Here is a 288,358-nt window from a genome sequence, read left to right as displayed (position 1 = left end):
TGACCAGACTATGACATGCAGCTCATAAAGCAAATTTTTCAGTATGCACATTTTGGACAGTGTTCCTAGACAATAAACTAAATGCAAAATTAAATAAGAATAGTGAGCTTTGGGAGATTGCATAGTACTTTTAATGACATGAAGCTTCTGCCTTAACAAACAGTGGTTTTAACTGTAATATTAGTCCAGTTATGCTGTTTGACTTTTGAGTCAAAGAATACCTTAGTCTCTAAAGAATTAAATCTGAGGGTCACTCAAAGAGTAAAGGAGAAGCTTATGGTGGACGTGAGTAGACTACAACAAATTATCACTATTATTTATATCATACTTGAAGGTCAAGGGTATCAATATTTTAATCACCTTTTTAGCACAATTCCAATTTTTTTTCCAGAATGATTGAACCAATTCACAGCACCAACAGCATATTAGTACAAATATCTTTCCTCAGCATTTTCAACATGAGTTACCATTACTAATTACTATTGTTGCTGCTGCTGTTTGTATTTTGTTCTCAAAGAAGACCATGGCATCAGGAAGGTGATGCCATGACATACAAGTGAATTGGATTTAAGTGAAGGAAGGCTGTGCAAAGTCACCAGCCTCACTTTTTCCTCTGGAGTCATTACTAATTAATCTGCGTAGGAAGGGACACCTCAGAGTTCTTTTGATTTACACTTCTATTATTAGTGATGTGGTACAATATTCTTATAGTTGTTAATAGTCTTTAACTCTTACTTACTTCTTAATGTCATTCTACTACTTTTCTATTAAAGAATGGCTTTTGATATAATATATCTGTCCTAGAATCCTACAGATCTTGGATATCAGACTCTTGTCAGAGCTGTTGCAAAGGTTTTTGGTGTTTCATTTTTACCAAATGAAAGCTTCCTTTCTAAAACCAGGTGCATTGATTTTATTTGTACAAAAGTTTACAATTTTATAAAGTCAAAATCGCTATTTTATCTTTTGTTTTCACCTCTATTCGTTATTTGGTTAGGAACTCTACCCCTATCCATTCCTGTGAACCTTACATGATCTGTTGGTCTTCTAATTTTTTTTAATATATGACCTCTCTTATTCAGATCATGTAAAGTTATCATAGCATATAGCATAAGCTGTTGGTATAAACCTAATTTGTACCATATTTCTTTCCAGCAGTTTCCCAGAAGTTCTTGTCAAATAAGACATTCTTCCCCCAAGTGACTTATGTTCTCAAGGTTACAGAACACAGCGGTATTGCATTCAGATGATTCAATAATACATACATGCACATACACATGTAGATATATATGTAGCATATATATCTACGTGTGTGTGACTATCTGATGTTTTTATTTATATCTCCAGCACTTGCCATAGTCCTCTTATAGTAAATATTTAATTTCTTTCACTCATTCATTCATCTAATCTCATCTATTTACTAATTTTTCTATTTTTCAAAAAGTAGCAAGTAGGTTTGTTGATTTCTACTATATAGCATAACTTGAGGTCTGGAAACAGTAATCTCTCTACACTTCTACTTTATTCATAATTTCCCTTGTAATTCCAGATCTGTTGTTCCTCCAAGTTATTTTGGCTACTTCTGACTTTGACAAAGTTGTCCATTAGTAGTTTGATTATTAGAGCACAAATCTGCAAATTAATTTAGGTAGTATCATCACTTTTACTATGGTGGTATGGTCCAGCTATGAACAACAAGTATCCCTCCAATTATTTGTCATTCCTTTTTTTTTTCTTTTCATAGAATGTTTTGGAGTAACAATGAGTTAAAAACAAGAATGCTCTGGTAGACTGACTCAAAGATTTTTTTTTTTTTTTTGCATTTTGTAGCTGTTTTGAAGGAGAGTTACCTTTCTATTATTTCCTCTTGAATTCTGTTATTGCTATATAAAAATGTTAATTTTCAAATTTTATTTTGTTTCCTACTACTTTATTAGAGGCATTGCCTTAACCAGTTGCTTTGCTTATTCTCTGGGTTTTTCTTTTAATTAACCTTCATGTCAGCAAATAGGAACAATTTTGTCTCCTTTTTGTCTCTATCTTTATCTGTAATTTCATTTTCTTATATTTTTACTTTTACTAGCATCTCACTCTCAAATGAGAGAGAAGGCATCATTTTATTATTCTTATATTTATAGCAAAAACTAAAAATGTCATTCTAATATAAATAATGATCTTTTTGGTTTAGTTATATGCTTTTATAATATTTATCACTAGAAGGACAAGAATTTTAAAATTCCTTAAAGGATCAAGCTGCATCAATTAACACTACTTTTTTTAATGAAATAAGGCAAAGAAAATAGAAATAATAATAAGATATGTGGTTATATGTTAAATCATTTTGATCACACCCAATTTTTCATGATCCCATTTGAGGTTCAGGCAAAGACAGCAGAGTGGTTTGTCATTCTCCAGCTCACTTTATATATGAGCTATCTGAGGCAAATAGAGTAAGTGACTTGCTCAGGATCACACAGCTAGTAAGTGTCAAATGAAATGAGGTTTGAACTCAGGTCTTCCTATCTCCAAGCCTATCTACTGCGCCATCTTGCTGGCCCTAAATTCATTTAATAGTGCTTCTACACAAATAGAAGGAATTACAGCAAATTCTAATAAAATTAGTTTTATGTGTTGCATCAAATTGAAGTACTTGGTTCTTCTAGTGATCTTTCGGTGCCTATCCTTTGGAGGGTTTTTGGTATAAACGAATGTTATATTTTGTCAAAGGAGGGATATTATGGAGTAGTAAATAGAATACCTTTGGAGCTGGGAAGATATGAATGCAATCCTTGCCTCTGAAATATGCTGTGTCAGTTACCCTCAGAAAGCTGTAGGCAACTCTTTAAAATTGTACATTCCAGAGAAGATGCTAAATTCCACTGTTAGATGGAAAAATTCTTATTTGGTAATGCCTTTTTCAGTGAAATCACAGGACCATCTCCTATCCCATCCCTATTTTGTCAGAGGCCTTATCTATATCTAATCATGTGCTTTGGGGTTATTTGGGGTTTTAACATGATTAATTGTCCATTATTATCCTAATGTCGAACCATTCTTCTATCCCTAGTAAAAACATAATGTAATAACTGAACTTTTATAACATATTCTGTAGTCTTTTAGCTAGAATTTTATTTAAAGTATTTCCATCAAAATTCATTGGTAATCTTGGTCTATAGTTTAGGACTCTGCCCTATAAAACAAGTTTGATAGAATGTTTGCCAATTTTTGAGAACAACTTATATAGCATAGGTTTAATTGTTCTTTAAATATTTGACAGAATATACCTATAAATTCAAGTGGACTGGGGTTTTTCCACCCTTTGATAACTCTTTTAATGAAGTTCAATGTAATTTCCAAAGAATTGATTAACATCTTTATTTCATGTTATGTTAGTTAAGTATTTTATAGTTTTGTATGTAATCCTCCATTTCTTTGTAGTTGTCAGTATTGTTGTCAAATTATTGTGTAGCAAGTTCTGGTCATTCTTTTTATTCCTTGACTGTGATTTTACCTCAATAATTTTTTTTAATTTTGGTAATTTTATTTTTCTCCCATTCTTTGTTGAGGTTAGTGAAAGTTGCATTGGTTTTGTTAGTCTTTTCAAAGAACCAGGTATTAATTTTGATTATCAATTTTAATTTAATTATTTTTGTTTTCCTCTAATGTTCAAGATTTCCTTTTTAACTTATTTTGGCTTTGTTTACTTTATAATTTTAATTGCATAAATATAAATATTAACATGATAAATTTAGTACAATTCTAAAAGTAAGAAACTTGCAATAAACAGTATATTGCCAAAATCAATAACATTTAGCCAGAAGCAAGAAGCAACAGAATCCAAGTCACACTCAGATTCACCTAGTGTTACCTGAAATTGACACTAAAGTAATGGCATCTTATTGGGAAGTTATGTTTTGGTCATTTGGCAAAAGCACAGGAAAAGATGAGTAAGGTAGAGAAATATAATGTTCTCAAAATGGAATTCAATTTCCTACCCCACTTTATACTTCCTCTGCTCTGAACATCTTAGAAAAGGATTCATAAAAATTATGGTAGAATCAATGAACTCCCTAGGAAAAAATCTCCAGGGCCAGATGGATTTACAAGTGAATTCTATCAAACATTTAAAGAAAAGTTAATTCCAATACTATATAGACTATTTTTGAAAATTGGGGAAGAAGGAGTCCTCCCAAATTCTTTCTATGATACAAATATGGTTTTGATATCTAAACCAGGAAGAGACAAAACAGAGAAAGAAAATTACAGACCAATTTCCCTAATGAATACAGATGCAAAAATTTTAAATAAGATTTTAGTAAAAAGAATACAGCATCTTATCATGAGAATAATACATTATGATCAGGTAGGATTCATACCAGGAATGCAGGGCTGGTTCAATATTAGGAATACCATTAGCATTATTGATCATATCAACAACAAAACTAACAAAAACCACATGATTATCTCAATAGATGCAGAAAAAGCTTTCAACAAAATACAACACCCATTACTATTAAAGAAGGGAACTTTCCATAAAATAATAAGCAATATCTACCTAAAACCTTCAGCAAGCATTATATGCAATGGAGATAAGCTAGATGCATTTCCAATAAGATCAGGGGTGAAACAAGGATGTCCATTATCACCACTATTATTCAATATGGTACTAGAAATGTTAGCTGTAGCAATTAGACAAGATAAAGAAATTGAAGGAATAAGAATAGGCAAAGAAGAAACTAAGTTATCACTCTTTGCAGATGATATGATGATATACTTAGAGAATCCCAGAGATTCAAGTAAAAAACTACTTGAAATAATAAACAACTTTGGAAAAGTTGCAGGTTACAAAATAAACCCACACAAATATTCTGCATTCCTACATATTAGCAACAAAGTCCAACAGCAAGAGATAGAAAGAGAAATCCCCTTTAAAGCTAGGGTAGACACTATAAAATACTTGGGAGTTTACCTGCCAAAACAAACCCAGGGACTATATGAACACAATTACAAGACACTTTTCACACAAATAAAGTCATATTTAAGTAAGTGGAAAAACATCAGTTGCTCATGGGTAGGCTGAGCTAATATAATAAAAATGACAATTCTACCTAAATTAATTTACTTATTTAGTGCCATACCAATTAAACTATCAGATAATTGTTTTCTAGAGCTGGATAAAATAATATCAAAATTCATCCAGAAGAACAAAAGGTCTAGAATATCAAAGGGACTAATGGAAAGAAATGCTAGGAAAGGTGGCCTAGTGCTACCAGATCTCAAATTGTACTATAAAGCAGCAATTATCAAAACCACTTGGTACTGGCTAAGAAACAGAAAGGCAGACAAGTGGAATAGACTTGGCACTCAAGGCACAGTGGGCAAGGAATATAGCAACCTCCTGTTTGATAAACCCAAGGACCCCAGCTTCTGGGATAAGAACTCACCATTCGACAAAAATTGCTGAGAAAACTAGATAACAGTGTGGTGGAAACTAGGCATAGACACATGCCTGACACCGTATACAAGAATAAAGTCCAAATGAGTACACAATCTAGGTATAAAGATCGATACCATAGACAAACTGGAGGAGCAAGGAATAGTATATTTATCAGATTTATGGAGAAGAGAAGAATTTTTTTACTAAAGAAGAGATAGAAAGCATTATGAAATGCAAAATGGATAACTTTGATTACCTTAAACTGAAAAGTTTTTGCACAACCAAACCTAGTGCAACCAAAATTCTGAGGGATGTAGTAAATTGGGAAAAAATATTTAAGCTAATCTCAGTGATAAAGGCCTCATTTCTAGAATATATAGAGAACTCAGTCAAATGTACAACACAAGTCATTCCCCAGTTGATAAATGGTCAAAGGATATGAATAGGCAATTTTCAGAGGAAGAAATTAAAGATATCTATAATCATATGAAAAAATGCTCTAAATCACTTTTGATTAGAGAGATGCAAATCAAAACAACTCTGAGATACCACATCACACCTGTAAGATTGGCAAACATGACAGAACAGGAAAATGATAAACATTGGAGAGGATGTGGGAGAGTTGGAACACTAATTTATTGTTGGTGGAACTGTGAGCTCATCCAACCATTCTGGAGAGCAGTTTGGAACTATGCCCAAAGGGCTACAAAAATGTGCATACCCTTTGATCCAGCAATATCGCTACTAGGACTGTATCCCCAAGAGATCGTAAAAATGGGAAAGGGTCCCACATGTACAAAACTATTTATAGCAGCACTCTTTGTAGTTGCCAAAAACTGGAAACCAAGGGGATGCCCATTAATTGGGGAATGGCTGAATAAGTTGTGGTATATGAATGAAATGGAGTACTATCACGCCATAAGAAATGAGGAACATATAAGTCCTTCCAGAGAGGCCTGGAAAGACTTATATGATCTGATGCTGAGCGAAAGGAGCAGAACCAGGAGAACTTTGTGCACAGCAATGACCACAGTATGCAAGAGTTTTTTCTGGTAGACTTGGAACTTTGTAATAACGCAAGAACTTAAAAAATAATAATAATTCCCAATGGTTATCTAAGACAAAATACCTTCCACACTCACAGAAAGAACTATGGAATTCAACTGCAGAATGTATCAGATCAAGTTTGTATATATGTGTATGTGTGTGTATTATGTTTTGATTTGTTACATGATTTCTTCCATTTATTTTAGTTCATCTACACAGCATGACTATAGTGAAAACATATTTAATAGGAAAGTACATGTAGATCCTATATAGAATTGTATGGCATCTAGGGGAGGGAGGGGTGTGGGGGTAGGTGGGGAGGTAAAAATCTAAGTTTTTTGGTAGTGATTGTAGAACACTAAAAAATAAATAAATAAATAAATAGATTTTAGAGAAAAATTATGGTAGATACCCAGAATAATAATACAGACAATTTGCCAATAATTCTTGACTGAAAAAAAATTTAGGCCTTTAATAGCAAAATAGAGTCACTAAGGGACTTAGTCACAAAGCAAATTGGTGGTAGAACTAGCAAGAGAGCTGAGAATTACTGACTAGATGTTTCTGATCAATCCATCTTGTAAAACTGCTTCTAAATCTCTATGGGCAATGCCCTTGAAATTAATCTGACATCTTATTGATGAAATGGAAAAGTAATCAGTTATAACTCTAGAAAGTCAATTCTAAAGGAATAAAGGGGGAAATGAGAGTGAAGGCCATCTTCTGACCATCTGGCCGTCTTCTTTCTGAAGACTTTCACTATGCTTAGAATTATGAATGGGGAACCTATAGCCGCAAGGCTACTTGTGGCCCTCTAGATTCTCGGCCACACTTAAGGACCTACAGAGCCACATATGGCATCAGGGCTGCATGTTCCCCACCCCAAAGATATTTCAAAATAACTCACTTATTTTCCCAACAACCACAGAAAGATCTCTATATGGAGGAACAGTATGCTAAAGCCCAATGGGAAAAATGTGTTGTTTAGCCCAATCCTTCCACCACAACCCATATAGAGAACCTCTTCCAATATTTGGCCTCCAATTGAGGCAAGGAAGCACTTTTAATGTTTTCAATTGTGGGCTCAGAAAAAATCCATGTGTACATTTTAAAAGTCATGGATAGGAATGAAAGAGACAAAGAGGAGAAAGAGAGGAGGGTAAAATAAAAATAAAAAATTTAATCTGGATGAATTGTTTCTGGGCACATGCACACACAGTTGAGAGCAGAAGCAGAAAGATTTCTTGGAAGGCAATACAATAGTTCAGACTAATGGTAATGATGGTCTATTGATAACTACACTAGGAAGGTAGTAGTGGGAATAGAGAAGAAAAAATATATTAACAGATTTTGGAGAGGTCAAATCCACAATAACTTCTTAGAAATAAGAAGTAAATGAGAGGAAAAAGTTAAAGATAAACCCAAAATCAGAAAAACAGAAAAGTGAAAAAGTGATTGTGCCACTGAGTAATAAATCTTGAAGGAAGTATGAGTCTGATGGAAAATTCAGTTGATTTTGTATTTTTAAAACATTTTTCCTATGCTAAGACATTTAAAAATGGGTTAGCCATTTGTCTTCTCAACAACCACAGGACATTTCCACATGGAGGAACAGTACTCTGTTCCTTCATATAGAGACAAACGAGGGTTATAAATTCCTATGCCTAGAATGTACTAGGTGCTGGGAATACAAAGAAAAAAAATTCCTTTAATTCAAGAGTCTTATATTCAAGGTCAGAGAGAGGAAAAAGTGGGACTACACAAGACCTTTACTGATTCCCCCTGTTGTAAGTGCCCTCCCTCAAATCACTTACGATATAAATATATGTAGATGTATTGTATATTATTATGTGCATATATGTAATTTATACATATATATCCTATGTTTACTTATCTATGAATATATTGTACCACCTCCCCCAGTAATTGAAGGCACAGATTCTCTTTGTTTTTGTATCCCCAATACAAAACACAGTGACTGACACATAATAGTTGTTCAATAAATGCATGTTGATTGACTGATTGATATTGGAGTTCCAAAAGGTAGAAAAAAAGGAGGGAAACATTCCAGGCATGGGGAACATTCTGTGCAAAGGCAAAGACATGGGAGATGGAATGTTCAGGAAGCAGTAAATAAGCCAGTTTGGCTATGATGTATTGTGTCTGAAGGGGAGTAATGTAAAGTCATCCTTTAAAGATAATCTGGAGTCAGATTGTAAAGAATTTTAAATGCCAGAAAACAAAGGATTTTGCATTCTATCCTAGAGACAAAAAGGAATCAGTGTATTTTCTTGACAGGGTCAGATTTATGCTTTGGAATATCAGTTTGGCACCTACATGGAGGATGAATTGGAGAAGGGAGAAAATGGAAAAGGGAAAGCTCTTAGAAGTCTACAGCGATAGTACAGGTGAGAGGCAATGAAAGGCTTGAACTAGGGTGGCTATGTGAATGGATAAAGAAGGAGACAGACTAGAGAGATACTGTAAAGGCAATCAATAAGACTTGGCAACTGTTTGGCTATGAGAAGACCAGGGAGAGTGAAAGTTCAAGTATGATTCCTATGTGGGAAGCCTAGATAACTGAAATATTGCTACTCTCAATAGAAACATGCCAGTTAGGAAGAAGGCTCGCTTTATTGGGAAAGATAATGAGTTCTGCTTTGGATATGTTCAATTTTAGGTGCCCATAGATGCATCCAGGTAGAGATATCCACCAGGGTTTTGGAAATGTGGGACTAAAGTTCAGCAGAGAGGTGATGGGTGGATGCTTCAGATTTAGGATATACAGAACTAGTCATTGAACTCATGGGAGCTAAGGAGATCACCAAGAAAATGTAGAGCAAGAAAATGATCCATGTCCATTTGAAAACTTTATAGGGGAAGCAAGTCCAGGAAGGCTGGGAAGCTCTTAAAAATGAAATGCAGAAGACATAAAGAGAAAAAATTCTAATAAGGTGAAAGAGGGTGTGTCTCATATTGACATAGGTGTACGTGGAACTTTTCAACAGTCTTAGATTTTAAATAGACATATTTTAAGAAGATGATAGTACAGACAAGTAACATAAGAAAAATGTGGCATGGTCCTATGTATGGTTACAGGAGTGCTAAAGTTCAGAATGATCTAAGACTAGAGAAGAAAGTTCAAGACAACAAAAAGTTTTGCTTTTTTCTGCTACGTTGGAGGAAATAGGCGGGTCAAAGAAGGAACACTGACTACAGAGAAAAAATTACTAAATTTTGAATTACTAAATTCATACTTTGCTTCTATTTTCTCTGACAAGGAGAATAATTTTTGGACAGCTTAACAGGGAGGTCATGCCCAAGATAAGCACGGAGCTGGTTAGAGAGTAATCATTCACTTTTGATAAATTCAAGTCACTAGAGCAGGAGGAACTTCATCCTAAAATACTTAAAGAATATGCAGTTGTGATTGCTCTGCCACTGTGAGTGATCCTTGAAATATTTTGGAGAATGCAGGAATTTAATTAGGACTGAAAAAATTAAAATCAATATTGTTTTCAGAAAAGGAGAAATGGAGCCTGCAAACTACAAGCCAATCATGCTTATTAGCACATAGCACCATGCTTGGCACATAGTAGATGCTTAATAAATGTTTATTGATTCATTATCTGATTAATTGAATTATTATTCTTGATTCACTCTTCTAAAATTGTTTCTTTTTTCTTAAGTCCCACACATGTATAGAGTAATGTGCATGTGTAGAAATGATGATTAAACCCAGAGAAGCTATTAAGAACATTAAGGGTAGTATTAATAGAACGAAAACAGACAAAAGGATCTTTATAGGTTAGAGCCTTAGGCTGAGTCTAGTAAAATGAAAGTTAATAATGATCAATGTAAAGTCTTATATATGGGTACAAAAATTAAACTTCACAATATTAGATCTCTTCCAGCTCTCATTTCAGTGACTCATTCTGTCAACTGACAAACAGTAGGATCTCAATGACCAAAATAAAGTTCATTATCTTTTCCCCAAACTCTCCCATTTTCTGAGCTTCCTGTTACTGTTGAGAGTGCCACCATCCTTTCAGTTATCCAGGCTCCTCATTCTCATTCTTATAAACCATGCACAAACAATCCATTGGAAATCTTGTCATTTCACCCCTCACAACATCTCCCACATACTTGCCCTTATTTCCATTCCCACCACTACCACCCTTGCATACATAGGCCTTATCACCTATTGTTTGGACTGTTGCAATAGCCTTCTGACTGGTCTCCTTGCCTAAAAGTCTCTCTCTACTCCAATCCATCCTCCACTCAGATGCCAAGGTGATTCTTCTAAAGCATGGATCTACCCATGCCTACCTCCCCTGCTCAATGAGCTGCAGTAACTCTCTATTAGAATCACATACAAAATTCTCTGATATTCAGAGCCAAGTTATTGATGCAAAGAAGGCAACTAGATGGCTTAGTGGTTAGAATACCAGACTCATCTTTCTGAATTCAAATCGGGCCTCAGACACTTATTAGCTGTGTTACCCTAGGCAAGTCGTTTAACCTTGTGCCTCAGTTTCCTCATCTGTAAAAATGATCTGGAGAAGGAAGTGGCAAACCACTCCAGTATCTTTGCCAAGGAAACCTCCACTGGGGTCATGAAGAGTCAGATATGACTGAAACAACTGAACAACAAAATTGATTTAAAAAAAATTAAAAAAAGGTTAAACAAAACCCTGTTAAACAGAACAGGGTCAAGTGCAGAGTTCGGTCCTTTATGATTCATTAACCATAATGCTATATCTCCTCCACACCATTTCCAATGTTACCAAACTGACAATCTGCAGCCCTGGGTCACCATAGCACTGAGACTGGGTATGGAAGCCAGTAAAAAGGGGGATATAAACTGGGATAAGAAGAAAGTATAAAGGAGAGCTGTTTAAAGTAAAACCAAGTACAAGTGCAACGTCAACAAAGAAGGGGTAGAGAGAGTGCTACCTAAATACAAGTTCATAGAGTAAAAGGCTAAAGACAGTAAAATTTGGATTTTTTAAATAAATAGATCCAGAGTTAGTTTAACCTTTCCTCAGCATACTAAATATGTTTCACGGAACATTTGAATGTTTTACAACTAAAATATCACAGATGCTAGAATCAACTCTGTCAGTTCCTTCAAGACTCACGATAAAAAAATTAAAATTAAAATTAGTGCACTCCAAGTTACTCTGCCTGAATATTGTTTTCCTTTTGAATTAGAGAAGCATTCCTATTTGTCTCTCTTTGAAAGGAAATTTTTTAAAGAACGGAATTATTCCAATTGAATTCTATCTGGAAACAGATTTTTTTTCAATTTTCTCATCATTACAATGATTTTATTATTAACAATAATACTATAAAACAGAATAAAGAAACATATTGCTGTGTTAGGCTATAGACCAACACACTCTAATGGCAAAACTAATGTTGTGTGTTAGTAAAGTAAACTGAAAAAGAAGTTTTGATTACAAAGCAAAGTGTTCCAGTTCATAGAACCAAAAGTTCAAGGAACCAAAGGACAAGAGACCCTCTCTTCAAAATGATTCTTCTATTTGAATATGAACACATGACCTTTGATTTCCTAGGAAGGAATTCATAATTAGTAGAGACATTTTTCAGGTTTCTTCTACCAGTTTTATTAATTCTCACTTGAATCAGAGTGGACTGAACCTGGTAAGTTTGATAAATCTCCACTGGGTCGGGCATTACTAGTACACCTGATATAAGAAAACAGCCTCTAACCTGGTTGGCCTTGTCAGGTATATGATTCCCTCAATCCAAATTCTTCAAAAGGGAATCATTCACCAGTACAATACATCTCTACCTCATTAGTTCAGTAATATGAGTGTTCACTATTATCTTGATTATACACTGACCTCTATCCCTGAATTTCTCATCCAATGTTTATTGTTGAATTTCTTGACCTATCGTTCCATCAAAACTTTCATTTTGCCAACCTTTGACCATGGGTTACCCCCAGTCCCTCTGCTTCCTCTACTCCTACTTCTGTTCTTTTGAACACTACTGGAAAAAGTCACACAACACAACTGTGTCCACTACAAATTCATGTTATCTAATCCCAACTTGGTCCTTGCTGTGGAATAGCAATCCAATTATCCTCTCCTGATTAACTTTATCACACATCATATCATTTCCTGAAATGGCTATTCCAAGTCCTCTCCTATCTCTTCAATCATCCTACACTCAAGCATCCTTCTGTCTCAGAAAAAGACTGACCTCCTACTTTATTGAGAAAACTGAGTCATCCACCAGAATATCTCTCTTCTCTAATACATAATACCTCAATTTTTTTATAAATTATCTCCTATTTTCACCTCCTTTACTCTAAAAAAAGTAGTCTTTTTTCTAAATTGTCCCCCATTAATCTAAAAAAAGAAGTGGCCCTTCACCAAAGATGTACTAGTAAATGTTTAACAAAAGGCTCTCAAAAAAATGTACACATTACATACTTTTGTTAAATCTGCGTTATTAAATTTTTTTCTTTGTTTTCTTAAGTCTAGACAATCCACAAAAACAGTAAATCGACATTGATTTGTAACATTTTCTAATTTCCAAGGTGTAAAACTCACACTGAAAATTTCACATCTCACTAGCAATAGAACACTGACCTTCAACTGTCCAAGGCCAATCCCTCTACTTATGTTCTAGATCCCATCTGCTTTCTCTTCCAAGAGAGTTCCCTTTTAATCATTCCATCTCTCTCTCATCTTTGGTTTCTCCTTATCAATTAGCTATTTCCTTAGCACTTTCAAACATGCCCAGGTATCACTTATCCTTTAAAAAAATCGTACTATATTCTACTATACCCCCATGTTATGATCCTACATTTCTTCTCCCTTTCACAATCAGACTCTTAGTCATTTCCTTCACTTGTTTGCTTTCCACTCACTTCTCAATCCTTTGCAATCTGGCTTCTGACATCTTCACTGATATGGAAGTGTTCTTTCCATGATACAAATGATTCATTTACTGCTCAGTCCAATAGCCCTATCTATCCTCATTTTCCTTGCTCTTTTTGCAACTTCTGAAAATGTTGACGACCCACTCCTCAGTAATATTCTCTCTTCCCTTGGTTTCTGTGACAAAACACTATCCTAATTCTCCTCCAATCTGCCTGCCTGTTCCTTCTCAGTCTCCTTTGGTGGATCATCAGCCATGCCTTGTCTCCAAGGAAAGTATCTACCAATGTTTTATCTAAGACTTTTTTCTCCCTAGTTACTCTTTTGGTAATTTTTGGTCTTCTCATCTGTTTCCAAGACTTAAATTCTCATATCTATGTGACTCTCAAATTTATATATGCAGCCTTGATTTCCCACATCATTGACTGTCTGCTGAACACTTCCATATGAATTCTCCATCAGCATCTCAAATGCAGTAGGCCCATTTGGTTTTCCCCTAAACCTACTCCTCCGCCTAACTTACTTTTTGTTGTTTGTTGAGGGGACCACCATTTTTCCAGTCTCACAGTTTCACATCCTCAAAATAATTCTTGACTTACTTCCACCCTAGCTCACTATCCAATTAGTTGTCTTGGTAAGTCTACCCAACAATGTCTCCCACATCCATCCATGTCTCTCTGCAACGGCAGCCCGTAACCTACCACTTCACTTCTTGACCATGTTGCAATATCCTAGTTAGTCTCTTTCTCTCCAGTCTCTCCCTTTTCTGCCCTTCATCTCCCACTCAGCAACCAAAGTAATTTACTAAGACAAAGGTCTAACCACATCAATCTTAATTCAAAAATCTTCATTAATTCTCTATTGCCATAAAGATAAAACAAAAATTTCTCAGGGTGACATTTAAAACCCTAGCCAATGTGGCTTAACCTACCTTTCCAGACATTTCACATCACACTTCCCCCTTCACACATTCTATGTTCTAGCAAAACTGAACTAGCTGTTCCCCAAACTCAACATTCTATCTCCCTTCTTCATGTCTTGGCATAAGCTGTCCCCTGTTTCTGGAATGCAATTCCTCTTCACCTCTACCCCTCAGAGTCTTGACTCATTTCAAGGCTCAGCACAGGTACCACCTTCTCCACAAGGCATTTCCTGATCCATCCAATTTTATAGATTTCTTCCTCCTCCAATTAACTTGTATTACTTATATATAAATATTATCTCCCTCACATTAGCCCTCCACTGAGGGGATGAAAGCGGGGTTATCAGCAGAATACTAACTTCTTGTTGGCAAACATTATTTTACTTTTGGCTTTGTCTCTTCAGCACTTAGCACAATGGATTGCTCAAAGTAAGCCTTAATAAGTGCTTGTTGGACTGATTTTAATCCACACCTGCTGGCGTATTGATTCTTCCTTTTTGTTCCATGGAATTTGAAATATTGCTTCTTCTCTAAAAAGTATGGATTCTTCAGCTATGGGAAGACTCTCCCCCCCGGCCCCACCCCAGACTTGTTATGTAGTCTCCGTGGTTAAACAGTTTCTAATGGAAGCAAAGAATTTTCTAGCTTTTCACTATGCTATGATACTCCTTCTCCTTTGTTTTTTCTTGACATATCCATCCACTCACCAAGCTACTACTTCCCCCTCTGGCTTCTCAAATTCTTTTTTTGTCTTCCTGATTTCTTCTGGGGATTGTTTTCTCCTTTAGCCCCATTTCACATTCTCCTTTTGAAAAAACTTACATCTGGCAAACCTAAGGTCAGCAGGAAGACAGCCATAGCATAAACCCTTCAGGTCATATACTTCATGGATTTCATATGAAACTACAATGATTTATGGCTCTGTCTGCAAACACACTTTTGTCATGCTTATTATCCAACAAGTACCAGTCATGGAATATAGTCATATACACGATGCATACATTGCTGATTTTAAAAGATTTTTAATAAAATTAAATATACAAAACTGAAATCCTAGTGAATATCATCTCATCCTTCTCTAATAATTTAGCAGGCTCCTTGGAGTCATTAATAGGAGACAGGGCCTACTATCAACTAGGCATCTTGCTAAGAACTTTACAGGTTTCTATTGATAATATTATCAAATAATATTTGCCAGCGTTACTTAACAACACTCATCAAATAACATCCAGCTTGACTAGAATCTTCTAACCTGAAAAATGGGCAAAGTGGTGCCATCTGTAATCTAGGCCATAAGGTCAGTCAGTCAGTGAACATTTTTTAAGCACCTACTAGGTGCAGGCACCATGCTAAACAATGAGGAAATGGAGAAACACAAAAGATAGTCCTTGCCCTTAGGAGCTCACAATATAATGGTGAGAAACAACACATAAAAAAGAAACTGGAAAGGTGGTGTGGTAAGAGTCTGACAAAGTTCTGTTGCTAGGTAAGAAATTATATGATGGCTACTCTGGGTACCCTCCTTAAATGGAAGATATGGAAGGTGCTACCTGATGTTTACCCTTCACCCTCTTCAGTAAGGAAGAGGAAGGGGACCCTAGATGCAGAGGGTACTGATGAGGTGTGGGTTTCAGAGCTGATGTGATCTTGCTGATGAAGTATAATATAGTATTTGTGTAGGAAATGATGAGATGTGCTCTGGGTACCCTGGGTTAAGGATCATAGGAATTAAAAACTTACAGTTGAAAAGGACCTTAGTGGTAAGGAAACAGAAATGACTGGTTCTCCTTCCAGTAAGCTTGCAGTCTGAGGGAGTCACACATCCATGAAGTTATAATATGCTTCCATCTACATTCAGGGTCCATCAGTTCTCTATGTGGATGTGGATAACGTTTTTCTTCCTGAGTCCTTTGTACTTGTCTTGGATCATTTTGTTGCTGAGAAGAGCTGTCATTCATGGCTGATCATCACACAGTGTTGCTGATATTATGTAAAGTGTTTTCCTGGTTATGATCATTTCACTATGCATTAGTTCACTCAACTCTTTGCAGATTTTTCTGAAATCTGCCAGTTCATCATTTCTTATGGAACAATAGTATTCCATTACATTCATATACAGCTTCTTCACCCTTCTACCCCCAACTGATGAGTATTCCCTCAATTTCAAATATTTTGCCATCACAAAAAGGGTGTTATAAATATTTTTGAACATGTAGGTCCTATGATATATTTAGGGTACATACTTAGTAACAGTATTGCTGGGTCAAAGGATATGCACAATTTAGTTGCCCTTTGGGCATAGTTCCAAATTGCTCCCAGAATAATTGGATCAGTTTACAACTCCACCAACAATGCATTAGTGTCCCAATTTTTCCACATCCTCTCCAACATTTATCATTTTTCTTTTTTGTCATATTAGCCAATCTGGTAGGTATACAGCAGTATCTTAGAGTTGTTTTAATTTTCATTTCTCCAAATAAAAGTGATTTAGACCACTTCTTCTTATACCTATTGATAGTTTTAATTTCTTCATCTGAAAGCTGTTTATATCCTTTCATCATTTATCAATTGGGGAATGGCTTGTATTCTTATATATTTGACTCAGTTCTCTGTATATTTGAGAAATGAGGCCTTTATCAGAGACATTTATTGTAAAGATTGTTTCCCAGCTTTCTTCTTTCCTTCTAATCTTGGTTGCATTGGTTTTGTTTGTACAAAAGCTTTTTTTAATTTAATATAACCAAAATTATGTATTTTACATTTCATAACACTCTCTATCTCATGTTCAGTCATGAATTCTTCCATTCCCCATAGATTTGACAGGTAGACTATTCCTTGCTCTTCTGATATGTTTATGGTGTCACCTTTTATGTCTAAACATTTTGACCTTATCTTGGTATATGGTGTTGGTCTATACCTAGTTTGTGCCTTATTGCTTTCCAATTTTCTGAACATTTTTTGTCAAATAGTGTGTTCTTATCCCAAAGGTTAGGGTCTTTAGATTTATCAAATACTAGGTTACTATAATGATTGACATCTGCATCTTATGCAACTAATCTATTCCGTTGATCCATCAGTTTTATTAGCCAATACCAGAGAGTTTTGATGATTATTGCTTTATAATATAATTTGAGATCTGGTATTGGTAGGCCACCTTCCTTTGTGTTTTTTTTTTCACTAATACCCTTGATATTCTTGACCCTTTGTTCTTCCAGATTAATTTTGTTGTTATATTTTCTAACTCTATCAAAATTTTTGGTAGTTTGATTGAATAATAATGTACATTAGTTTAGGCAGGATTGTCATTTTTATTATATTGGCTCGGCCTTCCCATAAGCAACTGATATTTTTCTAATTGTTTAGATCTAAAATAGACATAAACAGTGCTTTGAAATTATGTTCATATAGTCACCCAATTTGTCTTAACAGTTAAAATCCCAAGCTTTTTATATCATCTGTAGCTATTTTCAATGGAATTTCTTTTTCTATCTCTTGCTGCTGGGCTTTGTTGATCATATAAAGAAATGCTAATGTTTTATGTGGAATTTTGTGTTTATCTGCAACTTTGCTAAAGTTGTTAATAATTTCAAGTACTTTTTAGTTGATCCTCTAAGGTTCTCTAAGTATAGCATCATATCATCTGCAAAGAGGGATAGTTTTGTTTCCTCACTGCCTGTTATAATTCCTTCAATTTCTTCTTCTTCTCTTATTGCTATAGCTAACATTGCCAGTATAATATTGAATAACAGAGGGGATAATGGGCATCCTTACTTGATTGTATTGGGAAGGATTCTATATGTTCTCTATATTTTCTTTGGTCCTAAATCCTTACCTTATCTATAAATCTAACAGATAAACTATTCCATGCTCTCCTAATCTGATTTATCATATCATCTTTTATGTCTATGTTATGCACCCATTTTGTCTTTATCTTGGTATACAGTGTGTGATGTTGATCTATACCTAGTTTCTGCCATACTGTTTTCCAGTTTTCCCAGCACTTGGTTTTGAAAAGGAATGGGTATTGTATTCTGTCAAAGGCCTTTTCTACATCTATTGAGATAATCATATTATTTCTGTTGGTTTTGTTATTGGTACGGTCAATTATGCTAATGTTTTCCTAATATTGAACCAGCCCTGCATTCCTGGTATAAATCCCACCTGGCTATGGTGTATGACCTTTGTGATATATTACCGTAATATCTTTGCTACTATTTTATTTAAAATTTCTGCATCATTATTTTATTGGGGAAATTGGTCTATAATTTTCTTTCTAAGGTTTGGCTCTTCCTGGTTTGGGTATCAGCACCATATCTGTGTCATTAAAGGAATTTGGTAGGACTCCTTTTCCACCTATTTTCCCAAAGAGTTTATGTAGTATTGAGATTAATTTTCTTTAAATGTTTGGGAATATTCACTTGTGAATCTATTCAGCCCTAGAAATTTTTTCTTAGGAAGTTCCTTTATAGATTGCTTGATTTCTTTTTTCTAATATTGAGTTATTTAAGTATTTTATTTCTTCATCTGCTAATCTGGATAATTTGTAATTTTGTAGATATTCACTGATTTCATTTAGATTGTCAAATTTATTAGCACATAATTCGGCAAAATAGCTCCTAACAATTGTCTTATTTCCCTCTTCATTGGTGATGCATTCACTTCTTTCATTTTTAATACTCGAAATTTGTTTTTCTTCTTGCATTTTTAAATAAAATTAATCAATGGTTTGTCTATTTTATTGGTTTTTTTCATAAAACCAGCTTCTAGTTTTATTTATTTGTTCAGTGATTTTCTTACTTTCACTTTTATTAATCTTTGATTTTCAGGGTTTCCAATTTGGTGTTTAATTGGGGATTCTTAATTCGTTCTTTTTCTAGTTTTTTGGTTTCATGCCCAATTCATTGATCTGCTTTTTCTCAGTTTTACTGGTGTAAGCAATTAGAGATATACATTTTTCTCTAAGTACCACTTTCGCTCCATCTAATAAGTTTTGGTATATTGTCTCATTGTTACCATTTTCTTAGTTAAATTATCAATTGTTTCTATGATTTGTTCTTTTACCAATTTGGCTTTTTTAGGATTAGATTATTTAATTTATAATTAATTTTTAATCTTTCTCTCCATTGTCCATTATTGAATGTAATTTTATTTCATTATAATCTGTGATTGCTATTTCTGTTTTTTTGCATTTGGTTGTGAGGTTTTTACATCCTAATACATGGTCAATTTTTGTGTAAGTGCCATATGCTGCTGAGAAAAAGATATATTCCTTTATGTTCCCATTCAGATTTCTCCAAACGTCTGTCATAGCTAACTTTTCTAATATGCTCTTTACCTCCTTAGTTTCTTTCTTGTTTAATTGTTTTTGGTTGAATTTATTGAGTTCTGAGAGAGGATAATTGAAGTCCCCCTACTAAGTACAGTTTTGCTATTTCTTCCTATAATTCATTTACATTCTCCTTTACAAATCTGGATGCTATAACACTTGGTGCATATATGTTCAATATTGATACTACTTCACTGTCTATGATAACTTTTAGTAAGATGTAGTTTCCTTCCTTATCTCTTTTAATTAGGTCTATATTTGCTTTTACTTTGTATGAGATCAGGATGGCTACACCTGCTTTTTTTCTTAACTTCAACTGAAGCTCATAATTTCTGTTCCAGCCCCTTACCTCTACTCTGTGTGCATCTCTCTGCTTCAATTGTTTTTCTTGTAAACAACATATTGTAGGATCCTGGTTTTTGACCCACTCTGCTATCTACTTCCATTTTATCAGAGAGTTCACCCCATTCACATTCACAGTTATGATTATTAACTGTATTTCCCTCCATCCTATTTTTCCTCCTGTTTATTCTCTCTCTCCTTTCACCCTTCTTCTCCTCACAAGTGTTTTGCTTCTGTCTATAATCTACCCTGATCTATCTGCCCTTCTGTCAGTCCCCCTTCCTTTATTTAATCTCTTTCCCTCGTACTTCCCTGTAGGGCAAGATAGATTTTTATATTCAACTGATTGTATGCATTTTTCCCTTTTTGAGCAAATATTGATGACAGTACAGTTCAAGAAATGTCCATTTCCCACCATCCCATCTTTCCCTCCATCTATTTTCCAGGTCAGTTGTTTTTCCCAAGATATGCTTTACATTTTCTTCTATTTTTTTCATTCTTTTGAATTTGTTTGATTGATTCTTAATGTCTTATAGAGTCATTAGTTTCCACTTGCCCAATTCTAACTTTTAAGGAGTTGTTTTCCTCAACTAGCTTTTGTACTTCCTTTTCTATTTGGTCAATTGCTACTATTTAAGGAGTTGTTTTCTTCAGTTCATTTTTGTGTCACCTTTTCCATTTGTCCAATTCTTTTTAAGTGATTGTTTTCTTTTTCACTCTCATTTCTTTTCCTATTTTTTCTTTTACCTCTTTCATATGATTTTAAAATTCCTTTTTGAGCTCTTCCAGAGATTCTTTCTGGACTTGAGACCACTTCTTATTTTTCTTTGTGGTTTTGACATTATTGCCCTCTTCTGAGTTTGTGTCTTGATCTTCCTTGTCACCATAATAAACAGAATAAAAAAAGAAGTCTGGAAGAAGAGAAGATTTGGTTCAAAAAAATGAATTCAATTTGGATATTTTGACTTTGAGAGATCTCCAGAACATCTAGTTTTAACAAGTTCAATAGGCAACTGATGACCCAGATCTGAAGCTCAAGAGAGAGAGGCTGGTGCAAAATATATCGATCTAAGAGTCTTTAGCATACAGATGATAGTTAAATCCATGGGAGATGAGGTTACTGAAGGAGAGACTTTAGAGAAGAGAGAGGGAGGAATAGGAAAAAACCTTAGAGAAAGAGCTGAGACTGAGTGCAATGAAGTGACTTGCTTATGACCATGGCATTTCAATGAGGAAGTGTGGTCAGATTTCCATGGTCAGATTCTTTTCTTCTTGTTGTTTTTTGTTCGTCTTTTTTGACCTTTTTCTTTTCTTTTAAATTTGAGCTCTGATCTTGGAGTTGAAGGGGCCCTGTGTCAGACTTCTTGTTCCAGGGGCTGTAAGCCCTAGATGTTTACCTGGTGCTGCACTGATGTTGCCCTGAGGCCAATGAGGGACCCTTGTGTCTGGTCCTATGGGGGTGGCTGGTGCTGTTGGAGGTCATAGGGATCTGGCAGCCTATATGGTGCTGAGCCAGAGTCCTAGTGTTGGTGTTCGTCATGTGTTGAGGCTCATGGGGTATTTCTGCATGTCCTGGGGGGTACACAAAAGCATTCAGCAGTCTGGCCACTGAAGATTGCCTGTGGCTGTGCATGTGGTTCTCAGAGTTGGAGTCTGCCCTTTTCTCTGAGGTGCATTGTGGGCATTGGGCACTAGCGTTGGCATTTGCCTGCTCTGCTGCACTGGGGCTCAAGATCTACCACAAGTTTGCTGAGATGGGACTTGCTGCTGGCTAGCTGGGATGCTTACTCTACTGTACTATTCTCCCTTTTCACCCAAGTGAGACTGAACTTTCCTGCCAATCTCCCAAGTTTCAAAGATTATTTCACCCTGGGGGTTTTTTGCTGGTGCTGCTGCTCTAGCATTTGTTGGGGGCAATATTTTCTTCTGGTTTGTTGGTGAATATGGGAGAGTAATGACAATTTACTGCTTACTCCACCATCTTGAGTTCCTATATATTTTGAAGTTATATCTGTTTGATCAGTTTGATTGTTTAGCTAGGGAACTGGGATTGAAGTCAAGAATCTGAATTAGAATCAAACACTTCCTTGTTGTGTGACTGTGAGCAAGTAATTTAATTTCACTTGGCCTCAGCTTCTTTCTCTAAGGTTTTTCCTATTCCTCCCTCTCCTCCATCTATAATCTTTCCTTTAGTAACCTCATCTCCCATAGGTTAAACTATCGTCTCTATGCTAAAGACTCGTAGATCAATATATCTAGCATCAGCTTCTCTCCCTTCAGTTTCAGATCTGGATCATGAGTTGCCTATTGGATTTTTTTAAACTAGATGTCCTGGAGATCTCTCAAACTCAACATGTCCAAAACTGAACTTATTCCTCTCTTCTTCCAGACTTCTTTTTACCAAAAACACCACCTCAAGTTTATAATCCTGGCCTTATCCTGAACTTCTCACTCCACATATCCAATCAGTTGCCAAATCTTGCCATTTCTATCTTCACAATGTTTCTCGCATCTGATTCCTTTTTACTCATATAAGTACCACCTTAGTTAAGGTTCCCACCACCTCTTATCCAGATTACTTCAACAGCTTCCTAATTCAACTCCTTACCTCAGGTTTCTCACCACTCTAGCCTATCCTATACACTGCTTACAAAGCAATTTTCCTTAAAGCACAGATATACCCATGCAATTCCGATACTCAGTCAACACCTAGGGGCTTCCTATTGTCTCCAGGATAAGATAGAAACTCCCCTGATTAGCCTTTAAAGCCCTATGCCATGTAACCCTAATCTATATTTCTACCCTCATTGGACAGTAATCACCATCCTGCATTTGGCCAAATTGATCTAGTCTCTGTTGCTCATACATGTCACTAGATCTCTCACCTCCATGCCTTTGCATTTACCCCCTATGTCTGAAATACACTCTCTCTTTAAATCTGCCTCAAAGAGTCCCTCTCTTCTTTAAGATGGAGCTTAAGCACCATTTTCTGCATGAAGCCTGATTCTCTCCAATTGCTTGCACCCTCCCTGCCAAACTATCTCGGAGTTAACTGCTGTTTATATATTTGCATGAACTCACTCCATATTAATGTTGTATACATATTTATACATGTAATATGTATTTGTTTTCTTTCTGATTAGAATGTAACCTCAATATGAATAGAGAGTTGTTTCATTCTTTGTAATCTATCTTCAGCACCTAATATAGTGACTGATACAAAGTTGGTGCTTAATAAATATTTGTTGATTGATTTATCCATCAGATATAAATTAAAGATTGTATTTTATTATTATCAAATAAAATCTCATCTGAAGTAACTGGTAAACACTAGATCTGGTACAAGTTTGATTAGCTTACCATTAACTGGAAGACATTTAAATTCCTTCTGATTCTAGAGATTCTATGTGTGGTTCTAATATGTGGCATCATAGATATATCACTGGTCTTGTGGTCAACAAAGACTGCATTTGAATCCAACCTCACACACTTATTAACTGTATCCACAGGCAAGTCACTTAATCTCTCTCAGCCTATTTCCTCATCTTTAAAATGGGAATAATAATAGAACCTACTTCACAGGTTCATCGTGAAAATCAAAACAATTTTCAAACCTTTAAATGTTATATAAATGATAACTGTTGTTATAACTCCTTTCAGTCATCACTGATGGCTAAAAATGCCCATACCATCTCTGTCCTTGGTTTGGCAAAATGGGGAAATAAGAAAAAGACAAGGATTGAATTCAGTTGGACATAAGGAAGAACTACTTGACTATAAGACTACTTGACACTAGGACAGGTCAACAAGAATTATCTTTTGCGATCTTTTTAAAAGAGACAAAGAGATAACCACTTGTGTTTAATAGTTATGGCAGAATCAGTATATGCATTGGAAAAAGCAATGAACTCTTAAGTCAGAGTCATGGAACTTGAGTTCGAATCCCAGTACTACTAGATAGGGTCATAGCACCATAGGTTTAGAACTAGAAGGACCCTCAGAAAGAAAATGAGGCCCAGAGACGTTGTGATTTGCCTAATGTCCCATAGTTAGTGAGTGACAAAGGTGAGATTTGAACTCAAGTCCTCTTTCCCTAAATCATGCTACTTGCGTGACTTTGGGCAAATTATCTAGCCTCTCTGAGCTTCAGTTTCTCCATCTGCAAAATGAGGGGGTTTGGGCTAGATAGCCTCCAATTTCTCCTCTAGTTCTAGATCTGATTCCTAATAATGATCCTATTAACCTGTCTGGGGACAAGAGCCCTTGAAACATCCTTTTTTTTTTTTTTTTTGAGATAATCAGGGTTGAGTGACTTGACCAGGGTCACACAGCTAGTGAGTATTCCTCCTGACTCCAGGCCCAGAGCTTTATTCACTGTGCTATCTAGCTGCCCCTTGGAACATCCTTTCCAACCGCAGCTATGATACTTTCATTTACACCAGGGCCATGTACCGTAGCTTTGCTGACTATAAAGGACAGTGAGTCTGCCTCTCTCCTTAAGGAATCTCGGAATATCTTTCTCACAAAAGGTTACATTTTTACAAAAGGATAGCATTCCAGTCCCATAATCTGTAGTTATCAAAACATGTCAACTAACATGAGCACATAGCAATCTTACCCACAAATACTCCTGATTCAGTAGCATAGGCCACTGTCCAGAAGCAGCTTTCAGAGAACAGCCTGACATAATAATTACAGGCACAAGCAGCTTCACTTTCTGGTTGAAATAATTTAATATTGATGCCATGTATTTTATTACCAAAAAAATAGCTTTGAACAACAAATGAGTCTCTAAATCCAAAGAAGGGAAAATGTAGCCATATGGTCTGTGATTTGGCACACAGATTCTAGTTAAAAGTCTTTGGAAGACTAAGTCTTTATGTCCCATTGTTGAGCAACAAATAACAATTCATTTATTGGATGTCGCAATAGTTTCTCATATTTCCTGAAGTGAGCATCAAGAATCCCATACCCCACTTCCCCTCAAGAGAAAGTCTTATTCAGCAAAACTTCCTTTATTCAAAACACAGGAAGAATACAAAAGGAATTGAATATGAAGTTTTTTCTTTAGGAGTAGTCACCTGCAAAACATTGCATGGGAGTAGGGGAACATCTTACAGCTAATAAAAATGCTAGCAAAGTCCCCTTAAAAATCAGCATTGTAGAACTAGAGCCTAGTATGTAGCCTCTCTTTAAAAGAAAAGTTCATTTCTCTGTGACCATCCTCCTACTGAATGAAGTTATTCTCATCATGAAGTTTACAAGCTTCTATAGAAACTATGAATATAAAATACAGTATTGGAAAAGCAGACAGGTGATTAAGATGGAAAGATATTCCTGATTTAAGATTTAGAGTAACTTGTTTCTCTTGTGTCTTTTCTTTCAATAAAAATTAATATTCTGGTTCTGAGATTTAAAATAAATAAATAACTAAAAACAATTTCCCCCTGTGGTTACAGGGATAGAAACTTGACCTGATAGATCCTCATTCCCTTTTCCCTATACTTAAGTGCTTAAAAAATGTCAGATCGATTTAACAAGCATTTATTACCTACCTACTATGTGCCAAATGCTATGCTTACGGGATGAAGAAACAAAGAGAGGCAAAAATCAGTCCTTTGTTCTCAAGGAACTCACAGTCAAAGGGAAAGACAATATCCAAACAACTATACGCAAAGAAAATATATACAGAACAAACTGTGAATAAAAATACATGGAAAGCACTGGCATCAAGACTGATCAGGAAAAGCTTCCTGTAGAAAGTAAAATTTTTAACTGGGACTTGAAGGAAGCCAGGAAATAGAGATATGGAAAAAGAGAATTCCAGGAAGCATGGGAGACAGCCAGTGATAATGCATAGAGTCAGAAGATATACTGTCCTGTTCAGAGTATAGCACGTATGTTAGCAGGCAATTTAATTCTATTGGCAAAAATTATTCCTTAAATGCAAATCTTAAGGAAGTTAATTATATGCTGGCTAATTTAACACCTCATCTTACTTCACTTATTCATCTCATTCCACTATTTCATTTAAGGAGCTGGACATTAAATTTGAAAGAATTCCTTTGCTTTCTGGGGAGCGTGACAGTTTCTAGATACATCCAACTCGTTACAATAGTTGCTAACAATGGTAAGAATGGCTTAAATTTTTGTAACTCTAAAGAGTCCTTTGCACTCAACAATTCCATGAGTTACTCTGTAGATGTGATTATTGTTCCCATCTATAAGCAATGACTGGTAGTAAATAGAAAAGCTTGCATTCCAAACTAGGTCTCCTTATTCTACGACTGGTGTTCTTTCCCTATAGCATACTACCCCTCCCTCTGAAATTCAATTCTTTAGATATTCCCATTTAATATGGTTAGCTAAAATTCTCTCCCCATATGGCTTTATGCACAGTACCTTGAAAATTTAATCAAATATTCTTTAAGTTAAAAATGATTGAGGAGATAGATGATGAACTTTTTATAACCCTCAAGTTAGATAATATAGAGTAGTAACAAAGAAATAAGAAAAAGAAGAGCAACTGAGACATCTGAAAATGACAAAAGGCAAAACCCATGAAAGGAACAGGCAGTGGTATATTTGATGTGATGGGTATCACTGAAACTTGGTGGAATAAAGCTCCTGACTGGACCGTCGCTCTAGATGGGTATATCTTAATTTAAAAAAAAAAAAAAAAAAGAGAAAAAAGTGTTGGGGTGGAATTGTTTATTAGAAAGGTATACTAATGTGAAGAAAAAATCTATGAATCATGGGAGAGAAACATGATAGATATAATTTGGTTGAAGGTCAAAAGAGGGAAACGGAAGTGATTTTGTAATTAGAATATATTTTGGACAACCAGGACAGAAAAGAGAATGAAGAGTTTGGATAACAGATGACAAAAAGCTGGGAGAAATAGCTAATAAACTGAATGACAAAAGTCACAATCCAAAAAGATCTTGACAGACTGAAGTGTTAGGCTGAATATAAAAATAAGAAATTAATTATGGACAAATGTAAAGTTTTGCACTTGGGAAGGGAACAAACATTTATCAAGTGCCTACTATGTGTCAGGCGCTGTGCTAAGTACTGTACAAATCGTATCTCACTTCATCCTCATAACAACCCTAGCAGGTGCATGCTAGTATTATTCTCATTTTACAGTTGAGGAAACTGAAGCAGATAGAGGTTGTTACTGGCCCAGAGTCACACAGCTAATAAGTGTCAGAGATTGAATTTGAATTCAGGTCATATTGAATCTAGATACAACATTCTAGTCATGGCACCACCTACCTGCCTAATGGGTACAAAAAATCAGCTTCATGAATATAAAATAGCAGAAGCATAAATAGATAATATCTTCCAAGAAATTATCAAAGAAAACTGCCCTGATATTCTAGAACCAGAGAGTAAAATAGAAATGAAAAGAATTCACTGATCACCTCCTGAAAGAGATCCCCAAAGGAAAACTCCTAGGAATATTGTAGCCAAATTCCAGAGTTCCCAGGTCAAAGAGAAAATATTACAAGGAGCTAGAAAGAAACAATTCAAGTCTTGTAAAAATACAATCAGGATAACACAGGATTTAGTAGCTTCTACACTAAGGGACTGAAGGGCTTGGAATATGATATTCCAGAGGTCAAAGGAGATATGATTAAAACCAAGAATCACCTACCCAGAAAAACTGAGTATAATACTTCAGGGGGAAAAATTTAATTTCAATGAAATAGAGGACTTCTAAGCATTCTTGTTGAAAAGACCAGACCTGAATAGAAAATTTGACTTTCAAATACAAGAATCAGGAGAAACATGAAAAGACAAACAGGAAAGAGAAGCCTTAAGGAACTCATTAAAGTTGAACTGTTCACATTCCTGCATGGAAAGATGTTATTTGTAACTCATGAGACCTTTTTCAGTATTAGGGTAGTTAGAGGGAATATATATATATATGTATGTATGTATGTAAGTGTGTATGGATATGTATGGATGTGTATATTGTCTATGTGTAGGTATGTACATGTACGTGTGTGTATATGATTAATGTATATGTATGTGTATATATACAATATATATGTAATATTATATATATATATACACACAGAGGGCACAGGGTGAGCTGAATATGAAAGGAGAATACCTAAAAAAAATAAAATTTACTGTTGAATGTACTGTACTACAAGTAAGAGAAAGGGAGAGGTAGAATGTAATAAATCATTTCACATACAAGAGGGAAGAAAGAGCTTTTACAGTGGAGGGGAAGACGGTGGAGATGAAAGGAAATAAGTCAGCCTTACTCTCATGGGATTTGGCTTAAGGAGGGAATAAAACGCACTCAGTTGAATATGGAAATCTATTTTACTCTGCAGGAAGCCAAGGGAGAAGGGGATAGGAGAGGGAAGATAATAGAAGGGACAGCAAATTGGGGAAAGGGATAATCAGAAGTAAACATTATTGTGGGAGGACAGGTCAAGGGAGAGAATGGAATAAATGAAGGGCAGGATAGGACAGAGGGAAATGTGGTTAGTCTTTCACAACATAACCATTGTGGAAGTGCTTTGCATTGTTACACATGTATGACCTATATGGAATTGCTTGTTTTCTCCATGAGGGTGGGGGGGGGGGGGAGGGAGAAAGCTTTAAGCTTTAAGAATGAATATTAAAAATTGCTTTGGAACGCAGCTGGAAATTAAGCTATATAGGCAATGTAGTATAGAAATCTATTTTGCCCTACAGGAAAATAGAGGGGAAGGGGGATGGAAGAAGGGTGGGCAATAGAAGGAAGGACAGACTGAAGGAAGGAGTGGATGAGGTGCATACTGTCCTGTGGTGGGGGTGGAAAGAGATGGGGAGAAAATTTTGAATTCAAATTCTTGTGGAAGTGAATGTTAAGAACTGAAAAATAAATAAATTTTATATATAGGTATTCTTCTTTCATCAGACCTCATCTGCTCAGTTCTGGGTGCCACAGTTTAAGAAGGATATCACTAAACAGGAGAGCATCCAGAGAAGGACAGATAGGATTGTGAAGTGGCCCTAAGTCCCAGACATATGATACTCATTTAATTGGGAATGTTCAACCCAGAGAAGAGATGAATGAAGGACAGATTAGACTTGTACAGTTTGGCACCAGAAAGCAAAATCAAGAGCAATGAATGGTAGTTACAGAAAAGTAAATTTGGACTTTATGTCAGCAAAAAAATTCTTTTTTTTTCTTCTTTTGAATCACTTTATTTATTTTTTTTAGTTATTGCTTGTATTTTTAATTTATTTATTTATTTTAGTTTTCAACATTCATTTCCCCAAGATTTTGAGTTCCAAATTTTCTCCCCATTTTTCCCCTCCCTCCACCCAAGACACTGTGCATTCTAATTACCCTTCCTCCAATCTGCCGTCCCTTCTATCATACCCCTCCCTTCCCTTATTCCCATCTTCTCTCTTTTCTTGCAGGGCAAGAAAGATTTCTGTACCCCATTACCTGTATTTCTTATTTCCCAGTTGCATCAGCAAAAAATTCTTAAAGATTATTTCTGCCCAAAAGTGGAATGGCCTGCCTTGGAAGGTGAAGGTGCAGGGGGTGAGCTTCCCTTTCCTTGGAGGTCTTCAATCAGACGCTGACCAACCACTTCTCAGGTATCTTATGGTAGAGATTCTTTGGAGTGGGGGTTGTATTAGATGATGACTCTGACCACTTCAAAATCTCAAATTCTGTTATATTCTGTAATGTATTATCTTACTTATCAACCATGAATGAGCACATGAATTAAATATTTTTTAGGAAATGAGAAATAGGTTACACTGAACCACCCTCATCGCTTCACCTTCATTTTAGAATTACTGTGAAAGGCTTCCTGGCTTTGGAATCAAAAGAGGAGCTTGAGCTCCAGTTCTGAGTCATTATCACTGTGACTGAATGAAACTGATTGAGACTTTCAAGGCCTCAGCTTCCTCACTTGTCATAGAATTCCAGGGAAATAATCTCCAACCTTTGCTTGTAATCTTCTAATGAAGGAGAACCCACAATGTGTCTAGACATCCCATAAAGACATATGACTTTAGGATAGCTCTGATTGTTGGAAAGATTTTCCTTCTATCAAACCTAAATCTATCTCCCTAAAACTCTATCCATTTCTCCTAATTCTGTCCTTTGGAGCCAAGCAAAACATCTCCAATACCTTCTGAGGCAGGTAGGTGGCACAGTGGATAAAGCATAGGCCAGAAGAAAAGTCAGGAAGACCTGCTGTGTGACCCTGGGCAAGTCACTTACCCACTGTCTGTTTCCTCAGCTATAAAGTAGGGATAATAATAGCACCTACCTCCCAGGGTTGTCATGAGGATCAAATCAGATAATATTTGTAAAATTCTTAGCACAATGGTTGGCATATAGATCAATGCTTCTTCTCTTCCCTCTCCCCTCTTTTGTGGGTCATATCTTCAAATTCTTAAACATAGATTTGTAGACTCAGTATGTCCTACCACTACCATCAAGACTTCTCTACTCCAAGTTCAATAACTTCATTTCCTCCCACTGGTCCTCATCTGGCATAAACTTGAACACCTTCACCATCCTAGTTTTCCTCATCTGTCTACTCCCTGGCTTATCCATATCCTTACTAAAATGTCACAGAACTGAATGGAATGTTTAGATGTGGTCTGATTAGAGCAGAATACAGTGAGATTTTCATCTCCTTATCCTTCAACACTATGTTTCACTCAATGCAGCCCAAAACTCAAATTGGTTTCTTTGACTATCCTATCACATTCATGTTGAGCTTGCAGCCCACTAAAATCCCCAGACCTTGTTCAGAAAAATAAATAACCTAGCTGTCCAGTCATATTTTCCCTGTCCTGGATTTGTGAGGCCAAGTTTCAACTTACCAGAATTAAAGGAAGATGGTAATATTTGTCCTATATACCTCAGAAGATCATTATGAGGAGCAAATCGTAATATAGGTAATGTGCATGGATGTGATTGTGTTGTTTGATTACTGTTATGGCATTATGCCCAACTTTAAATATTTACATAGAGGCTTGCCTATTTGAAGTCTGCTGCTTAGGTCACAGAACAGAACAAAGGTATAAAGGAATGAAACTGTGACCTTGCTGCATCCAATCAACCACGATAATCTCCATAGAGTCAGTCAGTCAACCAGTGGAAAAAGCATCCCCTCTTCTCAAGGAGCTCAAAGTCTAATGGGGCTCTTGAACAAGCTGTATACAGGATAAAGTGGGGGTCATTTCAGAGGAAAGGCATTATGATAAAGGAGATCAGGAAGGCTTGTTGCAAAAGCTGGGGCTTAAGGTGAGACCCGAAGGATGCCAGGGAAGCCAAGAGGTGGAGGTGAAGGTAGAGAGTTCCAGGCATGGAGGGACAGCCAGTGCCGAGGTCAGGAGATAGAATGTCTTGTGGGAGAAACAGCAAGGAGGCCAGTGTCACTGGATCATAGAGTATGTGGAGGGAAGAGGGTGTAAGGTATAAGAAGTCAAAAAATAGAGAGGGATGAGGTTGTGAAGAGATTTAAAACTTAAGCAGAGGATTTTATATTTGATCCTGGAAGAAATAGGGAGCCACTGACATTTATTGAGTGGGAGAAAGGGAAGAAGGAGGGGGTTAGATTAGGGTAATAGATGGGCATTTTAGGAAGATCAACTTGACAGAAGAGTAGAGGATGTTTTGGAGTCAGGAGAGACTTGAGGCTGAGAGACCAACCAAAAGGCTGTGGCAATAGTCTAGGTGTGAGGTGATAAGGACCTGCACCATGGTGGTGGCAGCATTGGTAGAGAGAAGGGGACATATATGAGAGATGTTATGAAGGTAAAAATGGTAAAACTTGACCACTGATGAGAGAGAAAAGTCATAGATAAAATCTAGGCTGTGAGGCTAGGGGACTGAGAGAATAGTGGTGTCCTTGTCTATAATAGGAAAATTAGGAAGAGGGGAGAGTTTGAGGGAAAAGATAATAAGTTTAGTTTTGGACATAGAGTTCATTATGTCCACAGGACATCTAGTTTGACATACATAAAAGGCAATTGGAGATGCTAGACTGGAGGCTGAGAGAGAAATTAGCACTAGACAAATAAATATGGGAGTTATCTGCATGGAGATGATATGAGAGTAGAATCCATGGAAGCTGATGAGATCATCAAATGAAATAGTGTAAAAGGAGAAAAAAAGGCCCAGGACAGAGCCTTGGGGGACATCCACAGTTAGCAGGCAAAGGAGACAGAGAAGGAGCAGCCAGAAAGGAGGAGGAGAAGCAGGAAAGAGCACTGTCACGAAAACCTAGAGAAAAGAAAGTTTCAAGCAGAAGAGGGTGATTGACAGTTCTAAAAACTACTGAGAGTTCAAGAAGGATGATGGTTGTAAAAAAGGTCATTAGATTCAGCAGTTTAAAAAGCATTTATTAACTTTGAGGAGAAAAGAGAAAAATGAGGTCAGGAGACAGATTGCAAAGAGGTCTTCAATGCTAATAAATAAACTGATTTGAGGGAGGGGGAAAAAAGTGCTCTGAAACTTTTTTAGTTTATAGTTACTTTCTTTAGCATCATCCAGTGGGAGAACTAACAGACACCTGCAAAATGACCAAGTTCTAATTCTTAGCTTTGTTGAAACCTGGATGAATTTAAGAGGACCATGAATCAGCAGAAACAAATTCATTTTGCCAAGTTAAAATGTCACTATTCCTCAGTTTTGGTAGGAAATGGAATAGAGGGTGCCTGGAGTTCAATGAATTCCAAATAATTAAAATAGAGGGCAAAGGACTTTGGTTTTAGCACAACATGTTTATGATGTTTGTCACTGATGCTGGTCAGCTGTTTTCTCAGAAAATAAATAGTTCCCGCATTTCAAAATTTCCAGTTCTTATTTTTTTTAAATTAGATATTTTTGAGATCAAAACAATAAAAACAGAAATCACAGATGATATATGACAGGATGTTAAGCAACTAGGAATGATCTTTTAATCCGGACACTTACTTAGTCATCACTCACAGACATCCTTTCAAGTAGGAATTACAAATAACTCCCTGCATTGCAAAGTTTCAAACAACCCACTTATCAAGAATTGCCAAATAAACCCATCAGTCATCAAGGGTTGCAAGTCATTAGGAAAGGTGGCAGACTTCCTAATCGAGCAAATTCTGGCCTGCATACATAATGGACATTGACATCCACATACCCAAGACCCAAAACACATTATCCCTCATCGCTTGACTGTTTCTTTTAAGAAGATAAAAAGCAAACAAGTGAAATGTTGCCCGAAGAAAATCAGAGAAGTCAAGGAGACACAAAGCAGCCAAAAGGCTGACAAAAGCCAGATGGGCCAGCAGCAAACTAAGCACTTGGCAAAGAGACGCAGAGACAGTTCATTCCACTGACCCACCTGTCAGACAAGCTGGGCAGGTGCTTATAAAATAAAAACTGTAGCTTCCTGGCCCTTCTGTTGTCATGTTTTTAAAGAGAGGAATATGTTTTACAACAGAGTGAAGACAACAACCTGCATCATAATATTTTAGAACAGGAATGAACTTCTTCAATTGACAGATGAGAAAAACGAGTTTCAGACAAGCAAAGTGACTTCAACAGATCACAGCAGATATTTGATAAATATTAATTAATTATTAATTAAATAAATGCTATTAGGTTTGTCATCTAATTTTAGTAAGGATTCTATATACTTGAAGAATGAAGGGGAATAATTTCTTTTGGGGGGTACTGAGTTTGGAGAGAGGAGTAATTCTCAAATTAAATTCAACATTTAATTATATGAGGGAACTGCCAACACAGCTGGCAAATTCCAACGAGTTTAGTTTTTGTGAAAAGTTTTTCACAATTCCCCCCTCATAAGGAAAAGAAGTATGGCCTTCTGACATTATAAAGAAAATGGGCTTAAGGAAAAATTTCCATTTCCTTATCTTGAGAACTAAATGTAGTGGGTTAGATTTATAGTTAACATCCATGAAAGACTCAAAATGAATGGCAAAGGGTTAGGGCAGGTGGTAATGGGAATTTACAGAAGGGTGAACAGAAGAGATTGAACCAGGGATCCTGTATTCCATCTCCTGGTGACTTGATCGGATCCCCTTCTTTGGAGCAGGGGATGGGAGAACTACACCCTTTTGAAGGCAGGAAGGATGGTCTACTGAAACCCTTACAATAAGTCCCAGTGGAACAGATCCAAAGCAGAGCAGACCATAGGATCCAAAGTTGTACCAGAAATTGGTTCCAGATTCATCCCAATTAAGAGAGCTCTACATATACCAGGTCTATAGACTTGAGAAGGTCAAGCCCATTAAATAACAATCTGACCCTCTCTTCTGAGTCACAACTGGCCTCAAGTTGAATCTATCTTTTGCTTAAGGGCTTTAGTCAGGGCATCCTGCAACTCTTTTCTCCTACCTCTGTTTTCTCATCTGAAAACTGTGTTTGTTTATAAATGACCTTAAAGAGGCTTATATGGAAAGATGACAAAAATCCAGAGCATGAATAAGTTAAGGGTGAAGAGGTGCCTATCAGCTTAAAAGGTCACTGCTTTCGTAAGAGAGGGCTAAGTGGGAGTGTTCAAAGTTTGATAAACAGTACAAGTGTCAGTTTAACCAGGATGGGCTTGTACAAGATGGGAAAATTCCAGTGGTTTTTCTAAAAATTCCTGACCCATTCCATCTTGCTTTCAAAACAGCTAAATTTGAGTTTTAAAGTAAAATAAAAATTTCCCTAAGTTGAACAGAGAGAACTTTTATTGAACCTTGGGTCTCTCATTCTGAGCAGGATAAGTTTGTGTCACCCTATTGACCTTTCGATTTCTAATGCAATTTGCCATAGCACCAATGAAGAAAGTATCCATGCATGAGAAGGTCCCTTTTCCACATTCCTTTCCTGGCAGCCAGAACTTGAGGAGCTGTCTTTGGAGAACAACCTGGTCCTTGGAGTAGCTTTCCAGGGCCCACATGCATGGATTATAGAAAGGTCAGGGTAAGAAAAGAGCCTTATGCTATTGGTTCAAATTTGAATGGCTCTGTCTCAAGAGAATGTCTGGCAGGAGAGAATTCCATTCACTGGAATCCCAGGCTGAAAATGTTTTCCCTGTCAATTTCACTTTAAAAAACAGATGAAATGCATATTTTTAATGAATTGAACATAACCAAAAAAGAGAGGTAGAAAGAGCAAGGCAGCCTACGTGAAACTAGGTCCCATCTTAAAAAATATGATGTTACTATTTAAACATGGGAACAAGGCAGAAACTCCTTAAAGGTACTGAATTGTATGAGAAGACCAGACAACCACTGAGTATAAAATGTATTTGCCTAAGAAATCAGGACCATCAAACTATACAAAAATCTTGGTCCTAATTCTGGACATATCCGGCATTCTTGGTGTTTTCCTTCAACACAACCAGTCTGGAATACAAGAATCTGGGTCTTGACTCAAATACTTTTATGTTCAAGAATAGCCTTAAATTACTTCACTGGTTCTCACAGTGGTTCTATGGCAGGTGTTATCCCCATTTGACTAAGAAGGAAAGTGAGCTATGATGAAACGATGTGATTTGTCTGAGGCCACACAACTAGGGGCAGGCAGTGGCAGGGGGGAATGGAGAAATACTCTTCCATACTCCTGATCCCATACTCCCAATGACCTTGGCAACACATTTTCTACACCACTAAGATGACATTTCATTTAAAAGACCAGAGAGAATTAAATGTTTTCATGTTCACTACAAAAGAAAGGCAAAGGAAGCCTATTCATTATTCAGAACTGACTTTAGTTCTGAATAGCTGTGTTGGGAAGTTCTTTCTTATATCATCTTAATTTGTCTCTTTGCAACTTCCCTTTAGGGCCGAACAGAACAATTCTAACGCTTCTTACACAGGATAGTTCCTCAAGTTCTTGAATCCAGCTTCCATGACACTCCTGAAGCTTCTCCTCAAGTTCAGTCTCCCTTGTTCCTTTTCATGCCATTTCAAGGCATTTCTCTGTAATGCTGCTCTAGATGCTATTAATGTACAACATAAAATATGGCACCCAGAATTAAATATAATATTCCAAATGTGGTCTGATCAGTAAAAAAAAAAAAATTACAGTCTGGATAGGATGCCTTTCTTAAGGTAGTTTAAAATGCATTAATATTTTGACCACCATATCTTGCGGATGACATATATTGAGTTTACAGTGCCCTAAAGCCCACCTGACATTTATTTATATGAATTGCTATCTAGCCACACCTTCCCCATCTCACACTTGTCAAGTTCATTCTTTGTAACCAAGTATAAGAACTGACATATGTTCCTATTAAATTTCATCTTGTTCGATTCTGTTCATTATTCTAACTTGTCTAAAAATAAAGTTGAATTCTGACTCTATAATCCAGTATCTAAATTTTCCCTCCCAGTTTTCTAGTATCTTAAAATCAGATAACCTTCCACTCCACCAGAACCCCAGACTCCTTTTCATATGAATCGCATGATAGCTATAAATCTCAATGCGGTTCAGTTGACTTTTAATGACAAAAGGTTCAAAGGACTTTATGTTTAATCCTGTTCAATTTTATAGTGATAGCTCCTGCTCTTCCTTCTTGTCTAAGAAGATCTTTTCGGATGCCAGTTCTGTCAACCAATATACTAACTGTCCTTTGGGGTTTGTATCACTCAAATTTTAATTGATAAATAGCTTATGTCTTTGTGAAATTCTATTCCATTGAATTCAAACCAAACATTTATCAAATGCCTACTGTGTACAAATTGAATTGAAGAAATAAGCATTTAGTTCATTTGATCCTCTCAAATCAAGGGGAGATATGTACTATTATTATCCCCATTTTGCAATTAATGAAACTGAGGCAGATGGAGGTTAAGTGCTCGGGGTCACACAACTAGTAAGTGTATGAGACTGAAATGAACTCAGGCCCTTCAATCTACAAGACTAGTGCTCTATCCACAAGAATACCCAGCTTCCTCAGAAAGAGAAGATAGAGACAAAGGAGGAAAAGATACAAAGTTTAGATAAGACAAAAGATCCCATCCTCATAGAGTTTAGTGACACTGAATAAAAGGGTAAGGATAGAATCTTGTGGTACCCCACAAGAGAGTCACCTCCTGGCTACTCATTACTTTTGGGGTCTGGTCAATTAACTAGTTCTGTGCACACAGCAAATTTTGCTATCACTTAATTTCTGTTTCTCCATTATATCCACAAGAGTGTTCAGCCTTGCTGAACAATTCAAGTATACCATATCCCCAGGATTCTCCTAAGTCATGACTCTAGTAAGCCTACCATAAAAGAAAAGCAGTTAAGCCTGATATGGTTTGTTTTAAATGAACTTATTCTAGCCCTTGGTGATGACTTTATCCCCCTTTTTATAATCCTATATAGAATTCTAGCAGGAATAAAATTTTACCAAATGTGTTCACTTTAATGAATTGCACCTGAATGTCTAGTAGCCAATGAGAAGCTGAAATAATTTTAAACTCTAAGATGAATGTTCTGTGTTCTTTATAACTGATTAACAACAGAGAGACAGTATGGGATCCATAAGAAAGTTTTTCATATCAGGTAGATCATATTTATCACTCAGTTACTGTTAATAGAGGAATGCCAAAGTCATCAAATGTGAGGAGATGTGGACTTAAGGCAATGGGAGCCCCCAGTCAGGTTAAGTATATATCAATCAGTCCCAAATATTTTTCTAGTCTTAGTACTGAGGACTTGATTAGATACCTCTCCTACCATGCCTACAAAGAAATTTAGAGCAAGGATTTTATTTCTACAGTGAAGAGGCCTGGGCAGGACTAGTCATCCCAAAGAACTCCAACCTTCTAGGGCCCAGCATTCCATGGTCCTTTCCAAATAACCCACACTGTTTAACAGCAATATTCTACTGGTGATGCTTCGTCACTGTTCAGCTATTTCGTTCATGTCTAACTCTTCATGACCCTATTTGGGGTTTTCTTGGCAAAGATATTAGAGTGGTTTACCATTTCCTTCTCCAGTTCATTTTTTACAGATGAGGAAACTGAGGTAAACAAATTCAAATGACTTCCCCAGATTCACATGGTTAGTAAACATCTGAGGCCAGGTTTGAATCTTGCTGAATCCACAGCCAGCATTCGATCCACTGTGTCACACTAGCTACCCTACTAGTGATGCTATATACTTTAGATCTCAGAATATTATTTTGACTAAATCAAGGACTCAAGTACTTATCAGAGAATAGCTCAGGCTCTGGGCTACTTCCCAATTACCACTCAAATTAGAGAGCCAGGACTCCTGATGGTGTCTGGCCACCTCTCACTTTGGGGATCTAGGGGTAAGCCTGAGGTGCTGAGGGTGATTTTCTAATACTGTTACTCACAAGTTCCAATTAGTGGCTATCCGTTGATTATCAGTTCATATCAACTAGCCAGTCAGAATTATTTAACTTTTAGTTGAGTATTTCCTAAGATAGTATTATAAGAAAAATTGATTCAAAATACCCTCCATAAAGTTTGGAACACATTCTCCCATGACTGTATTTAGGGTCCAAAGGAAATTGAGCTCAGGTTTAAAGAGTACATGTAGCAAAAGAGTAACTCAAAAGTCCTAGTTAGCTGAATGAAAAGACCTTTTCTCTACCTGTGGAATCCTCATTAAGTTCCTCCCTGAGGTGTCATAACAGCAACCACCTAGGCATACATAGAAGGTTCTTAGATCTGCTTTTCTAAAAGGAAAGCAACTTTTTAGGGGTCAACAATCTTCTTTAATTACATTCACCAAGAAAGAAAATACAAGTAGAGAAATAAAGACCAACAAATAGGGCTTCTAATTGTCTGACCATAAGCAATACATGCATCACAGATCAACAGACAGATCCAACTGTCAGACCGTAGACAACATATATATCTTTAACAGGGAGAGAAGCGCCAACATCTGGGTTTTCAAGGCCAAGGGGCTTCTTAAAGGCTACCCAGAGTCTCATCTGGTACATGAACTTTCTTTGAAAAAGTAATCCCCCAAAGCTTAAACCTCACCTCAGAGCATACATATAGATTTTTCAGAGCCAGAGGGCATCATGACCCTCATGACCCAGTGCCTCATTAGCAGTTATCAAAAGGTATGGGCGTTTCTACAAAACAAACCTCCCCTAGTCGAGATTCCCTTAATGGGCTTCACCTGAGGTCTACTAATGGGTGGGGGAAAGATCTTTAACTTGAATTAGGTATACAAAGTTTCCTACTTGTAGAGTCCTATAGCTGCCCTCTCTCAAATCCTAGCTGTTACTAGTACATCCTCTGTGATGACATGGTCAGTGAAGAAATGAGAGAAGGAAGAAGGGACACTCTGGACTTTCTATCCATCTCATTCTTGCTGCCTTCTTGTGTTGATTACAAGGGGTCTTTCTCCTGAAAAGTGACTCCTGAAATAAAATTGTTTGAATCTCCTTCCCATGTATGACTAGGTCCAGAACTAATTCTTTCAACCAATTCCAACAGTGCAAAGGCCTAAGTACTTCACTCTTTCTCAATGTGATTAAGCAGGTTCTTCATACCTAGTTAATACCTTTGAATAATTCAAGAGAGACATTAGAAATTGTTCACACCTGTTTTAAACCTTCAAATTATTATACAAGGAAAATTAGTCTTATTGTGTGTTTCCAGAAGAGCAGGATTTTTTTTCTGTGATGGGAAGGAAAAGTTGCACAAATCTTTGTCAACCAGGGAACTAGTACCAGGAGGTCAAGTCACTAGGACTAATATCCACTGAGAGCTGGTTCAGTATTAGTTTCATCAGAAACATCTTTGAACATGCATTTCTGAGATACCTTCCCTGCCTGTCAAATCTATTTCCAAGAAAGGCTAACCTTGAAAAGAGAAAGTAACCTTTAAATAGTAAGGAAGGTGCATAGTTCCAATTTTTCTGAAGCCCTTGAAGTTTTTTTTTGCAAGGCTCCTTTCAACATTTCAAAAGTCTCACCGCATGCCTCAGTGTGTAAATCTTCCCAAGGTGTATTACTGAAGGTTCTATTTCCCTTTAAAAGACAATCTAAAGACCATTTTTGATAAAGGCAAAATCAAAGTGACTTCAAAAAAACAAATCCCTTTCTTTTCCTGAACATTTAACCCTTTAATTGCTGGAACAAAAGTTCTACAAGAATCCAAAGGAACAATGTAAAAGAATGTCCCATAGAAACAAATATTCAGTGGCTTAAATTACTGCTGACTGGCTGTAACAAGTCATTTTACATACACAAATTGGACTGGTGTCTTTATACTACTGACCTAGATTTGCAAAACCCCAGGGGGAATTTTGTCCAGCCTATTAAGGAAGTTTATAAAGTGAGCCGCAGTAGCTGTTACACAATAGAGAACACAGCTGTGAAGAACAAAACAGTTTTCAATAGCCCAGAAAAAGAAGGAAAAAATAAAATAAAATGCTGGAGGTTTCATGTACAAACTTCATGCACTTCATCAAACAAAGAAAAGACTTTAATCAAGTTAAGTCTTTCTTGAGAAGAAATTAAATTATAGAAATAATCTACTTTCTCACAAGAGTATAATGAGTTTAAGAAAGACCACATAAAGAGACAAACAAGACTTTCATCAGACAAAAAGTAACTCTTTGGAACTTTTCTAAATGCCTAATCATGCTTTACATTAAAGAGGAATAATCTTTTTATCTTTATATTACACCTTCCTGATTGGCTTTTATTCCTTTAATTTAAGCTCATTTCAAATAGAAAGTAGTTATATTCTTTCCCTTAGCAATGCATTAGATTCATTTTTTATTTACCTCCTCTTTTATGGTTTATTTTACACTAATCCTGCTATTGTAAAAATTTAGTTATTGCAATGATACAATTCTTCAACCACAAAGAAACTCACTTAATTATGTCAATTTCTGTTCATGGAGTATGCAAAATATGACCCAAACAATACTCAAAAGAAATACAAATAAAAATGTTAGTATATAAATGATCTCTTGGAAAATATCTTGTATCATGTAAAGATCAATAAACGTATGAAATTTTAAAAAATTGTTTGTTTATAACATTCATAACAGCTGTACTTTATACCACCTATAAAGTTTTCCCATATGGCTTGCATTTTTAGACTCTGCCATTATTTCCTTAATTTTTCCATTTCTCTCTTAAGAAATTTAACAGCTAAGGAAGTTTTAAAAGCAGGTTCCCATCCCCCCCCAAAAAAACTAAGGAAAACTTAATTTTTTATTGTTGCATTAAATTGAAAATAACTAAGAGAGTAAATTTTTAACTGGAATGTTCAGGAAATGGGAGATTTTCCGGTTAACTGAAATTTTATCCAAAAACACTTGTGTTTCAAATCTAGTTGAAAATATAAAAACTTAAATTCTAGTTTTCTTTCATAATAAACATTGAATTCTGAAGATAATTTAAACTTTCCTCAATGCTTAAAAACTTTGCAATCCTTTTGAGTCATCACTACGAATAATTCCCAACGTCTAGAACTATAGATATAGAATGTGTAAATTATGTTGACCTTTAGAAGTTGTTAGTTTTTTTATTTAGAATTTGAAAATCAAATAAATAGATCCTTGATATCAGATTTCTTCTTTTAATTGTTTCTTTTTTTAAATGAAGATCTACCATCTCTTCCTTCCATACCCTCCTGTCTCAATTAAGAGAGAAGGAAAAATAAAATCTGTTACAAAAATGTATGGTCAGACAAAATTAATTCTCTCATCAATCATGTCCCAAAAAATCTATGTCCTAGTCAGTGCACTCGTTCCAGCACCTCTCTGTTAGAATGTAGGTATCCTGGGTCAAAGAGTATGCACGACTTAATTGCTTTCGGAACAGTTCCAAACTGCTTTACAAAATGGCTGGACCATTTTATAACTCTACCAACAATACATTAAAATATTATTTTTCAGGACAAGGTACCAGTTTTCCCTTTTGCCTTAATTTCTCATGAGACTATACTCCTCTGAACCCCATCATTCCCCCAAAAACCTCATCATACAATCAAATAACATTAACTATGGAACACATTTTTGTTAATACCTTCTACCACCAGGGTTCCTCCTTCTCTCTAATTGGACAGTGTAAAGGGAATAGAGTGAATTCCTCCTAGATCCTCCTTTAAGGAAGGAATCCACATTAGCCATCTCTTTGTTTCCTACCCAGTTGCAATCCTCTGGATTTTATCATGTCCCTGTTATGGATATCCTCTCCCTCCTTTTCCTGTGTGTTGTCTTCCTCCTCTAGATTGTGAGCTCTTTGAGAGCAGGGACTGTTTTTTTCTTTGTATCCCCAACACTTGATAAAGAGACCTTATCAGAGAAACTTACTGGAAAGATTATTTTTCCCACTTACCTGCTTCTATTCTAAGTTTAGCTATATTGCTTTTGTTTATGCAAAAAAAATTTTAATTTTATACCCATTTTACCTTCTGGAATACTCTATCCCTTGGTCAGTCATGAACTTTTCTATCCTTTGATCTGAATGGTAATTTTTTCCTTGATCTTCTACTTTATAACTTCATCTTTTACATGTTAATTTATGTACCTATTTGGGACTTATATTGGTAAGTGTTGTGAATTTTGGTCTATACATAGTTTCTGCCAGACTTTTCCCGTTTAACCAACAGTTTTCACTGAATAGTAAGTTCCTGCCCAAAAACTGTGAATTTTGGTTTTATCAACCAATATGCTCCTATAGTTGCTTGTTTCTATATATTGTGTACCTAATCTGTTCCAGTAATCAGCTTCTCTGTTTTTTATCCAGTTTTGTTTTATTTTATTTTTGATCATTGGTCATTGTTTTGATGATTATGACTTTGTAGTATCATTTAAGATCTAGTACTGCCAAGCCCCCTTCTTTTCCATTTTTTCCCATTAATTTCTTTGAAATTCATGACACTTAATTCTTCCAAATGAATTTTGTTATTTCTCTAACTCTATAAAGTAATCATTTTTTGTTTTTAAATTAACAATTAAATAAATAGATCCCTGATATTAGTTTATTTTTTGTAATTTGTCTGAACTTATGGAAATTTAAAACTGGAAGAAAACTTAGAAGTCATTTATTCCAATCTCATTTTTTACAAATAAGGAAATGACTAGAGAAAGGCAGATTATCCCTTTTTTATTTCTATAATTACAGCAGCAGAGTGACAGGAAAAAAAGGACAAAGTATAATAAGAATTCTCACATTTTTAGCCTGTTTTCAAATATTAATTTGTTTTTATTCAATTTATGATCTTTGTCCAGTGACCAATAAGTTAAAGCACTGCTGGAAAAAAGCAACCAAATCAATATTGGAAGACACATTATAAATGAAAATGCAATCCATAAAGGAATCACAACTCCATAGAGGTGTCACTGGCTTTTCTTCTGGGAGTAAACAAATGAGTTCACAGAGATGGTTTCATTTCAAAGGAAAAAGGAAAAAGATATCATTTTTACATATAGCATGAATGTTCTGGCCCCACTCTCTCAGTGTCAGGCAGCTATATCTTCCCTCAAGGTTCCAAGGTACTTTTTCCTTATTGCCATGAGCTCAAGCCCCCAGTGGGTATGTTTTACCTCCATTTGTTAGTTAATGACTAGAAACCCACAGTACCAGGTAAACATTTAAAATGAGAATTACTTTTATAAAAGGATATTTATTTCAAATGAGATAATATTTGTCAAAAGTACTTTAGCATAGTGCCTGGCACTATAGTAAGCTCTATACAAATGATTATTCCCTTCCCTCTATTTCAAAGAAATAACAAGTCAAAATATGTATAATCCCCTGCTGCAATACCTCTAGTGGAGGAGGGAGGTTAGGTTTGGCTCAAGACTTAGCTTAATTACTACATAGCTTTGGTCCCACTATTTTAATGCTCACATTAATATTATTATATATAATTATGTTATATAATACTATTATAATATAATATTAATAATTAATAATACCTGACTGACAGATGAGCCTCAGTCTCAGGTATCACTGCACAGAGTTTCCAAAGTTCATTCCCAAAAGCCAAACCTTACCCCTCCAGGTTTCAATAAATATAAAACCTAGAGTCTGGAACAAAGGGATGCTAAAGAATGCTTTGGATCTTTCAAACTTACAAGGTCATAGGTTCCATTCCCTTCACTGGTTGCAAAGTCCCCCAAAAGCACAGAAGCCAAGAGGAAGAGGCAGATAAAGTTTTTTGAAAAACTGCAGCCCATCAGAGAGCCTCCTCTTCATCTTGTGATTAGCTGAAGAAAATCAGCACCAAAATGTGTACCCATGCTCCATCATCTCTCCAAGACACTTTCTTTACATTTATCGTGATTATCTTAGAAGCAGCTCTTTAACACCCTGCAAATGGAGAGATGTCATCTTCAATCTAGCATTTTCTATGTAAAGACATTATCTGAGAAATACTGGGCATGCACCATATCCCCATCACACATAAGGTGAAGAGTTGCTTCCCAATAGATAAGTAGTCAAAGGATATGAATGCTATTCAAGAGACTTGCAAATTACCAAAAATGTATTAAGTATGCCACCAAATCACTAGTAAGTGATGCAAATTAAAATAACTAAGGTTTCAATCAAGCTCTTTTCTCAGCAGGAGGAGCTGAAGTTTTTAGCCTCCTCTCTCCCCACCTTAATTGTTCACCCGTTAGAGTTGATTTTCACTGGTCACACCCTTTTTTCAAAAGTATATGAAGGCTTCCAGTTTCTTTGTGTCTTTGGTTACCATGAGAAACCAATTACCATAAATTTATCGATTATTAACTAGCCTAATTAATAAATTAATTATTAATTACCCAGAAAAAATAACTAAGGTTTAACCTCATACTCAGAAATTGGCAAAGATGAAAAAATATAGACATTGTCAGTGTTGAAGGGGCTGTGAGAAGACAGACAAATTGATACACTGTTGGTATAGCAATAAATTGGTCCTAACTATGGAAAACAATTTGGAATTATGAGAGGACAGTTACTAAACTTTACACACCCTTACTAAGCATATTATCCAAGGAAGTTAAATACAGAAAGAATCACAGAATATGATATTTGGAATGGACTTACCTATCATCCAAGACAGCCCATTTCATTTTTGGACAATTCTAATTATTTTTTCCTGATATCAAGCCAAATTTGCCTCTTCGCAATTTTCACTCATTGCTGCCCTCTGGGGCCAAATGGTTAAGTTTAATTCCCTCTTCCAAATGACTTCAAATACTTAAAGACAGCAATCTCCTAAGTCATCCCTTCTCCAGACTAAACATCTCAACTGAACTCCAGATGATATTGAGTTAAGGTCTTTCACCATATTACCCTTCATAAGCTATGGCATCCAGAACTGAATGCTCTGTTCCAGATGGGATCTAATCAATCATAGTACAATGGAACAATCACCAATTTGTTTCTGGAAGTCATACTTCTCTAAATGCAATCCAAATTAAATTAGCTTTTTAACTGCCACACCACACTGTTGATATATGTTCAATTTGCAAGTTGAACTGTAAGTTTTCTCATAAAATGCTAACCATACCATCTTATGTTTATTAAGTTAATTTTTTTGTCATTTATATTCATCTCTATTAAATCTTATTAAATTCAGCCCAATGCTCTATCCTGTGAAAAAATTTTTGGATCCTTATTCTGTCAATTTGTATATTAACCATTTCTCTCAGGTTAGGGTTAGCTGCAGATTGAATGAGCATACTATCTGTGACCTTATCCAAGTCACTGATACAAATGTCAATTCCCCTAAAGCCCCTTATCAAGTGGACACCAAACTATTAACTGGGAGATTTTGATTCCCCAAATTCAACCAGTTCCAAATCTAATTTGCCTATTGTATTTGCCACACCTCTCCATCTCACCCATAAGAATAGATTGAGATGGGGGTGGAGCCAAGATGTCGGAGTAGAAAGACACACATATGCAGGGTCTCCCAATACAGCCCATAAAATACCTGTAGAGAAGAACTCTCAGCAAATTTTGGAGCAGCAGAAGTGGAGAACAACAGAGTGGAGGAGATTTCCAGCCCAGGGTGACCTGAAAGGCCCACGGGAAATGTCAGTTGCACAGGGCGCAGAGCAGAGCACAGAACCCAGCCCAGCCTTGGCTGCACATGCAGCACAACAAGACTGTGGGAGGAGGAAACCTCGAGGGCTGAATCTCCAGTCTCAGAATCCCCAGTAGCAGCAGCAGGTCCACAGATCCCTCAACCCATAGGCACCAAAGGTCAGTGAGGCATTTTTTCAGCTGGCCAGGAAGGGAGAAGGGCCTTCCATAGCTCTGGCCTTAGGCAATGGCCCGCAGAGGCCACATCAGGCAGGCGGCAGCAGTTCTCAGCCCCTACATCAGCCCGAACACATTGTTGGAGCATAAAAACCCCTGGGGGCACTGAGGAGCTGAGTCTTGCCTCTCCCCTGTGTGGAGGCCCTAGTCTTTGTCTCACACTGAATGGTGGCCCTGCCCATCCAGCTTATCTGAAAATCAGCCCCCAGTGCTGACTTGGAAGAACTGGAGGCCAGGTGGCTGTGGAGAGGTAACTGCTAAGATTCTAGGCACAAAAATCCCTCTCTGCATCCAGACTAGTACATGCTTGACTGTGCCACCTTGGAGGAACTGAGATCTTACAGATTCCCAGAGTATACCCTACTCTTGACAAAGGACGCAAAAGTCAAGTAACTGGTTGGGAAAAATGCCCCAAAAAGGGGGAAATAAATAAGACTATGGAAGGTTACTTTCTTGGTGAACAGATATCTTCTCCCATCCTTTCGGATGAGGAAGAACAATGCTTACTATCAGGGAAAGACATAAAATTCAAGTCTTCTGTATCTCAAACATCCAAAATAAATATTCAGTGGGCTCAGGCCATGGAAGAGCTCAAAAAGGATTTTGAAAATCAAGTAAGAGGTGGAGAAAAAACTGGGAAGAGAAATGATAGAGATGCAAGAAAAGCATGAAAAGAGGGTCAACACCTTGCTAAAGGAGACCCAAAAAATGCTGAAGAAAATAACACCTTGAAAAATAGGATAACTCAATTGACAAAAGAGGTTCAAAAAGCCAATGAGGAGAAGAATGCTTTCAAAAGCAGAATTTGCCAAATGGAAAAGGAGGTTCAAAAGCTCACTGAAGAAAATAGTTCTTTCAAAATTAGAATGGAACAGATGGAGGCTAATGACCTTATGAGAAACCAAGAAATCACAAAACAAAATGAAAAGAATGAAAAAATGGAAGATAATGTGAAATATCTCATTGGAAAAACAACTGACCTGGAAAATAGATCCAGGAGAGACAATTTAAAAATTATGGGACTACCTGAAAGCCATGATCAAAAAAAGAGCCTAGATATCATGTTTCATGAAATTATCAAGGAAAACTGCCCTGATATTCTAGAACCAGGGGGCAAAATAAATATTGAAAGAATCCACCGATCACCTCCTGAAAGAGATCCAAAAAGAGAAACTCCTAGGAACATTGTGGCCAAATTCCAGAATTCCCTGGTCAAGGAGAAAATATTTCAAGCAGCTAGAAAGAAACAATTCAAGTATTGTGGAAATATAATCAGGATAACACAAGATCTAGCAGCTTCTACATTAAGGGATCGAAGGGCATGGAATATGATATTCCAGAAGTCAAAGGAACTAGGACTAAAACCAAGAATCACCTACCCAGCAAAACTGAGTATAATACTTCAGGGGAAAAAATGGTCTTTCAATGATATAGAGGACTTTCAAGCATTCTTAATGAAAAGACCAGAGCTGAAAAGAAAATTTGACTTTCAAACACAAGAATGAAGAGAAGCATGAAAAAGTAAATAGCAAACAGAAGTCATAAGGGACTTACTAAAGTTGAACTATTTACATTCCTACAGGGAAAGACAATATTTGTAACTCTTGAAACTTTTTTCAGTATCTGGGTAGTTGGTGGGATTACACACACATGCGCACACACACACACACACAGAGACAGAGAGCACAGGGTGAATTGAATAGGATGGGATGATATCTTAAAATAATGAAATTAAGCAGTGAGAGAGAAATATATTGGGAGGAGAAAGGGAGAAATGGAATGGGGCAAATTATCTCTCATAAAAGAGGCAAGTAAAAGACTTTTCAGTGGAGGGAAAAAGAGAGGAGTTGAGAGAAAAAACATGAAGCTTACTCTCATCACATTTAACTAAAGGAAGGAATAAAATGCACACTCATTTTGGTATGAAAACCTATCTTACAATACAGGAAAGTGAGGGAGAAGGGGATAAGCAGGGTGGGGGGATAATGGAAGGGAGGGCAGTGGGAGGAGGGAGCATTCTTGGGGAGGGATAGGATCAAAAGAGAGAATAGAAGAAATGGGGGGGGCAGGATAGGATGGAGGGAAACTATTATGGAAGTCATTTGCAAAACTAAACAGATATGGCCTGTATTGAATTGCTTGCCTTCCCAAAGGGAATGGGTGGGGAGGGAGGGATGAAGAGAAGCTGGAGCTCAAAGTTTTAGGAACAGCTGTCGAGTACTGTTCTTGCAACTAGGAAATAAGAAATACAGGTAATGGGCTGTAGAAATTTATCTTGCCCTTCAGGACAAAAGAGAAGATGGGGATAAGGGAAGGGAGGGATGTTAGAAGGGAGGACAGATTGGTGATAGGGGTAATTAGAATGCTTGGCGTTTTGGGGTGGGGGAGGGGATAAAAGGGGAGAAAATTTGGAACCCAAAATTTTGTGGAAATGAATGTTGAAAACTTAAATAAATTTAAAAAAATAAAAATAAAAGAATAGATTGAGATAACTTATCAAATGTTTTGTTGAAGTCTAGGTAAAGTATACCAAAAGCATTCCTATAAATTACTAGTTTAGTAATTCTATCAAAAAAAAAAAAAAACAAGGAAGTAAGAGTAGTCTGTCATGACCTGTTCTTAACAAAACCATTCACATTCCTTGCTATCATCATTTCCTTTCCTAGTTGTTTGTTAGTCATCCCTTTAATGATACATTCCAAAATTTTCCCAAGCATTGAAATGGCTCATTGGCCTATAGCTTATAAACTCTGTTCTGAAAAGTCCTGTATGTATGTTGGTATCAGCACTTTCTATGGTAGCAAAAAAAGACAGAAAAGGAATATTCATCAAGTAGGGAATTGCTGAACAAAAAGTTATATATGACTATTGATTTGTTCTAAAAAATATAAAGAATTCAGAGAAAAAGGAGAATACTTGTATGAACTAATACAGAGTGAAATAAACAGATCCCAGAGAAAATACAAATAATGAATATAACAATGTCGATGAAAATAATCCTAAAGTGAAGTCAGTGTTAGATAATTGTAATGACCCATCCCCCAAAAGGAGAGAGTCAAAGACAGAGGCAAAAGGAGGGAGAAAGAGATGGAGGAAGGGAGGAAAGGAAGGAAGGAGAGACAGAAACAGAGATGAGGAAGTACCTTTCCAAGCGAGAATGGCAAAGAGGGGGGCTGCTGTGGGTGCAGAATGTTGCATATACTATCTGTCCTATGCTTCAGTCTTCTTTCTAACAAGGGAAGGCTCTTTTAGTCATTCAATAAAAGAGTATTTAGACCCATAAATTTCTGGCAAAAAAAGCATCAATAAGACTTTTAAATGAAATAAATTAAATTATTTACAAAAAGAAAAGGTACATCTCTAAAGGATATAGAAAATAAAGCATACTGTAAACCAACATCATTTATGTATATTGATGCAGAATCTTTTAATAAAATCCTAAGCAAAAAGACTAAAGCAATCGTATCCACAGAATTGTGACAGGTTGGATTTATAACACAGATTGTTTTTCAACAACAGAAAAATAATTAACATAATTGTCTCCAAAATAAGAACACTCCAAATAACACGAATCTCCCAAAAATGCAGTAAAAGCCTTTGACAGAGTATAATGTCCATTTGTACTAAAACTATATATATAAACTATAAATCAATAATTTTAATATAAAAGGTATACACCAAAACCCAAAAGCTACTAAAATTTGCAGTGGCAAAGGACTATTTTCCTAATAAATATAGGAGTAAAACAAGATGTTCTCTTTGCCCACTGTTATTTGACTTAATTCTCAAAATGCAAGTAATAGCAGCAGGACACAAAAAAGGAATTTAAAGGCATAAACAAAGCAAAAAGGAGACAATTATCTTCATTTTGAAAGGGAATTCTTTTTCCATCTCTTCCTTCTAGATTTTATTGGTAATATGCAAAAAGTCCAGTGGTAATCATAATTTTAGTTCATATCTCATTACATTATTGAAGCTATTGTTTCTATTAACTTTGTTTCATTCTCTAGTGTTCTTTAAATAGGCTGTCATGTAATCTGCAAATCCACTAATTTTATTTCTATCCTGCCTATGCTAAATACCTAAATTTATATTTCTTGTCTTTTTGCTATGGTTAGCATTTTGGTAACTGTATGGAATAACAGTGGAAATGATGGCAATTCTTGCTTTACACCAATCTCATCAGGAAGACCTCTAGCATTTTTCCCTTACAAATAATGCCAGTTCTTGGTTTTAAATAGATAATTATTTGACATGTTGAGGAGTGGTCCTTTTATTCCTATGATTTTTAATATAAGAAGATGCCATATTTTTTCCAAAAATATTTTCTTTATGTTGATATAATCATGTGATTTTTATTATTTTTTGTTGTTCACTTAACAAGGAATTGGCTAATGGGGAATCAATGACTGCAGTATTCACAGTCTGCTCTACCTGCTGGCAATCTAAATGAAGGCTTGGAGAACCTTATTCCAAATATATGTGATAGTAAATACTGAAAAGACCATCTGCCACCAATTTAGAACATGCAGAAGTATTCTCTTTTTCTTGCTGGCTTGCTGTATGTGACAGAAAGCTCTGTAAGTGGCTATTGAATATGAAGGCACAAATAACCACACACTTTCACCTTGGCAGCTTTCAAATAAGAAGGAAGAAATGTTGTAAGTTTCCAGGTGCAGAAACTCCTCACCCAGATTGCCATGTGGTCATGAACTCATGACAACATCTGTTTAGGGAGACCCACACTCCAACTCAGGTCCAGAGCCTCTGTGTGCTATAGAAATATAGTCTATTATGTGTATAGTTTTCCTAATATAGAATCAATCTTGAATTTCTAGTATAAATCCAACCTCATCATAATATATTTAACATCTTAGCACAATGTCTTTAATATTGTCATATTTAATATTTTTGCATCAATACTCATTAACAATACTGGCCTATACTTTTCTTTCTCTTCTTTCCCCTTGGTTCATATATCAGAACCATATTCATCACACAGAAAGAGTTTAATAGGTCCTTTCTTCCTCTATTTTTATAAACAATTTGTATAGTGTTAGAATTAATGATGAAATTATAATAAAAGTATATTAAAATTATATATAATTATACTATAATGAATATAATTATATTATAATGAAATTATAATAATAAAATTTGAATATTTGCTTTAAATTATTTCATGGTTTCTGACCTGACTTCTATGGCTTCTTATTTTTTGTATATGATTATATGTAGTTTTGCTATTTAGAATCTTTCATTGCAAGTGCTATTGTTCCTTACTTTATTAGTATAAATGAATCAATATTATTTGAGCATAGAATATCTATACATAAATCTCACATTTATACATAACTGCATTAATAAGTAAGGCTGTTATTTCTCTATGAAGATCTTCATTTATTCGAATTTAATTCTCCTCCCCTATGGAATCTGAAGTAACATTTCAAATGTAGTCCCAAAAGAAAAAGAGTATAAATACTCTGTAAGGCCTCTAATTGACTACAAACGTTTTCCCACACTGTCTCCAATGCCTGGAACATTCTCCTTCCTCTGATCCAACTATTGACTTCCCTGGCTTCCTTTAAGTCTTAAATAAAATCCCACCTTCTACAAGAAGCTTTTCCCAACTCCTCTTCATTAAGTGCCTTCTCTCTGTTAATTATCCCCTATTTATCCTAAACATACCTTGCTTTGCATATATTTGTTTGCATGTTGTGTCCTCACTTGGATTGTAAGGTCCCTGAGGGTAAGGACTGTCTTTTGCCTCTTTTTCTATCTCCAGACAGCACTTAACACAATGCCTAGCATAAAGTAGACACAATAAATGTTTATTGATGATTGTTTTATTGATGGATTGATGCCTCTCTTGAGAGAATAATCCAAGGACATTCTTCTGGCATTTCAGAAAATTTAAGAGATAGAACTCTTTGGATGATTTTATAGCCAAAATACTTGGTATGTGTCCTGCAAATATTAATTGCCACTTGGCTTTAAGGAGTTTAAGATCTTTTTTTTTCTTCTGCCACTAAAACCAATGGAAGTCTCCCATTATTTACTTAGCAATTACCACAAAATGTCCAACTGGACCCAGATGGCCCCCACAGCACCCAACATAATGGATGAGACCTTTTATAAACCTCTTTTTCACCAGCCCTGATCAAATCAAATTTCATTCTCATATGCTCATCTTTTTCAATCAGTTATCAAGTTCAAAGATCTCGAAGCATAGATATGAAAGCAGAGGTTACAGACAACACCTTACTACCCACCAATCACCATCCTAGAATCCCTGAAAAGAAAGGAACATCTGTAACACATGTTCTATTAAGAAAAAAAAAAAAGGAAAGATGTAATTCCATCCTTAAAGTGGTCATATCATTGCCCCAGTTCAAATGTCCATTTGGAGGACTACAGCATTCCATTCTTACCTCCAGCTCTCCTGAGTCCCTGATTGTCTGTACTGAATATCATTTAACAAATCTTTTGTTGGACACATAAGATTTGTGTGTGGACATTTTCCTTTTACCTGTCTTTTTTGAATACCAAATTAACAAAATTGGTGGTTTAAAAGGGCTTTCACCACTAAATGTAGGAACTCATTCACAGCCCTGAACTATAGTTGAATACTTCCTAATTCACCATTTCTGACTTCATTCATTTTGCATTTGACGTTTCTTCATCAATTTTATGTTTGTTCAACCTTCCTTCATTCCATTCAAATAAGCGTGAAGACATGAAACAGCTGCTTCTCTCACCCCTGAACCAATGTTTGCATACTCTTCCGCTTAGAATTTAAGCTCTAGATGGGAACTCCATTAAGTTAAATCAGAAATTCTTCACCTTTTTCGCCTTTCCCTCTCCCTTTCTTGAGTTTTTGAAAATAAATGAAACAGAAGAAAACCATACCCATGTCTTGCATTTGTCATATTTAACTCACTTTGTAACTCTTGAAGAAAGTGGAATTCTGAAGGGATACATGTCTCTTCTCCATATTTGAATACATGCATTTCATCACTGTGTATGTAGCCCCTTCCAGTTGTTTGAATATATTTACCTTTCTAGACTTCTCTTAAGTCCTGTGTGTGCATTCCAAAATTTCTATCAATATCTGGTCTTTTCATCAGGAATGCTCAGAAGTCCTGTTTCATTAAAGGCCTATTTGTACCCCTATAGTACTATATTTAGCTCTTCTGGGTGAGTTATCTTTGATTGTAAGATTGTACTTTTGCCTTTTGGAATATCATTCTAAAACCTCATTTCCTTTCACTTGTTATGAAGAGTTGTGTGATATTGATTCTAGTTCTTTAGTATTTCAACTCTTTCTTTTTGAATGCTTAAAGTACTTATTTTTTTACTTGGAAGCTCAGGAATTGAACTATGATTCTTGGGTGGTTTCAGATTGGGATTTCTTTCCAGAGGTGATTACAGAATTCTTTTTGTTTTCCCTTTCCTCTAAATGAACATATTTCTTTTAGGATTTCTTGATGTGTGGTTCCCAAACTTTATTGTTTTGTCATGGTTTTCAGGTATTCCAATGATTATTAAATTACTTCTGACCTCTTTTTCAGTAAGCTTTTTTTATATATTTCTAAATATTACATTTTTTATCCTTTTTTTTAAATTTTGAACTAACATTTCTTCTTGACCCGTGGTGTCTTTGATTTCTGTTTTCTCCACTGTACTTTTTTGGGATCCCTTAATTAAGGTTTTCTACTTTCTGTTCTAAGCTATTTATTCTCCCTTAAATTTTTTCTTAAACTTCAGTTTCACTTTTTATATCTTCTTTCATTTTTCATTCCAATCTTACATGCTCAGCCATTGGTCGGTCAATCTTGTGGTCAAGTCATTTTTTTCTCCTTCAAGATCTGCCGGTTTGCTCTTCTGAAAGTTATTCTCTTCTTTCAGATTTATTTATTGGGCTTCTCTTAACCCATAATATTTCTTCATAGTGCTCACTGTTTTCTTCTAATTATTCATATTTTCACTCTCAGTTCTTGGTTTAGAATTTTGTGTCTAGATCATCCTGCACTCAAGAATGACTTGTAGGATTTGTTTGGTCCTCTCCCTTCTGTGATCTGAATTCTGCTGCCACTGCCAATCCAGAAGGGATCGCTGGCATTAGTTTCCTCCCTCAACCTCAATCCTTGGCTTTAGTCTAGTGGTGGTGCCTGGGACAGACTCTGTCTTCTTGTATGATTCTCCAGTCAGGGAGTTGGTTCCATCTCCAGCTTAACCCTGATAAATGCCAATGTAACACTGGAGATCCCAGGCTCTCTACATCCCTGGTGCTAGTACCCAGATGCTGAGTTGTCATGGGAGCCTTTTATGGCTCCTAGTATTACCAAGATTGTTTTAAAAGTTCTGTAAAGATGAAGTGGGCATCTAGGTGGCACAGTGGCTAGAGCTCCAAACCTAGAGTCAGGAACACCCTGTGCAAGTAACCTATGGGGTCTGGGTCTGGGTCTGTTCTAACAGACTAGAATCTGGCCTATGAGCCCCTCATTCATAGTACTGTTGCTGTTCAATCGTGTCCAATTCTTCATGACCCCATTTAGGGTTCTCATGTCAAAGATGCTGGAAAGGTTTGCCATTTCCTTCTCCAGCTCATTTGACAGATGAGGAAACTGAGGCAAACAGGGTCAAGTGACTTGCCCAGAGTCACAGCTAGTAAATGTCTGAGGCCAAATTTGACTCCAGGAAGATAAGATTTCCTTACTCCAAGTACAGCACTCTATCCACTACACTGCCTAGCTGCCTTATTCATACTGCTGACTAGATTCAGTTCCATTTGTGGGACTTCATGCTGGTTTCCTTCACAAAGCTCTTCTCCCTGTATCCACTGGCTTCATGCTGGTTTCCTGGAGTCTGTGCTGACTTCTCTGGCATAAATTCTTATTTCTTCTTCCACTTTCCACATTTATCTGCATTTTTACTGGCTTCTCTGAAGATACCACTCTACCAGCAACAACATGTCATTTTTTTATATAGTTCTGGACTGAATAAAGGAAATTAGTTATTTCTCTTCAGCTTTTTTTTTAAAAATCATTGCTCTTCCAGGGGTTATTTTCAGATATTTTCTGGGCTTTATATAGGAAAACTAGTATTTCCTGTGACTTTTCACATTGCACCTTAACCAGAAGTCTAGTTTAACTTTTTCTTTATCCCAAAGAAGGATTCAATTTGGGCCTGGGGGTGAAATAACTGTAATAGAAAGCAAAATATACCAATAAAACATTTTAATGGGGCAAAAGAAGAGTTAAAAGGTGCTAGGCAGAGTGAGTCCCTAAGGCATCATTTAAAAAAATTAACCTGTTTATATCTTGGCAGATAAGAAATAACTCATTACCAATGAACGTTATAATAATTTCTAGTTCTAGTCATCTGAGTATTTTATATTTTTATAAATATCCAACCATTTCTACATCTTTCTTTTTCATCTTCACAAGATCTCCTTCATCTGTCCTCTTCACTCCATTCATACAGCTATTACCTTAGCTCAGGCCTTCATTAAGTCTCACCTAGATTCTTCTCATCAGTCTCCTAATTGGTCTCCCTCCCTCAAGTCTCTCACCATTCTATTTCATCGTACACACCGCTGACAAATTAATTTTCTTTAAGCATAGATTTGATCATCTTATTTCCTCACTCAAATAATACCAGTGGCTCACAATTTGCCTCCAATATAAAATGTAAATGCATTTTAAATAATTTTGAAACATTTTTATTTGGAGTTTTGAATTCCAGGTTCTATCCTTCTCTCCCTCACTACCCTTCCTCCTCCCTGAGATGGTAAGCAATCAGATGTAGATTGTACAGGTACAGCTATATAAAACATTTTGTACAAGAAGACTTAAATAAAGAAAAAAAAGGAAAGAAAAATCAATAAATATCCAATCATTACTGAATCAATAATCCTTGCATAACCAGATCACCAACTAGTTAGAGTAAAACTCAAAGTGATTTTCAAATTAGAAGAATAAAGATATAAAAATATTGCATGCACTTAGAAAAATCCCAATATAGACCTATTGTACAAGACACAAAAGATCTTGTAGGAATTTTATCAGAAGTGGGAACTATAGATGAAAAATACAGGAAGTCTTTGATTTACAAGTATTCAGGCACATGGATAACCCTTTCTCGACTTAGCAACTCAGGAGTTTAAGTGACTATCAACGTTTTTTTAGTTACTTAATTCAGAACTCCTGGCAAGTGACTGAAGTAGAAAGATACCTTCCCAAGCAAATGCAAACAAGAAATTTCTCTGCTCAGGAGTATCTAACAGCCTCCAGACTATGACCCTACACACACACACACACACACACACACACACACACACACACATACACACACACACACACGCATGCATGCACACACACATGCATACGAAACCTACATACCATGGCCAGGTGCAGGGAGAATAAATGTTATAATTCTCCTCTTATGCTTGAAAGTAGCTAGGTGGCACATAGATAGAGCTCTGGTCATAGAAATGGGGAAAAGATGAAGAGAAGGAGAAAGGAGGAAAAGGAAGAAAAGCAGGAGGAGGAGGAAAAGAGGAGGAGAAGGAGAAAGAGAAAGAGAGAAAAGGAAGAGAAGGGAGAAATAAAATAACACTGGGAAAGTGGTTGGAACCAGTGTGTAAAGGGACTTAAAAGTCTATAAAGTTTATTAAATTCCATAGCAATAATTAAATTAAAAATTTAAATTAAAGGGTTTTGACCAAAGGGATTTCATTGATCGGATCTGTGCATTAGCAAGATTGTTTTAAAAGTACTATAAAGATGAAGTAGGCATCTAGGTGGCACAGTGGACAGAGCTCCAAGCCTAGAGTCAGGCAGACCTAAGTTCAGATCTGGCCTCAGATACTAGCTCTGTGACCCTGGGCAATTCACTTAACCCTGTTTGCCTCAGTTTCCTCATCTGTAAAAGGAGCTAGAGAGGGAAATGGCAAACCACTCCAGTATCTTTGCCAAGAAGACCCCAAATGGAGTCACAAATTGTCAGACATGACTGAAATGACTGAACCATAACAAAGGATGAAGAGGTAGGAGAGATACTAAAACTAGAGTGACCAAATGTAACATATAGGCTGTTACAACTGGGTTGTTTTATTTTGTTTTTCACACCCGGCTGCACTACTTTCGGATTTCTCTGAATAACATCTCCACCATGTTTCCAGTTGCTGCTGGGGACATGCTCACGACTCCCTGCATCTGCCACCTTGTCTGATTTTTTTTCAGCTCTGCTGAACAAGATGCCCCTCCAGGTTAAGCTCTTCAGCTCTACTCTCATCATGCTGCTAACTCAAACTTAGACTGACAGAACCTCCCTCAGCCTCCCCTCCCCTCTGACGGGAAGACTGGAGAGTGGAGCACCAATCTTCCCAATACCTTACTTAATAGAAGGCAGAAACTGAACTTTTGGACTCACTCCACTCTGCAGCTGTTGTTTTGCCTGGTTTTAATTCCACAGCACAAGATGCCCTTTCTATCCCTCCCCCACTTTTCTGCCTCCTTTTTTGAATGCTGTCTCCCCTATTAAACTGTAAGGTCTTTAAGAGCACGACTGTCTTTCTTATTAATGTGTATCCCCAACTTTCAGCACAATGCCTATCACATTTTGTTCTTCGGTCGTTTCAGTTGTGTCTGAATATTCTTGACCCCATTTGGGATTTTTTGGCAAAGGTATTGAAGTGGTTTGCCATTTCCTTTTCCACCTCATTTTAAAGATGAGGAAACTGAGGCAAAGAGAGTCACATAGTTGGTGTCTGAGGTTCGCTTTGAATTAGATCTTCATGACTCCAGGCCCAGTGCTCTATGCATTGCATCATCTAGCTGCCCTGCCTGGCATATAGTAGGCACTTAATAAATGTTCATTGGATTGGGATTGGAATTCAAAATATATTTTCCCACAGAATCAATGTTATGTTAGATTCCACTGAAATGGTAGTTTTAGTAACTATCCCTCAGCTACATTATGAGTTAAATCAGCTTTTTTGAGCTGGCCTGGAAACCTAACCAGCGTACATAAATTGCTTCTATGGAAAAATATGTTCCAAGTTCCAAACAACCAACTTACAAATGAACTTCTGGAACACAGCGTTTTTGTAAATTGGGGACAGCCTATATTGCTGTTCACCATACAGTCACCCCCTTGTTACCTCCAAACACAGGGGACCAGAGCTAAATAGACTTGGGTTATTCAATATTTTTATTAAAAAATAAGGGAGTTAGTTATTTGTAAAATAAGCAAGAGTTGTTTGAATTACACTCTATTTTGAATAAACCACTAGGCCTACTAAATCCTGAGTTCTTCCTTTCCTCTCCTTTGCAACTGCACTTTTTCTTTTAAAGAAATTAGTTCCTGAACTAGAATCTGCTACTGTATTTTCCAAGAATTTCATAATTATAAAGGACTTCAAAGTCCATCTAGTCCAATGAATACGAGAACTAGAATGTCCAATGAGTGGACATTAAGTTTTCCCCAATGAGAGGGAACTCACTACCTTTTTGTCTAAAGAAATGTTACTTGAACAGTTCAGGTAGTAATAATAACAATAATAGCATATATGCAGTTCCTACTATGTGCTAGACACTGTGCCAAGGATCTTAAAAATACCCCCTTATCCTCACAACAATCCTAAAAGACAGGTTGCTATTGTGACCTCCATTTAATAGATGAAAAAACTGACATAAACAGAGGTTAAGTGATTTGCCCAAGGTCACATCTGAGGCCAGGTTTGAACTCAGTACTTCATGACTCCAAGCCCCATGCTCTATCCACTCCATCACTTACATGCTTCTAGGTAAAGAGATATAAATGGATATGGATTAATGAATTCAAAAAGGCATATCAAAAATCTTCAAAAGCAAACAGAAAAAAGGAGGGAGGGCTGATATACTGTAGGCACTGAGCCACTAGTTCTGCAAAGAAGTGTGGGGAATTAAAGGACTGTAAGAAGAAAACTTTTACAGATGAGGAAACTGAGGCAAACAGTAGATTTTCAAACTTTTTCATCTCTATCCCTCAGGTACAGTGCAGGGTGGGAAGAACCCTGGTAAAATGTCTATACTTCTTAGAAGATGAAAGATAATAAGTCTTGTAGAAAGAACATGGAAGGGAAAATGAACCACAAAACCTCAAGGCTGAAAGGGTCCACAAATGTCCTTTAGTCCAACCTGTATATGAGCATACCTTCTACACAGTCCTAGACAAGCTAGCATTCAACCTTTCAGTGGTAAGGAAGTCACTTCCCAAATATTCCACTTTTCAAAAGTGCTGGAAACTTTTCCCTAATATCAAGTCTAAATCTGTCTCTACTCAGGGACCTCATAAAACCAGTGAAATCACTCTTCTATATGGCAACTTTGCAAATGCTTATAGCCAACTATCATGTTTTCTTTAAAAATTCTCTTCTTCAGGCTACAGGTGTTCATTTCTTTCATCTGCTCATTTTTTGGCAAAATAAAATATAAGCTCTTTGAGGTAGGAGCTATTTCATTTTCGTGTTTATATCCCCACCACTGAATAAAGTGTCTGATCAGTGCTTAATAAATCCTTAATAAATATTTGCTGATATTCTTCAGCCTGGGTACAATTATAAACAAATGGCTTTTAATGTATAAATACAATGCATATACAAATATTTAACAAACATTATTATAAACAGTATTTATAAATTTATTATAATTTATAATAATTATAATTATAAATAAATTCTCCATCACCAATTGTTGAAGATTGCAAGAGTTTTAGGAGAATGAGTGATAAAAATGGAAGATGGACCATTGGACTGGAGGACAAGTATCTTGATTTTCCAAAAAGGAAAAAAATAAGTACTGTATTTCATCTTAATTACTGAGAGAATTCTAGAACGAATTATTCATGATTTAGTCAGTGAATATCTAGAAAAGGGAAATAGGGATCACAAAAGAATGAGCATGTTTTCATTAAGAACAAGTCATAACAGAATAAATGTCTCTTTTTTGACAGGGTTTCTGACTTGGTACATCAGGAAAGATAGTTTACCTGGATTTTAGTAAAGTGATAAAGTCTCTCATGCTATTTTTATAAAACTGATATAGATATGTAGATTCAATGATAACACAATTAGACAGGTGTGAAATTAGAGTGAAATTCAAAGAGTAGTCAGTAGTTGTATGTCAACTTGGAAGATAGTCTCTAAAGACACAGTCCAAGGATCTATCTTTGGTCTTATGTTAGTTAGTATTTTTATCAATGACTTTGATGAAGGTATGACTAGCATGCTTATTAAATTTGCAGAAGATACAAAAGTAGAAGAAATAACTAACAAATTACATATGAGAGTCATGAGCCAAAAGCATCTTGACAGGCTAGAAGATGGGGCTGAATATATCTTATTATATTTTATTATCTTACTATATTTATAATATTATATATTATATATTATATATTATAATAATAATTATGTTATTATTATATTATCTTATTATATTTTTTAGCCCAAACGGCTGACTAAACTGAGGAAGAGTACCCATCTCTTACATATTTACTTAAGCAAAAACATGAAATTCACACAAGGCCAAATAATGATCAATATATCTTATAGGAAACTATAGTATATAGTTGCACAAAATTTTGCAAAATGTCAACAAGAAACTCACAGTTATTATTGCTCATCCTTCGTTTTTGAAAAGGACCAATGACATCACAGGGTAATGTCTTGACTGGTTAGGCAGAATTTTACAAAGTCATCTGCCTCCCTCTCTCTTCCAGAGTCATCAAAGTTCAATGGCAAGACAAAAAGTCTGTTCAACTGGCAACGACCTGGGATGCGGTGGATGATGTTGGCATCTTCCGTCTCTAACCAAGCTCTAAGCATTCCACAGCACCTGCTTCAGCTACCTTCACAGCCATTAGAACAAATGGTTCTCATCTGCCCATTCTATAGGGGAAAGTCTTTGCAAGCTTGAGTCAGATATTTCCTTAACTCACCTACAGATTAGAAGCCTCTTAGTTTAGCCTTCAATCTGGTTTAACCCATTTGCTGACACAGTTTTACCATATATGGCCTCTGGGAACACTATAGCTTCTTAAAGCCATAGGTGAGAAGTAGGTGAAAGGTGGACGTCATAGGCAGATGAGCAACCCTGGTGTGGGGGCTTGTTGAACCTTTACAGACAACAGTAAAGGAGGCTACCAGCAAAGCCAGCATTAACACAGACAGACAAGCCTACATCTTCCCAGCATGATTAGAGATGGCCTATACAAAGGTACAATCAGTAGGACTCTGTATTCAAAGGCAGCAAGAATAGACAGCTCCCCTGAGAATGCCCTAGGGTAGTCACCAAGCTCCAGCAGAAACCTTGCAAGCCACCAGGAAAGCAACAACCAGTGTGGCACAACAATGCTTGGTCTGGTACATCCCATGCATCCCCATAGTCCTAAAAGGTCATAGAAAGTCCTAAAAGGTCATAGAAAGTCCTAAAAATTCAGTGCTCTGATGTTTAAAGATATAGGTTATGGTCAGTGCAGTAACCCAAGGGACCCAAAGTGAAAAAAATATGGGTGGACAACCCCCCAAAAAATTCAGCATGTGGTAGAACCTGTCCTGGCACAAAGCTCCAGTTCAGAAACTAAAGAAGAATAAAGAGATGAGTAAACCAAATAAGACACGGATCGAATAAAAAATTATTGTAGAACTAACATCATCCAAAAATTCATCCTAGAGGAAGAGAATAATATAATTGAAAGCTGGGACTACAAGGAAAATGTGTGTATTCCACAAGGACTACATGAATATCTAGTAGAAATGAAGCAAAATGATTTTTAAAAAAAAAACTAAAATCTCTAGATCAAAAAGTTGGAAAAAAAATAAATAGCTTAGGAGATAAAACAGTAAACCAGACCCCAAAAACAGACTCCCTAAAACCCGGAGAGATAAAACAAGAATCAGTGTTTAGAGTTCAGAGTAAATTATAAATTCTCTCTCCCTTTTTAAACTGATGCAGCACCCCCCTTTCCTTAAAAATCAAATGAGGTTCAATCGGCACACCTGTGCATATCCCTAATTCCTGAGAATCTCTGGGCCCCTGGAGAGAATTAATCATGTCCTTTCAAGCACCTCCCCCATGGCTTGCACCAAAGAATCACCACAAAGTCCATGTTGCACAATTCTTGGCCTCTCAAATGCCAAATGCAGTTTCTTCAGTACTTTTTAGAAAAAAACAAAATTCCAGAAATTTGACTTGTTTTCCATTCTCTCACTTTTAGAATCCCTCATATCACCTCTCAACTGACTGGTTATGATAATACACAACTATAGGACTGAGGAATACTTATGCAGATGCACTATAATTACTAAAAAGTCATGCAAAATCAAACCCTTTCACATATGAATCTGATTCCCTTTAAGTTACTTTCGGTAGACCTCCACAGAGGCAATTGGGTGATGGTGGCCATTAGTAATGACAACACATTCAGTCTCAGGAAAGGTGGATCAAATCTCATCCTTCCATATTCTTTTCTAATGAGGAAAAAAATACATTTTCAGTCACAAAAAAATACATCATTGCCTCCTGGTTGCTTCGAAAGCAGACTGAGTTCTGAAGAAATCCCCAAGTAGAACTTTGAAGAGGTTTAAATTACTAGACCAGAAAGTCCAGAAACAACCCAACTGGTAGACCTAAAAGTAAGGTATTTACCTCAGCTATCTGTTAGTACACAGATATCTGTGTACTAACTTAAGGGCTCAGAGTATATTCTCATTCCTCTCTCCTTGCGGAATGGCCACAGGAAATTTACTCTTCAATCTCCCAGGGAGATTTTGTTGTTCCATTGTTTCAAGTCCTGTCTGACATCCTCATTTGGGATTTTCTTGACAAAGATATTGAAGTCGTTTGCCATTTCCTTCTCCAACTCACTTTACAGATGAGGAACCTGAGGCAAACAGGGTTAAGTGATTTGCTCAGGGTCACATAGCTGGCTGCCTGAAGTCACATTTGAACTTAAGTCTCTGACTCCAGACCAGGCATCCTATCGACTGTACCACCTACCTGCCCTAGGTTAGAAAAAGCTAGGGACCATTTTTATCTTAGAGAAGATAGAATGAAGTAGAGCGGGCCAAAGTGTTCTTAAAATAATGTTTCTAGAGTCAGTCAGCAATCAGGAGAATTGAGTGGAGCCCCTAAATAAAAACTCCTCTAGGGTATGGTTGCTGGTGTGGGTGGTAAGTGGTTGTTGATGAGGTCGTGAAGGAGGTAGCCTGGATGTCTTTTGGTAGACTCAAAGGTAAATACAGTATGAGAGCTCATGAATTATAGTTTTAGGGGCTACAAACCCACAGAACAGCCTTTTCTTGGGGGGAGCTGGGAGGGCAGGAAGGGAATGGACCTTCCCCACAAATTTAGGGATGCTCTAGACACCACTGAGGGTACCTAAGTGACCCAGTGGATACAGTGCTGGGCTTGGAGTCAGGAAGAATGACCTTTATGAATTCAAATCTGGCCTCAGACATGGACTAGCTGTGTGATCCTGGACAAGTCACTTAACCCTGTTTGTCTCACTTTCCTCATCTGTAAAATGATCTGGAGAAGGAAATAGCAAACCATACTCCAGTGTCCTTGCCAAGAAAACCCCAAATGGAGTCATGAAGAGTCACACATGAATAAAAATAACTGAACAACAGGTACTACTGATCCTTTCTTGAAAAAAGGTTTTGATAAATGACTGGAGAAATTATGAGGCCACTGTCTCAAATAGTGGCATTCCTTTTTTTTAAGTACTTCCTTCGAGTGTAGAAAAAGCACTGGACTGGAGTCACAAATACCGGATTTATGTACTAGCTTTATGACTTCATATTTGCGTGACTGGATATGTCATTTAAATACACTCCATCTGTCACTCTTGTGTGAAAAATGAGAATAATTAAAGCAGCTCAATTATATAATGCCTTGAAGTTTGTTGTAAGATTGTAATAACCATGCATGGCAAGTGATGTCAGGATTATGATGTCCATTTTACAAAAAAGGCACTGTTCAACGACCTGTTCACTATTACAACAGCTTGTTGTGTCTTTCAGTCACATTCGATCTTTCGTAACCCCAGTTGGGATTTTCTTGGCAAAGATGATGAGGTGGTTTGCCATGTCTTTCTCCTGCTCATTTTCCAGATGAAGAACTGAGCCAGACTGGGTTCAGTGACTTACTCAAGGTCACACAGCTAGTAAGCATCTGAGGCCAGATTTGAACGTAGGAAAATGAGTGTTCCTAACTCCAGACCTGGCCCTCCATGCACTATGGCACCACCTAGCTGCCCCATTACCACATGTAGTTATTGCTTTTTTACTTTCTCTTTTCATTCATTACATGACACTACTTCTCTAATTCTCACAGAACTGTCGTGAGGATCATAGATTTAGAGTAGAAAGAGTCCTTAAAGGCCATTGAGTCCAATCCTCTCATTTTACAGATGAGGAAACTGAGGTCCCGAGAGGTTAAGTGATTTGCATATATAGTCTCTGAGATAGGATTTGAATTCAGGTCTTCCTGACCCCAAATCAACTCTATCCATTATGCAAACAGGTCAAAATGCATGTGACTCCTGAAGATCCCTAAGGGACAACTCTTTTTTTTCATGATGTGGCTTCTTGACAAAGGAAATATTTTTTGAGTAGGATTCTTTCAGTATTCTACACGTCAGTCTCCCTACTAATTGGGAGAAAAAAAGGTCACTCATTTGATTGTGCATTACTTTTTTTTTAGTAAAACTACAATGTCAAGGGGGATTTTTTCTCCTTGCATTCCAATAAACCACTTCAAAGTGAAACATATACATACACATACATACATGTATATGTGTATGTGTATATATACACATATGTATGCATGCATGTATATGTATACATATATATGCTTATATTTAAACAGAAAAGTGACAATGACAAATGAAACCTAATGAAAAACATAAGAGTAAATGAAAGATTCTGAGAAGTTAGAAAGAAAAAACTGTCTACAATGTAGGAATTGATATACTGTGCAAGAAATCTACTGACTCCAAACCACAAAGAAATATGTTTGCTAAACAAGACCACAGTGGCATCTACTGGGAGTAGCGTGCTAAAGCAGCTGAAATGTCCATCCACCAAAACCATTTTACAATACACCATAACCAAAAAAACAAAACAAAACAATTAATACTCCTTGAATTCCACATATCCTGAATCCTAATTTTGGTTTGGTTTGACTGTTTTTACAACAGGGAAGAATTCAATGGATACTAGAAAAATGAAGAGGGAACTAAAGATGAGTTTCATCATCGTAGGTGGTTTTAACTAATGTATAATAAGAAGGACCCCATCTGTAGAGAGTGGGCCCCATGTATGTAGTGAAGCTCATGTATTGTGAGGGTTTTCCCCCGACCTGTATTATGGAAGTGTCTATATGCGACTCAAAGGGAAGCAAAAGAGACATATCTATCATCTTCTCCCCCTATCCTCTTCCTCCAAAGGACACTTTAATTCCTGCCCAGAGGAGAAGCAGGAAGTTGGGGCCAGAGAGAAAGGGTGCCTGGCTGCAGTTATATCTCCCTGCTCTGATCCTTTAAATATTACTAGTCTAAGGGATACTATTGGGTTCAATCTAACTTAAAATCTTTATGTCATCATTGTTGGGGGAAGCTGGACCCCAAGCTCTATATCCAAGGTTTTACCCTTTTCCCAACAATACCAGTTCCACAATGAACACACAGAGCAAATAGCAAACCAATTTATCCAAACCATAGCAAAATGGAAGTCAGAGAAGATATACATAGGAAAATATATACCAAAACCATGCAATGAAGGAGCTCTCCCATTGGAAGCAATGTAATTCACCTCAACCAAGACAGACAGAAAATCTGGATCTCATCTAAGGAGAAACTCCTGGCAGTCTATAGTGTAGGAAGCCTAGGACAAGGACATGGTAGAGACTGCCAGCTCTTCTCATGTCTATAGAGGTGGGGGAATGGGTTCCCTTCAGCAACCTGAAATGGATTCTTCTGTCTCAAAGCTGGAGCAGCTCAGTGAATGAAGAGTCCTAAAGAAGGCTGAAGAAGGCTGGAGCTCTCCTGCTCTTACCAACTCCACCCCATCCCTCACACAGAGCAAGGTATTCATTTCCATCAAAGGGGAGAGAGATCTATACCAATGGGCTTTGGAACAAGGGTTACTGTTGTAATATAAAAAATTTTAGCCATTCTGTGAGTCATAGTCAGTTAACAAATATTTATCACCATGCTAAGCTACCTTTTAGGGGAAGACTCCACTGTCTCAAGGAAGCAAGAAAGGCCTTTCACAGAACATGGTTCTGAACTGGTTCTTTTTTTTTAATTTATTATAAAACAAGTATTTCTATAACAGTACAATTAAAAAGATGATTGCACATGAAACTGCAAATCTACTATGTACAACTTGCTATTCTTTCAAATATACAACAAAATTATCTTGTAACTTTCATTTTTTTCTTCCTTCCTTCTTTTCCCCACCTGAGAGATGGCTACTATTAGACCCAAATAGCTGTATACACACACATACACACAAACACACACATATATGTATAAATATGTAAATTATTCTATACATACTTATATTTATCAGTTTTTTCTTTGGATATAGATAGCATCTTTCTCCATGTGTCCTTTATAGTTAATTTGGGCATTTATGATATTCAGAATAACTTATTCGCACAGCTGTTCTTAAAACAATATTGCTATTACTATATACAATTTTCTCTTGGTTTTTCTCATTTCATTCGTCATTATTTCATGCAAGTCCTTCCATGTTTTCCTAAAATCAAAGAGCTCATCATTTTTTATAGCACAGTAGTATTCTACCACAACTCGTTCAGCTGTTCCCCAACGGATGGGAATCCTTGCAATATTCAGCTCTTTGCCACCACAAAAAGAGCTGCTATAAACATTTTAGAACATATAGGTGTTTTTCCTTAATGATCTTCAGAAACAGTCCAAGTAGTGGTATTGCTGGATCAAAGGTAATTCAATAACTCTTTGGGCATAATTCCAGATTGCTTTTCAAAATGGTTGGGTCACTTCACAATTCAACCAACAATGAATTAGTGTCCCAATTTTTCCCCATCAACACATTTGTCACTTTCCCCTTCTGTCATTTTAGTCAGTCTGGTAGGTGTAAAATGATAAGTCAAGGTTAGTTTAATTTGCATTTCTCTAATCAATAATGATTTAGAGCATTCTCTCATATGACTATAAATTGGTTTGATTTCTTCATTGGAAAACTGCCTGTTCATATCCTTTGACCATTTATCAGTTGGGGAATGACTCGTATTCTTATAGATTTGACAAAGTTCTTTATGTATTTAGGTATGAAACCTATAAAATTGTTCCCCAATGTTCTGCTTTCCTTCTGATCATAGCATAATTTGAACTGACTCTTAAATGAAGCCAGGAATTCTAAAGAGGAGTGGGGTAAGGAAGGACAGAATTCTAAGCATAAAGAACAATCAGTCAACATTTATTAAGCTCCAATTGTGTGCCAGGAACTGTACTAAGCTCTGGGCATACAAATAAGAAAAAGAAACAAAGTCCCTGACCTCAAGGAGCCCACGATGTAATGAGAGAAAACAATACACCAAAGGAAGCTGAAAAGGGGTGGGAGGTAGGAAACACCAGAGGACACCCAGCTCAAAGACGTAAGGTTTGTAGCATTGAAATGAAACTTCTGAGCCTTCTAAAAAAGAAGACTTCCAGAGGTCTTCCAGCCCTCCAGTTAGCTGAGGATACTAACAAGAGGTTGAGTATCAAAGGTGAATCAAACCTTCATGATGATGAGATTTCAGGTGATGAACTTATCCTGAGGTAGGCATGGAGTCACAACTAGGCAGAGAAGATGATGGAGAATGGAAAAAGGCAGCTGGTATAAAGTCACAGTGATGGAGATAGAGAGTTGTATGTGAAGAACAAGAAATAAGACACTGGAGCTAGATCACAGAGTGTGTAAAAGGGAGTAAAATCTAAGAAGGCAGAAAAATTAAGAAACAGGTTGTAAAGAGATTTAAATGCCAAACAAAGGAATCTCTATTTGATCCAGGAGGTAACAGGGGGCCTCTAGGGTTTATTAAATAGGGGAGCTTATAGTGGTCAGACTTTACTTTAAGAAAATCACTTTGGCACGTGACAAATGGATTAAAATGAGAAGAGAATTAATGCACGGAGACGAATTAGAAGGCACAATAGTCCAAGCCATAGATGATGAGAACCTGAATTAGAGCAGTGGCTACATGAGTGGAAAGATACTCACATATGGACATGTGCGTGTGTGTGAGGGCAGGAATTGTGGAAGCAGTTGTGGAAGTAGAAGTGACAAGATTGTCACAAAAGGATGACATCAATGTTGTGAACCTGGGTGACCTGGAAAATGATGTTGCCTTCAATAGTTATAAGGAAATTCAGAAGAGGGGAAGGTTAAAATAGGAAAAGATGATATGTTCTATTTTTCATTTGGGTTGAGGTACCTCTGGCACCTATTTGAAATATCTAAAAGGCAATTGAAAATAAAAGGATTGACAGTCAGAAGAAAAACTAGGGCTGGATTATAGTTCTAGGAATTGTCTTCATAGAGACAAAATCAAACCCATCAGAGCTGATGGCATCGACAAATGAAAGACCACAGTTTGAAGCATGACTTGGACAAATATCCTGCAAGAAAGCCTGGAGAAAGAATGGTAAAGCAGGTGAGAGGATAGCCAAGTAGGAGTAATATGACAACCCAGAGAAGAGAGAGTATCCAGGAGAGAAAGTGATTAACATTGTCACATGTGACAGAGACGATAAAAGGAACTAAGACTGAGAAAAGGCCATTAGATTTGACAATTAGGAGTTCATAGTAACCTTGCACAAAGTAGTTTTAGTTTAATAAAAAGGTCAGAAAGAAGATTAAAGAATAAGTGAGAGACTACAGAAAAGAATGGGAGAATCAGAAGCAGAAGAACCAAGTGTTGAAAGCTTTCTTAGGGAATTTAGCAAAGAAGAGAAGAAATATCAGGTGATTATTAGCAGACATGGAGGAATCAAGTGAGCATCTTTTGAAGATGGGGGTGAAGTGTTTGTAAGAAGCAGGAAAGGAGCCAGTGGATAAGGAGAAACTGAAGATTAGAGAGTTAAGGATAGTGGTAGGTACAATCTGCTGGAGAAAGAATCAAGGGTTCATTCAGAAGTGTTGAGTTTGACATAGAGAAGGGCCAACTCTTCATCAGAGATTGGAGCAGGGGAGATAGTAGAGAAAGGTGTCAGCAATGTGTGATTGAGAGAGGATAGAGCTCTTGGCAAATGGACCAAATTGTTTTTAGTGAAGTGTTAGGTGAGGTCCTCATCTGAAAAAGTAGGGGACAGAGTGCCTGAGCAGAAATGAGAACGTTTGGAACAGTAGCTCCATTTGCTGAGTGTGATAGAGATTTGATTAGAAAACAATAAAGCTGTTGTGAGAGCTTGGTTGAGATTAAATAACACAAATTTGTAATATACCCAATCAGAATGATTTTGTGACTTCCTCTAGTCCCGCTGAGCAGTTTATGAAGACGAGGAAAAAAAGGCAGATGATGAGAGTGTCTAGGGTTTGGATTTGGCAAGGCATGGTCTGTAGATAGGACAAGGAAGCAAGTATTTGAGAATCAAGTACAGTATAGAGTTGAACTGGTTCACCAAAGGAGATTGGATGCCAGGCCTAGAGGCCTGTGGGCTACCCGAGTCTTCTTACCTCAACTCCCGAGGTCTTCAGTTGGCCAAACCAGATGCTCGTATGAGAGAAAGGACGTTCCAGAGTCGAACAAGGGTTGAGCTTTATTTCAGGGTCTAGTTACAAGTGCAGGGGAATTCTTCCTTAGGAGGGAGCGAAGAATCTCCCAAGGAGGCAAAGATCTTACAATAAGAGATTGGAAGTAGAAGTATAAGCGGGGAGAGAGGGGGAGGGGAGAGAGGAGAGAGGAAAAGCGGAGCCTTGTTGTCCTCACACGTGGCCCCTCCGCCCAAGAGAACTTTCAGGCTTTCCTGATCCTACTTAAACTCTCCAGCAGCATAGTTTGCATCTGAATACCGTGCTGTAGATAACAATAGTGTGCCCAGATCCGGGACAATCTCGAGGGCGGGGAGAGCTCTCTCCCATCACGTTTCTCACGGGAAGAGGCAGAAATACATGAGATAGCTCGGTTCACCTCGATTCCCAGTCGTTTCCTGGGGGGTCTCGTGAGAACTCTAAGATTTAGAAGTTCCCACCTTTACCCGCCCGAGACTGTCCACATGGAATTGAGCTTCCAACCCTAGCAATTGGAAAGGGAGGAGAGTGTAGCCAAGGCAGGGTTGATGGCTTAGAAAAGTATTAAGGAATAGGGGATTAAAGGTTCTAGTGAGGAAGAAGAACAAGGTTAAGGGTAATAAAGCAAGGGGAAGGATGGAATAATAAAAGATTATGATCAGATAAAAGAATTTCAGTGTTCATGAACATGGAAGGAGAACATCTGTGGGTGATGGCAAGATCAAGGCTAGGACCACATCTGAGGTGAAATAGCACAGTAGGCCAGGGAAACTGAGTCTTCTGAGGAACTGGGAAGTTAAAGTATTTGTGGGAATATCAGTACGAATATCAAAGTCTTCCAATACAGGAGTAAAAATTGAGGTAACCCTGAGGCTCCTGCCCCTCCCAGCATGATTTATCTATTTATTTTTTTTCTTTTCTATTAAAGGAGTCATTCCCCTGATTACTTTTAAAGAGGCCTATTCACTGAATGGGCATTACCTCACTTTAAGTGAGTACCTGAAAAGGTCTCCCATCGCATCCTGGGTCATCTCCAGCCATCCTGATGAATATCAGGTCACTGGATCCAGATGGCTCTGGAGGAGAAAGTGAGGCTGGTGACCTTGCTCTGCCCTCTCTCAGTCAAAACAAAGTCAAGTGCAAGTCATAGCATCATTTCTCTGATGTAATGTGCTTTTAGCAGTTGTAGAAAAATCTTTAGGTATAGTTGAAGCATCACAGACCTTTGATAATTATCAAAAGATTTCAGCTGATTATACTATCTCTACCTAAATCCCCTGTTGCTATTGGATAATCATGAATTGGAGGTACACTAGAGAGGCTACAACATATAGGCAAAAATGTTCCATTTAATAGAGAGACATACCGGACAGATAGTCTGGGAAACATATAGCCTTTTAGAGCTATTCAAAATTATTATAGTTCTTAACTTCAAGTATACAAATGGGAATTAATCCTTCTGCCTCCTGTAGTGATTAAAAAAATTCCTAGTATTAACTTTTCAAACCATGTGCATCTCATTTTATCCTATCTAGGCTAAGAGGTAGGAAGAATAGATGTTAACATCCCCAGAAAGTTGCAAAAAGCTTAAATGATTTGCCTAAGTAGAGACTAGTTAGTAGCAACCTTGACACTAAAACTGAGGTCTTCTGAGCCCCACCCCCAATATTCTTTCCATCAGACTCTACTGCCAAAGTCCTCTAAGTATGAATGCTACAAAAGTAGTGTCTAATAAGTTCATTCTTTTGTTCACCCTACTTATCTAATCAGAGGTAACTTTTCATTGGCAAGGCTAATAGCCCTCTCTTAAAGGGTATTTTTCAAAATTCAGTTGGTTTTAAATAGCCCTAAAAAGGTTTTCCAAATGGGTCAGGCTAGCTGGCCTGAAAGTATTCATTTCAGCCCTTTTTCTGACTTTTAAGAAAATCAAGATGGCATTAATGGAGAAAAGGGAGCATCTAAAAATGCTGCTATGAAATCATTGAATCTTAGAAATTAGCGAAAGTCATGGAAATGGCAAGTTCAATCCACTGATTTTACAGATGTAGAAATTAACATATAGAACAGCTAGATACCTTACCCAAAGTCACATAACTAGCTGGTACCAGAGCTAGGATTAGAACCCCGGACTCTTTTTCCAGGACTTTTTCTACTATGCCATTACTGTATGAATGAGCATTGTATACATGAATGAAAGCATTCTGCAATGAATTACGTGTTTTAAAAGAAGTAGAGAAAAGAGTGAAGGTAAAGAGAAACCGTTTTCTCAAATGATCTTTCAACTGGGAAGTCTAGTACAAAAATGATTAGCAGGAAGCAGAAACCCAAGACAAGTGAGGAGCCAGTCAGACAGCATCTAGCTGTCCTCAGCCAGTTTCAGTTACCAGACCTGGTTGACCGAATTCCTAGGATAATGAAAGAACTAGTTTATGGGACTGATGCACCATTGTCAGTAATCTTGAAAAGTTCTTCATTAATGAGAGTGGTTCTGTATCAAACTGGAGAAGGTCAAATGTTGACCTGATTTTCAAAAGAAAGAAGAGATTAGAGGCTAGAAAGGACAGACCAGTGAGCTTCACTTCTTTTCCTGCTAGAGATGTGGAGCGCATTATTAAAGTGGTATCTTTTGAGTTTGTTGTTTATTCATCTTCCTTCACGTCCAACTTTTCATAACTCCATTTGGGGATTTCTTGGCAAAGATATTGGAGTGGTTTGCCATTTCCTCCTCCAGTTCATTTTCCAGATAAGGAAACTGAGACAAACAGGGTTAAGTACCTTGCCCAGGATCACACAGTTAGTAAGTATATGAGGCCAGATTTGAACTCGGGAAGATGAGTCTTCCTGACACCAGACCTGGCATTCTATCTACTGTGCCACCTAGTTGCTGTCTTCAGTAATAGGTTATAACAGATCCATAATAATAAACATTTATATGGCATTTACTTTGTGGCAGACACTGTATGAAGCACTTTACAACTGTTATCTCACTTGAGCCTCACAAGAGCCCTGAGAGTTAGGTGCTATTATTATTCTCAGTTTTACAGAGAAAGAACTGAAGCAGAGGTTAAATGACTCACATCATTTTTTTCTTTAATAGGGTCTACCAAACAGGCAGTCAGAAAAATGTTGTAGAAAGAAAACACTTTGAAAATTATTTAATAAGGTCTTGCATTATCCAAGTGGAAAAGATAGATGTGGGCTAGATCAGAGAAGTACAAAATTTCGGAGTCTGAAGGTCCATCAGCAGACATCCTGGATTAAAAAAGAACTGCTCCAACAATATACCTCACTACTGAAGACCCAGCTTTTATTTGAAGACCTTCAAAGTAGGAGAACTCATTGCCTCCCAAGGCATACCTTTCCATTTGTGGATAGCTTCAGTTGCTAAGAAGACTTGTTAGACAGAAAAACAAGATGAATAGATGTTAATCCTTATATCAAGCCTAAATTTGTCCAATTGTTTTTGGTCTTATCCTCTAGAACCAAATAAAACAAAGTTATTCCCTTTCCAATACTTGTAGGAGGTGGTGGATCATCAATTAATCTGAGTAGATCTCTGATAAATTTGATGTGATCATGGAGCCAACTGAAAGATACTCCTGAAATGTAAACATGCCCACCTGCACTATACTGAGTTTCAGAGATTGTAGTTGCCTCTTAAAGATGGCTGTGGGGGAGCACTGGCATACTGGATTCACCAGCACAAATTCAGCCACAGAAGAGCAGAGCAGCCCTGGGTGGACTGAATCACCAGCCGCAGTACTGATTCTGAAATCTCTCAGCACAGACTGGGAGTCTGGAGGAGTTGGGTGAAAGAGAAGCACAGGGCCTGCAGCAGCAGTAGCAGCAGCTGCTCCTGGGGCTATCAGCCCACAGACTAAATTTTTGAAAGTCACTGACTTGAACTTCCAGGAACCAAGATGGCAGAGCAAACTGTAAGTGCTCTCTTCCTCCTTTATTGACGTTGAAAAACTCAGAGAATATTGCCCCAGGAAAAATTCTGGAATAGTGGGACCAGCAGAAGGGATACAGCAGTCTGTCCCTAGCTCAGGAGGCTAGGGACATTGACAGGAAGGTTCCCTCTTGCTGTGACTGAAGGGGACTAGTGCAAGACTGAAGGCATCCCAGCAAGCCCAGCCTCAACAGACCAGCAAGAAATCCTGAGCTCCAGTGTAGGTGGAACTGGCAAGCACTAACACCAGAATCCCAGGTGTGCCTTAGCACAGCCAGAGGAATTGGGCAGACACCAGCGCAGACAGGGGTCCAACAGCAGCTAAACCTTCCTGTACTCTAGTGCATCCCTAGGGGAGAAGGAGACCTCTAGCAGCCAGATCACCCTTCCTCCAAACTTTACACAGTGATTTTGAGTGTAAAACTCAGTGGAAACTTAGAAAGACTTCACCTGGCCTTGGTCTAGGGTCAGATGGACTTACAAGCAAATTCTAACAAACATTTAAAGAACAGTTGATTCCAATACTATGTGAACTATTTGGGAAACTGGTGAAGAAGGAGTTCTGCAAAATTCTTTTTATGATACAAGTATGGTGCTGATACCTAAACCAGGAAGAGTCAACAGAGAAAGAAAATTAATACAGATGCAAAAATTTTAAATAAGATATTAACAAAAAGATTATAGCAATTTATCACAAGAATAATATACTTTGATCAGAATTTATACCAGGAATGCAGGGCTGGTTCAATATTAGGAAAACTATCAGCATAATTGATCATATCAACAACAAAAGTAACAGAAATCATGTGATTATCTCAATAGATGCAGAAAAAGCTTTCAACAAAATACAATACCTATTCCTATTAAAAACACTGGAGAGTTTAGGAATAAATGGAGCCTTCCTATCTAAAACCATCAGCAAACATTATATGCAATGGGGATAAGCTAGATGCATTTCTAATAAATCTAGGGTGAAACAAGGATGTCTATTATCACCACTGTTATTCAATATGGTACTAGAAATGTTAGCTTTAGCAATAAGAGAATAAAAAGAAATAAAAGGAATTATAATAGGCAAAGAAGAAACTAAGTTATCACTCAACAGACAATAGGATGATATACTTAGGGAATCCTAGAGAATCAGGTAAAAAACTACTTGAAATAATGAACAATTTCAGCAAAGTTGTAGGATATAAAATAAACCCACATAAATCATCATATATTACTAACAAAGCCCAACAGCAAGAGATAAAAAGAGAGATTCCATTTAAAGTTACTGTAGACACTACAAGATATTTGGGAGCCTACCTGCCAAAACAAACTCAGGGACTATATGAACACAATTATAAAACACTTATCACACAAATAAAGGCAGGTCTAAATAATGGGAAAAGCATCAGTTACTCGTGGGTAGGCTTAGCTAATATAATAAAAATTTTAATTCTACCTAAATTAATTTACTTAGTGCCATACCAATCAAACTACCAAAAAATTATTTTCTAGAGCTAGAAAAAATAATATCAAAATTCATCAGGAAGGACAAAAAGTCCAGAATATCAAGGGAACTAATGAAAAAAAATAGTAGAGAAGATGGCCTACCCATATCAGATCTTAAATTGTATTATAAAGCACCAATCATCAAAAACACTTGATACTGACGAAGAAAGAGAGGATCAGTGGAATTGGTCAGGTACACAAGACATAGTAGTCAATGATTATAGCAGTCTACTGTTTGATAAACCCAAGGACCCCAGCTTCTCGGGTAAGAACTCACTATCAGACAAAAACTGCTGGGAAAACTGGAAAATAGAGTGGTGAAAACTGGGCATAGACCAACTCCTGACACCACAGACCAGAATAAAGTCCAAATGGATATACGATTGAGGTATAAAGGCTGATACTATAAACAAATTAGGGGAACAAGGAATAATTTAATTGTCATATTTATGAAGAGTGGAGGAATTTGTGACCAAACAAGAAATAGAGAACATTATGAAAAGTAAAATGGATAACTGATTACACAAAATTTAAAAGTTTTTGCATAAACAAATCTAATGCAATCAAGGTTAGGAGAAAAGCAAAAAACTGGGAAAGAATTTTTACAGCTAGTGTCTCTGATAAAGGCCTCATTTCCAAAATATGTAGAGAACTGAGTCAAACTTACAAGAATACAAGTCATTCCCCAATTGATAAATGGTCAAAGGATATGAACAGGCAGTTTTCAGGTAAAGAAATTAAAGCTACCTATAGTCATATGAAAAAATACTCTAAATCACTATTGATTAGAGAGATGCAAATCAAAACAACTCTGAGGTACCATATCACACCTATCGCATTGGCTAATATGACAAAACAAGAAATTGATAAATATTGGAGAAGATGTGGGAGACTTGGAATACTAATTCTTTGTTGGTGGAGCTGTGAGCTGATCCAACCATTCTGGAGAACAATTTGGAACTATGCCCAAAGGGCTATAAAAATGTGCATACACTTTGACCCAACAATATTGCTTCTAGGGTTGTATCCCAAAGAGATCATAAAAATGGGAAAAGGACCCACATGTACAAAAATATTTATAGCAGCTCTTTTTGTGGTGGTCAAGACCTAGAAAATGAGGGGATGCCTATAAATTGGGGAATGACTGAACAAGTTGTGGTATATGAATGTAATGGAATACTGTTGTGCTATAAGAAATGACAAAGACACACTACAGAAAAACCTAGAAAGACTTATATGAACAGATGCTGAGTGAAGCAAGCAGAACCAGGAAAACATTATAAATAGTAACAGCCACAGTGTGTAAGGATTGACTTTGATAGACTTAACCCTTCTCAGCAATGCAAGAACCTAAAACATTTCCAAAGAACTCATGATGCAAATGCCATCCACATCCAGAGAAAGAACTATGGAGTCAGACCACAAAATGAAGCATACTATTTTCTCTTTTGTTGTTTTGTTTTGTTTTTCTCATGGTTGCTTCCATTCACTATAATTCTTCTATGCAACATGATTAATAAGAAAATGTATGTATAGAGTCTATATAAGATTGCATGCCATCTTGGGGAAGGAGGGGAGAATTGTTAAACTTATGGAAGTGAATGTTGAAAACTGAAAACAAATTAATAAATCTGGAGGGAAATGGCTGACTAAGGATCAACTGCTCAGTCATCCCCTGTGATCTGTAAAAATGTGCTAGAACATCCATCTTGTCTACTTTTCGTTCACTTTTGCTCCTCTTTTCTATTTTCCTTTGCACCTTCTTTTGGAATATAGCTAGGAAGGTAAATGTATTTGTTCATTCTCCTCCTACCCAATCCCAGATGAGTCAACAATGTTGATTTACAGGTGAAGCACATGAAAATGACAGATGTGTACTAGAACACAGACTAAGAACGTAGTTCATAGGAAATGTTGGTGAGTCTTGAGTAGTCTGAGGATTTCCTGATCTGCATGGTTCTTGGACAAAGAAGAAAATATCCACATTGTTCCTGTGTAAGGTTCCACGTGAAGAGCAAAGCCAGTGAGTTACTCAGGCGTCATACGAGTCTAGTGAGAAGGGGTTTGTATCACTCTTCAAATATCTTTATATTCCAGGGTGGGTATTATGTGGCTTAGGGAGAGGATGTAGAATTCTGTGGCAAAGACACTCATCAGAACAACAAATGACTGCTCCAAAAGCAATCCAAAGTTCAGTTCCCTTCCAGGGGTAAATGGCAGCTGTCTGAATGTTTTCTGTGTGTAGTGATGGGCTCCTGAGTGTCCTTTGCATATTATGCATTCTCCATAAAGTAAAATAAAGGCTGCAGATACCTAATTTTGATGTTGCACATTGAGTGCCTCTGTGGTTCTTCATAGAGACACAAGTCATCTGCAAATACTCAAATAGAGGGGTTGTGTTTGATTCCATTGATTTGGAGGTGCCTTCCAATGGCACAGATTGCAACCTCCTCTCACCCTTCCACCTCTCCCCATGCCTGCCATTACTATGAGACTCTTATCCAAAAATTCACCACAGAGGTTCCATCCAACATGCTAGAGACATCCTTTGATTTCTACTGATATTGCAACAAAATTCTCTGGCTTATCTTCCTTTCCTAACATATAAATTATTTTGACTTTTTTTGATCCTGTTCTTTGAAATTACTCATTGCTTACATGAAGCAGACTACATATACTAACCATTCCCTTTTCCATTGCCCTCTGGGTGATATCATCTTTAATTTGTCAGAACCTGTTGTATTCCATGCTTTGCTGCAACAGAGTTATACCAGTAGAATGTTGGTAGTTAAAAAGAGAGGTTTTGCTTTCCTGGGAAGTTTGGATTCATTAAAAGAACTTCACAATTTCCTTAAAGCAGTCTGGCATGTTCTCTTGTTCAGCTCTGGGCCCAACTCATCTATCTGTTCATCTGTGTAGAAATGATTAATTTAGATTCCTATTTTATTTAGACCCCTGATTAGTAATTGAGTCTGATTCCACAGGGCAGTGATTATCACTGTTATACTTGTCTCCTGATAAACAGTTAGTTAATCTAGTGAATCCATTTGTTTAACCAATGCCTGATGGGTAAATGACCAAGCCCAGTGTGGTAGAAGTGATTCGATGGGAAAGCCCCCTGGTTATTTTTTATTGTACCTCCACCATTGTTATCCCTTCACTAAGAAAATGGCCCTATGGCACTTAGCCAACAGATCTTGTGAAAACTTAACCATTGGGTGACCCTGACATTGCAAGAGTTACCTGTGACTCCGTTCCCCAATCTATTGCCCAACATATGGCAAGCATGAGCTAAAGGTTATGAGACTACGTATTTCACTTCGCCTCTTCTATATCATCTGGGTGGCAAGCACTATAAAACTAAGACTCTATCTCAGATCATGAGGAAGATCTATGGTCCCCTTCATTAGAGGGGACCATGAACCCTTTAATAAGGTACCACTGACTCAGAGCTCTGCCTCAGTTTCTTTTATTATAGATTGGATAAAACTGGATCCCACATCTGTACTCTATGTCTTAGATATACATACTGATGGACAAACTCTACAGATGATCCATCCAAATGTATGTGATAATCTAGAATTAAGCGACAGTTCCTTTTAGGTATACACAATTTGTTTGTGGAAGGAGGCAAAAACATGGACAATTCTGGAAGAGAAAGCAGCTCTCAGAGAAAAGTACTTACCTGATGGCAAAGATGGGCAAAGTAACCTGTTTCATAGGAATTCTTTATACATAAAGAATATCAGAAATCTTAATCCAGGGATAGAGAACCTGCAGCTTTGAGGCCACATGTGACCTTCTAGGTCCTTGGGTACAGCTTTTTGACTGAGTCCAACTTTTATAGAACAAATCCTTTTATTAAGGGAACTTGTTCTGAGAAGTTTCAATTCAGTCAAAGGGAGGCACTTAAGGACCTAGAGGGCAACATGTGACTTGAGGCTGTAGGTTCCCCAACCTAGAGGGCAACATGTGACTTGAGGCTGTAGGTTCCCCAACTCATTTAGAATTTTTGGTGAATATAGACCAATTACATATTGCCTATTCAAGGCATGGATGCCTAATTGAAACATAAAACTAGGTTTGTCAGTACAAGATAGAAATGACTTCTTGCAAGGAAACCCTGTTTTGAAAGCTTTGGAGTAACAGAAGTTAAGGAGGAAAATGGAAACCAAGAATATTCTCCAAAAAGCAGAGCAAAGATGAAAGAAAACTTAAGGGTAGCCACTAGCAGTAGAGACTGCTCCCTGCTACCTGAAGGGAGCCAAGTTTAGCTGAATGTAGCTGAGCAGACGGCTTAAAACTACAGCTGGGGAAGAACCAAATTCTTTTCTTCTTAAGGGGTGGGAGAGGATTTTCTCTCTTCCCTACCTGCATTAATCACAGTACACACACACACACACACACACACACACACACACACACACACACACATACACACACACACACACACACACTCCAGAGGGAAACAAACAATCTAGCAATTGGAAAAGTCTGAGTTTGAGGTACAGTTTAAGGGATCATAGACAAGCACTCCAAAAAGATATAGATATAGAGAGAGGCTGCCACTTGAAGCTAGAAGCAGATTCTACAAATTTGACCTCCAGTAACAAAGGATGTAGCTAGGGACTTATAAGAAAGACAGCCCAATCTAACTACATTTCATTAGAGATTTCCCAGTAAAGGCCAAATGACCATTTTTAATATATTGTTGAGATATTTGTTTTTTTGATTTAGGTTGGGACAGATAGCTATTGAGATCCTTTCCAATTCTGCAATTCTATAACTAGAAAAGTAAGAAGACCAGAGAACATGGCATTTGAGACTGGCTGAAAGAAAGCAAGGATTTTTAGCCTGGAGAAGAAATAATAGTAAAATTCAAGCATTGGAAGAACTTTTTGGAAGAGGGATTATACTTGTACCATTTAGCCCCAGAATACAGAACTCTGGACAAGAGGGGAAATTTGGGCTTACTGTAAGAGAAAGCATCCTAATAATTAAAGCTATCCAAAAGTGAAATGTGCTGCCTGGGAATGTAATGGTCTTCAAGCAGAGACTAGTTGGCCAGTTGTAGAGGGGATACTTTTCCTTTTTCTTTTTTTTCTCTCTAATTTATTACTTATTTACAACATTTTTTTAAATTTGAGTTCCAAATTCTCTCTCTCCCTATAGTCCCTCCACTAACCACTGAGAAGGCAAACAGTATGATACCCATTATATATGTGAAATCATGTAAAACATATTTCCATATTAGCCATGTCACCAAAAAAAGCAAAAAAAAAAATATTAAAGACTGAGAAAATTATACTATATTTTACATTCAGGATATCCTTTCTCTGGAGAATATAGCAGTTTTCAACATGAGTCTTTCTGAATTGTCTCAGATCATTATTTTGATCAAAGTAACTAAATCGTTCATGGTAGATCATCATTACAATACTGTTGTTTTGTGCAAAATGATCTCCTGGTTCTGCTCACTTCACTTTATATCAGTTCATATAGGCTTTCCTAGTTTTTTTATGAAACCAGCCCCCTCGTCATTTCTTATAGCACAGTAGTACTTCATCAGTATCAAATACCACATGTTCAGCCATTTTCATAATTGATGGGCAAAGTGGATGCTCTTTAGGGTATTAGATGAACTAGTGGCTTCTAAAGGCTTTTTTCTCTGTTGGATTCTGTAATTCTGTAAAATGATCTGAATTCAAATATTTGCAGTGTAGTATTTAAAAAACAAAAACAAGGCCAAGTAACTAAGAATAAGTTATACAAACCATTGTGATGGTACAAATGCAAGACACGTTTATGATTTGTCTGGACATCTAAGGTAAGATTTGCTCCCAGTGTGGTCACTAAGCAGAAACAATTATTGACATTAAGGGGCAGAAGAAAAGCGTGAAGTCATAAATAAACGTCTACAATTAGCAGCACCATTAGCTGCAGTGGCCAAGAGCAGCGAAGTCAGTCGGACATTCTGAAATGTTGAAGAAAATTAGAACATTTCATAAGGATCAGCAGGTGGCAGCATATACTGCGTCATTCTGAATGCAAGTTAGATGCACCTATGGTCCAAGAACCTATAATTTTTAAAGAGCCCAGGGAAACCCAGTGGTTTTAATTTTTCTATGCCTAAATTAAAATGACTACTTTTCCAAATCTAACTATTAGTATGTATTCATTACTTCACTGAACTTGGCAAGGTTAGATAACATGCCTAGATAAAGCAAAGTTCTTTTCTAAACCCTATTTTGTTCATCTTTCTTTATAGTTTTTCTGGTTGTTAAAATTCTTATGATTTTAACAACTATCCACTTTTTTCATGGTTATGCATCAGACAATAAACAGCATTCATTAAGGACTTACTATGAGGTGGTACTAAACTAGGTGCTGGGGATACAAAGGCAAAGTGGGACCTTCAAGGAACTTACCTGATAAGATAGGAGAGAACAAATAAACATAAAAGTATATTCAGAATATGTAAAAATGGATACAAGGCTGTTTGGAGAGAGAACAAACTCCTGGCCTGGGAGGAGGGGTCGGGGAAAGGAGTATGAACTAGAAAAGGCTTCATGAAGAATGTGGTACTTGAGCTGAATCTCAAGGGAAACCAGACATTCCAAGAGGTAGAATTAAGATGGAAATGTATTCTAGGAACAGGGAATGACCAGTTCAGAAAAGCAACGAGACAGGAGATGGAGTATCAAATGTATAGAATATGGAGAAATTAAAGAGTGAAAGGAAGGGAGGTGAAGTATAAAAGTAAAGGTCATGGGACTAGGGGGGAGTTATTGTAAGATTATAGGGTTATTTCAATATAAGAAAAACTATAAACATAATATACCATTCCATTGACAAAAATCAATCAAAATCACATACTTACGTCAATAGATGTTAAAAAGCTTTTGACAAAATATTACACTTATTTCTGTCAAAAATCCTTTAAAGTGAAGCCATTCCCCAGTAGAGAAGTGGTCAAATGACAAATATTAATATCCATTTGAAAGAATGCACAGAATCATTATTAATCATTAATTAATAAAAATATGAATTAAAACATTAAAATCATTATTAATTTTATTCAAGGAACAGTAAAGAGGCCAGTGTCACTAAGTCAGAGAGAACATGGAGAAGAATTGAGTTGTAAAAAAATTGGAAAGGTAAGAAAGGGCCAGGTTATAAGGGGCTTTAAAAGTCAAATTGAGGATTTTTATTTCAAGATCAAATAAGCCAGTAGAATTTATTGAGGAGGAGTTAAGGTTGACATGGTCAGATCAGGACATTAGGAATATTATTTTGATAGAGCTAAGTGAAGATACTTGAGACCAGGAGGCCAACAAGTATAGTAGTCCAGGCCTCAGGTAATGAGGTCCTGCCTGAGTCAGAGTGGTAGCAGTGCCAGAGGAAAAAAGAGGACATATACAAGAGATGTTGTGAAGGTAAAATTGACAGGACTCAGTAACAAATTTGATACAGAACATAGGAGAGATTGAAAAGTTGAGATAGTACTTTGCTTAGAAGGTTGGGTAATTGGGAGGCTAGTATGACAGGTAAGTCAGAAAGGAGAGAGATGTGAGACTGGCAGTCAGGAGAGAAAAGTTAGGGCTGGATAAATAAATGTGAGAATCATCTGCATAGAGATGATAATCAAATACATGGAAGTTGATAAGATTACCAAGAAAAGAGGAACCAGGACAGAGTTTTGGAGGACACCCACAGTCAGTAGGCATTACCTGGATAAAGGTCCAACAAAGGATTCTAAGGAGTAGTCACACAAGTGGAAAGAAAACCAGGTGAGATCAGTGGGATGAAAATCCAGAGAGAAGAGGAAATTGAGGAGTTGATCAACAATATCAAAGATTGTTGACTGATTGAAACTGAGCCGCAGAGAAATGAAATGACTTACCCATGATTACATAAGCAGTAAGTGCAAAGAGGATTTGAACAATGGTCCTCTGACTCCAAATTTAAGACTTTTTCCACTGTGTCAAGCCATTTCCCTATATTTGCAAATGCATTACCTTTTACATTCTGAGATGACTCAGGAGAAGAAAGTAAGACTGGTGACCTTGCACAACCCTCCCTCACTCAAAACAAAGTCAAGGGCAAGTCATGTCATCATTTCTCTGATGTCATGGTCTTCTTTGAAGATGAAGGATGAACACAGCCTGTGAATAGACCAAGCTGCCTGAGTGAGGACCCAGCTAGCTGGGAAACCCAGCCCATCCTCTCCCTTCTGTCTCCCCCTCCCCTTCCTTTGAGGTTTACTGGCTAGATGTCCTTCCTTCCTCCTTCCTTCCTTGTTGTTCCCAAAAATCTTAAACCCAGTGTACTTTGAAGGCCATAGGTTGGACAACAATAGGTCCCTGCCCAATCTCCACTCAATGACTGGCTTAGAGTGATTATCAATAGTAATAGTTTTTCTTTCCCTCTCCAACATGATTTACTTATTTTTTTCTCTTTTGCTCATTAAAAGGGCCATTCCCTGACTACATCTTAAAGAGGTCTATTCATTTAATGGGCATTACCTCCGTCTAAGTGAGTACCTGAAAAGGCCAAGGTCTCCCACTGCATCCTAGGCCATCTCCAGTCATCCAGATGAATATCTGGTTATTCTATCCAGATGGCTCAGGAGGGGAATGTGAGACTGGTGACCTTGTACAGCCCTCCCTCTCTCAAAACAAAGTCAAGTGCAAGTCATGTCATCATTTCTCTGATATCATGGTCTTCTTCGAAAATGAAGGACAAACACAACCTTTTACTTTCCAGATCCCACTACTATTACAAAATGAGCTCCATCTCCATTAACTCATTTTCCTACTACCCTGAATTCCTACTTCATACTCTTTGAGAGCTAAATATTCCTTCTTTCCCAGAACCATAAATACAGCACAGTCACCTCTTCTTATTCCCTTTCCACAAAGTCCTTCCAAATAGTTCTCTTTCCTCCTCATCATTGACCAAATCTCTATAACTTCTATTTTAATTAAGTTTTACTTGACTTAGAACAGTAGGTAATCTCAAGGAGAGAAGCGTTCCAAAGGATATAGACATGGTGGTACCAGGGGAAAGTAATTAAATAAGTAAAGATATCAGTCTGGTGACGTCATTGATCCTCTTTGAGAAAGAAGGATGAAACACAATATAGAAAAGTAGAGCTTTTGAGAGAAGAAATTAACTGAGTGGACCAAATAATACAAGTGTTCTCACACTTAGAAGGCCTTCAAGCAAAGGCTCAATGACCTCTTATCAAGGATCTTATAAAGGTGATTCTTGTTCAGATACAAGTTGAACTAAATAGATAGATGGGTCCTTTCCAATTCTTAAGATCCTATGACTTTGTACCTAAAGAACGCTGACTGAAAAGATTTTTTTTTTTAAAGTACTATGTGGAAGGAACAAAATCTAGGATAAGTAACTAAAGATGAATAACAATCTACAATGAGTAGTAATCTACAAGAACAATGTCAGAAATCCTAAAGCCCAATAGGAGTTCAGGTTAGGATTAAATATTAAGAACAACTAAAAGGTTTTTGTTAAATGCTTTTAGCTACATTTAGGAGCAAAAGGTAGATCAAGAAAGGTATAATAATCCTTATGGGGAAAAGATCATTGATTTGTTGAGAAAAAACAAGACTAATAAATTCCTTTTTTGATTCTGTTTTCTCTACTAAAGGGAAACTCTACCCTAGGAGAAGGAGATTAAATATTGTTGAGAGAACTGAAACTCAAGATAAGTAAAGAGATGGATGTTAAAGAGAATCTAAGGACACTAAAATTACCCAGTCATGTCAGTCAACAAGTATTTGTTGAGCACTGTGGATACAAAAAAAGTGTTTTGTTTTTAATAGTCTCTGCCTTCAAGAAACTCACATTCTAACGGAGGAAATAACATGCAAATAACTATGTCTATCTATATGGCAAATACACAGGGTACATTGGAATTAATCTAAGAGGGAAGACACAAATAATAGTCAGGGGAAATCAGGAAAAGCCTCTTAACTGAATCTTGAAGGAAGGCCAGAAAGCCAGGAGGCAAAGATCAGTAAAGAGAGAAAATGGCAGGCATGGGGGACAGCCGGTGACAGGCACAGATTTGGGAGATGAAGCACTGAATGACAGGAAAAGATTGAAAACCAGCATCACTGGATCACAGAACACATGGAGGGGAATAAAGTTTAAGACTAAGAAGGTAGAAGGGGATCTCATAGTGAAGGAGTTTAAATGATGGAGGATTTTTCATTACATCCTGAAAGTAATAAATTTGGACAGATGAACTACATGTACAGGTTACTGAAAAAATCTGGGAATTGTGACGAATGAACTTCTGTCAATGAACTCTGGAAAATCAAGAAAATCAGCCATGTGTTTAAGAATAAAAAAACTGGATACTTTGAAAATATAGGTAAATATACATACATTTAGGTACATACTTTGAGCATATAGGTAAGTGAACCTAATAACAATTTGGGGAAAAATCTACAAAAACGTTATTAAAGGAGAGATTTCAGCACTTAGAATAGAAAGTAGTTAATAGTAGGAGCTAGTACAGGTTCATTAAAAACAAGTCATGCAAATCTAACCTAATCTCTTTTCACAAGGTTACTAAATTAGTAGATCATGATAATGCTGTAAATACAGCATGTTTTGAATTTCATTGGAGCATTTGAAAAATGTCTCATAATATCCTTGTTAATAGTAGGGAAGGACATGTATTTGATAAAAATACTGTCAGGTGAATCTCAAAATGGTTGACTGATACAGTTATCCCTTCCACATCATAACTTTCTCCATTGTGGAGATATACCACAGGTTGGCATAAGAAATTAAATGGAAATTTTGGGGAAGTTTTGCAGAAACTACAGATGACACATGAAGGTCAGCAGATGACACAGAGCCTATAACCAAATACTTAACCTAAATTTTACAGTAACGTACTATAAATGCCACATAAAAGAAAAAGAAAAAATTCAGACTTCTCTGGTACGAAGTAAGGTGCCATGCCCCTAACCCCCCAGCAATGTGTAAAGGATAACTGTATCATTGATAGGATTATAGATCTGGAGCTAAAATTGACATCATTTATTATATAAGCTAATCTCATTTTACAGAGGAGGAAACTGAGGCCCAAAGAAGTTAGATGATTTGCCCAAGATTATATAGATAGAAAATAGCAAAAACAAGATCAAAACCTTAGGTCCTGTGGCTCAAAATCTAGTATTAGTTATACTACATTACATTTGATAAATGAATCTGTCCTGGTCAATGCTATGAAAGAAGACATATCAATTTGTAGAAGACACAAAGATGGGAGCGATAGTTCATCTATTGGATGGTAGAATTGTGTTCTTTAAATATCACAAGAGGCAAAACAGTGAACTGACAAGAACAAAATGAAATTTAATGGGAAGAGATATGCATATGTGTGTATGTATGTATATATATGTACATGCATGCACACCTATATACACATATGTAATCATTTTATATAAAGCCCTTTATTTATACATTGTTCAGTCATTTCAGTCATTTTCAACTCTTCATGACCCCATTTGGGGTTTTCTTGGCAAAGTCATTGGAGTGATTTTGCCACTTCCTTCTCCAGCTCATTTTACAGATGAGAAAACCGAGGCAAACAGGGTTAAATGTCTTGGCCAGGGTCACACAGCTAGTAAGTGTTTGAGGCCAGAATTGAACTAATGAAGATGAATCTTCTTGACTTCAGGCTCAACACTAACTACTGTGCCACCTAAATGCCCATGCATAACTATGTATACATATATATATGCATATATATGTGCACATACACATATGTATACACATACACATAAGTATACATAAACATTTATATTTAAAGTCCTTTCTTTATACATATGTGTATGTAATGTGTATATCTACATGTAAATACACGTGTGTATGTATACACACGCATGTATGTGTGTTACTTATCTTGAATTTCATTTCTTAATTATCCTTTCCTAACGTGAAAAGTATTCACCTTGGAAGAGAAAACAGAAGCAAAAAAGGAATTCAGTAGTCCTGATTTTTCTCAGTAATCAATTACTTTCTCATCCACAATTAGAGAATTTCTCTAATTTACTTGATCTTCCCTTTCCCCCTACATGTAGCTAAAAGTATTTTTTTCAAAATTTTTGGTTGTCCTTAGCCAGGCTGTAAATTCAATATAAGCCAGCAATACAGTATGGCAGCCATTAAAGCTAGTGTACTCTTAAGTTGACTTAACAAAATCCTGTGATTCTACATTTAGAGACAAAATGAACCATATCACCTAATCATCTAATTTTACAAATGAGGAAACTGAGACTCGGAGATTAAATGACTAGCCCAGGGTTATACAAGTAGTTAAGTCACAGGACCAGGATTCAAGTCCAAGTGAACTAATTAGAATTAAGACCTCTTTAGGACTCAGCAATGAAGACAATAGCCTGTATTGTACTCTGTCTTGGTCAGCACACTCTGTAGCATTATGTTCAGTTCTGGGAAGGTGCCATATTTCAGAAAGGATATTGGCAAGCTGGAACACATCATGAGATAGGTAATCAGGATGGTGAAGGAACTTGAACTGATATCATAAATGGAACAGGCTGAAGGAGCCAGGGATAGCTAGCCCACTAGTCTTAAAGGGCACATGAGAGCAGTTTTCAAATATATTGAGTTGTTATATGGATTAGAGATTATATTTATTAAGAAGGACAAAGTGAAAATCGTAGGCATATAAATTTAAGTCCAGCGTAAGGAAAAACTTCCTAACAAGTGAAATTCTTCTTAAAGGTAGTGATTCCCCAATGGTGTAGGTCACCAAGTAGACCCTAAATAACCACTTATTAAAGATATCAGATGTAGGATTTGAGGATTAATGGGAGCTTACATGACGTCTGAGTCACTTTCATTCAGTTCTAAGTCTTGTAACTTCTGGGGTTCTTTCCAGTTCTAAAATTCTGTTTCATTGCAAGAGATAATAGAGGATAATGGGGTACAACCTAGGGGTGGGTCAGTTCTAAGCTGTCAAGGTTAGCATGAGGTGACCAAAATAGTAGAAGAGTAATATGGAAAGTAAGGAAAAGGACAGAAAGCTCTAATTACCACAATACAAGCAAAGCACTCCCAACTACTCCCAAGCTTTAAAATCTGCCTCAAGCTTGGTCTACTCAAATGAAGGCTCATGAATCATTGCCCTTCTGCATTCTTTCCTAAAAGACTAAACTTTTTACTACTAATAGTGTGACAACACACGGTACTGACAAAAATAGATAATTTGCTTAAAGTAAAAAAGCAGAGTGAAACAACAAAGAAAATAAACTGAGACCAGGTACCGCCTTATTTTCCAAAGAAAAACTCCCTTACACTATGGTTTCCAGGAAAATGATCCCTATTTTCCTTAGTTCCAAGCTGCAATCAAGAGACCAAAAAAGGGAATAAGTATGTGCCTAATAGACAAATAGTAAAGTCTCAACGTCTATGACAAGTGGCACCTCTCACTCTGAACTAGTGAATCCTCAAAGTTATTAGGAAACGTTGGGAAAGCCATGCAGGTGTACACACCCTGCAGATAACCATGGAAATCCGGGCTGCTCCACACAGGTACACACTGTACACTCTGCTCCCAGACATTACTATTTCTACCTCCTTAACACGGTTGTTCCTGATGATCACATATGGATGAGAAATCACAGGCATTACAATATAACTTTTTCTTTAATACCTGCCTCCCCAAACACTCACAGGTGTCCTTTCTATGCTCAACTTCTGCAATGCCTCCTGAGACCTTCTTTCCATCAGCACTGCTCTCTGTCCCAAAATTTTATGAGGACACGTGTCCATTACACAGGTACCCCTCTAGTTACAATTATTCAATTTACAAATGAATGCATAGGCATGGTGGCTTAAGCACTCCTCTCCACCCCCAACTCAACTCACATAGTTAAGAAACCAAGTTACCCCTTAGTTGCCTCTGGGAACAGCCTGATCTATGCCTTCTTTCTCAGTTCCCTCAGAGGAGATTAAATTCATATCCTGGCATAGGCATTTTCCTCTGTCTTTTATCCACATGAATGAAAACCATAGATACAGCTTAACTCTGCAAACTGAGAGCATAACCACGGTCATAAATTTTTAAAAACCAATCTTCAAGGGTGTGCCACAAAAAACGGGAATGAATGATGATCTGGAGGGTAACCAGAGTGGCAAAAGACCTCATTCAAATCTATGCCATGTGAGGAGTGGAAGATTGGGGGTTAGGATAATTATAGCTGTCTTCAAGTATTTGGAGAGTTGGCATAGTAAAAACTTGATCTGCTTGAACCCAGATGGTAGAGCTAAAACCAATGGGTAGAATTTGCAAAAACATAAATTTGGGCTTGATCTAAGGAAAAACTTCCTAACTGGAGCTACCCAAAAATATAATATGGGCTAGCTACTTCAAGAGGTAGTCGATTTCCTCTCAGTGCCGGTCTTCAATCAAAGGCTTAATAAATACTTTCTGGTTATGTCAGAGAAGGATTTCTTTGGTGAATATAGGTTGGACCAAATGGGCACTAAGGTCAATTAATTAAAACTTATTTGTTAGACAGCTGCTATTGCCATTCAATAATACTAAGCACTGGAGATACAAATACAAAAAAAAAAGATATATACAGTTGACCCTCAATTTTCACAAGAGTAATGTTCCTAGAAAATGGAGCAAAAGTCAAAAATTCAAGTGTTAATACCCTGAATCTATGGGAAATAGGGAGTTAGGATCTTGCCACCACCAAAAACTACAATCTTTCACTAGAGATTGATGAAAATATACTTTTCTGCATACAATTATTTATAACAAAACATTAATTTCGATAATATATACTTTTCTAACATAGTAACCATGATATAACCTATTAAATGCACTACACAAAAAAATGGTAATGTAAAACATTTTTCCCTAGTATACTAGTTCCCTAGAATTCTGCAACCTTTTGTACTAAATCAAAAAAATTTATTTTAGACAATATTCACTTTTAATAATACATGAAATCTACAGTACCATAAAAACTATCAAACAAAATTCTTAAAACTAAAACATTTTTTAATCTAAATCTTATATTCCACTGCGTTGGATGGCAGGATGAGAATATGGTACCTTTACAATGCTACTGTTATAAATTTCTCTTCCTTGGTCACCCTTGAAAACCAAGAGAGAGGTTGCTGAGACTTTAGTAGCTGCTGTAGGAAGAGCAAAGATTGGTGAAGTCTCACCATCACCTCCAACATTCTGTCCTTTACGGCTGGTGGATGGCATTAGAAATCATGAAGGACGAGCATCATGTCATTAACATCTGCTTCATCTGCCAGTTTGAGATCCTTAAGGTCTTGGAATATGGGAGCACAGCAAAAGCAAATTGACATTTAACCTTGAAGCTGTGACTGATGATGAGATAGGCAGCTTCAGTGTTTCCAGCCAGTTGATTGATTAGGCCAAAAGCAGCTGTAGACATTCCAGCACAAGGTTTATCGAAGTTTTTCACCAAGCCATATCACTGACCTTGCACACTTGAACTTGGAACCCAAAGGACTTAACACTAAACTTTGGGAGCATAATTCTAACCCAAACCTTGAGTTTTAAAAGCAAACAATGAAAATATGCGACAAACGCAAGGGTAGCTCTTTACAATTTAGGGTGAACAAGATCAGTGACGTGCCTAGCAGGATACCAGCAGCTCCACAAATTTGCACACAAAGTGCTTCTCTTTCTTCTCTACTGTGCAACAGCCCTGAATGTGTGAGGTTGCCTATATAAAAGTGAAAATGAGGTTACTAATAAGATCACTCAAATGCGTGGTCACAAAAGTTAAACATGTGAATGTTGAGCATTGACTGTATATTCAGAATAAATATATAGAGAATACAAATACATACAATTTAGTTGAATACAAGGTAGTTAGGGAGGGAAATTAGCTGTTGGGTAGATCAGGAAAGGTTTCATGTAGAAAATAGTGCTCCAGGTGAATCTTGAAGGAAGACAGATTCAGCAGTATCAGACCATAAACTGTATTATAAGGTGAGAGCATTGTTGAAACATAAAATGGATAATTTTTATTATTTTAAATTAAAATTTTCTTGTATAAGTAAAACCTATGCAGCCAAAACTAGAAGGAATGTGGAAAATTTCCATAGACAATTTCTCCGATAGGAAGTGATTAGGTTGCAATATTACTGTGGTGTAAGAAATGGTGAGCTGATTGATTTAGAAAAACATGCAAAGACATGGACTTATGAAGTAAGATGCTATATCCACCTTCAGAGAAACAGATGACATGTGGAAATAAGCAGAGTAGGGTCTTACATATATGTGTATGAGTGAATATGTATGTATGTTTATAGATATCTATGTATATGTATATGGGTGTATATATGTACATATATATATATATCCATGTTTAATTGTAGCCTTCTTAGGAGGAAGAGAAGGAAAATAAGTAAAAAGCGCACAGCAGAGAACAAAAAAATTACCTAGAAGGAAGCAAAGCTGGGCAGCTTTGAAAACAACGTGTAGTATTTATTATATAGGTTTTTTTGAAATAGAAATGTATTGTTTTCTATTGTTCTACTGTGTACATAACAATGTTTTTATTTTTCTTATTTTGTATTTAAGTTTAAAATAAAATTTAAAAGTTTACAAAAATAAATAAATATGTGTGTGTTTAAGGCTGACTTTGATTGATTCAAGGGTGGTATGCAAGTTCTATTCACATTCAGTTCTTATTGTCTGGCTTAATCATCAGAGTCAAATGGGTAATTTAGATCCACCCTTACAGTGATCTGTCTCCTACCCAAGTCAATACTTCACACTGTATCTAGAACAAGGGTTCTTGATTCTTTTTGTTTGTTTGTTTCATGAACGCTTTAGGAGTCTGGTAAAGTCTGGAACTCTTTTCAGAATAAGTCTCTCAGAATAATGTTTTCAAATGTGTAAAATAAAGAACATAGAATTATAATTATATTGAAATAGTTATTCAGATATATCTATAAACCTATATCTATCTACCTACATACATATAAAGATATTTAAAGTTCACAAAACCCAGGTTAAGAACTCCTGGCCTAAAGGTTCAGAGAAAACATCCCTTTCCCTCCTTGGTTGTCTGTTCATATCCTTCCTTTATTCAAAGTATCCCAGAGCTGCTTCTTGAAACATCTATGGGAAGGAGGGAGAAAAAACCATGCCTTCCACCACTACTATGGAAGGAGAGATTTATAATTCCTACTATATCAACATTAATACTTTAAAGATTGGGAAGTTCCATCCTCACAATTATTCTGAGTCATGGGAAGATATACTCTAACATGCTAAAGTGAGTTTGGATAGGGCTGGGAATTATAGTCCACTCAATGAAAGGGAATGACCTTGTCCTCTTTCTTTCCCCTTCTGCCAACCAAGAGAGACTCTTTCATTATGGGTAAGGGAAGGACTACCCTTCCTCCATCCTAGCAGCATGATGATTTCAAATACAGGATAGTTAATGACAACATATTGACCCACTCAATAAACATTAATTAACCGCCTGCTGTGTGACAGGCCCTGCCAAGCCTTAGATTGGATTTCAAAGTCCCAGCTGCCTCTTCTGCTTTGTATTTCTTTCCTGAATAGCAGATTGATGAGTGAATCTATTATTATTATTTCCACTTGTGGAGGTAACCTGATGAGTTCAAGAGGTTGGAAGCTTCTGAGCCTCAGTCAGTGACAGGTGAACTTCAAGAGGAGCCTTTGTAGCTTCTTGGAGAAGATGACCACAGGAAGGAAGAAGAAATCGACCCCGGTTATCTCCTCAGTAGATGTGGATCTAGAAGAATTTCTAGGAAAGCTTCAGAGTTCAGTTGAAAGTGAAATGATGATTCAGCAGTCCTACAAAAGTGCTTCATGATTCATTTCTTTTAAGTATCCACTTAGCAGGAGAGCATGACAGTAGCCAGAAGTTATTTGTTCTTAAGTCTTTGTTAATGCACACTTGTGGATCTCTTGTGTTAAGCATTGTTGACTCCACCCTTTGGTGAGACCCTAGACTATGCAAAACTTAAACTTTAAGTGATTTTCCCTAAGGTTCTGTGGTCTGAGCACAAAAAGCCAGAGCGCACAAATAAAAGAGCTTGACACCCCCTCCCCCCACTCCCCCGATCCTAGGGCTCAGGCCACCCTAGGACTGAATCTAGTCTTCAAGACTAAGTGAAAAGCAGAGGGGACCTCTTATTGGAGAGAAAGGGGGGCTAATACTCCAGCCCCCTGACTGGAAACAGCCGGAACTAACTATTTGTAATGTTATACACAGGAATGTTATGAGCCTCAATTGTAATAACGGATATAAAATATTTTGTAAACCTTAAAGCACTATATATGTGTGAGCTATTATCATTATTATGACGGCCATTATCCCCATCATCATCATTGTTATTAATAGCCTCCAGTTACCAGGTCTCCATTCAGGTGATGACTTCGTTCCCTGAGCCTTCTAAGGCACTCCGGCTAAACTTAAGCAGTATTTATAGAGCAATACTAGGTGTGCCTGTAAATGTTTAACAACTGGGCTGGGGGGAGGAGAGGAAGTATGTACACAAACACTTCTAAATTTAATCTTCATTATTAACACTTAAGACAATCAACAAAACAATAAATCAGGCTCCAATCTGTAACTGATTGCTGATTTATGAAGTATAAACGCTTACACTGAAAATTTAACAATGGGCTTTCCCAAGTGGTGAGAGGAAGCTCTCTAGTACACTCCTTGACATACACAGAACTGAGGGTGCCAGCATTTTACCTGAATATACCAAAACATGGTAAAAAGAGAACAACATGCAATTAGTATCAAAGGATCACAGACAGACAAGATCTTGGAGATGATCTACTCCCGTGTTTTACAAATGAGAAAAATGAGACCCAAGGAGGTTAAATGACTTGCCATGGTCACACAGGTAGCAAGCAGTAGAGCCAGTATTTACAACCAGGTCTCCTGACTGATAACCAGTGTGCTTTCCACTACACTATTTATAGGTAAGTTACTCCTACTTAATAATTCCTAAGTGCTTTACTTCTGCTATCCTTTCTTTGTTCCATGATATTTTATGATAATAATAGCTAAGGATAACAATAGCTAGGATATATGTATATCTATCTTTATATTTGCATATATACATATCACTTTAAGGTTTGCAAAGCTCTTCACATAGATTGTATCATTTAGGCTAAAAATTTGCTCAACAGATTTTAATTAGCATGCTAAGGATTTGTCTTGACTAAACAAGAGTTCAAACAGAATCTTTCCCCCTTCAAAGCCCTGTTATACTTTCATCTGTGGGATCAATCGCTAGTAAGTTGCTAGCAATTAAAATGAATAAGACTCTCGCAGTCACAATACTAGTTTCTTTCAGACTTGCAAGTTACTTTTATTCATTTTCGTGAAGTTAAAGGAGGGAGATACAAGCCAATGAATTGAGACAATTTTATTCTAATATAGCCATATCCTTACACAACAAGACTTTCCAGAAGGACTTCACCTCTCTGCAAGGACCCATAGGTCAACTTGTAAAGTTATTTATAACTGATTATAGGTACTACTCATAATTTTGAATTTAGGGATTCCTTGAGATTGGGGTATATCTTCACGCTTTGGCAGTCATGGTCCCCCACACTTGGTGCATTTAGGATCACTGAGATAGTCTTAACCTGTGATCCCGTTGGTATTACTATAGAGAACTATAGGAAACTCGGCAACTTGTCTGAAACTCATAATCATAATAAGCTACCTGGAATATTGAGAGGTTAAGTGACTTGCTCAAAGTTACCCTTGTAATAAATAGCATATCTGTGATTCAAATCCAAATCTTCTGACTGAATTTTTCCAAGAAACAAAACTGATCTATGTGCTTAGTAAATACCTATTAAGCGATATGTGTCTACATATGAATTAGGGCATTTGGAAAGCGGATGTTTTGTGCTGCCTGTTATTTTATTCTAAACATTTGTTGTTTACTTAACTCTTCTGGGCCTCACTTTCATCTTCTATAAAATGAGGGAAATGGATTAAATTTTCTCTAAGGTTCCTTACTGCACTAAGTCCTATTATCCTATGAAATCTGATGAAAGAAGAGTGATGAGAACTGGATAATGAATAACAAAGCGAAAAGAAATCCTGGGAATCAAAATATAAACTAAATTGAATCTTTAGCTCAGTGAGTTATCTTTTCAACTAATATGCAAAAGTGTAGACTTTGAGAGAATTATTATCATCTCTCAAACTGCAAACAAAATCTTGAATTCAATCTGTTCTCAACGTGCCATTTTGCTATTTGCAAAAAGCTTGCTTTGCAGGTTTTCTGCACTTGTACTAGTCTATTAGGGTGGTGTTAGGTATGTTAAAAAGGTGGGGTAAGAGTTGCAATTGGCCCTACTATTATGCCACTATCAGAAGCTAGCAAGCTCTACCCAGTTAAGAAATAGTCTTAGAGTTCTTGGCTAAAATCAAATCCTATGTTTACTTCCAATGAATAAATTATTCTTAGATTTGATTTGCAAATATTTTCACCATCTTTCTTAAACCATAGCCCTGACGAGGACTCTTTACTCAATTAGTTCAAGGCAACAAATATTTGTTAACCTTCCACGGGCAAGGCACTGTGCTAGGTAGGCACTGAAGATACAGGAGCTTACATTTAACTTGAATTTATATTCCATAAGCTCATGATGCAAGGTGTGATGCATATATTTCTGATGTAGAAAACTACATCATGTAACCTGCAAGTTCAAATATGAAGGATTTTCAGACTAGACCTACTGACAAAATAAGATAAGACACTAAGTTCTTCTTTGATTTTTACTGCCCCTACCCTAGTTCTGGTCTTTATTACTTTTTACCAGAATTTCATAAAAGCTTTGTAACCAATCTTACCTTAACTCAAGGCCGCCCTACATATCCCCTACTAGAATAATCATCCCATAGCTCAGCTACCCTATTCAAATAATGCCACTATCTTAGTCAAAAGCCTTCAAAGGACCAACTTCAAAAACAGAGCCAAGAACTAGCATTAAGTGAAAGTGGCTTTGACCCAGTGCACTAGAGGCGGCAGGCCTCCTACCTCTACCATTCCATTGTCTCACCTTATGATTCTCCATCCCATTTCCCATCATCTCCAAGGTCCCTTTGCTTTGAGTCATACTTCAACTGCCCTTGGACCCTACAACCTACCCCTAGAGGATGAGGGCAAGACACTCAGGGGAAAGGGTGCTTCCTTGTCACAGCATGGTTGCACCCTCAGAGAAATTCCTTTCCATGCCACTCCCTCCAACTGTTTTTTCACTAAGTGAAAAAATACCTAGCTAAAGCTCCACCCTCTATAAATTGGCACCAGTCTTCTCTTCCAACATTTTTTTTTTCATGCATCTCCTCTTCGTGTAGTTTATGCTCTAACTTAGAACCTGGAGCATTCACCTTTCCCACCTCTCTCTAGAACAACACTGGTGTTGCCTATTCAGCGAATGTACTCTTTCCCTGACCATTCCCATTCTTGAATGCCCAACATAGGTTCTAAATCTTCCATGAAGTTTTCCTTGATTTTTGACTAAAGATGCTCACCCTCCTCTGAACTCTCATAGCATCTTTTCTACATCTTTACTAAACATTAATAATATTATATTACATATACATAACACAGTATAAGTGCCTGGGATGCTTCCCTGTCTTGCTCCCTTAATGCTATTGGGGAGGAAAGAGCCATTGTTAGAGGACCTGGATTCAAATCCTACCTCTCTTACTGCCTGTGACAGGGGTGGGGAACCTTCGAAATTTGTTCTGTGAAGTTTGGATTCAGTCTAAGGACTGCACTTGAGGACCTAGAGAGCCACATGTGGCCTCAAGGCTAAAGGTTCCCTACCCCTGCGCTGACAGAACTTGATACATTCTGCATAACCTTCCAATAAAAATAGTATTGAATCCTTTGTTGTTGTTACTTTTCAGCCATGTCTAACTCTACATGACCCCAGGTTCATCTATGGGGTTTTCTTCGCAAAGATAATGGCATGATTTGTCATTTCCTCCTCCAGCGTATCCCCATTTTACAAATGAGGAACTTAGGCAAATTGGGTTTAAGTGACTTGCCCAGGATCACACAGCTAGTAAGCGTCTAAAATTAGATTTGAATTCAGATCTTCCTAAATCCAAACCCAGTGCTCAATCTATCCATTTCACCACCAAATTTTTGTTGAATTTTTTGTTTCTTAGAAACATAAATTTTGAAAGTATGCTTTTTAAAAAAAAATTATTTAATTTTTAATTCATAGGACAAAACAGGCATTTCCATAACATAGTATAATTTTTAAAAAAGATGATTTCACATGAAACTGCAAATCAGTTATGTACAACTTGCTATACAGTAGTATGTCTTTTTTTCTCCCCCACCCTGCGTTAGAGATGGCTACCATTAGAACTGGAAGTTCTGAAAGTATACTTTTCTAAAATAAGCCTGTTTCATCCACATTAAAAATTAATTCATCAGTGTAGCTACGTTCAATTTTTTTTTTTACAAAATATCAGTATATTTAACCACCATGTCCTCATCTGCACTAATGCCTAATTACACATTTGAACTATATCAAATTATGTATTTTAACATTATGGAATTGAAATCAATTTTTAAAATCATTGAACCAACCAAAGCTTATAGTAAAGGTTTCTTCAAGTCTCTACTTAATTTCAGTTTTTGTTCACTGCTTTATATAAACTCTAAGCTTTTATTCAAATGACTGTATTGCCAAGGTGAATGCATTTTTATTTTGCAATCTTCAATCCATATAGCTAAAACATTCCATTTCCTGGACATTGACATCCTCTCAGTCCACCAGGTTGACAACCTAGGTGGCATCCTTGCCCCCTTACTATCTCCAGTCACCTACATCCAATCCATTGAGAATAGCTATCGATTTTACTTTCTTACTATCTCTGGGTACATGGCCCTTCTCTCTGCTGACATCACCACCACCTTGGTCCAGACCCTTATCACTTCATGCCTAGACTATTGCAATAGCCACCTAAGGGTTCTGCTGGCCACAAGTCTCCTTCCTCTCTAGTCCATTCTCCACTCAGCTGCCAAAGTGATGTTTCTAAAGCACAGGTCTAACCAGGTCACCATGACACTCTAGTCAATAAACTGTAGAGGATTTCTATCACCTCCAAATGTAAATCCTCCAGCATTCAAAGTCTTGCCCATCCTGCCTTTCCAATCTTCTACTCTACGCCCCCAAGGATTCTTTGGTTCCATGACACCAGCCTTCTTAATGCTCTTCCAACAAGACACTCCACATCCCTACTCAAAGAATTTTTACCAGTTGTCCCTCATGCAAAGAATGCATACTTTATTCATTTCTGCCTGGCTTCCTTTAACTCCCAGCTGAAATATCACCTTCTACAAGAAAACATTTCAGATCCCTCTTCCTTCTAGTGCCTTCCCTGTTGATTATTTCCAATTTATCCTCTATATAGCTTGTTTGTACAGAGTTATTTACATGATGGTGCCCCCCCCCATTAGACTGTGAACTCCTTGAGTGCAGTAGCTGTCTTTTACCTTTCTTTCCCATCCCTCTTTTTTAAAATGAGTTTTTATTGGTGTCTTCTGTTTCTTCCATCAGCATAGTTAACCTCAGTATCTTTCCCTCTCTCCCCCTGTAAAAGTCATCCCATGTAATAAGTAGTATTTTTTTAAAGAAGAAAAAAAAGACCCAGTACCACTGATTGATTCATTGAAAATGTCTGAAAATGTGCAATGAATAATATCTTTGGACCTCAACTTCCATGAAATGGTAGCTTGGGGATGTCTTCTCATATCTCTTCATTTGAGTCATGCTTGATCTTTGATTTTGTTAACATTCACTTTTGACTTTCTGATGTGGTTGTTCTTCCATTTACATTTTTATAGTTATTGTGTATACTGTTTTCTTGGCTCTACTTACTTCACTCTGCATCAGTTAATGTAGATCTTTCCATGCTCCTCTGTATTCATCATATACATCATTTCTTATAGCCCTGTAATCCCTCACATTCATATACCATATTTTGTTTATCCATTCTCCAATTAATGGATATCTACTCAATTTCTCATTTTTTTTGCCATTGCAAAAAAGTGCTGCTAGAAATATTTCCAAGTACATGGGGATTTAACTTCTTATAGATAGCTTTCTTGGCATATAAATCCTATAACGGATTCTCTAGCTCAAAGGTACAAAAACCTTAGTCATTTTATTTGCCTAATTCCAGACTGCTTTCCAAAATTTATCTTTTTAATCCCCAGAACTTAGTACACAGTAGGAACTTAATACATATTTATTGTCATTGGCTACTGAGTGTCATAACACTGATGATTCTTACAGTTATTTACAAAGCAAAAATGCTGAAGCAATTTAGCTTTTTCTTTTATTTCAACGTGTTTTATAATACTTTGCACTGTGGATCCAGCCATTCCAATCTGGTCCAATTTTAAAGTAACTGACCACATTTATACTGTTTAATTACATAAAATTTTTATTGTAACAAAATGACTTCTTTTTATGCTATTATTGTTTTCATGTGAAGTATTCTTCCTTTAATCCATTTGCTGGGGTTCTTTCAAAAAATAAAAACAACATTTGATATTATGGTACATAACACTGCATTACATCCACATCCAGTGCTAGGGAAGTGAATAGTCAGCAGCCCTGTTTCAGCCTCTCCCTAAATGCAACCTAGTATTTTGCACTAAATCGAATCTCTCATTATTCTAACATTAATCCAGACCTAGCTACCTGCTTAGTTTATATCTTTGATACTAAATCACTACACCTTATAATATTAGTGGAACAGGACACCCTACATGAAAATGATCTAGCAAGCCGGATTAATTTCAACCCAGCCAAAAGTAAGTGTAAACTCCATTCGGAGTTAGATCGGATCATAAGGAGAGCTCCAGGATCTGAGAAAACTGCTAACCCTGCGGAAGGGAGTGAGTGAGTGAGTGATGGGTGACAAAGACAGAAACGGGATGTCCGGACTTTGCATTGCAGTCACTGGATGAGCCATCACAGGAACCTGGAGTCATGACTTCACTGGAATATTTTTGGGGAGGGAGGGACAGAGGGTGAGTTAACAAAGCAGTGATACATTTCCCTCCTTTGTTGCTCCCCTTCTATCTGAAAAGGACTACACCCCACACTTGGGCTGGGACGAGAATTTACGTCATTTTGTTACTCAGATGAATCTTGACTTCTTTCCTTCCCCTCCCTACTTCCCCCTCCAAAATGACAGCCTCCTGGATATGAAAATAGTCATTGTCCTTTCAACCCGTTGGGTCCCAAGGAAGGGACTGTCTGAGCAAGAGAGAAGCTCAGTCAGCAAGGCAGAGCCCGACAACCTGGCTCCTGAGCCCTCCAGAAAGAATCCAGGGGGAAACCTGTGGCTGGAGGGCACGCAGAGCGGCCAAACTTGAACCACCGGGGGCATCTCTGCCAGGATTTCGGAAGCCCAACCCCAGCCCCACGAGGTCTCAGGGAAAATGTGGAGGGACCGAGAGGGGAGAGCTGCTGAGAGCAAGAGGGGACCGGGAAGACCTTTCCAACCAGCCTTTCCATCCCTAGTGGGAAGTCGGGTTCTCACTGCCCACCCTGTGCCCAGACAGGGTCCGGAGAAGGCGCTTCCTCTCCCGGTGTAACGAGGCGAGGCTGGTCCCGCCTGGGGCCGGCCCGGGGTGGGTCCTCTCGGGCCCAGCCCCGTAGGCTCCCTCCTCCGGCAGGGCTGCGGCGCGGCTCGCGCGGGGCGGGGCAGTGCGCAGAGGGAGGTCCGGGGGCGGGGGGCGGCCGCGCTCCGAGCTGACCTGTTGTTACCTGCAGCGGAACGATCTGGGCCGGGCCGCCAGGCCCCCGCCAGACTGGGCGGTCTCGCCCCCGTCCCTGCCCCCCGGCGGCGGCTGCTCTGCGGCTTCCCCTCCGCGCCCGGGTCGGACAGCCCTCCAGCCTCCCTAGGAGTCGGGGCGGGGACGTGGGGGCTGTGCGTGTCCCCACCCTCGCTACCTCCTCCCGAGCCCCCGGGGGGCCGGGCCAGACTGGGGAAGGTATCCTCGTCTGCGCTCCGCGGGAGCTGCCGCGGAGGCTGGGAGGCGAGAGAGGACGAGCCCGCCGGAGAGGAGGTGAGCGCCCACCGGGACGGAGACTCCTTGGGGGTCCACGGGAACAGGGGCCGGGTCTTTCCTACCTCCCTTCCCGTCCTGCCCGTGTGACCTTGGGCAAGTCTCCTCCCTGTGCAGAACCTCTGTTAAATGGGGGGTGAGGAGAGTTGGGTTTGATGGCCCCATTCAGCTCTTGTTCCAGAGTATGCCATCTTCACCCCTTGCCCCCCAAATAAGCTAGCTACCTCACAGATGGACCTTCGCAAGACAGCTCCAGGGAGTGATCGCTCCACCATGAGTGCCTGCTAGTTTGGGAGGTCCCTTACCCATGATGGGAGTAAAAGGGAATGCTCGGGGCCCCTTTTTTCTCAGTATTTCCAGTGAACGTAGTTGGAGGAAGGTGATGGACTCCTTCACACAGACTTATATTGATAGGTAAGGAAAGAGAGACCCTGAAAAGCTAAGGGACTTGACCATGGTCACACAGGTAGCAAGAAGAGTCGACATTTGAACCCAGGTCCTCTGACTCCAGATGGAGCACCCTTCCCATGGGCCACAGTCTCCAATTTGTGTTTATTTTCAGTCTCAACAGCCCTCGGGGCATTAATCTCAAAATTGTTTGCCATAACAAGTAACAACTTGCTCAGAAGAAATTATGTTCAAAGTTCACTGAAAAATGAAGGCTTGAGAGGAAAGGCTAGAAAAGGAATGTGGGGGAACCAGATTTTCTGATTTTAGGTTGAAATTTTGTTTCAATAAAATAGTCATCCCTTGCATAAATCGAAACATGGTTTGATCCCCTAGAATGGGAAAAGAAGGTTATAAGGGAAAGTTAGGGCTTGTCTCCCTTGGGACAAATTAAAATGTCACCAAGCCACTTGGCAGAATTTTGTTTCTTTCAGTGCCCTTCCTAGAGAAATAACATTCCGGATTGGACAGGAGGAGCATTTATGCTGACAAAGAAAAAATAGTGTAAACAAGCACTGTTTGTTAGCTTGATGCTAATAACAGGAAGATGTAATCAGCGCTGACAAAGTCGTGCCTGAGGTGGAAAGTCTTCCGTGAGCTTTTTCCTCCATCACAAAACTGTGTCCCATCCGCGGCATTCAGTGTAATAAGTTGTGTGTTCATTTATGTGTTTGTATGTAAATATAAATGTGTCTGTTACCTATTAGGGCTTTATCTGACAGGCCGACTCACCGCCCAAAGACTTTCACAGGCTACTTAGATTCTGACAGACTTTTTTTTACGTTTGCTCTAAATAGCTGAGCTTCCCTATAATTTTCTTTGTGCATATTTGCATGACTACTGCTTGGTTGCTTTTTTTAAAGTCCTCATGATTTTATGGTAGGATTAAGGTTCCCTCTAAAGGAGAACAGTGTGCTAGTCATGATTTCTCATTGTATGCTTTGAGATGGGGTTTTTTGGGGGGGGGGACTTCATGTCCTTAAAACAGAAAAAAAAAATCTCCTTATGAATCCTTAGCTTTCTTCGGAGCAAAGCTTAGGGACTACCTCCTTCAAGAGGCCCTTTTAATTCCATCCTCCTCTTCTGCCCCCAGTTGTTAGGACTCTCCCTTGAAATGACTTGGTAACACTTCATATTACTGTGTGGATACTTTGTATTTATGTATCAGACTACATGCTTTCTCTCCGAGTGGAAGATTGGGTCTATCTGGTTTTGTTCTTCTGTCCCCTAGGACTTGATCACAGAAGGTGCTTCATAAATTCTTGTTGAACTGAAGCACTCACTAACTTTTCTGATTCATATGGGGAAAGGCTTGTGGAAAATGCCATAACCTTTGAAATTTGGAGAAAAGGAGTGTGGATGGATCCTTCTGCCCATGACACCTGAATGTAAAGGAGTTCAGTATGAATTAATAAAATGTATCCGCTGATCTAGAAGTAATTCCCCTTCTCAGAATTTCTCATGTTATTTTGAAATAATTGATTTTAAAGGCTTATACTACAGCTTCCTCAATGAAGAAAAAATATATAACTTTCCTATTTACCCCTCTTCACATATTGTAGAGCTAATAATGCTCCGTTCACCTCAGTTACAACTCGCAAGAATAGTTCTTCAAAAAATAAAATTTTACTGGATAAGTTGCTCAAGACTTAAGTGCACCAGTTTGTTAATAAGATATAAAATAGTACCCATAATCTCAAAATATAAAGTATCAGGTGTCTTAGCACTAATGTTTGCATGCTATTGTGATAATAGCAGATCAGAAGGGACTTTGCTTCTCTTATATTATACTCGTTGAATTTTCATGGTCAGGAGGGTGTCATCACAATCCCAGAAAAAAACTAATGACATGGAAAATTTTTAAAAGAGTGTTCTCATTTTCAAAAATCAGTTAAATGTAATGACTTTTTCTGAAGAGACTTAATATTTTAAAGCGTGTGTACCTTTATAAGGCCTTGAGTAGTTTAGCTTTGAGTAGTTTATATGTATATTCAGAGCCAGTTATTCCATTCATAATTTAGGTTGATTCCTTGGCTTTATAAGATTATTTATCATTTCATTTGTTTACTCTTTTGAGTACCTATGAGGCTGTTGGTACTGTACGAGCTACAAGGTTATTAGAACTAAACTATAGCCAGAAAAACAATCACTAATTATGGAGAGGGGAGAGGGACTTACAGTTCAATATTAAAAAGATAGCACATACAGTCTAAGTAACTATGTACAAGGCTGGTTATTTGTCAACAAGTATTTATTAAGGGCTTACTGTGAACCAATCATTGTTTACACGTTAGGGATAAAAAGAAAGAAAAAACATATTAGCTGCCACCAAGAAGTACATAGTCTAATAAGGAATACAATATGCAGTTAATTACATACATATAAGATAGATAGAGAGTAAATGGAAGTTGATCTCCATTAGAAGGCCAAGTGGGAAGAAAGAAAAGGCTATCTCCAATTCTGAATTGAGTTGTAGGATAATAATGGATTTTAAAAGTTATAAAATTAAGTACCTGACATCCAATTTTAGCCTGACAAGAGACATTGAGAGTACAGGGACTAAGGGAAGGAAGGAATATAATTGACTATAACTCTATGGGCCATGCCACATGATAACCTAGCTTTATGATAATCTGGGATCCTTCAGACTCATCTTGGACAAATCTTCCCAGTGCCCACCAAATTAATTTAGACATCTGTTTCTGGAGATCAGCTGGCCAACTAATGAGTATTGATTAAGCCAGGCCTAACACATGATTCCTGCTCTCAAAATGCTTCGTACTGGGGGAGGGTGGTCAGGATATACCTGAAACAAGTAGCAGAATAGTATTTGACTGTGTGTGCTAAATACATGATATATAGATCATACTAGAGTTGAGAATGATAGAAGGAAAACATGGAGGTATGTCAAAAATGAATGTAAATGAGATAGCCAGCACTTATTTGGAAGGGAGGAGGGAAGAATAGTGAAAGATGACTGTAGATAGCCTTAAATTAAGATCCCAAATTGAATATTCTGAGGAATTGGGAGCATTGGCAAGTTTGATGAGGGATTAACAAATTTGGAGGGGTGAATTTGAAAAACTGACTTTGATCATAACAAATAGGCTAAATTCTTTTCCACTTTTAAAAATATATTATCTTGATTTTTATTTTTATTTGGTAGGTTTTTGTATTGCCAGGATGTTTTCTTCCAGCGACTATGGAACCACTTCCTGGGAGCTTATTATCCGTGTTGATCACCAGTATGAAGAAGAACAAAAAGAATTCACACTTAGAGTATCTGGAGACTTACATGTTGGGGGAGTCATGCTCAAGCTAGTAGAACAAATCAGTAAGTTAATTGTAATGTTTTATAAAATTTTCTCTCTTTCGCCAGATGTATAGATTAGTGGTCTTGGTGAATAAAGTACACCTGATCATGTAATTTTGTTTCTCATATACATACATACATACATATATACCTATGTGTATATATGTATGTATGTGTATGTAGATACACACACACACATACATAAAACCAGACAGATGAACAGACTATATTGTATTCATCACCCTGTGCTCAATATTTTAACACATTTGTTATTTCTTCAGTATGGGGTATAGATCAGTCAATGACAAAATACTTGTAACCCAGCTGTGCCCCTAAACCTGCAAAATTACAGTCTGTACATGGTCCCCAAATAGTGTATTTCTCTTAAACTAGTAAGCTCCAGACAGTGTTAGTAATATCGCTTATATTAGTCATACAGTGATAAGGTCTGATAACCAGGTGTTGTCTGATTCTGTACTTCTGCCAGCATTCAGAAAGATTTCTGTTCAAGCAGATTATCAGCTCTGGGCTGCCTCAGCTACTTATGTAATCATCAGTGCCCCACATCACCCGTCTGTGCCTGTTGAAGTTTAATAGGAATTGCTCACATGTACACAGGGGAAAAAATTGGGCCACAGGTATGTAGGGGAGCAGCAAACATATTGTTTCCACTGCCAGTGATTTCATCATGAATTTTGCAAGCGAGCCAAAATGCAGAGATTTGGGAATGCAATGAAGCCAGAAAATCTAAACATTAAGTGAAGTGTGATTTATCCTGTGATATCTGCCAAGTAATTCTGGTTTTTTTTAATGGTCATACAGAAAATGCAGCCCAAAGAAATAGAAACCAAACTTAGAAATGACAACTGATAACACAACATAGGGGTCACCCCTGCTCAATTAGTTTAATCTCTGGTGAACAAACCAGTTGTAAAAGCAAAATAAAGGATTTTAGTCCTATCCTATTCCCCTCCACCTCCTCCACCCCGTTTCTGGGAATGTTCCAAATTAGCAACAGTGCATGTTCTTTAAAGTAGTTTCAGGATAATTCATTGTCAATCAACATTAAAGCAAATTTCTTTGATTTGATTCAAACGCAAGCATTATGGATTTCATAAAAAATCTGATCATTCAGTTACAAAGCTCTTTTAAGAAAATATGTTAGAGAAAAATGTTGGCTTACTCATTTATAAAATTGGCAAGTTGTCCAAATGAGAAGTTGCAGATTTACAGAAAGTTAAAACTGATACTATAATAATAGCTTTATATCTGCTTTTGCTTTTAGAAATAATGAGGCTGATACTATTGCAACCTAGGTAGAGGATTTAGATAAAGACAACTGGATGGCCTCCAAACCTCAGTCCCTGTTGTTGAGTTTCTGGTACCGAGTACATTAAGTAGCATCCTTGACAACTGCTGATTGCTCTGACTCCAGTTCTCGGCCTTATTCCCCTCTATTCTCTCTGCTTGTGCCTTCATTCTTCCAATGGCACCAACAGTCAGTCAGTCAACCAATGGATATTTTTTAAGTGTCTGTTATACTCCAGTCACTGTGCTAAGTGATGAGGATATAAAAAGAGACAAAAGACAGTCCCTGACTTCAAGGAGCTCACAGTCTAATAGGGAGTATGTTTGGCCCTACTGACTGTACTCGTAAATAACCAGTTTCCTGACCCCTTTCATAGATGACTGTAGTACTTATTTGGGTTTGAAATTACAGATTTAGAATCAACTTGAACAGATATTTTTTTCACTGTGATTTCTTCAGTTCAATGAGTAGATTCAGAAATGAAATCTTAAGACTCAGTTTTAGATGACACTGTTAAGTCCTTTCATTATTCCCCTTGCCATCCATTATAGAGAGCTGGCTACATAATAGGACCATTTTGATTTAATCCATGTTCACAACTATCCCTAAGGTTTTGAAAGGCAAACTGAAAATTTTCTTATGTTTTCTGTTTTCTGGAGAAACTTTTTTATCTCAGAAGATATAGTTGAGTTTAGAGAAAGTGCAAGAGGAATTACTGTGTTCCAAAATCATAATTCATTTATTAAGCACCTACTTTGTATAAAACACTGTACTAGATACTGGGGAAAATATGAACATTATTAAGACAGAATCCCAGTCCTCATGGACTTTACAATCCAACAAGAAGACGCAAATATGCATATTAATCATGATATAATAGTGTCGCAAAGAATATTATAGAGTAAGTCCTCCTAACAAAACACTGTAAAGTCAGAGAAAGGAAAAGTCATTTCCAGCCAGGGAAAAATGTGACCAAGAAAGATTTCTTAAAAGATGTGGCATTTGAGCTGGACCTGGAGTGATGGATAAGACCTCAAGATACATAACAGGGAATAAAGTCTTTCCAGATAGAACAGCGAGATGGTATCAACAAAGGCAGGACAGTGGTGGAGGTATTTTAAAGGAGGTGGAGTGGTCCATTGTGACTAAAGTGTAGTGTTAGTAGAAAGCTTTTAATTCCAGGGTTAAGAAGGAGTTAATTGGAGGTTTTAAAAAATTGCATTAAATTGAACATATTTTAAGACATGGTTGATTGGTTAGTTTTTGCTAAACTAATTTTTTCCCTTTTCAAATTCTCTGTTAACAGAGCATAATTCTCTGGGAAGGGAGTGGAAGGGGAAGTATTTGGAAATGAAAGTGATGTAAAAGCAAAATATAGCAACAAAATTTTTAAACTAGCTTAATGAGTCACTTTTCAAGCCAAAGTCCTAGATTATTCACAAAGAAATAATGGTGTTCTGCTTACTAAATAGCTATACCACCAGGACCTACTTGTTCTAACTAGTCACACAATATTCGAGCATGTTGGTGTCCCTCTTCTTTTGAAGTAGATCCTTTTCTATTTCTCTTGAATTAGAACCACTCTCTTTTTTTATCTGGATTAGTTTAATTATCTCCACTTACAATCCATTCCTAACATCTAGTTGGAGGCAACTAGGGTGGTACAGCGGGTAGGGTACCAGCTTTAGAGTCAAGAGAATCTGAGTTCAAATCCAGAAGCAGACATTTACTAGCTGTGACCCTAGGCAAGTAACTTAACCCTGACTGCCTCCAAAAAGAAAGAAAGGGAAAAAAACCTAGTTACTATAACTCTTAATTGTGACAGACTTTGAATACCAAGCAAGAGTTTGTATTTTATTCTAGAGAGAATAGTAAGCTTCTTTAATAGGGGAGTCAAATCTGTGCTTTAGGAATTCCAATTTGATAGCTGTGTGGAAGATAGATTGGAACTGGGTGGATGGAATAAGGGAGATCAGTTAACAAGTTATTAGAATAATTAAGGAAAGAAGATGATGAGGGCACAGATTAGGTTGATTGTGGTTTAAGTGGAGAAAAGACAATTTGATATAAGAGATTTTATTGAGAGAATCAGCAAAACTTGGCAACTACTTGGGTGTAGAGGGTGAAGAGAGGGAACAGCCTAAGGATGTGAATCAAGGTGATTGGAAAGAGGAAGGTTAGGAAGAGTGGTGGGTTTAGAGGCAAAAAGTGTTCTATTTTGGACATGTTGAATTTTAAATGCCTATGGGATGTTGAGGAGAAAATGTCAGCAAGCATTTAATAATGATACAGAACTGGAGCTCAAGAGAAAAGCAAGGGATATTCAGGAGTCATCTACATTGAGATGATTACTGAACTAATAGAAGCTGATGAGTTCATCAAAAGTGTAGAAAGAGAAGAGAAGGGGATCTAGCACAGAACCCTGTAGTAGATCCACATATATGGTGAGGGACACGTATGTGATGATCCAGCAAAGGTGACTGAGAAGGGACAGTCAGGGAGGAAGAGAGCGTGTACAGGGAGAGCACGGTTAAACAAACAATGGCAGGTACTGAATGAAAAGAGGACTCAAGGATGATGAGGACTGAAAAAAGCCAATTAATTTGTCAGTCATTGGTAACCTTGGAGAGAGCAGCTTTGGATTTATAGTGGGATCAGAAGACAGATGGCAAGAAGCTAAGGAGTGAGGAAATGGAGAGAGATAGGTTAATAGTTTGAGGGGATAGTCAGAGTCAAGTGAAGATTTGGGTTTTTGTAGACACAGGAAAGCCTGTAGTTGAGACTTTGAGAATATAGAAGATTTGTTCAATGGGTTATATAAGCTTTTATGTTTGAAATTCTTGATATATTGTTCAGTCATTTCAATCTCATCTAACTCTTCGTATTCCAGTTTGGGGTCTTCTTGCCATAGATACTGCAGTGGTTTGCCATTTCCTTCTGCAGATCATTTGACAGATGACGAAACAGAGGCCGAGTTAAGTGACTTGCTCAGGATCACACAGCTATTAAGTGTCTGGGGCCAGATTTGAACTCATGAAGATGAGGCTTCCTGACTGTAGGCTGGGCACTCTATCCACAGCACCATTTAAGTGTCCTAGAAAGGGAAGGGATCATCAAAAGGGAAAATCTGGAAGGGGGTTAGGATCAAGGGCAGAAGTAGAGGAGTTGGCATTGGCCGAGAGAAGAGCTACCTCTTCTTTTGAAGCTAAAGCAAATGAGGGGAGAATGGGGGATTTTGAAGGGATTTAAGATGTAGATTTGAGAAAAGGGAGCTTCCAACGGATGACTTCTGTTTTCTTTGTATCCAGTACTAACTCAAGCACTGGGGAGAATACAAAAAAAGCATAACATATGGTGACTGCTCTCTAAAAGTTTACAGTTCATTTGGGAACATGACATCTGTTAAACAGATAAGTGACAATACAAGGAAGCATGTGATTTAAAACCAGCTTGGAGGGTGGAGACCACATGTGCTGTGAGATTTTGGAGAGGGGAGAAATCAATATGTGTTCGAGTGATCCAGGAAGGACTCAGGAAAGGTAGGGTTTGGGCAGGCATAGAGCTTCTAGGAGGTCATCCTAGGTGAGGGCAATCAGTAGGAACAAACCTGCAGAGAGTCAGGACTCACGATCACCTGTTCAGGCACTGTTCCTCTTAAACTTTACTAGATGCTTCATTTGAGTGGTTATAGGATTCATGTTGTGGAGTAGAGAGAGATAAATTTCAATATGTAGGGAGGAGACAAATTATGGACAGGTTTGAAGTGCTTACGTTTTATCCCACAAGCACAAAGGATTCTTAAGCAGTCAAGTGTGTTATGAAAATCCGGCAAAAACACATAGGTTCAATCCATTGAAGAATGCAGTGAAGTTGGAAGCAGGTTGTATATGAGGTTGTTGCTGCGGTAATCTAACTTTTAGGTGATGAAAGTTTAGACTGACTGGCTGGCAGTGATAATGGAAAAGGAAGGACTGAATGTAAGAGACATGTCAAAGGAAGAATTCAGACGTAATTGTTCTATCCCTAACTACCTCCCAGCTACCTGTTCTGTCTTGGGTAGGGGGAGAGTGACCTTCATCATTAGTTAAGTATAATCCTAGCCCAGGGCCAATGGCCAGAAGCAGGGGTGACTGTTGATATTGTTGCTGAGTTTCAGCCAGGAGCAGAACCCTAACCAGTATGGGAGGACCAGGGCTTTACCAGAAGTCACAGAAATTTAGAATGCTAATAGCTACTAGGGGGCAGTTAGGTGGCACAGTGGATAGAGTGCCGGGTCTGGTGTCAAGAATATTCATTTTCATGAGTTCATATCTGCTCTCAAACACTTATTAGCTGGGTGACCCTGGGCAAGTCATTTAACCCTGTTTGCCTCAGGTCCTCATCTGTAAAAGAATTGGACAAGGAAATGGGAAACTGTTCCAGTATCTTTATCAGTAAAACCCCAAATGGGGTTATGAAAAATCAGATATGATTGAAAAAGGACGGAACAGCAATTGCAGATAGCACTGAAAAAGGAAATGGCAACTGTAAAGGGAAATGGCGAACAACTCAAGTATCTTTGCCAAGGAAGCTATGGACGTTATGGCTCACAGGGTCATGAAGAGTTAGACACAACAAATGACCAACAACAAAAACAGCATTTGGGCCTTTCTGCAGGATAAAGACAAATAGCTTAGCACCTAATTAGCAAAGATAATTAACAAAAATAATTGGTTTCTTCTTCTGTCATAGGTTTCAAACAAGTGACCTTTAATATGTCCTTGTGTCTCTAATCACAAAGATTCTTGCCCTTCCCCCCAACTGAATTTTTTTTTAAAAGTTGGAGAGATTTTTGTTACTTGACCCTAAGGATATTTTGGCCTGGGCACCAAAATCACTAGCTAAAACCCTATCCCCAAGGCTTTTGGGGGCAAGCCAGAATCAAGACAAGGTATGTTCACAAGGAGCACTTTGGTTACAGTCTTGTTCAGGGAAGCAGAATCAAGACAGCATCAAATGAAAATCAAGTTTGAGCAGCACCAGGGAGAACTGCTGTTGAGCTCATTGTTATGATAAATGTTTAAAGCATATGTTGCTCCTTAATCACTGGTGATTCAAATCTCAGCAGATCACTCTAAGTTTAGTAAGAAACGGGCCTTTGGGAATAGATCTGATCCCTAGTGAAAAGACTGATTCTTTATTTACCCTGGGACCTGCAGTCTGTGCCTACAAACAGACTACATCTTCTAACTTAATTATGGGTGCTCACATGATAAGGAGGGAGAGTTAAGGAAAATTAATACTGGTTCCCACATTCAGTGTCATCCTTGAATTTTTCACTCTGACTCACCCCAGATATCCAGTCCATTGCCAAATCTAGTTATTCCTATCTTTACAACATCTGTCATATAGGTCTCCTCTTCTCTCACATAGCTACCACCCTAGTTCAAGCCTAATTCAGAAAAAACCGGATCCATAAATGTATATTTCCTCATAAAGTAGACTAAGCTATTGAGAATTCTTTCCTCACATTTCAAATACAGTCAGATTAGGCAGATTTGAGAGGTTAGAGGAGGGGTTGTTGTGGATGTCCTTAATCTGTTTCATATTGACAATGTAACTAGGTCGTCTGACTATCAATTCTGATCACTACTACTACAGCAGCAACATTATAATAATAACTGGCATTTATATGGCACGTTAAAGTTTGCTTTACATATGTTATCTTCACCACAACCCTGGGAGGTGGATGGTAGGTGTTATCATCCCATTTTACAAATTAAGATACTGAGGTAAACAGATTAAGTGGCTTGCCCAAGGTCAGGTCTCATAAATATTTGCAGCAGAGGAATGATACCTAATTGAACAGGTCTTATTATAGGTTTCTGAGCAAAGGGATAGCACGATGACAGCAGTTTGTCATCATGTGTGGGATAGACAGGAGGTAGGAGAGACTAGAGTCAGGGAGGATAGGTAGCTCTTTACAGTAATCCAGAGGAAAGACCATAAAGGTTGAATTGATGGAGCTGGCAGGATGAATGAAGGGGAAAAGGGAAATGGGAAAACCCTTTCCAAAGAATAGATGACAGGGAGTGAAAGATAGGGAAGAATCAAAATTGACTTTAAGATTTCAAGATAAAAGAATGGTGTTACTCCTAACTGAAATAAGGCCCACTATTATGGGCAGTTGAAATGGTGTTGTTGTGTTTGTCCTTCATTCTTGAAGAGGACCATGACATCAAGAGGATGACATGACTTGCAGTTGACTTTGATTTGAGTGAGGGAGGTCTGTGCAAAGTCACCAACCTCACCTTCTTCTCCTGAGCCATCTGGGTCCAGTGGCCTGATGGCCCAGGATACAATATGAGACCCTGGCCCTTTCAGACTAAGGTTTTATCACATTCTCACTTTGAGTGAAATACACCCATAGTTACTCCAACGTTGGGTTTACTAGATACTTATTTGTACTTTCATTGGGAATGATCAGCAGCATTTTGTGTCTAATATTACTAGAGCACATTTCTGAAAAATAAATAATGTTGGCCAGGCTTAAAGCCATGTTCCATCATGCCACCCCAGGACAGAGTTAATTTAAATAAGGAAAGATTTGGCATTGTACCATGAGAAAGTTTCTTACCTCAATGTTTTCTTTCCATAGTGGTTGGATACAGAAGACAAAGTTCAACCACTGTTAATTTTTTTTTTATTGGTAAAAATTTTTTTTATAAGGGACTTGGAGAGAAGCCAAATCCTATTGCCCCTATAGAAGTAGAGGAGTTTCTTTTCTGGAGCTGTTGAGGAAAAAGAAGATCTATAAGATTTGTATTGTTTCCTCATTCCGGTGGCTTCCATCCTACTGTGTTCTTTAATCTTATCTCTGATATCTTAGACAAGAAAAGGGACATAGATCAAAATTCTCAAGACCACAGTTTGCAAGAGATTAAGTTGCTAAGTAAATATTTAAAGAAAAACCATCTAAACTTGTTGCAACTGTCAGACTAGATTTTTTTTTCTACGTTTTGCATAATGAAAGTAAATCATAAAACAGTCTTTGGTTAATTTTTTCCCTTCTACCCTGCCTGTGACAATTATAATTCCGTGGGAGAAGAAAGCCAATTTTAGGCTTCCCTCTCTATAGATCTCAGCAAAGGCCAAAACATTGCTAATGTTGCTGGATCAGAAAAGTTGCTAAACCAGCAGCATGTGGGAGGTGGGTAATGAAAGAGTGAGAGTGTTAAAGATTGCTGCATCGTATCTTCTACAAATAAAAAATAGTTTTTGCTTTTACATTTTTCAAAGCAGCATAATCTTTATGTCCTTTTAGGTCCTCAGCAACTCTGTGATTCAACAGCTATCATTTTTTCCTAATTGGCAGAGAAATAAACTAAGGGACAAGCTAGTTAGTAAAAACAAAAGACAAAATTAAGAGTAAATCTTGGGGGGAAGAGGGCAGCTAGGTGGTGCAGTGAATAGAACCCCAGCACTGGAGTCAGAAAGACATGAGTTCAAATTTGCCCTTCAGCACTTGCTAGCTGTGTGACCCTGAGCAAGTCATTAACCCTGATTACCTCTTAAAAAAAAAAAAAAAAAGTAAATCTTGGTGCTCTCAACTCTTATATCAGGATTCTCTAGAAAAGAGCTAGAAGAGACATCAGATTTAAGAAAAGAGCTTCTTTTTCTGCTTCACTTGCATACCAAGAATGGTTGCAAATAGCGAGACTCTGGAAGCATGTTCATCCTCATTTGTTTCCATTTTTTTGGACTGAAAAATGAAAGATATCAGACAATAACATTATTCTCCATTCATGAAGAGCTGGGGTGGGGAGGGAGAACTGTTATCTAAAGAATAAAGAGCATTTCTGCATAATTCCTTTTAGTGGTGTGGAATAGGGTCCTTGAAGGAGCTGATGGGGGAACACAAAGTCTGGAAAGTTCTATCAAGCTGAGAAATTGAGTTTGGGTCTAGTGATTTGTGTTGGTCATCCAAGGATCATCCTAGCTGTGTTCGAGGGAACCTTATGACTAGGTTGTTTACAAAGTAATGCATGCTTCAGCTACAGAAGCTCTTAAAGAGCAGTTCTGTAAAGAAAATACTCACAGTAACTGGTAGTGCCAGTCCATAAATCATTGAAGTAAGGGGCAATTTGATTTTCCACATGGAAGAGTTTTCAAGGTGAATTTACCTTGTTTTTGTTCACACATCTCTTTAAGTTTGCTTTGCAACAGAAATAGTTCATGCCTAAAAATAGATGGGGTTTCTGTTTCTATCACTTATAAATTCCATAATTATCTCTATACTTTTGACTAAAATACCATTTTGCAGTTTCTTGCAGAAATTCCTATTTCTGTCAAAATATCTGCTCATGTGAATTTTTGTTTAAATCAGTAACTCATTAGATAAGTTGGTTGGAAAACAATGCTAATGAGGCCAAAGTCATGGGTCTTTGAAATTTCTGTGGGCTAGTTATCTTCATTACCTGGAGGCAAGTGTATGGGAATATTTAGAATAAATTCATCATTTCTACTGAAAAAGCAGATGAGTGCATCAGTCTTAATTGTCATTTTTGTGACAAAAGATATAAGTAATTGCTTGATTTTCTCCTGTAATAAAATTAATTTAAAATGACCAACTCCATGTTCTTTAATTTTCTGCCATTTTGTTCACCATGTTTTTGTTCTTGCAGATATAGCTCAAGATTGGTCGGATTTTGCTCTTTGGTGGGAGCAAAAGCGTTGCTGGCTTCTAAAAACCCACTGGACTCTGGACAAATATGGTGTCCAGGCAGATGCAAGGCTGCTTTTCACACCTCAGCATAAGATGCTGCGCCTTTGCTTGCCAAACATGAAAACTGTGAGACTCAGAGTCAGCTTCTCATCTGTGGTCTTTAAAGCTGTTAGTGATATCTGCAAAACCCTTAGTAAGTACATTTGGAGTGAATCTAACTTTGAAAATCTCTTACTGAAAGAAGACAAGAATAGGATATCTGCTGTATACTTTTCACAAACAACTTGAGGAGAATGCAGGCACCAGTGGGATAGTATCACCTACCTTTTTCAAGTCTCTTCTCTAACTTTCAATTTCTCCCTCTCTACTAGTTCCTCTCCTCTGCATGCTTAAAAAGACTTCTGATTCTCCTCTTGTCTCCATCTATCATCCTATTTTCCTCTTCCATTCCATTGCCAAAAACCTAGAAAGAGTACCCCAGACTTACTGCCTCTCCTCCCTTCTTAGCTGCGCACTCTTCTATCACTTTCCAATTTCTGTCCCTACTACTTTACTAAAACAACTCTCACCAAGAACATTAATTATGTCCTTCTCACTAAACCTAATGGCTTTTTTTCTTTTCTCCTTGCCTTTGGCATTTGATGCTTTAGACCATCTTCTCCTGGTTACCTTCTACTCTTCTGTCTTCATAGCACAGGATTTTTATGGTTCAATTCCAAGTACTCTGTTCCTTTTTTGATTTCTTTGATGACTCCTTATACTTCCACGCCTTAAACAAGAGTATGTTCTAAAGTTCTATACTAGGCCCTCTACTCCCTTGGCAATCTTCAGTCTGCATCCTTGGTACCTTCAAAGTGCAAATTTTGCCCCCATCCTTAAACTTTCATTTTATCTAATCATCCCCCCATAGGTGTCATATAGCTTTTCTTTGTGACAAAACTTCTTGAGAAAGTCATCTACAGTTATGGTCTCCAGTTGCTGTCCTCTCACTCTGCTCTAACAGCCTTTGACGTCATCATTCAAATGAAATTCCACTCTCCGAAGATATCTTAGTTGCCAAATCTGATGGCTTTTTCTGAATCTTCATCTTTCTTTAACTCTCTGTAGTCTTTGACACTATCTATAACACTTTTCTTCTGAAAATTTGCTCCTCTCTAGGTTTTTGCGATGCTGTCCTCTCCTTATTCTCCTCCTGCCTGACTGACCATTTCTTCTCAGTCTACTTTGCTAGATCTTCATCCAGATTCATGCCCAATAACTGTGGATGTTCCCCAAGGTTCTGTTTTCAATTCTTTTCTCTTATCCCTCTATACCAGGGATCAGCAAACTGTCCTGTGGATCAAATACACTGCCTCTTTCACACAGCCTCAGCTAAGAAGAGTTTCTTTACATTTTTAAATAATATTTTATGCTATTTAAAAGTATAAAAACCATTCTTCACTCATAGACTGTATTAAAACAGGTGATGAGCCTTGTTTGGCCCTTAGTTTGTTAACATCTCTATATGATCTCTCTTGGAAATCTTATCTCCCATGGATTCAATAATTATCTCTAATCAGATGATTTCCAGCCCTCTAAATCCAACTCCAACTTCTCTTCTGAGCTCCAGTCTCATATCACTAACTTCCTTTTGAATACAGGGAACTGAATGTCCCATTGGCAATTCAATCTCAGCATATCCAAGATGGAACCTGTATTTCCCCATAAATTCTACCATCTCCTAAACTTTCCTGTTTATTGTTAAGGCAAAACCATCTTCACATTCACTCAACATGTCCAGTGTACTGCCAGGTCTTCGGGTTTCTACCTTCAAAACATCTTTCTTATGTGTCCCCTTTTCTTACATAACTGCCACCCTGGTACAGGTCCTTCATGCCTGGACTACTGCGATAGTTTTGTTGGTTTCCTAGCTTTGAGTCTTTCTTCTCTCCAATTCCTCCTTCTCTCAGTTGTTAAAGTTATTTTCCAACTATATCTCTTCCCCCTCTGCCCCATTCAATAAATTTTAATATCTCCCTGTTACTTCTTGGATCAAATAACAGTTTTCTGTTTATTACTTAAAGCCCTTCACAATGTGGCCATTTCCTGTCTTTCTAGTGTTCTTGTGCTTTATTCCCTTCCATGTATTCTTTGATATGACAGTATTGTCCTTACTTACTGTTCCTGGCATATAATACTCCATCTCCCCTACACATCTCTTCCTGTTGAAGTTTCTTCCTTCAGAGCTCAACATAAATGACACGCTTTCCTATATATACTTCAGTTAAAATGTTCTTTCCTCTCTAAGTTTTGTGATGTTCTTTGTGTCATACTAATTTGCATATGTGCTATGTGCCTCCCCTGTATACTTTTTGAGGGCTGGAACGGTCTTTTGTTTGTATTTGTTTCTCCAGTACCTAGCATAGTACCTTGTGTTTGGCAGATTATAAAAATAAATGGTTTTTCCATTGAATTGTTAATTTAGTATTAAATATACTTTTAATAGAAACTGTCAATTACATTAAAATATACCAAACAGGCAATGGTTTGTATTCAGAATAAATGGAACTAGAATGAAAATAAGTTAGACTTAATTTCCATGAAGCTTTATCCCTATCTTAACACCAGATTTCCAACCCTAAAAAGACATGAGACATCCATCAAGGGAAAAAAAAGAAAATCTTTTCCCTAGGCCATATTAGCATCACTATCACATTTAATGCAATTATATTCTATCTAATCACTCATCACTATTGATATGGTAGATATATTTTTATTGTGTTGATGTGTTGTAATATCCCAGTTGCTTCATCAGCACTTGGCTCCATTAAATAGCTCTGTCTACAAAAGTCATTTGTGGAATTTTTATTAAACCATCCCAAAGGGCTTTGAGACAGACAAATTTTAAATTGTAAGTTCATATGTCTGACTATTAAACACTTATTATGTGCCAGGTACTTTTCTCGCTACAAAGGATACAGTTTTAAAAAGGCAAAACCAGAGGCCCTCCAAGAGGTGTAAATTTTACACAGATGCTCTTTCATTACAAAGGGATCCACCAAAGATGGGGGAATCCTCCCCAATAGGCATCTTCGTATTTTGCAGTTAAACAAAGAACTGCATATGTGAGCCTCCAAAAAAAAATATACCAGTTTATACCATTCATTTAAATAATAAAATAATGACATGCTAAAAATTCTTTGCAACATATAGAATAAATAAATGACATACAAAATATCCTCTAGTTTTTAGTAACAGACAAATGAGTCAGTACCTATACTTGAAAAGACTATCGAATAAACTTCATATTACATCTATTCTGGTAAGGTAAAAATCTTACAGAAAATAACAGGGTCAGTAAACAATGAGATGAGTTGAAGTTGTTTCCTAAAATCATGTTTGTGGTGGTTCTGAAGGGTTGGATTTAGTATTGGCTTATCTATCTTCCCATTAATATATGATTGATGCCAAATCAATATAAATACACAGTTGAATTAGGATGTTTGGTTTAAGGTACTATGAAATTTATTTTTCTTATAATTGAGAGGGGGAAATGAAAATATATATACAATCCATATTTTTTAAAATTTCTAATGAATATGTAGCAGAGAGTACAATTCTAAATTCCTTGTTCATTATGAAAGCTGAGATCAACAGTACCCACTGAGGAACTAGCCTTAAAAAGCAGCTTGTGAATGTTTAAGCAAACTCTTGATTAGAAGAAAAAGGACAGACTGAGCAGCCTTTCAGGGGACACACTAAGTCTTTTGAGCTTTTCTTGTTGGGGTGGGGGTAAAATCATACGGGATAGAATGCTGTCCTCACTTAATTGAGAAGTGAATACATTCTAGATTTTAGAGCAAATCAAAAGGTTTCATGTCTAGTTCTGGGTCATTATTTTCTCAGCCACTTCTTTAAAAAACTAACAATGGAGATTTGGTATTCCACCCAATTATTTCTGCTTTGAATTATGCAGTTCAGTTAGCCATGTTTGTTGAGTAGATGATTACCTTATCTTCACTCGGATTCATTTCACAGCATAGGGTAACCTCTTGAAAATCTCTTTACTTTTCTTTATTTCATTTTTCCCTGCCAAAATAAAAAAACAAATCATTTACTGCTTAAGAACTTTCTGAGCTATAATGATTTTGACTCAGTAAGCTTTCATTAAAAGATCTGTTGTGTAAGAGCAGCGCATGCACTGGGTGCTAGGGCATATACAGGGCTACTGTTACTTTGTCATTGTTAAACAAGATACAGATATGTTCCTACCCTCATACATATTACAGTCCAGTTAAAACGAGAAATTAATACAAATAACTAGTATGAAATAATGCATAAGTGCATTAGAGAAGTATTAATGCAAATGAGGAGAAAAGGTTACTATTTACTGTCAGAGGTTTCATGGAAGGGCAGACATTTGAGTTGGGTTAGATGGTAATTTTAAAAAGTTATTAGGACGGTGTGGAGGTAGGAAATGGTATAAACAAAAGCATGGTGACAGGAAAATTCAGAATGTGCTCGATGACAAGAGTCCTGTTTTGTTAGAACATTGAATATTTGGAGGGAACTACTTCGAAATAAAGTTAGTCAGGTTGGGTGGGGCTAGCCATGGAAGGAACAAAGGTTTGTATTTATTATTGCCTTAAAGTCTTGAACGATGCTGATATTTTTTCTTTGTTATTAAGATATTAGGAGATCAGAAGAGCTCTCTTTGTTGAAACCAGCTGATGATTATTTTAAAAAAAAAAAGAAAAAAGAAAAGAATAACAGAGAGCCTGTAATTGAAGATATTTTAAATTTAGACAACTCTCTAACCATTTCAGGGTCTCCAGGTAAGACTACAAAGTAGCTCTGTGTTTATGTTTACAATATTTCTTATAATCAAGAGAAAAAATTATTCTCATCCTTTTCTACACTAGAAAAAAATATTCAATTAGGAAATATCCTAGTATCTTTGAAATAAGCTTATTGAAAATTTCTCTTAAGTTTTTTTTAAAGCATTCTTGACAACTTATTAAAGCACTATTATTTTGCTAACAATCTACAGATAAATTCAGTGGCGTATCTGCTCATTGGAGAGACACCAATTGAAAATTTCAAAGCAATTTCTGTTTACTGTTTAATCATTATAAACACAGGGGCTAGCTACTTGGGCAATATTTATTCCTAGAAATAAGGGAGGAGGAATTCTGTAGCTCCCCTATGTAAACCAAAGCCAGGTGAGTTATTAGCACAAGCTGAGTACTAATCTTCAGGAAGGGAGTGTTTAATTTAAAGGATTTATCTGAAATGATTATAGTATGTAACTGGAAGAGAGACTTGAAAGTCTCTACTGACATTGTAAATTCTCCTTTTTAAATTAATAGATAAGGAGTGTTCCCCCTGCTCTGAATCTGGGTGAATTAACTTGAGACCTTTTCAACTTCTGGGTCACAGATCTTCTCAGGAGCTATCTCAGAAGTAGCTATACCTGTCCATAAATCCTATAAATGCTTTTTATCTACAAGTGCTTAAGGACCGTGATTCATAATGATTGTGTGAATTTTTTATTTTTATTAAATATTTTCAAATTGAAATATGAAATTTGTTTTGGTGAAATAGGATGGTACAATAGATAGTTGTTCTTAAAAAGATTTGGCTTCTGTTCCAGTCTCTGAAGCACATTGGCTATGTGGCCATGAAGTTCTCAGTGACCCTGGACTGTCTCTCAGATTACAAATTGCAAAACAGTTGACCATTTGCAGCAGTAGAAAGAATTTTTTTATTGGGAGTTTCTTACAACAGTATCACCACAGGTCAAGCTTCCCCTCCAAACGGTAGCATTGGTGATTTGATATTGTTTTTAATGAGATTGTTGTTACCTCTAAGTTCCACATTACATTTTATGTTCTGTTTGCCTTATAGCAAGTCCTGGCTTATACAGTAAAACAGTGACTCCTATTTATGATCCTGTCAATGGAACACCTGTTTCTTCTACCATTACTTGGTTCAGTGATAGTCCTCTGACAGAACAGAGTTGTAACATCCTTGCTTTCAGCCAACCCAGTCGGTCACCAGAAACACTTGCTGAAATGTTCCAGCCTCGGTCTCTAGTTGATAAAGCCAAACTTAATGCAGGGTAAGGATATTTCTCCTCATTGTACCATTATAAGCTGGAATTGGCATAACGTAAATGCTTAGGTTGACGTTCTGGGTACTTTTAAAAAAAATAAATGCTAATTTTGAGATGAAGGTCGGAATTTAGATATATAAGTAAATTTAAAAATTTAATGAACTTGAACATACCCAACTTGAATGTTGCTTTCTACTATATATCTGTGGTTGAAGTGGAAGAAGAGCCATGGCAGAATTTCTAAGCTCACATTGTTCCTGAAAGGCTGTCTTCAAAGCCATTTCTTTATGGATGATTTCTTATGCTATTTTTTTGTTTGTTTAATGGATTGAGTTAATATGAACAACCTGTAACAGATAACAGATAAGGAACTTGGGAGAACTAGATGTCATCAGGGAAATGGTTTAACAAAAAAAAAAAAAAAAAAAAGAGGGCTTGTCATATGGACAGAACAAGGAATAATAGCCAGACAACCCAGATGCTCCACTGATATCTTCAAAATGTCAAGTAAAAGTGAGGAATGCAGAGGTCCCACTGTAGTGTACGTACAAGATGAACAGGCGCAGATGGGTGGTTCCATCATTGGAGGGGGTCATACTCATGAAGCAGATCACAAATTTGTTTGAGAATCTAAGTATAGTATTTAATAACAACAACAGCACATAGAGTACTTTTTAGGTTTGCAGAGTGTTTTACAAATATTACTTCATTTTATCCTTACAACAACTCTGAGAGATAGGTGCTGTCTTCATCCCCATTTTATAGATGAGAAAATTGAGGCAGAGGGTAAGTGATTTGCCTAGGGTCACATCACTAGTAAGTGTCCAAAGCAGGCTCTGAACTCAGCTTTTCCAGACTCAAAGCCCAGTGTTTTATCTATTACACCACCTGCCTGCCTCTTTTGATTGTATAATAAGCATTCCACTATTTCTGGAAGCCTGTATATAGTCCTTTATTTTTTGCTCTAAGAAATAAGATACAATTTGTGAATTGAGCATTATGGGGGAAGTGAAGCCCTAAATTCTAGACCCAATTTCACTAATCTAGGATCTTGGAAAAGTCATATTTTGTTTAACCTCTTCAAATTGCAATTTCATCAGCCATCAAATGGAGATGAAAATTTCTGCCCAGCCTACCTCGCAGGATTTTTGTAAGGATCAGTGAACTAATTTATGTAAAAATCTCTTGAAAATTGTGAAGTATTATACAGTTCTAAGTTATTACTGTTAAGTAGTCTTCCTCATCAGTTACTAGTTTGGCTCAATCATTCTTGCACAGTGACTTTATTTCAAGGATCTGAGTAAAGGAAGGAGCCATGGTACAGTGGAGAGAAGACTGGATTTGAAATCCAAGGAGTTGAGTTCAAATCTAGCCTCTGCTGTTTCCTTGGGCAAATCACTAACATCTCTGATCCTCAGTATCCTCATCTATACATTGAGGGGTAGGAGTGTGGAATAGATGGCCTCCTAATGTCCTTTCTAGCTTTGTTTATGATCCCATGAAATTAATTTTCTTCATAACTCAGTTGTTTTCTTTTTTTTCAGTTGGCTGGATTCATCCCGCTCTCTTATGGAACAAGGCATACAGGAAGATGAGAAACTATTGTTACGCTTTAAATACTACACATTTTTTGACTTGAATCCCAAAGTAAGATCCTATTTTTTTGGTCACATTTAAATATCAAAGCATAAATTCCAAGCATTAAAAAATTATAGTCAAAATAAACTGATAGTCTTGATACCTATTTAGCAATACTATTTTTAGAATGATAAGATGTTTAGTGTTTTACATTTCCACATTGTATTTTGTTTGACCATTATAACCAGCTCTTAGCTAGAATTTAGTAGATGTCACATATGTCTTCCAATTTCTTCTCTCTTCCCTTTTCTTGAAAGCCCATTTATCTTTGAAAGCCTGACATTTTCGGAAAACACTCTCTCTGATTTTTGTAGCCTATGCTGAGCACTCTTTTCTTTGATGTGCTCTTCTGCTTCTAGTAAAAGATGAAAGATTTATTGAAAATAAAGAAAACCTTGACTACTTCTAGGAAATACCATGTTGTTGAGGATTGAACTTGTCTCATTTGTTTCGTATCTGGTGGTGGTGTCTCTCCTGCTAGCCATTGTTGAAGACTGTACTGATACTTTTTCTGTATCTTCCACCATGCTGAGCCAAAGTAAATGTTCATTAAATACCTGTTTGAGTAATTGATATAGCACAATAACTGTGAATTGTGCTTGAATCAGACATGGCTGATATGTGACCCTGCAACAACTTCCTAGCAAGAGAGAAGCCCTTTGTATACTTAGTCTTTGAGACCTACAACTCGCATACTGCTGTCCTTCTTTGTCAGTACCCATTGCAAATGATCTGCAGAATTTTTGGAGGTGAATTAAAAGTGCCTTTTAATATTAAATACTAGATGAGTCAAGTTCTTACATGTATACTAAACATGGCCTGGTTATGTGAAACATTTTCTTCATGTAGAAATTAAAGGTGACTAGGAATATTATTCTGGTTCTTCATAGAAGGAAGCCATCAAAACTAGGGACAATGTAAAGCACTCTTTTCAACAAGCGAAAAGGAAAGGATTTATGGAAAGAAGGAACATTGAGCCAGAGCAGCCAAGACAGCTGGGGGAGTGGGTGACAGAGAAACATTTTTTACTATGTTTAAAAAAGAAACAAAGTCTAGGTGTGATAGGGAAGGAAGAAAAAAAGTAGAGAGTTTAACAAAGTAATAATGAATATGCTTTCCAAATTTGCAAGCAGATTGATAAAGACTTGAATATCATCAGTGACACAATAGAATTTGTGGACAAGCAGTGAAGGACATAATTTTTAAACTTACCAGAAAGTAACAGTAAAGAACTAGAAGCAAGGGTGGGGAACCTGTGGCCTGAAGGCCACGTATGGCTCTCTAGGTGTTCAAGTGCGACCCTTTGATCCAAACTTCATGGAACAAATAAAAGCATTTGTTCTGTAACACTTAGACTCAAAAGGCCACACCCAAGGACCTAGAAGGCCACATGTGGCCTCCAGTCTGCAAGTTCCCCACCTCTACCCTAAGATGTTCTCAAAACAATAATTGAAAGTTGCCCTTCTTAGTTTTCCAGCCATCCTCTGACTTACTGAAATCTTCATATGTAATTTTACTTTTATCTGTTCACAACACTAGCAAGAGACGTGTCTGAACAGTTTTTCACATTAACTACATATCTGGCAGTATGATTTGCTGATTTTGGCATAGCTAAAATGTTTACCTCATGTTCATAATCTTTTCTCTGGGAGACTATGATTATGTGTAAATGACAGGTGAAGCATAGAAAATGATACCATCACATAGACCATCTTTAGAGTAGGAAAGGGCCTCGGAGGCTATTTAGTACAACCCCTGTCTGCATCGCACATCCCACCAAGAGTATCCCAAACAAACAGTTATCTGGCCTCTTGATTGATTGAAGAATTCCAGAGATCGACAACTCCCTACACCCATTCCATTTTGGGAAAGCACATTGAATCAAAATCTACCTTCCTGTAACTTCCATCCATTTTTAAAATTCTCCCATTTATGATCAAGCAGAAAAAAAGTATCTTATCTCCCATGTGATATTGTAGGCTGATGTGGGAATTGTCAGAGCCTCTTATTTTCTGTTCCTTTTTTTTTCCCTTACCTACTACTCATCATGTTCACTATTAATATAGTCATCAACTCTGTCCCAGACCTAGCCCTACTTGGTCACCGTTTGGGCTCTGATTGACTCAGAATGAATATAAATAACAGTTGTTTCTACTTTGGCCAGAAGCCCTGAGGGTCTTCCCCTCTCAGATCTTTTTTTTTTTTTTTTAAAGAGGCCATTCTTTGCCTCATTTTTTTAAGCCTTAATCACTAAATGGACACTGCCTCAGCCAAACTGAGAACTTGAAAAGGCTAAGGTCCCCTCTTGCATCCTGGCCATCTCCAGTTGTCCCGATCCATATCTGGCCACTGAACCTTGATGGCTCTGGAGAAGAAAGTGAGATTGATGACTTTGCTCAGCCCTCCCTCACTTAGATCAAGTTTACCTGCAAGTTATGGCATCATGTCCCTGATGTCACAGTCCTCTTTTCGAGAATGAAAGATAAATAAGGGAGCAAGGAAAGAGATGAAACGGATTAATACATTTGACTTATCAGTAACTCTTGAAAACGTTTTCATGAGAATGAGATCCAAATTGAGGGATCATTGTTTCTGTATCTTTATACGAGCCTTCTCTATAATTAACATAGGTAATTGACATCTTAGTGTGTTACACAGGTTAATTAACAATGTAGATCCTTTTAATAAATGTTTGAACCAATGAATGGATGAATGGATTTAATCTAAGATTTGCAAGTTAAGAAATGTCTTTTCTCTCCAAACTCTTTCCCCTTTTAACCACAGTATGATGCTGTTAGAATAAACCAACTTTACGAACAAGCCAGGTGGTCCATTCTCTTAGAAGAAATTGACTGCACTGAGGAGGAGATGCTGATCTTTGCTGCTTTACAGGTATGTATCAGGTTCTGAGTATCCTGTTTTCAGCAAATGGGAAGGAAAGTTGGAACCATGATAAGAATTCATTGGGAAATCTATTATCATGCCATCTTGCTTAAAGTTTTCAATCTTGTGAGTTTTTTTTCTCTTGAGTGAGGGTGTAGGAAGCATGGTTGTTTTTACTTTTTAAAATGGTCAGCATAACTCACAAAAAGTACATCTGTATATGTAAACATATATGTAAGTATATATGTATACATATATGTATACACACAAATATATGTGTATATGGTCACTTCAACAATTTGTGGGTATGCCTCCCATTAATGAAGGTTACAACTTTGTAAATAGTCTTCAAAAATTGTTCTAGCTGAAACATTCACTAACAGTTGGTGAGCCTTTCCAAACTAAGCTACGCTGGTTTTTTGGACAATAGACATATAGTCCATCAATGGGTACATAGCTGAAATTGTTGTAATTTGGTAGAGTCTTTCTTTTGAGCCTTTTCAGAACTTGCACATCATGATAAGTGCAAGTCACATGTGTGTGAACATGGAGGCATTATTCTTTCCATACTAGAGTCTAAAGGAATTCTTCCCATGATAATAAAAAAATTATTTAGAGGGGGAAGTCAATGATGATTTGATAGGTTTTATGTAATAATTTCCAGACATCTCAAAGTGACCTATATAAAAGGATTATGTTAAACTCCTTGCATATTTCAAAGAATGTTCACTGTTAGTGACTATTTGATATTGAGATGAGACAGGGTTTAGTAATATAAATTTTGGATGCTAAAATACTATTTTTGTGTTTATGGAATCTACAAAATTTCATCTTTTTTTTAGTATCATATAAGCAAATTGTCATCGTCAGCAGAAGCTCTGGATTTTACAAATGAGTCTGAGGTAGACGAAGTAGAAGCTGCCCTCTCTAACCTGGAAGTCACATTGGAAGGTGGAAAAACAGAAAACATTTTGGTATGAGTTTCCCTTATGTGAAATAATCTCAAAACTGATTATCTTTTTATATCTATAAAAACAAATTGATTCTTCCCTTTTTTTTTAGACATTTAACCTAATTTCTCAAAAGAAAAAAGTTCTCACTTTAGGAGGATTTAAATTAATTTTTCTAAACTTTATACCTGGGAGAAAAAAGACTGCAACTAGGTTTCTTGGAGGTTAGACTTTGAATGGAATTGAAATATTCAGGATTATTTGACTACAAAAATAATTTTTATGGTTTTCAAATGACTCAACTATTAAAGTGAGGCCATCTGGAAAATGGTCCCACTTTTCAGACAAGACACGATGCTGGAAGAGTACTATTTGCCAGAACCCCTGTTTTTCTGTTTCTGCAATAAATAATTCTTTAGGATGAGATCCTGAAAACTACGTGAAAGCAAGTAATAATGGTTTGCTGTGAATGTTTTCTTCTAGATTACTCATTGGGTTGGAAAAGACGGCATTTCAGATAGGCAAAGTGTAACACGTATGAAGTTATTAAAAATGTTGGGGGGTTTTTTAAAGTTATATTTTTCACTTGAAAATGGTGTCTCCATGTCATTCCAATAAAAGGAAGGAAGGGAGGAAGGGAGGGAGGGAGGAAGGAAGGAAGGAAGGAAAGGAAAGGAAGAAAAGGAAGGAAAGGAAGGAAAGGAAGGAAAGGAAAGGAAGGTAGGAAAGTTATCAATCTCTGGTGTAAACCCATAACTAAAACCTATAAGCTGTATGCAAGGAATAAAGTCAGACACTGAGAATAGAAAAACCAAAAACATGAAGCCTCAAGGAATTCTTCTACTAGAGGATCTGGGGGTTGGGAAGAACACGGCACGTGCATAGAGAAATGTCAGTTGGAAGAGGGACAGAGCCTTAAAGTGTCACTCGGAGAAAGCATCATGAAAGAAGCGGCCTTTGGCCGGAACCTTAAAGGATTATAACCAGCAAAGGTAACAGAGTGGATTCAGGAATAAGGCAATAATGTGAAGGCACACATATGAGAAGGGGATGGTTGTATCTGGGGAATACTTAGCAGTCTAGTGTGGGTGGATCAGAAAGTTCCAGAAGGGACATAATAAAAAGGAGGCATAGAGTAGTTCAAAAAGTGCCAGGCATTTTGTGCAAAGTGCTTTACAAATATCAGCTCATTTGATTCTCACAACAAACCCTGTGAGGGAGTACTATTATTATCCCGATTTTACAGATGAGGAAACTAAGGCAGACAAATCAAGTGACTTGCCCAGGGACACACAAATAATAAGTGTCTGAGCTGGGATCTGAACTCCTGAATCCAGACCCAGTACTCTGACCACTGTGCTGCCTACCTGCCTCTAAGGATTATGGTTGGATGAACATGGTGGATAGAAAAAGCATTGGACCAGAATTCAGGAGACATGGCTCTGTAACCATGTGTGACTTGTGGCTCCTTATTTAACCTCTGTGTGATTCCTCTTCTGCATTATAAGACTAATTTGGCAACATTTCCCCTACCTATTTCAGTGACTTTCTGTGAGGATTAATTGAAATAATGAACTGGCATATTATAAAATGTTTCTGGATCATTTTGAAGAGAAGGGAGTTAAGAAGCTTGAAACACGTACAACAGACTGTTAAGGACTGTAAAAAAACAAAAAAAAACCCACTCCAGTAAAATTTCATTCCCTTTGGAGGTTTTTAAGTGGATGGTTCATCTATGGAGAAACACTTCAGCTAACGATGGGATCACCTCTCCTGTTTGATTCAGTCACTGACTGTCACCTTTTGTCTGCCTTCTTTATCTTAGAAATAATTGTAACTGTAATGATATTGACATATGATGAGAGAAAGTGAGCTGTTTGCTCACAATTACTGACCTGTAAATAGTAAGAAGGAAAAAGAAAACGCTCCTAACTGTAAAATAAGAATTATACATTATGCATGTGTGTGCATGCGCGCTTTCTTAATCTAAAGACTTTAAATGGGAAATTCAGTTCAACAAGCAATTACTAAGTGCATTCTGTGTACAAGACAGAAGAGAATGATAATTGGCATTTATATATCAGTTTTAAAATTTGCAAAGCACTTTTTACTCATTATCTCCCTCAAACCTCCAAAGAATCCCATGAAGGAGGTTCAGCAAGCAATGTCATGCCCATTGTACAATGAGGAAGTGGACTCAGGGCAGGTTACGTGACTTACCTGTTGTCACACAGCTAATAAACCTCAGAGGTTTGATTTAACCCAGGTCTTCCCTTACCTCCAAGTCCAGTTTTGGACCCCAAACTATTTAAATTAGTGTCTTTGCTTTATAAGTTAGTGACATAGAAAAACAAACACCTGAGAAAAAGTATTCACCAAATAAATAAACTGAGAAAACTTCCATTGGGTCCACTTTGAAAATGAATGTGAAAAAATTGACACTGATATTACAGTGAAAGTAGTTACCATGTTGAAGGTTACTAATACTTATTTAACCAGAACTTTAGTTGATTTGAAATGGAAGCTAGAGTGCCACTAATCCCACGAATCAATATGGCACTCTGTATTAGACTAAAATCATAGCTACATGGTAAGGTAGAAGGAGGGCAGCTGGGTGACTCAGTGGATAGAGCACTGGACTTGGAATCAGGAAGATTCATCTTCATGAGTTCAGATCTGGCTTCAGACACTTACTAGCTGTGTGACCCTGGGCAAGTCACTTAACCTGTTTGCCTGAGTTTCCTCATCTCTAACATGAGCTGGAGAAGGAAATGGCAAAGCATTCTAGTATTTTTGCCAAGAAAATCCCAGATGGGGTCATGAAGAATCAGACACAACTGAACAGCAAGGTAGAAGGAGCACTGACGACCAGGGTTTAACTCCTTCTTCTGACATTTATTACCTATATGATCTTAGGCAAGGACAAGTCACCAGTACCTTCCTCCCACCCATATCCCTTACCCTCAGGGTCTTGTGAAGTAGGGAAGTTGGACTAGATAGTCCGATTTCTCTTCTACTAGGTGTCATTTAATCTAATGTAATGTCTTTAATTACACTAACTGCTATGGATACAAAAACATAAGTGAAGTAGTCGTTCTCTCAAGGACCTCACATTCTTTGAAACAGCATTTATCATAGGACCATAGATAAGGAGCTAAAAGGACTTTCAGCATCTAGTGCAACCCCCTCATTTTACAGATGAGGAAACTGAGGATCTGGGAGGTTAAATGAATTGACCCAAGGTAACACAGGTAAGAGGTAGGATTGAACTTGGGATACTGTTTCCTGTATACATAATTATATGAAAAATAAATATATGCTACTTGAGGGGAAAGGCTTTATTTAGAAGAGGGATTCTTAACCTTTCTCATAATAATGTTTTTAAATGTATAAAATATAGAGGATTATATTGAAGTTGTTCAGTCATTTTAGTTGTGTCCAACGTTTTGTAATCCCTTTTGGATTTTTTTTTTTTTGGCAAAGATACTGGAGCAATTTGCAGTTTCCTTCTCCAGCTCATTTTAGAGATGAGAAAACTGAGGCAAACAGTGAAGTGACTTTCCCAGTGTCACACAGATGTCTGAGACTGAATTTAAACTCAGAAAGAGAAGTCTCCCTGACTCCAGGCACTCTATCCCCTGAGCTACCTAGGTGTCCCTGTATCGAAGTACAGTTATCAAAATATTGTTGAAAATAAAATAAAACAAGTTTAAGTTAAAAACCGTTGATGTACAAAGTATTTGTGTGATTTGAGTTGAAGTAAACCAGGCATTCTAAAAGGTGGAGGTGAAGAGGGAGCATATTCTGTGTGTGGGGGAGAGCCAGTGTATGTAGAAGAACACATAGGCCTTGAGGCTGGCTAGACCATAAGTGTGTAGAGGATAGTAGCGTTTAAGAAAACTGGAAAGGTAAAAGGAGGAAAGCTGAGAAAAGTTTTAAATGTCAGAGAAACTCCTGTTTGACCCTAGAATTTTGGATCTCTGGTCCTATAACTAGCATTGCTTCTCACGTATTGCCTACACTGGAAAGAAAACATGAGATAGCAGTGTTTTTTGAGTTACTTGGTCTTTGGATATTGTTCTATGAAGTTAAACAATAGACTTGAATTTTTAAAGATGTACTTATATTGTGAAATGAACTTGGAACAGTTTGTTTCTTGGTATTAATCTGATCCACTGATGTTGATTTCCTACATAATTTAGAGATCATTAAAAAACAGAATTTTAGAAATAATTTAGAAATTATTGAGTCATTTTGAAAATATTTCTAAAATTTACTTTTTTCCTTAACCTTGCTTACTAATTGAGTGTTTTTTAACTTGTGTGAAAAAGTCTACCTCATAAAATTACTGCTGATAAAAAACTGTGTTCTTCTCCACAGGAGGACATTACAGACATACCAACGCTTGCAGATTATCTCAGATTATTTAGGTGAGTAGCTAAGACAGTTACATAGAAGAACTGAGAAATCATTGGCAATCAAGGTTTATAATTTAGAAAATCTTTGATATTTAATGTCTAAACCCAGCCCCATATTAACAAAGATGAATCATCAACTGTGTCTTCCCCTGAGAACCAACCAAGGCCCCAAATGGGAACTAGGGGCTATATGCCACAATTAGGGGATCAAATCACTGTGGTGCTTTAAGCTTTCGTGCTTCCCTTTTAGGCATTTTTCAGCTTGACACAATTGGAATAATTTTTAATAAGTGGTAGCCCTACTATAATAAGTGATCAAAATTAGTTACATAAAAGGTTTTGCCTTAATTATGAGAAATAAAGGCTACAGTAGAAAGGCGTGAACATTGCACTTCAGAGAGCGGTACAATTTTATCTGTCTTTGAATTCAGATAGCCTTCACCATCACCCTACTTAAAGACTTGCTAGGTTGTCAGGAAGTTTTTCCTATAAAAGAAATGATTGTCAAGTCTGTGATAATGCTAAAGGAGTGTTAAGATGAAAGAAAGGAAACTTCTTTGAAGTTATATCAGTTACTTATGCCATGTTATGATTTGTTGATTTTTCTCAGCAAACAGACTTAGAGTGCTTAACTTCAAAAAAAAAAATTCACTGCAACACTAGCAGGTTTGTTTATAACCAAGTCAAAGGGCAGAGGAAAGACTTTCAAAAAAATGTTCAGTGAATGATAACATATAAATGTAACACAAGTGTTCAAAGGGTGTTTTCTTATATTGTATTTCTGATTGTATTTCTGTGAATCAGTCACAGACAATATTTTGTGATTCTGGCCATGAATTTTTATAGGTATGATTCTAAATTTCCCCCTTTTTCACAAATATGCTGAAAAACAAATTTGTAATTGGAAACTCAGTTCTCTAGGTATTAGTTTGCCATATTCTTTAGCCATATTATAGATTTAAATTATAAAAAACCCAAAACATTTACCTATTATTTAATTGGTAGTAAGAGAATTATGAGATAGTGTTTGAAAGCGGTTAGAGAGCTAGTCGCTATAGAGGAGGACCAGGTAGAAAGGACAGGTGCTTCAGTAGACATAAATTTCTCAGCCTGAGTTTCCTATATTGATAAAATCATGGATCCAGACTGAAAAAGGAAAAAGAAAACAAGTCACAGTGTCACAACATTTCAAAGTCTCAAAAATCTATCCTATATTGTGAACAAGTCTCACAGCAACATATCCATTCGATATTTTCTTGAAGACTTCCATTGAAAGTGGGACCATTTGCTCCTAATTCATTTTGGTGGAACTATAATTGTTGGGAAGTTTGTCCTTACATTAAACCTTAATTTGCTTCTTTTTAACTTCAATTTAACAAATATACATTAAGGACCTGTTATATAGCACAGTTCTCTGCTAGAGACATACACACACCCACACAAAATACAGCCATCCCTGCCTTCAAAGAGCTCAAATGCTGTTGACACATTATTACCTGTATGCAAGGAAGTATCTGCCAGATTCATCCTTCTTCTGCCCTTTAGGACCAAGCAGAACAAATTTCATCCCTCTTCTAAGTGGTAACCATTCCAATATTAGAAGAAAACTATCATGTCCGCACCAAATCTTTTCTTCTTCAGGCTAAACTTTCCCACTTTCTTCAATAGATCTTCATGGGACATGTGGTCCAGGCTCTTAACCCCCCTCCCCCCACCCTGCATTAGTGCCGTAGGATCAGGTTTAGAGTTAAAAGAGACCTTGAACATTTTACACCTCTAATTTTAAAGAAAGAAGAAACTGACCTAAAGAAGTTAAGTTAGTCAGTAAACATTTCTCAAGTGTCTACTATGTGCCAGACTCTGTACTAAGTGCTGACAATACTGAAAAAGGCAAAAGAAAGTTCCTGCTCTTTTGCAAATAAATATATGCAAAGTTGGCTACAAATCTGATAAATAGGAAATAATTAGCAGAGGAACAGCACTGGAATTAGGAGGGCTTGGTAAGGACTTCTTACAAAAGTTAGGATTTAGTTGAGATTTAAAGGAAGCCAGGTCATTGAGGAAGTTAGGAGCAGAGCCAGCATTCGAACCCAAATGCTCTGGGACCAGAAGCATCAGCTCTGTTCTGCACCTGTTTATCTTTGTCCTTCCTGAAATGGGCCACTCAGAACTGATACCATTTAACAGAGGTAGCCTGACTAGATTGCAGCACTGCAGGGCTGTAATCTCCCTGTTTCTACTTCTCTTACTTCAGCCTAATACAATATTAGTTTTTTCTTTTGGCTGCCATATCATGCTTTTAACTCATATTGAGTTTACTCTCCATTAAAACCCAAATCTTTTTCAGATAAAAGTGCTACCACATCATCCCTCCCCTATCTTATACTTATGAAGTTGGAATTTTTTTAAACCAAATATAAGACTTTATAATTATCCTTCTTAGTTTAATTTTTATTTTAAAAAAATATATCATTATGAACATGACAGACATTAACAAATATAAACATTTTCTTACGTAAAGAATATGGATGGAGACTTGTTTATGAACACTCTGGAGCTTAGTGGGTTTTTTGTTTGTTTTTGTTTTCCATATATAAAATTTTACAAGGTAGTTCCAACACTGCCCTCGTTGTCTGTGTCCCCCTGGGAACTTCCTTCTACTTTCATACAGAGGCAGCTTATAAGGGTATGTAGGGGCATCTGGGTGGCACAGTAAATAGAGTGCCAGGCCTGGAGTCAGGAAGACCTGAGTTTACATAGAGCCTCATACAGTTACTGACGTAAGTATGACCATTGGCAAGTCACTTATTCGCTATTTGCCTCAGTTTCCCCATGTGTAAGATAGGGATGGTAATAGCACCTATCTTCCAGGGATGTCATGAGGATCAAATGATATAATAGTTGTAAAGCACTTATTACAGTCCTTGGCACATAGTAAGTACTATCTGAATGTTAGCTATGGATATTAGCCATCATCGCATACATACATATATATGCCTGTATTTGGTGTTTTATTGACCTTTTTTGGAATCACTATCACAAGCCCTGCTTTGTAACAATCAAGTATAGCTAAGCTAAACCTACATACTCATTGGTCCTGTTGGAAATTGTATGTCACAATTTGCACCTCTAGAATCACCTTTGTGGCAAGAGGTACACAGATGATCATCAGCCTTCTCCAGTCATGAATAGTCGTTGCATTGAACATAGTTTTTAAGTCTTTTACAACTGTTTTCTTTTACAATATTGTGGTGGTTGTATAAGTTCTATTTCTGCTCACTTGATTCTGCAGCGTTATGTACAAGTCCCACCTTTATTGCTCTGAATACTCCCTTTTTCCTTCAAAAATATTCCATTACAATCATGTACCATAATTTGTTCAACCATTTCTCCATTGATGGGAATTCACTTTGTTTCCAGTTGTGGTTTTGTGTGTGTGTGTGTGTGTGTAAATTTGTCTTCTTAAACTATAACAGAAATTACTGTTATAAATGCGTTGTGTAAGTGGATACACAATGTGTATGCATATTGTATATATATCTGTAGATATAGATCTATACAATAACGTATATTTTGTTCTTTCCCTCTTTGAGTTCTTTGGTGTTGCTTGGTCAGCAGTTTTATACCTGTTAGTGACTTTTTTGGCTAGAGTACCAAATTGCTTTTTTCAGTGGTTAGATCAATTCACAACTCCATCAAAAGGGCATCAATTTGCTTGTCCTATCATAGCTCCTCCAACAACTAACCTTTTTCATTTTTGTCATCTTTGCCAATCTGATAGCACCTCAGGGTAAGCCTCAGAATTCTGTTAATCTACGTTACTCTTAATTTTTAGTGACTTGGAAGACTTTTTTTTGCAAAATTATTGATAGTTTCTCTTTTATGAACTATCTATCCATAATAACTATTATCTATTGGGAGAGGGCACTTGTTCTTATATATTTGTGTTCAATTTTCTATATAATTTACATAGCAGACTTTTGTAAGAGAAGCTTGAAGAAAAACTTTCTAAGAGAAACTTTCTAGATTCACAATATTATTCTACCCTGTCAAGATCCTTTTCGATCTGGTCATCTTTGTATTATCTGTACATTTAATTAGAAGCCATTTGTGCCTTTATCCAAGGCATTAATAAACATATCACACAGCATAGGATGAGGCACAGATCTCTGGGACACTCTGTTGGAGACTGTCCCAAATTAACATGGAACCATTAATGACTGCCCCTGAGATCCAGCCACTTACTAAGTACTAAATTCACATAATAATACAATCATATGTCCTATTTTTCTCCATATCCTCCACAAAAATAAGAAACTTTTATCAAATGCCTCATTAAAATATAGGCAAATGATATATCAGGATCACAGATTTAGAGCTTGAGGGGACAAATAGTCTAAAACCTTTCATTATACAGAAGTTAACTGAGGTCCAGAGAGGTTACATAAGTTGGACAAGCCTGAGATCACACAGGTTGTAAATGGCAGAGCTAGAATTTTAACTCAGGACCTCTGACTTCAAATACAACCCACTTTCCGCTGTACCATGTTGCCACACTGCATTATTATTTACTAGCTCATATATAAGACTGGGGCTTGATCAATTCATAATAAAGCTATGTGAGTGCTGCATGATCACCACCTGTGCTCTTTAAAATATTCATTAACTCTTAAATATATGTATGTGTATGCACATGCATGCACACACACACATACATACATATATGTTCTAGAATTTTGCCAGGAATGAAAAATCAAGGTCACTGGCCTATGCTTGACAGATTCTATTGTCGTAGATCTTTTGGAAAATCAGGACATTTACAAGCTCCAATGCACAGAAGAACCTCTATAGCAACCATTGGTAGTATTTTTCCTTTTGTCATTGTATGTTACTCATACTAACTTTCTCCTTCCTGTTGCTTCTTTTCCAATTTTCTTTAACTTACCAGCATTACTTGGTGAGCTTCAGGAGTCCAAGGTCTGTTGGCCCTTGCTTTTTTTCAAAAACAAGACTTTTCAAAACAAGTATTCACTTAAAATTTGAAATGTTCAAATCTTAACTAGTGCTACCTTCTAAAAATTATTAATTAAAAATAATTTCATTTTAAGCTAAGGTAATTTCCAATGTTAACCAAAAATTTTTTGATAGTTTTTCTTAAATGTGTCAAGTAGAAACTAGCAAACTCCTTCATTTTTGTGATGATCATCAAGCCAAGTTTTGTACTGTTAATGTGAATATTATTTTCTATGTAAGAACTGTTCTGGAAGTTACTGGGCTTATGCATTTTCATGCAAAAACCTAATTTCAAGTTTTTCTAAATAAATTAGTAGGCAGCTAGATATAGTTTAAAAAGAATGCTATTTAGAGTCGGAAGACTTGATTCAGCCTATCTAGCCCTCTGTTTCCTCATCCATTGAATGAGGGTGCTGTACTAAATAGCCTCATTCCATCTCTAAATTTTGTAGTCCTCAAATTTCAGAATGATTTAATATGTTATAAATTGTACAAAAGGAACACTAGAGGAGAGTAACTTTTTTTTTAGTATCCTATTCAAAATTATATGTGCATTTGTTATTCTTGGAACCATTAAACTATTATTCTTTCATTTTCAGGTCCAAAAAACTAACATTAAAAACTTTCAAACAATATTGGTTTGTCTTTAAAGACACCTCAATAGCCTACTTTAAAAATAAGGACCTTGAACAAGGGGAACCAGTTGAGAGACTGCATCTTAGAGGTAAGAATACTTAATGGCAAATTGAATTATCACAATCAGTCTAACAGAGTAAAGGTAGAAGGGTCTTGGAAACTAGGATATTTAGTCCACTGGTAAAATTATTTTGCACGAGTGTGAGATATATGTTCTATCCCATACCCCAAATATAATCTGCTTCAAGGTCCCATTCCACAAATAGAATAAGCCTTTATTATGGTACTATAAATTCTTCAATCTAGCATCCTGTTTATTAAAAAACTCTCTGTTAATCAGTATTTCCATTCATCTAGAGAAAAATATTAGATGTTCCTAACAGTGATGCTAAGGTCCTACAAGATCCGGAAGTGCCTTTTGATTTATTAAGGATTACATTTAATTCAGAATAATTTTAGCATTAAGTGTTTTTATTGCATTTCAGTCTGTCTGAAAACTGGTAATTTGTGTATGGCATATATGATACCTTCCTCCCTATTGGGACGAAGTTGGCTCTTAATAATGGTTAAATGAGTGAATAATAACTGGTAACTCAACTTCTTGATTAATCATAAGAATCCATTTCCTTGCCATACTGGAGGAAAGTAAACTGTGCTTGATTTATTTTAAAGTTTATATTTTTGGTAGTGTATATGATTTAAAGTCAACAATCTCAAACTAACGAATTGCTAATATATCTGAAGCAAATAAGAATAATTTTGCTTTGTCAATCAATTACTAATGACTCTTCTGATTAAAAAACAGGTTGAAAATCTGTTTTCTCTGCTCCATGTTTCAAAAGAAAAACCTGAGGAAAGATCTAATATTTTATTTCAGCAAATATTAAGTACTTCCTGTGTACCAACTACTGTGTCTTAGATACTGACAATATAAAAATAGCTAAAATACAAATATTTATCTTAAAAGGCTTATAATATAATGGAGTTTTAAAGTGAAAGAATTGATACAAGGGGAGGAGGAAAACACAAAGTTTTGACAAAAATGTCATAAGAAATTTGAAGGGGAGAGTTCATATGCAGGTTATGAAAGGATCAGAGAAAGAGCTTTAAGGAGGTGCCTCTGGATTTCATCTTGAAGGAAGGGAGGAATTTCAATAGACAGCGATGGGGAAATACATTCTTGGCATGGGGAAACAGCATATGCAAAGGATAAGGCAAAAATGGAGAATAGAGATTAAATTATTCAATTTAGCTGAAGTCATGATATAGGAATAAACGCTGAGGTTGGGGTAAAAATGTGGAGGACCAGTCTTTTATCTCTTTGTGGCCCCAATATTTAGTATGGAGCCTGACCCATAGTAGGTGCTTAATAAATGTGTATTGACTGACTGACCTTGAAAGTCAGAATCAGAAGTGTTTATATTTTACTGAGAATCAGAGGAGGAAATAGAGAGCCGGTGCTGGCCTTTTAATAAAGAGGTGATGTGATCAGAACTGATTACCTTAGCAGGAGTATTAAGTGTAGACTACAGAGGAGTTAGACTGAAGGTTGGAGGCTATTATAAAGTCTAGGTGAGTAGAAATAGAAATTTAAATTTAAGGCAACTATAAATGTGAGTGCAGAGATGCCAGGAACATCAGAGGAGAATCTATGGGACTTGGCAAGCGATTGGATTTGAGGGATAAGGGCAAGAAAAGAGCTGAAGAAGAATTTAAGATTGTGCACTTGGATAACTGGAAGGATAATAACCCTATCGATAGAAGAGGAAATGCAACCAATTTTAAGGGGATGGTGTGAGTTCTATTTGGACATATTTTGAGATATATTCAGCAAAAAGATGTGGGATTGGTGCAACTGAGAATGGGGAAGAGCGGATATAAATTTGAAAATAATCTGCATAAAAGTGTTAAATGAAGACATAGAATAAATGAGGGTGAGGATGAGGAGAGGGCCAAGGACCCAAAAAAGACAGAAGAATGGCCAGAAAAGTAAGAGAGCCATGAGAGTATAGCATCCCGGGAGCCAAGGGAGGAGGGAAAGGACCAAGAAAAAGGTGGTCATCTACAGTATCCGTGCTATAGAATATCAAGAAAGATGAGGGCAATGAATCAGTGAGGGGTCATTATATTTAGAATTCAGTAATGTCCTGGGAGAAATCCATTTCAGTAGAATGGTAAGGGTGGAAGCCAGGTTACAAGAAGCTGAGAAGGAAGTAGAAATAGTAAACATAGGCTTCTTTTTTCAGAAGTTGTGCAATGAATGGGAAGGAGAAAAATATGTTAGATTGGGAAGCAGAATCAAGGAAAGGTTTTTCTTTTTTTAATAAAAGAGTACTGGATATGTTTGTTGACAAAAAGGAGTCAGTAGAGAGAAAGACACCGATTGATGATAATTCACATTTCCAAATATTTCATGGTTCACAAAGCATAAGGACAAAGAGGGCCATCTTGTCCTCTTAGACTCAATGGATGGAGTCCACTTTTCATTATCCCTGTGCCATTGGTTGCTTTACCCTACAGTAAGATTCAGACAAGATAGGAGTCAGTGGGTGTAACTAAAAGGGTAGCAAATAATCAAACAAGCCGACTGGTTTTATTTATGTCTCCTAAAAATGGATGGAGGGGACCATGAGTAAGAACACAGATTTAAAAGGACCTTGAGAGAAGTTCACTGATATGATAGCCTCAGTTTTTTAAAGTAAAATAGGAGCTAAGTAGAGATTACTTGCTAGGAGAGCAAATTGGGGATTTAGTGAGAGAAAGTTGGATTTGGATTTGGAATAGTAAATAATTGATGAATAAAGGATTAATGTATAGAGTGGGCCCAGTTGACATTAAATAGCAGAAATTTGTAATCTGCCTATTTCTTCCCAAAGGAATCAGCATCTTGGAAAAGAGCAGATATGAAGAGAGTAAAAGGGTAGGATGAATGTCACGACCAAGAGATTTCAGTCATAGAGGATTTAGGAGATCAAGTAAATTTGGGTGATATTAGGATCTAAGGCATGACTCAACTGATGAGAAACTCCCTAATTAATAATCCACACCCTTTTCTTAATGCATAAAAGTAAGTCCTCAGAAATCAACTGCTTTCCCTGCCCTTTCTCATTAGGCTGTGAAGTTGTACCTGATGTAAACGTATCAGGGAGAAAGTTTGGAATCAAGTTGCTAATCCCTGTTGCTGATGGTATGAATGAAGTATATTTGAGGTGTGACAATGTGAGTAAAAAAGGTGAAATGGAATGAATCTTAGTTGTTTAACATAAGGACCAGTGATCCTAGCAAATGAAGAATTTTCTTACATATGTGCTGCTAATGTTTTGAGGGGATTCATGGTTCAGGTCCTTCTGGCCTCTAAGCACCATCCCTCTTACCATTCTCTCCCATACCTTCAAAGCTTAGATCAGAAAGAAAACAGAAGTGTCTATATAGTGAGCAGTGATAGAGTCCACTTTTCATTATCCCTGTGCCATTGGTTGCCTTACCCTATAGTAAGATTCAGACAAGATAGGAGTCAGTGGGTGTAGCTAAAAGGGTAGCAAATAATCAAACAAGCTGACTGGTTTTATTTATGTCTCCTAAAAAGAACAGGCAGTGTAAGGAAAGGGAAGCAAACATGTGGATGAGGGGTACTTTCAAACACCTGTTGTTTTTTCTTATCTGTCTATACTCAGTCACTGATTCATTTAAGTGCTGGTAGTATCCTAGGTATGGTGCTAGACACTACACAGAGCACCATAGAGCTGATTGTGCTCTAGTAACTTATTTAAAACTCTATAAACACTACAGAGTTTTAGTTGGCAATTTAATGGTTGGTAACTTAAAACAGGAAGTTGTAAATTAGTTTTTCAAAGCGGGGGAGGGAAATCACACCAGTCATTTTATTGATATGAGGAGATCCTGATGAGGAAACTCCCTCTGCCAATACAGGCTAGTGCTTCCTCTACAATTTCCACACTTACAAAGTTACTTGTATCACTAAGAAGTTATGTGACTTCCTCTGTCACATAGCCACTAAGTGTCGGAGATGATACATAAACCCAGGTCTTGCTTACTCAAAGTCTGGCCCTGTAGCCTCTCTTTTATAAAGATCTCTTATAGCCTCTTTTTTTTTTTTTTTACAGACAGGACTAAGTGCCTTGCCCAGTGGCCCACTTAGTAAGTGTCTGAGGACGAATTGGAACTCAGGTCCTCCTGACTCCAGGGCTGCTGCTCTATCCATGGTGCCACCTGGCTGCCCCATAACCTTCTTTTAGCATCTTATTTGTGTTGTGTCAGAGGTGCGGGTTACCTACTATATAGTAGGAGCCAGAGTACAGGCAATACTACCATATCTTTATGACATATAGAAAGAATAGTCACTGATGAGAACAAAGTCTTTGGTGGCGGTGGGGGAAACTGCTACTAAAGTACACTTTATATGATGGTATTTTAGGGTCCTGTCATGTTTGTATTATAGGAAAATCAGTATGCCAGATGGATGGCTGCCTGCATCTTAGCTTCAAAAGGCAAAACTATGGCAGATAGCTCCTATTGGCCCGAAGTAAACAACATTCTTTCATTTCTGAAGATGAAAAACCGAAATGCAAGTTCACAGTCACCTTCTGATTCTGACTGCATGGATATGAAACCAGAATGCTTTGTGTCACCTCGGTGTGCAAAGAAATATAAATCTAAACAGGTAATTCTAACATTGGTAGAGGTATCACATTGTTAGCACAGCCTCGGGCCCCTGGATCTTCACCTCAGAAAATTTAGACGATTCAGAAATTTAATATATGCTGTCACTAAGTAAAATAGAAGGACGTAAGGGAAACTCAAACTCAGACATTAGCCAAGGAGAGGGAGAAAGGAATTTGGGGTGGAATGAAGGCTGTTCAGTTTTCTCTTTTTTCTGCTGACATCCTCTCAGGAATTCCCCCCTCTGATATGCCCCTCCCTGGGACTTTCCTTTCCCTCTTTCCATTCCAAGTAGAGTAGCTTTTCTCCTGAGCTCTTTCCATAAGCAGTGATATTTTCCCCCAGGTAAGGGTGACTAATTTGCTGAGGCTTCTCTGGTGTAGTAGAAAGGCACTGGACCTCAAACCCTATAGGTTGGACTAAATGACCTCCAAGGTACCTTTCAGCTTTTAGATTCTGTCCCCTAAGGCACCAGAATAACTAATTCTATCTCCTACTAAACTGAATTTATCTTAATTATTGTATTATTTATACATTTTGAAGTATAGCTTGTTTGAAGGCCCCTTTTGACTATGGGAACAAACAGTTCAGGCTACTTTCACCAACTAATAGACAAATCCTTGATTATCTTCTAGAAACAGTCCTGTCCTGTTAAGAAATGACCCTTTCTTGTCAATAATCTTTACCCTTGCCCCCATTTGGCTTGAAGTGCACATTTATTTCTATTTCCTTTCTATTAATTTCTATTTCTATTAACTAGTGAATAAAATCCAGACTCCTCAGCCTCAGATCATGTTTATCTTATTTTATAACACTCCCTTTCACATTATGTGTCTGCCAGTAAGAGTACTCCCTCCAGATCTATCCTCCCCTTTTCCATCTTCTTACTTGTGCATACGTGTCTGGAATGCTTTCTCAACTTCTCCAGCCCATCCCCCAGTCTTATCCCATAGAAATCTCATTGTTCCTTCAAGGTCATATGCCCTGTGCTGGTCATCACACTGTGGTTAGACTGCTCAACAAAACACAACATTTCAATGAAAATTGTTTTCTATCTTTAATTTTTCCACAACCGTCTGTTCTTAACGTGAGGAAAATAACAATGATATTTGTGTAGGAATTTACAGTTTGAAAAAATACTTTCACATACATTTGATCCTCAAAACAACCTTCTTGTAAGGTAAGATGGACAGATATTATTATCCTTGTATGGCAGGGAGATATGCAGGTGGCTTACTTGGCAACGGTCATATAATCAGTAACTCAATCCAAAAAGTATTTGTTAAAGCACCTGCTATGTGCAAGGTGTTGGGTGATACAAAGACAAAGTGAAACAGTCCCTCGAAAATGAAGGGCCCTCAACGAAACTCTCTTTTAATCTGCATACTACATGAAATATTTTCAAGACTAGAAAAAAGAAGGCAATTTCCAAAATCTTTTCTATATTTTTAAGAGTTCAAAGTCCTTTCAAATATGGTTCCGATTCCAAAATATGAATGGCTGCTTCATAGGACTTCTCTGGCTTCCAGGTTTGCATTCTCTTGCTACAAATGGTTGATCACATCAGGTCTGGAAACTCCAAGTCCCAAAATTATATCCCTATGTACCTACCAATTTGTATACTTGGGACTAGAACCCGAGAATTCTAACTCTAAGTCCAAGGCCACACTAACATCCAAGACTTCAGCCAAGAACTCTTCCAGGATGCAGAAGAGAATATGGCTTAACAAATGACAGTTCCATCTGAGCAGGTCAGCAGCTATGTAAAAGAAAGTGAGAGCAGTAACACTATGAAAACCCATAGTGAGACATCATCAGGACTTACCTATCTGATCAGTAGATAATAACTTCCAGTATGAACTCTGATTTCAGTGTCTTAAAATAATAAAGAATGAACAAGTGGTTTTAGGATCATTCCTGGGATTCTTGTGATCCTTGAAGAGTATCCTAGAACTAATGATGAAAGTGACAGCCATTAAGGAGTCTTCAAGTGTTGTCAGACCATTCTCATTGTTTCTAGTTGGCAGCTCGAATTCTGGAAGCCCACCAGAATGTGGCACAAATGCCGCTAGTTGAAGCTAAGCTCCGTTTTATCCAAGCATGGCAGTCCTTACCAGAATTTGGGCTCACGTACTACATTGTCAGGTAATAACGTTCTTTATTTTCTTTCTTTCTTATATACTTTGATTTTAGATAACCTATTGGGAATTTGGTTTATTTTCCATTGGGACAAATTTCTATTCTACCCTTTTACTAAGAGTCAAACCTTTTTTGGCAATTCACAGAACTCTTCTGTGTGATAAAATAAAGCATCCAGGGCATCAGAATCTTGAAATGGCAGTTAAAAGTTAGAAATGGTCTAATTTTTCTTAAAGAAGCCTGATATCTAAAAGGTACACAGGAAGGAGAGTCCAGTCTCTTAGTTTCCTTAAAGCAAATGGTAGCTCCTCACTATCTTATTGATTCACTACTTATGGAATTGAATTTGATCCTCACAGCATGGCAGAGAAGACGCTGTACAGTAGACAGGGCATTCTTATTTCATGGTATGGCTTTACACAGTATTCTAGGGACTTTATTTCCATTCTAGCCATGTGAAGTATCAGTAAAAAAACGATACTTCTTAAAATTTACTTTTTACTATAGGCTTATCAGTCACTGACAAAAACCTTTCATTGTACAAGGAGCAACAAATGAGAATTGTGACTTTGAAGACTCTTATTTGTAATTTGGTTTTTAAGAAATATTGTGGTTCACTCATGTCAATAGTGTCTGACTCTTCATGACCCCATTTGGGGTTTTCAAAGATGCTGGTTTGTCATTTCCTGCTCCAACTCATTTTACAAATGAGGAAACAAAAGCAGACAGAGTTAAGTGACTTGCCCAGTGTCACACAGTAAGTGTCTGAAACCAGACAGTTCAGGAAGATGAGTCTTCCTGACGTCAGGCCCCAAACTATATCAACTGCGCCACCTAGCTGTCCTAAAAAATGTACATGCGTACTATTTAACAGGATCACTATTTGTGTTTTCCTTGTATACCACTTTTTTCTGACTTTAAAAATGTTTTATCGATGTTTTTTGGCATATTCATTATTATCCATGAATCTGCCTTCTCCTTCCAAAAAAAAATCATCCCCTCTAATAAATGTATATATAATCAGATGGTCACAATATGACTTTTTCCAACCAGACAGAGCATGGTCTTAGAAGTGAACTTTGGAGCCAAAATGGATTATGTACTATAGAATAGCAGAATTGGAGAATTGGAACTGGGTCCTGGAAAACAAGTAGGCCAGAGTTTCTTAACCTAGGACTGGTGAAATTGTATTTTTTAAAAAAATTTAAAAAAAATTTTTTTTTTAAATTTAAAAAAAAAATACATTTTCATAATTATATTTCAGTATAATTGGTTTCCTTTATAATCTTACATATTTTATTATATGCATTTAAAAGCATTATTCTGAGGAGTCCATATGCTTCACCAGACTGCCAAAGGGGGTTCTATGGCACAAAAAAAGTGAAGAACCTTTAATCTAGTCTAACCTATACCCGTATTACGTGGACTCTAAACTGTTTACCACCCTAGTTGGTCCCTATGGACACTTTCTACCTTATCCTCATCCTTATTAAACTGTCACCTTGAATTGAACAGAATCTTCCCGATGAGGTCTGATGAGGGCACAGCAAGTATAGTGGATCACCTCCTTATTTCTTGAAACAATGCCTCTCTCATTAGCTTAAGATTTTATTAGGATTTTGTTTGTATCACACTGTACCAGGTCACATTCACAAGCAGACCACTAAAACACACCTACTTATTGTTGTTATTTTAAGTTATTTTTTAAGATATGTTATTTGAAGATAAGCTGCCGTGTAATGATACCTTCCATCCTATATTTGAATCCAAATGTAAAACTTTATAACTATTTAATTTCGTTTTATTGGATTCAGTCCAACCTGTCAACCTTTCAGCCAGTATCCTATATGTTAGCTATCCAAATTTTGTCAACTGTGAGTTATTTATTGCATTGCTCAGCTAATCAGTAAAAATCTTGAATAGCACAAACCCAAGCACAGACCTCTGGGATACTACTGGAAACCTGCCTTGTGGACATTCAGCCATTAACATCTCCTCTTTGAGTCTGGTTGTTCATTCATTTCTGAATCTATCAAATTATATAATCATCTATTCCATATTTTTCCATTTCCACAAGAATGGTATATAGTACTTTTTGAAATGTTTTCTAAAATCTAGATAAATTGAATCTATTGCATTCCCTTCATTTAATACTTTAATAACCCTGTCATAAGAGGAAATTAGGATAATATGGCATGAATTGTTCTTGACGAAATCACACTAGTTCCTCGTAATCACAGCTTCCCTTTCTAGCGATTCATAAACCGTTCCTTTAATGATCTAGTCCCAAATTTTTCAAGGAATTGAATTTAAGTTTACTGGGCAGTGATTTGGCAGACTTTGTTCTTTTTCTCTGTTTTGAAAATAAGGACAGCACTTGTTCTTCTCAAATCTAGTGGCACCTCTCCCATTGTCCGCCATCTTTAAATTCTTCCCAACAGTGGTTCAGCAGTTATATCTGCCAGCTCTTTCAGAAACCAAGGATGCAGTTCATTTGGGCCAAAGGACTTGAATTCATTGAGAGCTCTCTTACTAACTCATGATTTCTCTTGGTTATCAACTCTGTTACCCATTCTTGTTTTTTTTTGAATGCAAAAGTCTTTCTCCTTGGCAGAGATAAGAAAAGCAAAATGGAAGTTGAGCAGCACTGCCTTGTCTCTGCTGCCAGTTACTTATCCTCTGATACACCCCCAAGAAGAAGTACTTTCCTAACTTTGATCCTCCCTTTTCTTAAAAAAAATGTTTTCAGCTTCTCACAGTTCGAGCTTCTCCTAGTCACCCTCTGTTAACTGAACCTGCTTCTCTCTTCCGCACTTTTCCTCATTTTAAAACTCATTGGTTTGGTGAGGTCCCTCCAGATCCACTCTTTGGCCAAATCCTGTTTTTCCTCCTCATCGGAATTCTTTGTTTTTATGACTCCAGAATTTCATTTTTGAATATCCCATCTCTCTTGGACTGACTTCCTCTGTATAATTTTATCAATTTGAAACTATTCTTCCTCCGAACCCTTTGAGATTTGCTTTCCCAAAATCCAGGTTGAATGTTAGATCAGGCCCCAGTTGCTCTCTCTTGGTACTCACAAATTCTTAACTCTGGGAGTCTCCTCAGTGTTACCTCATTTTCACCCCAACTCCAAATGTATGCATTCCCCTTATCTAAGAGATGAGAAAATTGCAGCTCAGTTATTTGGCCATTCTTAAACGTTTCCCACTTTTCCTCAGTTTTTGTTGGCACTGAATGGCCCGAGGGAATGGGCTGTGCAAAGTATGATGCATTGTGTTCAGACCCAAGGCTGCTGGGAAGTTGCATAATGCCTGAGGCTAGCTCACTGCCAGAAACACCTGATTCATTACGTAATTGATTTTTAGTTAATTTTTGGTCATTGTGCATTCAGAAACCTTTCACTGTTGTCAAATTTATCACGACCCACAGTTTAAGAAGCACTGATAGATAGTAGCAAAAATGAGATTAAGACAGAACCTAAATCTCAACTCCCAGTTTACTGTTCTTTACTTTTCACTAATATGACCTCCCTAAGGTTTAAAAAAAAGGCAGCTAAATCCTGTAGAAATGCCTACCTTTATGAAGTAGGTTCTGTTGCTAAAAAGGTATGTGCTTTTGAAAGTTGAATCATATATTTAAAGAAATCCAATGATTACTACTGTAAACAAGTAGTTGCCCTATCATTTGTCTCGTCCTATAATGGAAAAAGCACTAGATTGGAATTCAGGGGAACCTAGATTCTAGTAGTGGCCAGTCTACCTCTTTAGGACTGAGTTTCCTGTCATGTAAAATGATGAGGTTTGGCTAGATTATCATTATCTTCATTTTGGGTCCAAAAGTACATTATTCAATGAAAAATCTGGCTATTCAAGTCCTGGCTTTGCATAAAGCATAATCTACATATGTTTAATGTGACTTCATCCTTTGCCTTATCTGTAACAACTCTCCCCTCACAGGGATAGTTAGAGGGGATCTATGCCTGTCCTGTTTCGTTTAGTTCTCATCTTCTTTTCCCTTGACTCTAAATTACAGTTGGAAAAGAAAGAAATAACCCATTTTTAACTCATCCCAGAAATAATAGTGAGCCTGTTCCCTTATTTGGCTATGTTCCTTTAGAGGGGAACTAATCCCGAGGTAGTTATCCTACTAGCCCAAAGAAAATATCCCCTGGCTTTCTGTTCCTCCAACTAGTCCTTTCTTCCCGAACTGTTTCCCTTATCCTTTCTTTTGCCTCCCCTACCCATTCACTACCTTTCTCCCACCACACGTGGTCTGCTACTGTTTTGGAGAATTAACGTACCTTGATTTGGTGATTAATATAATGTAATAATGTACCCTGACAGACTCTTAAGTGCAGTGGTTTTATGATTATCAAACTTCCCAAAAATATCTGAACCAGGAGCATTTATCGTGTTTACACACAATAGTATTCAGACACAAGTAAGAGCTGCTGCCACTGAGCTAAAGATTCTGTACCCCATACTATATAGTTTTCTGTTTTGCCAACAGAAGGAAAGTGGAAACTGGAAAGTGAGACAGTTACATATACTAGAAATGTAGACACACAGAAAGGTAAAAAGGTGAGACTGAAGAAATATTATGGCATATACCATAAGAAAAAGAGCTCAGTTACACTTCATTTAATACTATTTTTTTTCTTATGTGTACTTGAATTTCCACTGCACTTCTTTCCTCTGATATGAATTTGAAGGGGGAGGGGTAATGGCATTTGACATCTGGTCTTGTGTGCCATCAAGGAATGAATTTGTAATTCAGTGTCATTCTTTCTCATATATTTTATACAACAAAAAGGCATGCTTCACTACGACTTGCTGATGAACTATCTCAGCCTTTTGTAATCCCAGTGAAATGCTTTAGAAATATATGTAGCTCATTTGTCTTTTCCAAAGACAGACTTGAGTAAGAATCATTTATCTAAAGTTCCTCTGTTACAAAATAATTTCCAATTGGATCTTACCCTCTTAATGAATACAATCATTTTTCCAGGTTTAAAGGAAGCAAGAAAGATGATGTTCTTGGAGTCTCATATAATAGGTTAATCAGGATAGATACAGCCACAGGAGATCCAATTACAACATGGAGATTTGCAAATATGAAACAGTGGAATGTAAACTGGGAAATCCGTCAGGTAAAAATGATTTTTCTCTTCTCTTCTAAACAGATATAGGTCCTGTGACTATATGTTATTCCAGAGAACCATAGATGGCTTTTAAAAGAAGGAACTTCTGTTTTAAAAGCTAACCACAAAGGTCTTGTAATTGTATGTAAAATAATCACATTTAATCCTGGGCAATTTTTTAAACATGTGGAGATCAAAAAATAACTGAACTGACATCATATTTTGAACGTATAGAATTCCTGGCTTCCTAAAATTGCTGAGCTGAGCTGAGCTGAGCATGATATTTAATTTTCATTCATTCAGTATAAGCTTATGAAAAAGCTTAGATTCATCATTTCACAAAGATGAATACAAGATGTGTAACTGACATAAAACCAATCTTAAAGAACATGTTCTTGAGTAGCTGCCAACTGATTCTTTTGTCTTGAGCCTTAAGCCCCATTTGTCTACCTAAAAATAATTTTGCTTATGAAAGAAAAAATCAGTTAAAGACTGGTTTGCACAGATTGGAAAAGATAACCTGTTAACACTACAAACCCATAATCTTTAGGCCTTAATACAGAATCAGGGCATTTCAGAATGAATGACAAAATCTCACAGATGGAAGGTAAGATGTATCTGACCATGAATCTAATCAACAACACATTGAAGTGGGCATCCATCCATCCATCATATGAAGGCTTCCAGCACAGGGGAAGGCTCTGTACTTCTGGAGACCCACTACTTTGAAACAACTCTAAATGTTAGAGAAAACTTTGTTTCTTTTCCTCAAATCTAAATTCCTATCTTTGCAGCTTCTACCTGTTGCTTCTTGTTTTGCCATCAGAGCCAAGCAGAACAAATCTAATTGTGCCGTGTGATAGCTCTTAGATATCTGTTTGCAGCTATCATGTTCGCCCTGAGTCTTCACTACTCCAGACTATACCTTGTCAATTCCATCAATTGATCCCAATATGACGTAATCTTGAAGCCCTCCACCATCTTGGTTGCCTTCCTCTAGATACTTTCTGATTTATCAATTGTTATTATTATTGTTAATAAAATGAGGAGCCCAGAACTAAACAGAATGTTTCACATGTGGTCTGATGAGGCAGAATGCAATAGGACTATCACTTCTGTATTCTGGGACACTTTGTCATTCTTAATGTTTTCTCAGTTCAAACTAGCTTTCTTGGATGCCATGTCATATTGTTGACTCATATTAAGCTTTCAGTCCTCTAAAATCCCCAGATATTTTTCAGGTGAACTTCTCTCTAGATATAATTCCCCCATCTTATATATCAAACATCTTATATATTTGATTTTTTTTAAAACCAAGAATAAAACTTCATATGTTTTTCAGTTGTTGTTCAGTCGTGGCCAACTCTTTATGACCCTATTTGGGGTTTTCTTGGCAAAGATACTGGAGTGGTTTGCCATTTCCTCCTCCAGCTCATTTTACAGATGAGGAAACTGAGGCAAATAGGGCTTAGTGAATTGCCCAGGGTCACATAGCTAGCAAGCATCTGAGGCCAGATTTGAACTCAGGAAGATTAGTCTTCCTGACTCCAGGCCAGGCACTCTATCCACTGTGCCACCTGGCTGTGTATATTCATGTATTCATTCAATTTAAATTTATCTCAGATTTAGCACAACACTCTATCTAGCCTGTCAAGGTCTTTCTGAATCCTGGCTCTGTCATCCAGCATGTTAGCTCTGCTTCCCCAGTTTTGTGTCATCTATAAAATTGTTTCTTTCTTAAGCATGCTATCTCTTCCTCTATCCAAGGCAATGCCAAAATGTTAAATAGCACAGGACCAATTACAGATCCCTGGAGCACTCCACTGTCTACCTCTTTCTGTTAAATCATTATTCTTTGGGTGTAGCTATTCAATCACTTTTAGATGCTCCTAAACATACCATCATATATCCTAATTTTTTCTTTTTCCATGAGAATAGTGTAAGAGACTTTGTCAAAAACATTTTTGAAGTCTGGGTCAATTATATGTACAGGATTCTCTTGATCTACCAATATAGTAACCTATCAAAAAAAAAAGGAAATCAGTTTAGTCTGAAATGGTATGTTTTTGAAACTCTTCTTCCTGTCTAGGATCATTGCTTCCTTTTCTTTATGTCATTAACCACTCCTTCAACAATGGCATACCAAAATTTTTCAAAAACTTAAAATCAAGCTCATTAGCTTACGCTCTGTAGACTCTGTTTTCTTCTCTTTCTTTGAAAATTAGAATACTAGTTTTTCTGTTACTCCTGATTGTATACTCTAGGGATATTTTTATTCAATATTTTTCAGTTCAAGGATTATTCTCTTTGTCAGAGAAAACATAACATTGTAGTGCCTTGACATTACAGTCTTTCAGAAATCAATGACAGTTGTTTAGGATGACATCCTGCAGTTCATTCAGTAACCTAGTTCATTTGGGACTGGTGACTTGAATCCTGAGCATTTAGCACAGTGCTTGGCACATAATAAGTGTTTAATAAATGCTTTTTCATTCAATTAGATTTGTAAGACTATATGTAAATACATTCTTACAACCCATGTTATGTCCTACCCATTGACAGTTTATCATAATATTTAAAGCTTTAATCCAGAAACCCAAATCCCCATTGTCATGAAGCCATCTTAATCAGCCGTTCACCTCCCAAATAGACTTTTTTTCTACTTTTGAAGTACTTACCTTTGATTAGCAGCAGTGATTTTTAAAAAATACCATCTGTGCCCAAGATTTCATACTCTGATCTTCCTTTGTCTTTGAATAACTCTGTAAAAAGCACCTTCACCCTTCCAGTAAAAATCTATGAGTATGGTATTGGGAGAACATTGGACCAAAAGTCAAAAATCCTAGGTTCTGATTCCAGTTCTGTTCCTATGTGATCTTGGACAGTTAGTCAGAAAGCATTTACTAAGCACCTGTTATGTGCAGTACTGTGCTGAGCAAGCCACATAACTTTTCTCCATCTCCATTTTAATAGCTGAAATGGAGAACTCAGACTATGTGGTCTCTTAAGTGTCTTCTACCATCTTTAAAAATTTTCAAAATATCTCTCTTGCTCTTTATTAATTGTGATATAAACTTACCTCCTGTAAAGAGAAGACCTCCTTCATTCATGGGTTGCCTTGCAATATAGGGACTCCTTGGACAATATTTGTGTCTCGTAGCATTCAATCAGCAAGTACTGATTAAAGGCCAACTTTAGAATTATCTGTTCCAGTGACTTTCAGGATTTATTTCTCTAAAAGTTTCTACCACAAGAGGGCACCAAATGAGCAGTCATTCCCTTGTCTTTTTTTTTTTTTTAAGCTAAGCCAGTTCTTAAATTGTTTGTAGACTATTTATTTTACAAAAAACCAGAGTCAAAATGATCGTTAACAGCAGGTTGAATTATAACATATGATTTCCCATCTGTATGTGTAGATTTTTTTCTTACTTGTGCTCTACATTTTTTTTTCTAGGTTACCATAGAGTTTGATCAAAATTTAACTATCGCTTTCACTTGCCGAAGTGCAGATTGCAAGATAGTACATGAATATATTGGTGGCTATATCTTCTTATCTACCCGCTCGAAAGACCAGAATGAAACACTTGATGAAGAGCTCTTCCACAAATTAACAGGAGGTCAGGAGTGAAATACTGACTTGGTTGACCTTTGCAAACAGAACAGCCCTATCATGGTTTTTGGTTTTTTGTGGGTTTTTTTTTTAATCCTTTGACTCTTCCTGACTGATAGAATAATATAACAAAGACAGTATAAATCCTGGAATATTTCCCATGCTAAATCCCTAGCGACATCTCTCCTTCCCTCTTTTGTTATCAGTCACTTGAATCCATGTCTTTTTTGAGGCCAAACACATACCCTTCCTCCCTGAAGCTGTTTTCTGTGGTGGAATTACTTGAACCTGAATATTATAGCCTAACGTTTGACTTCAGCCCTAAAGTGGCAGCAGACTAATGGAGAAAGAAGATGCTGATAAAGTAAAGCAGTTCTTATACAGACTGAGAAGCAGATTCTTTGGTATCATTCCTGTGAGATATCCTGAGATGATCCCATCAAAGATTCTGTCTAATTCCCAGAGGAACTAGAATTTACCAACAATTTTGAGTGATATGTTTTCATTTTCTGAAGCTAGAAAATGAAAAGAAAATTTAGAATTCAGGAGTAATACATAGAGAATCAAATTCTCCCATGCCTAATTCTCCCTTGACTACAGACCCAAGTGAGCAAATCAGGAAACATCTTTCAGCCTCCAGGTACAAGCCTCAAGATTTAAGGCCTCACTTGACACTTGGGCCCTAGGACCATCTGGTTCATGTAGTAACAAACATATTAGAAACATTTTCTTTTGACACAAACTGGTAATTTGACCATAACCCTGGCACTCTCAAACTTCAGTAAGTATCTTTGAAGTATCAAGCCTCCTAATATTTCAGTTTGTGGAATAGAATTAAAATATTTAAAGTATATATAGCTAGTCTGTTTGTCACAAAGGACAAGTTGTACATAATTTCCTAAAGTAAGACCTTGGTTTCAACTGAATTATCTGATATTTCCCTCTTGTCTGTCATTTCTATAATAACTTTCACAGATGTTGATGGATTTTGACCAAATTTTGTCTACAACAAAGAATGTCAGGATAAACTTCAAGTTCCATTTATGGGTTCTTGGCTATCGCAAAAGAGATAGTGGCAGTCAAATGAAATCTTCCAAATGAGTTATTTGTACTCAGTAGAGATGCACTTTACAAAAGCATTAGTCTAAATTTAGACTACTCATTGTCCTCTTAGAGTATCAGATTTCTAAATAGACACATCAAGTCAGAAGGTCAATAAGCAATTGTTAATCACTTACTGTATGCCTAGTACTGAACTAAATGCTATATGCAGCTCACTTGTCCTGTGTAAAGCTATTTGAGTCCATATTTTCCATAACCATTGCCATAAAACTTTAAAACTACTTGCTCTTCTGTCTACATTAGATGGGGAAATATACATTTAATTTCTTTTACATGGATGGGTACAAGAACTAGATGTAAGACCTGTGATTTCCTTGATAGAGAGAACTTCTAGTGAGGAAATTCTATCAGCCAGTGTAGACTGACCTTGTACCTCCCTCTGCAACTAAGTTTTTAAATTCTGATTTTAACAAATGCCAAATAAAATGAGCATTTCCTTATACTTAGCAGATCAGAGAAAAGATTTTGCATGTAACTGCACATCTCTTGTATACAGTAAGTATGCTTTTCTTTTAAAATATCTAATAACAATTCTGCGTTTACAGGCTTAGAGTTGAATGGAACACACTAAGAGGTTAAGTGTTAGAGTCATATAGGCAGTTAAGTGTTAGAGGCAGTTCTTGAACCCAGATCAACCTGGCAGCAAGGTTGACTTTCTGATGCTGCCTCTGTACTTTTTAACTACAGTAATAAAATACACAAAGTTTGTATGGCATTTTTTTTGGTCAGTATCGTTCCAGACTAATTGACCCTTTCCCATACAGTTGTCTATATGCTAAGGTAAGTTATACCATTGCTTTCTCTGTTACAAAGAGAGCTCAGCTTTCTGATTCTCTCATCATTCCCCACAACTCCAGAATGACCGCCATTTCTCGACTATCCATGAAAAGAAAAGTTATATTGATAATCTGTGCAATTAAGGATAACTGAAAACACTAGTTTTCATAAATTTCAACCTACTTATGATGTCAAAAAAATGAAATTGCACTCCAATTCTTTCCTAGTCCTGTTTCTACCTTTGAGAAGAAATAGAAACAACCAGGGTAGACACTGAAAGCCTGGAAATAGCAATTTCATAGTGAACTATAGAGGCTGAAGTCAACAGGATCATAAACTCCAAGCTTTCATAAATAAGGTGATCATTCTTATACAGTCTGCCCTAGTCAGAACAACTTAGGAGGCAGAGATGAGGGACAACATTATGGCATGAGAAACAGCCAGTGAAAATGCCAAGAGTCAGAAGATGGAGTGTCTTGTACAAGGGAGAGCAAGGAGGCCAGTGATAGATTTTGAAGTACATAGAGGCATAAATTGTTAGAAGACTGAAGAGGCAAGAAAGAGCCACATTATGAAGGACTTTAAAAGCCAAGCAGAGGACTTTATATTTGTTCCTTAGGTGGAAGAAGAGAAGTAAACATTTAAGTGTTGCATGCACTGTATTAAGTATTTTAGAAATATCTCTCTTGGTTCTTACAATAACCCTGTGAAGTAGGTGCTATTAGTATTCTCATTTTACAGATGAAGAATCTGAGGCAGAAAGGTTGCAACTTGTCCAGTCACATGTCAACCAGGAAGTGTCTGAGTCAGAATTTGAACTCGGTCTTCCTAACTGCAGCCCCAGAGTTCAAATCTCAACCACCTAGCCGCCTGTAATAAAGAGCTACTGTAGTTTATTAAATATCTAGGTGATGTGGTCAGATCTGCGCTTTACTTAGTTCAGGATGGACTGAAGTGTGGAGAAGCTAGGAGCAGGGAGACCAGCCTGGAGACTATTGCAATAGTTCAGACCTGTAGCAATGAAGACTCAGATCAGAGGAGTGAAAGGGGCGTATATAAGGGGTTGTCATGAAGATAGAAATGACAGGACTTGGTGACTGATTAGATATGGGGAGTGAGAGAGAAGATGGCCCCTAGGTTGTGAGCCTGAGTGAGAGAGGACACCCTCAACTATAATAGAATTTAGACAGTAAAGAGGTGTAGGTGGGGAAAGATGACTGGAGTCTAGTTAGTCCAGAAGCAGAAAGCCAAGAAAGGTATTAAGCTCTGGGAACACAAAATAGCCGAAGGACAATGCCTATCCTCAAGGAATTTAATTTCTAATAGGGGGAGAACAACACATAAAAGGAAACTGAAAGGGGTTGGAAGGAGACAAGCTGTCTGGTGGGGTGGAAGGGACTTCAGGTAAGGAAAGTTAAGAGTATAGCCTAAAGAAGAATGAGATCTAGCTGACCTGGGTACCTTCCTTAACTGGAGTTGGGGGAGGAGCACAGGATCCTTCTAGTGTGAGAATTCTGAGGCTGACGTGGGCTTCCATAATGAAAAGGCAGTGGAACTGCTGAGTATAGCAGTTTACACCACATGACAAGATACAGGCTGTTGACTGACAATCAGTTTCCTTGTATGCTCTTTACAATACTATCACTGAGTGTGGGGACCTACCATCTCAGGTTCTCTAAACAAAAACTATCTTTTAGAGGGAAAAGGGCAGGGCCAAGGTTAGGACTGGATCAATAGGTCAGAGAATCATCTGCATAGAGATTATAATTGAATCCGTGGAAGCAGATGAGATCACCAAGTGAAATAGCACAGAGAGAAAAGAGAAAAGAACCCAGGACAGAGTGAGGGAGTGGTTACATGGCCAGCAGGTGTGATGTGGATGAAGATCCAATAACCGAGGCTAAGGAGTTGTCAGGCTGGTAGAAGGAACGGGAGAGAGCAGCAGCATGAAAACCTAGAGATGAGACCATCAAGAATGGGATGATTGACAGCAAGAAGAATGAGGCATTAGATTTAAGAGATCAGCAGTTACTTTACAGGAAGCAGTTTCAGTTGAATGATGGAATCTAGAGTTTGGAAGAGAATGAGAGGAAAGGAAGTGGTGGCATCGATTGTAGGCACCTCTCTCGGAACTTGGTTACAATACAGGAGAGGTTGAGAACCTTGATTCTCTTCCAAACTCAAACACTAAAATTTTGCCCCCTAAACTCCAACCTAAAATTTTATCATACCCTAAAACTCCACTCTTGGTCCCTTTAGTCTCCTGGGCACTTTTCTCTGGCCATCTCCATCCCTTGAATGTAATCTCTCCTCATCTTCACCTCTTGGCTTCTCTGGTTTTAAGTCTCAACTAAAATCCCACCTTTTCTAGGAACCTCTTAATTCCAGTGCCTTTATTCCGTTGACCGTTTCCTCATTTTCCTGCTTGTAGCTTGCATGTACGTATTTGTTTTTTGTTTCCCTCATTACATTGTGAGCTCTTTGAGGGGAAGACCTCTTGCCTTTCTTCATATTCTCAGCTATGTGCTTGGCACATAGGTGTTTAATAAATGTTTGTTGACTGACTGACTTCTCAAATTCTAAGTCCCGCTTCTAATAAAATTAAAACTCTAATGCTAACCAAAACCTGAACCTTAAATTCTATCCCAAACACTATAGAAGCGTCATGTGTATCTTGACTGCCACCTCACCATTGCCCAGGTATGTGCCCCATCTACAGAATGCAGATTTAGTTTTCTGATAGCATCTCGTGAAAAAAGCAAACAAACACAAAGAAACTGGAAATTAGTGTACTGGGTACTTATACGGAAGCCTGTGTTCTTTTATTGCTAGACAAATAGAGAGGGAACTCTAATTATATAATTATAACCCATAATTATATAATTATGATTAATAACTACCCCAGATTTGCCACTGAGATGCTTTATTAGTCCTAGCAATGCTAAGAATAAAATTAGATATTTACATCCATGATGTTCTCTAACACAAGGTCAGCTTTTGTTTGAAGACCCTCAGCTTTCCTTCCTTCCTCCCCTCCCCCCACCTCCCACTGAGAAGAACCCACCACCTTACTATTTAAGGAAATATACTTGCGGCTCAGATAGAGATGTTTACGTCTCTATGTATACAAACTGGACAACATACTAGAAAATTTCACAAGTTTTTGTGGAGTGAAGCAGATGAGAATCAAGGTCCATTAAAACACCTGCCCCACCCAAACAATAATGATAGGTAGCATACGTACATTCATGTACTACTTATCACTTTATTCATTCCATTATCATTTGATACAATTCCAAGAGGCAAATACTTTTTGTTTTTATCTTGATTTAATGGTGGTGGGAAATCTGGTGAGGAAACTCGCTATTATGCTTTGAAAGCCCAACTACCTCATCTGTTACACAACTGACTAAGCCTTCCTAGCCATTAATTGTTATCTCTGTATAAAAGTTGAAACGGCTTCCATTTATTATTCAGATATATAGGGAAATTTTTTTAACGTGATTTTCAAGAAACTTAGAAGAAAAGTGGTATAAAAATTCAAGGCTCCTTTTTCCTGCTTAAACTGAAGCAAAAGAATGTCTTTGGTCACTGTTTACTTACTCCCACCACACATCAGTTAATACTTCCCCTTAGTAGCTTTTCTTTCTCCTCCTACTGCAATTTAAGCATGGGATTTGACCTATCCAAGTTCAGCCCTTGGGATTCTGGGTTAAGGCAGATTTTTCTGGTAAGAGTCACAACCATAGCAGAGGTACTAGCACTCTTTGGAGGAGAAATCCTAAACTACCATGTAACATCACATCTGTAATGTTTAGGAAGGAGGTTGATAAACTGGAGAACATCCAAAGGAGAGGAATCAAGATGAAAGCCTTTGAGGATTAGTTGAATGAAAGAAACGTGCTTAATTAATATAGAGAAAAAAAGACTTGGGGTGGGGAAGAGGGCGAACATGATATCTGTCTTTAAAGATTTTAAAATTGTGATCTGGAAGAGATGCAGGAAGCTGAGTCATAATAATGAGTGGGAGTTGCAAAGTACTAAATTTAGGCTAAATGTAAGGACAAATTTCTTAAAAATTAGAATCATCCAAAAATGGAGCAAGTAATGGTGGCCTTCAAGTGATGGATGAGGTGAATTACTTTTCTGGTATATTACAGAGGGAATTCTTTCAAAGGTATGGTTTAGACCAGATAGCCAGTGATGTTCTTTCCAACTTTAAATTCTGTGATAATCAATTTCCTGGAGAAGTTAAGATGATGAGAAAGGTGGATTTCCAAGGTCTTTAAAACCAGTCCAAGCACTGAAAGAAAATCCCTTTTTAAAAGAGCCTTATCTGAGCTGTTTTGTCTCATCCTTAGCCTTTTATATGTCATCCACTTTTATCTGTTTCTGTAGTTCCCCACTGATGGTGAAGGAAAGCACTGATCATTCAGTGAACTTATTAGGGCTTGGTCAGCATTGTAAAATTATATGGAGGAGAAGAAATAGTTTAGAGTCAACAGGCTAAACTGTCTTCTGGGCTTTTAACTGGGTATAGAAAAATCCAAACATGAATTACAGAAAATTTCTATGGAATTAAGATATTTTACAAATCCTTTCAAGAGTACTGAGGCAGAATTTTCTAGTTGCCTGACTTGTTCTTTGGGCTCCCTCTGGCCAGGGAAATTCTTTGGAATTCTCCAAATGTGAAGAAGTGAGTGGGTCCCAGTATATTTTATCTCACCTCTACCATGGCAAAAACTCTTTAAATTGTCTTAAATTTTCCATTAATAGGGAAGGTGGTTTTGTGCCAAACCAATAATCTTGTATCTTACCTAATAAATTTCTTGCAGCCACCCCCAAATGCAAGTTGGGGAAGTACCAATGATCTTGGAGTCCAAAGATTGTTTCAGATGTCCTAATTTGGCTACTTAGTTACCTTCCCCCACTTCCACATGCACATACTATTAACAAGGAGCTTTGGTAGAGGAAATGTCTTCCAAGGAGAGTTTCCTAGTGCAGTGAAATCACGACCTCTGTCCGAAAAGGTAAAAAAAATTAGTAAACTATTTCCAGGAGTGTCTTGGCAGTTCTGACTGACTCACTGTATGACCCTTGACGACTCAATCTCTGTTTCTCAGTTTCTTTGACTACAAGGGAGTAAGAAGACACCTTTATTCCATGACTTATGAACAGCCAATTGATACATCCTTCTCATTATGGCATTTATTTCCTGCCTCTTATGTGCTGGGCATTGTACTATGTGCTTACATTCTCTCATTCGATTCTTATAACATCTCTGGGGTTTAGATGCTATTATGCCTTCATTTTATAGTAGGAAAAACTGAAGTAAAGGGAGGTTATGAGAATTTGCCCAGGGCCACACTACTAAGTACCTGAGGCAAGATATGAAGTGAGGTCTTCTTGACTTCTGGCCCAATGTTCCATCCGCTATGCCCCTAGCACTCCCTCTTAGATAAAGGTCTAGTTGGTATCATGTTGTGGTCCAAGGCAGTCCTAGAAGTGGCCATACAAAAATACAAAATAGATGTCATGGTGCCAGTAGAGATGTAATGTGGTGTGGAGCACTGACACAGGACCTGGGGTCAGGAAATCCTGAGTCCAGATATTGCCTCAGAAACTAGTTGTGTGACCTTGCTCAAGTCACTTAACATTTTTCAGCCTCACTCTCGTCATCTGCAAAATGAAGGTGTTGGATTTAATGACCTCCAGCATCCCTTCTAGTGCTAAATCTATGATCATATGGTTTCTCTTAAGCCAGTCCACAAAATAGTTCATGATTAGTGTTGCTCCATCTGGCTTTTCAAGATATTCAATTATTCAAATACCATCTTCCCCTTCTCTCCTTAGAACATTCCATTTCTAAAACGTATAAAGCATACATACACTATAGCGAAAGCATTTAATTAGAACAAAAAAATGCAATTAGCAGGAAAGAAAGTGGTTGCAATCCTCTGTCCTATACACAAATAGATGTATGCTTCCCTCATCAAGTCTTATTCCATGTCAGAAATGCTCAGGGTCTTCCGGAATGCTGAACTCAGTTGCCGTACAATCTCTCCTCTCCATGGTTTTCATCTCATTCTTTTCCAAGTTTGCACCTGTGATTCAAGTTCTTATCCCAGTGCAAATCTTCCAGGATTCTGAGATCCTGGATCTTCTATAATCTTTAATCCTCTTTTAATAAATGGTAGTTCCCCAAAGTCTCATAATTTGGGGCAAACTAAAGCCATACTAGTGAGTTTCCATTGAGTGAAGAGCTGATCCCTGACCATACTACGTTTGGAACCATTTCTTTTTCCCTTCGAGTTGTGAGTGAGTAGTTAGAGACATAGACTCACACATGGATACTCTCAGGCCCATTATACTTTAGAAACCTAGGACCTGGCAAAATGGTGATTCAGAATGAGATCTGAAATCAATAGAAAATCCACAGAAATCCACAAGAAATCTATTTGCCCTCGCAAAAATCCCAAATTATCACTCACTTCATTGAAGGCTCTGCCAACTCTATATAAAATGGAAATGGGGTTAAAAATACATTTGTACACACACATACATATACACATACACATGTGTATGTATACATGCATGTGTGTATAGAGATGGATATACTATTAACTTGTATGCCAACTGTTCCATGCATGGTGGTGATTAGAATAGTCATCACTTTTATATGTGACTTCTTTGCAACGATTTGCCTGATTTATTCGTGCTATATCATTCGTTCTTCTAATGACTAGCGTCTCAGCATTCTGTTATACAGAGAGATCAGTGATAATAACAGCTCACATTTTTAAGGTCTGCAAAGCATTTTATGTACATTATTTCATTTGATCCTCACAGCAACATTATGAGGTAAGTGCTATAGGTGTTGTCTCCATTTTGCAAATGAGGAAACAAAGCAGTAGAGGTTATGTGGTTCACTTATGGTCAGTTAGTATCAGAGGGGTATTTAAATCGACGTCTCCCTAATCAAAGTCCAGCATTCTAACCACTACACCATATTGTTCTGGAGTCATTTCAGTCACGCCTCACTCTTCCTGATGCCATTTGGGGTTTTCTTGGCAAAAATCCTGGAGTGGTTTGCCATTTCTTTCTCCAGCTCATTTGACAGATATAGAAACTGAGGCAAACAGGGTTAAGTGACTTGCCCAAGGTCACACAACTAGTAAGTATCTGAGGCTGGATTTGAACTCAGGAAAATGAGTCTTCCTGACTTTAGGCCTGGGGCTCTATCCACTGCACCACCTAGCTGCCCAACACTATGCTGTCTTTTGCCTTTTAAAACTCTGCCAGTGTTCTGTCAACAGCCCCATCCCATTAAACTTTTCCTGTCACTTTATTCTCTCACTTCCATCACTGCCATATCAGGAAAGGTTGACAGTCCCATTCCATTAAGACACTTCTGTAGGAACTCGAGATGCATAAAGGTTAAATAAATTTCACAGGATTGTGACCCAGGCAGTTTTAGAGTAGGTACAATGCTGACTTGCCTCAAGATAGCCAACTAATACTTTTGTAGAGAAGACATGGCTATCTGATTTTAAATCTATTTTTAATCTACTTTGATAAGTTTAAGGGGAATAGGAGACTTGATTTCCCCCAGATAAGTAATGTAGTCACAGGACATACCCATGAATTATGAGGCTCTAATGTATTGATACCAAGTTAAAAACCCTGTTAAGCCATTACAAAGTATGAGCACTTCTCTGAGTCCAAATGTTATTGGATGTGGAGAAGAATGAGCAACACCCCAGCAGAACTCTAAATACCTAAAGCCTGGAGAGTTCAGCAGTTCAAGAGTTCCATTAGATGCAGCGAATCAAAGAGAAAACCACTAATTGGGGAGGATGCACCTCTTTATCTTTTAGAGTAGGGGAAAGAGGAGAATTCTCTCCCTTTCTCCCTCCCTCCTGCTCCCATACAAACCAAGGCATTGAGTAATGGAGCTGTTTCCTCAGAGGGAGACACTCCATTGAGCAGAGTCACCTTGAAAGAATCTGAGGGTACAGCTGAGGAGATATTCCAGTCTGGCATGCCTCTCAAGGCCAGAAAAAGCTGACTGCTGTTAGCAGGGAAGAGAGCCAGTTAGGAGAGTAGCCCTGGCAGTTGAGTTGAGCTGTAGACAGGACTTCTTGAAGGGGATGGAGCAGAGCACTCCAGACGATGCAATGGTGCAGGCTGGGGAGATGGAAAGTAGTGTTAGAGGAAACCAGGATAGCGGCATCACAGAGGGAAGTGTGAGCCTGGAAAAGGAGGAAGGGCCCAGGTTAGGAAGGATTTTAGATGCCAGAGGACAAGTTCATACATTTTCACTTAGATAAGTTCAAAGAGAAAGACTCTTAATGACAAAGAAGCATCCTTTGTAAGTAACCTCCTCCTCTTGGACTTGGCTCTTTTTTTCCTTGGGCTAGGTGAAGTTTTCTTGCCCTGACAGTTCTACAGGAAAAAAAAATGCATTAGAAAATGTACCTCAACGGGAAGGGCTCTCAGCTTGGGGTCTGTCTTTTATGCTCTATCTCATTTTACAGATAAGGAAACTCGGGGATAAAAGTAGGGATAAGTGACTTGCCCAGGGTCACATAGCTAGTAAGTGTCTGAGATTCAACTTGAAATCAGATTTTCCTGACTTCAATCCTAGTACTCTGTCTACTAGCTGCTCCTGAGAAGCGGTCCATAGGCTTCACCAGATTTCCAAAAATGTCCACGCGAACTTTTACTGGAAGGTAATGACTGTAAGTTTATCCATTCAGAGGATGACACATTTCACAGATTATTAAAGTAGGAAGGTACCCTAGAGGTCATCTGGTGTAGCCCTTTCATTTGCAGATTTCCTCATGTCTTCATTACAGATGAGAAACATGAGGTCCAGAGAAGTCATAAGTGACAGCCCAGACATATAAATACACAAGGCCATACAGATAGTTCATAGCAAAGCTGAAACTAAAGCCTAGGTTTTCACCTAGTCCTCTTTATTTCTAGTGGTCCCCAGAGTAAACACTCTCTTTCCACTTTCGGAGTCGGGGGAAAGGGAAATAACAATGGATTAAATTAATTCCTTCCTGGGGTGTGAGTAGAGGCATAGCCTGCTTTTGGATATATATCTTATATGTTTATTTAAAATTAACCTTATCACTTCACACAGTTACAACTCAAAATAAAATGCAACTTGGATTCTACCTTTCTTCACATTTTAAATCTAAACCTTTTGTAGGCCAACACTGGGTATTTTTGCCAACTTACCTGATAAAATCCTATTTTTAGCAATGCCCTAACTGAATAAAGCGCGTCTCAAATTGGTACCATTTTTAATCACATCAAGTTTATTTCTTCATTTAAGAATTTTTCTTGGTAATCTATATGTCACGTTGGTGTTTTTATGTTTTCATTCCAATCACTTGAAATTCCTCTGTAATGGATTTTGCTCGGAGACTTTACATCCTGGTACCATCTCCTCCCACAATGGCACTTTTACTGCTTCTCCTTATCGCATGTGGTGTCAGAGAAGTATGCTGCTTTCCGTCTTACACATTCCAGTTCTTGCATTCACGGGGATTAGGACACCCACAACCCCAAACTACCACTTCATAAAAGTTAAAAGGGAAGTTGAATTTAGCTTTCTAGAGAAGAACGACAAATAACCACACCTACCTCCAGTCTACCCTAGCAGGGCACTTTAGTCAGACAACCCGAATGGGGAAAGGTAGAGCCAACATCCCCACAGTGTACAGCGTCATTCTCCCAATGGGGTATTTTTTTTTTGCCTTGTGGTCTACGTTCCCCTCTCCCACATTAACAAAAATCTATTTTCTCTCTTTCCCTCATCCTTCCCATTGAAAAACAGAAAATCAACACCCTTGTAAGAATTATGAATAATCAACAAAATAAATGCCTACATTGGCTATGTCCAAAAGGTATACATCTCACTTGTTCCCAAAGTCCATTGCTTCTCTGTCAGAAGGTCAGTCGTTGTGCGTCTTCCTGAACCATCTCTGTTATTTCTTTTGGCAACATAGTGGGGTTTTTTAATTTACTTTGAACTTAAAGACAAGAAGAAACATTTCCATGTACAGAGCACAACATAACAAGACTCAAGATAAAGCAAAATAGTATTCTGTTATATTCATATGTCATAATTTGTTAATAGGGGAAATCTTTGTAACAAAAAATGAATATATATATATATATATGTAGAGAGAGAACGAGAGACAGCGAGAATGAAAGAGAGAGACGCGTAAGTCCCTTTCCTCTTGTTTTGACCTTTCGTATCATAGGACAAGTAGTAGTGTTTCTGGGTCAAGAGAAATGAACAGTTTAGTCATTTTGGGGACAGAGTTCCAAATTGCCTTCCAGAATGGATAAACTTACAGCTCCATCAAAAGTGCATAAATATGTCTGTTTTCCTGCCATCCTTCCATCAATTTTAATATTCCTTCTTTGTCACCTTCACCAATCTCATTAGCTATGAAGTTGGTTTACTTTGCATCTGATCAGTTGGGGAATGGATCTTATTTTTTTTTTGGAAGAGAAACAACTCTTTTGGTCCAATCCTCTCATTTATAGATTAGAATACTTAGGTCAGTGACAGCTGAAAGTCCAGTTTAAATCCCACCTCCATAAAACCATTTCCAGCTCTGCTTAATCCATAATGTTCTCTCCTGCTTTCATCTCCTATAATAGTCCATAGATGTACTCCCTTTACATGGCACTTACCATAGGCTAATTATTGTACTGTATATATTGTATTTTATCATAATAATTGCATTATTTAATATATGATCACCAGTCTACACGCACATGCGCACACACACATTATGAACTCATTGAGGGAAAGGACAGTATTGTATCTCTGTATCCTAATTATATAAGTGTCTTAGGTGTTCAATAAATGTTGATAAGTAACACATTATTTTGGTTACTGGATTATTTCAATGTATTTTCCAATCAGAATTTAAGTTGTATAGACTTGAATGAACTACGTAAAGCAGAGAGAAAATTTTGAAATGCACCATAAATAAGTTTCACTGGATTTTCTATACCACTTGGAGAGGCAGAGCTATAGTAGACAGAACACTAAACTGAGACAGGAAGGCATCGATTTTATCATGGGTTTGGTCACCAGATTGTGTCCTGATTCCAGTTCCAGTTATCTATCCATGGCACTATCTTGCTAGAATTTCTCCCTAGAATTATCTTGATTTCATAATTGACACAGCTAACTATGAAGTACCAACAGCATTTTGTTGATTATTGACTAGAGTAGTGGTGAAAAAGATGAAGTCACACATTTAAGATTACCTCATCCTCCAAGCTACAGGAAGCAGTTATGAGGATAACCTTAGAGACAATAGAAATTATGTAACACTGATTTAATGTGAATGCAGTGAATTTCAAGGTATTTTGATGCAAAATTTTCTAGTTTACAAGTTTCTATGATAGTCATTTATTTAAATTAAATAAATGTGCAGCACACAGTCACACATGGCTAGCTAACCTCATATTTTGCACAACCATACTTATTAAAATATTTTGAAGACTAATGTATTGACAGATTCTTTTGAGGTGATTGTTTCTTATCCCATTCTTCTCTCTTTTCTTTTGCATATAACCTCCTTCAGATATGTTGAAGGTATCCTCTTCCTATTTTGTCCATTGGTTTTTAGGCAAGGTTTGCTGCCTCACAGTCAGGTCCAGAGCTCTCTTGATACGAAACATTTGATCGTTATACAGGTTCTCTGGAAGCCTTCTTACAGCTTCTTTAACATCTTCGTCTTCATAAAGTGTGTCATCACGCATTAACCCACGTTTGTTGAATCCTGCAGCATTTTAATACCACTTTTGAAGACTCTAGAGTCATTGGCTTGATACTACAGCAGGTACCTGCATCGCCATTTTGATCTTGGACGTTATTCTTTTAAATTTAAATCAGTTCCTTATATATCTTGAAAATGAGACACTTATCAGAGAAATTTGTTACAAAGATTTTTTTTCCCTAATTACCCGTTGCCCTTTTAATTACAGTTGAATGGGTTTTGTTTGCACAAAAACCATTTTAATTATATGTAATGTCTCCTTGCTCTATTCACAGGTCTCAGGAAGAATTAGAGAGGGGGGAATAACAGGGGTCTGGCACAATGAACATTTGCCTGTTTGGCTTTTGGAGGTCTGTCCCACATTGCTAAGAACTGGACTGAAGTGATTAGCCATCGTAGCTAAAATAGGGCAACATAACTGGTATGTTAGGATAAGGATAACCACTCTTTAGGATAAGAGAGTTGACTTTTCCCCTTCATTTCACTGGCAGTTGGTAGTCTATAATTCAGAAATGACACAAATTCTCAGAGGCATGGTCATAGGATGTAAGGGCTACCTGGGCAATTATGACAAAATGGAAAACACACATAACATGACTTTTTTTTTCATGGGCAATGTTTTTTACTAACACTTAAACTACAGTGGTGTGTAAATTAACTGCTACCAAGTAAAATAATGATATTTCTTGATGTATACAATCAACTTTATAATTTTTATTTTTATTCCTTTTAATTACCTTTTTATACTTTTAAAAAACATTTAACGTGCAATATATTCTTTTGCTGCCATCACCTGTTTTACACAATTTAGTATTGAAGTCACTAGTTGTTGACACTTACTTGAATTCTCTATCATGATACCACACTTTTATGGGGCCCTATGACAGAAATTGTAGAGATGAAAGATTGAAAACCTCCAGGGCATAGTTTCAGATGTATGCAGCAAGGACGCTGCTGAGGTTATGGAAAAGATGTATGCAGACGATGAGAAAGGGTTGCTCAAAGACCTCTAGAGGTCACTCATTGAAGCAATGCATTCGCTTTGGGATAGTTCAATTTATTAGGAAGTTTTACTTTATATCAAAATTACATTACTTGATACAGTATTTATTGTTTTTAAGGCATCTTGTATGTATTGCCTTGTATGATTTTAGTAGTGATGCTGTGAAGTAAATGCTAAATAAACGTACATACATACTTATGTGCACGTTGTTGTTGAACTGTTTCAGTCTTGTCTGAGCCTCCAAGACCCCATCTGGGGTTTTCTTGGCAAAGATACTAGAGTGGTTTGCCATTTCCTTCTTCAGCTCATCTTTGTAGATGAGGAACTGAGACAAATAGGGTAAAGTGACTTGTCCAAGGTCACAGAGCTGGTAAGGCTGAGGGCAGATTTGAACTGCATATGCATGTATGCATACATACATACATGCATACTTATATGTGTATATATTTTACAGATGAAGAAACTAAGGCCTACATCCCACAGTTGTGACAGAGCAAGGACTCACACCCAGCTCTTCTGAATCCACATCAGTTGGTCTTTCTGTTACCCTGTGCTACCTTTTTCTTGTAATTCATATTTCCCATGGACTTGATTACAGACATGGGTCCTCACAACAGTCTGATTCTAGCTTGTGTAATCAATGGCTGATTGCTATTGCCCCTGTAAACTATGGACTTGGGCTTAGGACTGAATAGCTGGTAAATGCACCTGGGCTTTAAACTAAAAAAGGCCTGTGACTTTAGCTCCTGGTTTTGTTGCCTGCACTCAGTTATTGTCAGGATCATAATGCCAAAAAGCTAATCTTTTTGGCAGGTTGGGATATATCTTTGGGTTTGCAAGAATCCTTTTTCTGTAGCTGGGATTTGGATTCAAAGTAGATTTTTGAGATTTTAAAGTGAGGAAGGAGATTATGTCCCATTAAGATAAATGCTATGGTTGTCCTAGACAATCTGGTGTTTTTCAACACCACCTAGATAAGGAATGACAGGAAGAGAGATAAGTTTTGGTCTGATCTCAGAATCTGGTGTAATCTTCCATGATTAACCCTTCTCACCCTCTACCCCCAAATTCTCTCTAATTCTAACGGGATTGGAGGAAGGAAAGATCTCCTATCTGTTTAATCAAGGGCTAGGGAGAAACACCAGTCTCTGCTTTACTTTACACTTGCAAATCTGAGATATAGAATTCATTCATATTTGTAGAATTATATCCATAGAATCATAGGAGTTCTTAAGATGTTCCTATATAGGAATCAAAGCTTAAAGATTCATTCGAGATCATCTGGTCCAACTCCCTCATTTTCAAGATGTAGAAACTGAGGTCCAGTGAAGTCAAGTAACTAACTTATGGTTATATGGCTAGTAAGCAGTAATGAAAAGATGAGAGGATTTACGGAATAAAATAGTTATAATTTCTTGCACTAATAAAACTTTTAAAGAACTAATTGAATGACAAAATATAATTGCTGGCATATCATGTCTTCTACTCAATGTTATTCTCTGGGTAGAATTCTTAAAAAAAAAAATAGTTTAATACTCTAAAAGTCTATCCAAAAGTGGAATGGTATGGTAGGTTTCCCCTTCTTGGAGGTTGTCAAGCAGAGGACGATCACTTTTCAGATACATGTTAAAGGGAGCCCCTTTGGGTATGCATTGGACTAGATGACTGCTCAGCTCCTTTCTAACCTTCAAATTATATGATTCTAATCAAATGAGGGGGAAAAATCAAGGAACAGTATTATGAGATTAAATCATCAAGAACTGACAGAGGTTGTGATAAAAATCAATCTTCTATACCACAATAAGCTCCAAATGGATGACCGAGATGTAAAGAATCATAGAATTTAAAAATTAGGAGAACCAGGAAGAAAATATATTTCACAACTATGGGGCGGGGTCGGGAGGGAGAGAAGTCATGACCAAAAAAGGGATAGAAAGGAATACGGAAGATGAAAGAGACAATTTTGATCCCATAAAATCAAAGTTTTTGCACCAACACATCAGTGTAGTTAAAATTAGAAGGAAAACAGCTAAGGGAAAAACCTTTGCAACAAGTTTCTCTAATAAGGGTCTCATTTCCAAGATACATAAGCAACTGCCTCAAATATACAGGAATGACAATCTTTCCCAATAGGTAAGTGGTCAAAGGACATGAAAAAGTAATTCTGAAAGGAAGAGATCCAAGCTATCAACAGTCATATTTTTTCAAATGCCTCATTCAAATAACTAATAATTAGAAAAATGTGAAGTAAAGAAAACCCTGATCTTCTGCCTCACGCACATTCAAATGGTAAAGATGATAAAAATGGAAATTGACAATTGTTGGAGTGGCTTAGGAAAGTCAGGCACACTGATACACTGTTTGTGGGTCTGTGAATTTATTCAGTTATTCTGGAAAAAACAATTTGGAACTATACTCCCAAATTCACTAAACATTGTATATATCCTTTGATCTAATAATACTACCACTAAGCCTATAATCCAAAGCGATCAAAGAGGGGAAAATGTCCTATATGTATAAACCTCTTTGTTGTGGCAAAGAATGAGAAGCTAAGGGGCTGCTCGTTAATTGGGGAACAGCTGAATAAATAATGGTATATGAATGTAATGGAATATATATATTATATATAATATATAAGAAATAATGAGAGAGATGGTTTCAGTCAAATCTGGAAAGACTTGAATAAACTGATTCAGAGTTAACTGAGCAGAACTCAGAGATCAATGTTATTTTAAAACAGATTTTATTAATATCCGTTGTCTTTAATTATCTACATTCTCCTCTCATTCCTCCCCCTCTTTTTCTCAGAACTGTTTAATTTATCTAACAAAGATTTCTTTAAAGAAAGGACTAAAAGAATTAATTCACCAAAAACCAATCAACATATTAAAAGAATCTACAATTATATGCAATGCTCCATAACCATCAAACACTGACCTCTTCAGAGAAGCCAGGAGAGGTGTCTTCTTATATATCTTCTGTGGGGCCAAGATTTTTTTTGATAATTTCACTACATTCCATTTCACACTGGTGATAACTAGTGTTTAGCTAGCTCCATTTCAAGCTAGAGATAGTGTTGCTAAAAACAAAAAAATAAAAGAAACAAAAGGGAGTCATCAAAGCATTTTTTAAAGAATGCACAGAAGTGAACAAAAGGGAGAAGAGAGGGAAACACAGCTGAGCAAGATAGCTTTGCATATTTTTTCAAAAATAATGGATTTATTTCTATTATTATTTATTTAATAGAAGATTTTTTTATTGTTCAGTTTGAGGAGCAGTAGGAGGGAGGAATAATTAATACTTGCAAAACTAAGAAAATGATGTTGACTTTATTGCACTTTTTTTGAAAAAGTAAACAGTATATAATAGGGATTTGTAGTTTCACATATCTTTTTCCCTTTTCCCCTTCTTTTTATATGGAACTGTTCTCTCTTTTGTTTTTTTTTTTTAAACAAATTAAGTGTAAAAACATTAATTTTGAAAAAAAATCTGTTTCACCTCCCTGGCACTTAGAGTGTGCAAATACCCCTGTTAGACATGCCCCATGTGATCTAGTCCAGTTTAAGTTAACGTGATTTTTTTGTTAGGTGGCAAGCATGATCCATTAGACTATAAGCTCCTTGAGGGCAAAGGCTTTCTTTTTTCATATTTGTATCTCCAGTGCTTAGCATAGTGCCTGGCACAGAGTAGATGCTTAATAAATGTTTATTGACTGTTGACTCTGATCTTAGGAATTCCACAAATGTATTATATTTCTTATGGATTAATAATGAAATGAAATACAAAGGAAATCTGGATATATCATGTAGAAACAGATTTTCACGGCAAAATGAACACAGAACATCTGACCACGTATGCTGAAAACAGGTCACAATTGATTAGGGCTCTTTTATTCTCCTTACTTTTGAGAGTAAAGGCCTTTCTGAGCAGAGCTCCTGATTTTTTTCCTTCCTTCATTTTCTTCCTTCCACTTTGCACATAACCAAATCAATCAGCAAGTACTTTTAGATGTCAGCTATGTGCCCAGAGCTGACTTTGGAGAAGACCCTTCTGAGGGACTCTCCTTATCTTCTTGGTATCTGTTGCAGGCCTGCAGCAGACTCTACTGAACATAAATGGTCACAGAGTTCATTCAGGATTGACATTTGGCTGTCCTGCCTTGGTTAAAAGGGAGAGGGTTTTTTCTCTTCTCACCATTCAATTTCTCCCAGGGAAATAGCAGCCACCTGGCCGGGGAAGAGTCTAGGTGGAGCAGATTCCTGAGAAAGGATGATGGAGCTGCGCTTGCCTGACCACCCAGCCCCATTGATCCTTGTTAACCCTGATCCTGAGAGAACAGAGACCTTTCCTATTTCACTTCCAGGGAGTTCAGGCAATGAAAAAGCAAAAGAGATTGAAAAGTTGAGAAAGGAGCTGGCCATAGTGCAGTGTGGGGAGGAGCCCGCGGGTAAAGGAGAGAGGAGCTAATAGGAGCTAAAAGCCCAGTGAGGGAGGAGGACCAGAAGGAGGAGGAGGGGCTGAGCAGAGCTGGGGTAAGCTCTGCCGTAACCACGAGTGGAGGGGCAGAAAGGACGTGGGTGGGGGGTGTAGGGAAGAGCTGCCGCTGGGACTGGGAACAAAACTGCGGGCTAACAAATCCTTTGTCAAACTCTCTCTCTCTTTTTTTAAAGGAGCAGAGAGAATCTGAGGAGGACTGGAAGGCTACAGACTTCAAAAGGTGCCTGCCCGGTGAGTACAAAGTAAAAACTCTTTCTTGACTCACTCCCACCCTGCTCCTCACTCCACTTTCAAGAACAGCGATTCTCAAAATCACCATTGTGTTTGTTGTATAGAAACTGGAAGGGACTTTGGAAATCATCCAGCCCAGCTTCCTCATTTTATGGAGGAGGAAACTGAGGTCCAGACAGTGGAATTGGCTGTCAAACGTGTTATTAGATGTGTGACTGGGACGAGAGTCCATGTCTCAGGCTTCCCATGGAGCAACAGAGAAAGTGGCTGGGGCCACAGTTAAGAGCATTAATTGTGAACTAGGGCAGATATGGATAGTAGGACTGAGGGAGTAGCTAGCTTCGAAAGCCCATATGCTGGGGGTTTCTTTGCTCCCCTACCTTAATAATTACTGACATTTGTACAGCACAGTACAATCTGTAAAGCATTTTAGAGACATTGTCTCATTGGATTGACCCTGTGAGGTCTCTCCCTATTTAAGAGAGGAGCAAACAGAGGTTCACAGACATTAAGGGGTTTGCCTTTGATCACATAACTTTCAAGTGCCAGGGCTTAGCACAGTGCCTGGGTTATAGTAGGTGCTTAATAAATGTGTAGTGATTGATTGATGACGTGTTGGAGGCAGGAATGAAACCCCTGTCATTCTGACTCCACGTACCTTATCCACTGTTTCTCTAGCATTGAGCAAGTTAGTGTATTTCCAAGTCTGTCTGCATTTAGATGGCTAAGCGGTGGAGTGGGTAAAAGTGCTAGCCTTGGAGTCAGGAAGATCTGAGTTCAAACTCTGAACTAGTCATCTAGACTCAGTTTCCTGTCTTTAAAATGGGGAAAATAGCACCTGTCTCCCATGTTCTGAGGCTCAAATGAATTAACATATATAAGGTCCTTTGCAAACCTTAGTGTTCTCTCCATGTTAATTATAATAACGATGATGGTATTTAAACGACTTATCTTAAAGAAGTACTGTGACATGGCTGTGTTGATTTCTTCTCACAGAAGCTCTAAAGCCGTCTTTCAGAGACTGAGACAGGGAAGTAAAGCCTTTCCTTGGGGTATCCATGTTTTCTGGGAGTGCTGGGATGAGTTGACTTTAGGATACTTTCCTCACCTTACAGAAGTGAAACAAACCTAAGACATATAATGCAGGAAGGAACCCATATGTTAAAATGTGATCCACAGGGTCTCTTTAAATAGCACCACAATAAAAATAGACTGAGTTCTACAAAGACGGGTGAGGGTGGGTGACAGGAGAGGAGAGAGAGTGATACCAAGAAAGAACAGCAGTGTAACATTTTAAAAATCACCCAGAAGAAAGCAGGACACTCAGAAGACAGAGGTAAACAGAGAGTTGGTGCTACAATGTTAAATGTATTACATACGTTAACAAAAAACAAGCTGTACCTAATAGAAACTCACAGTTTCATATTCAGTTCCTCTTTTTCTTTTGTTTTGTATAAGGATGTGTTCGTGTTTGTTGGTATTTGCCAATCTCATAATTTTTAAGCCAAATTTTTTAAAAAATAGACTGCATTCCCAGAGTCCACTCCCTGGAATTTAGCTCATGGTTTCTCCAGGATTTCAGCTGGGATTCATCAGGTTTTCAAACCCCACTTTTTGAATCCGGGAGTGCCAGCTTAATGTTCTAGCTTGATACAAAGGGTCCTAAGGGATTATTAGGAAATAGTTTCCACCTAGAAAGTGACGATGTTGATTTTGGAGGTCTTTAAGACCTGATATTGCACATGTCAAAATATCCCAGGCTTTTCTGAGATAATAGCCATGCCTTTCTCTCCTAGGCTTTTTAGAAGAGTTGGTTTCATTCTAGTAAAAACTCTCCTACATCCCCTGCTTCTAGGTTAACTATTCCAGGCATAATAGGAAAAACCACCCCAGTCTTTTCCTTAGAAACTGCTCCTGGGCACTGAACAGCAATTGTATTTATTATGCCTCCTGATGGTCTTTGCTCCCCCCTCCCCAAAAGGTCCATATTTGGAGTCTACTGAGACCACAGCATGTTCTTGCTGCTGCTTGCCATGATGGAGCTGGGCTGGGCAGCACCTGACAGCCCATCAAGCAAAGATGGTACGGTCATGCCTAAGGCAATGGCAGCTCTCTTTCAAGTTGCCCAGCTTGGTCCCTGGGAGGACAACGTCAGTTTTTCTAGCTTATCTTGTGAGGAGTTCAATAAGACAACAACAGCCACCTTGTTTCTAGTGAACAGAAGCCTTGGGAGCTTCCCTCCCTGTCTGCCAAGGACACTGCGAAGCTTAGACCTAAGCAGCAACCAGCTCAAAGGACTGAGCGATCAGGACCTGAGGGACCTCTCCAATCTTCAAGTTCTTATCTTGAGGAACAACCTGATCCAGGAGCTTCCCTGGGGGGAAACTCCTGTCTTGGAGAGCCTTGAAACTCTGGACCTAAGCTACAACAAGCTCTCATCCATGCCCAGCTGCCAGACTATGATGTTGCAGAACCTGACATGGCTCTCGCTTGTGGGAAATCCCATCCTGGAAATCCAACCTGGGGCATTTTCCTGCTTTCCATCCCTACGCTTCCTCAATCTGTCGGCTACCCTGCTGGGGAAAAATGATGGAGAAGGAATTAAAGCGTCAGCCTTTGCTCAAAGAACATCAGGTCAAGTTGGAGAAAAGACACCTATGCATACCATGGAAGTATTGGATCTGAGTGGGACTTTTCTTCCAGAAAGTAAGTCTGAGGAATTTTCTAAGAATGGGACTGGGATTTAAATAATAAACATGATATTGGGGAACTTCTGGTGTGTAAAAACCCTTTTTACTGATGTTTCTCATCTACAACTTGGCTAACTTTGGGCAGCATTGAGAAATGAAATGACTTTTCCGACCATGGTCAGATGGCCAGGGTATGTCTGAGGCAGAAAGTGAACTCTGGTCTTCCTGACCCCAAGGCCAGACCATGTGACCCCATGATGCCATTGTGGCTCTCAAGCAAAGAAAATGTGACTACAAAAGTATACACTCACATACACCCTCCTTTCTCTCTCTCTTTCCCCCCCTCTTCTCTCTTGCTCTCTTTGTCTCTGTACTGTGTGTGTGTTTGGTTATATGTATATATGTGTATAAGTATATATGTATGTTATACAGATAAATATGTATATATAATATATAGTATAAGTATTACATATAACATTACACAGCCTATTACATTTTATATACTCATATATTTATTTTTATATGTAATTATGTTTGTATATGCACATATACACATGTATGTTTGTGTGTGTACATAAGCGTGTGTATATACATACATATGCACACATACACATGCACACACACTTTTGTATTCATTTCTGTCTTTCTTGAGAGCCAGAGTGGCATCATGGGGAGAATGGCATCAAGCTGGCCTTGGCTTCAGGAAGATTCCATACATGTGTCTTTATGTGCATATATACACATGCATACACGTAAATATGATGTATGTGAACATGAGAGTGTGTGTGTGTGTGTGGCATCCTAAGGGGGTGAAAAGGGAGGCACAGGACAAAACTGTTTTTTTAGTGAAGATATATACACACATATATAGTAATTGCTTGAAATTTAGTAGGTGCTCAGGAAATAATTATTAATTGATGGACTCTATAGACTCAGCACCAGGTTTGTACACTCCTTGATTAGTTGGCCTGGTGGAGAAAGAGAACACTGGACTTGGAGTCAGGAAGACCTGGGCTCATATATCACACCTCAGAGATTTACTGTTTGACTGGGAGTTATTTAACTTTCTTTTTGCCTTAGATTTCCTCATCTGTTAAATAGGGATAATTGTGCATAGTTCACTGTGTTCTTGAGGCAGTTAGGAGGTATAGTGGAAAGTGCATCAGGCCTGGAGTCAGGAAGACCTGAGTTCAAATTCAGCCTCACACACTTACTGGCTGTGTGACCCTGGGCAAATCACTTAACCCTGTTTGCCTCAGTTTCCTCATCTGTAAAATGAGCCAGAGAAGAAAACAGTAAACCATTCTAGTATCTTTGCCAAGAAAATCCCAGATGGGGTCACACAAATCTGAACATGACTAAATAACCACAAAAAAACCCCGACAGGGTTCTTTATGAGGGTTAAATGAAATAATGTTGTTACATAATTTGCACACCTTAAATGCCTGATATTATCTTTAGTGATACAAATAAATCTCAAGGAAAGCAGATATTTTCCACCATAAATCTCACTTGAGAGAAGCAAGAGAATTTAGGAAATGGAATGGAACTCAGAAGGTAAAGTTTTTGGTTTTGTAGGGAAGTCAGGAAATACAATCAAAAGGTAAGAACAAAGTAGTTTAACCATGCTACTGGCTCTTCTTCATTCTTTTGCTCCCACTAATTACCCCCATTGTATTTCATATGTGCATGTTATTAGCTACTTGAGAGAACTGTGATGAGTTTGATTTTTCTTTCATTTTCAAGATACCTGGCTAGAGGTCAGAAGGTCTAGGTTACAGACCTCTCTGAGCAAGTAACCTCTCAGTTTCATCTCAGGTAAAAATGAGGCTGGATTTGGAAATCAGAGAACAAGGCTCTGAATCCTGTCAATGATATTTACTGCCTGTGTGATTTTGGACAAGTCACTTCACCTCCATTTCTTCCTCAGTAGAAGGTTTGGACTAGGTGAGCTCTGGGTCTCTGCTCATGATGTTGGACTAGATTCCATCTCTTTGAATCAATGAGATGTCTTTAATTTCTGAATCCAGTACTTCTCATAACCCGTATTTTCTAATTGAGATTCTAGACAAATGACTAAGGAATCTAAAATGTAGTCTTTTGAGTTTCTGATTAGCTCCCATATTCATGAAATTACACCCTTTGTGGTTGCTGTTGTTTTAAATGAAACTAACTCCTTTTTAGCCCTCCTTCCTTTTTGCTTCCCTTTGTGCGGTCAATGATGAGTTTTCCCTCTGTGTTTCAGTCCAGCTAGGATGGATCAGGGATATACCAAATCTCAGGTCCCTCTACCTGAAGAAGATGGCAAGACTGAAAAGTCTTGATGGGGAAATATTCAAGGCTACACCTAATCTGAGAGTACTGGATTGTCAAGACTCTCAAATGCTGAGTTTTGTTAAAACGGAAATATTTGAAGATACTCCTCATTTGCAGTCTCTTCTACTACAAAAGTAAGTGTTTCTCGGAGTGATTTCAGATTAGTGTTGGTGTCTGCATTCATAAAATCCCAAGGCATTAATGATTTAATACCTTCCATTTATGCTGTTATTTTTATAAACACATCAGTATTTCAGGTCATGGCATTCACAAAAAGGAGGGAATTAACTTTCTCTCTATTCTGAGACCTTTTCATTTTAAAAGAACCTGGACAGACACTTAACTCGAAGGAAAAAATTGCTAATGCAGGGGTGGGGGGTGGAGATATCAGACACGACATCTGAATGGGTGAGATTATTTCTGGACAAGAGCCTTCATAGGTCCCAAGGATTACTCCACATAGGCAGTTGCCTCAGTGGGTGGTCTGCCATATCCAGAATAGTTCCCATGCTGTGACATCCCGTTATCCAGACAGGCCATACTGGAAATCAAAGCCACTCCAAGCTATCCATCTTTGTTGTTAAGTCTAGAAAAGAAATCAGAGCCTGGTTAAAGGCACAGATAGGTGTGTGGCAGCTTGAATCCTAAATCTTAGCCTCAGCTTGCATAAAGATTTACTTTGATGTTTATTTTAGCTTCTGACAGCATAGCTTTAGGGTCAGTGTTGAATTCTGACTTAGAAACAGCATGGTAGGGTAAGGTTTCCAGTTTTCCTGTGAGGGAATATGCACTTCTGGTTTAGCAACCCATTCCTTGGAATGCGTAGGAGTATTGGTGTAAAACCCTTCAGTACCTGGTACCAAACATGAAAACACTGCATCCATGATGACTAGTAGTTTGGGGAATGAAAACTGAAACTATGGAGAATTCAGAGTCCAGAAACGATGAAAAACTAAAATATAGCACACGTCAACAGGGGAAAGAAGAGGAGGGGCCATGAATCTGAGGGAAGGTAAAAAGGAATGGCCACATCTAGGGTTGATACTAGTTGTATACATGAGAAGTGACTGCTGAACCAAATTTCCCTTTCCCTTCTGTAAAGAAAAAAAAAGGTTCCTTGCTTCCCAGTATGGTAATTACAATAACTTGTTTGTGTGTTTGTGTGTGGTCTTCTGGAGGCCATAAGCTGTTACTTCATAGGAGCAACACAGTAACCTATTAGCACATGCTAAGATATTAGCTAACTGGACAGTTCTGGGGAATAGAACCGGGTCCTGAGGAAACAGAACTAAGAGCAGAAACTTTTTAAATGTGTTTTCTTCTATGTTGTTGGACTGGTGAGATGTATTCCACTGTATGGGCAGTCCCACCACTGATGCAAGTCACTTCTGTCCACGTTGTATCCCATGTAAGATATACCTGATGCATTACAGGCCTTCCCCTGGTTCTTTTCATATTTCAAGGGTGCCCGTACAAGAGGCAGCAGGAAGACATAGAGTTGGGATTGTCCAAGTTCAAGTCTCTCCTTTGATTTTTAGCTACAGGCCCTGGGAGAGGCATTTGACCTTCATGTGCCTCAGGCAACTTTCTGGACCTGAGCCATGAAGTCACAGATCTGTTGTCACCTGTGTAGATGGAGTTACATTGGTAATTCCCAACACCACCCTTGAGCAATCCCTCTGTTCTTCCAAACTTGTGCAACAATTAAGGCTGTCCATCTCCTTCTGTATTTTACCCCATCCCTCATTTTCTGGTCATTCATGTCTTTAATAATTATGTTTTCAAACATATAATTCTAAGTAATTTGCTACAGCATACATAATGTACATCAAATATTTTTCCACTTGCTTGTGGGCTATTTGAAATTTTATTTCTCTTGAGAGAAGGCATTCCATTATTGGGAGTCATCTCTCATTCCTGGGAGAATATTTGTGTAAAAAGGAAGGCTGTAGTTGTACGTAGTAGTTAGCAAACACTAAAAGATGCACTTTTTCCAAACATGATCTGGCTTGCTCCATTTCTACTAAATTTCAGGCCTAATTGTGCATCTCAAAGTTGTACATATTAATGCATTAATGGGCTTCCTATCCTAATACAGATCCATATGCATTTTTCATTTGTGACACTTGGCACCAGCTGTTTCCATTTTGATGCGAGGGAAGGATGGAACTGGTTATATTTTGCCTAGGGAGCAAGACTAGCTTTGTCACCAATCACCAGAGAATAGCAGGTAGTGGGGCATCATTTAGTTAGAATGCCTTGAAAAGGAGGAGCTGAAGAAAAATTTCATAATTTTGCTGTTCTGGTTCTGGCCAGAGCCACCGTAAACCTTGGCATGGGCTACAAACTGTGAGACTGCCAGGAGAATCAATCTGGAATTGAGACGGTTGGTGCAGTGGATAGAGTGCTGGTCCAGGAGTCAGAAAGACCTGACTTTGTGCTGGGCGTGGAATCAGGAAGATGGACTTCAAATTCCATCTCACTTACTAGCTGTGTGGCCTTGGGCAAGTCACTTTACCTCGGTCTGCTTCAGTTTCCTGAGTTCTAATCCTTCACAGGATTAAGGATCAAATGAGATATTTGTGCCTGGTACATAATACACACGAATTAGTTCTAGTTCCCTTTCTTCCTCTGCTGCAAACACATTGACAAGATATTTGATAAGCAGATTAGAGACCTTACTTATTTCTTTTACATTACTGAAAATGAGAAGGATTTTCAGTAGGAGAAGCTAGATTTGAGTCAAAAGAACATTCTTTTCCTTTAGAAAAAAAGGTATCACTAGCCAGTAAAATGCATGCTATCTTGTACATAATAGGCACTAAATAAAAGCTTATTAAAGTGAACTGGATTGAATTGGCTGGACTGTCAGCAAAGTTCCCCATTTATCCACATTATTTCAAGTAGCTCCACCACCCCTAGGAGAAAAACTATTGCTAATCTATATTCTAATCTAAGCAAGTCATTACTAGGATGTAGCTATTTGGGGCAATTGTCCTGCACTGTTAATTTTGTAGAAAGATTATTGCTGAGGATTCTATGATCATAGAGATGGAGCTAAAAGACACCTTTAAAGCTCATCTCATTCTCCTTATTAAAGATGAGACAATTGAGATCTCAAGATCACACAAACAATATAAGTGGCAGAATTGGAATTCCAACCCAAGTCTTGTAACCCAGATCTCCCATTATCCTTGATCATGACTTGACCATAACAAAGTCTAAGGGATAAAAAACAAAGCAGGGTTCACTACTGTTGTTAATCTGGGATAACATTTCTAAAATGACAGTGAAATGTTGGGATGTTGGAGGCTATCACCTGGGATAGTGTAAATTCTCAATGCTACATTACTAGTCGTTAACCACAAGTTTTAATGCTCATTCCATAATAATTTGTGTTTTATTGTTCCTAAAGTGCTTTTCACAGATATGTCATTTGATTCTCACCAGAAGCATCTGAGGTAACAATTGGTATTTGACAGAAGTAAAAAGTAGGACATAAAGGTACTAAGTGATTTGAGGATCATAGCTGGTTAATGGTAGAAGTGGGCCCAAGACTCAGCTCTTTTGTCTGCTGGTACAATTTTCTATTACCCTTGTAATAATAACCACAATAATAAAACTATCTGGAATAATTTATACCTAACCCCTCTTTCTCTAATCCTTTACTTTTTGTACTTCAGCTGCAACTTGAGTTCCTTCCAATCTTGGACTCTGGATTCCTCCCAGGTCATTTTCATCAACCTGTATGGCAATCCTTTAACTTGTAGCTGTGACTTGTCTTGGCTCCTCTCTGAGAAAATGGTCCTGAGCAGGTAACTAGCTCCACAATTTCATTGGAAAAAAAGGACTTTGTTGTAGAGGGTCCTCAAACAAGGCTTACTCTTTTTAATAGCTCTTCCATGAATTATTTCTGTCTCCTATCACTGTTGCTACTTTATGCTCTATTTGTGTTCCTCCACCTAGGACCTTAGTGTTTGATAAATAACATATAAGAATTTTGATTATTTCTCTGGGGTATGGCATCAACACGGTCTTTTGTTGCTGTTTTTCAGACATCAATGCCAAACTGTGAAAAGACAGTAGGACCCCCAGACTTTTCACAGCATTATCAATGCTTCCTATTCAAACTTAGAGCCCATATAACCTTTCAGCAATAGTCTGTATGCTAAATAGCTTTATTCTGGTGGACATTCTATGTAGGAATTATTGCCTTTATTAGGATGATTCTCCACCTCTAACAAATCCCAGGACTGCTTGATCCACACACACAAACACTATGATTTCTTGCTCCAGACTCAGATTACTGAACTGGAATATGGGGTGCCCACATGGCATAATAAGCTTAATTACCATTAGGTGTTCACAAGAATTTCTGAGATAGAGCTATGCAAAGGTTCACTATTCTGCTAGGATCAAAAAGTAGCTAAAAAGCCTAATTTAATTAAGAATAATTTTTCAAAGGGCTTCACTCCATACTTGAAGGATCTAAAATTCTGTCAGTGTGAAAACTCCTTCAAAAGCTCTTCAATCTATCAATCCACAAGCATTTATTAACCCCTCATACAATCACCCCATGATGTTACTTCCGCTTAATGATTTGCTCATCAGCTCCTGAAAAACAGATGATAAAATAATCAAAATAAAGAAGTTTTTCTGCTGTATAGTTCTTATAAAACTCAGGTGAGGGAAGCTGATATTTCTTGTGATTTTTCTGCTTCTACATCATGTCTTTACTCCTTCAAGTACCAGACAAGTTAAAAGTTAAGTGTATAGGTGTTGGTTGTCTTTCAAACCTGTGTTTCAGAGCTGTCCCTCTCCACAACTGGGCAGTAGAGGATGTTTACTGGCAGTGCTTCTTCAACTCCCTACCCTGTGTTAAGGGCTCAGGGCATTCCTCCTAGCTCCTAAGCTCCAAAGGTTGGAGCTCACTTCCATACCCAGAACAGCCGCATCTCCCAGGCAGCACATTATTCCTCCACGTTTACTCCACAATTCCCTAGCAAAGTTCACTGCTCCTATGATTTACCATAGCTCCAAAGATTACTGGATAAACAAATTCAGTTAAGGTGTTTATGGCTGATAATAGCTTAGTACAGGTTTCTCTTCATAGTAACATTTGATTTCAGTAGGGATCTTCACCCAAAGGAATGACTGATGTAGGGATCAGGACTGGGTATGTACAGGCCCCTTTAGGGTTCCTTAAATCATACCAAAGCCACCTGCTTAGTCCATCCACTGACATCCATCACCAAGCTAACACTGATACCAAGTGTTCTCTAACTGGTTTGTCTCCTTCTCCTAGGTCCAACGACACACTTTGTACTCCAGCTGCAGAACCCAACAGTACATTTTCAACTTCTCTTTCCCTCTCCCAACTGTACAGCAAATGTCTTTCTAAAAGAAACACAACCTTCATGATATCAAGTCCTCTTTCCTTGGAAAGCAGTGCTGATAACAATTCTTCTAACAAACCATTAAATGGATCAAATCAACCAGTGACACTGGCTTCTCTCAATTTCCACAAAACAGAGCCCACAGCATTTCCTGCTTTAGGAACACCTAATATTACCAAGGAAAATTCCATCCTGAGCAAGAAAGTTACCTTTAATACACTGAAACTTGCTCTGACTACCCAAAATGTTGGAAGGATAGCAATTACCCCTACCACAGTCCCTACAGTAGGTCCTGGTGACTTGAGCATTCCATCTAGTGCTCGAAGAACAGCTCCAACAAAACTAAGGGAAGAAAATACTATTAGGAAAAACTTCCTTAACCGACCTACAACTGGACCTGGTATCTCAGTACCTACTTCAGACTCTACCCCATTCCCCAGGAAGCACCCCAGCATCCCTTCTCTTCCACACATGGTAAGCACTCCCCAGACCAATCAAAGGGCACAGACCACCACTGAGGGAAATCAGCTAAGTGCTTCAGTCATAGGCATTCCAAACTACATGGTGGGTGACTACAGTGAAGAGGAAGAAGAAGAAAGGAAAGATGTGGTTAAGCAAGATATCCTCTGTGACTACCATCCTTGTAAGCATCTCCAGACTCCATGCGATATACTACAGAAATCATCACGGTGCCTGTGCCCTGGCCTCAGTAGAGAAGATACCATCCCAGACCCACCTAAACTCCAGGAGGTGTCTGAGACCACTGATACATCTGCGCTCATCCTCTGGTGTGCACCCAATTCAGTGGTGCGCATGTATCAGCTTATCTACCACCCTGAAGACAGAGCCGAGAAACAGACAGTGCTGAAAGAGATCTATGCCACAGCCAGGGAGTACCCCTTGCATGGACTCTCACCAAGTACAACGTACAATGTGTGCGTGTTGGCATCGAACAAAGCAGGTCTGAGTCTAACCAGAACAAGTGAATGGAGAAAAGCATGTACCACATTTACAACCAAGCCAAGTTTCTTACTCATTTTTGCAGGTCTGTGCAGTACAAATGGACTACTTTTACTTAGCACCTTTATACTGTCTGTGTGTCTTTACAAAAAGTGCAAAACAAGACATGCAGAACAGTATGATACACATCTTGTCTCCTACAAAAACCCAGCATTTGACTATCCATTAAAACTTCAGACTTTTAATTAGTCTTCAAGAGAAATACCAAGAAGGCCTTTGCCTAAAAGCTCACTCTAGGAAACTAGCAACTTTTGATCAAGTTAGGTCACAGTCCTACTAATAGAGAACATGGAGACTGATGGCCTCTGAGGTCCTTCTCAAGTGATAAATTTATGATCCTATGATTTGTCACTATGAACACTACTGACTTCTGCTTCCAGAGTGCTAAAGAATGTGATCACCTGTTTCTAAATCTTCCTTTTTGACTACCGCACTTCTGAGAATAGGTCAAATATGGAGGGAAGTAGTTTTATATGCAACACTAGGTCATCCGCAGAGCTCCCCAAATAACCACAGGTCACTTTATACTTCAAGAACCCATAAATTGTGTATAGGCACTCCTTTCAATGATGTCTAGATTGCAAGAACTAATAATATAGTGCTTTAACACTTGGAAAGGTGCTTTATAGGCAATATCTCCTTTGAACCTCTCAACAATCATGTGAGTTAAGTACCACAGCTTTCAGTAGATAGGTCTTTGAGACTTGGTAGGTCTTTGAGATTTACTATATAACAAATAATCTTTACCCTATTGCCAAACCTAAGATGGGTCTTCTCCAAACTCAGCTAGGTTAATTCTTAGATAGTAGCCATATTGTCTTTCGATCTTGAGTCTTTCCATATTGTCTTGAGTAGTAGGTATAGCAAGTAATTTAGTTCAGTTCAACATTTATTGGATGTGCTATCTGGTAAAGCCCTTGAATATTTCATAGATTAGTGCTACCCAATTTTTAATAGAAACATTTAAAATGAAATCCTAATGCAATCCTAAAGGATTCTCACATTATAGCCTTGCCTTCTTTAAGCATCAAATCCACATAAGATAAAACTGATGACATGAAACTGGTTGAGGAATTTGTCTAAGGATTTCAGTGGATTCTTCCTCTGAAGGCTGGAATATATGCATATAAGTATAGCCAGAGCTTCTGGTTACTTTAGCTGGGGGTAGACAGGATCCCTGGTATATCTATTTTACTTCCATGGCTAAAATATCTTATTTTCAAAAAAACAAAATACCAGGACCAAATACTTTCCAGAGACACAAGGAAGGTGTCTCCTCTGTTCTTAGTACCTGGGAAAAGCAACATCTACTCCTATGAACTTCAGGCTGTAAGACTCTAAAAAGATCTAATCTACTAGTGAAAAACAAGAAACAAGAATACATTTTGGGGTTTTTTAGTGGACAAAATAAATTCTTGTTAAGTATACTTGTATACAATTCCCCTTCTAGTCTTACAAACCATGCAGTTTTGATTTGTTCTTAATATTTCTCATCTTCACAAAAACATGGAAATATGTAAATACTGTTTAAAGCCTTTAATGGTGGTTATATTTCCTGAGTTTGGTTTATACTGCTTTGGGATTTATTTGTACAGAAAAAACTTTTTTGAAAACTGCTATGCCTTACATTTGTAAAATGACAGAATCAATGCAGTAACACTTTCACAGCAAGCAGCTGAATTATATGACCTTTTTATAGATGTAAAAAATTTTAAAGAGCTACATGAAAAACTAAGGTAATCTGAGGTAATCTGAGGATTTGGACTCATCAACAAGTTACACAGGTTAATCAGCACATTATCTCGAAATATTTTACAAATTGGTCCAAAACTTTTCTCCCTAACATATAATCAAAATATGTATGTATCTCTATCTATCTATCTATCTATCTATCTATCTATCTATCTATCTATCTATCTATCTATCTATCTATCCCATCTGTGCTTAGATTAATAGTTCTCTCACACACTCCACCTATGTGTAAACGATACACTAATTTAAAAAAATTAGACCCAGGCAAGGTAATATGCATGGTATGTGAGCAGAGAGAATCAAAACAAGAAAGGTATACCTCTCAAACTTAACCCTAGCCTCATACTCCTTTACAGTTCAGCTCTACAGTTTTATAACTGAATTAGATTTAAAATCAGCCAAAATTTGGCAGTACAGCACAAAGTAACGTCAATATTTATGGTCGAGGGATGTGCTTCAAGATGGGTCAGATCATTTAAAGGTCAGTCAGAAGCTCTGGGAAGTGAAGAGCTAGTAAACATCAGAAGTGAACATTTTATCACACAAAAGGTTGCTGACCCATTATCTACAACAATAAACAGCATATTGAATATATAAAATCTTTTTATATTGATATATAACCTTGAAACACTACATAATTTGTGTGTAGCATTCCCCTTCCTAATATCTTTCATCTAAAGTCAACTTATTGCAGTGCTTCTAAATTGTTCCTTTTGCTGGCTAACCACAACTTTTTCAGGATCTCCTTAGAAAATCTAATCAGAAAAACCCAATCCCACTATGAAGCTAGATGATGAAAGACTGTCTATACAGTTCTGCTGTCAAAAGTCCAAATTGTTCAATGTTCCTTTCCTTAGGAAGTCTGGACTTATGTGTTTTTTTTTTTAAGGTAAGGAAGAATTACAGAGAAGGTAATAATAATATTTACCTCTATCAAAAGGACAAACCTTAAAAAAAAAAGAAAGGTGGAAAGTTCAACATTTTGCAGATCACCACTTAACTCAGGATAGGGAAGGAAATACCCAGAACGCTATTAATTGCTGACACAATGCCTTAGTATACATCACTTTCTCTAACAATAATAATAGCTATCACTTATATAGTGCTTTAAGGTTTGCAAAGTATCTCACAAATTCTCTGTCATTTTGCTATTATACTCATTTTACAGATGAGGAAACTGAGGCAGAAGTTAAATGATTTGCTCATGAGTGTCGAAGGCTGGATTTTTGAACTCAAGTTCTCCTGCTTCCAGGCACTTCTATGTACTATATCACCTACCTGCATCTTAATGCAGCAAAGAAAGCAGCAACTAAAATAATTTACTTTTCCAATTCAGTTTAATGATTTAAGATTTCACTTTGATCTACCAATGATCCACATACCTTTAAAAACTTTAGTGTTTGAAATAAAGAGTTTACTTGTTTGTTGGTAATTCAGCATCAAGGAAATTAGTAGGCTTTTGATGAAACAATAGTATTTTCTGTTATTTTATTCCTTTATTATCTTCATGAAAACAAGATTTCCTTAAGTCTAAAAAAAACTTTGGAAAAATACACATTTTTAAATTATTATTTATATATCACATGAATACAAGTTCTAATATTATGAAAACGTCTATTTTAGGAACATAGTGCAAAGTCATAAAGTAATCATTGATCCTTAGGTAGCAAACGGTGATAGATATATCCTCCCCTATGTTAAACTATAACTATTCTGTAACTCATCCTGACATAAATAACAAATAAACTAGTAAGCATCAAAGATTTTGGAAGACTTAACTTAGCATGAACCTCAGTACTCTGGTATGTGTTTGACTTTATTTTCAAAACACACTACATCTTAAACCCTCTTTATAACATAGCTTGTCACACATATCACCAGTCTAAACTAACAGATGACATATCCGTATCAACTTCTACAGGTCAGAGATTTGTAAAATAAAACTATTTACTTAAGTTGTATATAAGTTCACGTTAAATCTAATTCCCTTCCCTTTCACTGACCTGGTAACCTTCAATGCTTTCTTAAGAATGAAAATTCTACTTAATAAACAAGGGAAACTGGATATAGACTATATTTTCAGGAAATATTTCTTTTAAAAAATTCAAAATTGACTAACAATAATTGAATTGTAAATTACTTTAAGAAATCTAAGATAAAAAATTCCAAATTATATTTTTATTTAAAAATACATTGGAAAATTCATATATGTACAGTACATGATTTAAGCTTAATTTCAATGCACTTGACTTCAATTGGGATGACACTGACATGGTTTATGTTTTGACAAAGTCTTTTCCAAACTACCAAAAAAGGGAGACTCCCGTAGATTACCAGCTGGTTCTGATGTCGATGTCTTACTGCTTTTCCCAGCTAATAATGATGGACATTTATTTGCCTTTTATCACCTGAACTGTTTTCCGGCCATAATGATAATAACTGTAGGCTGATGCAGTTGTGGTGAAAGCTGTAAAACACCTTTTGTTGCAGAGGAAATAAGAAGAAAGTTATAACAATTATAGAAACAAGTTATAACAATTATAAAAATATAGTTGCCTTACACTAAACTTCCTTTCTCATATTATATGAACCCTGAGTTAATGAAATGTTAGGATTTGCCATCAGTTAAAGAAAGTTTCTTACCTAAAGTTTAGTAGGCATAATTTTCACAATGTAGTCAAATGGTCTTTTAAGATTAAAAAAAAAAAAGATTTGTGTTGTACGCATCAAACACAATCAGATATTTGAAAGATGGAATGGATGACTTTGAAAAACTGGTATGGCAATCATTAATAATAACTTCTTGTTCAGTCATTTTCAGTTATGTCTGACTCTCTGTGATCCCTTTTTTGCAGTTCTCTCTGCAAAGATCCTGGGGGGTTTTGCCATTTCCTTCTTCAGCTCATTTTACAGGCAAATAAGATTAAGTGACTTGCCCAGGATCGCACAGCAAGTAAGTGTCTGAGGCTGGATTTGAACTCAGGTGTTCCTGACTCCATGTCCAGCAGTCTATCCACTATACTACCTAGCTACCCCAGATTGTGTTTGTCCTTCATTGCCGAAGAAGATCATGCCATCAGAGAAATGATGACATGACTTGCACTTGACTTTGTTTTGAGTGAGGGAGGGCTGTGCAGGTCACCAGCCTCACTTCTTCAGAGCCATCTGAATCCAGTGACCTGATATACTTCAGGATGAGTGGAGGTGACCCAGGATGCAGTGGGAGGCCTTGGGCCTTTAGGCAAAAGTGTTTGCAGGTACTCACGTAGGGTAAGATAGTAACTTCACATTTGTATGAATGATGCTTTATAGCAAAACCAAAAAAGTGACACATAGAGTACTCACATAACAATGCAAATGAAGAAAACATTAAAAGGAAATGGAATTCAGTTTAAATAAAATGTATTAACGCTGGTTTCAAATTATCCAGGTTCAAGCACACATCATTACTTTCTCTTAACAAATAGCAGAAAACAAAATAGGCATGTACAATCGGTCTACAGACAGTTCTGATTAATTTATTTTTCAAGGAAAATATTATGAGAGATTATATGTGGCAAAGTGACTGATCTGTTGACACAAGCTGTGCTCGTTAAAAAAATTTCACACAAGTGCAAAGTTTACCTAAATATCACAATCTCCTACAACGCTTGGTATTTATAAAGTTGACACATTTTCAATGCTACAGATTATCATCAATAGTGTTGATACTGCTGACAAAGCAGGACTACAGAGGGAATAATCTTTAAAACTACCAACACAGTTATATTACAATTCTCAGGAATGATAAATTAAAATTTTACCTTACCAAAGTATCTGAAGATAAATGCTGTCAACATAATTGAAAACTGGAGCTGCCAAAGAAGCTGCCACTAAAATTAACTGAACTGCTGTGTTCACCTACAGAAAAACAAATGTTTAGGAAAAAAATAAGTCAAGGTCACCTATATCTATTCTTAATTATGTAGCACATGGACAAGTAGGCAATGAAACTGGCTGTTTTAAGACAGAGCACCCACCAAATGTTAGATGTTGAAATATTCTTGATGTAGAAATTTAGACACAAAAATGATAGCATATGCATACGACTTTTCTTTTAAAGAAATTTTAGCTACTTAATTTTATTGAGGGCTTACAAATGAATGTCTATCTGCAAAGTTACTGTGTGTGTGTGTGTGTGTGTGTGTGTGTGTGTGTGTGTGTGTGAAGAAAAGCATTAGTTTGGCAATAATCATTCATCTGTAAATTGCTTTAATAATTTTTCAAACTGATTTTACATGATCTTAATTTATTTGCACAACCCTTTCAACAAGCATTTATTAAGCTACCTGTTTTACTGTCATGTATTATGGCAGTTAACTGGGAATAAAAAAACAAAAATTGGACAAGCATTATTATCTCCACTGTTTAAATGGGGTAATATAGAAATGGAATAATTTATCTAAGGGTCATACATCAAGTTAGTAGCAGAACCAAAACTAGAACTTAGTAGGGTTTCTGAATTCAGTGATCTTTTCACTATACCACCCATCCCCTGACCCAACAATGTTAAACATTCATCTCATTGCTTATTCTCATCGAAGCAAATTTTCTAGAGTTGGGAGTTTGACCCAAATATATGGGCATGGAAAAGAGACTAAGAAAAGGGAACAAAGAACATACTGACTCTAAGACTGGAGTATAGAGAAGAGACAATGATGAAGAAAGAAAATAGGAAAGTGGTGTAGACAAGGGGAAAAGACTATTAGGAGACCATAACACCTTCTTATTTGTATTATGTTACTACTTTTCCAACCAGGTAACAATAAAAAAGAGCACTACTTCAAAAAGATGTTTTTACTAACGAGCAAAACTGTATCAAACATTAATATACTCAGGACACTGTGCTAAGTAATGGGAGTAAAAGTTGAGTGGAGGAGGGGGAAGGAATCAAATTTAGAAAATCCATCATCCCTGCCCTCAAGAAGTTTACAGGGTTGCTGTGGTCATGAAAAAGATATATAACAAATACTATGAACTATTTTATTCTTATTATTAATATTATTACCTGGAGGCCTACCTATAAGGATAAAATGTTGAAACATTTGTCCTTATACCTCCTTGAATCACCTGCCATTTCGTGTTACTCCCTTCCAATTGCTGCTGAATATAAAGCACTTAGAAGCCAAAACAATATAGATAAAATTAAAATCCCATTAGAGCAGGTTAGCTAAGTTGGTTACAACATGGTATTTACTAGAACAAGGATATGGTTTCCATCCCCCTATAGACCAGTTAGTTGTTCTAAGGCCAGACTCTAATCTAACCAACTGGAGATGTGGCATTGATAGAGCAAAGCAAATTGTTAGTTAGTGGAGAAGTAGTTCCAAGTGCATATATACCCTTAGGGAAATATTTTCATGTACAAAAAAAAAAGCAATTGCTCACTAAGTAGATGTTACTGTGAAACAAAGCAATTTTTGCATCCTGGCACCCAGCAGAGCAAAGCTGGCATACAGTTATGGTACTACTTTGATAGTGTGCTACGAAATAATGCTTTTTCCTGTTCCTTTGCATGTGATAGTAACAAATAAAAGTAGATTATATGCGATGTTTACACTGTAGGAAGGCAGCAGAAATGTTTTTTGTTTGTCGAAGCAGCAATTATCCTTCTACTCTTCACCCTCCCCAATTCAAACATATGAAGCACCTTGAAGAGTCCATTACAATTCCTAATTTCCCAATAAAACTAACCACAAGACTGACAAAGATCTAGGAACTTGAGAAGGAAAGAGGGTGAGAGAGAAGTACGTAGGTGACATCACTTTCTTCTAAGGTGTCATAAGCATACATAATTTACTAGCTAATTCATTAAATGAGAAGCTATGTTTCATCTGTAGTTTCAGCAGATCCCAGGACCTACACTTAATGTAGCAAAATGCTATTAACAAGAGTCTTGTTTGTTTCTTTGATTATTAAAAAAAATAGTGCATCTTCATCATTGGGAATGAACAACATAAAGACAAAGAACCGAAAGAGTTTATATTGTCCTTACCTTACTGATGAATGTTGGCTTTAACCTAGCAGTGGCATAGCAAGGATTGAAATATCTAGCAAGTGTTCGCTGTGAAAGTGATAATAAAAGTTTGGATATTTAGTTTGTCCTTGAAAAAAAAAATTGCAATTTTTAGAAACTTTAATTATGATCAAATTTTATGTATAATCTGTAGAATAAAATACAAATAGTAGTAACTGCAATAGTATAATCATATATAAATAGAATCATATATGGTATGCTTATACAATCAAGAAATTAATAGAAGCATTTGATTAAATAAATCGAATGCTTAACAAAACATCTGTTTAATACTATACTTTCTTACTAGAATCCCTTTTTAGTTTGGAGAATTAAAAACAGTAAAGTCAATGACATTTTAAAAAATCCATTATATTTAGTTAGGATCTATAGCTGGTGATTTAGAGATCCAGCAAATAAATGCTTTAGAGAAGTCCTAAGTCCTAAGAAGTCCTAATGCCATGCTGGTTTTTGCCCCTAAAAGACAATTTTTAATAAGTCTGTACCATTCGAACTTATAAGTTCCTGTGCCTTTTAAATTTAGTTGTTTTTTCATGTTATTAAGCAATTACTTTTATCTCTTCTGTGAAGCATGATGAAATATGCTTAAAAAAAATAAACCACTAATCTGAATCAGTTGGTTAAGGGATTAAAAATCATCAATAAAAGATATTTCAATAGACCTCACTGTATATCAGAGTAACATTTTAAGACTGCAAGTCTTTGCAGAATTTTTTCTCTCTATAGGTTTTAGTAATCTCACTTTAAAATAAAGTACATTTTTTACTTACTGGTGATGGAAGAGTTCTGTATCTGACGTAAAAAACGGCAGCAATCAACGCTATATCTCTTGAAATAATCATGTAAGTGAGTGAAACTGAAAAGTGAAAATGAAATCATCTTAACATATACATTGTTAAGATATCAGGAAACACCCTATTTTCCAGAGCTCAGAGTTCAGCAAGCAAGCTGTGCCCTGAGCTTGGAATAACAACAATCCTTTGCATTCACCTTCTGGATGAACTCCCGCTCTGGGCTAAATCATATAATTATTGCGTTGCGTAGCAACGAGTGTTTTCCGAGTCCAGACAAACACCTGACAAGCTCAGACAAGTACCCACATTCCAGTCATGAATCAAACTGTCTCACAGTGGCTGCTCCGGCTACAGCTTACTGTGTAGCCATTGGTGTAAGTGTTCCTTCACCCTGAAACTTTCAGCTAATCTGCCTCTTTGCTTACAAGCTGTTTCCCTCACTTTGAAAGTAAATTTGTTTGATTTCTGACTCTCCTGTCTCTGGCCTCTTTTGTTCAGCTCCAGCCATCTATAGGTTAGAGGCTAGTTCTGTCCAGTTGACAAATGCATCTGTAACACCCTGTTTACTCAGTATTGTCAGGGAAAGTGTTCTACACAGATTTTCAAATTAAATGCAGTTTACTCTCTGGCATATCAAAATATTTAAATTCTAATCCTTGTGCATGGAAAACTGTCTAGAATGGGTTAACCATTTCTCCATCTTCATAGATTACACAGACCATAACCCTGTCTTGATGACTTCAGGGCTTCATTGTGAACCTCAATTATTGTACTATATTGTAATACCATGATGCCCTCAAGGGCTAGTGATGTATGCAGCATTAAAAGGCCCCAGAGGCTACTATTTAAAAGATTTTTTAATGTCCTCCCCTACACTTAAGCTGTTACTTCTTGCTGCCATGGGTTTGCTTCTAAGAAATGCTACATATCCCATGTGTACCACTGACTGATTTCCTGTATTAGGAAAATGTAAGAGTCCCTTAGAACTGTGAGGAAGGCTATATCTAAATAGACTGAGTGCTGAAAAGAAGGTCTTTACCAATACCTTTCTTAAATTTAACTAGGTGTTCTATAGTATGCAAACAAAGAATTGTCTTTGCAACAACCTTAAAGAAGACTGGTCAAAGTATTAGTCCCCTTTTAAAGTATGAGGAAAGGGAGGTTTTAAGTAACTTGTCCTGGTTATTTTTCTTTTGCTATCCTCAGATACTACCACAATTGCATAAAGCAGACACTTTACAAATGTGTGTTGACTGAAGGAGAAAAGATGAACTCAGGTGGCATATATGGATGTTTCTAAGATATTTTGGCTGCTCAGAGGTCTTTTTCTGTTTGTTTACTTCAAGGTTCTCTACTTCATTCTTGGTAGTGAAGTCACTCTCCCCTCACTACTTGGATTTCCACAGCACACTGTGTCAGCTGTCCCCTTCCTCACTTTGACAATACACTTATGTGCTGTCCTTCCCCATTACCTGTGAGTTCCAGGAGGGTAGTAATTTGACTTCCTGGCTTGTACTTATTTGTATCCACAACACAACACAGTGCCTGGCACACAGTAAGCATCTAATGTTTTGCTATATCAAAGATGTCAACAGAAGTAAAGTATAATATTCCTGTATTTATGAAACCACCTCCTTAATCTTAAAAGCCTCTGATCTCCTAGCTGAAAAAATAATCTCACATTTTCCTAGAGAATTTTTTTCTCTCTTCTCCTTTGCCTTTATTCCACTTTATTTTGGATCAAACTTATTTGCATTATGTGCTCTAACTTCTAATTCAACTGAAAGTTCTTCAAGAAGCTAATAGCTAACATTGATCTGGAACTTCAAAAGGCTTGCACAATGCTTTACATGTATGTGTCACCTCAACTGATCTTCACAATGACCCTGGGAGGTAGATGCTATTTTTATCCCCATTTTACAGAGGTGGAAACTGAGTCAGCTAGCGGATAAGTAACTTGCCTATGGTCCCACAGCTACAAAGTTTTTGAAACAGGATTTGATCTCAGGCCTTCCTGCTTCCAAATCCAACACTCAATCCACTGTGCCATCTAGGTTTTTCACTTTTTATATTGCCGGTGACTAGCACAGTTGAACATCTGTTAAGTTGAATAAAATTTTTTGTAATGCAGATATAGAATATAGCAGAAATATTCAAAATTCTAGAGTTCTCATTTTTCTTAAGTAGGTATCTATTAGAAAAAATATACTAATGTGCTTCAGAAAACATGATATTTCAAAAAGTTTAATATAAGAAAATATAAATGCAGATGTTATTTTAAAATAATTCAAAAAGGGGAAAGGACTTTTCTGTACAAAAATATTTAAAGCAGCTGTTTGTGGTGACAAAGAATTGGAAACCGAGGGGATGCCCATCAATTGGGGAATGGCTGAACAAGTTGTGGCATATGATTGTGATGGAATATTACTGTGCTGTAAGAAATGATAAGCAGGTTGATTTCAGAAAAACCTGGGACTTTTATGAACTGATGAAAAGTGAATTGAGCAGAACCCAGGAGAATATTATACATGGTAACAGTAATACTGTACAATGATCACGTATTATGAAAAATGCTACATACACATCCAGAGAAAGAACTGGCGCAGTCTGAATGCAAATGGCAGCATACTATTTTTGTGTATGCATTTTTTCTTCCTTTGGGTCTATGTCTGCTTTCACAACATGAGTAACATGGTAACATGTTTTGCATGACTGAACATGTATAACCTATATCAAACTGCTTACTATCTCAGGAAGTGGGGAGGCAAGAGACCGAGAGAAAAATTGAAACTCAAAATTTTTGAAAAATGGTAAAAATTGTCTTTACATGTAACTCAGAAAAAATAAAATAGTATTAAAAAAATAATTTGTAGTATCTCTCGGCAAAGTCCAAATTGTTTGTCAAAAAAAAAATTTACTTTAGACAGATATGTAATTTTTGAGCATTTAGTCTCCTAATGAAATAAAAAGTGACCTGAGGTTTAAGTTTTAAGGAAGAATAAATATGGATCTATAACTATATTATTTTTGTTGGTGAAAAATTTAAACTGGGAAAACTTTTGTATCAAATTCTCCTTGATCAAAAGAAATTCATGCCCTATTATTAGAATTTATCACAATATTATTATGACAGAAAGAACATTATATATCTGATAAGAGTCTATGAGTCAGAAGATTTGTTTTTAAATCATGCTTCTGACACATACTGGTTTTATGTGATTTTGGGCAAATCACTTTAACCTCTGAGACCTAGGCAACTATTATTAAAACAACAGGTTACAAGTCAGTTGCTGATATACTTTGGTAGAGGGTGTTTCCTGCCACTGAAATCACAAGTCTGGTTAAAAAAAATTACAACTATGACTATATAATTGTGTAAGAAATTTATCACGATATTGAATTATTATTTTTGAGCTCTTACCTGGAATAAGATCTGCACATGTCAAGCTAATATACAGGACACTGATGAGTATTTTATCAGCAAGTGGATCCAGAGCACTTCCTAGTGCTGATTTCTGGTTGGCCCAGTTTCTAGCAATAAATCCATCCAACTGAAAATAGAAGAGTTTTTGTTTTTTAAAACAAATTTCATCATTAATCTATGAGAGATATTTCACAGCTACAAGATCTAGCTTATATACACCAGAAAAAAATCACTAATGACAATCTGTTCCTGGATTGCTAAATGAAAAATATGTATGTTATTTACAAAATATATAAAATATAAGTAGTATTAAAATTTGATGTTCTATACCCCCTAAATACTTTTTAAATTCATTGTTATACATTTTACTTCTGAAAACTGCTAAATTATCAACCTGTAATTTCTTCTACTATGTCAATAATCTAAATGTGAAGCCTCGTTTACACTGGAATACACTGATTTAATTATATACTATTTTTCCTGCTTGTTTGGTTATTCCCACATTCCATGGCATCACCAACCTCTGTCTTTGTATAGAGGAAAAACCTTCAAGAAGGCCTGAGGCCTCCAGCCTCCTCATTCCACTCAAACAATTCTCTTCAAAGTTACTGATGGTCTCTTAGGCCTTTTCTCATTCCTCATTCTCCATCTCTATGCAGTCTTTGACACTGTTGATCACTTTTTTCTAAATGCACTCTCGTCTTTAGATTGTTGAGACACCAATTTCTTCTATCAGAACACATCTCTATTTCCTTTATGGGTTCCTCATCTAGGTCATATACTCTAACTTTAGGACCCCTGCTCCGGGTCCTCTTGTCTTCTTCCTCTATACTACTTCATGTAGTGATTTCATTAGCACTTATTGATTTAATTACCATCTCTATGCTGATGATTTTCAAATTTACCTATTCTGCCTCAAATTATCTACTCACTTCCAATTTCTCATCTCCAACTGCCTTTCCAATATCTTGAAGTGGATGTACAGTAAACATCTTAAATTTAACCTGTCAAAAACTCATTATCTTCCCCCCTAAAATCTTCCCATGTCCTAACTTCCTTATTATAATACAGGGCAACACTATCCTCCCAGTTACCCAGGACGGAAACCTGAGTTTGTCATCCTGGAATCCTCATTATCTCTCCCCCTTCTCCTCCCTCATTATCTAATCTGTTAACAAGACTGGTTAATTTTACCTTTGCAACATCTCTCAAATATGCCCGACTCTCCTCTGACGCTGCCCTGCTGGTGGATCTAGTTCCCTCAAGTCTCTCTACTCCAATCTACACTCCATTCAGTCAACAAAATGATAGTGCAGGTCCAACCATCTCACTTCCTCTAATCAATAAGCTCCATTGATTCCCTATCACTTCCAAGCTCAAATACAAAACCCACTGCTCAGCATCCAAAGCCCTTACTCCCCTTGGGAATCTTTCCAAACTTCTTACACCTTACTCCCCAACAAGTGTTATTGGATCCAGTGACAATGGCCTTATTATTCCTCAAATAAGACACCCATCTCTGAGCTCCAAGCACTTTCTCTTATTTATTGTTCCCCACATGTGGCATTTCTCCTCAGCTCCACCTACTGGCACCCTGACCTTCCTTTAAGTCGCAACTAAAATCACATCTCCTATAGGAAGTGTTTTCCAAACCCTCTTAATTCTAGCCCTTCCTTCTTTCAATATATTGTTATGTCCCTGCCCCCTTTAGATTATGAGCTCCTTGAGTTCAGGGACCATCTTTTGCCTCTGTATATCATCAGTTCTCAGCACACTGCCTGGCTTTGAGCAGGTTGTTCAATGTTTACAGATGGACTGACAATCTGATCTCTGTTTAGCCTGCTACATAAATATGCCAGATAAATGCTTTCTGATCGAAAATTTTGATACGGAATATTATTTCCTTGTTTACTACTGCAAAAAAAGTTAGACAAAGTAAATTCTGAAGCACAAACTTTATTGGTGGTATAGATTTACATTAAGAAAATACATTAATACATGTTTTGAACAGTGTATGAAAACTTACTATAAGATTTTAAACCATTAGAATCTTTATTTTGGGGGTCTTTTAATGTACTGTATTTTCATTGAACATACTAAATATTGGAATGTTAGTAAAGTAACAGTAGACTATCATCACCTTCGTGAAAAGTTGTACATTGTAGATATATATGAATAATGGAAATCCACTGGGAAAAAATCTGGTAAACTACAAAGGTATAATAAGAGTACTCAAGTACACTTCTAAACTATTACAAAAGGTTTAGTTTGGTCAATAATTATTTAGTGGGTAGAATGTTATATAAGGTGAGTTTTAAGTAAAAAGATGAACTAATCCAAGACAAGATAACTTCTTCATAAAAAAACAAAAAAACACACACACACAAACCACACCAGTTTGGGCGGATAGTGGAGCAGTATAGTCTCACATAAAGAGCACAGGGTGGAGCATGAGAAGGTCTGAGTTCCAGTTCCAGTTCTGCTACCAACTAGCTATATAATCTTAGGCCATTTACTTAAATTTTCTGTGCCTCAATTTCTTCATTTGTAAAATATATATAACATCTTGTAAGGGTAAAATGAATTATTTAGACATGAACACACCTCAAAAATGCCCAAGAGTGGTACAAATGTAGAGTACTTTGTTATTAAAATAACAGTTAAATATGAAGAAATACCTGAGAATTGCTATCACCTTGGAAGCATCTAAGAGATTAACAAAAGCACTGACCCTCAAATTTTACAGATTTTTCTGATGATTACAGCAGTGCAGTACAACATCATTTTATAATTTTTGTGGACACATTACAACTTACCAAATCAGTTAGCCCAGCTAAAGCAAAAACTCCTAGTGCAACATTAAAATCTTCTTCAATAATCAAATAACCCAAAACTGGGGCCAAGGCAATTCTTGTCATTGACAATAAATTTGGGATTGTCCATGGATTTTCATACTGGAACAGAAAAACAAGAAAGTCAATAATTAATATATACTTTAATTGTCTGTAACTGTAAAACAGTACCATCACATCCTGAAAAGATTAAAGGACTGGTTTAACAGAAAACCAAAGGTGTGGCAGAATCTTCCCACTCCACCAATGATCATGATCACACACAGGATGTGCTTTAACCTGAGTCACTATTAATTTAGTTCTGTGTCTACCAAAATTTATTGAACTCCTAGTAGGTACTGATTGGGTTACACTGTTCTAAGTGTTAATGGAAAATATAAACAAGACAGTACCAGGCTGGTTCTACAAGCAGCCTCCTAAGTAGAGGTGGGTCAATTGAGAAGAGAGACAGAAAGAGAAAAAGATGTAAACACAAAATTACTAAAAAAACAAAACAGAAATAGTTTCTGCTTTCGGGGATGGTTTCAGAAGGAGGTTTGCTTGTTATCATTAGTCCAGTTTAGACAATGTGTATGAAAGGATATAAAATAGCTACAAATGTAGATTGCTACCATTATGCAAGGCCTTGAAGGCTGATCTAAAGAATATCTCTACCCAGATGCCCTACTGAAAGTTAAGGAATATATACAATCTAGAACAATTTTAAAGAGCTTATAAACTAGGTCTGGAAACTAAATTTAAATAGCACTTCACTCTAAAATCCAGGGGCTCTCTACTAATTTCTTCCACCACATGCCTTCCCTCAGCAGATCTTTATGCAATATGTTAGCATTCACAGTTCATCTTGAAAATGATTTGAAAGCTACAAATAGCAATTTGAACTTGACAGTGACAAAACAGCTGATTTGCACCTGCCTTCAAGAAGCTCTCATACTTTTGGCAAGAAATTTTTTCTAGCATTTCAATTTTTAAAAGCTTCAGGGTAAATGGGGGAGCAGAAATATTCCTCCAATAATGTGATTTTCCTGAAACCTGCCTCTGAATTGGTACTCCTAACTCCCTAATGGGATTTTCTTCTCATCCACCCAGGGACCCACTATTGCTTCATTATTTGGTGTCTCATAGAAACTTGGAAGACATGTTTGAAAAACCAAATCTTAACTGAAAGATTTCAAGAAAAAGGGCACTGAAGATACTACACTTCTATGACAGAATCTGGCAACCAATGTTTTTAAACCTGTTTCTTTTTTAAATACAATATCTGAAAAGTACCCTACAGTAAAACTCACATTTATGAGACAGTCATGCAGTAATCTAAGTGGAGTATAAATCTGCAGACATTTATTTAGGCCTCGTTATCTTTCCGTATCCTCCCCTCCCCTGGTTACCCATCCTACGCACCTGGCACATGGTGGACATGCAATAAATAACTGTGTAATGGGTTTTGTTGCATGAGCCCTAACTGAACCGAACCCTACCAGGAGTGTGTCCAGACTCAAGTTAAAGGTCACACTCTGTTTCCCAATGCCACAGTTCAAAGAACAAAGACATACGTTTCCGGGCACAGCCCAATGTAGAGCAAGTGAAAGATATCCAATGGGATAGTGAAAAAAATGTGATAAATCACCCAATGGCGGAGGATAAGGAACTCAAAAGCAAAAACAACCCAGAATAAAAACACTGAGAAGTACTCTTGGGGGAACTAATGAGATAAGCACACGTGCGCTTCCAGGTAAGTTAATTTCACAGTTATAACTGAAGACGCTAGCCGAGATCCCACGTTCATAGCGCCAGGAGCTCCCCACGAGGCAGGCCAGTTGAAATACATTACCAGAGTAATTCACAACCGTGACGCTAAATCTGCGAACTCCCCAAAGTCAAAGAAGCTAATCTCGGATTACCCAACCGGATGACACTCCACCTGCGTCATGCTCGAGGAAGGCCTCCAGCCTACGGAGGAGCTTCGCCGGGCTGCGGCCACCTCAGACCGCGGGGCGCCCGGACGCCAGCATGCTTAGCTGTTGGGCCAGCTCGTACTTGGGCCCGGGGTGCCGGCCCAGCTCGGGCTGCCCGGCTCAGCACAGAACAATTGAAGATGTAACAATGGCGGGGAGGCCGCTATCATGACAACAAAATTCTCCCGCCCGGAAAACCGGGCTCCTACTTGGCAGACACCAGGCAACAGCAAGCTTCACTGTTATTGTAAAAGCCAAAGACACAAAAGCTTTAATTAGAACGAAAATCAGCTAGTCTTCTGGAGACAAGGCTGAACACCGAACTGTCAGTCGGCTTTGCTTCCTCCCGAAAATTCGGCTCCTCCTATGGCTCCCTTAACCAACAGGACTCACTTACAAAGAGTTTTCATCCGCTGACCGCTTCCCGCCTCGGGCAGAAGCCCGGGTGTGCCGGCCGGCGGGGACCCTCGCCGGCCACGGGCCCGGTCTGCGCGCTCCCCACCCGCGGGGGCCCGGGGACGAGGGGCGGAGCGGCAGTGCCGGGAGACCCAGGCCGCCACCCGGTACCTACCAGGCTGGAGGGATGCTGCTTCCACGCCGAGTCCAAGACTCCTTTGGCACCTGCGGCTTCCGGCGTTTGTTCCGGGGGCCCCTTTCCCCATCCGGAGCTGTGTCCCCTTCGGGCGGGACCCGCCAAGCGCAGGCCGGCCACGACCCCAGTCCTGGGCCGGGGGCTGCCCGGCGCGGGAGGCAGGAGCCCCCAGTGGGTGGGCAGGACGCCCCAGCAGCCGCAGGAGGCGGCGGGGCCCGGGCTCAAGGTGAGCCGGGGTCGCCTCCCGGGGCCCGCCAGGAACTCCTCGAGTCCGCCCGCCCTGGACCACCGCCGGGCCGCCGCCGCCGGCTCCTCGGCGGGCTCCTGCTCGAACTTGGCCCCCCGCTCCAGAGACACGGGGCTGCGGGTCCGGGGGGCGAGCGAGAGGCTGCGGCCGGCGCCCTGGAGCACTCCCCGGGACCCCCGGCTTAGCCAGGCCGGCAGCATGGCCCGGGAGGCGGCGGCGGCCACGGCGGCCCGCCGGGGAGACAGCGCGGAAGTCGCTTCAGCGGCCTGAGCAGCAGCAGCAGCAGGAATAAGCGCGGGAGAGCCGCCTCTCCATGAAGGCGAGTCCTCGGGCAGCCTCCCGACCCGCTAGCCCCACGGCAAGGCCCCGGCCCCGGGGGCGGACACCCGCATGGTCGTCTTTGAAGGACCAGCTGCCTCCGCCTCCGTCCAGGTGGCCTCGAGGGTGGCCGGGGCGGGCGCTTTCACGACACTTTTACGACAGCCCGGTGCCTTCCCGGCCACTGACCCCGACCGGTCCGTTAGCTGGGGCTGCGGGGGCCGTAACGGTGCCACCAACCGCCGCTGGACGCGTGGACTCCGGAGAGAATAAGACAGGGGCGGGGCGAGGAACTGGCACGAGGCCGCTGACTCCGGCCGGGCGCACCGGGCACGAAGGGAGCCCCAGAGACGGGCAAAGAGGGGACCGTGGTCTGGGGAGGGGAGTGGAACACAATCTGCCCACGGGTGGGGCGGGGAGACAGCCGGGCTTACCCCTCAACAGCCTCGGTCGGCCTCTTCGGCCCGGACAGGTCCCCGGCATTGGCATCACGGGGGCCGCGCCGAAGGCCACGGACCACTCCCTGCCTTCGCTGTCCCGGGAGGGAATGTCCACAGAGCTCCCCCTCATCCCCCTCGGGCAGGCGGCCGTGACCCGCTGCTACCTGGGGAGGACAGGTGTGTGTATGTGTGGGGGGGGGGAGGCTGGACCAGGCTGCGGCCTCCGCCCTCCCCAGGAGCCCCGGCGGCGGAGAAGCGCGGCGGGCATCAGCCTGGAGCTCGTGGGGCCAGGAGGTGGGGCTCGGGAAGCGAGGGCAGAAGGAGCAGCCGGGAAGGGGGTAAAGCCGGGCTTTGTTTCTATTGCAGGGCTATGGTAAGGGTATGTTTGCTTAGCGCAGTGCCAGCCACATAGTAGGTGCTTATTAAATGCGTGTCGGCTTGTTTGGAACCGTTTGGGTGTTAAGACTGGCATATTAAGCTGGCAGCAGAAACTTGGGCAGGGACGACTGTGCCCCGGGGGCAGCACCGATCATAATGGGGAGGGATCTGTCCTGTTTGTGCCAGAACCGCGGCAAACAGGCAGCGGAGTGAAACATAACAGCGGTGAAAGTGGGCGGTGAATAGGCCTGGCTCCAGTTGGAATTCGTTTGCTGCTCCTGTCACCTTGGGCAAGATAATCAGAGATAAGTTCTGTTTTAGGTTGAATTAACTTTCTGGAAGTTGATCTTGCAGTGCATTAATTTCGTGGACGAAAAACGATTCTACAAAGTAAATCATTTCGATTTAAAATGAACCAAAATAAGGTGGAGAAAGTGATCATAATTTGGAATATGGCCTTAATGTAATTAAGGTTGTTACTAATAGACAAAAGTCAAAGGAGGCAAATCTTCTAAAGTGATCAACTAATGGCGATCCATAATTTGGAGACATTCTCTTAGACCTCACAAACCTTCACTAAACTTAAGTCACACCAGAATCTTATTTTCTACTTAAGCATCATTTGATACCTCTCCTTCCTTACTCCACAAGTTGCTGTCATCAGAGTTCTTTCACTATTTTTTACTAAAATTCTTTGTCCATTAGTTAACACTTCTCTCCCAAATGACAAATCCAGTGGCCCTGTCAATCCACATCTCAGAACTTTCATTGCTAATTACCTTTCTTGACACTTCTTCTCTTTGCACTTTTGTGACAGATTTTTTTTTCTATTTACTGGTTATTAAACTTTCTCCTGTCGCCACCTAAATATAAATATGCACCAACATTCTGTCCTCAGTATGCTTCTTTATAGTCTCCTTAGGACATAATTTTTGTGGGAATTTATTCTCCAGCCTCTTCTCCCTCCTCCCACCCCTTTCTGCTAGAGGAAGCTGGAGCCTGCTCTTCCTTCCTCTGAGAGGTGGTACTGGGCTAGAACTGTTATCTCTATGCTCTTAAATATTAGGGGATATGATCAAGTTCAGCTTTTGATAGCTTGTTATTTCTGAGGAAAAGGGGGACCCCCTCCAACTAATATATCCAAGACTTTAACTCCTTTACTACCAATTCCACAGTTAACACACAGTGAATAGCAAAGAATCCCATTTATTTAAATCATAGTAAAACAGAAATCAGAGAAGGTATACATAGTAGAATGTATACCAGACAATAGAGAGTGAAGGAGCTCTTTCACTGGAGAGGGGATAAGTGTTCAATCAAGAGAGAGGGTTTCCTTGATCTCAAAAAGGGGAATCTCCCTGAGTCTCTAGTGTAATCAAGCAGGGAATAGTAAGTATATGATGACTGCCAGCTCTACTCATGTCTTCCCAGAATCTTTTCCTTAAGCAACATGAAGTGAGGATGGCTTCTTCCATCTTCTCTCTTGAAGGTGGAATCCAGAAATGCCCCAAGACTCTACTCCAAAGTAGCTAAAACTCAGTGAATCCCTAGGGAGTTCTGATGAAGACTGAAGCTTTCTTGCTTCTGGAGCAGGACTGGGTATTCATCTCCACCAATAAGGAGAGTCCCATACTGATGGCTTTTGGGGCAGGGGTTACATTAGAAATATTTTTCCTTCCCCCCCCTCAGTTGGAGATAAGGAGCAAGGGGAAGGAGCTGGGATAGGATTACAAAAAGAACAAAAAAGGGTCATTAGAATTTTTTTTTTTTTGAAATAGACTAAAACAAGGTCAGAAGGAATCACATAGGCAGGACAGCTTTGAAAGTAGCATATTAAATTTATTATATACATAAAAAGAAAAGCAAGCTGTCCAATATTTGCTAGCATCTATATAGTGCTTTTAAGGTGTGTAAAGCACTTTGTTATCTCATTTGAGTACCTAAAAGAGATTTACAATTTCATGTAAAATAATTAGATTGGATTCTCACTAGTAAAGATATCAGGTGTTTTGCATCTCATGTAGTTTCTGTAATCTTTTGGTCTTTTCAGTGTGATTGCTTTACCTCACATCTGCTCCCATAATTTCAATACTGCCTCTAAATGAATGATTCCAAAATCTGTCAAGCCTTAATCTCTTGACCTTCCAACTGCCCAGATGACAGCTGACACCTACAGCATACTTAAGTTTTTCCCACAGAGTCACCTACCATCCCAATTTCTGTTAATGATAACCACCATTTTCCTTAATTACCTAGACTCAAAATGTCTTTTAATACAACTCTGTAGCAAGTTCTTTGACCAAAGACTCATCCAAGTACTTTTGCTGCTGGTCTTCTATCCATCTACTCTTTGCTACTCCCTCCTCCACAAACCTGGTTCTGACTATTACCTAAATCTAGATGTTGCAATTACCATTTAACCAGTATTCCTAGTAAACATCTCTGTACATTATACACTGTAGATTTTCTTTAGATTATGCCTATTTTGCATCATTCCATTACATATCCTCTTTGCTTCAGCCAGACAGAACCTATCATTCTTTATCTGATACTGCTCTTTGGTGCTCAAGTGGAGATACTGCAGCCTTTCTGGTTTCTACTGTAATCAGAATTAAATGATACTTACCCAAGGAGAGTGCTACCTTTGGGAAACTTAGACACTCTCATTGTGAATAATTAACATAGTAACATCCTGCCATTTATGTAGGTTTAAGTTGGTCTATAAGCCTATAATTAGGCTTGCTTACATTGCAGAATGCCACTACTTTAGGTACCCATATTACAGGGTAGGGTACATAGATATCACAATAGATCTTGCAAGCTTTAAGAATCACATACCACTATTAATAGGAGGCAGCTAGGTGGCCCAGTGGATAGAGTGGATCTGGAGTCAGAAAGAACTGAGTTCAAATGTGGCCTCAGACATTTCCTTGATACGTGACCCTGGGCAAATCACTTAATCTCTGTTTGCTTTAATCCACTGGAGAAGGAAATGGCAAACCACTCCAGTAAAACCCCATAGACAGCACTGGTGTGCTATGGTCCATTGGGTCACAAAGAGTTGAACGTGACTGAACAACAAATTAACAAGAGAGTTTTTACCCAGGTGGGACTCTGCTGGGGTCATAATTAGCCATTTAACCCCAAATAAATAAATAACATTTATTCAGTGTCAAGTATTGTGCTAAGTTCTGAGAATACAAACAGAAAAATCCGGAGTCTTTGTTCTCAAGGAGTTTGTACACTAACTGAGTGGGACAACACATAAAAGATTTCATTAGCAGGGTAGATGGAAAAGCCTGTAAGTCCTGGGTCAGATGTAGAGTCTGGGGATCTGAAGGCAATAGAGGTAGTGCAGATGGCAAGATCCAGAGGACCTTTAGGATGCAGTGGCAAGGCAGAAGATAAAGCTTGATGGTCCTCCATCTCTCCAAGGTTGTTAACTCCCATTTAATCCAAGTGATGTGAACAGCCATGATGCTTTTCCTGGGTAAGGTCTATGGGAGAAGGGGGCAAAATGAAGGCATGGAAAGGAAGATGTGGGAATCCACTTAGTCTTTCTGGTCTTTCAGGAAAGCTCTGTTAAGAATTAACCTAAACCCAAGTTCCTTCTCTTTTAAATTTACTCTTCCTTGAGCTAGTGCCACCAATTAATTCAAGATGAAAGCTAAAATCAGCTCATACAGGCCTTCTCCAGTACTTCCCTGCTTTTTAGTCAGTGCAGGTACAGCATTACTTCTGAGTTCATTTCCCCCAACTTGTACTAGCATAGGCATGGTTAGATCCCTAGAGGTGTGACTGCTACCTCTCTTTCTATGGACAACTCTGTACATAGCTATTCCTAATTCTGTGACTCAAAAACCTCCACCAGTGTTTTTCCTACTGACAATCAGCAGATAGGCTTTTTAAAATATCTTAGAAAAGACATTTGCTGAAATGACATAACAATAAAAAATTATAGCAAGTATTTAATGCTTTAAGATTTTCAGATTGCTTTACAAATGTTATTTTATCCTCATAACAACCCTGGGAAGTAGATACTATATACAGAATAGGAAAAAACTGAGGGATGGCACTAGAATTAAGAGGGGTTGAAGAAGGCTTCCTATAAAAGGTGGGATTTGAATTGGGACTTAAAGGAAGCCTTTAACTAGTATGTCAGTAGTCAAAGTAGCAAAGGTATCCCTTCTGCAACCCAGGCATGAGGGACAAATAGGATGCTTGAAGTTGAGAGATAATGTTCCATTTGTGGAACAGCCAGGAAGTCAGTGTCACTGGATGGAAGAGTATGTGTTGGGGAATAAAGTATAAGAAGATTGGAAAGGTAGGATATTATGAAAAGCTTTAAAAGCCAAACAGAGGATTTTTGTATTTGCCTCTATATCTGGGGGCTGGGGGACACCCAACAACTCCAGAAGATGACTGAAGACTACCCACCTTTAGTAGTTCCTTCTAACCAAGAAGACATTTTGCCAATTAAATGCATCCTTGAGAGTATTTCTGTTTAGGAACATCTGATTCCAGAACAGGTGGCCAGTCCTCCCTGGTAGCAGACATCATAAACAGTCCTTCAACGTGTAGCTAATAAGATTAGTTAAGAGTCAGATTGCAAGCATATTTAGTGAGGTCAGAATATTCTAAAGAATTTATGCATCATGGAAAGATGACATTACTTTTTACAGTAATAGAGAAAGTGGGGGCTGGGAGAAGATTTAGGGGCAAAGTTAATGAGTTGTTTAAGACATGTTGAGTTTAAGATGACTACTAGACACAGTCAAGATATCTGAAAGGCATTTGGAGATATGAGACTGGAGGTCAGCAGAGAGATTGGGGCAGGATAGGTAGAATTAAGAATCATCAGCATAGAGATGGGAGGAAAATGAGAGAAGAGTGTATTGAGGAGAGAGTGATCAACAGTGTCAAAGGCCTCAGAGAAGTCAAAGAAAATGAGGAGACTGAGAAAAGGCCATTGGATTTGGCAACTAAGAGACCATAAATAACTTTGGAGACAGAAGTTGTGGTGGAATGCTAGGGTTGGAAGCCAGATTGTAAGGGGTTAAGAGAGTGAAAAGAGAGAAAGTGGTGGCATCTATTGTAGATGGCTTTTTCCAGTTTAGTTACAAAGTGCAGAAGAGACAGGGAATGATGGTGGGAAAAGAAGGATCAAGTGAAGGGTATTTTTTATTTTTTTTTTAGGATGGGAAGAGACATAGACATGCCTGTAGACAGTAGAAATATGAGGTAGTAGAGAGGGGGACTGAAAAGTGAGAGTGGGGATGACAAAAAGGCATAAATCTGTTGGAGGAGGTAGAATGGGATGAAATTGTTTGAATAAGTAGAGCAATTGGCCTTGGTAAGGAGTAAGGCCACTTCATCATGTGAGACTGGTGAAGGAGGAGAAAGTGACAGAAGGCACCTGAATGATAGATGAGGAGAAAATCCCTGGTAAATGGCATCAATTTATTCTGTAAAATATGAGGCAAAATTCTCATCTGAGAGTGGGAAGAAGGGGAGACATGGGAGATCTGAGCAGGGATGAAAAAGTTTGGAAGAGCTGTTGTGGAAAGTGGGACAGTGAGTTGATAAGGGAGGCATAGTAGAATCCTAGCAGCAGTGAGGGCTCAAATGAAGTTATGTAATATAAACTTGTTAGGCAGCTATGTGGCTTAGTAGATAAAATGTTGGGATTGGAGTCAGGAATACCTGAGTTCAAATCCAGCCTCAGACACTAGCTGTGTGACCCTGGGCAAGTCATTTAACCTCTCTTTGCTTTGATCCACTGGAGAAGGAAAGGGCAAATCATTTCAGCATCTTTGTCAAGATCCCATAAGGGATCATAAAGAGTCAGACATAACTGAACAACTGAACAACAGCATAAAGTTGTAGTGAACCCAGTCAAAACATTTGCATGCTTTTCTCTACCTTCATTCAGTCACATGTGTAGGAAAGAAAGCATTAAATGGTGGGAGTGATCCAAGGTTGAGGCTTGGCTGGGCATAATTAACAACATAAGGGAGCCAGGAATTAAAGAGACCAGGACAGGGCAGAATTGAATTGGTTTACCAAGAAACTGAGATGGAGAAAAGAGAGTGCCTAGTACAGGGGGGATAGACTCAGAGAGAATTGAGAAGTCAAGAGACTGGAGGTCATAGTACAGATGAAGAAGAGGGTTAAGTAAAGCAAGGTAAATGGAGAGGTGAAAAGGCAGTAGATAATGATTAGACGTGGGATTTTCAGAATTCTTGATCACAGAGTCGGTACATTTTTGTTTTTTTTTTTTTCAATAATTTATTTATTTTTAGATTTCGACATTCATTTCCACAAAATGTTGAGTTCCAACTTTTCTTCCCATATCTCCCCTCCCCCCACCCCATAACACCTTGCATTCTGATTGGCCCTTCCCTCAAGGAGCCCTCCCTTCTGTCACACCCCTCCCTTCCCTTCTCCCCATTTTCTCTCTTTTCTTGTAGGGCAAGATAGATTTCTATACCCCATCACCTGTATTTCTTATTTCCCAGTTATAAGCAATACAATTCTCAACATTTGTTTCTAATACTTTGAATTCCAACTTCTCTCCCTTCCTCCCTCCCCACTGAGAAGACAAGCAATTCAATAAAGGCTATATATGCATTGTTTTGCAAAAGACTTCCGTAATAGTCATGTTGTATAAGACTAACTGTATTTCTCTCCATCCTATCCTGCCCATTTATTCTATTCTCTTTTGACCTTGTCCCTCCCCAAAAGTGTTTACTTCTAATTACTCCTTTCTCCCATTTGCCCTCCCTTCTGTCATCCCCCTCACTCCATTTGTCCCCTTCTCCCCTACTTTACTGTAGTGTAAGCTGGATTTTCATACAAATTGAGTGAGCATATTATTCTCTCCTTAAGCCATAGGTGAAGAGAGTAAGCTTCACTTTTTCCCTCTTACCTCCTCCCTTTTCTCCTCCACTGAAAAAGATTTTTCTTGCCTCCTTTATGAGAAATAATTTGCCGCATTCCATTTCTCCTTTTCTTCTCCCAATATATTCCTCTTTCACCCCTTAATTTTATTTTTTATAGATATCATCCATTCTGATTCAACTCAACCTGTGCTCTCTGTCTATATATGTGTGTGTGTGCGCACGTGTGTGTGTGTATAATCTCTTCACCTACCCAAATACTGAGAAAAGTCTCAAGAGTTACAAATATTATCTTTCCATGTAGGAATGTAAACAGTTCAGCTTTAGAAAGTCCTTTATGATTTCTCTTGCCTGTTTATCTTTACATGCTTCTCTTGATTCTTGTGTTTGAAAGTCAAATTTTCTATTCAGCTCTGGTCTTTCCATCAAGAATGCTTGAAAGTCCTCTATATCACTGAATGACCATTTTTTCCCTTGAAGTATTATACTCAGTTTTGCTGGGTAGGTGATTCTTGGTTTTAATCCCATTCCTTTGACTTCTAGAATATCCTATTCCACACCCTCCATCCCTTAATGTGGAAGCTGCCAGATCCTGTGTTATCCTGATTGCATTTCCACAATACTCAAATTGTTTCTTTCTAAATGCTTGCAACATTTTGTCCTTGATCTGGGAACTCTGAAATTTGGCCACAATATTCCTAGGAGTTTCTCTTTTCGGGTCTCTTTCAGGAGGTGATTGGTGGATTCTTTCAAAATTTATTTTGCCTTCTGGTTCTAGAATATCAGGGCAGTTTTCCTTGATAATTTCAAGAAAGATAATGTCTAGGCTCTTTTTTAATCATGGCTTTCAGGTAGTCCCATAATTTTTAAATTGTCTCTCCTGGATCTATTTTCCAGGTCAGTTGTTTTTCCAATGAGATGTTTCACATTATCTTCTATTTTTTTCAATCTTTTGGTTTTGTTTTATAACTTCGTGGTTTAATCTCATAGTCATTAGCTTCCCTAAACTCCTTTGTCAAGAGGAGGATCCTAGTGCTCCTCCTCCCCCCAGGACCTTGCTCAAGGCTGAAGTTCAGATCAACTGCTCAATTCCCCCAGGGTATTTAGGGGGGGCGGGGCTGCCACTCAGGGCTGAGGTTCAGATCAGCTGTACAGTTCCTCCAGGAGGGGCTTTAGGCCAAGTGCTTCACAAATGGATGCCCACTGCTGCAGCCACCCCTGCTGTTGCTGCAGCTACCACTGCCGTTGCCTGGGGCCAGTGCTGGGGGGGAGCCCTGTTCCCCTCTCACCCAGTTGGGGAAGCCTTCTTACTGACCTTTGAAGCTTTCTTCGGCACTTATGGGTTGAGGGATCTGAGACCTTCCTTGCTGGGAATTCTGCCTCGGAGGCCTGTTCTAGTTCTGTTCCTCCCAGTGCTGCACAGCCAGGGCTGGGCTCCGCTCTGCTCAGCATCCCTTGGGTTAGACCTTTCCTCTACACCTTCCAGGTTACCTTTGGCTGGAAATCTCTTCCACTCTGTTGTTCTGTGGCTTCTGCTGCTCTAGAATTTGTTGAGTCCTTTTTTACAGGTATTTTATGGGCCGTCGGGGAAGAGCCAGTGTATGTGCGTTTTTCTACTCTGCACAGGCTTGGTACATTTTGTGATGGTAAGAATAAGGGTCTGATTATCTATTGTGATGAGAATGGGTGAAAAAAGAGCTCATAAGAGGTGAGTACATTGAGGAACTGAGTTTTTAGGGTATTTGAGGGAGAATCAATATGAATGTTGAATTCCACCTAATATGAGGGTAGGAGTTGAGAATGAGAGAAAATTGTAAACCAAGAATAATATTTATTTAGGAAGGAAGGGGGGGTAGTAAACTGGGTTGTAGGGGGCAGGGCTGATTTATAGACAGTAGTTACCAGGATTTTGTTTGATAGATATAAATATTTGTTTGGTAGATTTCAATAGCATGAACCTCGAAGGAAGAGAATTTACTGAGTGATGGAGGAAGAGGGAGAACCTGGAAGTAATAATGGGGAGTAAAGAATATTTCAATTTCTCTTCCTTAGCCAGTAAGAACGAGTGAAGGTGTTGCCAAATGCTGGAAAGGGTGGCCAGAGAGGCTGTAAGGTTTCAGTAAGAGCTAGTAGACGGAGTGGTTGAGGAAAAGATTTAAAATGAAGAGCTATTTGTTGCCTATGGAATGAACATGCATTCCAGAGGGCACAGTGAAAGGCTGGGTAGATGTAGCATGAAACTTTGGAGACACAGGGGATATAGAACAGGGTTTGGCAGCAACTTCTCATAAGATTTCCAGGACAATGGCTTACTGATGTTACCTTGATCTTGAAGGATATAAAATGTGACCTGTGTAAAGCGGTTCAGGTCCTTCATTCCTATAGGCTTATGAAAACTCTGAGACAAATGCACATATACATACAGCTGAATAGCAAAAATTGCTGTCATTCTATTTATTCTTCTAGTGGCAGAAAATTTACAATCAATATACATATATCAACTCATCTATGACTTAGTAGATAAGTACTAGGGAGCTTCAGGAGGCATGGAGAGATGAGGCAATCAGTCCTTACCACTGCTTTTATTTTGGATAAAGTTTAAACAAATGCCAAGGCTAAGTTTTAAGGGAAAAAAGTCATGAAATATAGCTTGAAGAACACAAGTACCTTAAGGAGGGGAGGTTTGGGGGAGAAAGAATAGTACCACAATGCCTCCTCCAAATCTCATAATATGTATTTTTAAGCAAAAAGTTTATTAGAAAATAAAAGGAATAGGCCATTTTAGAATCAGCTATGAGAACAAAAACAACCATTTTAGCCAGGCAAAGCTAATTAAACAAACAATAAATAGTCTTAAAATGACATTCATTAAAAAGCATGGTATCCCTAAACTGCAAACCACTCTGTAGAATCATAACATTCAGCGTGTAGGCTTTCTTCCTATCTTTAGGTCTATCCTATTTATGAAATTTTAAAGAAAAACAAGCAATCACATCCTTTTAATATTGAATTTTCATTTGCTTAGTTAAATAGCAAAAGGAATACACATAGATTAAAAAAATAAATATTTATTATACAATTAAGTTTCAATATCATCTACATCATTTATATTAAGCATAAAAATCTGACTCATTTTAATATTAACATTTTAAATTGAGAATTTCACACATGAAAACTACCTTTTGAAGAATTAAAAATCTTAAAAACTACACACTAGCTAGTATCAAGATGAAAAAGTTAATTAAAAATTAAATTTATTTCAAATATCATTTTCTAAGTTACTAATATAAATTTTAAGGAAAAAATAAGCTCCAATAAAAATCTATATATTTTTGGAACTATTTAAATAAATATGAAAAAGTGATTGAGACAGATCTCAGGTTTTTTCTGACCCTTAATAAGGAAAATGTAAACAATTGTTGGGGGAAAATGTAAAAATGAAAAAGAGGCTGCTTGCCATTAAAAAAATTTAATATTTAGTTTACCTTATCTTTTGATCTTTTATTCATGTAGCATTTCTGAGTATAAAAATTTCAGTTATGTGCTTTACCTTAAGAAAATTATATGACTAACATTAAGATAATAAATTCAGATATACTTTCTTCTACATTTCACACATAAGGGAAACTTTTTTTTTAAAGCAACTGTTGATGATAAAACAAGTTATTACTGGGAAACTCACTTTACATAGTTTGAAGCTGGTAAACTTTTGGACCTTTTTTCAGAAGGTAGCCTTGGTCATTTAGTGAGCTGATAAAATTTTCAAAATCAGCAACCTGAAAGAGAAAAGAAAATTCTGGAGAAGCAAACAAATAAAACAAACTAAAATTCTTACATTAATTATGTGTGAATATCTTTTCACATCTATGATTTCACTAGTATAGGTGTGAAGGTATAGGTATTTCATAGGTAGAGCAGTGAAGAAACTCTCTCTACCAATGCAGCCTGCATATGGATGCCATTTGCTATTTCTAGTCTTGGGATAGTTGCTGGAATCACTGAGAAGCTAAGTAACTTGACCAGGGACGTAAAACCAGCACATAATAGAGGCAGGACTTACTCCAAAACTGAAGCACTGAAGGGTTTGGTCTTGGAGAAGGCAAGTGAGAAAAGGGGTCCTACTAAAGAACATTTTAACTGAGAATGATGTATGTGTTTGTGTAGGAAGATGGGCAGACTTTATGATGGATTTAATCTGGAGAGAGACAATGCTATAGGAGAGCACCATCTTTGAGAAAGGGGTGTGCTTCCATGTGCATCATCCTAGCCAGGAGAAGGGATATGTGAGCTGGCACCCAGAGATGACATAGCACAGCCAATGAGAGACAGAATGGTCATGATGAGAGCAAGAAATAGGCCTGAACAATTTGGGACACAGGTTACTAAGAAACATAAATGATACTAGTTAAAAATAGAAATATGAATGAGTGGAACAGCTTGAATAAGGAAGGATCACAACTGAACTAAACAACTCAACTCCCAAAATGTTTAACAAAAACCCAAACAAACAAGAATTGCTGGGAAAATCGGAAAACAGTTGGGTAAAAATTAGGGTTAGGCCAATACCTAATACCACATTCTACAAAAAAAGGCAGAATGGATACCTGAATTGAATATTATACCATAATCAAAGTTAAAAGAGAACCAAATCAGTTATATTTCACAAAAACTACTGGGGTTGAATGCTGTAATTTTTTTTTAAATTCTGAACACCAAAACCCACCCCCCATATCTGAGTATTTCCATATGCACAGCAGGGCACAAAAAGTCTGTAAATTTAATGTGAATCTCCATTTTATGCCATTTGTTTTATTAAATGTAATAAATTCAGCATGTTATTTTCATAATTGTATTTATTATTGCTTTTTCCAGAACTTTCTTCTGCACATTTAAAGAAATTTTGAATAGCCAAAAAGGTCAAGGATAGTTCCCACATATACAATATAAACATACACATATGTATTTATAGTAGCACTAATGGAAGCAAAGAACTAGAAACAAAGTAGATGCTCATTGATTGGCGAATAGCTAATCAAATTATGGTATATACATGTAATGACGTATTGCTATGTTGTAAGGAAGAGTGTATATGAAGAATACACAGAAATGTGTGAAGTGAGCAGAACTAGGAAAAAATATACCCATATGATGTCCTCCTTGGCTAATGTGTTATTTAGTTTTGTTTAACTTCTTTTTCCATGTCCTTCTTTTTCTTTGTTTTAAGGAATGACTCTGATATGGGGGGTGTGGGAGGTGGGGCAGTGGGAAGAGATGTATTTGAAAATAAAAACAAAATCCATCAATAAAAAATTTTTAAAAGAAAATAAACCAAGAGACAATGAATAATTTTACTTTTGGTTCCTTTTTCTATTTCAGCATCCCAGGAGGCAAAACAAGCTCCCATTCATTCCCAAGGAACCTTCAGAGTAGATAAACAAATAACAGAATGCACGGTAGCTTGAAAGAAGGTGTTCAAGTTTGGGATCTATGAAATTAAATAGGAAACAATAAAAACCTACTACAAATTTTAACCAACATCTTATTTTACTCACTACAAGTAACTTCCTTTAAAATTCCCCTATACTCATAGATAACTTTGAGTGGAAAAACCTCTAACTTTATTTGCTTTCTTTGTCCAGTTATTAGCTTTATGCAGTTCAATAATGCCTTACAAAAATGACCACCAAACAATAAATGAGAGTATAAAGTTTGAGAATATTACTCAGGAGGGATGAGAAACATTTAGTTTTATACAAATAGCAACAGAGCTTGTATATTCTTGATTAAACATCCTGATTTCAGTAGTAGACCACTAATATTAAATTCTATAGTAACTTATCTAATGTACATATTTTGTTTTAATCAGCACTTTTGCTTACTTCTGCATTGCCTTGAGAGTGTGATGTAGTGCTTAGTGCAATGGAGTTGGAGTCATAAGTTTAAATCCCATCGTCTAAAATTTACTAGCTGTGTGACCCCTAGACTAGTAAGGTGCCCTCTGAGAACCTCAGTTTCCTCACTAGTAAAATGGGGATAATGACACCTGCAGTCCTCTTACCTTTCCTTACCGTGAAGCTGAAGTAAAACACATGTAAAATGTTTTACAAACTTTAAAAGTGATTGATAAATGTTATTGTGTAAAATATCTTAAAGCTAAGAAGCAGTGGAATGAGAGACAGCCTGAGAGTCTTAGAGACCTGGATGCAAGCACTACCTTTGACCCTTACTGAATGTATGACCCTGAGCAAGTCTCTTAACACCTTAGTACTAAACTTGGTTTTTTAGGACTATAAATCTCGGTGAAAGTGCCAATATACATTGGTAGAGCCTCTTCACTGGGAGTTCCCTTTGCTAGTGTTGTCCTTCCTACCCTCACCCCCACCAGAAGCATTGTATAAAAAATATTACCTGAATGTTTAGCTCTTTAGAAATCTGTCGAAGTTGTTGATATTGAAATAAATTATTATAAGTTCTTTCTGCAATGGTGTTGAGAGCAGAAATGAACCTTCTTGCTGCTGACCTGTTGCTCATTCCAGAACCATGTTGAGAACGCTCAAAATCTAGATTCCCAAACTCATCTGAGTAAGTTCCTAACATACTAAAACAAAAGAGATTTGGAAAATATGGTAGAGATAAAAAACAATTAGTCATAAATCTTTAGACTGTAAAAGACCACATCTTTAAAAAAATGTTTATTCTGAACTTAGAAACTAAATAAACTGACCATTTCCATATACAAAATAAAATAGAAAGAGGATTGTACATGAAGCTATAAATCCTGAGTTTCCTTTCCAATATATAATAATTTCAACAAGCAACTTTCAAGGTTTTCCAGCTTGTCAGTTTCTCTCTGGTTTTCTTTCTCTTTTATTTTCTGTGTTAAAAAAAAAAGTTTCAATGGTGTTTTTTTTTTTTTTTTTGGACAACTTATTGCTATTCTTCCTTCCTCTCCAACCCCCACCCTCTTACCTGAATAAAAAAGAAAAACAAAATTATTGTAACAAAAGATCAAGAATCTCAAGAGAAATAATGAAAAAAGTGGAAGAAAAGGGAGTTTGACAATACCAGACCTCTGAACTACAAAATATTAATCATCAAAAACAATCTGATACTGTCTAAGATACAGGCTGCCTACTGGAATGGATTAGGTACATGAACATACAGAAGCAAATGAATTCAGTAGCCTAGTGTTTGATAAACCCAAAGAGCCCAGCTATTGGAGAAACGATTCACTCTCTGAGAAAAACTGCTAGGAAACTAGAAAACAGTAAGGAGGAAAATAAGTACAGAGCATCATCTCAGATTGTACATCAAGATAAGCCCCAAATGGCTATATGAATTAGACATACACAAATCAGAAGAACAAAGAAGAAAATAAGTTTTAGATCTCCATATAGGGAACAGTGCATAACAAAACAAGGGATGGAAAGGGTCAAACAAGATAAAGTGGACAATTTTGATTACATTAAAATGAAGATTTTATACCACCAAAATCAATGTAGCTTGAATTAGAAGATGAAAAAAAAGAAACTGGGAAAAATATCTTTGCAGCAAGCTTATCTGATAAGCATCTCATTTTCAAGGTAGATAAATAACTGATTAAAATTTATAAGAATATGAACCACTCCCCAACTGATAAGTGGTCAAAAGGTATGAACAGTTTTCAAAGTAAGACATCCAGACTATCAACAGCCATGTAAAAAAAGACTCTGAATCACTAATAAATGTAGATTAAAGCATCTCTGAAGTTCTACTCATACCTGCCAGGGTGCTTAAGTTGACAAAATAAGGAACATGGCCAAATGTAAAGAGGGACTTAGGAAAGATAAGCTTGTGGGTTAACTGCTGGTGGAACTGTGACTTAAATCTAGCCATTCTGGAAAGTAATTTAGAAATACACCCCAAAAGTTACTAATATGCACATACACTTTGACCCTGTGATATTAGTGCTAGGCTTATGCCCCAACAAGAAAAGAAAAGAAAAAGAGAGGAAAAAGGGGCCTCTATGTACAAAATATTTATAGCAGCTCTTTTTGTAGTGGCAAAGAACTAGAAACTGAAGAGGTAATAAACTGAAGAATGGCGCAACAAGTTGTTATTTATGAATGTAATACTATCATGCTGTAAAAAATAATGAAAAGGATGATTTCAGAGAAATTGGGAAGACATATATGAATTAGTACAGAGTGGAGTGAACAGAATCAGAACAATTTATACAACAAAAACATTGTAAAGACAACTCTGAAAAACTGAAGAACCCTGATCAATGGAATAATTCCAGAGGACCAATGACAGAGCATGCTACCCCTGGGAGGTACCTGACAAAGGTGACAGACTTAAGGTGCTAAAGGAGACATATATTTTTGGACATGGCCAGCCATCTCATTATTTCCTACTTTGCTGCACTCCTCTGGATTTCTCCATCAAACCTCAAGAGTCCATTCAATCTGCAAGATCACTTTAGACCTGGAACTTGCACCTTATTAGTACTCTCTGCCCCTGGGACCCCTCTCCATCCAGATCTCTACATATAAGGAGAGAGCTGAGGTTATCCATATCTTCATTTCCCAACTGACTTCACTCTTCTGGATTTCTCCATCTTGCCCCAGTGCTGGCCACCTTCTCTCCAACTCTGCTTTTCTGCTTTCTTTTGTATGTTGTCTTCCCCCTTAGATTGTAAGCTCTTTGAGGACAGGGACCATCTTTAGTCTTTGTCTCATCAGTACTTAACACATAGTAGGCTCTTAATAAATGTTCATTGACCGACAATATTACTGACATGGACAGTTCAGAAATTTGTTTTGCTTGCTATGCATATATGTTACAAGAGTTCAAAAAAGGTAGGAGAGAATAAATTTTTGTCAAATGAAAAAAATTATTAAAAAAAACCCAATCCTTGAGCGTTTTTAAAATTGTCACCTCTAGCACGGTACTTTTTACTATCCATTTGTCCTTCCTGACATAATTTCTTCAGTGCCACTACCACTTTTAACTGCCACAGCACACTGGACATTGAGGTAGTAGAATCCAAATTCCAGTCATCCACGTTTCATTTCATATCTGTTTAGTATGCTCCTTTCCATTTCATCTACAAATGGTTGATTCAGTTTAGGTGGGTCTTAAGACATGCACTTTGAAAACTAATTTTTCCCTCAACTATTTTTTGCTTTTTCCTTAGGTGACTGCACACCTACCAATATGTAAGGCACTATAATAAGTGTTGCTAATACAAAGACAAAAAAGAAAATATAATCTCTGCCCTGAAGGAATTTACAGTTGCCCTTGGATACCATGATTCTTCATTTCAGCCTCCTCATTATGGTAACTATTTGGCATAAAATCAATTTCACCAACAACTGTGATAAAACACATTTTTTTAAAACTTCTGTTCATTTCCCATTTCTCAGACATGACAAAGAATTCCAATTTGAATGCTTTTTTACAGCATGGAGGTAACTTTGGATCACTGAAAAGTATGCCTACAGAACAAAGGTTCTGCCAGATTTTACTGAGATGGAAAGGATTTGAGTATATATCAGTTAAGAGAATGTTCTGTTTTAAAAATATCTAATCTAACTATGTGTTTATCAATAAATAAATATTAAATACCTATTTGATGCCAGAAATTGTATTAAGTACTGAGGACACAGAGACAAAAATGAAACAATTCCTCTACAAAGAGAGATTATATTCTTTGGGAAAGATTACATTATATGTATATGTAAAAGTATATGTAAAACATACGAAATAAGGGACAGTGATTTTGACAGGAGACACTAGTAGCTGGAGTGGGGAGCAAGGGAATCAGGAAAGGCATCATATATGAGGTAGTGTCTGAATTGATTTTTGGAGGAAACTGAACAGAATAAAGTATAGTACAAATAAAGACAGTGCATCATTCTAGTTATGGGGAAATCCTGTATGGCAGGACTGTGTGTTGCAGAATAAAGCTATTCTGGTAGTTTGGAGTCTGGTTAAAGGTTCTAAATGCCAAACAGAGAAGCATGTATTTTGAGAGAGGTAAAAGAGAGCCACTGGAGTTGACTGAGCAAGGGAATACCATGGTCAGATTGTTCTTTAGGAATATTACTTTAGCTGCTGTGTGGAGAATGGACTGGAGAGGTTACAGACTTGAGTTAGGAAAATCAATTATTAGACCATCACGATAGTCTAAATGAGACGTGATAAAAGGCCTGACATTGAGGAGCTTGACACAATTTGGCAAGTGCTTAGCTATGTGGGGTGATGGAGAAGAGGTGTCCAGGATGACTCTGACGTTGCAAACCAGGGTAACTAGATGAACGATGGTGCCTTTGATAGAAAGAGAGGTTTAGAAGAGTTAGGTTGTTTTGGGAAAAGATTATGAATTCTCTATGTATGGAAGAACTTACCACAAAAATGATAACTACTATATGATGAAATTTTTGGTTATGGTGACCCATGAAGTAGTTAAAAATACAGACCAGAACTCAGTCCTGTGTAACTCCTTTAACTCTCACAAAATGGTGGCAGAAAGCAGGACAGAAGATACTAAGAGTCATATAGTTCTTAGAATAAACATTAATTTAGCTATTAGCATTTAATATGCAAACTTTATCCAATAACTCACTAGTACATATAATACTGGAAGAACTGAACTATATCCACACTGCCATTCTTGTCACAAATGAAACTAGAAGAAATGAGGAAACTGACACTAAACTGAATGATGTCTCCTAGGTCCTCTTAGGATTAATAAATGACTTGGCAGACTTGGATTTTATCAAAAACAGAAAATAATTTGGAAAGGCATTTGGTTATCTTGCTTTTCAAGGTTCATGATAAACACAAGTAATCAGCTCATCATCATGAAACAACTTTAGCCTTGAGACCAAAGAACAACTAACTGTAGAAGGTAGAAGTAGATAAATTCTATGAAAAACTGGACCAGCCCATTCAAATGAAGTTAATATAACCTTGTTAACTTCAGTTCACTAGAGCAGTACTGACTAGGGAAATATCTGCCTTTCCACTACTACCCAAAGAAAAATCTGTGGATCATAAGGCAAAATACCAAAAATAACATGTAAGTGAGTACCAATGCCTTGCATGCTGTGAGAGGTGACCTAGAATATAGTTAGCAACCAACCAGATCTCTATTACGGGAACCACTATCATTCCAGATTCCTATACCAGATCTTCCATAGTTATCTTTGACTTTTCTCTTCCTTATATTCCCTACATTTGATTACTTCCTAAAACAATGTTTTCATCTTGTCATACTAAAAGCACACAATGGGTACAGGGATCATTATTAAAAGGAATCTCTAAATGCTTGAGATTATATGATGGGACACTTAGAAGTCTTACATTTGTACATCATGAATGCTTTGCTTCAAAATGAGTCAGAAAAGTCATTGGACATAGCAAGCACCAAATAATATCATAAAAGTAAAACCGATAAATTAACAAAGAGGAGATAACTGGTAACAGACAAAGAAGTAATCTGAGAATCTACTGTGTGTAGTATGATCATTGACTAGTGAGGGTTATAATGAAAGGTTTAATTTTGTGAGCTACTTTTGGAAGTGAGACTTCATCAAGAGGAAGTGACAGGCTTTCCTACTTCAGGAAAGCAAGCTAAGGGTTGAAGTGATAGTAGTAGGCACTTTGAGAAACTGTCTTGAAATCAAATAGTCTATTTAAAAAGATATGCTTGGGGGCATTAAGAACATTGCAGCCAAAGAGGTTAATGTCACAAGACCTGTATCACCATCCACACCACTTCACCTTTTGTGAAAACATCTTTGAGAGTTAGTTAATTGATTTCTAATAAGCTTTTGAGACACAGAGGAAAATGAAACCACCTTCAGTTACAATAATCAAATTCAGAAGCATCTCGTCAGCCTACTGCTTTGTAATGGAATCTTCCAAAAATATTTCTCAAGTTTTCAGTCTTTTTATCAGGCCACCCGAGAATATCTACATGCCTCTTTTCTCCTTTTCAGAAGGCTCTTAAACTTCCTATAACTGCCTTGGGTGATGGTCCCTGTATTTCATAAATACTGTACAGATTTTCATTTGGATACTTCAAAATCCACTGCTGTTCATCAACTCTTTTACAAGCAAATGTAAGACTGGTATTGCCAAAGTGTTAATTTCTCTAAAAGTGTTCACTCACTGAACTCTGACTTCAGAATGCTGCTACTCTTTTCACATTTAATGCCATAGCTTTCTTCTTTATGACTATACTCACTATGTCTTACCTGGAGAAAAATCAAGGTATATAAAAATCAAGATATTCGTAAGTATTGCCTTTGTCCTTGGTTCTATTTGAGTTCTGGATTCAAGTTCAAAGATTTAGTTTACATTTTAATTTGGCGTAATTAAGAATTTCACACTTATTGAGTCCAAATGACATTTTAATTTCACTGGGAAAAGCTTCCATGAAGAAGCTGTTTAATCATACTTTTCAGAGGATATACCTTAATGTCCTCCATGTTTATCGATTGATTAATATGATACTTTGTTGAGATTTCTCTTTTATTTGATCTACTGTTAAGTAGGAGTGAGGATAGTTTCAGGGCTATGCAGAACCATAATGAGCTTAAACTATCTCCCCTCCCCAAATGTCATATTTTGTATGTATTATTTTACTACTGGCATGTTTTAAATAGAGAACAATTTTCTTGTACACACTGTTATTATTATGAAAATCACTTTCACGGAAATATAGTGATTCAGTAGAAAAATCAGGCACACATAAATTAAGCTTCTAATGACAACGAAATGTCATTATTTCATTTAACATCATTTCTTAGCTTAATTTAAAATTAAAATCTTACCTGTACTTCATAATTTCAACTATGTCTTCTGCATCTTCTTTGGTTGCTTTCTCCCTTAATTCCAATCTTGTGCGAGCCTTCAACAAAATCCATAATATATTTTCAATTTTGATAGGTAATACAGTTGATATATTTGCTCCTCTTAGAATAATAGGTACAGTCAATAGAGTTGGTTATTTTTTTATGCATTACACATATGTTAAAACTGCAATTCCAAACATATTTTACCTTGAGAGAAGGCAGAGAACTGATCATATGAAACGGTATTATACAGCAATAGTATGCCACTTCCACTGAAGTCTTACTCTGAGGCCTCATCACAGTGTAAAGATGACCTTGGCTTGTCAAAGGCTATATAGGAGGAGTACAGCTGGTGGCAGGTCTACTAAAGTGGAAGGGTGTCAAGTATGAGCACATAATGGCTTATACTGTTTCTTGTCAGTGGATCAGCCTAGCTAAGGTCAAAGCAGCTCATGAGAAGTGTTGACCAAGGAGATGACAGAATTTTCAGCCTCAGGAATCACAAAGATTGTCTACTAAGGTGTGGAAGTGTTCTGAACTGTACAATAAAGGGAGTATTCACATGGATAAAGTCATGGATCCCTGAAGTACTTGTGCATGAAACCACCAAGGTAAAATAAGCAAACTGCAAATTTTAAATGTAATTACTTTGAAGTTAAGTTTTTAGTTGTCTCTCTTGTGTTTTACTTTAAGCAACAACAGCTAACACCAAGCCCTAATTTTTAAAATGATAAAGTTACTTTTTGATTATCACAAGTATAAGACTTCTGTTATCTATTGAGATTATGGATTTGTCAAATTTTCAAAGAATGCTCTACAGTGAGTTAATAAACAGCCCACAGTGAGTTAATAAACAGCCCTACTGACTAGAATAAACTGGCAATAGTGGAAGACACAAAGAAATTGGTTCATCAGCATGGTGTTTGTGTGTGTTCAACAGATCTACTAAAGGACTTACATCCTTTATTTTCTGATTGTATACTTCATGAACTATCCAGGTGCCTGTTCATGAAAGACACTAAATTTGCTTTTAAAACTAATATAGTATAGCAAAACTGTAGTAAAACTGAGGAAATAAAAACTATTAAAACATTTACAACTGAAAATAACCTCAGTCAGACGAATCAGTGACTCCAACTGCCTTGTGGTAATTGGTGTACCATTTAATCGCTGAGTCTGTTTCCGAAGCTCAAGATAAAAATCTTGAAGAATTTGAGCAGCTTCTGGAGATAACTTTGGATGAACATACTGCCGAGAATATCCAACATACTTTCTCAATAAGTGATGTGGAATTGGATCCAAGTTTTCTCCAGGAGAAACCTAAAGCAATGAATCAAGTATATAGGTTACAGATATGTAGATAAAATAGAAAGATTACTAAGATAATTTATCAAATATTTAAATTTTTTAGATATTAAGTCTTATAATGGAGATTCTGTCTCTCAAAATCTGTTTGAGTTTGATAATCTGGATAAAACTGATACTGGCCTTAACCCTCACAGTACATGAAGTAAAGGTACAGAACATGACTGAGTGTATATAATTAAGTGTATAAGCAATATGAAAATGAATATATTAATTTCTTACATCTGAACATGAAGAGAAGAAAAAGACCAAGGGGGAAACATATTCATGAGGTAATGTCTACCTTTAGTCTTTCTGATAAAGGTTTATCAGAAACGACTTCAAGCAAAGAGGTGTTTGAATCCTGACTGCTCACACGAGACACTGCAGCACTTGAAACTGTTTTCCTCTTTCCAGCTCTTATTGCCATCACATGTTCAGAAAGTAAATGGTCATGATCCTCATTTGGGGTATCCAGTAGGATAAACACCAAATCAAATCTGGATAACAGAGCACTCCCAATTCTAGAAGGTGAATAAACAAAAAGAAACAACAACTAGGAAATCTATAAACCTGTTTCCCCCTATTACTCAAAAAAAACTTTAGGAAATAAAATTTTAAGTTAATGAGTGAGAAATTTCACTTTTAAGATCAATCAGCAAATATAGCATTAAGTCCAATGGAATGGTCAGTAATTTCTGGCATACAGGCCATAGTAGTTCATGAAGTCTTCTTTTCCTGTCTGATATATTAGTGAAATGGGCATTACTTATTTCTTTCTTCTCTCCTTCTCCCACGCCAATATCGTTTACTTATTACTACTTTGCACTCAACCTTAGGCTTCACACAACTTTCCTTGGGAGGACCAGTGGCCACAAAAATATCACCTTTCACATCTTTTTCTGGCCCCATCTCTTAATAGATTGACGAGGTAGCCCTTTTTAGCACTATCAAAAGCACTGCTGAAATCAAGAATCCACCATTTGGAAAAAAAAATCTAAATAAAATTGACTTTTATTAGAAAAAAAAAACCTGCCATTTTATAGAGTCATTACCTGTAAATAAAGACTTACTTTAAATTTTCAGAAACAGTTTTGGCTTTATTATAGTGTCCCCCAACTGGGTTTGCTGCAGCAATAATTGAAGTCCTTGCTGGGAGGTTGCAGACAATGCCAGCTTTAGCAAGGCTAATGCTTTGCTGTTCCATGGCTTCTAGCAGGGCTTGATGTTGATTCCCCATCTTATCAAATTCATCTATTCCACAAATACCTGAAATTAAAGTCCTAGATTAAAGGAATAATTTGTTGTGGCATTTTTAAATATAAGAAAAGCTAATAAACATAAACATTTAACTAGATCACAATTTTAAAAGAAACATAATCAATAAATAACCTAGTACTTTACATTTAACATACACTAAATCTAAGTTGTTCAAGTTAAAATATACCATTATCTCTTTAAAAATCCAGAATTTCACAATAAATGATCAAGTAGATTCTGGCACTTCGAAGTATGAAAAATCATATAGCAAATCATGAAGAAAATTGGCTTTTTAAATTAATTAATTTTTGGTTTTCAACATTCACTTTTATGACTTTGAATTCTAAATTTTTCCTTCCTCCCTCTGCTTTCCCTTCCTCAAGATGGCATGCAATATGATATAGGCTATGCATGCACTGTCATATTAAATATATTTCCTCATTAGTGATGCTGTGAAAGAAGAATCAAACAAAAGTGAAAAACCACGAGGAAAGAAAGAACATAAAAACAACAACAAAAAAAGAAAATAGTCTGCTTCCATCTGCATTCAGATTCCACAGTCCTTTTTCTGGATGAGGACAGCATTTTCCACCATGAGTCTTCTGGAATTGTCTTAGGTCATTGCATTGCTCAGAAAAGTTAAGTCTAACAAAGTCGGTCATCGCACAATGACACTGTTACTAACAGTAACTGTTCCGTTCACTTCACTTAGCATCAGTTCATGCAAGTCTTTCCAAGTTTTCCTGAAATCCACCTGCTCACCATTTCTTATGGTACAACAGTATTCCATTATATTCATACACCACACAACTTGTTCAGCTTTCCCCAATAGAAGGGCATTTCCTCAATTTTGAATTCTTTGCACCACAAAAAGAGCTGCTATAAATATTTTTGTAAATGTTCCAAATTGCTCTCCAGACTGGTTGGATCAGTTCACAACTCCACCAACAATACATTAGGGTTCCAATTTTCCCACATCTTCTCCAACATTTATCATTTCCCTGTTTTGATGAAGACAACTGTTGTCCGTTGTATAGCTAAACACAAATGTTACATAAGACCAATATCACTCATAACTAACCACTTACTGTACATTGTATTATCATTGAGTTCATTTCAAAAAGTGATTAAATGTCATCTAAATAAAACAGAAAGTCAATTGCTGTATGTTTTTTTAAAATTATCAATTACAACATTTAATTTTCAATACTGAATTTGGAGTCATAAGAGTTAGACTCAAATACTAGATCAGCTATTTAATACCTATGTTATCTTAAGAAAGTAATTTAACGTTTGGACTTCTGTTTCCTCCTCTGCAAAATGAGAAGGTAGTAGGCCTTAAAGGACTCTTTCAGTTCTAACACTCAGTATTTATGATAAAAGTGCTACTTTTAATTCAAATGATTCTAGATGCTTATCGTAAGTTAAATGTTTCTAGTAGTTAGGATAGCTTATCATAAGTAAAAGTTATCTACACAAAGTATTGCCCTCAAGGTTTTTATACGTAGCTATTCTGAAGAGTTACTGTGAATAATTTTTATTTGGGAACCACTGAAGAAGTGTATACTAGGGACAGCACAATTTACATGATGCTAAGAGATTATTTACAAGATATTTGAGAATCAGGAGCAAAATGGCAGAGAAAAAGTAGGGACTCACCTGCGTTCTTTGCCAAACCCCTCCAGATGCTTTTAAATAATAGCTCAAAACAAATTCTGGAAAGCCAGAATCCACAAAAGGATAGAATGGAACAATTTTCCATCCCTGGACAACTTACAAGGTCAGCAGGAAAGGTCTGTTGCACCAGGATGAGAGTAGAGCACAGTCCAAAACAGACCTGGCCCCAGCAAACCACTTGGGGGTGGCTAAATCACTACCAATTAAAACAACTCTGAACTACCACCACAAACCTATCAGAATGGCTAATATGACAGAAAAGGAAAATGACAAGTGTTGGAGGGGATGTGGGAAAATTAAAATACTAATGCACTGCTGGTGAAGTTGTATATTGATTGAGCCATTATGGAGAGTTCCAATTTGGAACTATGCTCAAAGGGCTATAAAACCATGCACTCTTTGACCACATAATACCACTACTAAGTCTTTATCCCAAAGAGATAAAAAACAAAAAGGAAAAGGACCTTTACATACAATAGCAGTTCTTTTTGTGGTAGCAAAGAACTGGAAACTGAGGGGATGTCCATCAATTGGCTAAACAAGTTGTTGTATATGATTGTGACTTCTATAAGGAATGATGAGCAGGATGCTCTCAGAAAAATGTGGAAAGACTGACATGAACTGATGCAAAGTGAAATGAGCAGAACCAGGAGAATATTATATGCAGTAACAGCAATACTGTATGATGAACTACTGTGAATAACTTACATATGGATGAAAGGTGCTGTCCATCTCCAGAGAAAGAACTGGCAGAACTTGAATGCATATCAAAGATACGTTTACTTTACGTTTTTATTTTTCTTGGCTTTTTTTTTCTGTGTTGTCTTTCACAGAATGACTTACATGGAAATGTGTTTCACATGACTATACATGTATAATTTGTCAAACTGCTAGCCTTCTTAGTGAGGGAAGAGAAGAGGGAGAGAGAGAATTTGAAATTCAGAATTTGAAAAAAGTGTTACAACTGTTTTTACACATAATTGGGCAAAAAATAAAATATTAAATTAAAAAGATCATTGAAGGAGAGGAAGATATCAAAGGCATGATAAAAATCTTGGACCTTATTAGTACCTAAATGGGTTATTGAGAAAGAATCAACATCTACTGATCTACATGCCTACTTCCTATCCACATAAACATTTTATGAGGATTTTCTATATATGTATTGAGGTCTACATAAATTCTCAATTTTTCATTTGTCTACAAATTTTCAAAAAGACTTTTTAGATTTGCAGTAACTTTTACAATTATGTACAGTTTAATGGAATAATTTTTAAAGAACACATAAGGATGAAATAAAACCTTAAATTTTTCATTTTTTTGGTACGAAAATAGCTCTTTTATTTGTCCAAAACAAGGGTGGGGAACCTGCAGTCTCAAGAATACATGTGGCCCTCTAGGTCCTCAAGTGTGGTCCTGTGCCTGAATCCAAACTTCACAGAACAAATCCCCTTAATAAAAGGATTTGTTCTGTAAAACCTGGACTCAGTCAAGAGACCATACCCAAGGACCTAGATTCCCATTCCAGTCTAAAACAAAATAGTCCCCAGATTTTGAGATGTGATTCACTGTTCCAAAACCATAATTCCAATGGTCTTTTATTTAAATGACTTTTAAGCACTTACTGAATTGTACTCTATGTTGATGCAATGTATAGAGATGTTGGTGTTATGTAACACCTGTGTTTAGCTGCAGTATGTACAATAATAATTCTTTTCATGATGTAGTATTTACTATATGCTTTTTCATATTTCAAACCACCAGTTTTCATACCCAACACCTATTAACATTCACAATGAGTACTGGTAAAAATAATTTGCTTTCCACCAAACCAGTTTTAAATAAATTGATAAATAGCCCATAACTACATCATAGGCCACAGATATTTCTGAAAATCCAGAATCACAAAATTTTTTACATGGGAAAAATAAGCTTGGAAGAAAACTACACCTGGAGATTAGGTTAAAGATGCTTAGTGGCTGCTCCAGAGTGAGTATATTTCTCAGTTGTGTGGTGTCATTTTCAAACAATTGCCACCCTTTTCAAAATATAAAAACTAATTATACTTCTATGCTAATTTCCAGTCATTAAATTGGCACCATTTGCTGCCAGTCAATGAAGTATCCATGTGTGCTAATGTCATATAAGCAGTACATCAAAAATACTAGAAAGGAATTTAGGGAGGGAAAACAATAAAGAACTGTTAGTCTACTGAACTTGGCTTCATTTTCGTTTCTTACCTTGGTCACCTAGTACCAGGGCACCAGCTTCTAACGCAAAGTCTCCAGACGCACTATCTTTTGAAAGCGTGACAGTCAGACCAGATGAAGTAGTTGTATTACCACAAACATAAACACCACGTGGGGCAACATTACACACTGCCTAAGAAAAATAAGGTAAGGCCACTTAAAGAAAAGAAAAAAGTGAACATACCAAAAAATAATATATTTTGTGTCATCTCTGAAGATTAATTGCTAACTTCTCTTCTTTCTACCTTTATATACCACTTACAAACATCTATTCCTGTCCATTCCCTCTACTCCCACCACAGTTTTGGTTCCTTATTGTCTCTAACCAAGTCTTTTACTGGTCTCTCAGCCTTTAGTCTTCCCTCTATTGATTCATCATTCTGTAGAACATTCCCAAAGCAAAACTTTGATCATGCTTCTATTCAGAAATTTTGAATGCTGCCCAAACTGGCTACTGAGAAAAGGCTGAATTCTTTCTAATATTCAAGACATGAATATTTAGCTGCAACCTAGCCTTCCAGCCCAATTACTTCTACTTTTCCCCAGCCATATTAATATTAGCTATTCTCTGAACATACCCTATTTGTTCCATCTGGAACATTTTCCCCACCTGTTCAATTCATACATATTCTTCAAGGCCAAGTTCAAATGACAACTTCACCATCAAGCTTTGCCTAACCTTGATCTTGGGAAGTAATCTTCCCATTTTCTGGATTCCTATGCTTTGGTGGATCCCTATTTCAGAACCACTTCCAATGCCAGTCTGTCCACTGGGACCAAAGATCTCTTCCACTTCCTGCCCTCTAGGATCTTCTCCAGGAAAAAAAAGTCACCCTTAACTCTTGACCAGGCTCCTATACCTCTACCTGAGACTGCCTCCTGTGAGGGCTTCAAGGAGTCTCAGAGGACACATTATCACCCGTCAGAAGGCTGAACTTCAAGCAAAGATCTCAGGCTGATCTGATCTTCTGCTAACCTCAATAGTCTTTTTTCTAATCACTTAGACTCACTGTTAAATTGTTGGCATGGTCTCATCATCTCATGGTCTCCCTGTCCCAGTGATTCTGAACTCTAGGCTGCCAGTAGATAGAGCTTAACTCTCTACCTCTTCTACCTTAACCTCCTCCCCTCCTACCCCACTCTGATCCCCCTGGATTTGCCTATCCCTTTCCTGTGCCCTCCAGAATTTCTACTTCATCATGTACAGATTTTCATTTTAAACCTCTTCTCCCCCTCCCCCACTCTTTTTATCTTCTGGCCCTCACAGAGACATGGCTAATTCCTGATGAAACCATTTCCACTGATACCTTTTCTAGTACTAACTACAGTTTCTCTCACACTACACCCTTTACCCCTCACTAATCCTGGTGGATTAAATCATTTCACTGTTCCATAAGCTCCAGTGACTTCCTCTTATATCCAGAATCAAATATTAACTCTGTTTGACACTTAAATCTTTACATAACCTGGTTCCCCCGTGCCCTTCCAGTCTTCTTATACTTTATTCACCTCGACATACTCTACCTTTTAGCTACACTGATCTACCTGCTGTTCTTCAAACATGACACTCCATCTCCTGACTCCACATCTTTGCACTGGCTGTACCCATGCCTAAAATGCTTTACCTCCACCTCTGGGTTTTTCTGGCTTCATTCAAGACTCAGCTCAAGTACCTGCCACTGCCTTTTCTGGTCTCCCTCTGTGACAGCACCTTCCTATCTCATATTAACTTTGATCTATTCTATTTCTTGTAAGTGCCTGATTATTTTATATGTTGTTTCCTTCACTAGAATAACATATTTCTTAAGCAAGAAGACTGATTTTTACCCTTATTTGCACCTTCAATGACCGGCACAATGTCTGACACAGTCAGCATTTAATAAATGATTTCTGATTGACAAGTCTGTACCTTTTATTGGACTCTGACATTCCACGTTATAACATAGTTATTTATGTCTGTTACTTGCTTTATCAGACTATAAAACACAGTGACAGAAGGGACGATTTCTTATTCATTTTGGTATTCTCAAGCATGCTTTAAACATAGTAAATACTCAATAACTATATTTGTTTAACAAATTAATGTTTTAAGTTCAAATGGCAAAAGTGTTATGTTATTTTTCAATTCAACTCAACAAATACTTTAAGCATCTACTACTTTGTGTAAAGCAGTATGCTAGGCTCTAAATTTCTAGAACTTGTCTTATAAAACAGACTATTAGGAGAGTCCACTAAGAAACTGCACAATCTTTTTAGAAATGCTTGAATCTAAATATAATATATATATACATATATATACACATATATATACACACACACACATATATATACATATACACACACGTATATATACATATATATACACACACACACACACACACATACATGGGACAGTCAGGAATCTAAGAGAATTCCAGCTGAAATTTATAATCCTGCCTAATGCAGAACATTCAATGAAAGTACATCACATAGGCAACTTGAAAAAAAAGTAAATGGAGTGCCCCTATCTATAATGTGACATAAACAAATAACATTTCTCAGCATGTGGTACTAAAATATCAATAATCAAAGCAGCTTAAATAATTTTTAAAAAAATATGTAGCTGTAGAGACTAAAATGAAACTAAATATTTTAAAAGAATATGCAGCACATAAAACTATGTTCACAAGCCCAAGGTTTGAAAAAAAATTTAGTTCAGAATTAAAATCCACCTCAATTTATTTAAAAGATTCTAATAAAAACTAAAAATATGAGCAATTTCACTGGTATTGTTCAGGACTGCTGACAGAATCATTACTACACACAGACAGTCATATAATACATGATTTTTGAAAAAGAATTGGGAAGAATGAAAATTTTACAAGTTATAAACAAAAAAGAAAAAATATAAGAAGAAATTTTGTGCAATGAATAATCTGTAAAATATATTTGTAAAAATGATATGAATAGTTTACAACTGGTGCCAAACTTTTGGTCAACATGATAAAAGTAGTCGATAACACTTCAGGCCTCAAGAGCAATATGGTCCCATGGACAGAACTCTGGACTTTGAGGAAGAAGGACATAGGTTTGAATATCACCTCACATATCTGATAGTGCTATAACTACAGGTAACTCATTTGCCTATTTAAGGCTCAATTTACTCATTTTTTAAAAAAGATAATACTAGCACCTACTTTACAAAGCTTATGTGAGGATAAAATATGTAAAACACTTTACAAACTTTAAAGCTCTATTGTGTACTGTCAGCTGTATTGTAATTATTCTTCTTTGTTTTGTTTTTTAATTTATTTGCAGTTTTCAAAATTCACTTCCACAAAATTTTGAATTTCAAATTTTCTCCCCATCTCTCCCCTACCCCCAGCCCAGGACAGTGTGTATTCTGATTGCCCCTTCCTCCAATCTGTCCTCACTTATATTACAACCCCACTTCCATTCTATTTTCTATACCCCATTGCTTCTATATCTTATTTCATAGTTGCATGTAAAAACAACCTCTAACATTCATTTTTAAAGCTCTGAGTTCCACATTCTCTCCCTTCCCCCTCCCCGCCCACCCTCACTGAGAAGGCAAGCAATTTGATAAAGTTTATACATGTGTGGTCATGCAAAACACCTCCATAACAGTGATGTGAAAGACTAACTATGCTTCTCTTTATCTTGTCCCACCCTCCATTTATTCAATTCTCTCCTTTAACCCTGTCCCTCTACCAAATTGCTTCAGATTACCCTTCCCCCAATCTGCTGCCCCTTCTATTATCCCCTCTCTCTTATCCCTTTCCCCTCTGCTTTCCTGTAGAGTAGGATAAACTTCTATACCCAACTGAGTGTGTATACTATTCCCTCCTAAAGCCAAATGTGATGAAAGGAAGGCTCACTTATTCCCTCACACCTTCCCCTTCTTCCCCCTCCATTGTGAAAGCTTTTTCTTGCCTTTTTTATGAGATGATTTACTACATTCTACCCCTCCCTTTCTCTTTCTCCTCGTATATTACTCTCATCACTTAATTTACTTTTTTAGATATTATCCTTTCACATTCAGCTCACCCTGTGCCCTCTGTCTCTCTCTATATATATACATAAACATATATATACATACATATATATGTGTATATACATATATTCTCTCTAACTATCCTAATACTGAGAAAGGGTTCATGAGTTACAAATATTATCTTTCCACATAGGAATGTGAAGAGTTCAACTTCAACAACTCCATTATGGCCTCTCCTGTTTACCTTTTCATGTTTCTCTTGATTCTTGTATTTCAAAGTCAAATTTTCTATTCAGCTCTGGTCTTTTCAACAAGAATGCTTGAAGTCCTCTATTTCACTGAAGTTCCATTTTTTTCCCCTAAAGTATTATACTTGGTTTTGCTGGATAGGTGACTCTTGGTTATAATCCAATCTCCTCTTACCTCTGGAATATCATATTTCAGGTCCTCTGATTCCTTAGTGTAGAAGTTGCTAAGTCCTGTGTTATCCTGATTGTGTTTCTACAATACTTGAATTGTTTCTTTCTGGCTGCTTGTAATATTTTCTCTTTGACCTACGAACTCTGGAATTTGGCTACAATATTCCTAGGAGTTTTCCTTTTGGGATCTCTTTCAGGAAACGATTGGTGGATTCTTTCCATTTCCATTTTACCCTCTGGTTCTAGAATATCAGGGTAGTAGTTCCTTGACAATTTCTTGAAAGATGATGTCTAGGCTATTTTTTTGATCACGGCTTTCAGGTAGTCCAATAATTTTTACATTATCTCTCCTGGATCCATTTTCCAGGTCAGTGGTTTTTCCAGTGAGATACTTCACATTGTCTTCTATTTTTTTCATTCTTTTGGTTTTGTTTTATAATTTCTTGGTTTCCCATAAAGTCATTAGCTTCCATTTCCTCCATTCTATTTTTAAGGAATCATTTTTTTCAGTGATCTTTTGGACCTCTTTTGCCATTTGGGTTAGTCTAAATTTAAAGGTGTTATTTTTTTCAACATTTTTTGGGGTTTCCTTTAGCAAGCTATTGATTCACTTTTTCATTGCATCACTCTCATTTCTCTTCCCAATTTTTTCTCTACTTCTCTTACTTGATTTTCAAAATCCTTTTTGAGCTCTTCCATGGCCTGAGACCAATTCATATTTTTCTTAGAGGTCTGGGATGCAGGAGCTTTGGCTTTGTTGTGTTCTTCTGGCTGTATGTTTTGATCTTCCTTGTCACCAATGATGTAAGAAAATACTTCTTCACTGAGAAAGTAAGAATATATAGTCTGTTTCTTTTCTCTCCGTTTGCTCATTTTCCCAGCCAATTACTTGACTTTTGAGTTTGTTAAGTGGAAAGCTCCAGAAGCATCCTATGTTTCAGCAGTGCCTGCAGCTGCCCTGGAGCTGAGGCTGGACCACACTCTTCTCTCAGACAGGTGAGAGACCCTTCCCACTTACCTTTTAAGCTGTCTTTAGTGTTTGTGGGTTGAGAAGTCTGAAATCCACAGCAGCTGCCAGAGATTCAGTCCCCTAAGGGCTGCTCCTGCTCAGTGCCAGCATGGCTTGTGCTCAGCTCCCAGCCAAATGGCAACAGACCCTTATTGTTGACCTTCCAGATTATCTTGGGCTGGAAATTTGCTTCAGTCTGTCATTCTGTGGCTTCTGCTGCTTTAGAATTTGTTTAGAGATATTTTTACAGATTTTCTGAGTGGTTTGGGGGTCAAGAGGTATAGCAGGTCCCTGCTTCTACTCTGCCATCTTGGCTCTGCCATAATTATTATTCTTAATGAACACAATCAGAAGTATACCAAAAAAACCCAAAACACTACACAATGGAATGAAGGAAAAAGCATAAAATATGTTCTTACTATGTGTCAAGCTTGTATTATAAAATGTGTGTAATAAAGAACATAAAGAAAATATAAAACTCTAGGCTACTTGTCATCTTTAATTAAGGACCAGGTAAATCAAAATTTTGATATTAAAATTCTCTAAACATTCAGTAGCTACTCAGCGTTTACAGTCACAAACGATTACAATTTAAAGGCCAGTTGGTGATGCTGTTGTATTTCCTTGATTTTTACTTCAGTCTCATTCTCAGCAAACCCACCTCACATAATAAAAGCAAGGCAATGGCCAGGGCAGGGAAAATGGGAATTTTAAACCAAGGAATATCAATGACAAGATATCTACTTACTTGAGCTATAGTCAACGGCAGGCAGGTGATTGCAATTTGAAAGGAAGGACCAATAAGAGAATTACCTCCCTGACTTAATACATAAACCTTAAATAAATTATGCTTCAAATTACATCCACGGAAACATGTTCATCATGAATAGAATAAGCCTGATAAAACAAATGTTTTATATAGTCATACCAAAAACATTAAAAGTGCATAAGTACCAGGCCCTAGGGCTGCGAATACAAAAGTGAGGACAGTCCTACCTGTTCCCCTTGAGTTTGAATTCTTCAGGAGAGTTATTATACATTTCCCCTTGAGTTTGAATTCTTCAGGAGAGTTATTATACATGTACAAAACAAAATGATGGGAGGAGGGGGGAGATATTAACAACTGAAGGAATGAAAAAAGGCAGGTGGCACTTGAGGTGCATCTTAACCATCCAATCTTATATTAAGAGCTTCTATTCCATATGGAAAATGGTAGTTTTAAAAGATAATTATGAATTATACTTGCATATTACAAGTAAAATCTCAAAGTATTAACTGATAGCCTACTTGCAGCATCTGACTCTTTCCCAATCCTGGATCTCCAACCACTAAGATGTGTGGGTCTCCTCGAACTGGAATTCTGTTTTTGTCATCCACGTATTTCTGGCATCCTCCAAAGAGTGCTAATGCCAAACCAGCTTTAACAAGCTAGGGTGTAAAAAAATAAAACTGGTAAAAAATGAGGCAAAGACTTAACAACTGCTTTTTACCTGTTATTTCCTTCTGAAATTTTATTTCTGAAATTATAACAAGAGCTTATCTCGTGTGCTATCTGCCTAATTTTCCTGAAGGTGACTACTACTAAGACTACCCTGCAAGTTTACATTAATTTGTGAAGGTAATGACTCAGGTAACTACGTAAAAGAGGAAACAAAAGCAATCAATCCATCAATATTTGTTAAGTACCTACTATGTGCTAGGCACCATGTTAAGTGCTGGGGATACAAAAAAGAGGCAAAAGAGACCATGCCCTCAAGAAACATATAATCTAATGGGGGAGGCAACTTGCAAGCAAATATATACAAAGCAAATTGTTTACAGGCTGAATAAGAAAGCTAAAATTTAACATTCATGTCCACTAAAATGAGTTATTTTTACATATCTGTATATTTTACACCTATTTTCAAAATTCTTCAGAGGTCAAATTTACTAAATGAAGACAGTAGGCTTTCATTTAAAAATAAAAACAAAATTAAATACTGTATACTTACTTCATGACCAAAAATTACAGGGCAAAGTGAGCTGAAAAACAAAAAATAACTAGGTTTGAAATACTGTCAAACTTCATTACCCTTTTAAAACAATACTATGATACAAGTTCTCGAAATTCTTCCTTAGTGGCATATGCTAATCTAAAAAAAGAATTATTTCGAATACTTCAAGTTTGCACACAGTCAAAGCACTCAATAAGCACTTTAATTTTCTTAAGTGAACTATACCCTCTATTAACTCTTTTCCAGAACTAGACTTTAAATTGGTTTTTGGTTGTAGAGCATATATACCATTTCATATCTGTTTTGACAGCTACATTACTGGGGAGGTTTAAATGATCAACTGGATATGAATAACAATATACTGAAGATAAAAAATGACATACTTCAACTGAAGATGGAGGATTATATAAGCAAAATTATGTATGAAGTCTCAACGGTGAACATGCAACCTGTTTCTATTAGAAAAACAAGATATATAATATGGCATAGAGGATAGAACACTATACTTGGGAATCAGGAAGATCAATGCTGGAATACTTCCTCAGATACTTACAAGCTGTGTGGCCTTGAGCAAGTTATTTAACCTCTGCCTCCTTCAGTTTCTTCATCTATAAAATGAAAATAATGATAGCACCTACCTCCCAGGGTTGTTGTGAAAATAAAATGAGATAAAAAATATAGTGTTTTGCAAACCTTGTGCTATATAAATGGTAGCAACTATTATAATTACAGAAAAAATCAAGAATGTCAATTGTACCAATTTTTACTAAATTTTATTACATATACTCCCCTGAATTTTTTTTTTTAACATGTAACCATTTATTGCCCACTCTATTCCAACATGACTGGTGGTCCATAGCTCATGCTGAAGTGTCAAAGAATGTGAACAGGAAGAGGTAGAATTGAAAGAAAATAGGAAAAAAGTCACACAATTGTCATATTCACTTAAAAAAGCAAAGTTACATAGTAGAAAGATCAATCTATGCCAAAAGTTCTGACCTTCTACATACTATCATGGCAGAATGGATCAGTAGAAAGAGAATTGGATTAGAAATCAGAGGACCTGGTTCAAATAACTATCTCTGCTACTATCTATTATAACCTTGGGCAAGTCCCATAAATCTGTTATCTAATCTGGAAAATGAAGGGTTGAAATAATCATCTCTAAGGTCTTTTCCAGTTCTAAATCTATGATCCTACAGTCTTAGGCAATTAATTTGACTTTACTAAAGCTAATTTTTTTATCTTAAAAGGACAATAATAAAATAAAATTATTGTGGGAATTGATGTCCACAAAAACACTTTGTAAACATAAAATTCTAAATAAATGTGGACTATCATTAAATAAAATCAAATTAACAAAAATAAATATTCATCATTAGATAAATGTGACCTAAGAAGAGTCACTGAAATATAGTGTTAAATGTTTATTTATATGGGGGAAGGGGGAGTTTGGGAAAAGTGGAGAATAAACTGCAGGTTCTTTCAGGTGCTGAGCTAGATTCTTCCAGTTCCCATAATAATAGTATCCTGGTGACTATAACTATAGCTCAGAGACTAATTTCTGCTTTTGGGAGTCTTTGTGATTTTCTTATTCAAAATGGCATCTTTGAATGTTTAAGAATAAAGAAAATTGAAGAGCTATGAGGCGAAGTGTGGCGTGGTAGAGTACAGGACTCAGAATCAGGGAGACCCATGTTCAAAACTTGCCTCTGATATTTACTTGCCAGCAGGGTTTGACAGTCATTTAATCTCTCTGAGGGGGAGTTTCCATACTAGATACACTATCAGTGCCATATTGAAGATTTATGAATAATGGTAAATTATCTAATTAATATTTCAATTTCAGAGAAAAGAGATAATCAAGGCTCCAAAGCACAAAAATCAAAGTTGAACAGAGTATAAGACTACTTTACTTAGGAAAGTATCTGCTTTCCTAAAACAACAATCCTTTGTGTGCTCAACTGACTTCCCAGAACGTAAAGTATAAGTAAAAGCTGAAATTTATTCAATGCTTTAGGATCTATAAAAAGTTCTAATACATTTTCTCATTTGCTCTTCACAACAAACCTGTGGAGTAGGCATTAGTATTATTTTCCCTGCTTTATAGATGGGGAAACTGAGACCTAGAAGAGTTAAATGACTTGCCCATAGTCATATCATCTACTGTTAGAAGTGAGATTGGAACCCAGGTCTCTGCTGGTTCCAAGTGTAGGGCACTCTTTCAGAAAGACAGCAAAAATGAAAATGACATTGCAAGGCAGGATAGTAATGAAGTACAATCACTACTTCAACAAGAAATCTGTATGATATATGTAATTTAATACTATATATTATTGAAACATTTAATTTAAGCATTAAAATAACAACTCATCCATACTTGACAATAAGCTTAAAAAGGTTTTCTTCAGACTGAATCTCTTGGATAGCATAAAGATCTTTCAGCGAAAACTCCATAGATGTTCCATAATTTGTCCCATCTTCAGAAATTTTTGTTTTTTGTCCTTTGCTATTGCTTACAGAATTTGCTTCAATGTATAAGAGGAACATGCATTTGTCATTCTTATTTCGAGAACCTGAAAAATTAAAACAATTAAAATCTCCCCTTTATTCAAGTGACAAAACCAAAAGACATGGTAAACTACAAAAGGAACTTCAAACAAAAGTAAATGTTACACGTTCATAAAAACTCTATGTCTTGAACGTAGAATTTGCCAATTAGATTTGAAAATATCCCAATTCCTAATAAAAAGTGGATAGAAGATGAATAGCTACTGAAGGATGACGGACTACTTTAAAAAAAAAAAAAGAAAAGAGAAAGCAAAATTTATAGCATACCTTCTTCAGTATTGGATACTTTAACAATTCCTGTAATGGTGACTATGTCTCCTGGGACACAGCTATCTACAAGGTCCTGAACAAGCTCACATTCTATTGTTCTAGGAATCCGGCCTGCTTCTCTCTGGTCATCTGACATCAACTCCTGGATTCTACAAAGACAGCAATGTACAAGTTCATAGAAACACTGACTTAGTTTTTTCTTTTACATGCTAAAAATTCAGTCACCAAATATTAAAGTATCCCTTAACATGCAGGTAAACTAGACATGATATATAGTAGAAAAAACAACATAATTCCTTACCACTTTTTCAATTTAAATAGTGAGGCTAAAGCTTACTTTAGCAAATTTTGTATTTTGTAATTATAAGCATGATATAAGAACCATACATGTAGGTACTTCCTCCACGATACAAACTGTAGCCCTTAAAATGACTTACAATGCCCTAGAAAATCAGCTTCCTCAGGTGTTACAGCAAAAAATATGTAAATCTGTATGATTTAACTTCTGGTAATGAGAACTTTTAAACTTAGCTAGGCAGAGGACAAACAGTTCATCAGACTTATACTCCAGTTAAGTATCTCCTATTTGTCAGGTACTTAAGATACTGCTGACTCACCGGCAAAGGTAGAGGAGTTGGCATATCCCTTGTGGCTCAATATCACTTCTAGGTTCTCCTCTACCAACATTATTTAGTAACCTCTGCTCCTCTGAAATTCACTCAATCTATAACTACCACATAAAGCAAATTCTAGTAGCTACTGTCTACCAGCCTCTAGGCACTCCCTTTCTTTCCACTATCCTCCACTCTTTACTTCTTGCCCTTATTCTAGGAGGCTTCAATATATACATTGTACCCTAGTCTCATAATTTCCCAACTAACTCATCTCAGGTCACTTACTCCTCTTCAGTCAAACCCAAAGACAGTCAGACCTTTGATCTTGCCCTCATCTTTCTTGACTTCTCCGCAACCTTTGTCACTGTCAGTTATATGCTTCTCCTTGATACTGTTCTGTGTTGTCCTGACACTACTCTTTTCTGGTCCTCATCTTATCTGACAATTCCTTCTTGGTCTCCTGGACTGTCATCCAGGTCAGATCCATTAACTGTAGGTGTCCCAGAGGGATGTATCCTGGGCCCTCTTTTCTTCTCTATAGTGTTTCACTTAGAATTCATCAGCTCCCATAGATTTTCAAACCTGCACTGTCCCTGTCCCACCTCTCTCCACCCTCCCCAATAAGAAAGCAAAAAATAAAAACAAAAATAAGCCCTCTATTACAAAGAAAATAGTCAAACAAAACCAAATTCTTGCATTGGCTATAGAAAGAAAAGGTCTCACCCTGGACTGAGTTCATTACCTCTCTTTCAGGTGATGGCATGTTTCATTTTGAGTCTTCTGGAATGGTGGTCAGTCTGAGTTCCTATGTGTTTCAGAATTTTTTGTCTTTGCAGCAAATTTTTTCCTATTTACCAGCTTCTCTTATTTTGCTTGCATTGGTTTTGTTTGTGTGATACTTTTAAAAATTTTATGTGATCAAAAGTGTCTATTTTACCTCCTATGATACACTTTATCTTGTTTGGTCATGAACTTGTTCCCTATCCATAGATGTGACAGGTTATTTCTTCTTTGCTCCTCCAATTTGTTTATGATATCATTTTTGTATCAAATTCATGTACTTATTTGAAACTTATCTTGGTATATTGTATGAGTTGTTGGTCTATATCTAGTTTCTTTTAGATTGTTTTCAAATTTTGCCAAACAGGTTTTGTTGAACAGTGAGTTCTTGCCCAAATAAATGAGATGTTTGAGTTTATGCTACTGTCCTTATTTGCTTCTATATAATGTGTACCTAATCTGTTCTAGTAACCAACCTTTTTTTATCCAGTACCAAAATGGTATTGGGTACTGGTCTTTTGTAGGGTAGCTGGAGGTCTGCTACTATTGACCCTCTTCTTTGCCACTTCTTTTCATCAATTCCATTGATATTCTTGATCTTTTGTTTCTCCAAAAGAATTCTGCCATTTTGTTATACCCTACAAAGCAGTTTTTTGGTAGTCTGATTGATATGACACTATATAAGTAAATTAACTCAGGTAGTGTTATCATTTTTATTAGATTCACTCAGATTACACATGAGAAATTACTATTTCTCTAATTATTTAGAACTGTCTTTATTTAGATAAAGAGTGTTTTGTAGTTGTGTCCATATAGCTTTTGTGAATGTTTTGGCAGGTAGGTTCTCAGTTATTTTATACTTTTTGCAGTAAATTTTTAGTGGAATTTTTTTCTCTTTATGCTAGATTTTGTTAGTAAGATATAAAAATGCTAATAATTCATATGGTTTAATTTCATATTCTGCAACTTTGCTAAAGTTAACTGCACCAATAAATTTTTTTAGATGACTCTCTAGGATTCTCTAAACCATCATACCACCTGGAACAAGCAATAATTTTGTTTCCTTTCCACCTATATTTATTCCCTTGATTTCTTTTTATTGTCATATTACAATATTTGGCACCACAATGAATAGCAACGGAATAATGGATATCCTTACTTTAGGCCTGATTTGTTGGAAAGACTTCTAGTTTATTGTCATTACAGATGATGCTAGCTAAAAGTTAAACAGATAATACTAATCATATTAAAGACTCACTTATTTCCATGTTTTCTAGAAATGTTTTTCGAAAACAGGAATGAGTTTTGTATTTTGCCAAAAACTTATTCTGCATCTAATGATATAATCATATGACTTGTTGTTCTTGTTATAAAAACGAATAATTATGTTTATAGTTCTAATAATGAAATATACCAGCATTCCTGGTTTAAATCCAATCTGATCATAATGTATAATCTTTTTGGTATGCTGCTGTAACCTCCTTGCTATTATTTTATTTAAAATTGTTACATCAATTTTCAGTAGGGACATTAGTCAATGGTTCTTTTTCTCTGCTTTGACTTCCTTGGTTTAAGTATCAAGGACATATTTGGGCAATTTATATTTTTTGTAAATATTTATACATTTCACTTAGATTGTCAGTTTTGTTAGCATATTATTGGATGGATTCGTTCCTAATAATTTCATTTCTTCTTCATCGGAATTGTGAATTCACCTTAAAAAAACTGGATACTAGTAATTATGCATAGTTCCTTTGTAATACTTCCTCCATGGCCTATCACGTAGTTTGATGAGTAACTACAATAAGATACAATATATCTTTCATCAAACTGTTCAGTACATAAAACCTGTGCATTACATTTATTGATCAATGTCTTTAATCTTTGTTGGACTACATACAACAAATTTTATTCTATAGTATAATAATAATAATAACACATGCATAGATCACTTTAAGGTTTTTAAGAAACCTATAGTCTATTGTTACTTACTTAATAGACTGCCAATCCACAGTAACTGTGAGAGGAGAACTTCGGAGGGCAGTAAATGTTTTCCCATGGCACACAGGCACAGGACACTAAACAGAATATATTCAAAGTCTTATTTTGCTACAATGAGCTATTTAGAAAAATAAAAATGAATATGCCTCATTTAACTTTTTTTATTAACAATTTGGCACCATGGTAGCATTATAGTTTGATACAATAATGGATACAATGCTTTACAATTCCATGCTTTATAAAATCTACATGTTATCTAGGTGTCAAGCCCTCCCTAATCTGCCATAATTCTGCAAAGTAGCCATTACCCCTATTATTAATCCCACAATCTTATTAAGCATCTATTAGATACGAAGTGCTCTGGAGGAGACGTAAAATATAGTCAAATTACTTACCAACATATTAGGCAGGTCACCTTACTATTCCCTCTCTCACAATACATTCATTCCTGCCTCTAACACTGTCTTCTCAACGTAGAATGCCCTTCCTCCCTCTGTCTCCAACTATCTGTACATTCTACCCATCAACAAGTCTGACTGATAAAACAGAAATCTCACCTTTTTTATAATAAAGACTAAAGTTTTATATTATATAGAATATTTTACATATAGTATAGAGTTTTTATATATAGACAGCAGACTCTAGTATACTAGTCATGATAAGTGTCACTAACATTTTGCTCGATTCTTCTATTTAATTTTTGCCTTACTATATATTGTCCCCAATTTATGAATAGCAAGTTGTTTTCTCAAAGTTCACAAGTCAATCTCTTTTATTACTGTGCTATAAGAAAAACAAGTTCTGGGGTTAGTTGGTTTGAGAGGCTGCCTCTGCTCCAATTACAGGAACTTTTACTTTTACCCCTGGATACTCAGGGGAGTTGGGTGTTTGAGCCTGGAAAGATTGAGGGAATCTCTGCTGACAAGGAACACCAGACCCAGCTGTGATGTGAACTGGCTGCGGGCACTTACAGGAGGTTGGAGGTTTGGCTTTGGTTCTAAGCAAGAGAAGAGAACTGAAGATCTGGGGCAAGAGGCAACATTTCCCACACCCCAAGGCTAGAGAAAATTAAACTATTTCCACAAAAAATACACAGGCAAAGGAGAAAGAATCCAACCATGGAAAGTTATTATGGGAATAGAGATGACCAGAGTTTATTTTCAAAGGAGGATACTGAAGTAAAGAAACCCCCCAAAAGTAATGTCAAATGGTGACCTAACCAAAAAGAAGTCACAGAAGATCTTAAAAAAGATTTTAAAAATCAAATGACAGAGAAGGAGGAAAAACTTAAAAAAACTAATAATCCAATAAAAACAAGAAGGTTTTGAAAGGAAAGTCACCAATTAGAAAGGAGATCCAGAGTCTTAAGCAAGAAAATAACACCTTGAAAATCAGAACTGGGCAAAGTGAAACCAGTGAAATTATAAGAGATCAAGAAATAATTAACCAAAATATGAATAATAAAAAATAGAAAAGAAAGTGAAACATCTTATAAGAAAAACAACAGATTTGGAGAATAGATCAAGAAAAGAAAATGCAAAAATAATCAGACTGACAGTTAGGATAAAAAAAGAATCTTGATACAATAATACAAGAAGTAATTAAAGAAAATTGTCCTGAAGCATTAGAACAAGATCGGGAAAAGTAGAAATAGAAAAAATCCATCGATTACCATTTAAAAGATATTGTATGAGGAAAACTCATAGTAATATCATAGTCAAATTCCGAAACCCTCAGCTCAAGGATAAAATATTAAAAGCATCAAGATTAAAACAATTTAAATATGATGGTGCCACAATTAGAATCACATAAGACCTAGCAGCAAAGACATTAGAGTACCACAGGTCTTGGAACACAATATATTGAAGAGCAAAAGAACTGGGACTTTGGCCAAAAATATCATATCCTGCAAAGTTAAGTATTATCCTGAATTTTAAAAAAATGAGCATTTGATAAACTCTCAGACTTTCAAGATGTTAAAAAAAAAAATAGTGAACTTAATTGAAAATTCGACATACAAGAACCAAGAGAAATATAAGGTACATACCAAAGACTGATTATAAAAGACTCATAAAGACAGTCTGTTTACTTTTTATATATGCAAAATGCATATCTAACATTCTTATTAACAAGGTAGCTCATAAGAAAGACTGGGGTAAACCTGAGTATGATATGAATTTAAAAAGTAAAGCCATTTAGGAACAGCTAAAAAGAGAAATTATTTTATACATATAAGGTACAAGAGGACATCACAACCACACTCCAAGACATTCAATATCTCTTACCTGGTCAATTTCAAGATAGAGGAATTAGATAGGGGACTAGGGCTGATAGTTCTGGTAATCTACTTTCATCGGGAATGGTTTTAAGAGGTAATAATACATATGTATTTAGAATAGTATAAAAGTCTTCTAAATTCAGAAGAAATAAAATAAGGGCATAGGAAAGGGGGAGAGGACAAGGCAGAGATCTTTAGAGGGGAGAATGAGGGAATAGGTAAAAGGGGGGTATAGAAGAGTGTTTAGATTTATGAGAATGGAAGGACAGAGGAGGGACCCTTGGAAGGGAGTAGGCAAGTAACAGAAGGGCAAGGTAGTGGATACAAATAAAGTAGAGGAGGCAAGAGGGATGGAAACAAGAGATATGCACAAACATAAAAACAAAGATTAGAAGCAGAATACGTTTGGGAAAGTATATGTCCATATATGTATACATATGTGTATGTGTCCATGTATATACCTATAGCTTATAGAGAAACACCTAAACTTTATTGTAGCCTTCTGAGGGGTTGGAGGGGAAAAAAAGAACAAAGTAAAAAACGTGCAAAGAAGAGAATAAAATAAAACTCACAAAGAAGCAAAGAAAAGATGGATAATTCTCAACACATATAGGTTTTCTTGAAATTAAAATTTATTGTTACATATTTTGAATATTCTCTTACGTTCTGCTATGCACACATGCTTTTTTGCATTACTCTTATTTTGTATTTAAGATCCAAAATTTAAGTTTATGATACGTTTTTGTTTCTTTTCTCCATTCTGTATTTGTGTTCTGGCCCTTGAGTCTAAAATAAAATTTTAAAAAATTATTAACTTGGCAACAAATGTGAAATGAAATTCTTTAGGCACTATTGAAGAAGATATTTTGGTGGCAGGTAGGCAAAGGCAGGCCAATCCTATCTAAGATCTGCTCCAATAAGTTTCTCTTATTTTTCAAAGATTTTTCCCTTCCTCTACTTCTAAAGCTACAAATTCCCTAAAAGCTTTATATTTTGAAATGGTAGTTGACACAGCATCTGCAGAAATGTAAAGGGCAGGTAAAGGGTGTCCATTTCTGTGTATGTGTATGTATGTGTGTGTGTATATATGTATATATATGTATTTGTGTGCATGTGTGTATACATACATATATACATACATATACACATATTTCTCAAAATGACTGCTTGTATACTGTGTTATATCTATATTATTTTTTACTTCTCACAGTCGAGTTAGGTCTCTAGGACTATAAATTAGAGATCTTGCAGAAATAGAATTTCCTTACCTGGTTAAACCCTATACCAATGAGGACAAATCCAGTTCTCTATTTTATATGTATGCATATGTGTATATACACATGTACATGTATGTAGAAATATACACACATACATACACACATATATGGGGGGGACAGAGAGAGGGAAAATGAGTTGGGGTAGGGGGAAGGGAAAAATATAGACATCTCAATCTCAGCATGACCAAAACAGGCCTTATTATCTTTCCCTCTAAACCTACCCTCCTAAATTCCTCATTTGTTTTGGAAGCACAGTTACCCACATTCACAAACCTAGAAGTCACACTCAACTCCTCACTAGTACTCACTCTCCTAGATTTAATTAGTTGAACAAATCTCATTGATTCAACCTCTTCAACATCTTTCTATCCATTATCTTTTCTCTAATGACATCACAACCACACTTTTAGAGATCATTATCTCTTATCTGGTCAATTTCAATAGCCTCCTAATTGCTCTCCCTTCAAAACAGCTGTCAAGTTAATATTCTTAAACAATCTCTAACATGTCACTCCTGTCCTTAAGAAACTTCAGTGGCTCCCTAATGACTTCAGAAAAAATATAAATATCTGTTTGGCATTTAAAGTCCTCAGTAGAACCTCAAAGTCTTTTCAGGTTGACTACAAATTACTCTGCCTCATAGATGCTATGATCCAGTCAAACTAGCTTACTTGTTAGTTCCAGAGCACAACATTCTACCTTCTGCTTTTGTGCTTTTTTCAGTCTGACCCAGTATCTGAAATGTTCTCTCTCCTCACCTCCACCTCTTGAAGTGACTAGCTCAGCATGTGGACTACTTCCCTTAAGATGCCTTTCCTGATATCCCTAGTTGTCAGTGTCTTCCTCACAAATCTGTTTATTTTTTAAATATCTTATATTTATCTGTGAACATGTTATGTCTCCATGGTATAGCTTAGGTGGTACAATGGATAGAGTGTAACACATGGATTCAGAAAGACTCATCTTCCAGAGTTCAAATGTGGCCTTTAAGACACTTACCAGCAGCGTCACCCTGGGCAAGTCACTAAACCCTGTTTACCTCAGTTTCCTCATCTATAAAATAAGCTGGAGATGGAAATAGCAAATCACTAGTATCTTTGCCAAAAAAATCCCAAACAGGATCTTGAAAAGTTGGACATGACTGAAAAATGACCGAACCTGTCTGTCTCTCCACGGTAGTGTGCAATTTCATTATAGGCAAGAACTTTCACCTATGTATTTGTAACCCTTGTAGCTGACACACAGTAATGATACTTAGTATGTGACTACTGACTGATTAAATAACATCAGAAGCACAGAATCTTAGCACTGGCTGAGGCTGATGGGGAAAGTTAAAGAGAACAGAATGGATTTTTCTAACCTTAATAATCCTATTACATCTTGGGGCTTACATCTGGGATTTTTGTCTATTTTTTCTTTTCCTGTTGGTATTTTCTCAAAAAATCATATATGCAAAGTGCCTGATAATGCTGCTGAAAATAAATGACATTACATTCCTGTTTTATTGTCTTGTTTGTTACATGTTAATTATATAGAACTATTCTTTATTACCTTATAGACTGTATGTTTAGTGTTAAGTTTAGCATTTGTAGTTGTTTCAGTCATTTCTGACTCTTTGAGACCCCATTTGGGGTTATTGAAAAAACAAATTTAGCATTATTTTTTACTAAATAAAAATTTTTATTATTACTTTTTCAAAAAATGAAGCCTGATCTGCTTATTAAGTATTTGGTGTTTTTGAACTGTAAACTAATAAGGATATCTTGATCTTAGGAGTAGACCCCAGAGAATAAACATAAGAACATTTTAAGAATACTGAAAAAGAAATGTCAAAGAATTGGGAGATTCCAAAGTAATTCACAGTAAGATCAGGCTTGGGAAGGGGTTCCATTCAGTCAGCATGGGAATATTTTTAATACTTAATTTAATCTAGTGGATTATTCAAAAATACCAGACATAGTGACACAAAGAAATGATTTACATACTCCCTTCTAAGGAATTTGTCAAGAAAATAAATGTCCTATTAAGAAAATGGGGTATGACAGTTCTTGAGTCTTAAAGATGTAATTCACTTGTAAAATGGGCAGAAGCAAGATCTTCTATGGTAGACAGTGTCCAAAGCAAAGGTTTGGCAACAAAAGTGTCACCCAAAGGAGAGACTGAGTATAGGCCTATCCTTGTAATGAAGAATTCACAACAGGAAGAACGAATCCCAACTGATTTTAGCACAGGAGTTCTTAGGATTTTTTTTGCATCATGGACCTCCTTTAGCAATCTGGTGAACTCTATGGAACTTTCTTGGAATAAAATTTTTAAATGTACAAAAGAAAATACATAGGACTAAAAAGGAAATAAATTATACTGAATTAAAGCTATGAAAATATTGAAAAAAACAAGTTCATTGACTCATGGTGAAGAATCTCTGATCTAGAGCATTCTCCTATGTATGGACTAAAGAAGTAATCAATAAGCATTTATTAAGTACTTCCTATGTGCTAGCTAGGCACTATGCTAAGCACTAGAGATACAAAAAGAAGTAAAAGACAGTCCCTGCCCTCAAGAAGCTTACACTGTAAACACATCAAAGACCACACTACTAAAATAGATTTGAAACGAAAGTTTACAAAGAATCTGCAAAGACAGAATAGACAAAATCTAACTGTGAAAATAAGACTATTAAAACAAAGGTTATAACAGTCAGATACAAGATGACCACCAGTGCAGTACAGGCAAAGAAGCAAAAATATATTTTGTTTATAGCTATAAACACATGAATGATGAAGGCACCCAAAAGAGGAATGAAAAATTCACATGTAAGAGACTGAATTCCAAATTAAAAAATCAACAAGAATGGCCTTAACAATTTATACAAGAATACAACCATCAAGACACAATCAGAAAAACAGAAATGTCTTCTGTTACTCTTATACTAGATGGCCATAAACACATCAACTGCACTTAGAAGACAATTTTCATTTGGTTTGGAGGAAGCTGACGTCCAAGTAAGCAGGATTTCTAAGAAATAAGTGATGGTGTGGGAAAAAATGGGCATTTAATGAACCAAAGGACTTTCAGGTATTCTTGAAGAAAAGAACTGAACAGAAAATTTGACTTTCAAGAATCAGGAGAAACATAAGAAGGTTAACATAAAAGACTAATTATAAGGGATTTATTAAGGTTAAACTCTTTACTTCTCATATGGGAAAATGAGATTTAAAACTCCAAAGAATGTTATCATAACTTGTTCAAAAGAGTATATACATAGACAGAAGAGTTGGGGTTGAATTGATTATGATGGGATAATACTAAAAAATAAAACTGGGTAGACAGAGTTAAAATGGGATGAATGAAATGAAAATAGGAATGAATATCTCATACAAAAGAAGTGTAAATGTAAGGAAGAACTGTTACAGTGGAGGGAGGATAAGTTGTTGGGCAGGAACCTTATTCTCATCAGAACTGGATGAAACAAGGAATAATATGTACATGTAGTAGGGCATAAAAGTCTTCTTAACTTACAGAGAAATAGTAGGGAAAGGGACAGAATAAAGGAAGGACTTTAGAAGGGTGTGCAGGTTAGGGAGGAAATAGTGAGAAGTAAAATAGATATCTGAGGAGAGGTAGGGTAAAATGAGAGAGAAAAGAATAAACACGAGGAAAAATAAGATGCAAGGAAATACACAATTAGTACTTAAAACTTTGAATCTGAATAGGATGAATTCACCCATAAAACAGAAACAGATAGAATGGATCAACAACCAGAACTTGACAATATGTTGTTTACAATAAATAAATTTTAAAATGAGAGACACACATAGAGTAAAAATAAAGGGCTGGAGAAAAATTTATCATGCTTCAGCTGATGTAAAAAATGCAAAGGTAGCAATCATGATCTCAGAGAAAGTTAAAGCTAAAATAGATTTAATTAAAAGAGATAAGAGGAAAACTACATAATGTTAAAAGACACCATACATAATGAATATCAATACTAAACATGCATGGATACACTAAATGCTATAGCATCCAAATTTTTAAAGGAAAAGGTAAATGAAATACAGGTGGAAATAGACAGCAGAACTATAATAATGGGGGATTTCAACCCTCCCCTCTCAGAATTAGATAAATTTAAACAAAAAATAAATAAGAAGAAGTCAAGGAGATTAATAAAATCTTAGATAAGCTGGCTATGATAGACATCTGGATAGAACTGAATGGGAATTAAAAAGGAAGATACCTTTTTTCTAAGCAGTATATGGCACCTTTATTTGGCCATAAATAGTTAAATGCAGAAAAGCAAAATATTAAATACATCTTTTTCAAATCATGATCCAATAAAAATTACATTTAATAAGGGACCATAAAAACACAGATTAAAAAATAATTGGAGACTAAATAACCTAATCTTAAAAAATGAGTGGGTTAAAGAAACAATAATTTTATTAAAGAGAATGATAATGAGACAATATATCAAAACTTATGGGATACAGCAAAAGGAGCAATCAGAGAAAAATTTATAACTCTAAATGCTAACATTAATAAAAGAGCAGATCAATGAAATGAGTATGCAATTTAAAAGAAAAAAACTAGAAAAAGAACAAATTAAAAATGCCCAATTAAATACCATGTTGGAAATTCTGAAAATCAAAGGTGAGATTAATAAAACTGAATATAAGAAAACCTTTGAATTAATAGATAAAACTAGGAGTTGGTCTTATAAACAAAATAGATAAATCATTGGTTAATAAGATTTTTAAAAAAGAGAAGAAAATCAAATCACTATTATCAGAAATGAAATGAAGATGAAAGCAAAGCAATCATTAGGAGTTATTTAGCCCAATTATATGCCAATAAATTTAATAATTTAAGTGAAATGGAAGAATACTTATGAAAACATAAACTGACCAGATTAATGGAAGAAGAAATTAAACCTACTTCAGAAAAATAAATTGAACAGGTCATAAATGAACTTCCTAGGAAAACATTTACAAATGAATTCTATCAATCATTTAAAGATCAGTTAGTTCCAATATTAAATAAATAGGCAAAAAAAGGAGTTCTACCAAATTCCTTTTACAAAACTAATATGGTGCTGATACCTAAACCAGGAAGAGGAACAACAGAAAAGAAAAGTACAGACCAATTTCACTAACAAATATTGATGCAAAAATCTTAAATAAAATATTAGCTAGGAGATTACAACAATATAGCACAAAGATTTTACATTATGACTGAGTGGGATTTACAACAGGATTGCAGGAATGAGTTCAGTATAAGTAAAACTATTAACATAACTGATTATAACAATAACAAAAGTTTAAAAAAATCACAATCACAACAATAGATGCAGAAAAAGCTTTTGACAAAATACAATACTCGATCCTATTAAAAACACTTGAAAGCATAGGTATAAATGGATTTTTCCTTAAAATGATAAGCAAAAACATCAGTAAACATTAGCTGTAATGGGGATAAGTGAGAAGCCTTCCCAGTAAGATCAGGAGTGAAACAAGGCTGCCCATTATCACCAATATCATTCAACGCTGTATTAGGAATGCTAGCAATAACAAGAGAAGAAAAGGAAATTAAAGGAATCAGAATGGGCAGAGGTAATAAAACTCTCTTTTTGCAGACAATATAATGGTAGACTTGGAAAATCCTAAAGATTAAAGTTAGTTGAAACAATTAATAATTTTAGTAAAGTAGCAAGGTATAAAATAAATCCATATAAGTCATCAACAAAGTCCTGCAAGAAGAAATACTAAGAGATAATTCATTAAAAATAACCACAGACAATATAAAATACCTGGGGTATACCTGTAAAGGCAAACCTAGGAACTATAGAAGCATTAATTATAAAATACTTCTTATACAAATAAAGTCAGGTTTAAATAACTGGAGAAATGGGTGGGCTGACCCAATATAAGAAAAATGACAGTTCTACCTAAATTAATCTATTTATTCAATGCCATTCCAATTAAATGACTAAAAACTAATTTTATTGAGCTAGACAAAATAATAACAAAATTAAATTGGAAGAACAAAAGGTTAAAAATATCAAAGGAATTAATGGGGGAAAAAAAAAACGTAAAAGAAGGAGGTCTAGCAGTGCCAGATCTTAAATTCTATTATAAGGCAATAATTACCAAATCTATCTGGTATTGGCTAAGGAAGAGAATGGTGGATCAGTGGAATAGAGCAGATATATCATACATAGTAGCAAAATGATTACAATAACCTTGTCTTTTAATAAATGTAAAGATTTAAACTTTTGGGATAAGAATTCATTTTCTGGTAAAAATTACTGGGAAAACTGGAATGCAGTCTGGGAGAAATTAGGTACAGATAAATATCTTACACCATTTGCCAAGATAAGGTCAAAAGGGATACATGACCTAGACATAAAGGGAGGTATAAGTAAATTAGAAGAACATGGAATATATTATCTATCAGATTTATGGACAGGAGAATTTATAGAGAGAGATAGCATTGTGAGATGTAAAATGGATAATTTTGATTACATTAGATTAAATAGGTTATGTAAATAAATAAATCAATGTAGCAAAGATTAGAAGGAAAGCAGAAAATAGAAATTTTCTTGGATAAAGGCCTCATATCTCAAATATATAGAGAACCTTGTCAAACTTACAAGAATATGAGTCATTCTCCAATTGATAAATAGTCACAGGATACAAATGGGCAGCATCTTTGCCAAGAAAACCACAAATGGGATCACAAAGAGTCAGATACAATTGAATGACAACAAAAAAAGGATTCTGGGAGATGGAGTGAAGTGGAGCACATAAAAAGCTCACTATATTCATGGCTCCATTTAGTACTCTTTATTCTGTAAGGGTCAAAATAAAATTCTTTGACAATGAAGACTTGAAATTACCTTTGTGGGAAGACTGTATTTTCCATCTGGAAAAGAAAAACTTTGTATTTCTCCACAGGCAGCACACAAAAAAGCCATCTTGGTGCAAAGAGGTTTTATGTTACTGACTCGAACAACTGTTCCTCGTAAAGCAATGTATTTCCCATAGCAATTGGCTCGGACATTTTTCAGCTGAGTTAGGGAGTCATAGTTGTATACCCTAAAATAATGGAAACACATATATAAAAGGTTTATAAAGAAAAATAGAAAAATATAATGAAAAATAAAAAGATGTAGTGCCTTTACTTTTATATACAATTTTTAGGAGCTACTACTGAATTATCAAATTATATATGAAATCACAGAGAGAAGACATCATTAAAGATAGAAGGACTTTTTTCTTCTCCCTTCCTTCCCCCTTAAGAAGTTCTTAAAAAAATTTTACACAAGTAGGTCTATATGAAGACAAATAAATGAACCTAGAAGTTGCTCTGTAATGACACAACTCAATAACTTTCAATGCTTCTTAAAAAATCAACACTGAAAATTTCACCTATAAATTTTAGGCAAAGCTGATATGCCATGTCTACTTCTTTTCAATGTAGATGACTATGTCTGTTTTTAATAATAATTTTTCAAGTCTTAACTAATAAGGTTGAATTCACTCTTTCATGTCTCATAACTTGTATAAAATAACAAAAATTGGTCACAGGAAGACTTAGTAACTTAATAACACACTATAGCCATAACTAACAAATTCAGGTAATGATATTATCAGAAACTATTCAGTGTGTGTGAACATTCAAAAATGACAATTTTCATATTTTTCTTTTAAGACTTAGAATTTTGGTTCACCTCAACAAAACAGAACTTAATGCATATCCTTTCTATGTTAGATTCTTTTAAGTAAAAACTTTCTTAAATAGTTTCCAATATCCCTATTTAAGAAGTTTCATTACACAAATTCATTCTTTACCTTGCAACAATACGTGGTACATTTACAATTGTTTCTCCTTCACTTGATAATCCCTCTTGGGCTTGTAATTCAGCTGCATGTCTTTCAAGATCTTTTGTTAATATCTAGATAGGTAGAATACAGAGACTTCTTTATGTATTGTTTTATACAGGAATTAATTTTATATCTGCTATTTCCAGAAACATTTTAGCTAATGAGGATTCTAACAGTCCTTTGATTAGCACTATCATTTATGAAAGATTACTCTACAATTTGCTATGCTTCTGCCCTGACAAGTGACTGCTATTTGGCCTAACATTGTCCCAAGGCTGGGCATTCAAACTCCATTTGGTATCTCTGGTTCCATTCTATTCTGGCTACCAAGTCTTCCAGATAAAATAGTCAATAAGGAGGCCTCATGTCACTATTTCCTGGCTTGGTTCTACCAAAGAATGCTCGAGCTTCTAAAGAAAATTTCAGAAAGGCAATGCTGTATAATGTTAAAGGATTGGGAGACCTGGGTTCAAGTCCTAACGCTATCACATAGCAGTTGTGGAATCACAGGCAAATTAACAACCTTTTAGCACGCCAAACAATTCTCTAAGATGACAAGTTATAAACTAGCTGTTGACCTGAAGTGGTGGAGAGAATTTCCACACCAATGAAATCATAGGTCTGGGGAAAAGATTAATTAGACAAACATGAATCTCAAAGTACAACAAATTAAGAATCTCCACACAAACGATAGAAGAATTCAACAGAGCAGCATTATTTAAGATAATATATGTGTTCAACAATACATCACAATTTTATTTTCTCCCAAGAGGAATCATCAAAGAAAATCAGAAGGACTTGGCTTAGAATCTTAAGATCTAAAGGCCTGACTTACAGGTCTGCAATTTAATAAGCCATGTGACACTGGGCAAATAACATTGTCCCTGTATGAAAATGGTATGAATACTTAGAACATTCACTTCATAGGACTGTACTAGCTATCCATGAGGAAAGTTCAATATGAATGTTAACTATTATTATTCACATCATTAAACTATAGTATCTATAGCATGTGGCGGGTATGCCATTGCATCTTATCTTAGACTGAGGGCTCAAAAACCTAGGAAGATTGGTAGTCCTAATCATTAGGGATGGTTTTGTTAGTCAAGGTTAAAGAGTAACATTGTGGAAGGGATTACCCTGAGGAATCTACTTTCTTTCAAAATCTGATCAAGCCTACAGCATACATTTTTACCTGATGAATTGCCAGACCCATGCAGGCCAATGTTTTTTCAGGCATATCTCTCAATTCAGTTGCTATGTTTGGTATCAAGTTGGTCAATATATCATCTTGTGTCAGTTCTTTATAATCCACCAAAATACTCCCTTTTCTTTCTATTTCATCCTAGAATATAAAGACATCAGGTCATATTCTCATCATGCACACAAAATTTCATATCAGAATTTTTTAAAAAGTATTTTCATTAAGTACTTTAAAAATATATATTATTCACATATTAAAATAAGAATTTTGTTACATGGGATTCTTACCTTATCATACAACTCGATGTGCTTTGTGAAAAAATTTTCAAATGCTTGAATCTTCTGAACAAATGGAGAGTTATCACTGTAAACTAATTCAACATATGCTGTCAGTAACAAAAGTTATGCATATACATCTGTATGTATTATGTGTAAGTATATTTATAAACCCACACACACACACAAAACACACATTCTACCTTGATGCATACAAACATTGCAGATGTCTCATGATGTAAGAGGAATATCAGAGGACTGGGGATTAGGAGATAATGTTCTATATCCTCCCCCTAGTTAGTGACCTTGGAGAAGGCACTTCACTTCTATAAGACCTCAACTTTCCTATCTGTAAAATAAAACTTGGGCTAGATGATCTGTCCCAAATTTTTCCTTCTATGCAAAAGCTTAAGTGATATTCCTGACTATGAAAAGAATATTAAACTAGATGATAAACTGAATGTCCATGTAGCCAAGGGCCACTGAAGTGTCTGACCTCACCCTGATGAGCAATGGGAGCTTTGAGCTACTGTTTCTGAACTGAGTTAGTTCAGCCATTCTCAGGCAGGGCTGGGGTTCACCACATAGGTGCTGGACTTAGTGTGGATATCCAACTGACTTAGATCACTACAACTTGGAGGTTAAGAGATCCACCAGCCTGAGTCAGGAGCTGGGATTATAGGAGTACACCACAATGACTGGCTCAGTTTAAACTAGTGAGTAACTAAATTCCATCCAGATAGGTTCACAGATTTAAATTTAGAAAATACATCAGTGGCCATCTAATCTGACCTTTTTATTTAAAAGATGAAAAAACCAAGGCTCAGAGAGATGGGCAGAATGAGGATTTATAGGACAAAGACTGAATGCAAGAAGGGCCTGATGAAGGCCATCATGTCCAGCCCCCCTGTTTTACAGATGAAGAGAATGAGACACAAAAAGACTGAGTAATTTGATCAATGTCACTAAAGCAAACTAAGTCTGTGAGGAAGGTTTTAAACTGCAGTCTTCCTGCCTCCAAGTACAGTTCTCCAAATATTCTCCAAATACAGAACCTTTCCATCATGCCATGTTGCAGAATACACATTTTGTTGCATATCTGAAACCTGGGTTCCAGAAAGTAGCCAAGAAAACGTCATTTATTCTCTTCACTCTTAATTTTACCTTCAGAGAAATAAAATTTCCAGCCTTTATATGGTATGAATTGGTCTAGAGTTGATTGCTGTGGCCAAAGTTCTGGATTTTGTACTGAAAGATATAATAGGTTATGATTAAACATTCCCCAAACTTCTTCAAAATGATTCTTAAATAAATATCTATTTTCAAAGGAATGATACAAAAAAACTCCAAGATAAGAGTCTCAAAAGTCTCTTTGAATGTTCGTTATCACACCCCATAACGTATACCATCAACTGTCATGCAGCGAGGAGCTTCAGTTCTTCCTCAGGCAATAAATACCTAAAAATAAGGTGTCATACTTACATGAAACATGTTTCTCTGTAGTTTTCTTCCCATCATTTCTTTGTTCTTTTCCTCTCCCTTTACCAGAACCCCAACTACCTCTTCCTCTTCTCCAGCTTTGAAATCCTCCTCGTCCAAACCCTCTGCCTCTAAAATTGGCACTCATGCCCTACTGAGAGAAATTTAAAAGGATTTCGTCAAAGCCATATGGATGGTATCTGAAAATGTGCAATAGTAAATATATTTGAAATAATGGAATAGACAACAACCTGTTAGTAATCATACTTACCATATCTATACAGAGGACTCACAGATCAATTTATCTAGACCTACCTACTTTCCTGACCTCCAATCTCCCCATCTCTGGGGAAAGAAATAAGCATTTACATATTGCTTATGGACCAGTTACTGCACAAGTGCTTTTTTAGAAATAGTATCTCACTTTCAATTGGACATTTCAAACTAGATGTCTTATAGGTCATTTAAATTCAACATCTCCAAGATGCCCTTCTCTTTCCCCTGACAAAACCTCTCCTCTTCCTAACTTCCCTATTACTTTTGAGGGCAACCACCATTCTGTCACCCAGACTTGTATTCTAGGTGTCATCGTTGACTCTTTATTTTCATTCACTTCCCATATCCAATCAGTTGCCAAATTCCGTCAATTCTAAATCTCCAATATCTTTTGTATCTCATCCCTCCTCTCCTTTGATATTGACTATTATGTAGGCCCTCATCACCTCATACTTGCACTACTGCAAGGGTCTTCTAATAGGTCTCCTTATCAGATCTTTCCCTATTCTCATCCACCCTCTATCAGCTGTCAAATTGTTACGATTATTATTATTTTGGTCAGGTAATCAGGTAAGTGACTTGCCCAGGGTCACACAGAACTCAGGTCCTCCTGACTCCTGGGCCAGTGCTCCATGCGTTGCACCACCTCGCTGTCTCCAAACTGTTATTCTGAATGCATGAGTCAGACCATATCACCCTACTATTCAATAAACCCAATGACTTCCTGTTACCTCCAGGATCAAATGTAAAATCCTCTGTTTGCCTTTTAAAGGTCTTAACAATTTGACCCCTTTTCCTTTTCCAGTCCTCTTATACCTGACTTCCATCTACATGTATGATCCAGTGACTCTGGCCTCCTTGCCATTCCTCTCCCACAACACTCCATCTTTTGACCTTGTCACTGGCTGTCTCCAATGCCTGGAAAGTTCTCCTTCTTGACCTCTGACTCCTGGCTTCCTTCAATTCTCAGCTAAAATCTTATCTTCTGCAAGAAGCTTTTCCCAGCCCTCCTTAATCACACTGCCTTCCTTCTTAGATTATTTCTAATTTATCTTGTATATACCTTGTTTGTACGTAACTGTTTGCATGCTGTCTCTCCTATTAGACTGAGCTCCTTAGGAGCAAGAACTGTTTTTGCCTTTCTTTTTATCCCCAGAATTTAACACGGTGTCTACTACATAGCAAATGCTTGATAAATGCTTGTTGACCTGACTTGGTATACTGGTGATTTTTTTAAATATACGACATTGCAGTTGTAAGTGACAGGACTCTAATATGAAATCACTTAGGCTAAATGGTCCTAATGACCATAATAAAAATGTTGGTTGACTGTTACCCTTCATCTTCGAAGAGGACGAAAATGACATCACCATTGTAAAGCGAAATTTCAGTGTGTCCAACTGTGGCTGATCAGACCAATAGGAGCTCGAGAGGCTCCTCCACAGGTTGGGCACAGATAATCTGTATGAATATTTGGGGTGGATATCCCAAATTTGCGCACCCTGTGTTTACTTTGTGCTGTCTCAATTCTGCTTTGCTCAAAGAGCACAGCACCTTTTCTTATGTGGGCACACCATGCTGAGCGGTCCTGTGCCAGTGTTTCTCATGTTGCACAGTCAAATCCAAAGTTCTTGAGAGAGACTTTGACAGTGTCCTTGCATCATTTCTTCTGGCCACCATGTGATTGCTTACCCCATGCAAGTTCTCCATAAAATAGTCTTTTTGGCAAGTGTACATTTGGCATTCAAACAATGTGACCAGCCCATCAGAGTTGCATTCTCTGAAGTATTGTTTGAATACTTGGCAGTTCAGCTCAACTAGACTTTAGTGTCTGGTACCTTATCCTGCCCGGTGATCCTCAGATCTTCCTAAGGCAATTCAAATGGAAACAATTCAGTTTCCTGGCATGGCACTGGTAGATTGTCCATGTTTCACAGGCATACAACAATGAGGTCAGTACAACGGTTCTGTTGACCTTCAATTTGGTTGTTAGTCTAATACCTCTTCTCTCCCAAACTTTTCTTCAGAGCCTCCCAAACGCTGAGCTACCTCTGGCAACGTGTGCGTCAACCTCATTGTCAATGTGTACATTCCTGGAAAGTACACTACCAAGGTAAGTGAACTTATCCACAACATTCAAAACTTCTCCATTTGTTGTAATTGATGGTTCCACATATGGATGGTGTGGTGGTGGCTGATGGAGCACCTGTATTTTTTTGGTGTTAATTATTAGGCCAAAATTAGCACAGGCAGCAGAGAATTGATCCATACTTTGTTGCATCTCAACTTCAGAGGCTGCATTGAGTGCACAATCATCTGTAAACAGAAAATCATGCACCAACACTCTCTCCACTTACTGCTGAAGACTTGTGCATCACATGACCAAACATCACCAACACTGTCTTCTGCTTACCTAAACACAATAAAACTTCATGAATGCACCCTCACAGCAAACACTGGCATCTAATAGATTATGTAATTGTAAGGAGAAGAGTCAGACAAGATGTGAGAGTGACAAAGGCAATGTGTGGTGAAGAGTGCTGGACTGATCATAGACTTATCCTTTCCAAGCTAAATATTCGCATTCATCAAAAGTGCCACTCCCAAGGCAAAACGATTACCAGAAGAATTAACGTCAACAAATTAGACCTCTTCTCTGAGTGTGAACAGTTTGTTGCTGACTTGCAGGGAAAGTTGAGTCAACACACAGTTGGCAACAGTGGAGCAGAAAAGGAGTGGGCAGCATTCAGAGATTTGGTGTACAGCACTGCATTTGCTCATCTGGGTCAGAACACTCACAAACATCGAGACTGGTTTGATGAAAATGATGGGGAAATTCAGAAGCTACTAAATGAAAAATGAGAACTCCACAGGATTTACCAGCAGGATAGTTCATCCACCTCTAAGAAGGTAGCATTTAATTCCATCAAAAGCAAAGTACAAGCAAAGCTTAGAGAGATGCAGGATTCCTGGCTCAGTAAGAAGGCAGATGAAATTCAGTTTTATGCTGATAGTAACAATCCAAAGTGCTTTTAGGATTCCCTGAAAGCTATTTATGGCCCAAAAATCTATGGGGCATCACAACTACTCAGTGCTGATGGAGCCACAGTGAATAAAAATGTAAGCAATAACAAACAACCCATACTTTTCTATTACCTTGATTCATTCTGAATTCCAAACTGGACAAGGCTCTTGTCCAACTGCAGCGGATGTGCTCTGACACCCACTCTTGAGTACCTGATTACCACCTCAAACCCTCACTTAATTTCTGGTCCCTATTAAGAAATTTCTCTATTCCAGCAAGGGGGAGAATTTCTCCCAGCAAATCTGGGTCCAATAAAGAATGCCCCCTCCCATATTTGGTGCTGATTGTGTATCCCTCCAAAGTCCATCTTTAAACTATAAAGACTTTCCCACTCATAGCCCACTGTGAGCACAAACCTCCCTGGGATCTTGCCTCTCCCTCACGTGACTCCAGACTTCTGTGGCCAAATTTCTGTGGTGTATGTGTGTTGCTTTTGTTTTTGCCTGTTTGTGTGTTGCATAGTAATAAAGGTCATGCTTGCATTAGCTTTCTGAGTGCCAAACTTCTGTAAATCCTCAAAGCCAGGTGCCTGTTCTACCCTGAGCCGTGAAGCCCAAATCATGCACCTGATCTAATGGAAAATGTGGAAAAAAGACTGTTTTCTGGTAAATGAATTATCTATTTCATGGCCTTTTTTTTTTTAAGCAAAGCATTAGTTTAACCTTCAAGTACTACATAAATATGAGCTGTTAGCATCACACGTTGTTTTTAGCGTACTAAAACACTGTCACACTGTCTACAGATTTCCCAAGAATACATATGATGAGATCACTCTTATGGACAAATGAGAAGGAAGGGAACAGGCAGGTTTTTGCAGAAGATTTTTCTACAGCACACCATGGCTTCAGTATCACCCAACTGGCTAATATCCCTTAATTTTTGATTGTAAAAAAGTATTTGCCTTGGTGGAGCAAAACAAGATGTTGCTCATGTATTTCTTAAAATTATAAAATATTTTTTCACTTGACCTTACCATTCTCTCAGATGCCTTTCCTCCCTTCTACAGTCCAAACTCCTAGAAAAAAACTGTTTATACTCATTGCTTCCACTTTCATCATATAGTCATTTCTCAGTCCCTTGCAATCTAACATCTGTCTCCACCATTCCACTTCAACTACTCTCCCCAAAGTCATCAATGTTTTCTTTCTTGCTAAATCCAATAGCTTTTTCTCATCTTTCTTCATCTTTCTTGGTATCTCTGTAGTATGTGACACTGGAGGAGGAGGTTCATCACCTCCTCATTCTCAATAATTTTTCCTCCTTGGGTTTTCACAATACTATTCTATAGCAGCTTATCTCCTATCTGTTGGACCAATCCTATTCTATCTCTTTGTAGGATCATTACCCATGTCCTACCCACTATGGCTGGATGTCATCCAGGGCTTTGTCCTGGGCTCTGTCCTCTTCTCTCTCTACCTTTTGTCTCAGTAATGTCAGCTACTCCCATAGATTCAACTATTTTTTCTAAGTAAATAAGTCCAAAATCAATGTATCTGGCCTTCATCTCCCTCCTTAGTTTTAGGTCTGCATCTCCAGCTGACTGCTTGACATCTCTATCTGCCTGTCTCATAAATATCAAACTAACATGCCCCCAAATAGCTTCATTATCTCTGACCCCTCAGAACTCCTGTTGAGACATACATTCACAATGTAAACTCTATCTCATTATTCACTCATTCCCCCATATCCCATCAGAGCTCAGAACTGTTAATGACATCTTTCACATCCATCATCTCTTATTCATACCACAACCACTAGGCTCTCATTGCTTCTCACCCCTGCAAACAAGCTCTTTCCTCTCCAACCTAAACTGGAACTCTTTTCTCTAATAGCATGATTGCAACTCCTGCTTTTTTGGATTCACCTGATATATCTTTATCATTTTTATCCCATATATATATATACATACATATATGTTGGGGGACAGCTCTGGACCGGGGTCCCCCGTGAGGACCGTGAGACGCCTGAGGGTCCGAACCTGCTTACGTGGCAGGCTAGCTGTTCTAGCAAGCCACGAGGTACTGGGATGGCCCTGGTAACAGGCTGGCTCCACCCACGGGGAGGCACTTGGGAGGAGCTCGCCCGCCCATGGGAGGTACGGGGGAGGAGACAGGGGATAATAAAAGGGGATGACCATGAGAGCTGGAGAGAGAAACGGAATAAAGCTTGCTGGCTGCAACTCCTTTCGGGTGCTCTGCCTGTTTATTCCCCTTCCCCAACAGGGAGAGGGAATTCCCTCCCCCGAACCAGGAGGAGGGCCAGAGACGTCCGAGGACCAGGGATAGGTAAGTAGAAGGCGAAGGCCCGGGAGTCGCCCCGGGCACATATATATATACATATACATATATCAATCAGCAATTATTCAATGAGCATTTATTATATTCAAGGTATCTAAGACCTAGGGATATAAAGCCAAACAGTACCTGCACTCAAAAGCTCACATTCTAATGGGAAGACAACATAAAGATGACTATGCATATTTTTGCTTTTTTTAGATAAATGTTTTGTAAGCAACAGATTGTAGTTTCAAGAAACTTTCAATTGCTTTTAGGATAAAATATAAATTCCTGAGTTTGGCATCTAACCTTTCTTTGTAGGCTGAGTAAACATTACTTCTCCTCACCTGTTCTACATTCTAGCTAAATTGCTGCTCGTGATATGTAAGTGCATTATCTGCTTTTGCAAAGGCTGTTCTCCAAATCCAGAATGTTTATATCTGCCCATTACCCTCTTAGAGCACCTAACTTCCTTCAAGGCTCAGTCCAAGTGCCACCTCCTTCAAAATGCTTGTCCTGGTTCATATATAGTTGGTACCTCCCTTATGACATTATTTCATATACATTCTATATTTACTTATCTATGAACATAAGATCCTGAAGGCAAGAAATGTCTCATTTTGTGTTTTTGCATCATCAGCACCTAATACAGTGCCTGGTATGCAGCAGGCATTTAAATGCTTGTGGACTGATTTATAGATAAAATCAGAGATAATAGCTCTATGATTTTCTGATAATCAGGGTTAAGCAAGGTATGAAACATTAAGCCATATGCTCACCAAAGGTGTTCACCACTGTCACAGAGGATGTTTTATGTAGTTCCAAATAGAAGGGGTCCCCAATAGATGATGATATCCTCCAGTTGTTCCTGTTTGCAGATGACATTGTGTTAACCACATGAAGTATCAGAATACTAGGGCACCCCCCAAAGGACTGACAGTCACTCAAAACAAATCAGTTTACCAATCTACACAGGAAAAACCAAGTAGATTAACAAGATTATGAAATACAGATGGGTGGAAGTTGATAGATTGATCTCTTTAGTATATCTTACAAAGGCACCCTAGAGGGACAAAGAGTTGGACCAGACTGGACCAGATGTTAAATACAAGAGGGGAAAAATTACATTCAGGAAAATGTGCAGGAACTTCAATAATCCCAAGCTGTTCTAAAACCTGTCTTTTTTAAAAAAATACCAACATTCTCCTAGTAATTTTATGTGGCTGTAAATCATGGTCCACTCCAATCGATACAAAAGGTGACACAATGGAAGGCAAAGAAATGCATGACAGGCGAGTATGTGTAGGCTGTAACGTATGAGCAAAGATGATCTGGGAACACCAAGTGGCATAAAAGATATCACCCAGAAACCTATAATTAAAGAAGTAGGTGGGACCAGTGATGGAGCAAGCTGAGAAATAAAAGAGGGTCAACATGGAGCTACATAGGCAAACACAATATAGTTACAAACAAGGGTTCTTCATTTGGGGCCCCTGAACTTAAAATTTTATATATATATATATATATATATATATATATATATATATATATATATATATATATATATATATATATATATATATATATATATATATATATATATATATATATATATATATATATATATATATATAAAATATATCTGAATAACTATCCTAACTTAATCAGTTTTCATTATAATCCTATTTTACTTTATTTTATGCATTTGAAAACCTTATTCTGAGCAGGGGCCCACACGTTTCCCCAGACTACAAGGACACGGGACCTCAGACCAAAAAGGAGGCCTGAATCAAACTAGGGCGCTCTGCCCTGAAAAGCTGGTGGGGGGCCATGGCCCAGCGCGACACGGGACGTGAGTGCATGCTCACGTTTACGTGCTCTGGAGCGGAGAACGGGCGGAGAAGGGAGAACTAAACCCCGAAGTCGAGCTTCCCCTACTCAGTCCCAGACCGTCACCAAGGTCCCTTCCCTCCCGGCCGGTCACTGCCGTTTCCACCCGAGCCTCTCGGGGGCCCCCGCTCACCCTCCCCGCAGAATCTCAAAGGGGCGCTCAGGACGTCAGAAAACTCAAGCCAGGCCTCTCCGGCGCCGCAGGGAAGGGCCTCCTGGGAGGGAGAGGCGCATTCGGAGCCCCGGAGCCCGGGCCAGGCAGATGACAGACAACAGCCGAGAACTCTCGGAATCTCCAAGCTTCCTCCCCTAGCCCGGGGTTCTTTTTTTCGCGCCGGAATGACGCACTTCCGCCCAAGGGAAGCGGCTGAGGAAAGGGAGGGATATAGAACCAGCCGGAGCCAATGGGAGGCGCAATCAGACGGAAGTTGGAAGGGGGCTGAGCCACCCTGCCCGGAAAGCGGAAGCGGCGTGCTCTGAGCTTGTCCTGGAGAACAGGCGGCGCGGTTGGGTCTGGGCTTCGGAGATCCTGAGATCTGATGGAAGGAGCGAAAGGAGAGGGGCCGGCTGAAGGAGGCGCCATGGAGAACAGCGCGGAGCGTCCTCCCCGGCAGGACCATCTCATTCGGGATGGGGACTTTGTGGTGCTGAAGAGAGAGGACGTGTTCAAAGCCGTGCAGGTTCAGCGCAGAAAGTGAGTAAAGGTGCCCCTGGACGAGGGAGGAGGAGATCCCCCTCGGCACCTCCTTTTCGGGGTCTTCCCCCAGAAGGCCCGGCCTCGTCCTCCTCCTCCCTGGCCACCCGATCCAAGACGAGCTGCACCTTTGTTCATGCCCTTCATACACCGGGCCAGGGAACAGCCATGTGGCCCTTGGCCACCCTCCCACCGCCTCCAGCCCTCAGCAGCCCTGCAGCCTTTGAGGTGCACGCTGTCCGGCCCTAGGACTGCCCAAATGGTGGGCTGGGGAGGGGGAAGGGAGGAGGGATGCCGTTGTCTGCCGCCTCCTCCAGGAGCTCCGCCTCTACCCTGATCCTATACTTGGGGACTTCAGTTTACATGTTGATGTCCTCCTCCTACACTTTGCCCTCCCACTTCATTAGCCTCCTTAACTCCAGCGACCTATACCTTCGCTCCTTCTCAGCGGGGAGTCTCATCATTCTCTCCTGTCCTCTATAAGTGTTCCGCTTGGATGATCGAAAAGTCTGAAATTTCTGAACATAACTTCCTACCCTGCTATGTGTCCCTATCCTTCATCCTCACTTTGACTTCCGTCCCGGCCGTCCCCCACTACCCTCTTCAAGCCATCACCTGCTCTTTTCCGGGCTTGGCACGCTGAGCTTAGTAAATTCTTATTCATTAATTTCCTTCCCTTCCCACTTTTCACTCTAGTTAAGCAAGTCAGTTATTTATTGTTCTCTACTCTCCAGTTACTTTCCCCCTTGACCTACTGCCACTCATACCTAACAACACTTCAGGCCCTAGATTACCCCCACCACCTGTCTCCTTTAGTGCTACAGAACAGCATTGGAGGAAGTCACACAACTTTGTTGACTTGGTCCATCATAAATTTGTTATCACTTATCAAATGGGCCTTCAGATTGCCTAGTGTAAAAATGAGAGCACCTGAGTTCAAATTTCACCTCCAGGTGTGAAGGTGGACAAATCATTTTTTTTTTGTCTTTGGCCTCAAAGTTTTCTCATTTATGAAATGAGGAGATTGGACCAGATGGTTTTTAAGAGCCAGTAAAAAGCTGGAGAGAGGCAAATTTAAGGTTAAGTTAAATTTAGGCTAAATGTAAAAACCATCAAGCCCATGTCAAAAGTGACATGGGCTGCTTGTGAAGATAGGATGTCTGTTGTTGAAGCACTTCAAAGATTGAGTGACTGCATGTGTGTGTTGATTTGTAGGTTAGCTTAAATAGCTTTTCATGTTCTTTTCAATTCTGAGAACCTTCGAATCTTCCTTTTCAGGTATTTCCATCTACTTTGCTGCCTCTTCATCCTCTTCCTTATCCCTTAAGTTGGACGTGCCCCTGGTCAGCTTCTCTCTCTACACTTTCTTCTTAGGCAATTTCATTCATATCTTCAGCTTCAAATGTAACTTATTTGTAGAAGACTCCTAAATCAGTCATATGCAATCTGGGATGTGAAAGGGATCCAAGAAGCCAACATGTCCAGCCTATACCTGACCAAGAATCATTTCTACAACATTGTTGTCAGATTACCATTTAGTCTCTATTTTAAATCCTGCAGTCAGGGAAACACTCTTGTCTTTTTTCTGAACTTCAGACCTGACTTCATGGAGGGGATGGCACCTGAAATTAGTTTAATTCAGCAAGCATTTATTAAGTACCTATCCTGTCCCAGGCACTTTACTAAGCACTTGGGATTCAGAGCTGGGGAAGTGGAATGGGAAGGATGTGGAAACAACAGGTGCACAGCCAAGTAAATGCTAAATATATAAATAATAAATGCAAAGTAACTTAGGGGAAGGGCAACTGAGGATATTCAGAAAGGCCTGTTATGGACAAAGCCATCTGAGCTGAGCCTTGAAGGATTCTAGGGGTTTTAAAGCAGAGGTGAGGAGGAGGAGCATCCCAGTCATGGGAAGAGAGCCATTGTAAAAGGCACAGAGATGAGAGATACATTGTCATTTATGGGAAATACCAAGTAGTTCCATTTTCCTGGAACATAAAGTTCTAGAGGGTGAGTAGCAAGCAGTCAGCCTGGAAGGGCAGGCTAGAATCAGATTGTGAAGGGCTTTAAATGCTAAACAGAGGAGTATATATTTTATCCTAGGGGCAGTAGGGCTCACCAGATCATAGATTTGAGTTGGATAGGATTTCAGCCAGTCAGTAAGTATTAAGTGTCTACTATGTGCCTACACTTTGCTAAGCTCAAGGGACAGAAATACAAAAGAGAATCCCTGCCCTTGAGGACCTCATGTTCTACAGGGGAGAGACAAAAAGTACACACAACCTATGTACAAACATGATATATGAAGGAAATAATCAACAGAGGGAAGGCACTAGAATTAAGAGGGATTAGGAAAGGTTTCCTTTAGAAGATGGAATTTTAGCTTGTACTTGAAGGAAACCAGGAAGTGGAGATGAGGAGGAGGAGCATTCCAGACCTGGGGGGACAGCCAGTGAAAATGCCTGGAGCCAAGGGATAGAGTATCTAGTTTGAGGAGCAACCAGAAAGCCAGTGTCATTGGATCTAAGTGTGTGGGGACAATGCCATAAGACTGGTAAGGTGGAGAGAGTTGCTGGGTTACAAAGGGTTTTGAACACCAAATAGAGGATTTTATATTTGATCCTGGAGGGGATATGGAGTTTATTGAGTAGTGAGGTGATGTGGTCAGACTTGAGCTTTAGGATGAATGGAGGATGGATTGGAATGGACTGAGATGATTTATTTAGTCCAGGAGTTAAGCTGCAAGAGCAGACCATGATAACAAAAAGTTAAACCCTTATCTAGTTCAATTTCTTCATTATGCAAGTGGGAAAACTTGAGACCCAGAGAGATTAAGCAACATCCCCAACACCACACACATACTCAGTAGCAGAAGAAGGAGCCATTGAAGCTTTTTGAGTAGAGGTTAAGCCTCTTTGATCAGAGAAGGAGAGAGGGCTGTATTCCCTTCAGAAAACTGTGAGACTCCTTTAATGACCCCAAGCTTCTCGTGAAAGCACAGGCTATTTTTTATTGATATTAACATTCTACCAGTATTGCTAACATGGCAGTATGACATTGAAAACAACTATCTCAGGAGAATTAGAAAGAACTATCACACAGAAGACAGCGGAGAGATTCATGGTAATTTTCAGCAGACTGCAGCATATAAGTGGCAAAGAACTCTGAAGGACAGGAGTAAAAGACATCTTCAAGGAAGTGTGTGATGGGAACACAAGATCGCCTGGTCATGCAGGTATACAGCTGGATTGCTTCTCTGGTAGCCTTGTGTTGTCATAAGGAAATGAGGAGGCCTTTTGTACATGTTGAATATATGGGAAGACTTAGTCAAGAGTTGTACAGAATAAGCATAGATGGGTTTTGCTCTATATTATTGATAGAAACTTTCAAACTGATGAGATCACAGAGCTATTCGAGTGTTTGAGATAGGAAAGGGGCAGTTTATAGAAGAAGTTAGCATATTCTGTTTGGGACATGTTAGATTTGAGATGCTTGTGGGACATCTAGTTGGAAATTCCAGGAGGTAGTTGGTGATGAGAGAAAATAGAGCTGAGTATATATAGTATATATATAGATCTAGTCATCTGTCTAGAGGTAATAATTGAACCTGTGAAAACTAATGAGATCACAGAAAAAAGAACATCCAAAACAGTTTTGAGGTATACCCATATGTAGGATGTGGGACATGGATAATAATCCTTACAAAGAGAATGAGATTTGCTCAGACAAGAAAGAAATGAATAAGCCTTTGAAGAAGCTTAGTGTAATTCTATTTGCCCAGAATATTATTATTTTTCTTTATATTTGGGATGTGTTGGTTCCCTGCCTTCTCTCCCCAAAGATTCCCTTCACTCTTTGATCTGATCCAGCACATTGTTTTGTATCTTTCTAGTTCACTAGTTTACATATCCACTAGATTGTAAGTTGTATGAGGCAGGAATCTTGTTTACTCTTTTCTCCCCCAAATCTAACTTTATGTTCCATACATAGTGGATCTTTAATAAATCCTTGAATTAAGTGTAATAATATATACTGGATAGTGATATATGGAATATTAAAGTTAATCTTATCCTTCCTGCATTGGTAGGAATTTCTAAACTGAAGAAACCACATATCCTGTGCCAAAATTTTTTTTTTTGCTTTTTACTCCCCTGACATTCTATACATGACTCATCTTCCCAGGTAAATTGTAAGCCTTTTAAGGGCCAGCCTGTCTTCTACAGGGTCTAGTAAGGTTCCTTGTACATATTGGGAACTTAAAGAATTGACCTTTGATGCCAGAAGACTAGGGACTTTTAAGATACTGGTCAAATTACCTGTGGTTTTCTTTGAAATGTAACTGAATCTTATGTCAAGGTGTGGCCAGGAGGTTGTTATTTAATATGTGTTGGCCCACCCTTTGGGTTTCTGATCAATGGAAAGAAGTAAATGAAGAAGTACCTACCTGTCTTTCAAATAAAAGAAGTATTGAAACTTTAAGTGAAGACAACTCATAGAGATAAGACTCTGGGAGAGATTAATAAGATCAGAGATACTTAATATCATTGACTTTTAAAACATTGTCATTTTGTAACTTCCCCTTTTTTTAATTTTAAGTCACTGTTTCTTGTTAGATTTTTCTAAAACCTAAAGTTGGGTGGTGTATTTTATATTAAGGAAATGGGAGAAATGGAAACCTGTGTGTCTCCCTAACAGATAATCTGAGAAGAGAGAAACCCCAGGGGAAGAAAGAGTAGCTGCAGTAGAGGGGAGTTGGGAACCTGGCTTTGAAGATTGAACGCTGGCAGGAGGGCCCATCTATACCTACAGATGTATAATAATCATGGGATTGATTAAGATTTCCTTCCCTCCCCTCTTCTGTCCTCTGGTCGTTTGTCTTCTTTGCTTGACAGACCTGGAAATCCTTCTGCAATGATTGTAGCACATAAGCAAAACCATTCCCTAATAATCTTAAGAGTTGAAACTGAAGAATCATTACATTCCTGGCAAATTCAGGTTAAAAAATAGGGCAAAAGTCTTGAGATATGAGAACACATTTGTTAGTTCTTTGGATCTTTTTGAGTTGGAAAGGACCATTGGAAGCCATGCCTGACAATAAAATAGTATCTTTTACAACATTTCCAAGAAATGTTTGTCTTAGAGGTTCCCAAACTTATTTGGCCTACCACCCTTCTTTCAAAAAAAGAAAAAAATTACACAGTGCCCCCTTGGAAATTAGTTTCTTTAATCTTGCAATGTTTTTTTTTTTATTATTTGCATCATTTCAAAGAAATCTAAAAGACTTTTTTAAATGACATCTTAAATTTAATAATTTATTATAAATGTGTGGGTTTTTTCTTGCATTGAAATTTTGATACATGCACATATTCCTGCCTATTCATGCTGAACTTCCCAACAATGTGCTACAGGCTCACCTGCCGACACTTGCTTGTTAAGACTGTCTGGACTTGATCACTGATCAGTTATAACTTGCATTTTGTGTGTTTATTTGGAAAATAATGTAATTACTACAATTTTAACTCTGTTGCACAACAGATGAAAGGTATGAATGGGTATTCAAAGTTCTCTTCTCTCCTCATGCTTCCACCATCCCCTTATTTTTATTCAATAGCCTCCAATTGCACCCAAGGCTACTACCACCACTGCCACCCCCTCCCAATGTTCCAGCGCCCCCCGTGGGCAATATTGCCCACTTTGGGAACCTGTGGTCTAACCATTATAATAGTAATAATTAGCACAAATATAGCACTTAAAGGTTGGAAAAGCACTTTACAAATATTTATCCACACAACTATCCTGGTTCTATTATTATCCTTATTTTGCAGTTGAGGAAACTAAGGCAGACAGAGGATAAAGGGTCATAGGCAGTTAGTATCTGAGGTGGATTTGAATGCAGATTTTCCTGACTTTTAAGTCTAACACTGTCCACTGTACTACCCTACTGCCTCACTAATTTCTATTCTATTTTTGATGGCTCTCTGGTTGTTGGGAAGTTTTTCTCCATATCAGATCTAAATCTAACTATTTGGGGGGCAGCTAGGTAACTCAGTAGATAGAGCACTGGCCCTGGAGGCAGGAGGACTTGACTTCAAATTCAGCCTCAGACACTTACTAGCTTTGTGACCTGGTGTAAGTTACTTACCCCCAATTGCCTCCAAAACATGCAAACAAAAAAAAAAATAAATCTGTTTTCAAGGTATGCCTATAGTCCTATATCTCCTCACTCAATCAATTAAGTTATTGCTTTTGGTTAGGCTGGGGAAGTAGGCAAAAACATAAAAGTTCCCTTTCCTTAAAGAGTTTAAATATTATGTGTTCTCTTCAAATTAAAAATCAATCTTTCAATAAGCATTAAGTAAATGCTATGTGCCAGGGACTGTGCCAGGGACTGTGCTAGGTGCTGAGGATATAGAGGTAAAAAGTGAAACACTGACGGAGCTTATATTCTATCCCTGCCTGCTTTGTTTTATCTTCATGGCATTATTTGAAGAACTTCCATTTGTCTCTGATTTGCAGTGAAATAAAACATATTGTAGAACTATATATGAAGATTTTTAAATTTCTCCATTAAGTTGTCAGCAAATCATTGTCAGACTCATTTTTCAAATTTGTAAAGTAGCAACTATTTTTGTAAATATATCTGTATTGGATTAGTTACCTGCCTGAAGGGAAGAGGTTAGACTATATAGTTTCATGAAGTCCTTTCTACTTCTGTGATTCCGGAAGAATGTTATTTTAAATGAATAGAAATTGTACTGTTTCTTATCCAGCCAACCCCAACTCTGTTTTTCTACTATTGCATCCTTTTATTTTTACAAAGGCCTTGTGTTTTTAATGTAGTATGATAATATTTGCTTATTTAAACCCTTCGTTATATACTTCATTTTTCAATTTCTTCTTTTCCTGATCCCAAAACTCCAGGTTTTGGGGGTTTTCTCTCTAATATTGATTGCCTTTTGTATTCAGGGATGATTTTGCTGCCTTTTTGCTGGTTCATGGGAACCATTTGAATGAAAAGGATTATAAAATTGTCTAGTCTTTTTTCACATTTCATAGTGATATAATGGAAAGAATACTTGCTCTGGAGTCTGACGACCTAGGCTAATAATAATCCCACCTCTGAAATTTACTACTTGTATGACCTTGGACAAATCCCTTAATCTCCTTAAGCCTCAGTTTCCCCATCTGTAAAGTGAAGGTGTTGGACTACATGGCCTTCTAGGTCTCTTCTAGCTCCAGCTTAATGGTACTATGACTAGCTTATTTGATTAACTGCCTTCTTTTTCATCTCTTGCAGAAAAGTTACCTTTGAAAAACAGTGGTTTTTTTTGGATAATGTCATTGGACATAGTTATGGAACTACATTTGAAGTATCCAGTGGTGGGAACCTTCAACCCAAGAAGATGATGGAAGAGATCACTTCAGGTATGTCTTGTTTTTCAGGGATGGGAAATAGTTACTTAAACTTACAAAGGTCAAAAAGACCTCAGAAATCAGAGGCTTTTGAAGAATCTACTGTCTACATTTACCTTTACTTTACCTCTAAAATTCTATTTTAAGAATTTCCAGGTTAGTTTGGGATTGTGATTTAAGAACATCAGCATAGTGTAGTACCAGTAATGCTGAATTGAGTGGCAGATTTAGGTTCTAATCCTAGCCTTTCCACTAACTAGCTATATAAACCTGGGAAAAGAACTTCACACACACACATACACTACATCCTCCCCCCAGTTACATCTATAAAATGTTTGATCTGATGAACTCATGGAATTGATAGAGGACTGGACCTTGAGCCAAGAAGACCTAAACTGTCTTTTAGGCCCAATTCATCTTTTATTGTTACTTTTCTAATTTGGGCGAAGAAATAAATAACTTTTATCAATATATTTTAAAAACTAGTTTTTTATGTATTATAATTTAATCTCATAAGCATTAAGTTTTAGAGGCTTTGTGGTACAGAGCGCAGAGATGACCTCACCGTGAGGAAGTGCTGAGTTCAAGTCTCATCTTTGACACATGCAGGTTATGTGATCCTAGACAAGTCACTTAATCCCTCAATGATCCAGGCAACTCTCAGAGACTGTAAGTTGCAGAGAAGGTGCTTATCTGCATAGGTGAGGAAATTCTTCACCTGTCCTGATGAAATCATAGGTCAAGTTTTTTTAAAAAGCAACTTTATATGTGAAAAATTTGTCCTATGAATTAAAAGTTTATAATGTTACTTTAGGACAAGAATATAATGAATCAATCTCTTTCCTTTAGAAACTAAAGAAGCTGGTATTGATAATCGAAATATAGTTGATGATGGAAAGTCTCAGAAACTTACTCAAGATGACATAAAAGCTTTGAAGGACAAGGGCATTAAAGGAGAGGTAATATTGAGAGTTTGCCCAGATATACTTAGGGATTTGCTTTATTTTTAGTGAATTAAGGCACACAACTTCAGGTGAAGCATAAACATTGTTATTGTTATTACCTCTTCTCTTAATAAACATGTAAACAAATGCCTTCATTTAAAAGTATCAAGGAAAGCTCTTTTCTCCTGTGGGAAACTTAAATGTTTGTTTCATTATTATTAACCCCCACACTCCTTAGCTTGGAGCTGTTCTTGGTCCTCTTTCTTTCCTCTTTCTTTTTTTCCTCAGTAATCTAATCATCCATAAACTGAATTTTTTTTTTTTTTACATAGATGAAACCCAAATCTACGTACTTTTTTCCTGAATGCCAGTTACTTATTTTCAGCTGCCTGCTGGACATTTCCACTTATTTATCCCATTGTCGTCTCAGATTCAGCATGGCTGAAATAGAATTCATTCTCTTCCATTCCAAGCCCACCCTTCTTCGAAACTTTCCTTTTTTTATTCAGGATATCTCTGTCCTTCCAGTCACCCAAGTTCATAACCTCATGATCATCCTTGACTTTTTCTTCTCCTTCATTCCTCTTCTGTACTCAGCTAAATCTTTCTTGTCTTTTCTACTTCTGCAATATCTCTTGCATCCATTCCCTTTTATCCATTCATCTGGACTCTTTTAGTAGCTTCTAAATTGTTCTCCTTGCTTCTACTTTATTCTTTCCTAAAGCACAGGTCTGACCATGCTGCTCCTTTGCTCAAAAGTTGTCAGTAATTCCATTTCCTTTAGAATAAAATACAAACTTCTCTGCCTGTTGAATACCATCCTTAATATCTATTTCTAACATACCTTTCCAGTCATATTTCCCGTTATTCTTCCTCATGCACACTTATGTTTCAGCCAGACTATTCCCTACAGTCAGTTTTCCAGCTTTCACATCTGTGCATTTGTGTAGACCATAGACCATAGACCATCCACCTTTCTTGAATTGCACTCCCCTTTCATCTCTGCTTCTTAAAAGATCAGTTCAGATGTTGCCTCCTTCATGAAGCCTTCCTTGGTATCCTTATCTTCCTTGCCATTTATTGATGTTCTCTCTCTCTTCTTAAATCATCTTCTATTTACCTGTGTTTGTGTCCATGTTGTAATTTCCCCAGCTTCGTGAGGCTTTTGTGTGGTGTAGTTTTTGTGTCTGCATTTCTGGCATCCAATACAATGTTATTTATGCATTGGTGGTCCTTAATAAATGTTTGTTGAGTCAAATTGAATTAATACTTTGGTTTTTATGAGGTGAGAGGATTCAGAATTAGACCTTTGTAAATGCACTAAAACGCTTTTTCCTTTGTCTAATAATTTTAACTATTTGGTGTACAATATGGAGTAATTCTTAGTTTTCTTACAGGAAATTGTTCAGCAATTAATTGAAAATAGTACAACATTCCGAGATAAGACAGAATTTGCCCAGGATAAATATATAAAGAAGAAGAAGAAAAAGTAAGAATTGTACTAGAAAGTTGCAAGTAGAAATAAGATAGGTTCAAAACATATATTCCCTACAAAAGGAATTTTTTGTATGTTTTTATCTTTAGATATGAAGCAGTCATTACTGTTGTGAAGCCATCTACCCGTATTCTTTCAATTATGTATTATGCAAGAGAACCTGGAAAAATTAAGTAAGCCATATTTCTTTTAAAAGTAGAAGACCTGGGGAATGGGAAGTAGTAGTTTATTATAATGAAGTCATGAAATTTTGAGTAAACTTGGGAACTTGCTCATGTTACACAATGTACCCTACCACTTCATGAGTTTTAAGTTCTTTCATCACTTCAAAAGTAATTATTGGCCCATTAACTAGATGTTATATGATTGCGCAGAACAAAGTATTTTTTGAAACGTGAGTAACATTATTGGAATCATTCTTTTCTCTTTAGCTATATGCGATATGATACACTGGCCCAGATGCTGACTTTGGGAAATATCCACGCTGGCAATAAAATGATTGTAATGGAAACTTGTGCAGGCTTGGTGCTGGGTGCTGTAATGGAGCGGATGGGGGGTAAGAAAGTTCCAGATTTCAAGCAGTTCACACTTGAATTTAAGACTAAACATGTTGAATTGTTTTGGCATCAGGTCTGAGCATCATATGCTGCCTTAATTTCAACATATTGTTGGAAATGTTTGTGGATTCCTACTTGGAATCAGAAAGTTAGCTACTCTGTCCTCTTCTTCCCTGAGGCAGGGTGACTTAAGATAATACCAAATTCAGTTCTAGCCTATTTGAAGCTCTCTTTGAAAACAGACTCCTAAAAACTCCTTGGGAGAAACTATGGGGTGATCACCCTTTCTTTGCCAAGGCTAAGTAGGCTTATCATGCTTTCAGGTTGAGATCATTCAGTAAAATATCTTTGTTTCAAATGAGTGGTGGGGAAACTTGGAAAATATATTTTCCCAGGTGTTTTTTTTTTTATACGGGAACTCTCAGTGGATTACTGTATCTTCGTGTATTAAAGATGTGTTTTCTTTCAGGTTTTGGATCAATCATTCAGATGTACCCTGGAGGTGGTCCTGTTCGAGCAGCAACAACCTGTTTTGGATTTCCAAAATCTTTCTTTAATAGTCTTTATGAATTCCCCCTTGGCAAAGTGAACAATCTTCTAAATGGAACCTTTTCTTCCAAAGCTTTGCCTTTGGAGTCCAAAGACAATATTTCAGTAGAAGAAAACAATGGCACTCTTCTTGATGACCTACAGACTTCTCCAAAGGAGATGGAAGAAAATGTTGTTGAAGTTATAGAAAACAACCATCCTCAGCAAGAAACAATGGAAGTTATTTCTCAAGAGCCAGAATACAAGGAGCACAAAGAAAGAGGAAATAAAAAAGACTATGTAAGGGTCCCCCACCTTCTCATGATGTTCCTCCTCTATTCTCCTATTCCTTCACTGAAACTGTAAATGTCACAATTATTGGAGAAAACATTTTTTGATCTTTAAGAGAATTCTGTGATGTAATGGGGGAAAAAACTGCACATATTGGATTTGGAATCAAGGGACCTAGATTTGAGTCCTTCTTTCTGCTTTCTCCCTATGGGACCTTGGGCAGCTCACTTCATTGCACTGGCCCTCAGTTTCCTTATGCATAGAGAATTAGTTTGGTCTAGTAGAAGGAGCAATGGGCTTGAAATCAAGAGAGACCTGGGTTCACATCTGACACTTAGTAACCATGTGGCAATGGGCAAGTCACCTCTTTAAGTTTGTTTCCTCATCTGAAGATAATAACCTACATCACAGGGTTGTTGGATCAAATGAAGTAATGTATATGCAAAGCACTTTTCAGACTGTAAAGATCTATACAAATGTCAGAGTTTCTAATTAAGATGAAGGGGTCTGAATTGATGTTTTCTAGCTCTAGATGTATGCTCCATGAATTCTGAGTAGTTTAGCATAGTGCCTGGCACATAGTAGGCACTTAATAAATGTTTGTTGACATAACTGTATAGATTATTAGGATATCTCCTATGCTATACTTTAGTATTTTTATAACTGCTTCCAAAATTACATCTTCATACTGTTTTGGTCTGCCTGAATTGGTAGAGAAAGTTAAAAATATGCTGGAGCAGATTGGTGATCCAGTAAAGTATCTGGGTCAGGACAGTTGAACAAGTTTTTAAAAAAATTTTTTATTTTTCAAGATTCAAGAATTCCAAAGAAAACAAGAACAACAGAAGAAAAGACAGATAGAAGCTGCTACTCTGTTGAACGAAAGAAATGCAGATGGGTGAGTGTGGATAATATCACTCATTGAGTACACAATGCTTATTTACGTTAGTCACTAAACTATTCAAGTTCCAGAAAAACAGATGGCTTCTTATATATTTTTGTTTCTTAAAAAATGTCATTCTAGTCATCCTACCACTTACTCATCACCGCTATTGTTAGTTATTGCTTTGAATTTGTTATTTTGGCTGCAAGAAAATTTAAACTGCTCTCGATTAATTATTTAGCAGTTTGGTTCTACTTTGTCTACTTTTTTTTCCCTTTGACTGTTCCACTTGGGTCCTAGTGGTTGAGTATAAAGAGTGATGGTGTGGAAAGAGCACCTTGGTTCAAATCCTTGGGCAAGTCACTTAAGGTCATTAGGCCTCAGTAATCCTCATCAATGAAATGAAGAGTGTGGTTTAGATGCCCTTTGAGGTTCCTTTCAGCTCTAGGTCTATGGTCCTGTGATCCAATGGGAATAAGTATTAATATCCTTATGAACCTGGAGGAAATTAGGCTGAACTTAAAAGAAATCAGTCTAGGTACAAGTATAGATTTTAAAAGGAATTAGAAGGCTCTTGCCATATTACAGTAGAGTCTGGGCTAGGGACTGGATTTGTGATTTCAGTGCTATAAGAAGCTGCTCAAATGGAACTTTCACTGCCAAAACAGATTGTAACTTTCTCTGCAATTTATAGGATTCAAAATAAGTCCCTTGTCCAGGGATACACAGCTCTTCTGAAGCAGAGTCAGCATTTGATTCCAAGGCTAGCATTACCCACTACAGCATACTGTCTCTCACCATATTAACATAGTAGATAAATCAAGCGTATTCTCATTGGGTATGTCAATGCTCTAACCTTGGGTGTTGGAGAAAAGTCTGGCAAAAATTTCAGATTCCTAGATATTTGGGGGAAAAGGTAGGTTTGGTCATCTGCAAGATCATTTTAAGTAGTGATGAATTAGTTTCCAGATGATTTTGAGAAAACTTTAAAGCTGGCTTTCATCTTTAAATAGTGCTTAGAGTTGCCAAATATCAACAGTGGTTACCAAGCCTTAATATTGAGAAAGTAACAGCTCTTAAGGGCAGGTAGGTGGCTTAGTGGATAGAGCAGTAGGCTTGGAATCAGGAGGACTCATTTTCCTGGGTTCAGATCCAGCCTCAAACACTTACTAGCTGTGTGACCCAGGGCAGGTCAACTTAACCCTATTTGCCTCAGTTTTCTCATCTATAAAATGATCTGGAGAAGAAAATGGCAAAGCACTGCAGTATCTTTACCCCAAATGGGGTCACAGAGAGTTGGCTGTAAAACCATAAAAAGCAGTCCTGGAATACTCTCTATTGTGTAAGTTTCCAGAAAGCTACTTAAATAATTTATTTTGTGTGTCTATATAATTGAATGTATCTAATAATTTTAAAGTCTTGTCAAAATAGCATATTTTGCTTGAAGACGGATAATTTTTCTGATTTTTTTTTTCTCTTTTTCAGTTTAATTATAGCCAGTCGATACCACCCAACTCCACTGGCTCTTTCTTTGCTGGAATTTGTTGCTCCTTCAAGGCCTTTTGTTGTCTACTGTCATTATAAAGAGGTAATGCTGTACTGGCTTGACATGAACTTTTCTGTATGGCTGAGTGAATGATAGAATGCTGAAGATTTAGGATGATGAAAAAGCCTGCTAAATTCTGTTCTTGAATTTCTGTCCAGAAAATGTTATTTAAATTGTATCTTTTCTTGTATCCTTCAGCCCCTGGTAGAGTGCTATACGAAATTAAGAGAAAGAGGAGGAGTTATTAATCTCAGGCTCTCAGAAACCTGGCTCAGAAATTACCAGGTATGTATTTAAATAAGTTGCACTGTGAAGTAAGAAAACGTATGTCCTAAGTGCATAAATCTCTTCACTTCTGTCTCCACAATGTCTCTTGCATATGACTTCTTTACTCACTTGGCTACCTCCCTAATGCAGGCTGTTATCACCTCTCCTGGATTATCACCCCAGCCTCCTCCTCATTCTCCCTGCCTCAAGCCTCTCCTCACCCCAGGCCATTCTATGCCTTACTGCCAAAGGGATTTTTTAAGTGCAGGTCAAACTCTGTCATGTCCTTACCTAAGCAAGCTCCCTCTTGCCCTTAGGATCAATGATAAGCCCAAAAATAAGGTTCTCCTTCCTGCATTCTACAGTCCAGCCAAACTACCTTTTTGCTGTTCCTCACATATTTCACTCCATCTCCCACCTTCCCATTTTTGTCCTGGCTCTTCCGGTTCTTGGTGCATACTCCTTCCTCACCTTCACCTCTAAGAATCCCTTGCTTCCTTCAAAACCCTGTCCAAGTACCACCTTCTACATGAAGACTGTTCTCATCATACTAGCTATTAGTGCTCTCTTGCCCCATAATTACCCTGTATTTATATATACATAATTTTTGTATAAAACTTGCTTATATTCGTGTTTCTCTGCATAAAACATATTCCTTGAGAGCAGGAACTGATTCATTTTTGTCTTTGTGTCCCCACAACCTATTAGAGTTCAGACACACATCAAGTGTTTAGTAAGTGATTGTTGATTGTTCAAGTATTGTTGAATGTGCAGTAATTCTAATTTCTGAGTTAAATTCTGCATTGTGTAGGAAATTGACAGTTACTAATTAAGGGACATTTAAAAATATGAAAAATTTATTTTTATGAAAATTTCTGGGAACTTTACATCTGTAAACCCAAACTTGCTTGAACTTTTAAAAAAATTACAATCAACTGTTTTTGTTTCTATTATCAGATGCAACCTATACTCAGAAGTTAGCCAGAATGAGACTTCTGTCTCTTGTTTTTATTACAGGAAACCCTGCGCATAGTAGACTCTAAATTCTGTCTCACAGCATTTCTTACATCAATCATTTTCATTCCAGTTATGTGACCACCATCCAACTTCAGACTTTTATCACCTTTGTAGTTCATACCAGCATCTCACCAGCTTACTGACATCATGAGTTGGAGGCTCAGATCACCTTTCTTGCTACCCATACCTAGAGTTAGACTCAGGAGAGCAGTTACTTAATAGTCCCATAGCATCAAGTTCCAATAACCAGTTTTCAAATATGATTATAATTTTCACTTTGGCTAAGGAACATCTTTTGAGGCAAGTCTTAAGTGGCTTATGTGCCTTTCTATACATGTTCTAGTTCCTGATTAAATAGCAATAATAAAATCAAATTTACCATTAAAACCTTAACTTTTCCATCAATGCCAAATTTTACCTGAGGCTACCTTCCTCTAGGAAATTTAGACTGAACTTCTTTTCCCCAAACTAAAGATGTCATTGATTTATTCTCAGTAATTAATGCAGTCAATTGTTTTGATACTAATTGCTTTTACCTCACTTTGTAACATGTCCAATTTTTCTCCCCATCACATCCATTTCCCCGTGTCCTAATACCTTGTATTCTGATTACTCCTTCCCTCAGTGTACCCTCCCTTCTATCACACCCCACCCTTCCCTTATCCCCATCCTCTCTCTTTTCTTGTAGGGCAAGATAAATTTCTATACCCCATTCCCTGTAGCTCTTATTTCCCGATTATATGCATTAAAAATTCTCAACATTCGTTTCTAATACTTTGAATTCCAACTTCTCTTCCTCCCTCCCCAGCCCCACTGAGAAGGGAAGCAATTCAGTACATACCAAATATGTGTTCTTTTGCAAAAGACTTCCATAATAATCATGTTGTGTAGTACTAATTATATTGCCCTCTATCCTATTCTGTTCCCCCTTATTTTTTCCCCCTACAATTGACTTTGTCCTTTCTCGAAAATGTTTATTTCTAGTGACTCCCTTCTCCCATTTGCCCTCCCTTCTAACAGTCCCCTCACCCTACTTGTCACCTCTTCTTCTTTTCTGTGGTGTGATACAAATTTTCATATCAAATTTAGTGACCATGTTATTCTCTCCTTCAGCTACATGTGGAGAGAGTAGCTTTATTTTCCCCCCCTCTCCCCTTCTGCCTTATCTCCTCTATTGAATAAGATTTTTTCTTATCTCTTTTATGAGTTATAGCCTGCCCCATTCCATTTCTCCCATTCTCTTCCTGGAATTTTCCTCCTTCACCCCATAATTTTTTATTTTATTTTTTTGTGTGGATATCATCTCTTCTGATATAACACACCCTGTACTCTCTGTCTATCTATATGGTGTGTGTGTGTGTGTGTGTGTGTGTGTGTATATGTGTGTGTGTGTGTGTGTGTGTGTGTGTGTGAGTGTATGTGTGTATGTACAATCTCTCCAACTACCCAAATACTGAGAAAAGATTCAAGAGTTAAAAAATGTTTTCTTTTCATGTAGTAATGTAAACAGTTCAGCTTTAGAGAGTCTTTTATGGTTTTTCTTTCCTGCTTACCTTCCTGCTTCTTTTGGTTCTTGTCTTGGGAAGTCAAATTTTTCTATACAGATCTGGTCTTTTCCTCAACAAGAATGATTGGAAGTAGTATATATCATTGAATGACCATTTTTTCCCTTGAAGTATTGTACTCAGATTTGCTGGGTAGGTGATTCTTGGTTTCAATCCCAGGGTTTCAATCCCTTCTGAAATATCTCATTCCAAGCCGTTTGATCCCTTAATGTTGAAGCTGCCAGATCCTGTGTTATCCTGATTGTATTTCTACAGTACTCAAATTGTTTCTTTCTAGCTGCTTGCAGTATTTTCTCCTTGATCTGGGAACTCTGAAATTTGACCACAATATTCCTAGGAGTTTCTCTGTTCGGTTCTTTTTCAGGAGGTGATCGGTGAATTCTTTCAATATTTATTTTGCCCTCTGATTCTAGAAATTCAGGGCAGTTTTCCTTGATAATTTCATGGAAGATAATGTCTGGGCTCTTTTTTTGATCATAGCTTTCAGGTAGTCCTATAATTTTTAAATTATTTCTCCTCGATCTATTTTCCAGGTCAGTTGTTTTTTCAATGAGATGTTTCACATTATCTTCTATTTTTTTCAAATTTTTGGTTTTGTTTACTAACTGCTTGGTTTAACTCTCTGAACTCAAATCTCTCTTTCAACGAATTATTTTATTCAGTGACCTTTTGAACCTTCTCCTCCATTTGGCTAATTCTTCTTTTAAAACCTCCTTCTCCTCATTGGCTTTTTGGACCTCTTTTTCCAATTGAATTAGCCTATTTTTAAAGCTGTTATTTTCCTCAGCATTTTTTTGGTTCTCCTTTAGTAAGCTGCTAACTTGTTTTTTAAGGTCTTCTATTGCCTGAGCCCAGTTTAAGTTCCCTTTGGAGGCAGGGGCCTTGACTTCCTCTGACAGTATGCCTTGTTCTTCCTCATCTGAAAGGATGGGGGGAGACACTTGTTCCCCAAGAAAGTAACCTTCTATGGTCTTATTTTTTTTCCCATTTTTGGGCATTTTCCCAGCCAGTTACTTGACTTCTGAGTTTCCTCTCCACACCCATCTCGCCTCCAGTTCCGCCAAGTCAGCATTTGGGGGCTGAGATTCAAATGAGCTGCTCCCAAGCCTCAGGGGCTTTCAGCAGGGGCAGGGCCACTGTTCAGTGTGAGATTAAAATCAGCTGCTCAGGTAGGGGCAGGGCCACTTCACAGGTCTCAGTTCCCTCAGAGGCTTTCTGATGAGACCTTCAACATTGGATGCGGCCTACTGCCTGCTTTGGGAGCCCTGTCTGCTGCTGCCTCTGCTGCTGCCACCTGAGGAGGCCTGAGTTATAGGGACACCCTGCTCCCCTCTCAGCCATTGGAAAAGACCCTGTCACTGACCTTTGGTGCCTGTGGGTTGAGGGATCTGCGCTGCTGCTGGAGATTCTGTCCCTGAAGCCTGCTTGGATCTGCTCCTTTCGGTGCCGTGTGGCCAAGGCAGGGCTGGGCTGTGCTCTGGGTCTGGTGCATGACAGACCTTTCCCGTCGGGTCTTTCAGGTCTCTCTGGGACAGAAATCTCCATTCTGTTATTCTGTGGCTTCTGCTGCTCGAGAATTTGTTGAGAGTTCTTCTTTACAGGTATTTTATGGGCTGTGGGGTAAGAGCTAAGCATCTGTGCATCTTTCTACTCTGCCATCTTGGCTCCCCCCCCCCCATTTTTCAATATCCAGCCTTGATTGTAATTAATAGGTTCTCTGTGGGGTTTAAATCAGACAAGTTCCTATTCTATAGAAGCATGTATATCTCTACCTCTTTGATAATTTTCTTAACTTTTTGTGGTATATAAATAATATAAAAAGATGGAGCAGTATTTTATCTGCAATTAGGAATTTCTATAATTCTGGAGCAGTATTACTTTTCATCATGTCAGTACACTGTTAGAGTTCATTCTTCCCTCAAAGAAGATGAATTTCTAGGCTCACTAGAATAAAAAAAATTCCCTATGCCACTCTTTGGGTTGGATGTCTAATGGTTAGAATTAGATTGTATAGAGTTACCTAACCGCTTTTGAGAGTGTTTTGGTTTAGCTTTAAATAAATAAGTAGCCAAAGTAAAGGGGACCTTTTCTCAATCTTTAATACTTTAGTCTTTTTATTGTTTTGTCCATAACAATAATTCTTCATAACAAATATTAGCAGAGCAAGAGAAAGTGCGTGTATGTCTTCCCACTGTTTTTCCAATCTTGAGAAGCCTTTACAACATTGTAGAGGGGTCAAGTCCTTATGAAAATATTTGCTTGTTTTCTGAGAAGTAATCAGCTGTTGTGTAGCAATAGTTTGTCAGTTTTTGATGTTTTTTCATTTTTTGACCCTCTTTTCCTTTCATCTTTGGTGTGATTGATTTTATTTCATTGTAGGTTTGAATAATCTTTGAAACTTTTACTCACCATGTCAAATAATTGTGACATCTCTTACCATCATTGATGTATACTCTTTTAAGAGCAACAACTTCTGTACATTTCCTTGTTGTATTCTACATTCTTACACATAATATATTTGAAAACAACAAAAAAGAGCATGTAGTATGCACTCATCTAACAGAGAACTAAGTAAAAGTGGGAAAACCAGCTCAATCTGGTTTCATCTGGTCAGAGTCAGATGTTTTTAGCTTAATGTCCATAGAAGTATGAAAGCTTGACCATTGCTGTCACAAAATGAAACCATATTAAGATGATCTCATATTCAAGTAGTTCATGTATCACCTGTAGTGCTGTCTACTTTCAGATTTTCTTGTATTTACTTATTTGGGCAGATGCTTTTTCCCCAGTAAAAATGTAAGCTTCTCATGGAGAAAACACTATTTCATTTTGTCTTTGTATCCCCAGCACCTTGAGTAGTTCATAGTAGGTGCTTAATGAGAGCGTGAAAAGCTTGGAGAGTTGAACTCAAACAATGTTAATAACTATTCATTACATAGCACTTTAAAGTTTACAGAGCACCTTTAGTTCTGAGTTTGCTTTATAGTAAAACATTTGGAGGGCAACTAGGTGGCGCAGTGGATAAAGTGCTGGGCCTGAAGTCAGGAAGACTCATCTTCTTGAGTTCAAATTTGGCCTCAGACGCTTACTAGCAATGTGACCCTGGGCAAGTCACTTCACCCTGTTTGCCTCAGTTCCTCATTTATAAAATGAGCTAGAGAAGGAAATGGCAAATCACTCCATTATCTTTGCCAAGAAAGTGCCAAATGGGATCACAGAGTCCCAGACACTGCTGAAACAACCGAACAACAAAGTACATTTGGAGACCTTTAAAGCATCTAATTCTCTTTAGAGTCATCAAATTTTAGAGCCAGAGGGAACCTTCAAGATTTAAGACAGAGGTTCTTAACTATTTTTGTGTGTCATGGACCCCTTTGGCAGTCTGGTAAAGCATATGGACCCCTTCGTAGAATAATGTTTTTAGAAAATGTGTAGGATTACAGAGGAAGCCAATTAGATTGAAATATAGTTATCAGTATTAAAAAAACAAATTCACATTCTCTTGAAAACTATCCATATACTCTATACTCCATAATAAGAATCCCTGATGTAGTCAAATCCCCTTCATTACAAATAATCCTCCCATCATTTTAAAAAAGTTTTATTGATACTTTTTATATTATAGTCACATTCCAGCATACCCCACCCTCCACCATTACCACCATTCCCTTATAATAAAAAAGCAGTTGAGCAAAGCCATTGGACATAGTGACTATTTGCTAGTTTATTCAGTGTTATTACCCACTTGTAGAACATCAGCTCTGTCCTGAAAAGAATGAAGTATTTTTCATCCTGGTTCTACTAGAACCAAGGTTTCTCAAACTTCCCCTAGATGACTTAAAGGTTGTGGAGCTGAAATAGGCCTCGAAAATCCAGGAGTAGTTATAGAACATTGTAAAAAGTGTTTTCCCCTTTAATACAAAAAAGTAATCTTCATGTTTAAATAACTCAGGACTGCAATTTTATTAATAATTTTCAAAAGAAATATAAACTTAATTTTCTGTCTTGTATCCCTTTTTGTCTGTATCTTTGGTATCCCTCGAGTAACCTAGACTCTAGAAATCAGGAGGCCTTGATTATAATTTCATTGCTGATGCTAGTAAGCATTGTGATCTTAAATTATTTAACCCTTCCTGGTCATAGTTTCTATCTACTTGCCTCACAGGCCAATTTTGAGGAAAAGTGCAAATCTTTATCTACTACATAATTATGAATTTTTATTTCTTCATCTGTAGAAGAAACTGGAACTGATTGGATTAGATCAGCAAGATTTTTAAATAACATTCCAAGGGCATTATGAAAATTAATTTAAAACAATGTTTTAAACATTACATTTGAATCTTAAATTTGCCTTGTGCATTGTGTCACTTTAGAAAATCTGACATTTCTCTTTTGGTTAGGTTCTGCCAGATCGAAGTCATCCCAAACTGATGATGAGTGGAGGTGGAGGTTATCTTCTCTCAGGCATCACTGTTGCTAATGATAAACAAAAATCAGAGTCCTGCATGGTAGAGTTACAAAAGACTGAAGAGCCAACAGCTAAAAAGCGAAAAGTTCAGGAGTCTGACTCAGCCCTTGAAGATCTACCTTGATTTTATTTCCAAGGATTCTTTGAATTAGCAAATCACATACTTAACATGCCATTACCAATTGCTCCTTGGTACTGTAAGAGCATGTTTACACAGCCATTCTTGGAAACCTGGATGCATTAATGTATTTTAAAGAAGCTTTTCCCAGTTAACACCTGGCTATTGGAAAGGAAAAGAAACCCTTCAAGCCACTTTATGGACAGAGGTGTTGGATCCATTGAGGCATGAAGGTGCCAGGAAAACCAAAGCCTTTTGGCATGAAATGGAATTAAGCTTGACTTAACCAAGTTCACTTCTGTGTCTTAAAATTGTGTGTCAATGAGTGTCTTAAAAATTCAGATAAAGTAAGAAAAATAATCCAACACATTTTGTATATAAGAGTCAACTTGGTTTTAACCAATTGAAAACTCTTTAGTCATATGCACACAAATGTGTATTTGAAAGAATTTATGGAAGAAAAGTTTAAGCAGTATGGGAGGTTTTGTATAATTTGCATACCAAATATTTCTTATCTCTCTCCAGTGGTATTATGTGCATTTTAAAATTGTATTTGTTTTTATTGCTTTTAATATTTGACAACTTGAAGTTGTAAATTTTTGTTTTATTGCTGGTCTATCATGGTATATGGAAGGGTCATGGTGGGGTTATTTAGCTTTTGTTAATTTTCAAAAGACTTTGATTCTTCATTTCCAATAAAACTACTCTAACTTTTCTCTCAGTATTAAAATTGAGAGGGATTTTTTTGTATATATTTTTTTTATGAGGGATTTCTTACATATAAAGGGACAAATGGGCCATCAGCCCTTGAGGTGTGACAATAGAATAAAAGAGACTTTCACATGATTTATAAAACTAGTCTCATCTAGTTTCTCACCTCAATCCAATCCATTTTAAAAAGTCTTCTGTTCCATTGACTAAAAATAAATTAATTGACTATAAATCAATCCAATCCATTTTAAAGAGTCTTCTGTTCCATTGACTATAAATTAATGTAGTCAATGATCATGATGCCAGTTTGCTGAGCCTTAGCATAATTAGGTAGTTAGGTTTTTTAAATTTTTAATAAATTGGCCTTGATTTCATTATTCATTTGTAACTGAAGAACGGTTTTTAGATTATGCCCAAGAAAGATGATTTGTTTTCAGAGTTTTTGAATATGTTTGTTGATATAGTGTGGTTATTAATATTTATTTAAATATTAATAATTTATTATTAGTGTTATCTTACTGTGAACTTCTTATTGGAAAACAGGGGATATTCTTGGTCAGCCTTATTTAAACTGCTAGATCTGTACTTTGTATTCTGATAATGGCAAATGATAATTATCAAGAAATATACATCTTGTTATTTTTTATCTTTGGTAGCCATGCATTTCATACTGAGACTTAGCTCAGTGATACAGTAAATCTGTGTTTTTCTAATGCCACTATCTAAGTACATTGTGAAATATGAGCTGGAATGAACAAAGAAGACATTTGCCTGGTTAGAGATTCCAGTCCTACAAGTATTTATTAATTGTCTACTCTGTGCAAGGTCCTGTGTGAAGTAATAAAGGTACAAAGACAAAACAAAATACAATTCCTGACCTCAAAGAACTTAATTCTACTGGAATGTATTGCTATTGTTAACTTGCAGACATGGTTCATAAATCTAATGGGTGAGATTATAGCAACTTGGGTAATACACAATGGTTATCTTTTTAAAATTATTTATTTGCTTATTTTGTAATCATTTATTATCTCTCCCTCCCACTGCTCTCCCTACTTCCCCAATTGAACAATTTAAAAAGCATGAAAAATAAAACATTCATAACAAATGTGTATAGTCCAGCAAAATAATTCCATATGTATCATGGGCAAAAGTTTTATGTCTCTTTTTTTCATTTTAAGTCTGTCACTCTTCTGGCAAGAGGTGGGTGTCATGTTGCATGCTTAGTGCTCTAGACCAATGGTTTATCATCGAATTGGTCACAGTTCTAAAGTCTTTCAAAAATTTTTTTTTCCTCTCTATGATATTGTCCTTATATAAATTTCCTGGTTCTGCTCACTTCACTTTGCTTCAGTTCATAAAGGTCTTCCCAGTTTCCTTTGAAACTCTTCATTTCAGCATCCGTTATGGTACAGTATTTTGCATTTATATACCATAATTTATCTAGCCATTCCCTAATAGGAGGGTACCCCCTTGGTTTCTAGTTTGGGGCTACTACAGAAAGAGCTGCTAGAAGTATCCTCTTTAATCCTTTGGGGTAGGGGCATAGTAATGGTATAGCTAGGTTCAAGTATACACAGTTTCCAAACTCTTGGCTTAGTTCCAAATTGCTTTCCAGAATGGCTGGACCAAGTTACTGCTCTATGAACAATGAGCTCTTCTGTCTTTTTTCCAA

At 37.3% G+C, this 288,358-nt stretch overlaps 5 protein-coding genes, 1 long non-coding RNA gene and 1 pseudogene across 12 annotated transcripts; 3 read left to right on the top strand and 4 right to left on the bottom strand.

Annotated features, from left to right (window-relative positions):
- The first annotated feature begins 101,317 nt into the window (after positions 1 to 101,317).
- FERMT1 (FERM domain containing kindlin 1) lies at positions 101,318 to 153,024 on the top strand. Of its 2 annotated transcripts, none has more exons than XM_072634418.1 (15): positions 101,318 to 101,661; positions 105,275 to 105,442; positions 115,394 to 115,627; positions 120,102 to 120,248; positions 121,321 to 121,534; positions 123,073 to 123,175; positions 125,951 to 126,058; positions 126,892 to 127,023; positions 131,380 to 131,429; positions 137,030 to 137,154; positions 140,179 to 140,285; positions 141,526 to 141,747; positions 143,767 to 143,891; positions 148,896 to 149,037; positions 152,483 to 153,024. In XM_072634418.1, the coding sequence occupies exons 2-15, from the start codon at positions 105,292 to 105,294 to the stop codon at positions 152,654 to 152,656; spliced, it is 2,034 nt and encodes a 677-aa protein (XP_072490519.1). In that variant the 5' UTR covers positions 101,318 to 101,661; positions 105,275 to 105,291; the 3' UTR covers positions 152,657 to 153,024. The 2 variants fall into 2 exon arrangements, with proteins under 2 accessions (XP_072490519.1, XP_072490520.1); XM_072634419.1 differs by lacking the exon at positions 101,318 to 101,661 and adding an exon at positions 101,775 to 102,075.
- A 13,055-nt stretch (positions 153,025 to 166,079) lies between these two features.
- LOC140529782 (cytochrome b-c1 complex subunit 7 pseudogene) lies at positions 166,080 to 166,432 on the bottom strand (annotated as a pseudogene).
- Positions 166,433 to 171,844: 5,412 nt separating this feature from the next.
- Positions 171,845 to 185,049, top strand: LRRN4 (leucine rich repeat neuronal 4). The gene is made up of 6 exons (XM_072634415.1): positions 171,845 to 171,891; positions 172,030 to 172,087; positions 174,069 to 174,793; positions 177,023 to 177,227; positions 180,777 to 180,908; positions 182,399 to 185,049. Exons 3-6 carry the CDS (start codon positions 174,100 to 174,102, stop codon positions 183,696 to 183,698), a joined length of 2,331 nt encoding a protein of 776 aa, XP_072490516.1. The 5' UTR covers positions 171,845 to 171,891; positions 172,030 to 172,087; positions 174,069 to 174,099; the 3' UTR covers positions 183,699 to 185,049.
- CRLS1 (cardiolipin synthase 1) lies at positions 177,595 to 201,535 on the bottom strand. Of its 4 annotated transcripts, XR_011972518.1 has the most exons (8): positions 200,934 to 201,527; positions 198,372 to 198,509; positions 195,553 to 195,682; positions 192,108 to 192,193; positions 191,296 to 191,364; positions 189,070 to 189,161; positions 187,596 to 187,739; positions 186,736 to 186,801 (listed from the first exon to the last, which is right to left on the bottom strand). XR_011972518.1 is itself a non-coding variant. In XM_072634421.1 (7 exons), coding segments are annotated over exons 1-7 (984 nt in total). In that variant the 5' UTR covers positions 201,402 to 201,527; the 3' UTR covers positions 177,595 to 177,678. The 4 variants fall into 4 exon arrangements, 3 of the variants coding, with proteins under 3 accessions (XP_072490522.1, XP_072490524.1, XP_072490523.1); XM_072634421.1 differs by lacking the exons at positions 186,736 to 186,801; positions 187,596 to 187,739 and adding an exon at positions 177,595 to 177,679; XM_072634423.1 differs by lacking the exon at positions 186,736 to 186,801 and having other exon boundaries at positions 187,418 to 187,739; positions 200,934 to 201,535.
- LOC140520480 (uncharacterized) lies at positions 181,620 to 186,732 on the bottom strand. The gene is made up of 2 exons (XR_011972519.1): positions 186,644 to 186,732; positions 181,620 to 181,707 (listed from the first exon to the last, which is right to left on the bottom strand). It is a non-coding gene; the product is annotated as an uncharacterized lncRNA (long non-coding RNA).
- Positions 201,536 to 211,968: 10,433 nt separating the features above from the next.
- On the bottom strand, positions 211,969 to 264,548 carry MCM8 (minichromosome maintenance 8 homologous recombination repair factor). 3 transcript variants are annotated; one of them, XR_011972517.1, is made up of 21 exons: positions 264,317 to 264,548; positions 263,073 to 263,161; positions 256,660 to 256,810; positions 256,342 to 256,425; positions 255,190 to 255,272; positions 254,894 to 255,043; positions 253,666 to 253,769; positions 252,711 to 252,909; positions 242,255 to 242,340; positions 238,866 to 239,017; positions 238,408 to 238,603; positions 236,025 to 236,055; positions 235,321 to 235,461; positions 228,603 to 228,744; positions 224,499 to 224,694; positions 223,730 to 223,949; positions 223,192 to 223,401; positions 222,061 to 222,137; positions 215,645 to 215,834; positions 214,589 to 214,721; positions 212,690 to 213,012 (listed from the first exon to the last, which is right to left on the bottom strand). XR_011972517.1 is itself a non-coding variant. In XM_072634413.1 (20 exons), exons 3-20 carry the CDS (start codon positions 256,802 to 256,804, stop codon positions 212,920 to 212,922), a joined length of 2,499 nt encoding a protein of 832 aa, XP_072490514.1. In that variant the 5' UTR covers positions 256,805 to 256,810; positions 263,073 to 263,161; positions 264,317 to 264,548; the 3' UTR covers positions 211,969 to 212,919. The 3 variants fall into 3 exon arrangements, 2 of the variants coding, with proteins under 2 accessions (XP_072490514.1, XP_072490515.1); XM_072634413.1 differs by lacking the exon at positions 214,589 to 214,721 and having other exon boundaries at positions 211,969 to 213,012; XM_072634414.1 differs by lacking the exon at positions 214,589 to 214,721 and having other exon boundaries at positions 211,969 to 213,012; positions 256,660 to 256,807.
- An 87-nt stretch (positions 264,549 to 264,635) lies between these two features.
- Positions 264,636 to 287,791, top strand: TRMT6 (tRNA methyltransferase 6 non-catalytic subunit). Its single transcript, XM_072634420.1, has 11 exons — positions 264,636 to 264,877; positions 272,178 to 272,305; positions 273,143 to 273,252; positions 274,635 to 274,726; positions 274,822 to 274,905; positions 275,164 to 275,288; positions 275,759 to 276,117; positions 276,921 to 277,006; positions 278,477 to 278,579; positions 278,736 to 278,822; positions 285,787 to 287,791. Exons 1-11 carry the CDS (start codon positions 264,723 to 264,725, stop codon positions 285,976 to 285,978), a joined length of 1,521 nt encoding a protein of 506 aa, XP_072490521.1. The 5' UTR covers positions 264,636 to 264,722; the 3' UTR covers positions 285,979 to 287,791.
- Positions 287,792 to 288,358: the final 567 nt, after the last annotated feature.

The sequence above is a fragment of the Notamacropus eugenii genome, chromosome 1 (genome assembly GCF_028372415.1).
Source record: "Notamacropus eugenii isolate mMacEug1 chromosome 1, mMacEug1.pri_v2, whole genome shotgun sequence".
NCBI classification, from domain to species: Eukaryota; Metazoa; Chordata; class Mammalia; order Diprotodontia; family Macropodidae; genus Notamacropus; species Notamacropus eugenii.
Note: the sequence above shows the minus strand (reverse complement) of the source record. Positions and strands in the feature narration are given on the sequence as shown.

Excerpts from the sequence above, each read along its gene's own strand:
- FERMT1 (XM_072634418.1), top strand. The coding sequence starts at position 105,292 with ATGTTTTCTTCCAGCGACTATGGAACCACTTCCTGGGAGCTTATTATC. Across the intron at positions 131,430-137,029 it reads GATTATCTCAGATTATTTAG|GTCCAAAAAACTAACATTAA; the intron begins GTGAGTAGCTAA and ends TTTCATTTTCAG. Across the intron at positions 141,748-143,766 it reads AGAAATATAAATCTAAACAG|TTGGCAGCTCGAATTCTGGA; the intron begins GTAATTCTAACA and ends CATTGTTTCTAG.
- LRRN4 (XM_072634415.1), top strand. The coding sequence starts at position 174,100 with ATGTTCTTGCTGCTGCTTGCCATGATGGAGCTGGGCTGGGCAGCACCT. Across the intron at positions 177,228-180,776 it reads CAGTCTCTTCTACTACAAAA|CTGCAACTTGAGTTCCTTCC; the intron begins GTAAGTGTTTCT and ends TTTGTACTTCAG. Across the intron at positions 180,909-182,398 it reads GAGAAAATGGTCCTGAGCAG|GTCCAACGACACACTTTGTA; the intron begins GTAACTAGCTCC and ends TCCTTCTCCTAG.
- CRLS1 (XM_072634423.1), bottom strand. The coding sequence starts at position 201,401 with ATGCTGCCGGCCTGGCTAAGCCGGGGGTCCCGGGGAGTGCTCCAGGGC. Across the intron at positions 192,194-195,552 it reads ATGTGCAGATCTTATTCCAG|TTTCACTCACTTACATGATT; the intron begins GTAAGAGCTCAA and ends TTCACTTTTCAG. Across the intron at positions 187,740-189,069 it reads ATTTATCTTCAGATACTTTG|GTGTTTTACAGCTTTCACCA; the intron begins GTAAGGTAAAAT and ends CTGCAACAAAAG.
- MCM8 (XM_072634413.1), bottom strand. The coding sequence starts at position 256,804 with ATGAGTGCCAATTTTAGAGGCAGAGGGTTTGGACGAGGAGGATTTCAA. Across the intron at positions 228,745-235,320 it reads GAAAGAGTCAGATGCTGCAA|GCAGTGTGTAATGTTGCCCC; the intron begins GTAGGCTATCAG and ends TATTTTTCTTAG. Across the intron at positions 223,402-223,729 it reads CTTTATCAGAAAGACTAAAG|GTTTCTCCTGGAGAAAACTT; the intron begins GTAGACATTACC and ends TCATTGCTTTAG.
- TRMT6 (XM_072634420.1), top strand. The coding sequence starts at position 264,723 with ATGGAAGGAGCGAAAGGAGAGGGGCCGGCTGAAGGAGGCGCCATGGAG. Across the intron at positions 273,253-274,634 it reads ACAAGGGCATTAAAGGAGAG|GAAATTGTTCAGCAATTAAT; the intron begins GTAATATTGAGA and ends GTTTTCTTACAG. Across the intron at positions 278,823-285,786 it reads CCTGGCTCAGAAATTACCAG|GTTCTGCCAGATCGAAGTCA; the intron begins GTATGTATTTAA and ends TCTTTTGGTTAG.